This window comes from Lipophrys pholis, assembly GCF_963383615.2.
Source record: "Lipophrys pholis genome assembly, chromosome: 21".
Taxonomy (NCBI): domain Eukaryota; kingdom Metazoa; phylum Chordata; class Actinopteri; order Blenniiformes; family Blenniidae; genus Lipophrys; species Lipophrys pholis.
This window is the reverse complement of record NC_137649.1, coordinates 12706516-12922824: the sequence shown is the minus strand read 5'-3', so window position 1 is coordinate 12922824 and position 216309 is coordinate 12706516. Positions and strand designations below refer to the sequence as shown.

The following is a 216309-nucleotide window of genomic DNA, read 5'->3' as shown; positions in this document are numbered from 1 at the left end:
TCTACAGGGGAGATTTTCTCCATCACTTACTTTTGTTTCTCTTTTAGGGGGATTAAAGCAGAATGCTTTTAGCCTTTTTTTTTGTTTTCTTCTCCAGACTGTAACTCTTTGATTTACCAGATTACTAAAAACCTGATACAGGAACAGGTTTATTTTTATTTTTTTTTATCTTTCAAAGCACAATATTTGTGTCTTGTCTACAGCCTCTCTATCCCTATAAAGTGGGTATGCGAGGAGTGCTGGGGCTTTTGAAGCTCGGCTCTGTGAAGGTTTTATGATTCCAAGTTTTTTTCTTCTTCTTTTTTTTTTTTTGCTTTCTCCAATCTTTACTCCCCTCCCCCGTGCGTACGGGTAAAGTCATGGAGTCCGTAGCTGCGATTAGACATGCTGTTAGATTATTGCTTTGAGCTGCAGTCCCCCTGTGATAAAGACGGCGTTGCCCTTGACCCGGCTCCTTGCTCGGATCGTCGTCGTCGCTGCCATCCTGGGCGAGGCAGAAGCTGCCGGATTTACTCAGCCTGTGTTTTGTGTTTACATATGTGACGGCAAACTTGCCTTTTGGGAAGACTGCAGGTGCACGCCAACGCCGGGACGAGCCCTCGCACACATTCACAGCTTTTGTCCTCTTTGTGAGCTGGGGGAAAAAAAAAATGTTGTCTCGCCTCTTTTATCGCCGTCTTTTATCCCACTCACACGATCCCCCTGAGTTGCCTATTGTTAGCGCTGCACGTTGTGCATCGGATCATATTTCAATGTGGCCTTGGCGACAGTATTTCCAAGATCGATGGGCGATTTCGCTTCCTTTGTGGACACCTGGGAAAGGACGCGCAGACATACATCTTTCAGTTTTGTTCCCGCTGTGGCGAAATTTAACTCTTGACACGCGTCGTCAGAATCACAGCTCAGCCACCACCCTTCCTCACAAATCAAAGCCTTTTCAGAAAGATTTCTCACAGATATTTCCTGCAGCGTCCCCCCCCCCCCCCCCCCCGAACCACTGCATTAACCAACGCCAGTCAATCGCGTGCCGTTTCAGTTTTGCATGTTGTTTTGAGCGCGCAGACAATGAGCGACCCGCCGTATTCTTACCCCCGTGCCCTGTGTTCAAAGCAACGAGACCTCGCCTGTCGCCCGCTCCCAGCATGAGGGAGGGTTGAAATTACGAGCAAGTATTTATTAGGATGCCTGAGCACGCTGTTCATCAGCCGCACAGTGGGGGTTATTTCATTCCCAAGTTTAGCGGAAAATTCAGGTTATTCATATCATCCCAGATGTTTGCCAATTTACTTAACATCCATAACGTATCCGCAATAGCCCGAAGCAAACAAGCTCCCTGGCTAATCAGAGGTTACTCACTGAGAGGCTGCTTGGAATGCCGGCGCTTTCCGTGCAATATGACATAATTCTAATGTAACCCAGCCAAAGGGGAGCGGGGTAATGTTTCTGAGAGGAGCAGACTCCTCACAGCAAACACCTTTTACACTCTTCAAAGGAGTGTTTCACCCAAATTACAACAGCGTATTTTCTCACCTTTAGCAGCGTTGCACCCCTGAGTGCAGTGCTCACAGTAATACAGAGAAAGGGTCTTTTATTTTTTTATATTTAATTCAGACAATAGACGAGTACAAGAACATACCTATCACACAGACAAGACCTACGGTGTGTGTGTGTGTGTGTGTGTGTGGGGGGGGGGGGGGGGGGACTTGTCATCATTCGATAACGTATGTGACACCGAGATTACAGTGTGACAGGAACATGCACGCTGTTCGCACATGATTGAACACTTTTCAACATATTTGCTTCTCGTCAGCGACAGCAGAAAAACGGCCAACCATAATATGGCAATACAACCAAAAGTGGAATTCCAGCTGCGCGCACCAAATATTTTGAATAAAACGGCAGCATGGCTCCAACTCAAAGTCAAAGACCTTTCCGTTTGCTGCTGAACTTCAGTAAAGTCATCATTTTATGTACTTTGTATTCTCTTTTCTTCATCTTGGATTGGCTTTCATAGCACCCATCCTATGCATTCAGTATATTATTCATGACAATTCATAAAGATATGGATTTGGGTCGACTGGTGCCGAGTTAATTAAACTGAAATAGCAATTAAACCAACTTCTGGCATGAAATTAAACAAATGTCATGAAAACAGAAGATTAGATATGTGCCGTTATCTCCGATGAACCTATTTACAATATCAAAATCATTATTTAAGTCCTGTTTACGCGTTTACTCCTGAAAATGGTAAACTTCCATTGTGTTTTGGCTGTTCAGATTCACGAAAAGCCATTCAGAGCCACTGAAAACTGACGTTCTTTCAAAAGTCTTCCAGAGTGCAACATTTACGAAATGCATTGTTCTTCGTTTCCACGTAAACAGGGACGACTCAACTTTTATGAAATTTGGAATTTTGTGCGTGTCACACTGTGTTTGTCGGAAATAGTTCTCCTGCAGATGTGCAAGTAGAGCGACGTTAATAACAATGGTCCCGAGTCTGTACTCGTTTTACAGAGCAAGGTTTGTGGGTTTCCCCCAGGTAACAACGCTAATAAGAATAATAAGTACATTCATTTCTGTAACTTCTACAAAAATAGAAGATATGCAACAGAACATTTTCAATGTACACTCTAGTGCAACCTGCCGCTCTGGAACCACATGTGGCTCTTTAGCCCTTTCCGTTGTAGCTCCCTAAAGCTTTCTCAAGATTATATGTAAATACGCATTTTATTCTTTTTTTCTTTTTCAATTACACAACAGAATCATTTTCATAAGGAAAAACTTTTAATATAACTTTAAAAAAAAAAAAGAAAAAGACTAAAATTTCTCAAAGAAAAATGTTTAAAATAAAAAAAGCATGCAAAACTGCTTAAAAACAGTCAAAAGAGTTAAGATTGCTAAAATTGTCAACAATTGCTGGAGAAGAGGAGCGACACTGCAACATGAGGTGCTGAACCAGCTGAAGATGGAATGAAATGTTAATCATCCTAAATTGTCATTTTTTTTATAAATGCAACCCAAGATCCAGTTTTTGTACATCTGTTAAAACCATATATGAAACCCCATGAGCAATGTTCGCCTTGTATCTGACTGAGTTGAAAGTGACAAACCCCCCCAGGTAAGATGTTCCTGGTTCAATTCCCGGCTCTGGGGATTTTTCTATGTGTGAAAACGCTGCGTTCCAAACTGTGTGTGTGCTGTGATCAGCACCGTGACCTCAAAGTTTCTAAAGCAGGGTGGAGGACGGACGGACGTTAAACTAGTCTCTCTTCATGTTTGTCATCGCAGGCCTCCTAAGATGAAGCAGCTTTGAAACGGTTTCGTGATCTTTGTACCTCCTGTTGCTTCTTAAATATCACAACTGACAGGATTAAATTGTTGTGTTATTTTTCCAACGGTTGATTACAGATTTTTTTTTTACACAATCCACACTGTGTGAAGCACCTTTTGTTCCTCCTGGGTGATATAACTTATAAAGCGATCGATGGGCGTCACTTATGCCAATGACCGCGTCTCACAAACGAGCTGGGCCTCCTGAGCAGGTGTCATTCATCAAGCTGAGCCGGAGTGTCTCTGCTGCCCGGAGGGTTTGTGAATGCGGCGCCACACACCACAGAGGAAACGCCAAGGCTGAAGATGAGGTAAGGATTCACAACTGTTCTTGAATTGTACATTTACTGGAGATAATCAGTGTTTCGTTTTCTCACGTGCATCATGCTCTCATGGAACTTTGGATTAAAGGAGGCGGAGCAGCACGAGACACATATTATGTGAGGACAATACTGAAGGGCTGCACTTTGACTTTTGCCCATCAACATAAATATGAAGTTCCACTTCTTCCGCGCACCGTGTTTGACAGTTCACCGAGGATAATGAGATGCTAAGCAGTAATGTGCAGGACCGTGTCTTCTGATTGTCACAGGATTAACTGAGTTGAGCTTTTATTCAACTAGGGCCTTTTTTTTTTTTTTTTTTTTTTTGCTGAACAGACATATTCTTCTGCCTACTTGCTTTTTTTTTTTTTTTTTTTTTTTTTTTAAAGCTCTGCTCCACTTCACAATCTGACTCTTATACAGTTGATTTCCACCAGGGAGCTGCCTGCCACCGCCTCAGTGCTCCACTGTGAGCCTTGCGTTGGATTTGATAGTTAATTTCTTCCAAATCAATCACCATTTTATCCACATTTTATATATATAGATTTATTTTATTTATTTATTTTATAACTGTTTCAGGTGTGTAGTGTCTACCTGTTTGTTTACACATGCACTTATAACCCTAGAAAGCCTTTTTCTTTCCTCTTTTTTTTTTTCTTTTTAAATGCTCAAAACAGGAGTGAAGAGTCACTGTGAAGCTGTTTGGCAAGAACCATTTGGCAGATTTTTCTTGAGTGCTCAGCACTGCTGCTCATCCCACAAATGCATGTTAATTTCATTGTTTAAAAAGGATCTAATGAAGCTCCACAGTGATCTAAGACCATGAAGCGTTGTTACACAGACATCATTTGCCAAACTGATATTCTTCTGATATTTTCTACCTAGTTTCTATATCAGATGTGTACGTTTGCATATTTCCCTTGTCCTGGGAGTGGCCTATTGTTCAGAAAGGTGTTTCATTAATTGATTGAACATTTGATGCACAAAGGCACTCCGGCAGCAGAACCCTTTTCTGCTCTTTTTTTTTTCCTTCTTCTCCGGGCTGAAGATCGGTTCCTCTTTATTGTGCGGCAGGACAAAATATTAAAGTGAGCTTCAGTCTTAATAATAGAGTGCCACTATTCAAAGTACGTTGGCACCGCCATGTAAAGGCTTTCCCTGCTGTCTTCCACGGTTTGCCAACTCAGCTGACTTAAGAGTTCATGACACAGAGGAGAGAACCCCGGCCGACGATCCCCGAAGACGTTTGGCTCCTCCGGTGTGGAGCAGCAAGGAGCAGCAGACAGAGCCCGCCACACCAAGGTGTCATGATCAATATTCTTGAGAGCGCCTGCGAGGCTCCTCTGAGATGAGGTAAAGACAGATCTTATCTACTCGGTGTGTGTGCATTTGTGAAAAAAAAAAAAAAAGGGTGGGGGTTGAGACACAGTGAGTGAGCGAACGAGCAGGGGAAAGACAGATGGAGCAAGAGTTAGATGGAGAGAGTTCGACACCGACTGAGCAGCCAGGCTCCGTTGGAGATAAATGTAGGGGGATGCACACTGAATAATTTATACACACCAAAAATAAAATCAAAAAACCTTGTTCTTGCTCCTTACAGATAGATGAGTTCCCGGGAATCCCAGGAGGGCTGCAGACAAAGTAGAGTGGGAGACTGTGCCGGGACGCGGCAGCACTCGGGTCTTACCTTTTATCCAGACGCCATTAGTGCAACATGACTCATAACTGCTTAATGAGCATTCATATTTCAACATGGGATATATTTTGATTAATTTTTCCTGTGTACTTGTGGAGATTGCGCCGTGCCGGAGCGGTTGGGACGCTCACCTCACAGCAACAGCAGCCCTGGTTTGGCTCCAGCCGGGAGTCTTTCTGTTTGGGGTTTGCATATTGTGCCCATGGGTGTTTTTTTTTCTTTTTTTTTCTCCAAGATATAGTACTTTCTTGCCACAGGCCAAAACATGTGCTGAACATGGTGGAATTAAATTGCCCCGAGGTGTGATTGCGAGTGCCTGCGACTTCATGTCTTTGCCCTGTAATGGTGTAGCTTCACCCAGAGTCGGCCAGGATCCGCTCTCGCCCTCCCTGCCACCACCAGTGGTGGAAAGTGTGAAAGATGGATGTGATTTTGGAATTAACTGATGAAGAGGCTTTGTTTTCAGAAGTTCGCTTTACACCTGTGAGCTGATAAGAGGTGTCCGATTGTTACCCTCTGACGGTCGCATACAGAGAAATCTGCAGTTTTCTGGACTTGAAGTTCGGGCACCTCGGTTGTATATGAAGAGTGTACACACAGCACTAAGTTATGCTTTCAATCTGCTATAGTGCTACAGTAGAAATGCATTTTAACCACATTGGAGATTCTTAATTTAAATGTCAACAGCACTTTGTTATTTGAAGTCTGCAATTATGAACCATCTGTTTCAAATCTGGCTGCAGTCTATATTATATTTAATTGGATTTATTGTTGGCGAGCTCAGGATATGAGCGCGTCACAGCATAAATTAACGACACTGAATGACCTTAAATGTATGGTTTGTATTGGTTTGCAAAGTAAATTGATGTATCCCTTTACACTTTGCATTAATTTTACACTAGGCTCCTCAGACTGAGCCTTTTGAAGAGGAACCTTTTTACCTCATGTAATATGGATATCTGCTGCTCTCCGAGCGCGGGGGGGGGGGGCGCTGGAGGGCCTCCACTACATGTGCTCAAAGTGCAAATAGGATGTTTTGACCACCAACAAACTTGATAGTCTCATGAATTCTTACTGCAGGCGTGACCTTTCAGACAAGCCGACAAGAAGTGGATCAGAGCTGTGATTTTATTTTTTTCCACCTTCCGTCTCAAAAGACATTAGTTTGACCCTGGAGAGACAAAGAAAGCTGCTAAAATGATCACAAATCGCCTATTTTTGCAGTTAAATATAGTTTTAAAGGGAGAATAATTTAGTCTGCACTGTAGCAAAATACACTTATTTTTTGCCGGTTCAGAAATGTCACTCCCTGCCGCAGGTTAGAAACTTAAAACGTCACTCAAAGAGGCACCAAATCTGGGGATTCCCCCGCCGACAACTGAAAAGTCGGGACTTCTCCTGGTGCGCGTCGCTGCTGCGTCCCAGCTCACAGAAACCAGCAGTGGCATGGGGGAGCACTGGGTGAGGTTGATAAGATTTCGACTGACACGGTGGGCGATGGCTGCATGCGAGATGCTTTCGCACCAGCAGGAGCAGCGTTTTGGGTTCAGCGTCCTGCTCAAAGGCACTCGGGCACAGATTTGAGCTGGGAAATCTGAATGAAGGATGATTCTCTTTACCAGCTCCCACTCAAAACCATGATTCTCATTTATAAAATATTTCTATCTTTTCTATATCTTTCTATATTTCCATATCCAGATGAAGCTGCATTCATAATCTCGAGGTTAACGTACACATCAGACCTTAAATGGATTTTAAAACCGTGTGATGATCCGTGATGATGCATTTTTCATGAGAACATGCTTGGATCATTTCAGTTTTTCTTCAGCCGATAACAAGAAAGTGTTTCCATGTGGCAGCTTCGCACCAGCACTTATTTAATCTGAAATGCAAAATTGGCGCGTTCGTTCCCTAATTTTAAAGTTTTTCTGTTCGTGATCAAACGATTACGAGTAAAAGATGTGAATTATGGATGTGGAGTCACAGTTCAGAATGTTACACTTCTTCCAACAAATAATACATTCTTCAGTTCCAGCTCTCCTCAGAAACGTATCAAGAGCAACATTTCTGAGCAAAAACGATATTAGAGTTAAAAGAGATTTGGTTTGCGTCATCAGTTTCAATGCAATACCGCCATAAGGCAATTATCAGGTTCCAAACAAAATTTGCCTTTTGTTTTTTAATTCCCTCCACCATATTTTAATGTTTTCTGTGAAACTTCAAGGCAAATATCCATTTAAAAAAAAAAATATTAACAATAATGCTAATTCATCCTAACCAACATTATTCAGCCACATTGTGCTGCATGTTCAACACTGGAACGCAGAATGAGATGAATAAAAACAGGCAGACCATGAGATGTAGCAATCAAAGCAGAAGCAGTGGAGAGAGCAGGACTAGACCAGTCGTCTCCCGCTACCATCAGGATGATATTTAATCACTCCACGAGGAGTAGAATCACAGTGAAAACTGGATTTTGAACCTTTCATTGCCTTGATGTCTGATACGTAAACGTTTAACCTTTTTCATGGGGGCAATCGTCAACCACAAAGACGAGCGTATTTTTAGACTCTTTGTCCATTTCGGAGGCATTGTCATCGTCAAGTGATTTTTAAAACTGACAAGATTGCAGACATTTTACCACTCACTGATTTTCGACACGCGACAGACGGTAGTAGCAGAACTGCCGGTTCTAATCTGTTGGATCAACCTTTATTTGTCTGAGCTGCACTCCGTCACCCTCGACTGTGCCTGCTGACGACAGGTAAACATGTCTGCACCCAATTTCAGAGCAGTACCAATCAATCCCGATATATATATATATATATATATATATAAAGTGTAGAAGATCTGAGCATATTTGTGCGTTCAGACTTTATGGAAAGTTTTAAGAAGGAATTGAGCCACTTTTCGTGTGACTGGCTTGGTAAACATTTAATAAACCATATTTATGGGAGAGTAAATGTCCATATCTTGGATTTGCAGATTCATTATATTTTACTGCACGTTCCTGCTGCCTGAAGATAGGTTGCAATTTAGATGTGAGGCTGCCAGCCGAGACAGAATTACAATAAGTGATGAATGGATAAAGAGGTAAATATAGGAAACTTGTTACTTCTTTTTAATGGGATGGTAAATTGACGTAACATCGGCTGAATTCACAAACCTGGTGGCGAGAAGGGCAGGGGAGGGGCGTTGTTAGAAAAGTGTAAATGCACCACAGTAGATGAAACGACGTAAGCCCCTTTTTTTATCAAACCCAAAAATTCAAAGGTAAAAAATCGAACTGGGATAAAGCGCGCCCCACCCCCTCCCCCACCCCCCCTATGCATTAGACTGCATATTACTTGTGCTGAGTCATTATGCGTTCGTTAACACTTGGGGTCAGGGGTCGAATGAAATGAACTTTTCTCCACAGTGTTTTAAACGGTAACTGATGATTGCCGGAGTGGTGAAGAAATGCCTTCAGCTCCTTCCGCGGGCGGACTCACAGAAGGTCGCCAGAGAGAGCAAGAAGAAACATTAAGCCAGAATGACTTTATAATTCACTTCCTGCCACATCATGGACACTTTCAGGAGTTAAATGGCACAGTTGTAACACTCTCAAATGCATATGGAGCAAAATAACAAGGTTTATAATTAACACTCTGACATATTCATGCATCTTCTAATTTACTGCGGTATGTAGATGCACACATTGAATTTGTGTTGACTCAGCATTTTTTATTATTTTTTTTAACCCCAGAGGTCAAAGAACAAATTAGATGCAAGCTCACTGTAGTTTCAAAACATATTGCCAGAGGTGGTGGAAATATACTATATATATATATATATATATATATATTATAGAAAAGTTCTGAGTTTGTTTTATGTGTCTGCCCAGTTTGTGCTTCTCAGTGTTTGTCTAACATTTACCTTTCAACCTTAAAGGGTCAATGAGGAAATGATTTATTTCAGGGTTGTAGCTGCTGCCTTTACTGAAACTATTCAGTAGTTATGCACGTCACAATTGTTTTCATTCAGCATGCGTCCTTTTTAAAAAAAAAAAAAAAAAAAGAGGCAAAAATGGAAAAACGAGGCTGCTTTTTCTGGTCGCTTTAAGTTAGAAATTCTGCTTTTTTCTGTATTATTTCATTGGAGAAAAAACATTTTCCACGGATAAGACAAATGGTGATCATGTGAACAATAAAAGCCTCCCCTTGTGTGGCGGTTCTGATCCAAAACATATTTTTCCGAACATTTTATTAGACAAATATGAGCAATTTTTTTATAATATGCTATTGATAAATAAAGCTTTTATAAGATTTTATGGACAACATGAATTTTTAATTGCTTATTATTGATCGAAAGTGATACATTATCTTTTAATGGCAAGTTATTGGCTAAGAACACTGATTTTTCGGGTATTTATTTGAAGTGAAATACTTTTTTGAAAGGTGTCTTTACAGTTTGACCAAAATTATCCTATTTCACTGCGTTTTGCTAAATGATGCATCATTTTCTTATGGTGTGTTATTGGCAGATATGAGCTTTTTGTGGTATTTTAGTGACCGCAAATGCTACTTTTAAACAAAAGCTTTATCAAAAATACCACTATTTATGATACATATACACGCCTGTACCTCATTTTTAATGTTTAGCACATTTTATTGGTGAAAAAATTTTTTTTGTGGTATTCCATTAAAATAATTCTTGCTTGTAATAGTAATTTGCATCTCATATATTAGTATCTAATAAGTAATTAATATACTGTCTCGGTCTGAGAATCCTTTTTATTTGCTGTTAAAGGCACATTGGGGAGACTTTATTGATCGAAAACGTTCAAGTTGCAGTTTATTGCTACTTTATGTGGCATATTATTGGCAAAAGAAATCTTTTCTTTTTTTTTAATGGGAAGTGATTTGTTGTTTTTAAAGATGGGCGTTGATGATGTTCAGGGAAGTCTTGCCCCCACCCCACCCCACCTAAAAAAAAAAAAAAAAGAAATTAATTATTGTGACAAAATCTCTTTTTGGCAAATTGCAGGAATTTGTAAAAGTTCCCGCTCACATCGTAAATGTATTAATATCCTCTGTCACCTTCTCCTCTGGCTTGCTGAGATCCGCAGAGTGTGGAGCACCCATGTATTCTGCTGACGGGATGGAATCCAATCTGACACTAAAGTGCTGATTTGGCAGAGCCGCTCACCGTCTGCATGACCCTGAAGTCTGGGGACGGTAGGGGGTCCATCTTTGGCGGGGGCACAGCCCCCTGAGGATTACTCTGCATTAAATGTGTGAGCCCTATGGGTGAGTTTTGGGGGCATAAACAAAGTGACGTTAAAGAGCTCTGTCCTCCATGTGGAGCTGATAGCCGGGACCGTAAGCTTGAATCATAATTCAAGAAGACCACTTATTACAGACTGAATTACAGCCACATTTTCATGGCATCGCAAAACTACACAGACATGTGAGCTCTTTTCATTTTCACTTTTAGATCAATGCACTTTTAGTGCTTTGAAACACGAACTTGTAGTATGAGGGACATAATGATTCACTCTTACGGAACAATTGGACTGCACTTACATTACTGTAACCACAGCTTAATTGGAGATACGATTATTGCTGACAGTTCAAACACAAGAAATATACCAGCATATGTTTAAAGCAATTTTATGACGAGCTGAATGAAGCCGAGGACTGTATGTGATGGTTGCTGCTTAACTCCAGAACATATTGACTCGGTTTAAATGATCAACTGACATCCAGCACATATATAGTTTACAGAATAGTAACAACAGTACATATCCATGAAAGATTGCTGAAGAGTTTCCTGTGATTTTTGTCTGTTTATGTCTGATATAAACATTAAAGAATGTATTCAAATTAAGATGTTGATCTTTTTTAATGACTTTCTTTCCTCATTTGAGAATAACTCCATTCCCGTACATTTATTGGGATAGTACGATAGTGTTGCTCCATGATGTGTGTTTGTGTGTGTTAAATTAAACCGCTTAAGTTTTGACCTTGAGTTTTGTGGACACAGGTTGTTCTCCCAGTTTACGCAGGAAGGACGTCCTGCAGTAAAAACGATCCAAGTCAACGTAAAAGGCAGCGGCTGATGAGCCTTTACTTGGAAAGAGCCTTTGCGATGTGCGCGTGAGACAGTTGAGCCTCCAGAGTGGAAACTGGTTTCAGGCTGAGCGTAATTTTATGCTTTAAACTGAAAGAAAATCCACAAACATCCACAAATGCACGGCGCTGCAGTTCGTGAATGTCGGCATGTGATGAGGGGTCACTCGCAGCGCCCATGACGGCAGACTGGTACAGTACATTAACTCGCACCTACAAGAGTCAGCACTGAAGAGAGAATGGATATAAATAATTCCCCGAGCAATTACAGCACCCCTATGTGAACAGGTGTGATTATACGCTGTAGTGTTGGATGAATTATGGATCTTTTCGTGGCGTGCCATATAGGTTATAGCATTACCAGCTCTCTGCCTCGATGGCTACTCACAGAAGCGGCTGGCTATTACATTCTGGCTGAAGGAAAATGCTCGTGGCAATAAAAGATTAAATAAGAAAGTTATTTTCCAGAATATGTATTATTAATGCTAATCTGCGGAGGCTGATATGAAACACATTATCTTCCCACTCTTCGGGCTGCTTTAATCTACCAGTCTATCCGGTTCTTGTGTTTTTAGCTCGGCTTCAGTCATCAGCTTTTCCTTGCTCAGACTCTTAAATTCCTTTCTCACCCCGAGTTCTCCCCGAGTTCCTTTAGTGAGAGGAAAGTATTTGACTTTGTTTGACCATATCTCAGTGAGAGATAAGTCAAGTACAAGCTGGAGAGTGACTCCAAATCCACAGGCAGGACCCTTCCAGCAATTCTGATGTCTGTGAAAGATGTTTGGAGCTTTTTATCCATTTGTCCTCTATACAGCTTTACAGGGTCATGGAGGGCGGGAGTCGATCCCGACTGGCAAACACAGACCGCCACACACACACTTGCAGGTCATTTAGACTCGCCAATCGGCATCAACTGCACGTTTGTGGATCATGGCGACGCAGAGAGAACATGCAAACTTCACACAGAAAAGCCCATAAGCTGGACCTGGGTTAGGGTTCGGAGTCACAGGAGTTCTGATCAGGACATTTCATATTTTTACAAGAAGCTCAAGATTGGAAAGCGTCTGCCCAGATGAACAATGTTATTTTCTGACTATTCTAGAAACGATTATCCCTGTTAGTATCTTTCACGTACGATTTGTGACCTGATCATTCAGATACAAGGCAATTCACAGTGCTTCACAAAGAAATGAAATAAATGCATTAAAGCAAGCAATTATGAATCTTAATCTCGAGAAATGAACAGTATGAAATCCTTTACACACGCTCGTCCTTTTCATTGGATCAACTTTAGTTGAAGTTTTTCCCATATTGGTGTTTGACCTCCCAAATCACCCCAAGATAATTTGTCCTCTTGTCAGAGAACCACACGTCACATCGTTCTGTGTATCTTTGGAAACAACAGACTCGCTCTACGCATTTTTATTTATTTATTTATTTTCCCTGATGTTTTCATGGTTTTCCTTCCTGTACTCTAGTTTCCTCCCACAGTCCAAAAACATGCATTTGAGGTCAAGCGGTGACCCCGAATGGCCTCTGGCCCATAGTTTTACATCATCTTGTGTAAGCAGATAGCCCAACTACCTCCTCCTAAAAGTATCTCAAGTCACCAGATTATTTCAATTCATTACGTTTTTATTTAAGTGTATTTTCCTCGTGTTGTTGAATTAGCTCACCTGCTGTACCGGAATCGTTTCAATGAGCGAGGCTGTGGATTTGCAAAAATAGCGTTTGATGGTTGACAGAACGCGATGCGAGGGGAAACAAAATCTCTCCCAAGTTTTTGATGGTGCGAAAGTTTCAAACAATCTGGATCAGTCAGCATCACTTTTTGGTTACCTGCTCACAACTCCTAGATGTATGAAACCCTGTGTCGAGGAATACCAAGTAGGCTGGGTGCTTTTAAGACGGGTCCCCAGTGTAAGAAACTCATAAAGGGGAGGTGGGGGGGGAGTCAAATGGTTTATATTTTAAGACTCTGCCACATTTTCTTGCGTGCATGGCATTGTAATAAACACAATATTGACGCCAAGGTTGGAGGTCAGGTTATTGTTAATCACGTTGGCTTACAGCTGCCATTTCCTTCCTGCAGTGTGTACATGTGTGTTTTACTGTGCGCACATCCACGGAGGCTTGAGGTGGAAAAGTCACTTTTTAAGATCACATTCACTACGCGCCTTCCCTTTATGTGTGATCGTAACTTTTTTTCTTCCCCGACACATTATACCAGCACAGCCCGACGCCGCGTGCTCTCTGCTTCATCCCCAAGTTATTCCACCTCCCCCCGAATCCTCCCATCAAAACCAGCTGCAGTTTGTGGGTTTACATACTGTGTTGGTAGTATCTTTGCATTTCTTGTACTCTTTTGAGTATCTGTGTTTTAAATATGACGTTTTACTCGCATTTACATGCAAATTACACCATTAAATCTACTTTTCATACTTTCAACTCAAAAGTTGCAACAGACTCCACCAAAGTAATGTAAAGTACACTCACAGTACTTTTTTTGTTTTCAGGTATTTTAGGCAGTGTAACAATATGTCTGCTTAAGTATAAATGTTAGGTCTTCAAGTCAGCTCTGGTTTTTATTTGCAGCTTTGCTATTGCTCATTATGTCTCAGTCTGACAGTAACCCCCAGAGTAAGTAAGAAAAGTGCAACCGGGGACTATCCCTGCTCAACTGAGAAGGCGTTGGAGTGGATGTTTTATCAATATATCAATCTTTGTGCTACATTCTACGTATTTTCAGTGTTTTATATCTTACAAGCACCTCCTATCCTCCCCTCAAATAGTAAAAACTAATAGTATTAAAGTATATCTGAAAGACTAAGAAGAGAATTGTGTTTGTAGATAGGCGAATGTGTTGTCAAGAACACTTTTCTTGCTACGAAGTGGAGTTACCTTTTACCCTCTTGAATGAGCTTGAGTGCACAGTTGTTCTAGTAACTGTAATGATGATCTATCAATGATCAAACATCGAAACAGAATGAAAACCAATCTGTCTTTGTCATTTGTACACGAACCAGAAGACGGTCGAAACTTTTCGAACTAAAGGAGTGGTTGGGAATTCACTGTGCTTTTCAATATTTCATAACAAAGAATTTTTCCTGAATCTTAGACATCAATGTTAGGAGCCCTTTTTTATTTATTTTTTTTTATTATTATTCACATTTGTATTATTGATCGATGCTACTGCTACAGCTCTTCATGAGTCTGTTGGTGGCTGAGGTCTCTATTAATGAGCTCAACTGATATTATTAGGCTCCGGAAGGCGTAACTAAATTTAACAAGTTTGTTGCATTTCACAGACCGTGAAGAAAAATCCAATTATGCAGGATAGACTGCCCTCCTGTCAAAAAGGATACCAAGTCTTAGCAACCTGGATCCTTCAGCATCCCTTCTGTATTCAACTTTTATTGAGCATCAATTCTTCAAACATGACGCTTTGCAACCATGACAAGGAGGTGGAAAAGTGTGATATAAGTTAAATCCATTTACCATGAAATTGATTTAATACCAATCAATAGTTGCCCGATCGCCAGTTCACCCTTTTTCTTTCCTTGGACCATTTTTAATACTGATTACTTACGACTGGTGACACACTACAGCTGTGTTTTGCAGACGTTCTGACAGTTTGCCGTTGTCGTCACAATTTGGTACTGCTCAGACTTGCTCGAATCCTACAACTTCTCATTTTTTTCCTACTCATGCCACATTAACTGAGAGGTGAAACATCCACTGCCTGATATTTCTCACATATTAGCAGGAGAATTAAGGAGATCCATCCATCTTGTATACTGCTCCGTCATCTCAGATGACTGTAGAAGAAGTGAAGATAGGGCCACAGTCCATCGCAGGGAAAACACAGAGACAAGCGCTCACATTCACATCTATAGTCAATTATCGTCCCGAATTAACTCCAAACCAACGCTTCTGTACTGTGGAAGGGAATGTGTAACTATACCGAAACCAAACGAATCATCACATCATTTGACATTGTCTTGAATATATGAACACAATGCAAAATAATTTAAATCGACTTATCGACACAATTTGAGAAGAAAGTCCACACTTGTTATAGACGTATAGACTTTGATGTGTTCTGCTTTAAATCTCTATGAGTTCATGCAAGTTCAGACTGACTTAGTGTCAAGGTCAGGGCTTTGTTGGGTCCATACAGTCACTTCAAAGTGTCTTCGTGCTTTATTTCACTGAGGGCAGTTCTCGTTACCACGGTCATTTGCTGCAGAGTAAATTAGAAGACTATCAGACGATGGGTTTTTTAAAAAAAAAGATTTCCCCCCGCACCTTTCTATATTTTTTTTTTGCTGAGGATTATCCATTAAAAGGCTGTTTAGGTTGGCGGAGTTGTTCAAACCTGTACGCTTCGCTTTGCTGGCGTGTTTGTGTCCATGCAAAGTGTGTCTGTATCAGTGTACGCGTCGCGCTGTCCTCCTTGTACTGTCACTCAACTGAAACTCTCACCAACTGATGCAAGTTTGCACCAGGAAATAATCCCCCCCAAAACTTGTGAGCACGTCGCATCCGTATTTTTATATTTAGGCCGTCTTTGTAGCTGAGGCAGCAGTTAACTTCAAGAAAAGTTTGACAGTCTGCACTCGGCAAAGCACAACAAATGGAGATGAACCAAAAATGAGGACTGCAGCCAAAATATCAGACCCTACACAGAGTGATATTTTGAATAAATATAAAATAATATATAAAAAAGTTGTTTTTAGCATCAGTCCTGTGATCAGCTCTTTATTATTTCCGATCCACCACATAGTTTTTGCACTTTGTTTTGTTTTTATTTCTGCATGAATGTGAAAGTTGGAGAGTTGTCGAAGCTGATATGAGAGGAACTGGAGTCTTTCCACAGTCGATCCCCTAGAAACATTTGCCATGTGTTCTGATTCAACAGGATATCCAACCTCTATCCTCAAAGCCATAATATCCTCCCCCAGATCACACTGATCACTAAACAGTGTGTTGGTGAGGCTACAGCGGGAGTATGGACCAGAAAACACTCCAAACACTATAAATCTGCACTATCAAGCAAGATTTTGAAAATATGAGGACAGAAAACGCTCATATGATGAATATCAAGAATCAGAACCAATTAAACCTCAAACATAAAGTAGGCCTAATTACATACATTTAATGTGGGCTTCAAGGTCATTTTGATGACGTAACCAAAGAAACTCAACAAAATACAATAAAGTCAGTGTATTTTGTCTTTCATATCACTCCAAATAAATAAATAAATTTAAGCTGAAACTGAAATTAAAGAGAAAACCCCCGTGGGAAGATATGAACTGTCAACACACGGAAGGATTTCTGAGATCTCCAGGGGAAAAACAAAGTAATGGGACTTTTTGTAGAACAAGCCAAAACTTAATAAAGTTGCGCTCACATTTGAACTATTGTTATCTCAGTTTTAATCAGATTCTCACTCGTACATCCTGATTCGATCAGCATTGGAGCAACTTTTGCTTTACTGCAAAATGTCTATCGAATTGTGGGCGTTTGTTCCCTCTCTCTCGCCTCATAGTGAGAGATGATGGGTTCAGGGCCAATAAGACCCTGTTCTTCCACCACACATGCAGGTTTTCTTCAGGTAGTCTCTCCTTGAACCGCCAAACACATCATTCTTAGCCACCTTTCCATCATCCAACTATTCCCTCACATGCTCAAATGTCGAGTCCCCAATTAACCCCGAGCTTATGGGAGTGTGGAATACTTGGAGATAAACTGTGCACCCGCAGGGAGAACATGCAAACACTGCACAGGAAGCCTGTTCCTGCTGAAACAAGCGAAGTTAGTTAAACTGGCCTGTGTCCCTCAAACTCAAGAGCCACGTTTAATCCGACGGGCCAACAAGGGGGTGGGTGTTGGATTCATATAGATTTCCCAACAAAGCTCCACCCACTTGAAAAATCTAAAAACAAAGTGTCTCCGGAGAAATTAGCAGTTGGGTTGTGCTGACAGTAGTGCATTCATGCAGGTCTCTGTCTCTTATGTATGTGAGCTGATTAAGAAAATGGGTTTTATGTGCCTTTAAGCTTAGCTCCACTTGGAGCAGCTGCAAAATTAATCTGTCATTTACACATTAAGTAAGCAATTATTTAATACTCAAAAGGGAGCCATTCTTCACGAGGACTGCTTTAAGTGCAATACTCGAGCAGATACTTTTATGCTGTTGTATAGGAAAAACAATATGCAACGCTTGTACTTGTAGATCTACCCTGGCTTTTAAAGGATCGTAATACTCATTTAGCATACAGGTGTGCCACTCCCCTCCATGTGGAGATGCCTCTGGCTGCAGGAGTAAAGAGATGAGGGGTGAGGTGTTAATTCACACACGGAGCAGGAGTTGAAAGGCCTCGATGTTCACTCCTCAGGTGTGCACACAGGTGTTTCCATTTGGCTCCCTTCCATCTTCTGTACATGGCAGATGCTCCAACATGGGCTTATGATGACATTGTTTCGAGCACCAATTGCTTATCTGCACCCCTTAAAAATCACACAGGCACACATACAGGCCTTCTTGATTGTCTTTGCCACCATAATCAACCAAACTGCATCGTACTTATTATTTTTTTTTTCTCACTCCCAAACACCTCCCTCCCTCCATCTTTATCCTCGGAGATCACACCAGGCTCTCAGGTGGTTGCTGGATTAGGCTTCCAATGCTGCTTTATGGGAAGGAAATCATGAGGAATATTGAAATAAAATCTGTAGGTGCTTCCAAGTAATTTCACATCACAGTGATTTATAATGAAGGTGTGAATAGAGACAGATAACTGGGGCTTTGCAGCAGAGGGTATCCTGATTTGTTCAAGTGGAAAGAGGCAGTAGTGTCTCCTATGGTAATTAGGATTTCATAGGTATTTTAATAACACAATATTCCTCAGCATGGCAACAGGGAAAATTTGCAAAGGCTGCAGATTTATGCAGAGATCTAACAACCACCAGTGAAAATATACAGCATATCTATAAAGTCACATTTTTTATTCCATCTGTTTGGTTAAAGCAAAATGCTCCTAATACTATGGTAACCATTAGCCTCAGCAGCTGTTGCTATGGCAAAGAGACTTCCTGGAGGCACGGATCTGAGCTGTAGCAAAACTAAAGTGGTCACAAAATACTGTGGCACGCTTGCTAAATTTATCTAAGCACATTCTGATAGCGAAGTAATGTGTACTCATAAGTTAGACTCATCGGCATCAGCAGCAAAGTAGGTGTTTGAGTGCACTTTTGCCTTTTTTTTTTTTCTTTTTTTATGGCATTCGTTTTTAATGTTGACGTTGTTCTGCCTTTGATTTTAATTACACAGGTTCTAACCACTATATAGCACCTCTCAGACAGTAAAATGCAACTCAAAGTGCTTCAGAGGTGACACTATAAACACTTAATGGAAAGGTATTTGCATATATATATATATATATATATATATATATATATGTGTGTGTGTGTGTGTGCATATGCTTACACCCACATACAAATACATGGAAAAATGAGATGTGGAGACCAAAGTATGCCTTTGATCCAAGTTTAATCTAAAAGAAAACCTAAAAAAAATCATCCCTCCATCAAACTGAATAAAATTAATCTCAAATATATCTAATGTTAAAATAAGATAACACCTTAATAAACACCTTTAATATACTGTTTAAATGCTAAGAGTCTGAGTAAGGCAAATGTACTAATAGAGCACCATTCAGACACAGGGAAATTCACTGTACTTCACAATGAAATTAAAGACATACATTTAAAAAGCTAATATTCCTCAACATTTCTCAATAGCCTTTAGTTAACCTTTATTTTGACTAATTGAGATTAGAAACATGTTTTTCAAAGAGGGACTGAGACAGAACTGCAGCACAAAAACATAGCAACAATGCACACAAGCAACAAAGACCAGAGAAGAAAAGTAAGATTATTGACGTGCCAATCTGAAATACCCAAGAGGACTAAATAATAGTCTACTAACGAGAATGTAAGTTTAAATGAAGTCGTCATTAGTCAAGTTGTTACTCTACAGTATTACTCAACGTATTACTCTATGGACAATATGTTATTGCAAGATGATCTGAGCTGTAAGGTGGAACAGTGGTTTGCGCTTTCATGTTCGAGCCGTTGTGTGTATGTTCTATGCATTCGTGTGTTTTCTCTGGGTACTCCGGTTTTCCTCGTGAGTGTGAGTGTATGTTTGTCTCTCTTTGTCCATTATGGGCTGCTGGAAAATGAAATCTCGAAGATGGATGGATGACGATTCCACTCATATTGGATTGTTTATTCTACCGTGTAGCAATTAAAGCAAACTTCCCTAAACCCTAGAACACATCATAAAAGTTGAAGCGGCAGCTGTTTGGGACCACCGGCGCAAGGATTGACTTTTACGAAGGGAATCCCAGATGCTTGAAATAGTCTACTCTCATCTTGGATCTATATTTCATAACACGCTATGGCAGGCGGTTAAATGTTGGTGAATATTTCATCACCTACTGTCCTTGTGCAGAATATTAAACACGCACAGCTCTTAAAAAACGAGGGGGGGGGGGGGGGGGGGGGGGGTAGTGTTTTATTCTGATTGTAGGTGGCTTGCCTCCTACATCCTTGTGTTTACATGTCACAGTGTCCTTGAGGAAGATGGTGAACCACACAGTAATCGCACTGCTTGATGAGCACCTTGCCTGACTGCTTTTGTTACCACTGGTGTGCCCACTCATCAATTCAGCCATTTATACTACTTTACACGTCTTCGGTTTGCAGGTTGATGGAGCCACTTCCAACCAACTACCACCCTCATTTCTTCCAAGTTCATATTGTGTAGGTTTCATCTGGTCATATCTCATTTAGACACAAGTCTAGTCAAATCTGGAGATCGAACCTTAAGATGCTTCTGTATTTCTAATCATGCATCCATACGTCCATATTCTATACCATTGATTCTCAAACTGTGCTTGCATGTACTACCTGTAGTATGCAAGCTCCCCTCTACTGCTGCCTTGAGGAGAGTACCAAATATTTTTCTCAAATGAAAATAATCACAACATATTGAGTTAAACATATATAAAATCCGCTGGTTTCAACATCAGCCTGATAACTTCGTGCACCGAGTGTGTGCATACTTGGAACCTTGTTCGATGAGTGGAACTCTGAGTCAATGCATAAACAGAGGTTTACGTGTCTGTCAACCACACTTTGCAATGCTTTGTACAGTGTGGATGGCTGTAGAGAATAATTGTCCTATTGAGATTTTCTGTGAACTGTCAATATTGAACTGGTAAAGATTCCATCACATGTTTTGGAGTTGACCTCAGCTGACTATGGGCAGACACAGATTACACCCTGGGCAGATCACCTGTCCATCACAGGACAAACGTCACACACACACACACTCAAGCTCACACCAATGGGCAATATAAAGTTATCTATTAACCCCAAGCACATGATGTGGGACTTTGGAATTGAAGTGAACTACCTGAGAAATGAAAAATATTTACACACATTTGATAAAAAGAAATATTAGTCTGAGGATGAATTGGATAATCAATTTCAACCTATTTGATTAGAATTTATCACACTTTTGCACATCCATGCCGGCTCCGGCATGTGTTCTTGTCAGTCAACAGAAACAGTGCACCACTTACATAATAGGCGCCTGCTGTTATAATAATCTTTTATAGCCTGAGAAGACATCCAGGACGAGATTGCCTCTAACCTCATCTCACATTAACGCGATTTACAGTGAAAGACAAACTGCCTGGCCAGACTTTGATCCCTCAACTTGGTGTGTTTCTCACTAACAGATAATGGAAATATAGAGGCCAGAGTAACAGATCAAATTATCCATTCCAGACACCGTAGATGCCGGCATGAAAACATTGTTTACTGTCGGACCCTGCTAAATTATGTCTAAAGGGGAATATAAAACACCTCCATAAATTCCTAAATGAACAGCCGGGGCGCTATCACAGATGACCGGTGCTTGGAGGAATGGAGGTTTCCTGCGCGTCGGTGCGTTTCATCCCGAGTAATGAAAATTAGGTCCCTCAACACAGAAATGACCCCAAAGATGAGACAAACCTTTATCTCCTCCTTTCATCCGACAAGGATTATTGATTCATGAATGTAAATGATCGTTCAGGGTTTGATGTGCCCTTGAAGGTAGTCTCTTTTCCTCTCCTCTGAATCTTTTATCGAGTCCATGTTAGCTGCACTTGGATAAAAGGATGCGTGATGCTGGGGCTTTGGGGGTGTTGTATGTTTTTTATCTCGCAATATTCACACCCAGCCATATTATTTTAGCCCAGCTCCAGGAATTCCACATTTGCTTTAAATGACACTGAGCCAGTACCTCCGCTGCAGCTCCACAGTTGTGATAGACATCAATGAATTGGATTTATATTTGTGCCGCTGTGGACTAATCTCCTAATAATGAGGTCCATCTGCAGCAGTGACAATAAGTATAGCACCTTCACTTTAATACTCAATCTTGGTTGACACAGACGGCATCGTATTGCCAGACTAATCCACTGTCCGATGTCGCGGCATCCTAAATCTAATTTACCGTTCCATTTGGGGCCCAGCTCTGGCTGCTGCCAGTTGCACCTGTTGATTGCTAAAGCTGCTCACTTCATGCACCTGCATGACAATACACACACATGTCCTCACGCGCACACACTCCTCTGCTGCCTGCTCTCCCTAAAATGGTTTCTCCCACATAGTTTCCATAGCAACAGTCCAGTTTTAGTGTTCTGTTATTTTTCCACAGACGGAGAATGGCTAATTTTTCAGAATGAGGGCCTTTGATGATAAAGAAAGCTGGGTTGCAAGATTTACATAATGAATGGATGCCACGCTAGATCAGTCACCACCTCGCGCTGATGATTGCTTTTTGATGAATTTTTTCTTTCTCCCATGTCCTCAGGTACCTTTGCTGCAGAGGCCCATTGTGTCCAAAAAAGAGCGACGCACACATTCATCTATTTAGGTCAGTCTCTGTCTCTCTGTCCACACCTAGCCTTAAAAATGTAGTCAAATTCCACATACCTTCGGGGCGACTATCAGCCTGTCATTTAAAAGCTTTGCACCAAGGCCAAGCGAAAAGAGCTGCAAAAGTTTCTGTTTCGCTGTGAAGTCGCGCTTTTGGGATCACAGTTGCAGACATTTATACCTTCTGGTGAACTTGACGCTTCACACGAACCTTCTCTCAGACCTTGAGGTTCCTTTCCCTTTTCCTTTATTTTTCACCCCTCTGCCCCCTGCCAAGCACAAATTGGAGTGCGTTCATGTGTGCATGAACATATGTACATTCTTATAGGCTTGTGTGTATATACAGGCCTGGCGATGTTGGGGAAATCGGAAAATTTAATCACACTCTGGCAGATGTGTGTGGTATTGATTTGTGGTTGTTTTCTGAGCGCTGCTCCAGGCCCCTTTGGGAGGGACATAAACCCCTCTATCACAGCGACCTCCCCTCGGGCTCCTGCGGCACACCAACACACCTCATCTCATGTGCACGTAAGAGAGTGTTTTCCAGATTGGGAGAACAAAGGTGAGCCCAAGGTACTCACTAAACGACTTGTGTACTCGCAGGGGGAAATGTATAGATCACTCCGGATGGGAATGGTCGATCCTTCCCTCTGAGAGGAAGCAAACTATAAATAAACAAAATTGAGATCAGTTTCACATATCAGGGCACAAAATGGTTGCAATGAAAGAACACCAAATGGCCCGGGAGTGGATTTCCTCACTGGCAAGCAGCTGAGTGCCTGCTTTGATTAGAGGTTCTTTCTTTCCTCCAGTCAGATGGCTGAAATTACATGACCTCCACCGTGAACCGGTGCCAGTGTGATCTGACTCCTCTCAGTAGCACTGTCTCTTCTGCCTTTGTCTTCTCCAGCTCCTTCATACACACCCAAAGTCTCTCTCTCTCTCTCTTTCTCTCCCACACACACTCACACTTCTTTGTAACTGACTAGTAGCGCTCGCCTCAGCAGCCAGGAGGGCCAAATGGATCGGAGAAAAGGCACCGTGTTTACAGCCGTGGCTAATATCCTCGTTAGCGCTAATCTGTGGGGAGTGTGAGAGATGAGGCAAGGGATGGGGGCCGTTCAAAAGATGGAAAGAAAAGGGAGGTATGGGTGAAGAATGAAAGGGAGTTTGGAGGAAACTAAAAAGAAGAACCAGGCAGACTGAATGACCAGTGCACTCATTTGAGACCCTTGATAGCTTCCCCAGTGCAGTGTGATTGGTTCATTAACCCCCTCCTCCACAAGATGACTCTACTGCACTCAAGCACACGCACACGCACACACATACACTTACGCACCTACGCACACGCACACACACACGTTATCACTTGAATTCACACGTACATGCAAACGAATATGCTCATTACCAAGCCAATGAAGTGAGCAAGCATCCACATATAATCTTCCTTCATTAGATACACACAGGCAATGGATCATTACCTTAAGTATGTTCTCGTTCATGCCTGAACTTTGAGCAACAGCAATCCCTGAGTGCTGCAGTGTCACGCAAAGTTCAGATTGCTATGCTTGCATGTCTCTCAAAGACATTGTCCTCCGGGTTTCCGGGTGTGCAGTGACAAAAGCTTTTTGAATTTTCAAAAAGCATTGAACAAAGCTTTTGACCCGCAGTTTCTTTTGTTCTCAGGAATAACTCATGATTGTAAAATGTGTTTTTTGATGCGAGTTTAGTTTTACAGGATGAGTCAAATTCAACGCCGTTAAATATCTTATTATGCAGCCTACATCTTTGATAGCTACAGCTGTTGCTTTTGATGAATAACAGTGGGACTGAGACGTTCCCCATTATAGTGTAGTTGTTGTTGTTTTTGTCGTGGGTGGTGCATGTATTTTTGATTTCTGACTTCATAAAATTCTTAATTCCACCTCAGCTGTTCTTAAGCTGCAGTAAAACAACCCCTCATCTCTCATCACTCAGTGAAAAAGGCCCAAACCGTAATCGCTTGATACCCACAAAGCCACTCCAAATACAGATGGAACTGCATAGGCCCGAGCTTATAATTGCATGACACTCAGCAGCACTCAAACGTATGCGGTAAATCTAACGGGCGCATCAGCACGGAGGCAGAACTCGGTATGGGAACATTTTGGCTGTCAACTTGACTGGCCCTCCGTTGTCATCCATTTCTCAAACACAGTCAAACATTTAGTTTTTTTTTGTTGTCTTCCCCCTTACCGTTCACATCTTTCATGTCCCAGCAGAAAGCTGTTTTTCTTTCAGCGATGAATCATCCCTGCAGATCTGTGTCACAATTTCAAATAATAAATTGAAGTCCTGGACAGAAAATGTGCCCGTGCAGCTGTGCACAATCATAGCGTCAACACGACTTGCACCCATCCAGAAGTATAATCCACTGTAAAAATTCTCAAGCAGCGCCTCCACTCCACAAACAGCTCCAACTTCAACTGCCACTGCACGTTCACTGTGGAAATAAAACAGTGCAAACAGCAATCAGGCGTCACCGTTGGAATCCCCTGCTTTTGATTTGTCATGTTGTTATTGTTATTATTTTGGAGTGGCAGAAGTGTAATGACCAGGAGGTTGTTAAACTGAACTCTGTTGGTGCTTTATGGTCACATTGCTGTCAGATTTATGACATTCCTGAACCTTGGGTTTCATGTGATAAATCCCAAGGACAGGTGAGGAAATGTGATCAGGTTGTAGAACACTTAACATTGTGCTTTTCCCTCACACGTGTTTCATTAGGATGTTTGTGAAAGGTCAGGTAGAGGGCAACGGACAAAAAGGCTGCACAATGGTTATTAATTAGACGGACGCTGTGGCATTTTTGATTTGCGCTCTTTCTTTATTTAATACTTGTAGTGCAGAAACTATAAGTGGCCTTTTTGGATGCTCCGCCACCATGTCAAAGCTATTTCTGAAAAGATTAAATATCAATAAAGAGTAAATTAAATTACATGCTGGCTATTTGTATAATTCAACATCGCTAAATGCAAACAACTTTTCTTTTTTTTTTACTTTTTAAGCATTGATATTTTTTGCATCAATAATTTTATTCTTTTTTTTTTTTTTACTGCTTGAACAGTCTCAAAGCGCCTTAAACAATCTGACATTCAGCCATTCACTTATACACCAATGGCAGGTTGCTTGATACACAGAATACTGTTTAATTGCCTTAATGATCAACGAGATGTACAACACCATCTGGGACATTGTTTTCCAGAAAGATTATATCGACAAGATCCAAGTTGCTTAAATTAATATTTCTTTTAAAGAAACTACTTGACTTGATGTTCAAAGAAATTTATTTTCACAGTTAAACAAATAAAATGCCACTAAATCTTGTTATTTTAAGAAGCTCTCTAAAGCTAACTTACAACAGGCTGTTTCTGCAGATGTTTCTGTCTTTGTAGATTGTTGGTATCTTTTCTACTGACGGGGTTATTCTTGACTGAAATATATATTTGCAGGTAAACCAGGGGTATTCATCGCTCCACGGTGGTGATTTGTGATGAACTGTTGGTCGTACTTAGAGGGACAATTTACTGTCACTTTGGGGGAAAATGAAATTACAGATGTGCAAATGATTTCATTAGAGACATAGCTGCTTCATACGAGATAGTCTTGTTAGTGTCACTTTTTTCAAACCTTAACTGTTTCCCTAATTTGCACTGCCACCAAATGATTTATTATTGCATCATATATTATGTATATTTTATGGTTATTAAATAATTTCATGTGTTTGGATGCTCATTAGTCACAACAGAACTAGTGAGTGTTCTTGACATTACATCATCATGCAACATATCATCAAACTATCATGAGGCAATTAAACCATAAAATGATAACATCCCCAGCAGAAAGAAATAAAGGGACGAGGAGGACTAGAGACAATAAATTAACACTAATGAAATTCTCTCTCTGACAAATATCCACTCTTTATCTTAAGTGTGAATAAGATAATAAGGACAAGAGTTAGCTGGAAGTGGTGTTTCCGTGCCATCTTGTGTGTTAGTCCATTTTCATAAGTACAAAACAATGGTTGTTTTACGCACAGTAACTATAAACCAATATTTGACATGCTTTACACAATAGGTTTTACATTCTAGGATTGCAGGCGACTGTTGCCAGCCAATCGCCGGGTGTCACCGGTTCACCCCAGCAGCCAGCAGAACAAGGATCTTCTTTCTGAGATGCAGGAGAGAAAACCTCTATCGAGACAATGCTCGTTAGAAAATATTTTGAGTTTTGTAATACTTCTCGGTAAATTCTGTCCCAAACTTATAGTCCTCTAAAGGATATTCTCATACACAGAATGCAAGTTAGGCATCGCTTGTCATTGCAGAATAAAATGCTCTTGTTTGTCTTTTTTTGCGGCTGCAGGATAGTTTTTAAAACATCGACATGTAATAAGATAAATGAATGACGTTTAAACCTACTGGAAAAGTCCTCAAATATTATAAAAGTAATAGCATTTTGACATTAACTGATCACTTTGATTTATTAGGTCTAATATAAAGTCATTCAGTTCATATTAAATCACACGCTCCAAGTTTCACACAATCCGAAATAATCCAGTACAATCTTATCCTCTGGTAGAGGATGACAATTTGATAACATCCTCATCCCAGATATATACAAGAAATCAACTTTTAGAAAGATGTGAGTACTATTATACAGTTGTATTATCTGCAACTGTTCTTATTGTAATGCAAAGATCTTGAGCCTTAGTAACAGTAACTAAGGAGGGTGGGGTTATGCAGCTTTCATTGGTTTCCCCCAATGTCGCTGGTTTATTGGAAAAAAACCAAAAAAGAATAAGCAGGTCACGCTCCTTGCGGTTCATATTCAAGAATTAAAGGGCTTTGTCATGAGCTTACCCTTTTAGAAGAAAATTACCGACAGCTAATCTTGACACGCCATTGTTGCTCCTTCTTATCAGCACTTTTACATTAGCGAGTCAGTCAATAAATCTATGCCTATGGATTCAAATGTCACAGCATTTACTCTTCCTTCATTTTATTATTCACTTTTGTTTTTAATCTTGTGTTGGGGAGCATTTGATTTCATGTCTCGAGCTGATTTCTGTTTAATGAACATCATTGATTTGGCCCTCATCAGATCTTCATTAATCACCATGAAAGTGACTGGCTCAGTGTGTGTTCATCATGGTTACCCCACTGGAAAGTAGACGCCGCCTGCACTCACGGTTTGGTCGACTGAGCAAATGGACCTAGAATATCTGAATGAACCCTGTTTTACCACCTGGGAGTTTAAAACATCAGTAAGTCCTTTGTATGCATACATATATTCAGGCCAGGAGGTTTGTCTTTTTTTTTTTTTTAAAGCATTTTATATCCACTTTTACTCATATAGCTCCCACCAAAGGGGATGGCTGCCATGCAAGGTGCTCAAACACCATCTGGGGACAAATCGAGCCTTAATGTCTTGCCTCAGGATACTTCAATACATAGTCAGATCCAAACCCAATGGTTCTTAATTCTACCTGCCCATGCCTTCTTTGGTGCATGCATCGTTGTTGAATAGCTGGTAAACCTCCACATTGTTTCCTTTGCAGCTCTTCTGGGGTGAGAGGCACTAGCAGAATGTATATTATGCCCATCTTTCATACTCTGCATGCTCCAGCGCCTGGAGGATGGGCTGAGCATCAGTGCCAAGGCTCTGAGTCAATATTAATCTGCCAATATGAAAGACTGGATTATCACTGAGGTCGATTGCCCAGGCCTCATGTAAGGAGAGCGCATGATGGGTGGGAGAGCTGGACGCTGGGAGAACGATGCAGACAGGGCAAGAGCTAGGCAGGGAGGGGAAAAACTTCCAGAGGTAAAACCTTACCATGTGACTTGTAAATGATGCAACTGAATATTGATTAGAATCAAAAGGAAGAAATTACAGGAGGGCAGAATTACATGGGAGGGAGGGGCAGTTTGAGTGGGGAGCCAAGGACAATGAAAAACGAGGCTGCCATATAGCATGAGCCATCTGCCGAGTGTTTGTGTGTATACATTGCACATGCAGTGTGTGTGTGTGTGTGTGTGTGTGTGTGTGTGTGTGTGTGTGTGTGTGTGTGTGTGTGTGTGTGTGTGTGTGTGTGTGTGTGTGTGTGTGTGTGTGTGTGTGTGTGTGTGTGTGTGTGTGTGTGTGTGTCTGTGTGTGTTGCTATGGAATTTTGTGTGCATAAGGTTGAGCAGGACGTAGCATAATGTTAGCCCTCAGGCTCAAGCAAAACACGCAGTTAATGAGTTGCACTCGCTAAAAGAGAAGCTGGAGGTTAAATAAAGTTTTGTATGATTTTGGAAAGTCAACAAAGAGGAAAACCTTTCAGGACAGTTCTTTAAACTAGTCCTTTACTCGTCCCCGCGGCACTCACCTTTTATAATTACCCACTAATGATCATAAGCCTGTTTTCCTGTTTAATGTACTTTGTCATTAGGGCTTTTTGTCTTGATGGAGCTGTAATTTATGTGTTATACAATATGCATAGTCACACACACGCACACACACACACACACACACACGCACACATGCACACACACACCAGTTCATTCCTTACTGAATAATTTGTGTGAGCCAAAGAGAAGATTGCAGCACATCATGTACAGGCCACTATTATTATTATTACTATTTTTATTCAAAAGGACCTAAACACCCCCCCCCCCCCCCCCCCCCCCCCCCCACAAACCCCCTCCACCCCCACCACCCAATTCCTACACCGCCACCGCTGTTTAAAATTTCTAATTTCCAGACAATGACAATAACTCCTGATTTAGTTGAAGGTCAAGACACTGAGCTGATCAGATAAAAAAAAAACATTAAAATAATAAAAATGTCAGATAAATCTGACATTTCAAAACATAGCAAATGTACTAATTGGTTCAAATGAATAAAAGTAGCCTCTGTTGAATAATAGCGTTATATGTTGTGTCCAGTCTAATGTTTCTCAACATTTCACAAATACTTTGAATACTAATCTACTGTATCAGTATTGATACAGTAGATTAACCATTGGCACTGATACAGATTTAACCTATATCACAGTTTTTAGTTAGATAATGTAGGTACTAACCTGGCTGGACTTTATATATACACTTAGAAGAGAGGGCTCGAAAAATCTAATATTGTCATCAGGATTTGAAAAAGAGCTTAAGTCGATATTTGACATAACATTTGTGAAATGCAGACTCAGATATTTTTCCAATCATGAAATGCCCCGTTCGAAAATTATGAATTAATTCATGTGAAAAGACTATAATTTGCAGTTTATAATTCAGGAGGTAGTCCATTAAATGATTTTTATTTTGGATTATTTCCACTATTTATCCAATATATCTGTGACCCCTGAACAGGATAAAGCAGAATATTGAAGATAGATGGATTTGTAGTTCTGTTAATCTATTTTGGTAACTATTGTGTGAAACACCATAAAGGTAGCTGGACCACTTGTGAAACTTTTCTCATATTGCTAAAATAAAAAAAAACATAAATATTATAGCAGAGTTGGAGCAAGAAAAATCCCACTTACACCTGCTTCTGTGGTTTTCACGTTACACCAGGTATTTTTTTTATTAACTTTCACCAAGAAGGACCGAGTGTGGTTTATTGACCTTCTTTAATTTACAGTGTTGCTAAGATTTGAGTTGCAGCTTTTTGGCTTAGTGTTTATTAACACAACTTTCAACGACAGATTTATTATTGCTGGACAAGGAATCCGAATCGATATAGATGTAGCCCGGGAAGTTTTCACAACTCGGATAATAACCTGAGCTCAAAAATAAAAAAGATACACAATGAAATGACAATATTGTGTTTTAAGATTTTGTATTAATATAACCTTAACTAGTGTGATCTGATTTAGAATTGTTTCTTTTCAAGTATAGTGTAGCTGCTGTAAAGGTATTTGTAAGGTCTTATCTATATTATTCATGAATCACAATACATTGATGGGGGAAAAAAATCCTATTTTCTCATTTCTGTAAAATTACTTTTCTTTTCTGTATTCCTTCATTGATTTATTTATCCTTATGTAAATGTTTGCCCTTCATAAATATTCACAAATCCAAATGATGTAAGGTGTGTGTCTTTTTTTCACAATATGTAATTATTCAAAATAAGGGGAAAATGTGCAGATTTTCAACACAAATTCTGAAACTGTGAGTAAAGCTCTCTGCATGACTTTGAGGTGCCGCTTTCCAACTCTTCCCTGTGTGGCCTGCTATAACTGGTCTAAACGTTGAGGACTTTACATGGTCTGACCATAATTCATCATGAGCGAGATAGTTTCAAGCACGTCGTGGCCTCCAGAGTGTGGAAACGAACTGAATGGACCAAAACCGTTCAGTATGGTTAGTTTGAAAAGGTGCTCAACAGTGTGGGCATGAGCCTGTGAGTGCACATCTGTTTATGTGCCACCCCAGCGTGCAGCGACGGCTGCACACACTGGATGGTGGAGCAGTAAAACATTCAGCAGCACAGCTGAGATTGTAACCCTCCTCGCCGTCTCATCTCCTCCCCCGCTGAGTTCAGTTCAGTCCTCCTTGACCCACTGTTGAACTACCCCAAAATTATCATCGTTCCCCCCCCCCCCCTCTCTTCACATGCACAAGCTGGGTCCTGCAGGCTCCGGAGCCCCGAACCCCACCTCCCCTCCTCAGACCTCTTCTGGGCCACAGATCCAGCTCCACCTCCTCGATGGCCCTCTCTGCACTGCGACACTTCATAGTCGCCGTCCTTTGCCTGCCGCCCGCCTGCTAATCAGGATTGGTGGGGAGGAACGAATCGCTGTGAGACATGGCCTTCCTCTGGAGCCTCCAGAACTAGGCCAAGGTCACTCACATCACTCTTACTCTACCGCTGCCCACAGCAAACGGGGAGAAGCGGAGAGAGCGAGGGAAAGGAGAGAGAGAGAGAGAGCGATAAGGCTGCCGCTGAGTGAGGCTCCGCAATCAAATGAGGTCTCTTGAATTGAAGAGAACACAAGTCAATAGCAATGCTGGAGTTCATTTTATTTTTCAAATTAAGCATTAGAAAGAAAGGACGGGAACATAATCATCATATGAAATGCCTATTTACTCCCTCTGATTAAATATTCAGGCATGTCGCTGTTTGAACGTGCACTTATAGGTAACCTATTTTTCCGCTCTCCTTGATCAACGCTCATCAATAATTCACTCATGGCCCATTAATTTTGTGAGAAATGCCGAAGAGCAAGTTTAACGCGTCGGGAATTGATTCCTTCTTTATTTTGTGCAGAGACACGTGGCTCGTCGAGGAAGTTTGGAGAGGCTTCACTGGACAGAATAGTTAGACTGTGCACCTCAAGCAAGCAGCTCCCAGTTAACCTTGAGATAATATTTACGTCAATTCTGATTCACTTCCACATCGGATTGTTGGTATGTGCAGTGGAGGCCCCACTGCCCTCACTTTGAACACATTTCCAAGATGTATCGCCTCAGATCTCGGTAGGAATTGTCATGGCGGAGCACCATTCAGTGGGCCGTTTCCCCATCGAGCTGACAATGTGTTTTATGAAATAAGTTAAAAGATGGATGCTGAAGAGAGGGTCTCTGTCACAATGGCACACAGTGTTGTCATCAACAAGGCTGTTCTTTTTCCAGCCCATTGCCTTTGCTGTAATTTGCACTCTCTGGCGTTCTCCCCTCCCTCTGCTACCATTATTTCAGACAATGTTTTAAAAATCACAGCCGGTTTCCCAGCCAGTGTTCACACATTTGTCATTACGTGTCAGCGGGGCCCGGGGATTTTGCTGCCTCACTTGGCAAAAAGCAATTGTGAGCATCAAGCCGCGGCTCTGTGGAGGAAGCTGACACACACCTGGAATGAAAAGAGCTCGTGGGTAAAGACGCCGCCGGTGCTATTAGCCTGCGTCCTTGGTTGCAGAGTCCGGCTCTGTTACATGCCCCACCTGCGAGAGTGTGTCTTTTCAATGCCTTCAAACCCTCTCGAGGCCTGGGCATCTCCTCTTTCCTCATTTAAAGCTGAGGATTTAACACAGCCTGACTCTCTGTCCTGTTGTTTTAAAGCCGAGCTCACAGGTGTTGTAATCTCCTGGCTGTACACACTTAATTGTCACAGATATCTGATTAAGTGCTGAAGAATGATTTCTACCATTTGAAAAGCAGACTTTTGTGTTAAGTATTGCCCTTTAATGGAAATTTGTAGGGTTTCTTCACCTTACATTGCAAATGTTCTTGATTTCTCATTAGAGGGATTGCTGAAATGAGAAAGCAAACAAAAGTGTTTAAGCAATCAAAGTGCTTGTAAATAAAGCAACGGCTTAAGCAGATAGTATCACTTTTATCTGACTGCAAACTAGTCAAAGTAATTAACACTTAAAGAGCTGGTAATGGACTGCGAGGGAAGGACCTCCTATGTTTATTTAGGAAATGATACAATATGCAAGTACTACAGGTAAAATACCAGCAGTAAAAACCAGAGGATTTCCAATCCATTGATTGTATATTTACCATTCTTGTTCTCACACGTGAAGCTTGTTTAGCAAACCTGCATATGAGCCACAAACTATTCAGTTGAAATGAACTTTAATTCATCAGACATCGTAAAGTAATAGTATACCCTCTCAACTTCCTCTTTTCCTGAGGCCTGACTTCTCCATCCTCTTTTTATTTAAGAAATGATCAAGCTCATTGCAGCTCCAGGTTAGATAAATGTGTCCTGACAGCAAGAAGCTCCTGCGCTCCCTTTTCCAGGTTGCAACATTTTTAGGTGTTTTTGGAGAATGTCTGAAAAACAAACACCAACTGGCCGGGAATAGTTTGGGATATCTAAAAATATTTTCGACTCTGAAATGGACTGCTTTGTGTTGTTCGGATGAATCCCGAGCATTCAAATTGAGGATCAGCATTTTGTCTTTTGAGTGATCTCTTTGGTTACATAATCTCTTGTGCAACCAAAGAAAATCCACGAGCCTTAACCTTTCCAACTCTAATGCATGTTTATATGAGACCGGTGTTGAATTATTTCTACTATTTGCTATTCAGTTCTAACCCATATCAGCAGACCTACTTTTGTCGAATATTATATATTTGAGCTTTTTGATCTTTTTTTTTTTTCCATTCCGTTTTTTTTCCCCACTTTTTTCGTGGTTCTTCTGTAGCCACATGTAGCGCAGCGTTCCTGCTGTGTACTAAACTCCACGTGTATTCAGCTCCATTTCAAGTCTTTACAAAGTCAGGCCACAATATGTGATAAGCCCCGTGAGGCTGTGAGAAGGAAATACAATCAGCAGCTGCAGCTGACAGAAACTAGATGTTCTGCTGCACAGCAGTGGAGATATTGAATGTTTCTAAAAGATACTATCACGTTCTAAAGTTGGCAAAAAGGTAAAGAGGCCAGTTGAACCTTGCACAAAAACTTCACTCAAGGTAACAGTGATGGCATTAGAGGGATTTTTGCTTGCATTTACCTTCATGTACAAAAAGAGTGTCACTGTACCCGACAAAGTAAACACAACCTTGATTGTATCTGACCAAGATGTGCAACCCTGTGATATTTTCAGCGAGGTGAACATGGCCTTTGTGCCTCTCTATCGTCACCTGCTGCGACTTTCAAGAGCTCATTCGTCTCCGTGTTTGGGGAAAAAAGCGCCGAGCGGAGCGGCGGGACACGAGAGCGACATGAGGGTTTAGTGGGGTGTAACTTACAGTGTTGTTCAAGAAGGTGAGTACAACGACAAAAGCCAGTGAAGTCGACTGTGATGGGGCAGGAGGGAAGCAAGGAGAGGGAGTCATGTTACCAAGTGACTTGGCAGCTGCCATCAGACATAACCCGGCGTGCTCGTGTAACCGTCATCAGTTGTTTGTTTTCATTTATGTTAGACTGCAAGACACAGCGAAGTGGGAATCCTTTTCAGTGCAATCGAGCCGAGTATTTGTTAAGACCGAACCAAAACTGATTATTACAGCAGTGATTTCATGTCTGAGGCCTGTCAACTATAAAGACTCATAATAGGACAGCAAAATGTAGCAGGATAGGAAAAACAACACATCTCTGCTACAAATTTGAAATACTGGATACTTTATGTTTTTTAAAAAATATGGCCACTCACTAAAGATAATTAAAAACCTGTTAGTGCTAATCACTACGCCACCGTAGCACTCTTGGCTCAGAGCCAGAATGTCTCCAGTTCGACACCAGTCTTAGATATGTACCTTTTTGTGTGCATCTTGTCTATTAGCATGCAGGCGTTGTCTCGGGGTACTTCACCACGTTTCTTTACATTGTTCAAGGAGATGTGCTTGAGGTTGATTGCAAACTTTAAACATTTTCCGGTTGATGTGAGTGTGTGTGGGGTTCAGACCCTGATTTGATTCTAGGCTGAGGCTTTTCTGTAAATTGTTTGCATATTCTCCCTGTGCATGCTTGGGTCTCTCACTCTATTTCCAGAATTTATGCCTAAAAATTTGAATCAATGAGTTTATTTCTGGATATTTGAATATTAAAGTCCAATCTTTTTATGTTATGGTATCACAATTTTGTATACTATATTAAGAGCAACCATTTGTTTATTGGTGAGTTTAGAAAAATTACAAGCTATGACTCTAATTTAATTGGTGGCTCTAAATTTACCAGAACTTAAAAACGTGTAGGAAGTGTCCCTGTGTTGGCCCACTGATGGAGTGGCAACCTGTACAACATGTACCCTGCCTTTCACTCACTGTCAGCTGGGATTAGCTCCAGCTCCTCGCAATCCCAGCTTGGATAAAAGCGGGTGTAGAAGATGGATGGAGGGATGGTACAGTTGTAGCGCAACCGTCCTCTGCCGAGCTCCGCGTCTGACAAAAGTGGGAGTTTTTACCGGAGGGAAGTGCTGATAATGGGGTGCCAAAACAGTGGCAAGGCCTCAAATGTCAACGGGACTAAACTCAGCTTATTGTTGACGTTAAGGGGAGTCACACTCCCACCACACTGAGTGGCGCAGCCGTGAAGGCAGTGAACAGCTTAAAGAGCTCCTACGGGCTGGGATTGCACAGCAGCCTCCGTTCTTGCTATTTTTCAGACAATACAGCTGTCAAACGAGCTGCATGAAGACTCGCTGGATCACACAGAGGGCAGCAATCTGTTCCACTCTGCTATCGTATGCAGGTTTAATCCATTACTGCCACTGGAAGAAACGCTGGAGCAGTGTGATCACAAATGGAGCTGATTATTTGCAGGAATACTCAAAACATGCTCCGTGGAGAAAATGTTATTTTGATTGTGAGCATTTGGATGCAAACATAATCGCACATATCTTGAAGCCATTGCTGTTGATAAGATTAATGAAGTTGCAGCTTGCAAACTGAAATAAATAGCTTCTTTGCTTCTGTGTGAAGGAGAAATAACCCGTCTGCAACTGGAATATAACCATGATGTATTATGAGTCAGTTTCTGCACGAGTGATCCGTTTTCCACAGGTAACATTAGGCATGATTTCTGGCTACAGAATATTTTTACATAAACTTTTAAAAGAGCAGAATGTAAGGGAGACCACAGACATATTTTGGAATCAACTATCGGCACACATCTTATATCCATCACAGATACTTATCACACCCACTTGTGGCTAAAGCAAGACATTAATTGGGTCAGCTAAAGGACTTTGTGGTGGCACACACACACACACACACACACAAACACACACACACACACACACACACACACACACACACACACACACACACACACACACACACACACACACACACACACACACACACACACACATGCACACACACAACACACACTAACTTTGCACATTTCATTTGGGGAATTGTTTCAGTGAGCTTTGCCCCTTCATTTGGAATTCACTCAAAGGCCTTGTTGAAAGACATTTCTATACTTTAAAGTCAATATGAAGACGCCATTTCCCATCGTGCGCTCAAATCTTTTGCAAAGTCTGTAAAACTGACCAAACTCACACGTCTCACCATTTCTATTCTGAGCAATTTACTTCACAATATTGAGCACGCCAGTTTAACAATGTGATGTAATATTTAAAACAAAAAAGTACAGTAAATACAACTTACCAGACAAATCAGGTGTATGTTTAAAATAAGATACTGTCAATTGCATTAGTATTCTAGTTCAGGTTCATGCACAGTTTTTGACAAGGAAGGAAGGAATTCAAGTAATTTCAAAGCAGAGATCACAAATTTATGAAAACACAGAGATGTGTACAAAATGCCAAATGTGTTCATTTCCTCCATTAATCCAGAGTGATTTTAGTCACATGCATCCAGATTGCAAAAGGACTCACTCATTACATATTAATGTGCTCCAGCCTCATCACAATCGGCAGCGGGCAGCATTAATATTCCCACTGATTCAATTCACACCAGCATTAAAACACCGCTATTAACATCATTACCGCCGTGGAAATATATCAACAAGTCATGTTGAATTAGTGTTAATGTGCCTGCTGACAGGCCACGCTCTCCTCCCGCCCAGCTGAAATGCCAGCATGCTGTTTTCTGCTCAGCCTGGCAGGAGGCCTGATCTGGCTGCCCACTCATGACCCCAAAACACTTGCTGGTGTCACGGGGAAATGGATCAAGCTCTCTGGTGCGCTAAGTTCCTATATTCTTTGGTTCAAATGGGATTAATTGAAGTAATAGGAGGTTGTCTTCCCCTCCCTGCCACGCTTTTTATCTCTCACTAATTGCTCTCTATTACCCTGCCGCTTTGTCTCTGCACCTTCAGACAATATTTGTGCTCAGTGCTTCTTCCACTCATTCTGTCACCCTTTTCCCCCCCACAAATGTTTTTTTTTTTTAAACTTTCAGTCCATCTTCTTTTCTTTTTTTTTTTAAAATTCGGTCTCGCCATTGTCTTCTCCTGAAAGACCTTTCATTTAGTGGTAGAATTTGTGTTTTCACGCACTGATTTCCAAGAGAGGCTTACATCTCTCTCTCCCTGCGCTGAGTGCTGCTCTCATCCGTCTCTTCCAGCTCGGCGCACAGACGGCTTTCATGGAGCTGTTTTAATATGATTCAAAGTGAAACCTGGACAGAGAGTGCAAACTTTTAGTGTTATTGTTATTGTTATTGTGGTAAACAGTGCACACAAACAAGGCCGAATTGTTCCATGATCCAAAACAATACACACCCATGCTGCCCCGGTTGGCCCCGTGGTTGGGAGGAAACTTGTTGCCATGGTAAATGCATGGTTGTGCAAATCCATCTTTGACAGTGACATTTTCTTGTTACTGGTTTATGTGCAGAGAGAGGCAGCTGTGGAGCGTATTATGGTTATTGTGTGTTTACAGTGAAATGTCTTCTCATGACCATTTAATGATGAGCTTTGTGTATTTCTATAGAAACGATCGACTTTTTACATGAAACAATGTACTGTGTGAAAATATCATTTTTTTTGTATTCAAATATATACTTTAAAGCGAAACACCAATATTCAGAATATATTATGGAGGAGCGCTTTGCACGAGATAAAACTCAATAACAGCAGAGATTCTGTTGAGAAAAATGTACCTGCGTTCAGCTTGTTTGTAACCAAGCAGTAAATACTGTAGGATTCTACCTGTTTTTGTGGATTGAATGAACCGCACAAGGAGCTGATTGGAGAACTGTTGCAGGGCTGAGCTCGCTGCACGGTTGTGCCGTGGTTGATGCTCTCGCCTCAGAGATTACCACTTGTTTGTGTTGGGGTTTGGGGCTTGTCTGTATGGAGTTTGCATGATCTCCCTGTGCCTTCATAAGTCGGTTCCCAGGCTTCATTGTACACGCATGTATATTTGAAGTGAGGTTAGGTATATCATATAGCTGTTTGCTTCACCACAAGAGTAACCACGAGGCCTTGTGTGAAGTTTTCATGTGTTTCTCCCAGATCCTCCAGACTTCCCCGTAGTACAAAAACATGCATTTCAGGTTAATTGTGACACGAAATTGCCGGTATATTGATTGTCTGTTGCTCCGTGTTTGCCCTGTGATGGACCTGTCGAGGATGGACCCTGCCTTTGGTCTTTGTTAGCAGTGACAGACTCATTCCCTCACAACCCTGTTGGGTGAAGCAGTATAGAAGATCGATGGATGGAAGGGTTGGTGTGCACATCTTTTACTCTTGGACAGAAGCAAAGGTCCTAAGGTTAGTTGCTACTTTGTTAAAAAGGCAGCAAGCTTTTGTTATGACAAATTGTCTCTTCAAATGTGGAGGGTTCCAATCATACTTTGAGTAGCACGATGCAAAACTTCATTTCAACTTTTTTTTGCTGTTTGACAGCTGAGATCTGATCCAGAGTTCCATAGTCTGACTCAAGACAAGACAAGTTACCGGATCTGTTCTGGACGGTTGCATGAGTCTTTTCCATTATTTTCATCTATTTTATGAAGCACATTGGGTAACTAAGAAAATCATCCACTTCAAATAGTTACCGGTCGATCTCTTACTTTCATCCTTCCATTTGCATTAAATCAAACAAACAAAAGAGCAACATGCATCAGCAACAGCAGAACCACTGGCGTATTGAAGTCAGCGCCGACTTTCATGTGCGTCGCGCTCCGTCATTAACCAAATTACTCAGATAATCTGATTAGAGTGGAACTTTGCTCTGTTTGTGTGCTCTAGCAGTAGAGGACAAAGGCCACACTGGAGCCGTTAAATGTTTGCATGCGTCACAGAACCTCTAGGAGCAGATGGGAGGCTAATATTGTAAAAAATAAGACAATAATAAAACAAAAATCAGGCGTCACCACCACTCTGCCTTTACTACTTGGCCCTTGGTGTACTGTATCTCTGGTTTTATGTGACTTCAGATGGAGCTGGAAGTGTAGGTTGGTTTATGACTCTTAAGTCCAAATAGGCCTTTCTTGCCTCTCCAACACACATACATGCAGGCGGCACTCTGACTCATTTGCCACAGTGCACCGGGCAAATTTATGTCCTGAGTATCCAACACTTTCTGCTGGTTAAAAATGAGTTACACTTAAGGATTTATAAGATTCCTGCTGGCCAGGAGCTCCATAAATTCAGGACTAGGCCATGCCACTCTGGCCACCCGGGTCTGTTCTTGCTTATTAATAGCAATTTATCCAGCTTGTGTTTGATGCAGTGCGGCTCTGGCTGGCCAGTCCACTGCAGGCCGCTCCCCTCTGTACTCCACTAAAGGTTCAATCCCCCTGTTCAGACAGACGCAGCTGGGTCTGAGGGCTACACTGACACCTGCTGGCCACTGGCAGTACCTCTGATTGAGACGTTCTACTTCCCCCATTAACCCGTGCAATGATCCTCACACTGGTGTGATGATAAAAATGTAACACAGCCAAAGCTGCACACCACAGTGGCTGTATTCATATGGTGATTTGACCATTGGCCTATGACTTTGGTCAAATAGCTGCCCATTATTAAGGTGAGATGGGGGAGGGCTAAGCCTTTAAGAGTGGCTTAAAATCTCCCTTAAGACATTAAATCACGTCCTACTTTCTCTCATTTAAAAAAAAAAAAAAACCATGGTTGCCTCTAATGAATTACAAGACTGAGGCAGTCCGCTGAGTTGTGTCCTACTCTGGTTATAATACATCTTTACTCTCTCTCTCTCTCTCTCTCTCTCTCTTTTTTAACAGAGCTGGGTACTCACTTGCTCTGAATGTGAGATATTTTATCCAGAACTGAGCTGTTCTCTGTGTTCAAATGAGCAGAATAAGTTTCCCTTTCCTCCCACTTTAAAATCCACTTCTCATCTTACACCATCACCACTGAGGAGAGCAAAATTGATGGCTGAGGAGCTGAAATATTAATGCATATCTTGTGTGTGTATGTATATGTGTGCGTGAGTATTTGTGTGTGTGCGTGAAATATTTTTTTGATTCCCTAAGAGGTGATATATCTACCCAGGTAGTTCAGAGTTATTTCCCCCCTGGGGCCTCTTCATCACTAAAATGTCTTTTGAACTCCCTCATCATTTCTCCAAGCATTTTTTTTTTCCCCTCTCCTTCCCTGTCTACACGCGCACACACACGCACACACACACACACACACACACACACACACACACACACACACACACACACACACACACACACACACACACACACACACTCCCACCAGGTAAATTAGACTTACTGGCCGTGAGGCAAAAATGTAATATCTGCATGTCATCATGGGTGTTTTTAATAATATCAGAAGGATTATATTGACAGAGAGGATTAAATTGTTTTACACGGAAGATTATAAATCCTCCGAGGGGATGCGGCATTATAAGTTGTCATTAACACCATCCTATCACCCATTTCATGCATGTCTTCTCCTCAGCATGCATTACCATACTTTAATGGCCGGTGGTTTGGAAAATCCACAATGGCCACTATTTCAGTTGGACGCCACTTAACAAATGCATGGTATTGATTTTGTTAATGGCCTGTAATGAGTTACACCTGTGGCTTTAATGACATGAGAATAGATTTGCAGAGGCAGAGAGTGCATGTAACGTAGTTTATTCATTAATACATTGTTAACAACCATATTGATGAAACCCACTTGAAATATCCGGAGCTCCACGTGTTCTCGGCCTCATTGTCAGAACCTTGCTTAATTTGCACTTTGCTGATTTTAAGCAGTGCTTAATATAACACTAAAAAAAAAAAGCTTTCTTTTTTTAACCTATGTAGATGAGTGTTGGTGCTGTGTGAGATGATTCAATCCCACAAGCAGATTTGCTGTAAAGCAGATTTAAATAGATTTAGCCCCAGATTAAATTACCCCCCCCCCCCCCCCCCTCTGAAGGGCTTTGGCTGCTTCGGTTGAGATGTATCTTTTGAGGTTCATAAAAAGCTAACACGACTTTGACAGATAATTCATTTCCATGTAATTGTTACAGTGAGGACGTCGTCTATTCTGTTGTCCTCTGCCATCTGTAAGGTGAATCCATTGTGTGACCAGAATGCGATCAGAGCCCAAATGTGTTGCTTTTATGAAATATTAACACAAGGTGGTGCTCTTGCTCTCCGGAAAGGCCTTCAGTCAACCTGATGCTGAATGTGTTGCAAAGGGAAACTGAAGTTGAAGCTCATTTATAGATGAAAAGGCCTGAGCCTTTATTTCAAATCATCAGGATTTCTTAGCAACCATAGATTATTGTATATAAGCGATGCTAAAGTTGTTAACTCTACTTTCAAAACCAATTGTCCATCAATCCATGTTCTCTGTTGAGTTATTGAATCTAATTTTGTGGCGTGCCGGAGCTGAAACCAGCTGAGTTTAAGTGAAGGTAAAGTGTCCCCTTAACATGCCACCAGCCCATCGCACGGCCAATACACAGAGACAAACAACCGCAGACAGAGTTACATTCACAAGTTATCATCACCTGCCAAACACAAACACTTTCTTAAATCTTAGGAGGAAACCAGAGTACCCAGAGAAAACCCACACATCCTCAAGGAGAAAATGCAAACTCAGCTCAGAAAGCCCCCCCCCAAGAGAGCATCTCTGAAACTGAGAGAGGAATTGAGGAGAAAATAAATATAAATCAAAGTGATAAGATTCAAAATCATGTATGCAAATATAAAGATAGTTTGCGCCTCCCCCTAACTTGCATTATCATTGTCAGTGGTCTCACTATTGTTGTTTTTCCTCACATACACTTGTTTTACTCTGCTTCTCCATTTCATGATGTTAGAGGTGTCAAACTATCGACAACAGAACTGTTCACTAGTCACTACAATCAGATCATCAATATGTGGGCCATTTTCTCTTTCTTTTAACACATTTCAAAAACTTTTAAATCATTGGTCAATCCCAAAATATCAGTAAAGCCACTCACTTTCCTCACAATTCCTTCAACACAAACCATCTATAATATTTGGATGTGATAGATGGTGCTAAAATAACAAATCTCCACTTTCCAATCTGACTTCATCCACGTTGGCTTGTTAGTCAGTCATGAACAGGCCTGAATGTTTCCTCTCGATCATCATGTTATTATATTTGCATCCAATTCACATTTTTATTTCACATCCATATTATTGACTGGATCCATTTTTGGTAGCACCTTATAAATCCTTCAACCCGCAAAACAGGGCGGAGCAATTCTTCCACCCAGGTTGCTACTTTGATTACTTTTCTCCACTCACCATGTTTCAAGATGTAATGTCAATGTTTTAAATGTGCATAAAAGTCATGATGTGGTACATTTTGTTCAATGTTTTTAGAACTGGTCCTTTAAAAGAATTTCCACAATGACTGTAACCACCATGTTTGTCAATTTCTTGAAGTCTGCTTATGGGACATGGGACAAGTCTCAGTTTTTAGCTATTTTGCAGTTTTGTTCAAAGAGAATTACATATTTATTTTGTCCTCTCAACATTTCATTTCATTGTTTCTTCAATACAATCATTTTGGGTCATAGTTTTTTTTTGTGGTTTACTTGTTATGTAGGGCAGCGATTCTATGTGTACATTTGGTTAAATCCTTTACTCCATTTCCACCCATATCGTACCTCTGTCTTTAGTTATTGTTCTTCTTGTTGATGATGAAATACATTTTGTGGTTGAAGTGTCACAGCATACCCAGACGAGGTTTGATTGTATGCTCCGCCATTTATATTTCAGCCACAATATTTCCAACCAGTTAAGAACTCTGAACACAACCATCATTTTGTTGACAAGACAACCAAACTTGTAAAGTTGTACCGATATGAGCAGTACATTTTCAGTGGCCCAAATACAGAATTGCTGAATATTACAAAGACACTGACTGGACAGTGTTAGCTCCTCTCTTCCATGAACCAGCCAAGGCTTAACATTAGTGCACAGTCCATGCTCCGTCTGATGCAGGGCAGCCCCCGTTAAATCATTTACACAGTTGAGCAGGACCATTTCATCATGATTAAGACACAAATTGAGCACGCTAACTGCCGCCTCCTCCTTGTAGCGCCTCCGTCTCCGGACAGTGCAAATGTCAGACACGTGTGGGTAACCAACGGAGGACGTGTGGACGCTGTGCAGGGCTCCCTTGCGTACTTGGGAATGTGGTGGAAACTGCATCAAGTCAAAATCAAATTGAGAGACGAGCATGTAGAGAATTTGAAGAGGAAATATGTTGTTCAATTGGATGCTTTCTGTTCTGTGTGGCAGTGTTTTCATAGTTGCATTGTGGTTTTAGAGCTTTGAGCAATCGGCTATGGCGTCGGCAGTTAATGTAAGTCAATGCAGTTGGGGAGCCAAGGGCAATGCACTGGCCAGCGCACGTTAATCTTCAACACTCAGGTATTCAATTACTTATCTGCCATCTTTGTTTGTGTCTTTAATGAGTGCAGTCGAATGTTGAGGGATAAGGGCCTTGTTCATCTATACCTGTGGGGATCTAAACCTGATTACACATTTAACCCATAGGGACAGTTATCACAACTGGGAGAAAAACTGAGGTCCTAATGAGGGAAATGAATCAATTTCTAGGTAAAGACATGTTTCACAAATAAGATATGGCTAGGCTCAAGTCAGTAGTAGTCGTGGCTGAGTTCAAAGTGAGTCTGCAGATAATTAATGTAAGTCAATGCGATGACACCAGAAGAGTGCACGTGTGAGAGTCAGCTGGAGCATCCTGTAGGTCTGAGTGAAGTAAAGACACCACCACCACCACCACCACCACCACCGCCACCCCTCCTCTTACCTCTTTCTTCCTCTCTGTGGCCCTCTGTGGTCTCATGACCGTCCCCAAGTCATTTCAATCTAAATGCAAATTTCATCAACCTCCCACTAAAAAGACTGATATTAGTATCAAAGCCAGCGCATTATGCCTGTGTCATGTGGACGTGTCACTCTCCATAGCATCTCCAGCACTGAAACCTGACAATTGAGAATAGATCTGTGTTTTCTTTCTCTCCATGCCTCTTTATTTTTACCTCCCTTTCCTTCTTGCCTCCTTGTCTTTCTGCCACATTCTTGCTCAACAGCACTCTCTCTGGCTAACATCTTCCCCTTCTGTCCACTTTGATCACTCCTCATTCCCTTAACCACACCCACACACAATCCCTCATATTTGGCCTTGTCTAACCTTTCTTGGAGAAGCCCTCCAAATAGAACCTCATTAGTCCTCCATATGTTGCGTTTTGCCTCCCCATGTCCTCTGGCCCCTGGTCTACACTAAGCAGCTCACTGAGGCTCACATGCTCACAGACCAGCTCCTCTCTGCAGTCCCACTCTCTTTGCCCCAAAAATATCCATCCTCCATTTTCTCTCTCCTTCCTGTTGTCTCTCCGTATTTGCAGTCAGGTGAGGTGAAGTGTAGGTGTGGGGATGGAGGGACGAGTGGAGAGGAGGTCTACCAAGTGAGGAAGAGGAGAGGAACACAGAGAGCAGGGAGGTGGGGAGGCTGAGAGAGGAAGCAGAGCGCCCCGGGGAGGCTGCGCTCCAGGGGTTGTTAACATGCAGGTTGCATATTTCTGAATTGCAGAGCAGTCTTATCTTGCTGTGCTGGGTCAGTGAAGCACTTCCTTTTTCACTGTGTGCACATTTTGTGTACGTGTGAGCTCTCGCATGCAGGTCTGCATTTTGGAGCGAGTGTGTGTGTGCACGTGTGACTGCTTATGTGCAAATGTGTTGCAATCGTGCTGGTAATGGCAGCAAATGTGACGCTCTGATGTGGAGGGATTCTCTGCCCCTCTTTTTCTCTCTCTCTCTCTCACTCTCTCTCTCTCTCTCTCTCTCTCTCTCTCTCTCTCTCTCTCTCTCTCTCTCTCTCTCTCTCTCTCTCTCTCTTTCTCGCACTGCAGCAAGAAACACTCATCAAACTGCAACACGCATCTCACAGAAGCCCTCAGATACAGCAGCAGCAGCAGCAGCAGCAGCAGCAGCTGGGCAGCCTGGGCTTCCTGTTAACACACAGACATGACACAGGGACAGCCAACAGCTTAACACTCTGCTCCCCGGCTGGCTCGGCTCTCAGGTGGGCCACTAAGGTCTGCCAGATAAAAGCTTGTTCCGCAGGGTGTGAGGCATTGTCGCTAAGGGGGGCGACTCTTAGTGTTGCCACTTGGTGTAAGTCATGGATTCTGGCCCGTGTGTCCTTGGGAGGTCAGGCGTGCAGAGACCCATACATCTCCGACATATACTGAGCTCGAAATGATCTGTCCTCCTTAATACCATTCTCACAATCGTTTGTCAAAGCGTAGCTGCAACTCTGTTGTCGTCCACATTGTGCTGTCGTAATTGTCCAATAACACAGTGTCATGCAGAGGTCAGACTTTAGACTGCAGGTTGTGTGTGAGAAGAGGATCGTGTAGTTGTTATGGTGGAGATTTTGTGACTCCCAGTGAATGTTCAATTAGTTCTGTATCTATTTTAACTCGAGTGAAGACTTTTGGAGTGCAAAAGAGAGTGTGGGTGGGGAAGAAGCCTGCCTACAATTGAGCTTTTCATATTTGTATTTGAATCATGATCTTGTGTTTTTAAGCCCGTTGTTTCCAAAAACCAAAGTCAGCAGGGACATTATGGGCTGTGAGTGTCCATGAATCAGCTCAGCTTTTTCAATTTCTGCTAAAGCAAAGAGAAATGAGTCTTAAACCCACAAAATAAATTAATAATATTGCACTTCTGACACCTCTGTAAGCCAATGGGTTTAATTAATTAGATTAAATTGGTTTTGATGTCTAAAATAAGGTCAGAATTGAACACGTGTTAAATGGTCACCTTTCACTTTGCTGTATACAACTTCCCAGGAAATACCACAATAGTTTTTTTCATTCTTGACGTATCTCCATGCCTGAATGAGACAAAGGTTTTTGTTGACATTACGTCAATATGGGCAAGTCTGCCGTTACAGCCAGCTATTTTGGCATGAACTATGCAACAAAACAATTATTAAGAAATGTTTTTTTTTTTTTTTAAAGATGGGAGGTTATTTTATTTACAAAAGTAAGGGTGCAAAGTTGAAAGGTGAGGCTTATTAGCAATAAAATCATGCTTTTGATATTTGCTTATATAGTGTAACAAGCTTTGGGCTGCAACATGATGAAATTGTGTTTATATATGAAGATAAAGTTGCTGAACAGAACTTGCAAATGTGTTCATCAAAGAATTTATTTTCTTCATAAATAATGTAATACATTATTGACTGCAGTTATTACATTTTCAAAGGATTTTAGAATACTTTATCTATAGTTTAATAATCAGCCCATCATTTACTAGCCTATTAAATTCTTGGCTAAATGTATTTCCAATATTGTCTCAAATATTTTATCACTTTTATTATGTTATTGTCTTTATTACGTTCAAAATGGTCACAAGTACCTTACTGGTTACTACACATGTCAATCAAATAATTGTTTTCATCAAACTCAGATCACTTCTTTTTGACTGCGTGTCTCTGCTGCGGAGTTCGATGCATTTGCGTGAGATGAAGAGACCGAATCGGAGGGAAGTCTGCGACCCGTCCCTGGGGTCTCTCTTCATGACTGAGTGGACTTGCACTTTGCAGATTCAGGTTCAAAAATGCTGCTTATAATAGCCACACTTTAGATCTTAGCAACCCACACTGCTCCTGCCTTCAATGTGGCTCAAGGTTGAATGGAGCATGTACTTGTTGAGAATATAACATGTCTGTGCTAAACTACAACATGTGTACGCTGGGTCCTTGAGGAGCACTCTACCACAGGCAGAGCTCTCTGCTTCTGCCTCAGCTGGCTTCATTGTTGATCTCTGGCCCCTACAAATGCAAACACATTAAAGCAATATATTTGCCACATCCAGGCCAGTGTATTTTCTGAGAGGAGTCTTTTTCAGCTGCTGTGGCTTAGCTTAAATCCCCTGGCCCCGTGATGACACACCAACGCAAATGGGCCAGACAGTGGAGGGTTCAGTGTTTGGAAAGGCAAAGATGAAGAGGCTGCTAACTATTCCAACCTTTTCCCTCACCCATCAACTCATAAGCTGCTCTAACTTTAACTTCAAATCTTCAAATCACAATTTGAATATAACTAAAGTCAAATATAATTTATATATATATACATATATGTATTTCAATGCACACACACGCACGCACGCACGCACGAACGCACACGCACGCACACACACACAAAGAAGCAGCTGTCATTGTTGAAACTGAGGGTGTTTTGGGTGCTAATCAAAGACTGTAAGTCCTGTTCCTGCCCAGACATACACTGAATACTTCCTTTTCACCTCTTTTGTTGCCACAATTTTTTTTTATCTCCAGCTGTCCCTCTTTACGGCTTTCTTTAAATAATGTGTTTTTATTGGTTGCGTGCCTTCCCCCATGCGTCTTTTCTGCATGGCTGGCTCATTTTTTCGACTGGCCTGGATGTGAGTCAGGGTTCCTGCGGTGAAATGGGAGACCATGCAAGGGTCACAGGGGTTAGTGGCCAAAGGTCTACTTGCAAGTCAGACGGAAAGTGGAGAAGAGGTGGGTGAAAGGAGGATCAACAGTACATTTTGGTGACATTTTTTTATATATTTAGTTTTTTCAGGCAGAGGATTAAAGGTGGGGCTACTTGGGCCAGAGACGGCTGACAGCAAAGCTGCTTTGGTGGCTGACAGATTGACCGCTTGGCTTTTTGATTGACAAGTAAACTGGCAGAACAAGGATAGTGTGGGTTCTCAACTCAACGGCACTGCCAGCAGCCATTAGTGAGGCTCTGAGGTCCACCAAAGGGCTCGATGAGTAATAAGTCATGTAGCAGTGGTTGTTGTGAAGTCTTTCTTTCCCTGCAGCACCTGCACATGGGAAAGGGAGGGTGATAGTAGAGGGGAGGAAAGAGATAAGGAGATACGAGGTACATGAGAATATCTGCATTATGCGGGAAAAGGCTGGTGTCAATTTAAGTCCAATCTGAGTATGTTAGAGAGAGAGAGAGAGAGAGAGAGAGAGAGAGAGAGAGAGCTCTGCAGGAAGATGTCCAATCCAGTCAAGCTATGCCACTGATCCCAAGCCACTGACTGTGCTCCGAGGCTCTGTCAGGTCCAGCTTCGCTCTCTCGCTCTCTCTCTCTCTCCTCGGAGTTTCTTCCCACCCCCATCCACCCACCTCTAACTCTGCCACGGAGTTGACAGCTTGGCCCCAACAGCTCTCTAACCACATTACCTGAACTCACCACAGTCATTATCCTGCACTGGACCCACTGGAGCTTGAAAGTCATTCCAACTTCTCTGCCGGTAGAGGTTAATAGGTGTGTGAAAGTGAGATTACATCCCAAAGGCTACGCGGCGTCTGGCAAATCCCAGAATTCAATTCTTTCCTGGGAGCGGTTTGAAAGGGACAGGTGCCAGAGGGTGTTTTTTTTTTTCCCCCCCTCCACTTTTCTTTATTATTCAGTTCACGGCTCTTGACTTGCATGTCAGATTAGATGACAAGAGACAGCCACAAGTGTCTGAAATGTTGTTGTGCAACTCAGTGCAACCGTTCCCATTGAAGGTGATCCTTCATCCACTACCTTAAACGTCCTTAAAATGTCTTTGTCCTCATTTGAACAAAAATGGATTATTGCATATACAAAAGGGCCACTCCATTTTTTTTATAGTTAGGATGAATAAAGTGTGAAAGCCAAGATCCAGAGTAAATAAACATGTTCGTTTAACAATGTTGTAATTTCCACGATGGTAACTAAATGTAAAGCAGTAAAAGATTCAAGAGCCTGACACAGAAGGTTTGAGTTAACGCACAAATTGAATGCAAAATACTTCATTATTTAACATTTCTAAATTTGCGGTGCAGTTTTGGTGGAATTTTTCCACAAACTTAATGGACATAACTGCCAATGTCTACATAAGTGGAATAATTAAACCTCAGTCATCAATAGACTTGGAATGATGCAGATACATTAGTTTTAGTTGTTTGATTAAACTATGGGCCGCTTTCAATGAAAGTAAGTAGTAAAATGAGACCCATTCCATCTTTAGCTATACATTTTAAAGAATATGAATCCACAAACAAGATTTAGATCAAAGTGCAACAAAAACCTGAATCCAAAATGATATACAAAGCAACCAAAAACTTGCAACGGATGCAAATAGGACATTTGTTAAACAAGCTGCAGGAGTAATACTAAAACTAAAGGACAGTGGGACCGTGTTGTATGTACACACAAAGAATGAGTGGAAGTCAGACACAGCTGGTACAATCACGGGCGATGCTTGTCAACATGAGGGAAGAGCGCAGAATCACGAAAAACACTGAGTAAAGGCAGCAAATGAAGAAGAAAAAAAACAACTGCAATGAGAACAAATTTCATCACATCTGAAGAAACCTGAAGAAATGGATTGTGAAGATTAAGTGGGTGGCATGTTCACTTTCCTTCATTACATTTCTGATCAATCACACAATAATTGTCAGACACCACGCAGGAAAAAAGTTAATCTCAGATGATTCTGTGAGAACTCACAAACCATCTTTTTTTTTTTTTTTTCCCCCAACAAATTTCTCTGTTCCTGCAGATTACCTAGTTATAGACCTTTGGGGTCTTCGAGGAGCAGTAACTTACCCACACCAACTATTGACGAAGGCAAGGTTTGCTTTCATACCACCCAAATTAAACCCATGGCTCCTGTATCAGCTGTGTTTTCTACTGTAAGTTCATCCAGGATACTTGAAATTTGCTTGAGACTGCATGCGCCTCAGCTGCCGAGAGAGATGTGTTGGCGACGCAAAACAGACATGAAGTGCAAAGCCAGCTATGTCGCCACGGAGAGTACGGTCGCTTACACAAGCATTACATCAGGCGTGTCACTACGGCTGGGCAGAAAAGAAGAGATGGACGGTCGGTCACGCCACTACTACATCACTATATCTGCAAAGACAGTGCACAAAAGTAATCCTTTTTAAAAAAATATTTTAAGTTCATAAAATGGTATAAAAGAAAAAAAAATAAATAGAAAAAACAGAAGCGGTTACATGTTACATTTCTTTACAATTGATGGACTGACATTTAAAATTGTATATATTTTAATCCATCTTGTATAAAAAGCTCAAGCCTAAACCACCACAACTCCAAGCTGACTTAGGATCAACGTCAGGAATCCAGGAGTGCTGAACCCATTAAAAAGAGGAGGTTGTTTTTTGTTTGTTTTTTTTGCTTTAAGGGCAAAAAAATCTCTACGTTTAACTCTTCTGCGTTAGGAGCCAATTACATGGCTGAAAAAAAATGACCTGGGGTAGTTTGGTGTCCAAGGTTGTTCGTGCTGACATTCTGTTTTTCAAATGCCACTCTGTTAATTATGCAAATGGGCTACATGGCCCCTGTATAAACATATACATAGGGCTCCTTAATGTGTACACAGTCCCATATTTCCCGTGAGTTATTAGACACAGCCAGTGCTTTTTTTTTTTTTTTTCTCGAAACAATAAAAACTTGAAATATGAAATGACCCCTTTGGCTGCAGCAAGCTTCCCTCTTTTCAGGCTCTCCGGCCCTCACTCTCCTCCCTTGTTCTCTCTCTCTCTCTCTCTCTCTCTCTCTCTCTCTCCTTTTCTTTTTTTTTCCTTGTGGTGCAGCTCTTTGCACAGCAATGCTATGCGACACTGGCCAGCTTTAGAGAAGGCAAGTCCACATTGCATTAATTCTGAGCAGAGAGAAATCCAGTATCAGATGTAATGGGTTTGATTCCAAAGCCCTGGGGCAATGTTCTGCGCTGCTGTAATGGTGGTGGGAGTCGGCAGAGATCCTGCACTCATCAGAATGCTGCCTTACACACACATGCACACACACGCACACACACACACACACGCACACACACGCACACACTTACTTCCTTCCCTTCTTGTCTACTCAGCCTTCATCTCGATCCCTCTATTTTTCTTCCTCCTTGGATGACCAGAGGTGTACTACACCCCACCTCCCACTCTTGCCAGCCTTCTGCCATGTTGTTGCCTAATTACTATCTCTAAACAAGGGAGCTTTGTCCCCAGCAGTCCTCAATTAAGTGTCTGCTGCTTCTTTGCAGATGGATAATTGTTACCCCCCCCTTCCTTTCCTCAGTGACTTCCCCCATTTGGCTCAGGCCATGTTTAGCCAGGTATTCTGGAGAAGGCATTGAGGGAAAAGTCAAATAAGCCCTAAGGTAAGTTTCCACTGTTTTGATTTATTTTCTTTGGGTTTCGATTAAAGTACACTTTCCTATAAGGTGTAGGGAATATGTTCAACAAAACATATAAATAGTTAAAGGAGACACAGTCTAATTGTCTCCTCAAAAAAAAAAAAAAAAAAGACAGAAATCACATGGTATGCTGTCGGCCAATCAAACACACATCAAGTGCAATTTGGTATTCAATGAAGTATTTGACCCATATAAAATGATGAGGTACAACACCATAAAGTGGTGTTTAACTTAGTGGAACCCTGTAAAACTTGCAGCTGCATGCTTTATCAGGCATTTAACAACTTTAGCCTGGTGTTTTCTTTTTAGGAACAGGGGCAGGCTTGAGATCACTGAAGTGGAAGTTAAGCTTTATGGCTCTTTGGCGACAATGTCCAGCATGCTTTATGGTATTGGACAGATCTGCTGCTTTCTCCTGATACCTCACAAGTACAGAGTGTTGGATGAAGGTCATGAAACATAATCAATAAAACATCTGAAATTATTTCTGGTCTCTGTTGTTGGATAGGTTATGCTCTGTGCAGTGTGTCAGCGTAAACATCACCCTGCGCTGGTTTCCATACAGTTTTGGGGGAAGTTCCAGCCTATGCTACATAAAGTGTGTTAGCGCCGCTAATGTTGCATAACACAAACAGCCAGAGTAAGCGGTTGTCCTCTGGCAGGCCCCTTTTTTTTCTGCAACTGGGGAAAATGAGGGGCTTCCCTTGGCTCACCGCAACGACAGAGAAGCATATACATTCACAGCTCCCTCTGTGTACTGAGGCTCCCCTTATTATTGTGATGGATGGCGCCTCCTCATCACCTATCCATGAACAGTGAGCAGCTCGACCGACAGTGAGCTAATTACACCGTCATTATAATACGCACTTGTGCACAAGCATACTTATTCTCACACTACATAAACACAGTCCTCACTACACCAGATGGGGTCCCCAATATCTTCAGCCTGATGACTCCCTCCCTCCCCTCCTCCATACCTCTCTCCTCTACTATCTTCCCTCCTCAGCTCTCCCTTTCTACGCTAACAGGGAAATTCCAGCCGTGCAGGAAAGCTTGCCAGGTCTGGGCAATGGTGTGTGTGTGTGTGTGTGTATATATATATATATATATATATATATATATATATATACACAGATAGTGCATGCCAATCCCTACTATTAACAAGGCCCGTTTAACACTGGTTTCTCACTGTCATTGACAGGCTGACAGATGCAGATGCTGCTGGGTTGCCATACTGGAGGGACATCTATCTCCTCACAGATTTTAGACCTGCAAAAATATGTTCCTTCTTAATTTGAAAGCAAGCGTGGGTCGAGTTTATTTAAATACATAAGAAGCCAAATGTGTTTCTATTATATATATTGATGCAGGGCCATATGGTGGGACAGTGATTAGCACCCTTACCTCACAGAGAGACGATCCCTGATCCAATTCTTGGAGCTGGGCCTTTTATTGTGGAGTTTGCATTTTCTTCTTATTGTGCAAGGGTTTTTCTTCCACACCCCAGGCATGTCAGGATCATAGGTGACTCTGAATGTGAGTGTGTGTGTACTAGTCTGTCTGGCCCCGTATTGAGCTGTTCAGCCCACATTCTGCCTAACACCAGAGCTGGCGGGATTAGTTTAAACTCTGCACAATTCTAATCCTAAATAACTGATACATTGCTTTTTAACCTCAACAAAACGTTTTACAGACATTAAACGAGACCACCTTATTTGTTTTATTACTAATAGTGATGGTGTGTCTAATGTCATGTACTTATTGCATTTTAAGACTTGTGTTTATACTTTGCATGCATTGCGCATGAAAAGTGTAAATTATTATCGCATGCAGTGATCACTGCCACATTTGACGTCATCACCCACCCAAAAATACTTTACTCTGTGTTTTGGTTTTTTTTTTGCTTATTTTTTACTCTGCAGGGGTTTGGCTGTACAACAACGCCAGTTCCACTTCCTTACACGTTAAATTCAAAATGAAAAGTGTGACAGTAGACAACTAATCCCATTGAACTTTCTGACTATTAGATGCGCACATCTGAGCACTCCTGGACGTTGCTTGTCTTGAAAACATGATCACACTTTAGAACTCACAATAGCCAGTGCACGCATGGAAGTATATGATATGAGTCTCTGTACTGATTGCATGCATTTTCCATCCATGTGAAAAATTTTAAACTAAGATTTTCTGAGGTTAAACTCTGAGATAAAAACGGACTTCTATGTCTTATGGCTGTTAACCATTTCTGGCAGTCGTAACTCTTTTAGGTAATTTTCTTTGCATACTTGTAAGAACTTCTTATACAATATTTAAAACATGCTTTTGGTTTTTAGAGAAAACATGAAAGAGATGAGAAAAAAGCTCAAAAGATTCAACTGCTATTAACTGAAGATGCAAGCTACAGTAAGTCATAAACATTAATCTGACCTCTTTTCAATTGTTTCCCCGTGGGAATGTATACCTCTATCTAAATATACAAGATTTACAAATAATGTGAGCGAGAGACGGGGGAAAGGGAGCAGGAGAAAGAGAGAGCCACAGAGACAGGTTAAGACATCAGATAAGTTGTGAAGGTCTATTTCATGTCCTTGGCAAGCACACCTCTTGTTGCTAAGTGTAACAAAATGGAACAGGGAATTGGCCACTACATAAAGTGTGGAAATTGTGTCATTTCTCTTGGTTAGGTCATTGGACACAGACACGGTTGGGCTACTGAAGTGAGCCAGTCAAGCTGGAACAGTTGCCCCATTTCTTGCCACTGTTACTGTGCTCACGCATGTGCGTTGATGAATTATGTATATTGATAGATTCCCAACAGAAGCTGGAGGATGGGCTATTTTTTCCATAAGAATAAACAAGAGAAATTATAGCTACACCGTCAGTATGTAGCCAATCTATAAATAGCTGTGGTGCTTTTTATGCCTGAGGATGTAGTTGCATTTTTGCAGGTCAGACTGTGATCTTCTCTTAAGCCTCTGCATGGAGACACATCACTGGGGTGTTGTCCTTGCTCTTTTGGAGGGGGGGTGGGGGGGTCTTTAATCTCAACTGCTGGGGTGCACTTTATGAGGAAAGAATTGGTGGAATGGCTTTAATTGGTTTTAAACTTGGAAAACTGATGCTTTTAATAATCAGTTTATGGCTCAACTATTCTTAATATTACATTTTTTATTGTCTTATATATTTATAGACTTCATAACACTTCAAATTGTTGTCACAATGTATGCATGCAAAATATGTTTATGTATAAACCACAGTGCATACTTGGTCATACATGGTCTGACCCCAATTTATAGATACCAGCATGTAGAGTACACATATCACAAAAGACTGATTAAACTGAAATACATTCTGTTTCCATGCACAAATAAGTAATGCTCTGCAAACGCAAAATGACAAATTTGGACGTGAAAAATGCAATTAATTGCAATTAATTCAGAAGAATTGTGCTATTATCTAATTAAAACATTTTAATGGATTGACAGAATTCATTATTTTTTACCCGATGGCCACGGGACAAAAGTCACAGCGCAAAGAAATTGCCATGTAACATTGTCAACGTTGTTGTATATTACATGTTTACTTAGTATTGCGTAGTAAAGCACATTCAGTATAAAGTGATTGCTCAGCTCTGCCTCCACAGTGAGGCTGAGGTACTGATTCCCTCACCTGTTGCTTCCTCCTTTGGATTTTAGTCAAATTAGCAAGAATATGTTATTGGTGTATATGAAATATGCAAGCTGGTGTATTCTTTTGGTAAAGTAAGGCCTTATAAGATGTTTTATGAACATTAGATCTCTGACAGACCGGGATAAATGTTAAGGAACAGTCAATTCAATTTGAAGAGTTCGAATCTGAGGCTGCAGGGTACAGCAGCGGTTAGCACTCGCTTCATGGGGAGAAACTTCTGGATTGAAATATCAGCCGGGCCTTTTCTGTTTGGAGTTTGCATGTTCTCCACATGTCCCCCACCCCCAATCCCCCCACACCCACCCCATCCCCACAACCCAAAAGCTTGCATGTGAGGTTAATCAAAGACCCTGTAGATGTGATTACCCCAAGGTGTGGATGTGTGTGGCTGTCTATCTCTGTGTTTGCCCTGTGATGAACTGGTGACCTTTGTTTTTGCCAAGTAAGGCCTTATCATATAGTGTTCTATAAACATTGGATCCTTGACAGACAGTGATGTGTCTCCAGCTTATTTGACCACGAATTGTTCAGTAAGTTTGGCGATTTCGATGAAGAAATGGTGGGATTAAAACAATCAAACAAAAAATACCTGAGTTAAAGATCCACATACAAATGTTATTTCTATATTTTATGAATGACAACAAAAGGCATCAGAAATGTTGCCTCGGATGTATCAAGGGGAAAAAAACCCGAGTGACATCTGCAGACTGTCTCCTTAAAAGCTTTCTCGAGAAATAATGGTCTTCCTAAGAATTAATCTCGGATCCACACTACTACCATGGCAGGCGGCCAGCTGAGTGATGTGTGCGGTTTCCGCGGCCCCCGCATCCTGCGCGCTTATCTGTAGGTGTCCCGATGATCGCTCGACTTTCAGCTCGTCTCGTCTGGCTGTGTGTTTCTCGCTCTCTCTCTCTCTCTCTCTCTCTCTCTCTCTCTCTCTCCCTCTCTCTCTCTCTCTCTCTCTCTCGCTCGCTCGCTCGCTCTCACTCTGCTCCAGTCTTCCTCCATCTCTTCCTCCCCCCCACCCCCCACCCCCCTCCGTCCCTCTCCCCGCTAAGTTCGATGAGATCGGCTCTGGGCCCTGCCGTGAGTTCTCGGTGCGGGGCGACAGCGCTGCTGAACATGGCGTCAGACGGGATGATTTTAACGAACCACGACCACCAAATCCGGGTCGGAGTCCTGACAGGTGAGAGCAGGAATGCCTCTCGGTTCTTGAACGTTTCGCTCGCGTCTCTGTGAGCGTGTATCCGCCGGCTGTGCGCCCGGATCTTCATACATGTTGGCTGGGTTTTTTTTTTTTTTTTTTTTTTTTATGTCGGCTTTTCTGTCTCTGCTGGGTTTTTTTTTTTTTTTTTTTTTTGGCGGTGTCTTGAAGTCGACGCTGATTTCTCTCTCCCTCTCTTTCTCTCTCTCTCTCTCTCTCCATTTGATCTCTGCATTAATGTTCACGCTACATGGCATCCGCCGCTTCGTGCGGTAATTGTGGCGCTTCTGCATCGGTGTGCGTCCGCTCCTGTGGGCTTCTCGTCGAGCTCGTTTTTCCCCTGCTGGAAGAGGAAGAAGCGCTTAGTTTATGTGTATTGAATAATTCATGTGCCTATCTGCTTGTCAGAGCCGAAAATTACAGCTGACCGTGTGTTGTGTCGCTGCTAAAGATGCCCGGGCTATGGATTGCGTTATTGACACCCAGCTGACCACAGCGGTTTTCTGAAGTGGTGCTCACGACAGTTGCTGAAGGTGGATGTGGTGCGCGCATCCTCTGGCCTGTAGGAGTGTGGATGATTTGGAGGGGGGGGGGGGCGCATGTATAAGAGGTCGGATTTTGTGAATGACAGCGCGGACGGAGAAGTTTATAGGACATATGGTGGAGGTGGTGGTGGTGTTCTATCTTTATTTATTTATTTATTTATTTTTGCGGGGCTGAAACACGCATGAATCCTCCTGACATTCCTGTAAATGCGGTCGCGATGACGGCGCGTCTCCAGCTCGCCGACACTGGAAACGTTTTGCGCTTGGATGCAATGTGCGGTTCTGAAGCGCCAACCCCCCCCCCCCCGTGTGTGTGTGTGTGTGTGTGTGTTGGTGTGTGTGTGTGTGTGTGTGCGCGTGTGTGAGAGTGTGTGTGTGTGTGTGTATGTGTGAGTGTGTGTGTGTGTGTGACTGTGTGTGTGTGTGTGTGTCCAGCCGATTGCTTTGTCATGTTTGTGATCGAGCTGAAATCAGCAGCAGTCATGATCTGAAAGTAAATTCAATCTTTTTTCGTATGTGTGTGTGTGTGTGTGTGTGTGTGTGTGTGTGTGTGTGTGTGTGTGTGTGTGTGTGTGTGTGTGTGTGTGAATGGCGGGGGGGGGGGGGGGGGGGGGCTTGATAAAGGGTGTCCAAAGGAATACCCCCCCTCCATCCTTCTGCTTCTTTTCCTCTCTCTCTCTCTCTCTGTCCATCCTGTGTGAGGCTTGGTCGATCAATATTTCATGAAATCACACACACACACACACACACACACACACACACACACACACACACACACACACACACACACACACACACACACACACACACACACACACACACACACACACACACACACACACACGGTATTCCTCCATATGGAAATCCGCCACGGATGAGGTGGTAGGCGGTGTGTAGCGATAGAGAAATGTCTGTGTAAGACCCTCTACTGAAATCTGCCAGGGAAACCCCCACCATTAACAACACCACAACCACTCGTTTCCTTCATCCCTCCTCCTCCTTCTCCTCCTCCTCCTCGCTGGAGGAGAGAGGCAGAGCGCTGTCCGCGGTGCTGAAATCCAGCGTCACTCACAAATCAGTGCGGTACTGACCCCACCACGGTAAATACTGCATGAGATAGATGCACCCGGGAATACAGAGGGGGATCAACCCATTCCAAGTCACCTCTATCCCCCTGCACTGCCATCACTCTATTTTTTGGTGTGTGTGTGTGTGTGTGTGTGTGTGTGTGTGTGTGTATGGCAGGGTGGGGGGGGGGGGGGGGGGGGGCTGCATACAAGGAGTTTGCAGTGATGTGGAAGAAAATAATCACCATCTGATAAAGATTTGGTGTCTGAAGAAGACACATAAGCAATCTTTCCCACTGGTTTCTGTAGGTGTCTGCTTGCCGTATGTTTCTCACCAAGTGCAGGTCAGCGTAGATGCAACCCTTTTTAACACTACATTAAAGCCCACGCCACATTAGAGGGGGTTAATTTCTCGGTGTCATCAGTCACTTGAATCCCCAACTGTATCCCCAGCGTAGTGACAGATTGCCAGTTTGATCTCGCTGTGCAGTGTTGACAATTCCAGCATACATATGCCGATGTTGAGATGTGCAGGGACACAACCGACAGGCTTATTTGTCTTTTTGATGTATTTGTGTGTGTATATGGAGTATGGCTTGCACTGTCAGGGAAAGAAAGCATCAAAGGAGTGTGTGTGTGTGTGTGGGGGGGGGTAGAAAGAGAAGGGGATAAGATAGCAATAGGTTTCTATGTTTTACCTGACCCGTAGCCTTTTAAAAATCTAATTATGACGGGATTTCTCGTAGCTACAAGGTCCACTGCTCGCTCATTGTGAGGATTTTCTTTTTTTTTTTTTTTTTGGTGAGTTGATGTTTGTTGACAGCAAAAAACTCACCTGCTGTGCTGCCATGCACAGTCAAAGCTCCAAATATACTGGTTAGCAGAATCTGTCTTCAGACTCAGAACATTGTTGCCACACCTCAGTCTTGTATATCTACAGCGTTGGTTCCGTTAGCCTGCTGTGGTATGTGTCCTGTGTGAGCAGAATGCTAATGAAGCCCGGAGCAGTGCTCAATCTCGCTTCCTGCTCGGGTCAAAGGTCGGCTGTCCACTCCTGCATTTAGTCACGGGGGAGCAGATGAGACCTTGGCTCACCCTCCTCCATCACTTAGCCCCACATCCCTCCAGACAGGTGACAGAGCCTGAGGGATATCTCTGTTTAGACCCTGGGGCCAGGGCAGGATGGCTGAGGCTGTGTGTGCGTGTGTGCGTGTGTGTGTGTGTGTGTGTGCGTGTGTGTGCGTGTGTGCGTGTGTGCGTGTGTGCGTGTGTGCGTGTGTGCGTGTGTGCGTGTGTGCGTGTGAGCGTGTGAGCGTGTGAGCGTGTGAGCGTGTGAGCGTGTGTGTGTGTGTGTGTGTGTGTGTGTGTGTGTGTGTGTGTGTGTGTGTGTGTGTGTGTGTGTGTGTGTGTGTGTGTTTCTGGAAGTCTTTGAAGAGAAGGTGGGGTGTTTGTGTGGACAGTGAGCTATGAAACGGTATAATTGGGGTGAACGTGCTGTCACTTGTCAGAGATGTTGCATTGAAATTGTGAGCTTTGTTAGGAGTGGATGAAAGCTTCCTTTGTTGCGCTCAACCTATCGTGATCTCTGTTTCTTTCTTTTTTTGTTTGTTTTTCCCGTCTACCTGTGCAACACAGGTGTGTTTTTGCATGTACATGCATGAATGTTCACTGGCTAAATTCCAGCCACCTGTGTGTCTTTCAATTCGGCATTAGTTTTATTGTCGTGTCCTCTTGGACCTGCCATTGGGTCTCAACCTTTGACCAGACGGGCAGGCACCTGCGCTTTCCTTGTTTGCAGAAAGATGCAGAAAATTTGTCTCAAAAACTATGCAGAACTTCACGGAATTGTTTGATTGGTGGTCTTGTTCAAGATTAAATAATACAGACTCATAGTCAACCAATTAGGCCTCTTTGTGCAAGCTAACCCATTAGGACCCGTGGTGATGCAGCTGTTAAACGTGCATTGAAGTGACATTCAAGCATCAAATGTCACTTCACACATCTTTATTTATTAGGAGTAACACACTAATATCAGAACTGTATTCTATGTGGTCTTGTAAACATGGTGCATGTTTAGGAGAAATGGATTTAGGTTTCTTTTGGGCTAAATTGCCAATGCTATAAATCTTAGTTCATTCATTCATTTTCATCCCTAAGGTGGAGGTTGGGATTGTGGTGTTACGCTAAAGTACTGGTGCTCCTCAACAACTAACCAACTAACCAACAGTTGCAAAGATCTCTACATATCCTGTCTGTAACTTTAATGTTAACTGAATCACCAGGTTTCTCTGAGACTAAAGCAAAATGTAACTGTATTATCTTTAAAAACGTGACAATTGATGGCAGATCACAATAGATTGAGTTCACCCAATGAACTATTTGGTGCCTCAAAATAATAATAAGGAATTCACAGTGTTTCACCCTTTTTATTTATTGTTTTATTCAAAACTTTATTGTTTACTTCCTAATGAGTGTTGCAGTGCACATTCATGATCTGTGTGTGTGTGTGTTTGTGTGTGTGTGTGTGTGTGTGTGCGCGCACATGCATGTGCTCTTTGTCTTTATGCACTAATACTGAGCTCTGGCTGGAAAACACAGCTTAGCAAATCTCCCCAGCCCCAGATATAGCTACTGTATGCATACCTCCCATGATCACACATTGAGGGAGGGAGGGAGGGAGGGAGGGAGGGAGAGAGAGAGAGAGAGAGAGAGAGAGAGAGAGAGAGAGAGAGAGACTGGCAAAAGGCATCCAGTGGCTTTTAATCTGTATAAAGCCTGTGTGGGACCATACAGTATGTTACACGGCGGTGCTCCATGTAGTCCATGCATACACCATAGATGCTCTTGGATGTGTGGCTTGATTCACAGCGTATAGAAGACTCCATTGATGATGACTGCTGAGTGTGTGGGTTAGCTCCAGCCCGTCCTCAAAGAGACTCAGATGCACACCCAGCATCGAGCTTCCGATAAGCAGCCAGGGCAGGAAAGCTCCACTCTGCGACAGACAACACACATTTCTTTCCCTCTACCCTCTCTCTGCATCAATTTCTCCCTATCCCTCGCTCTCTGTCTCTCGCCTTTTTTCTGGCTCTTTTTCTATCTCCCTTGGTTGTAACAACTGAGAGAGGCTCAGGGACGTGTGGGCGGCTCTCTATAACTTACATGTCTGTCAGAAGACATGAATTGACAGAAGGCAGGCCTCCCAAAAACAACCATATTTAGATCACTCTCTCAATCCCTCTGTTAAGTAGAACTAATTCTCTGACTCCCTGCAGAATGGTTGGAATCTTTCATTTTGGCCTGGTTGTGGTCCATTTTTTAATCGTATGTGGGCTACATTTTCATTGTAATAACACAAATGACCAGCCTGGAAAGTGAATAGAATTAGGTTTTAGGAGGGAAACAACATATACTTTGGAACATACAAATACCTTCACTGCTTTTTAGAACAACGCATGCTGATTTTGGCACATATTCATCCTCCCTTTATATGACTTTATGCCTTACATGCTTAATATTGGACCGTGGGATGAAACCAGAGTATTTGAACATCACTGTGTGCGTGTGTGTGCTCATAAGGATGTAAACGTGTACGTGCGCTTGCTTGTCTGTGTACTTCTTAGGCTGCAGTTGGAATAATAACTATTTAATCTGCTTTTCCACAAAATCTAATCTCTGGAGTTTGTCCCAAGCTCACCTTAACAGCTCAGGCGCTAAAGAGGCTCACTAGAGAAACAGGAGTCGACCCAGCGAGAGGCGGCCCCGAGTGCCAGAGCAACCTGACCAAAAACTAAAGGACACCGTCATCATGTTTGGATGCCAGATTCTGAAGCGTCTTACTGTTTCTTCCTGAATGAATTTACTATTGGAGAAATTCCACACAAACCAGCCAATCATTGTGCTCGTAATAGTTTTTGGCTCACTAATGCTCAGTCTTTATTGGTATTTCTGCTTTGGGTTTTACATGAGAGCAACACTGATACTCGATATAGAACTCGTCCTTTTTCATGACAAAGTGGTTGCGTTGTGTGACATTTTATGTTCTTTTGTCCTCTGATCCGTTAAGCCTCTTATTCTAGAAATAATTGCGATTTCACTCTATTTATTTGTTTAGGAGGTAGGGTTTCCGCGTTTCTTGTGCTCGTTTTGTATTCCCTTGTGTTTTAATGGTTTATGTAGTAGTTTCAAGCCCGTTCTCAAAATGGGACTATTCTTGAGTCTTGTTGTGAGGCCAGACTTGAGTGTTTCTGTGTGAAGTTTGCGTGTTAACCCCATGTGTACACTGGTTTTATACAGGTTTGGTCCAACAGTCCAAAAAGAGGTGTTTTTGGCGAATTGGTGGCCCTCGGATTGTCTCCTCGCGTGATTGTCTGTTTCTCTGTGTTTTCACTGATGAACTGGTGATCTGTCCACAGTGTAAACTGCCTCCGTACCTTGTCAGCCCAGATTTGGATAAAGCAGTACACGGTGGATTAATATTTCATACTTTGATATAAATGCAGTGGTACCGCCAACAACAAAGAAATGCTTGTGGGATGCAGTAAAGGCATGAAGTCCTGCTTGACTCAAGTGCATCCAAATATAACACAAATGAGGGCTGGAAGGTTATTATCATATTTGTTTTAGTTTTTTTTGGGAAATGCGATTGAGGAAAACAAGACTTTGAAATAATGTGTTGTAGCTTTGCCAGTTTTTACTGCAGTGGTGATGAAATAAATAGATAACCTTATAATTTCAAGGAAAAAAAGGGAACTAACGTGATTGCAGAAGGACAAAAATGCATATAGTCACTTTTGTTATGCACACGTGTTCATAGTGGCACCCCAACCCACACCTGAAAACGGTGTGAAAGAATAATCATAAATGGATAATTAAAAGCATGTGTATGTGATTGTTGTGCAGAACTTAGATTATATAAAGCAGGTGAAACTGATAACCTGTACGTATGCGACTGAAATTATATTCAAGCTGCCTGGATTTGTTTGCTTTTAGTCACAATTATAGAGAATTTAATAAAGTCAGACCAAACCTTACAACCCAAACAAGGAACAACGGATTAAGGAAAAGATAACTCATTACAAGATAAGGTAATTCCATTACCCCAGGTCCTGTGGTTGATTCCCTAAATTAAATCACTTCAGGTGAGCACACTAAGCAGTGAGCAGAAATAGTCGAGGAAATTGCGATCTCTAAACAACATCAAAATCTAATGAGAAGTGAGATACTCGGGCTTCATTACAAATAACACTGGGGTTTAAATGACTCTTCAATAACACGTTAACATTTGTGCAGACTCTCATTCAGCGACGTAACATACCTCCATCCCCATCCATATACGTTGTAAACCCTTTTGTCCAACTCAGCGATGATGGAATCTGAATCAAGGTGAAGTCACAGTGGACCAGTACGTCACAGGGGCAGAAAGGCGAAGTTATTTCGAGCCGGAATTTAACCTCAGATATTTGTTTTTGGTTTGTGAGGGCAAACCGAAGAACTCACAGAAAACCCTCGCTCGTACAGGAAAAACATGCAAACTATTCTCGCCATGAGACAAGAACTCAAGACCATCTTCTATACTTCGTTGCTCGACTAAGGGTTGAAATCTGCTGGAGCCGATCCCGAATAAATATGGGTGAAGCCTCAAATGTGGAAGAAACAGCAGAACCTGTAGAAAGCCACTGTACATACAGGGAGAACATGTAAACGTGCTTGAACCGAAGATGTTCTTACTGTGTACCACTCTAGTACCACTACACCTACATGGAGTAACACTCCATTCACTGGCAGGCGAAAAGTCCCACTGTACCTTCTCTAACAAAATGCCCATCACGCCTGATAAAAAGGTTCTCGTCATATCAGAATGGATGATCTCTTTCATAAATTTTAACATTTCAACGTTTAATATTTTCAACTCAAATGGTTTTACAGTGATTGGTATGTGTGTGTGGAGATCGTGTGGAAGCCAGGAATAATTTTCCCACAAAGGAGGAATAACTAAAGATTATCTGGAACAAACTGAACTAACACTTCCTCTCATGTGAGGTCAAATATTGAGTGTAACTCACCTGTATGAATGGTTGTTAGTGACTGGAATGCAGCTCCCCATTTAACTGTTTAGACAAGTGAGTTACCATGTATGGTAACATCTGGCTCGTGTCTGGCTTCTTGCAAATTAATAATGGAGAATTGATGACAACAGAGTATGTAAATACTTGTGCTAAGCAATGGGAAAGATGTTTGTGATATTATGGAAATTGATGACAATTTAGTGCATGTGCACTGTGCAGATAAAAAGTATATACCTTTTTAAACATGCACATTTAGCTAATTTCTAAAGCTATGCATTGGACGACAGTGACTATAGTAAGTAAATCTCTAATTTGTATTTAAATTCCATGTCTTTCGATGAGAGATCTGTAAATGGTTAACCGAAGCCCACCAGGATCAGACTTTGACCTGGCCCTTTGACCAGATGTACAGCTTTGGCTGGTAAGTGAATGAGTGGAGAAAATATGCTTTAATGTAAAGTTGAGCTTCTCGTTGTAATGTCAACACTCATGTATGCTGGTGGGAGCAAATCCCATATCCATCGACAATATTGTTCACAGTAATGCTAACTACGGTTAAAAGCAATCTGTCTTTTTAGATTTCTCCACAAACCAATCGAAATAAATATTGTCAGATTCCAATTTAGGATAATTAATGTTGCTTTGTCTGCATCTGGCTGGAGGATGACAAAAATACTCCACTAAAGATACCAAGCGGCCTTAAAAAAAAAAAAAAGGTGCTCGTGAACTCCCTCATGGCCACTAGTCTGTCTCCCATTAGCGTCGCAACATTATTATTCGTCTCCATTTTCCACTCTGTTGAACCTGAGACAGCCAAACGTAATATCCCGACAAAGCTGCCATCATGACAGGATAACAAAAACACCAAATAAATGTTAGCATTCGGTTCACTGGTGAGATAAAGATACGTGGTTTGGATGGGAATCAGTGAGCCCCAGGCGTGCGTCTACCCACTAGCATGATTTTATTCCTCCCTTTTCCTGCTTTGACCCAACTCTGTGTCTGCGTATAGTTGAATCATCTCCGAGCTGCTACCGGGGCCATCCCTCGCAACGCTATGTGGGCATCTGTTCAACAATATGCTAGTTTGAGAGGGATACACTTGGAACAGAAGTGCTATGTAGAGAAGAGAAAAAAAGCAAACTGGGCAGGAATTCGTTCCTGCTTCTGATTTCTCATCTGATTCCAGTGTTTTTGGATCTTTTTTTAAGCCAAATTTGAGTGTTTTTTTTTGCTTCGACTTTCATGGTTGTTTCCCGCATCAACATCGTGTTGGTTTGTAACTGTAAATCCAGAAATACTATTAATATTGTAATCCCAAAGGCCAGAAGGACAAAATGGTAGCGTGATTGGAGAACAAGCACACACCTGGATGGTTGGTGTGTTGTTTCTGTGGACTCTGCAAATATCTGAGCATTTTTATTTGCAGGTGGTCAAGCAAGGATTTATCTTTGTATGGGTGGGGCTCATACTGTAGCAGTAGTTCAAACACAGGATGACCCTTGTTTTGCTTGTTCTTTCTCTCACTCTGCAACACGCACACACACACACACACACACACACACACACACACACACACACACACACACACACACACACAGTGGACAGCAGTAAGGCGGGCAGACCACATGACCAGAATAGACAATACAGGATCAGGGACACGAACGCAGAATGAGAATTAAGTCTTCACTGCAAAGGAATTATTTTCAGTGTCGAGTAGTGAGGAGTGGAGTGCTTGTGTTGGGGTGGGAGCGGGTGACTCTCCTCCTCTCCTTTTGGCACAGACACCCCTCTCTCTCTTTCCCTCTTCCCTGTCTTTGTCCTGCTTTTTCTGTCTGCTTTTATCGCCCATGGACGTGATTGTTGCTTTTACTATGAATAATCTTCAGGTGAAAGAAGTGCGTTAGAATAAGAGGCAAATGATATTTGGAGGATGAGGCATGGGGGGGGGCTCCTCTACACACAAAAGCTCTTGTTTTCTCTCAAGAGAAGAGCTCCGTCGGGGCTCCCCGGAAAGCCATTCCCAGACTGGATGTGTAGGTGTTGACAGAGAGTTGGTCGGTTCCCATTCCCTCCTGGCCTGAATACTGTTACAGTCTGTCACTCATTTGAGGTGATAAGAAGGTCGTCACAGCCAAAAAAAAATAAAAGCATGATTGTGCTCGATATTTGCAGGATTAAGCTTTTCACTGCCAGGATTTGCTTTAGTTTGACTAATTTCACCGGACAAAGCTTGAAATGAGATAGAAACATGCAGTCACATAGAACTGTACGATGTGCAACAAAGGAAGGCGTGTTAAACTTGCTCTCTTTTTTTTTTTCTTCCGAAATAAAGACTTTGATTGGCTGCTTTTAGTCTCAGTGGACTAAACCAAAATTTTAATTAGGACTAGTCGACCAGTCCATACAATAAAACAGTCAAAATATAGCACAGTGTATTCCTGAAGCCTGTATCGATGTTAAATGCAAACATATCTTGCAAAGTCATTGTTACGGTGAGCTATGTTGGGTTTCTCTCTCTGACTGTGTGGTATGTGGTGCTGTATGAATAAAGTTGAATTGAATTGCTATCTTCTCAAATGATATCAAAGCAGCAGTGTTAAACCACATAAATAAAAGACTGATATTTCCTGTGCCGACGAGTGAGCAGGTGGACATTTAACCATTTGGTAAACTAATGGCATGCATTTCCAGTATTCACTGGAAATGCAAAAAGCGTGTTGCACGTCAGGCAGCCTGATCCCTGCAGCCTCCAGTGTGCCTGCGTCCACAAACACGCCATCAGTATTGATTTGATGCTAATGTAATTTCACTAGCAAACGTCAGGCTAGTTTTAACTGTAGCTTCCTCAGTGTATTCTAGCCAACGTGAGATATAGAACTCCTTCAGCTATGAGCTGCCCGCTGGTTTAATGTCATTATAATGTCATGCACAGTTCGCCTGACTGTAATTCTACCACATCAATGCATTCTGACAGGTATTGATTAGAATAAAAAACCCCAGGGTTTCCAAAAGTACCTTCTTTATTATGGACGTTCCTGCCATGTTTCTAGCCTCCCCTGTCAGTAAGAACACAAACTTCAGGGAAAAAAAGGGCTAAAAGACAACTTTTTCAAAATGATACTTTTTTTTTTTTAAACCATTGAAAAATACAAGTCAGCAATGTTAATGCATTTATTTAGCTTTTTTACAATTACAGTTGCTTCCCTAAATATACAAACACCTTCACCTTTTGATCTACGAATTGATAATTGAGTTGTGAAATTAATTTGAATCTAATTTCAATTTAAAAAAAATCCCATCATTAGGAAATGACTTTAGACTTTAGACTTTGCTTTATTAATCCCTTGGGATGACTCCCGTCAGGGAAATTTGAGAAAATGGGATGCAAATTGAAATGTCTATTTCATTAAAGTATTTCAACCTCCTGCTCGCAATCAAAATAATGCCTAGGTGCATCCTGTTCACTGAAATTGACTGTAACATGAATTGAATTTGATTGGATGTGTGGTTTGGCTTCACTATAATGTTTTGTTAAATTGGGAATTAGAGAGGGGGGTCCACTATCTGGGTCACTCAAATAAACAAAGCTTTGGATTTGTTGCTTATTTAGAAAGAATAACGGCCTTTGGATGCATCGGGTCGCTTCCTAATCTGCAGAATCATTAAGCCAATACATCAATAAGTCATTAAATCTGGGTTAAGCTCAGTTAAACCAAAGGTTTTTGAAGGACTGTGAAAGTATGGCAGGAGATTATTCAGCCTGAGGAGTCAATATGTGGGCTGAACTTCAAGCACCATCTCTGGTGATAGGAGGGCTGGTGGTAGTAGTATCATGCTGGATGAGTGAGAGATTATCTTGAGAAAAGACGAGGAGACTAGTCACATGTTAGAGAAAGATTCATGTGACCAAACACGGAGCGGCTCTTGAAGAACGACTGGGACTGTTGAGCTTTCAACACAATTATGACTCAAACTATAAAGTCAAAGATGATGCTGGAATTGGTTCAGGACAAATGTTTGATTTGATGGGGGGGGGCGAGGTAGAGATAAAGGAAGGTAACTGCAATCAATCGCATTTTAATCACACCTCAGAACTCCATAGGAAAGAAATTATTTTGATCCTGATATATGAATTAATCAAGAAATAGACTTACATTTATTTACACAACTAAATCATTATTAAATTGTTGTTTCAGGTGGTGATGATGTGGAGAGGATGAAAAGGACTTTGCTGATGCCTTCTTGCTCGCATAAAAGTATTTATAATGGAATTGGTAGCATCAGAATCGCAGCTCATCTCTGCAGAGAGCTGCCGGAGAGCGCGGGTCAATGTGCTCCTCCCCGAACAGAAGAGTGAAGCTTCCTATATCCCCAGGGCAAACCCCTAGAAAATGACATGTCAGAACATATGGTTTCATTTAAGGGTCTCACACAGACTAGATGACAAAACAGGAAGTATTTGATAGACTACAATATATTCAGTTTTTTAAACTCCTATATCAGCAATCTTGTTTTGCTTGATGTTAGAAATAACCCCAGTGTTCGCTCTGGTGGCCATGCTTCTATCTCCACTTCAGCAATGAAGTGACGCCAAAGACTTGATACGGGAATAAATGCAAATATTGCATATTTTGCACACAATTTTTGAAGGGAATTTTTTTTTCTTCTTTTTTTTTTAAACTGAAACTTTCACTGAACCAAGCTACACACTCACATGGGTTTTATGCATCACGTCTGCCAGTGTTTTTCGCTATTTTCCACACGGTGGTTTGTTGCCTGCAGACCTGGCGAGTTGGCATTGAAGCATCCCCAAGAACGTGCCAGAAAGAGGGACGAGGAATTGTATCAAAATATGTCCCAGTACAGTAGACTTATCAAACATATTTTTAGCTTACATCCTAAATTACTCCGAGGATGTCTACTTACTCTACTACAGAGAGACAGCCATTGGGGTCGGTCTCTTGCGATAACCTGTGTGAGAAGTGAAGCTGCTGAGTGATGGCGATAGAGATTGAGATAAAAGATAAAGTGGCGGTTTTAACTGATGAGTAACTCTCGTGGCTTCCTGCTGCAGGATCCCGTGTCCTGGTTTGAGGTGTTAATTAGGGCTGGGGGGACAGACTGAGCCAAGGATGGAGGAGGACAGATTAATGGGGGGAAAAACCGAGAGAAAGAGGAAAGAATGTCATTGATTCATCAGTGGACGCCATGTACTGCCTTGCTGCCTCGCGTCTTTATCGGCCCTCATCTAATAGGTGTCTGAAACGTGTACCTCTCCCATGTCTCACTCCGGGTACGAGGTCAGTCCGCTTGTATCTTGCATCTATCACACGCCGACTGGCTGCTCTTGTCACTGGGGGGTTCTAGTTGGGAGCAAGGGGGCTATGCTTACAATGCTAACTGCCTTAGCAATAGAAAGGTGGTGCTTTTGCCACGTTGGAACAGTAGAAATGAACAACTTGATCATATTAATTATATTAATACAAACAGAGGTGGGCTATTTTCCCTACTACTTGTGTTTGTGACTTACACAAAACACACAAAACTATTTTTAAGGGAAAATTCACAGTTTTTGCGTTTTTTGTTTCAGAAAATGTTCACATTTACATGGCAACGTTTTGAAAACGATGTCTGTTTACACAGAAATGGCGGAAACAATGTAGTTAGCATGTCAGGCCGTTTGGGCTGTTGGTTGCTTTTGTAAAGAAACCACACACACACACACACACATGCGCTCAGAGAATAATAAGCTGTAGACATTAACAATGGCGAGTCCACGGATATTCGTATGGACTGATGACAAAGTTCGATTGCAGACTTACAGATTACAGAACTATTTACACGGCCGTGGTTCGTGCACAGTAGCAGCATTTCAGAAAGGTGGCATTTAAATCTTCATATGTCTCTGCATTGAGTTTTATTTTGAAGGGTCCTACTTTCATCTGTTTGAAAGAATGTGCAATGTAAACAGTGTCGTTTCCACAGTAATATTTACCACAGCATTTCTTAGAGGGGGTTTCAATGATGAATGTGTGGAAACTGCTGCTCTGAATAAATGTGAAACGTTGACGCACCATGAGCCACTAAAGATTTCCATCCCCCCTGATGGACGACCGTCAGTGACAGGAATCAGGAGCTGAGAGAAGGACAGCGACAAGAACGACTTCTAAGATCTTCTGTGTCGTGAAGCAGCTATTAAATCTGCTTTCCTACAAGAACGGACTGGCAACTTTACTTATGTCGGCATCACTCGGTACTTCAACAGAAAAAAAGAAACTCCAGTGTAGTCTGAAGAGATTTGAGGTGTGAAACACACGAGACAAGAAGAAACGGCACATGCCAAAGGGAAGCTATGACAAGTGAATGAATACTTCAACAAGAGCAACATTGGTCTCCCAAAATGTGTGCAGTTGAATAACACAGAGTCTTTAATGTTCATTCATACATGCAAATAACACCCAACACATAAAGTTGTCTTTGCACCTTAGAGGACGGTGTTCATCAATAGATATTCATGAAGCTGCCATGACAGCATATCTCCAGATGACTTGGTGGTCAGGTCTGTTTTCTTAGCAAAGATTGGCACAACATAACTTCAGTTAATTGGTGACAATGTGATGGCTTATTGGTTTAGTCTGAAAAAAAAAAGAAAAATCCAGACTCTCTGTTCCCACAATGATTGCTGCCTGTGTTTATAAGAACAAAGACAAGCGTCTGCTTGTGAGCAGCGTAGTGCCGTGTGACTTCTGGCTGTCACCCTTGGCAGCGGCCCTTCCGCTCCCTCCTGACACACTGCCAGGGTGTCCATTGGCCTGTCACTTGCTCAGGCCTCCTCCCTCCCTTCATTACTCCATGCTTCCTGGGGCCACAAGACCAGCCATGTTGAGGTGCAAAACATTGATTGATGTGTGTGACACACGCTTCTGGGAACCTCCGTCTTCCGAATTGCTTCTATTTTGGAACGCAAAGGTGACACAGTAAAGAAACAGGGTCTTTTTTTGGGGGGTAGAAATTATCCACAATCAGTGTGTTTGGTAGCTCTTGATGTAAAGAGGTTTTCGTCTGTCGTGTTTAAAGCCGCTGTAGGATTCATAAATGACAGTAATTATATCAGTCATTGGCTTGCTCACACATCTACATCAATTTCACTCATCAATTCCATATCAAGGGTAATTGAAATCGAGTTTGATGCATGTCATAAGACTTGGGACACCAGAGATAAATATAACGCACTCCCTCTCTCGCTCCCACTCATACACTTGATTTAATCTCAGGCCATCTTCCTTTTTCTTGCTCACTATTTTTGTCCCTGTCTCCTCGCCTCCCTTTCTTCGTCCACTTCTTATTTTTATTTTTTTTTACCTTTGCTGTCCATCTATGTTCAGCTCACTCCATCTCCCCAGCAAAGAGACGGTGTGAACACGGTGAGGGGAGCATGTGCCAGTGAATAATGGAGGAGGCCAGCTTCTCCCTAACAAGGTGTGTTTGATGGCCGGCCTCAGCTCCGTGTGTGTTTGTATGTGTGCGCTCGTGTGTGTGGTCAAGGTGTTCTCCCATTCTCCTTCTCCATTATTCAGCGTCGTGCCTTTTCAGTTTTTACCACAAAACCCTTTCAGATCATGGCACCTGGGAATCAAATGTTAATAGACACCCGCCCACACATAGCACACACATAGCACACAGCACATTTAAATGCTCAACACAAACACAAATGAGTTGGCTTGATTGACAGAGCCTGACGGCTTCGTTGCTCTTTTGGAACATTTTTGGTCTTAGAGCAGGCATGACTGGTGGGGTTTCACTCCTGGCACATGACTGTATTGATTTGAACTAGTGACTCTAGTGAATTTCTTCCTCAGTTTTGCTTTCACTCCCCTGATTTTATTATTTTAACTTCTCTTATTGTGGCGTATCACGTATACATAAGAAAATAAGACTCCATTCTCGGGAGCAACTTGGTGCTTCAAGTTAATTCATCAAAAAAATTGATATCTTAGTTCTCACCATCCCTTAGACATAACTGCACATTTCGAAATCATAACTAGAGCTGAAACAATCACCGATCCTCACAAAATCCAAATATTTCAGTTTTACACATACTGTGAATAGCTTTACTTTAAACAAAATAAGAGAAGACTTTTAAACAAACATCACAGTATATGTGCACCACTCTGCCATTTAATCAGCTCACCGGGTTCCTTAAATTGTGACTAATTCAGGTTAAAACGGACATTGTGGGGTCATCTTCATGATGAGTAGTTTTATCTCCATCGAATGTGATGGATTAAGAACTTATACATGTCAAAGAAGCCGGAGAGTTGATAACCAGCACCACGAGCAAGAGCAGCTGCCGTTCCCTGCAGGTTATTATAAAAATGCTTGAGTTGGTGAGGTTGATGTTATTGTCCATCAACTCGCACATGTGCAGAAGAACTATTTACCACGGCAGAGTTGTGCATTCCGCAGTTGCAGTGTTTCAGAAAAGTTGTGTTTTCCCCTGTTTACACGGAGACAGAGATGGACCTTTTTCAAAGTTTTCAAAGTTCTACCTCGGGCGCCATTTTTTCAAAAACTTGTGTTTTTAGCGCTGTTATAAACAGACACCCAAAAGAAAACACTGTGTATGGTTTTTTTTAACTTTTCAACTTTAATTTGCTACAATTTAAAAAATCAAACTGGGTCTCTAAAATGAAAAGAGCTCCCTGAGATCAGTACGTGACTCAGTAAGTGTAGTACACAAGATGAATAGTCCAGACAAGAAAAGGTAGAAGGAGGGGGTTCTGTGAACATGGTCAAGAAACAACCAAAGGTCAAAACACTTTGACCTTTGATGAGGTCAGGTGACTTGAACACGGATAAAGCTGGAACAACTGTTAGGGAGGGTGCACTGATTCACATGTAGTCAGATGAGGTGGAAATTGACAAGATTGATAACATCTTTGCTTTCCTGCATTAACCAGGCCCACTTCAAATATCACATTAGTTATGTGATGATAATAGAAAATATGTTGTGACCAAGCTGGAGAGCACAGCCAGCTGCATAAAAGTCCAGAAACAAACCGTAAAGCATGAAACTACTGTAGAACCGTGAACAATAACCAGACCTCAGATCTCTGAGTGGAATTCTTTCTGCATTGAATTTAATCTATATAATGTTACATTCATAAACTTCTATGCTGGTTTGTTTGTGGAGAGCAGAGCTGAAAAAATAGGCCAGTGACAGAAAATTAATCAGTCCTCATTGGGTCCCGCTGCTCCGATGTGAAGATTTGCTGCTGCTGTTGTTTTGTCTTTTATCATTGTTGAATATTTTTAGGTATTGGACAGTCAGTCAGACAAAACAAACAACAAAATATATATACACGGCACAAAAATAAAAAGAGAGAGAGATGACGTAAAACAAAGGTCCCAGTGTGGACATGAAATGAGGATATTGTGGTTCATCTGCGGCACAGTAACCTGTGGGGAAACCGAGCTTACCTAAAGAGATTCATAATGATATTGTTAACCAAGAAAAGAATCAGCATATTAGACATCAATGAAAAATAATAATTAGCTCGACACCAGGGGGTGGAAAGATGCATTTTGCATTTACATAATGTATTTACATATCAGCACCTCTGTCAGGAGTTGTGGGACTTCCCCTTAAAGCAGGTTTGACAAATGATGACAAGCCACAGCTTTTAATTCAGACCCGGTCAAACCTGAAGAACTCCCACAATGCTCTGATCCACCAGCAGCTCCCGTCTTGGTTGGCCTCGCACTGACATGTACATGTATGTGTGTCTCAACGGGATAAGTGATGAGATGTGTGAAATATGGCAAGTGGAGCACTCTATTAGACCCCCCCCCCCCCCCCCCCCCCCCCCCCAACCAACCCCCTTCGCCTCCAGGCTTCCCTTCTGCTCCACCGTACACAGCGGCCGGGAGAGAGACAGAGAGAGACGTCACTGTGGGTGTGCTGATGTGGTGTTGGTGGTGGATCTAAGTTTGATGTATTGGGGGTTTGGGTTTTCAAACGGGCGAGTCTGAGCCAAACACCCACCAGTGAAGTAAAGCAGGAGCGGAAGCTCCTTCCTGCATCGACCTCAGCTACCGTTAGCCCCGAGAAGAAGGACACGTATCCAACTGGCTACGTGCGTGCGTGCGTGCGTGCGTGCGTGCGTGCGTGCGTGCGTGCGTGCGTGCGTGCGTGCGTGCATGCGCTCTGACAGTGGGAAGCTGCAATGTAATTGCGGACACTGTCCAGAGGATTGAATGTAATGAAGGTAGCTGCTTACAGGCTTCTTCATTAGTACAGCCGGGCCTGGGGCACTCTGTGTGTGTGTGTGTGTGTGTGTGTGTGTGTGTGTGTGTGTGTGGGCATGTAAAATTTGGCATCTTGGGAAATAAGTGAAGTCGAATGGTTTGCACACATTCATACGCACACACATGTATCGCCTCCCACTCGCACATTAACAAACACATCAATAAACACTGGCAGTGTGTGGATTTTGTTGATTGTGACTTCAATCCGCAGGAGTTTGTCACTGCTGCGAGTTTGATACTTTAGGTTTGTCGTTTCCCAACAAAAACAACAACTCTTGAATGTTTTTGTGATGCAACACAGACAGATTTCCTGATTACAAACGTTTGTTTTTTTTGTTCTAATACCAAGTCTGCATTCTGGGGCCAGTGTGGTCTGCAAGAAATATCTTGATAGATAAATTGAAATGCAAAGGAAGCCCAACAGAATCTGAATTTACTGTTTTGAAAATGAAATGATCAGTATTTGCATTATGATGTATTTGTTTTTTTAATTGTAATATATAAATGACCCCAAACAAAAAAAATATATATTCGTATGAAAAGAAATTATAATCATAATAATGTCACAATGAAGGTAACAAAAGTGCATAAGCTTAAAGTAAAGCTGTGGCACAAAATTGTACTATTAACCATGTAGTAAGTAAGTCACAATTTGGCACATCTATCAAAATACAATTTGGAAACCTTCTGCTGTATGGAATCAAAAAGTAAATGTAAAAAGTAAATCGATGAAAGCAAACAAGTCACACACATTAACTTAGAACAGGGACTGGCCTCCACAGATGGTGAAATTTCTGCTGTAAAGTCGTCACTGCAGAGGCAGTTGTGCCTGGAAATGTTCACTTCTCCGTCAGTGTATTTTGTTTCTCAAGTGACTCACTTTTAAATGTCATCATCCATCCAGCTTTCTAGGAAGAACATGCAAACGCCCTCAAAGAAAAGCCCCAATTTCAAATTGAGTGCATGTCCTCTTGTTAAAAGATGAGTGTAAACTATTTCTATGCCCCTGCAGCAGCATGGAGAGCATGGAGCAAACAATTGTTTTGCAGGTTTAGTTGTTGATCAGTTTCTTCTTTGCTGCTACTAATGTTAAGTTCGGTGTTGTGGTTTCATTCTTTACCTGTTAAAGTGTGATAGCAGAAAGTCCCAGCCTGCAAGGAACAACAGCTGCAGCTTCAGCGTCATGCTGTACAGTCCGACGCTGCAGAGTTCCACTTTGCTCAGTTCCACTGATTTCACGATGATTGTTGGCACAATGTGCTTAAGCTGCAGCCGCACTGATCAGGCTTTTGTTTTGCTTTTTGACTAGCAGGGCGGGCATGAAAGGAGATTTGTGGGCAGGGAGTGGAGGCTGGTCATGGGAGAAGCAGGCGGTAGACCAGCCGAGGATGAGGCTGCCATCTTTGCCACATGCGGACCCTGTGAAGATGCAGTTTAGATTAACTTTCCACTTAGTGAACAATGTGTCACTTGCAATATGGCTGCCTCTCCTGCTCCCGAAATCTACTTGACACTTCTTTGTCCCAATCAGGGTTGGGGTTGTGGATGTGCATTTGGCCTGTCCGTCAAATCATTTGTTTCGCAATACACGGATGTGGCCATTTACTTTGATCTCAAACCAGACATTGATGCCGAACAGGCATCTGTCAGCCCAACCGTGACCTGTCTCAGAGATTGAAGCCACACCACCCTTGACTTCTGTCTTTTTCTTCTTCTGCCTCTGTTCTTCCCTCTTGTCATTTTCTTTAGTAAAATGTCACAGAGGAACAGGGAGAACATTAAGATTTCGAAAGCAATCAATACATGATGTGATTAGACCCCGGCACATATGATTCACTACAAACCCTGAGAGCTGACAGATAGAAAGCCTCACTGCTAATTTTGGACGATGGATCCATTTCAGAGCCAAACCACTTTCAGTCATTGCATCTTTAGTCATTTTGAACATAGCGAAATAAGCTAAGCGATTGCTTTACATGCTGATTTGTCTAAAGTGGCATCTGCTGTGGTTTTACTGGGGGAGTTCATTGCATCCCTGCAGGAGCATCTTGGAAGGATCAAGGATTTAAGAATGAGGACAATGTGGGTGATTAGAGAGGAAATTGATGAGCATGTAATTTCCTAAAAAATAAAAGACATTAGAAAATTCTTTGTTATATTGATATTCACCATCCAAATCCACCTACATCACTATGAGCACACCCTGGACAGGTCACCAGTCCATCACAGATCAGAGACAAAGAAACAATCACACAGATGAATCTCAAATGCGTGTTCTTGAATTGAGAACCCATACACGCACAGGGAGTACATGCACACTCCACACAGAATGGCAACCAATCAAACCAGAGAAATTCTCACTTCGAGGCGAGAATGATAACCAATACACTATTGTGTATTCCCCCAACGATCCTATATGCACCCATAATGGCTGATCTGCATGCATTGTGAGAACAAGTAGTAGTATCGCTACAACACGTGTTCTGTTTCTAATCACAGCAGTTAAAAGTGTTAATTCTAATGCGACTTGTGTATTTTTACTGTTTTGCACTCACCGATACTCCAAATGGCACCTACTATGTCTTATCGTAAACCACGACAGATGAGTGCATCCACTCATGCATCCCATATATTGCACTTGTACTCATGTGCTCAGAAAACACATGGTGCACATTTAGTTTGTGTACGTGTGCATAAACAGCTGCTGGAAATGCCACTGAGAGCAGGTTTGCCGTAGGCCCTCTGCCATCGAAATGTCATGCTACATGAGGAAAAAGCTACGATTACCCCCCAACACACACACACACACACACACACACACACACACACACACACACACACACACACACACACACACACACACACACACACACCCGCTCAACCTTCATACTGCGTGAACACACTGCCGACTGGCTATATGATAATGCAATGCCGGACCACAGACACATTCATCACGCCTGTTGTCATTAGAAACAAGCCTCATTATACTCAGAGCCTGTGATTTATGGTTAATATTCACAAGGGGTGTGGCGGCTCGTCAAGCCCCTCCAATCCATTGATTTCATTGAACAAGAAAAACATTAAAGGAGAAGAAGATGGAGGCAATGGAAGAGGAAATGCACGTGTGTGGGTGGAGGGTGATGTCGGAGCTGCAGGGTCATTCCAGTCATGGCGTGGGAAATGAGATGAAGGACATACAAGTAGAAAGTAGGGTGACATAATCAAGGTCTCTGTATTCCCCGGTGCTGTAGATTGTCTCTAGAACTTTTCAACGTTGCTTCATTAGTAAGTGTCCTTTCAATATTTATGGCCGTGTTAATAAAACATCAGTATGTGAGGCATTTGCGGAGAGCTGCTGGCTGTAGGTTGCTGCAGTCTTTTCAGTGATATCTGAATGATGAAAATGAGTTAGGTGAGTGTTTTACATGGTGCCAGATTGTCGAAGAGGATCTCAGTCCGAGGAACATCTCTTAAAGCACGTGATGGATTTGCTTCATCTCTGTGCAAGCGGAGGGTCTTTGTTCCTGGTGAATGTAACTGAATGCTAACTCTTTATAGATGGATGGATGGATGGGTGGACTATGAGATTGCAATGAATTACTGACAATCTGGGTCTGAACCAGTTTCTATGGCTAAGGGTGAAACATAGAGCAGCCCAAGCCCAGGATACTTTACGGTTTCAACTGTCAAATTGAGAAAAGAAAGAAAGAACATCCCTCGATCATAGGAGCGTAACAGCTGAACCAAAGTTAAGTAGGTCGATTTAAACAAAGAACATGCAAACTCCACTGAAACGGTCCCATGACTGGTCTTGAACCAGGGTTTGCTATGAAGAGGGAGCAGTCCTGATATCCAGAGAGAGAGAGAGAGAGAGAGAGGGAGAGAGAGAGGGAGATGGCGCAAACGAAAACATTCCTGTTTCCCCTACAAACTGTCATATCCTTCCAGTAAAACCAATTTGTAGAGTTTGCATGTACTTCCTGTGCGTGCATGCGTTTCACAATTTACTCCAGTTTGCGTCTAAATTCCAAACACATGCATTGGAGGTGAATTGCCTGCTTGTCAACATGCTTGGAAATGTAACTGTAAATGTGTGTGGTTGTCTATGTCACTGTTGGTCCTGTGATGGACGGGCAATCTGTCCAAGGTATACCCAGACATAGCCAGGTTTTAACTGGAATCTGCTTCAGCAGCCCTGAATTGCAGGAAGTGGGATACAAGATGGACGCATGGAGAGGTTGCAATGTACAGTGTGTGGATCAACTGAACCACGTGTAGAGATGGTCAGCCAGGTGTGAAGATAGTGTGTGCAGTCTGACTGAACTCTTTTCACCTTCATAGAACACAAATATCTGCCTCTCTCTGAAAATGCGATAACGGCGCTTGAGAGTTTCCACAATAAGAAAACTACACTGAATATCCCCCTCATTGAGTAGATATTCCATATTTTTTGGACAATTTATCCATCTCCTCTTGATGAGTTTTTGCATATAGAGATTTGAACACAGAGCCGAGATAAGAGAAGCCTTAATTAGGTTTAAGCAGACAACCCAATGATTAGATATCATTATCCAGACATCATGTTTAGACATCGATCATGGTAACTCCAGGTGTAAATGGAGTCTCAGTGATTATATTTTACATATTTCAGTATCTGATCTTTACTCCGGGATTTAATTTTCCCCTCTCACAATTATTCCTGCTTCCAGTGCATCTAATGCCCCTTTATTCTTCTTTTGTAGTTTTATGAATTTGAATGTGTGAGGTTTTCTATCTTTGTAATGCTGACCCCGTGATGTACTGGTGGATTGTTCATGTTGTATCCTGCCTTCAATCCACCTAATATGTACGTCTGTAATCTCAAAAATGTGTTAAACAATAAATCTTCCTTGAGCTAAATGTGCAATTGATCAGAGCTACAGGCTGCAAAATGCTGTTGTATGAAAGATGATCAAGACCCTGACAGGTCACTCTGGTTAAGCTTTGAAGATATTGAGAGTGGACAGAGTGAGACATATAGAAGGACTAGCAGATTGTATGTAACATGATTCTTGCTTCTGACAAAACTAAGATTGTGCTTTTTCCAGAACTTACTTCCAACAACTGTGTCCGCGGCAAAGCAGGCACTGCCCAATACCATCCCAACAGTAAAATGCAGTGGTGTCAGCATGTTGTTGAGAGAGAGCTGAAGGGCGTAAACAACGCCGACTGTGTCGAAGGTTCACCTTTCAACAGTTCAACGACCCTAAGAATACCACCAATTACACAATTTAGGAGTGGTTTAGAGAAAACTCTGTCAATGTCCTTAGATGGCCTAACCTGACTTGAACCCAGTGGACCGTCTCTTGAAAGTCTTGAAAATGGTTATTCACTGACAGTCCCCTGCCAACCTGACACGGCTTGAGAGGATCTGTAGAGAAGAATGACAGGAAATCCTCAAATCCAGGTGTGCAAAGCTTGTCACCTCAGACCCCAAAAGACTCGAGGCTGTAATCACTGCCAAAGGTGCTTTAACCGAAGACTGTACAAAGGATCTGTTCTAAAACTCTGCTTCTCTGTTTGAATAAGAGGTATAAGTCAAAATACTTTGTAGGCATTGTTAATAGGAAATGAAAGATGTGGCTGAAACAGTATCTGAATGGTCAAACAGCAGGTTTGGTTACTGATGTAATCCAATCTCTTTTGTCATCCCTCTCCTCTCTTTCTTTTGTCTATGCTTCCTTCTTCTTGCACACACACCCTGCCAGTCATTTCCCCATTTTTCAATTTCACCTTACTATTCCCTTTTCTATTTGGCTTTTTCCCCCTGCCCTCCCTCTTTGCTTTTAGACTATTCCCACTGCTGCGCCCCTCTCCCAGCTTCTGTGTTCCACCCTGCTTTCATCCAGTGTGAATTGCTTTCTTAATCCTGTCAGGGTTAGGCTCCAACTCAACCCTCCCTCAGCTCCACATGTCCATCTGACCACCTCTCCTCCTCCTCCTCTTCCTCCTCATCTTTTACTTGGGCTGGGATGGAGTTGCCTCTGATCTCCAGGGAGACAACGAGGGAGGAGGGTTTCATGAGCTGCGGTCAGGATTAGGTCCTGTCCGCCTGCCTGGGACAGAGCTGTCTCCCCTTCTCAGTCTTCCTTCCTCTGCACATCTGGTGCATCGGGTGGGTGGGAGGGGGGTTCTCGGCCATGCTGTGTTGTGTCGATTTGTCCTTGGCTCAGCGTGGTTCCCGGATTCTGGCCGAGCTACGTTGGAGTAGGTTTTGGATTTAAGCTGCGTCCCGGCCCACTCCTGTACCTACATAAATGAGCCAGGCTCCTCTTGGTGTAGTAAGCGTTAGTTGTTTAAGCCAATAGATTAATTATTAGCTGCAGTATTAGCGTGGGTTCCCGCAAATTTTTTGGGCCGCTTCTCATCATAGTGTTCTCCGGTGGCTGGCTCAGCAGTAGCAGGTGGAGTGTCGCACTCCTCGCATTATGTAACTCCACCCCAATTTAGATCTGACTTCAAATAAATGAAAATCAAGCTGCTGGTTGGCTCCTTTCCCCACGGATATAAATAGCATTTTCAAATCTTATCTGGAAACAGTGTTGTAGAGGGGAGAGGCTTTGAAATGCAGCCCGACGATTAGGATCCCATTGTTCCGCTGCACACCCCCTCCATTCTCCCGGCTGCTTACAGTAAGCCTGAGGATCTTTGTGTATGCGCCTGAGTGTGTAGTCCTGCACACGTGTATGCATTCATCTGCATCACAGTGTGATTGAGATAGTGGCTAATGGTAAGATAGCATGTGCATGTGCGTGGTTTCGTGGATTCGAGAGTTTGTGAGTAATTGGTGTGAGTGTGAGTGTGTGTGTGTGTGTGTGTGTGTGTGTGTGTGTGTGTGTGTGTGTGTGTGTGTGTGTGTGTGTTGCTGCTGGGTGTGTCTTTGATGATGGATGCTGTGCTTCTGCTGCTTACCCCACTGCTCCCCTCAGAATTAACAAGGTTGCTAAGATACAGTGGGCTTATATTAGATTAGGTTATCTGCTGTTATTGCTGTTACTATATTTTACCTAGCACCATGAAGCCTTTATTAATTTGGAAATTTACCCTGCCATGGAATGAAGATGCTGGTATTCGTGCACCATTGCTCCTCTCTTTTCCACTCCTCTTCTGGCTAGAAGGGGGGTTGTTGTGCTGAAAGCCCCCTAGTCAGATGTCTACCCCACCCCATTACAATCTGGAGGCGGATCCAAACCTCTATTCATCATTAAACCCATTTAATCCAAGGCCCGCGGCCCAGTGTTTCCGTTTGACACAGAACAAGCCAGTAAAATAGAAACAGTAGGTAGTGATATCACTTTGGTTGAGGCTTATTGGTGTGCAGAGGTGTTGTCCCTCCCACCAGTAGATGTCAGCCCAATCCAATGTCTGACCTCCATACCAGCCTCTCCGGAGCTGGAGGGCCATTGGCACTGTTGTTAGCTGATAAATAACAGGAAATATCGGAGATGCCAAATGTGATGTTGAGACAGTGAGCAGTAAATATAGTGTATACATTTATTTAACTTTTAATGAATCGAGCAGTGAAAGCTTTCATGTTTGGATGGTTGGAGGTTTCTGTGATGTGGACCTCTGCTGCTTGACTTCAGCACACCTCATATCCAAAACATTCAAGATTGCCAGAATTTCTACCGCGATGTTGCACGTGGACAGCGCATGCAATGTTATCTTTGTTTTATATTTCTTTTTTGTGTGTGTGTGTTAATGCATGCAGGCACTCTGTGCATATGAACAGCGTGCGAATGAGTGTGCATGAGAACCCGCTATAAGGGAAAACCCCATTAGTGTGGGATCTCAGGGAGATAATGAGTGCTGACTGCTTTATGTTGTGGAAATGATTGAGTGGAACATAGTAACAGTTTATGAATCCTTTCTGCTCAGGCTGACAGACTGATAGCATTTAGCCCGAGAGTTAGCCCACACACTGTCACATAGAGAATCTCGATGTTTTATTCCTATTTTAACAGCTCACATCCAGTGTTGAGCAAGTTACTACACATTTGTACTTGAATACAGTTGCTTCCTTTTGAAAAGTAGTTACATTATATATTTATTGGGAATTTAGTTGCACAAATTCAGCGAAACTGTGAAGTCGGACCAGCTCGTGTTTACTAAGAAACAACGTCTCTACTCGTGTTTTGTCAGTTGCTTCCAAAATCCAACTGTGTGGTTTTACAGATGTATCCCCTCTTATGGGATCAGATGTAAAAAAAAAAAAAAAAACCTTTGTTGGGAAATAGAGTTGACTATTAAGGTAACTTTTAATGTGGTGCCTTTAAATTTCATAATGATGTGTAAATAAATTTCAGGGTTCAGTTGTTGGGCTAAACAATTACAGTTGTCAAAGTAACAGAAACTGTTCTGATTTTGGTCCTGTCAGTTTGTTGGATGTTTTTCATTGAAGAACATTTGAAAGAAATTAATCTAAAATATGGTGACACTGTATTTAACGTAACACAATAGGAATGCAGAATATTTTACAGAAATATAACAAGAAGTATATTCCATTTAGCAACGTTTCAAACTCCAAATTGTAGAGATTTCAATCAGTGTTATACCTGAACTATATAGGAAGAGGTGACGGATAGTATAATTAAGAAAAATTCACAGACTATAACGACACCTTTGTACGGCAATTCTCAATGATCAAATATGTATAGTCAAAGGATATTGTGACAACACTGTGATTTGGAATTAATTTAAACACTCACGTAGATGATGTTAATGTCTTTGTGCATTGAGCTCTGTTCTCGCACATAACAGTGCCCTTACACTCGGCCCAATTTACACCAGCTGTGACGTAGCCCTGTTATTTTCTCTTCGTTGTGTTTCTTTTTAACACATGTGCACCTGCACGCTTCCACCTACAGTCTTTCAGAAGCTGTATTTTTTTTTTTTTACTTTATTCTTTTGCGTAATTTTTCTTTGATTTCTGTGCCTCTGATTCCTCCCCTGTGGCCACCAGGTATGAAATAATGAGAACTGTCAATTGGTTAGATTCTATGATTAGTTAATCGCACAATTCTTTTGAATTAATTGTGACTAATCATCCCTTTTTTCATATGATTAAAGAAAGCTGTCATTTTGAATTTGCTCGTTGCATTGATGCATAGCTCATTGCAGTTCTGTCAGTCGTCGCTGATGCCTTTCATACTGGTTGCGCCGCCGTAGTTCGATAAAGGGTTAAAGACAGATGCCATCTTTAAATTTATCCAGTCACAAACCTATTCAAAACTGCTAGTGCATCAATGCCAACTTTTCCTGTTTTAGGACTCGTTCCCGGGGCAGTTTGAGTGAATGAATTCTATTAGTTTTACTGCTTTTATCTTTCATTGAAAGAAGGTAGAGATGCAGGGCAGAAAAATCTCAAAGCTATATTTATCAAATTCCTCTTTCCTTTCATAATGTGCATTACCCCCTTCCTTTCGGGTTCTCTAATGACATTTCACCCCCCCCCCCCCCCCCTTGATCCTCCCCTTTGCTACTCCTTTGTATCTTGCTGTGTTCCCCTGCGTCCTGAACTCCCCTGCACTGCCGTGGCTTAGCGATTAACCCTTAAAGAGTGTGTATGAGCTTGTGTTTGTGGTGGGGTGTGCACATTTGGATCCCCTGTGTGAGCGGCGCTGCCCTGTGTAATGCTTCTGAAGCACAGGCCTCGTGCTCTCCTCCCACTGCTGTAGCCTGGGGACATCTAGGCTTCTGCACACACGCACACGCACACGCACACGCACACACACGCACGCACGCACGCACGCACGCACGCACGCACGCACGCACGCACACACACACACACATACACACACACACACACACACAGGTGGAGGCAAATATAAGAAGATATGAGTCAATACAGGCACGGGCCCCAGAAAAATACAGATTTGCACTATATAATGATTATAGCTGATACTTGGGAAGCCAAATAAAGTTTGGTTTAGTATAGGATCATTGTGAGAACTTCATCCTCACAACCAAAGGGCCAAATTGTATCTGAGCATTTCTACCATAAGGATTTATGAGAAATATTGTGGTGATTGAATATATTGCTAATTGTTTGTCTGATTGTCTTCAAAATGCAAGCTCTTTATATTTTTACCTTGAAATAAACTCAGTAATGTACTAATTTTGAGTAATTCCAACTGATAATGTGCTTAAAATGACCATAATTCTTGAGAATCCTTGTGAAAACAATGACTTATTTGGAAGTTAGATCACTGACCTTACGTGTCCCTTGTCTGTTTTAGGACATTTGTTTGAGACGAGTAATCTGGTGTACTGTACTTTAGCCAGGTTCAGTCGATCTTTACATACAGTAACTCTCTCACTGAATCTGTTCACTGATATCGTGCCTGTTCTTCATTAAATGATTTTCCATCAATGGTAGTATTTTATAGCAACATTTTCTTTTATTTTTTTTTTTACATTTGAAATAGTAGTAGTTGACAGTGAAGGTCCAGTCAATAGTTTTTGCAAATTGTTCCCCCACATCTTATTATTGTCGAGGCTAGACAAACTGAACAAACGGTGCATAACTGACAGAAACCGGAAAAATACTCCCTGGAAGCGAAATATGTTATGTTGCCAAAGAAGAGGGCAGCTACAAGGGCAATCTTTGCCTGCTCTTGTTATCAGGAATACTCCACACTAAAAGCGCACCGGCTCAAAATGAGAATTACCGGTGGTCTTAGAACCAGCCTGAGTTCTTACAGAAGTGTCTGGATTCAGCTGTCCGTCTCCTCACGCTCATCCTGCCATGTGGAAGCATTGACCTTTAGCTGGCTGTGTAGAATACTGTATGTAGCACGGGAAATAGCACCCTCTGGGCCGGGTCACTGCATTGCGTCTTCACCTGGGAAGGCAGCTACGACTTTTCAGGTGCGAACCTGTAGCTCCTGTCGGGTCGGAAGCAAAACTGAATAAGGTATCTGTTCTGATGATTAAATCCCATGTGGCTCCCACGGTGCCGGTTTAATGAAGGACACCGGATGATGCAGTGCACAGCGGTGTAACTTGTGATGAAAGCAAAGCTGCAGATTCACCTGGAGAAAGGTGCATGGGCGGAGCTGGAGGGGTAGGAGGGAACATTGTTATAAATTCTCATGCACCTTCTCCCCCCCCCCCCACACTCCACTGTTCCTCCCTCCCTCTTCCTCTTTCTTCCACTGTCTTCAGCTCTCGCACAGGATCACATTAATATTCCTTTGAAGCCTGTTTCAACTGCAGCCAGATCTCCCTGTCCCTCTCTTTTCCAATCTCACTCTTTCTTCCCCTCTTTTTGTTCTCCCAGATATTCCGCCACTTTTCCTTCTTCTGCGTTTCTGTGCTATTGTTTCTGAGGAGGGATTGCGTTTTCCATCATTTCTACCCAGTGCAGCATGCAGGGAGGGGCAGTTTTTACTACCTTCAGCCAGGAGTTCCCCTTGTTGCACACATGCGCACACGCACATGCGTGCACGGACACACACATTGAGGGGTGGTGGATACCGATGCCTTTGACAGACCGTGTTGATTGGTTCAGAATGGTTGCTGCCTCTTGTAGGAGAGTGGAACGGCTATTTTTAGATCAAGGGGTAGCTGGGAGAGAAAGACTGAGGAGGGCTCTGTGTGTGTCACTGAGTGTGTATTTGTAAGGAATACTGCAGTCTTGAAGGAAGTTTCCTCCTCACACACACACACACATGCGCACACACACATGCCCTTATGCAGCAGTACCCCTATGAAGTCAGAGTGGTGTGTATTCCATGTGCTTGCTCTGGTTTTTCTCTCCTCCCTCAACCCCTTTTTTTCCCCTTGCTCCTCCACCACCCCTGCCCCTCTTCAACTGCCTTTCTGCCTCCTTTCTGCCTCCCTCTCGTCCTCTCTTTCTGAGTATCTGGCTCAGTGTGCAAATGTCAGCACTTTCCTATTTATTTGCCAGAGCCCAGAGCCACGTCTTGCACCCTCTGTTTACCTCTGTCTTCACAACGTTGCCCCATCAACACTGCATTCCTCTTCATCACCCCCCTGATCCCCCCCCCCCTACATCCCACATCTTTTCATTCTCACTTCACCTCCTCAATCTCGTATTCCCCTGACTCATATCCTGCCTTCCTTTCCAATCCTTTTCTCCAGCTGTGTTGCTTTCTCCTCCTTTGTATCTTCAAATTTTTTTTTCTATCTTATTTCCATTTTTTACACCATTCTCGCTTCACCCATCCACTCACCCTATCCCTCCGCCTCCCCCCCGTCCTCTCGTTCATGGATCAAGGCACTTCACTTGGAGTAACATCATGACATTTACAGTCTTGACTACAACTAGCGCGTCAAGTTTTCTGGCTTGAATCCCACTTGCCACCACCAGCACCACCGTCCGCTCCAACGCCTCATTTTGGAATGATTCAAGGACGTGAGCGTGTTCACTTTTAATCCAGCCTTATTTTTTTTTTTTTATCTTTTCTTTTTTTTTTTTTATCTTTTCATGTCTTCTGTCACTCTATCTCTCCGTGATGACTCACGGGGCTCACACCTGCTCTGCATTCGAAGGGTTTCTGTGTCTCAGTGATGAGTGTTTGGAAACAGGGAGGTTATGAGTTTATATGGTTGCAGACTAATAAATATGTGCAGCAAATGGTGGATTGGGTGAGAGTGTATCATATGCCTTCACATGCAAGTTAAACAGGAGTAATCATAGAAAACTCGTGCGTGCATAGGGAAAATGTGAAAATTCCCCATCAAAAAGCCCACACCATGTTTGAAGTAGGAGTATTCTTGCTGTAAGGCCAGAGTATCAACAACTACACCACGGTGCTGCAATAACTGGTATCAAGTCAATATCAAGTCTGGACTCAAACCGCAGATCGTGATGTTGCACTACAAACTACGCCACCAGTCAGAACACTGAAATGGCACCATGACAAGACTGCAAAAATTCCATATTACCAAAACATGTTGTGTAGGTTTGATCTGAAAACCACACATGAACATAGAGAACATGCAACCTACACAGAAAAAGGCACCCAGGCCAGAATCTAACCGGGGAATTCCTTGACGTGAGGCAAGTGTGTCACTAACCACCCTTGCGCCCAATGCTGTGGTAATTTTGGATGAATTTTGTCTACAATCAGTGCCCTCCAAAAAGCCATGCTGAATTACAAAATAATCTTTTGCGTCCAGTTGTTTGAGATGTTCTGCAGCGTACCTGGGTAGAAAAATGAGAAAGCAAAGGCAATGTAGCAGCCACACCAAAGCAAAGGCACCCACGTTATAGCGCCGACGACTGACAAGTGTGGCTCCCACAAATGACAGCTCCCTCCTCTTTCCCAATATAGACACAATAGATGATCCCTGTAGAAATGGTGTTTTTATTTTTGTTAAGTCAGGTGTGAAATTGTCTGATGAAAACAAACACTGTACAGATCCTTTTAAAATGTGTGCAGAAGGTTTTGTTGGGTTGGTTTTTTTTTTCCTTGGATGATCTTCCTCGGTTTTCATCATCTGTTCAAACAGAAGAAAATAAAAAATCCTGTTTGTGTTTTTCACGATTTCCTTCATCTGGTGATCTGTTTAATCTCCAACGCTGAGTCAGCACATGTGGCTAAACATGACACAGTCAAAAAAAACAAAAACCTGCCTCACAATAAAGAATTCCTAGTTTCAGTCCAGGGCTCTTGGATTTTTCTCAATGGAGTTTGAAGTTTCTCCCTGTACATGTGTGTTTATTTTCTTTGTGCCACACTTGAAAGATATGTGTATTATGTGAATCGGTAAATTAACCAGTGGTGTATACAAGAGTGTGTAGTTGCCTCTGTGTTCGCCTTGTGATGGACTGCCAACCTCTCCCGGGTGTAGCCTGCCTTTCACTAAATGTCAGCCGGGTTCAGCTCCAGGAGGATAGCTGTTAAACCTCATTCAGACAAGGGCGAGCCTCATAATAATAGTAATCCTGTTCAGTACGAGAGGAACCACAGGTTCAGACGTTTGATGTACGAGCTTGGCTGAATAGCCAATAGTGTGAGGCGACTGTCTGTGGGACGATCACTGAACGTCTCAGAGTCAAAACCCCGCAGAGACGCAGCAACACGGTGATGCTGCACATCTTTGGTTGCCTCGAGCGTTGATAGTCCGCCTGTTTGCCGCCATGCAGAGAACGTGGTGCTCAATCACTTGCAGGTCAACCGTGGTTCCTCTCGTACTGAGCAGGATTACTGTTGCAACGACACGTCATCAGTAGAGTAAAACTAACCTGTCTCACGACGGTCTAAACCCAGCTCACGTCTCCTATTAGCGGGTGAACAATCCAACGCTTGGTGAATTCTGCTTCACAGTGATAGGACGAGCCCACATCGACGGGTCAAAAATGAACACTTGGCCGCCACTAACCAGTTCTACCTGTGGTACCTTTTCTCCCACCGCCTGGTAAAAACCCAAAAAGTCACAAGCTCAAGCAAGCTTTTGCCCTTCTGCTCCACAGGAGCCCAGTCAACTGAACTCTCAACAAATGAATTTTAGTTCAGTTGCAGAAACACTAAAGATGATCAAGTTAGATGGTCGTATCTGCTAAAGTGAACGTTATTTTATTTGTAATAAATTTGTGAGAAAAAAAAAACGTTTTTCACTTTAGCATTGGGTGGCTCTCAGTGTTGATAAAATTCATCAAACATAATGGTCACATAGGGGTGCAGGATGGTTTAATTGTTAGCACTCTCGTCCAACAGTGAGAATATGTGGGCTGCCTCTGTGTTTGGAGTTTTCATATTCTATTTATTCACGTGTTATCTGTGATTGTACACAAATTAAAACTGCTGCACTTCTGTTTGTTACTTCTGTCAAGGTAGCTCTATTTGCTTATTTCCCTTTTGAGGGCTGCATGGTGGTAAAGTAACACTACATCACTAACCACAGCAGATAACCACCATTACAGTAAAAAGCCTTTCTTTGTGGGGTTTGCATGTTCTCCTTGCTGTGTGCCTGGGTTTTCTTCAAGTTCTCGAGGTCAGATGGGATCATCCCCAAGGACCCCCAGACTCAGACATGGATAAAGCAGTAAAAAAGATGAAAAGACCGATTGATTGTAACACAATATTGATGATAATAATGTAGTGCGATCTACAGTTTGTCGATTGTATCCACATGATTGGGTATATAGATGAATTGTCTTTATTCATGAATATTTGATCATTTGTTGCTAAATGTGTGAGCTAACTGAATTTCCTCTCCATCTCTTTCCAGTGAGTGACAGCTGTTATCGGAACCTTGCAGAGGATCGCAGTGGCGTCAACCTCAAAGATCTCGTCCACGATCCCTCCCTGTGAGTAATTTTTAGGAACACGTAACTCACAGAATTGATAATAACAAAAGCTTGTGTGCAGACAATCATTCAGTCTGTGAATCTGCGGCGCGGTGAGAGACGCACACAATCTCTACACGGATGCATCTGTGTTTACACGCCTCTTTGTTTTAGCGCAAGAGTGTAACTAGCAAGTTAAAAATAGCTCTTCGGTACAACATGTTAGGGCTCGGTGTCGCCGTCTGAAGAGAAATTCACAGCACGCATGGCAACAACAAAAGATCTGCAGCACTCTAGTGTGTAAGGATGACTCCTGGTAGCTGCAAGAAGTCATTATTAGCTCAAAAGAAGCTGAAAGAGGGGATATCAACAATTGTTTCTTCCAACAGCAGGGAAGGTGTCACAATTTGTCAGTGCTCATTGGCTCCTTTCTTGTGTCGGCAATTAAAGTGGTGGTCATGTGGTTGATGTGGTGCACATTTGTGTGACTTGTAAACATCTCATTCTGAAACCAAGAGCATTAATCTGCTGTTACCTCTGCTCTTCTGGGAACACTTCCCTCATGACTTCAAGCCTCGGCTGCAAGGACTTTCAATTCAATCACATTAGAGAGTAGGGTTGCACATTTCTTGTTTTGTTTTTGATACTGCTGCAAATAACCAATAACATTCTGATTCGCATGACCAATACTAATAACGTTTTATTACAGTTTATATTCAGTACATAACTCAGGGTAAGACAGACAAGAAAGGTGTAATTTTTTTCTTATTTCACGTAAGAGGAAGGGATCTTGAAGGTGGTACCTCAGAAAAAAACACCAGTTTATCTCCACTGCATCAGACAATAGTAAAATTTATTTTGGCAGTATTAGAATAAAATTAGAATCAAAGTCTACTCCTGGGCACAATAGTATTTCCATAACATTTCACTCGATTAATTGATTTAGTTATATTAAACGTTTTTACGTCTTCTGAGAAATTCAGCATTTATATACATGGCATGTTGCCTTGATGGAAACTTTAAAAAGAAACTAAACAACACAAACTGTTGGTGTGGGGATGGCAGTGCTAAGCTCATTATACATCAATATAAGATGTTGCATGTAAAAAAAACAGCACAAATCTGAAAATATACAAAATCAAAGTGATGTTGATGTAATTGGCTCAAGTTATCAGGGTAAATGTATCTTATATTTACTATTATACTTGTTTTTGTGGCCAGCAGTCGATGATAGATGATCATAGATGTCCTAATTAAAAGGCAAGCAAAGGGCCTTCCCCAAACTTGGTTCCCCCAAGTTGGAAGCCCGTCTGAAATGTCTTTCTTTTTGTATGTTGCATCACAGGTCACCTCAGGATTTGAGGTCTGTAAGATTTATGTGCAGAGGTTGATCCATTTGTCTTTATGTCATGTAGCATGTGTGACACATTGATGTGCCTCCTCTGCCTGTGACGACATGCAAACTCCAACATGCGGCTTCACACACTCTTTTCTCGGGCATGTTCTACATTTCTCATATAAGCATTGATTTGCTGGAGCCGTCCCGCCCAGACACCTCCCCCGCCCCCGCCCCCGCCCCCACCACCACCACCCGTCACTGTGCCACGCCAGTCAATATTAGTGGAGTGTCAGCAGTCCCCCTGCTGTGGGGGACCCTGGCTTGATCCATGCTTGTCATGTCCTTCACGGTATGTTTATTTTGAGGCTGATGTGTAATTTCTGTGTCAAGTCTGTGTGTGACACAGAGAGGGAGTGTGAGCAGCCTTGTGCCATGTCATGTGCGTCACGCTAGACAGAACACCAGAAAGTGATTAGGGAACCATCATATGCCTATTTGTGCTGACTTCTTCGGCGCACACACATCGATGGAACTAAACTGTATATTGTTTGTTTATTTGTTTTGTTTGCGTGTCCTTTCATGCATACTGTAGTCGATTGAATATATAGAATATTTGTTTGTTGTTTGTTTGTTTGTGTGTGTGTGTGTGTGTGTGTGTCTGTGTTTTGGTTTGGCTCTCTTTGTGGGCTCCAAAACCTAAGACCGTTCTAAACATGTGGGGTCCTGAGGGGAACCCATAATGTTTTACAAATGCGAACTAGAGCTGCACGATATTAGTTAAACATGCAATAATGTTGATGAGTATTGATATTATGATACGACTTACGGTGAATAAAACACTTAAGTATATGATAATGATGGTGTCTGTATTTTGGGATTCGTGCTTTGCAAATCAAAATGTTCATTCTGGGTCATGTTCAGGGTTTTTTTTTGTTTAGTTTTATTGTTCTGATCACATGTGTGTCTGTAATGTTGACATGCAGCAGCAAATTTGTCTTCAATTTCTGTGCTTTTGACTATTGGCTTATTTCCACTACATGTCATTTAATGTAGAAACATTAAAATAAAGTGTGATCCATTGTCAACTCTGATACAGTAGGGCTTGAATGATTAGTGCATTGGAACATGTGATTTACTGCAGTTCCATCAATTTTTTTTGTGACGTGTACATTGTTAATGTTGATATCGCTACGATGATGAACTTGCCATATATGGTGCAGCTCTAATGCTAACATTTGTGATCAAGTTCTTGCCCTGGTGCTTAAAACTTCCTGCTCATTCACTTTGTTCACCAAACTGTACAGTTCCTGCTGAGAAGCTAGTTTGTGGTATTGCACCAAAAACATCACACCATGGGAGGGGACCTTAAAAGTTAGGTGTTATTTTTGTCATATTCCTAATATGTGAGATGGTTTTTATCATAGCTGGAGAAATGAGGAAAATGTCGAGGCCTGGCCGGTGGAGGGGCAGATGTCAGGGTCCTGCTCCCCTCAAAATCCCACAATGCCATTCGCAAACCCTCGGAAAACTACTGTATTTTACGCAAGATGCACTTGAGATTATATTGAAGAGTCATTTGTACTATTCTATTCTATTCTCTTCTATTCTATTGTCCTTTTTCAGTTTTGGATGATTTTTAAAAAGCTATATTAAGTTTCCATGTGCAAGCATGAGGTTGAGTCTTGACCTTGAGGAACAGTATATGCGAGCCAAAGTTTAGGGTCAAATGTGTGAAAGTTGGCGTCACCTAAAGGTATTATGTTTTGCACTAGGTTAATATTATGGCTCACAAAAGGCTTTCCAGTGGCCTCTGGCTTTGTTTGTTGTCTTCTTTAAAAAAGTGCAGGATTTCCAGTTGTTTATGAGCGCTGTAATAGAGACATGTTATTAACTAAGGGTACGATATTCATTAATGGTGAATATTGCGATAACAATATGATTTGTGCTTCTAACTTCTGCTCCATGACCAGCAGGCATGACATTTTAAAGGCTGATAGAGGATTAAGATGTTTAAATGACTTAATTGTTATTCATCATTCCTTGCACTTTTTTCTCCCTTTAAATTTTGTCATTTCGAATTTTCACAGTATGTCTACACGGCGCATGGAAACAGAACTTATCCCACTTCAGTCCGTCCTCCGCAATATGTACAATCTGCATGTGGATATCACATTGATGCTCCGTAATCCTTCTAAAAAGCACTTTAGACAAATGTGTTGTGTAGCGGTTAGCTGACAGGGTTGTTCTTGTGTTAAACAGGCTCCTGTTAAACATTCCAGCCGGACACTGGAACATATTGTTAACACATTGCCTCCATGCCATGTTAATCCACGGCACACCACAAGTCAGCAGCTCCATCAGGTTGACCAGCTGGAACGCTGTGCCCTCAATGTGCCACCGCTGCCATGACAGAGACACATAGACAGACAAAAAAAGAAAGAGCAGGGGAGGGAGGGGGAGGGAGGGAGGGAGGGAGCGTGGTGCCACAGCAGGACACATAGCATAAACTCTAATCACAGCAGCTCTCAGGCACACAAACACAACCCTGGCACATGCAATTAATCAGTCTGCCCAGTTTGGCATTCAGGAGTATCCAGAGGTGTGTCAGGGGGAGAGAAAAATGATATGTGAAAATAAAAATGTGTGTGTGTGACAGAGGGTGGTCAAACAAATGATACCCAGGTTCAAGGACACACAGATGAGGCAGAGGTGGACGTGTGCACAAGCAGGTGTTCTTGTATGCATGTACTGTATATTAGTTTTATGTTTTGCATCTTCACCCCAGTATGAGCAGCAACTTTGAAATGAATGTCTTTTGCATATCATCGGCGTGTGTATCTGTGAGTGTTTGTGTTGAAGGTTGAGTGAGCCTCCCTCCCCCAGCACGTTGAGCCAGCACTGTGAATCTGCCCTGCAGCGACTTGTTTTGTAACAACCTTTGTCAATTTTACAAATTGTCATGGCTAAGAATAGCTAGAAGTCAATCAGATGGGTGACTCCAGGCCTGATTTCACAGCAGGTAGATAGTCAGGGGACAAAAACACCGATACATCTGTTTTGAGGTTCATTATAAATAAGAACCGGAGTGACTTCAAGTGTAAATATTGGCCATTTAGACAGATAATCCCAGATTTCCTGCCTTGACTGCAGGGGGACCATGGGCCAAAATTCTAACTGAAAGAAATTAAATGCAGAGAAATCTTTTTCAATAAAGTATGCTTTTAAATCTGACAGCCGCCATAACATCCTGTCCAGAGTTTGACCTTTAAAGGAAAACAGTTACAGTAACAGGAAATTTCACAAGTAATTTGTTTCTAAGAAAATAGCAGCTGTTTCTTTGTTTTCTGGGGATTGCACTGTTTAAGTAACTGTAACCGAGACGACACAGCCTGACGTGAGCATTGTAAATGATTAATTAATTTATTGCGTTGGTCGAACCGGGACTTGACATCAAAAGTGCGTGTAAACATGTTAGTTCAACTGAAGTCAAAGTTTTTTGAACATGATACGCAACCACACTTTTTTGGGATCTGTGACGTCGTGGGTCAAATACTGAAATGCTGGGAGATCACTACCTGTCTTCATCGTGGCCACATCATTTCTATAATAAGTTGGTGACACTCCTGACTGTTTCAGAAAGGATTTTAGATGTTAGAGCAGATTTTCTGAATACAGTGCTAAATTAGAATACCGTGATTCAAAGGGAAAATAAATACCTTAAGTGGAGCACCTGGTTTTTTGGACTCAATGAAATAATATGATGTTGAGACTCGGCATGATGTGCTTCTACCTCTTTGCACAGAATCCAAGGCGAAATGTTTTGATTTGTTATTTGAAGGTTATTGTGCTATCATCTTACTGGTCCTTACCCACTCAAGATGAAATCGGGATCTGAACTGACTTCTTCTACTGTCTTAAGTTAAATCCCAGCAATAAAACGTGAAACATAGTCATCATGTTATAGTCCCTCTACTGTACATACTGTACCTATCGGTCCTCAGCAAGGGTTCTGCACCTCTTTGATAATAAATGTCATTGCTCAGTGTCACTACACTCAACCTTGCCCTTTTGTTGTGACACACCTGACAATGGTGTGTTACAGTTGAGATAGTTATGAGGTGCATATTATGTGACTTTCAGTAGCGTTCGCATACACATAGCCTTTTCCACAAAGTTAACAAGTAAGAATAAGACTTTACCTCATTACCTCATTTATCTCATTACCCATTACAGTAACTAGTTAAAAGCTGTTTATTGTTACAAAACTATTAACTCTGTTCCAATTACTGAACTTAGTGTGCTTGTTACTTTTGTCTTACAGTTGGTGAGCAGGACGGAGAAAGACAGCAGCACCAATAGCCACCATTACAACACCTGTCTGCAGTGGCCTCTGCATTATTAGTTATTTCAAGCCACTTATTATTGCAACAATGCATTGCAATAATAAAATGGCCCTGATTGAGGATAGAAATTTAATAAAAGTAACTCAGAAGTTACTTCAGCAAGTAACTATGTAGGTACCTATTTAGTTTATAAGACTGAAATAATTCAAGTACTCAAGTGCTTGTTTTAAGTAACTTCCACTGCAAGATCAGTGGAGTGCTCTACTTTGTAATAAAAGTCAAGTTTGTAAAACACGTGTTTTTAGTCAGTAAAACAATCAACGTAAAACTGGACCCAAAACACTGGAAGCCAAAGAAAACCCCAAAACATCAGATGAACAATTAACAACTCGAAGTATCATATTACAAATAGTAGTTTGCTTTGTCCGGAAATAACAAGGCACTGTCTGACGGGTGCACATAATCTCAATGTACCCTGATTACATGCCAAGTAGTCTCTTCATGAGATCCATTCACTTTCTTGCCCTACACATCACTTGTAGGGTGGACGTGCAGGACTGAGAGCTTTCAGGCCATTGTGCATAGCGTCCTTGAGTCTTATCAATGCTGAAGCCCAAATTGTGATTACCTTCCCTGGGAAAATGGATTGGGACACTTTAATAGCACAGAACGAACTGCCCATTGCAGTCATCAGGTTTGTGAGCATGTCTAACTATGTACGTCAGAATCCAACTCACGTAAACAGCTGAAATATTTCCCAACTATTGGACTCTGAGAAGCTTGGTGAAGTGTGTCACTGAGGTCTCTGTGGTTGTGTGATGAGTTGACCTGCTGTCCTGAGTAGGGTTTTGGCCTACACTTGTCAATGAAGCGCATCACTGCGAGGTTTTTGCCTCGGGTGTCAACATTGTTGATTAAATACACAATGTGTTCCTGATTTTTCGGCGAATCTAAGATAATTTGGAAGATTTCTTCTTTCTGGAGAAATATAACACCCATTTTGAGTGCAGTGGTGGGAAAACTATTTTCTCATCTGTGTGTTTCTGGAGACCGTGTGCATGTTGTTTAGTCACTGTGAGTGGATTCATGGGATTGGAACGCCTCACCGGGCACTCAGAGGGGCTTGGAGAGGTGGGCTGGTCCATTCCTCGATCTCCATCCATGTATCCCTCCTTCTATCAGCTAACATGTTGAGAGGTGACCTCTTGAGAGCTCTCCTACATATGGATGAACCAACATTTCAGCTCTAATGGGCTCGACTCTATGCCACCACTGGGAGTGTGGAGATGGCCATGGCTCTTATCTCCTTTGTGGACAGAGTGTGAGTGTAAGAAAGCAGGAGGAAGAAAGAGGGAGTGAGAGTGAGTGCCCTGTACAACGAGCTTGTATTATTAATGAAATCACACTGGCAGATGGGTCTCATCTTGGAAGTGTCCCACAACCACCGAGATTTGCAGCTGGTTCACATGCGCACGCACGCACGCGCACACACACACACACACACACATACACACACAAACACCCCCCCCCCCCACTCTTGTTAAGTGTGCCCCTGACAGTCTACCTCTCTTTTTTTCTTGCTCTTTTCTCTCTTTCTTATTCTGTCTCCCTCTCTTTATCCACTCCTCTGTGCTCGTCTTTTATTCATAGAAAGATTTGGCTGTGGCGTCCAGGCTTTCAGGCCAAAACTAAAGGCATGCTCTCCCCCCTCTACAACCCCCCACCACCACCACCACCACCACCACCACCACCACCCCCACCCCCACCCCATCTCACTATCTGCCTGCCCAACTCTTTCCTCCTTCTATTCTCTCCTCCAGCTGCAGCAGGGTTTGTCCACACCTTAAGCGAAAAGCATTTATTCCAAGCAAACTACCTCTAGCCTGCGGTTTGAAGAAGAGCTTTATATGTCATTGCCCCCCCCCCCCCCCCCCCCCCCCCCCCCCCCCCGCACAAGAAATAGACATAGATGGGTTTTTGAGATTAAAATGTTGCAAGCCCTTTCCCTTCTAATAGGCTTCCCTGAATTCAGAGCACACCCACCCAAAATACAGCCGAGGACTCTATCTGCAAAGAAGCCAGTCATGCAGTAACACACTTTCATGCTCATACTTGTATAACCTCCCTCATACACAACGCATCCATGTACACGTGTGCATGAGCCACGTGCATTTGAACACACCCACTTGATGAGAAGTAATATAATGGTAATGAAGTCGAATGGGTTAATCTGTCTGAGTGACAATGCAATTTGGATAGCAGATCTTTGGGTAAATTCCTTTGTTTTTGTTTTTTGCATCTTGAACAATCAGTAGAAGGCAAACATCAATTCTGTTCTTTTCATTTTTCATTCAACCACAATCCCAACAATCTTGCCGTGAATAGTAGGAACTGGTACCATTCAGGCACATAAATATATTCACATGCTTGCACGTATGTGAACCCTTGCTTCACCTATCAGGCAAAACGTGATAAAAATGATTATGGCAAGATAATCGACTAACGCAGCAAATCAACATTTTGTGGAAGTGTTACAAGTTGGAATAATGGACGAACGGAAAGATTTGAGAGAGATTGATGTGATGGCTTGTTCACCAGTTCAGAATATTTCTAAAACTGCAGCTCTTGTGATCCAAAAAGGAAAGAGGTGAACTGGTAACAGGGTCATAGCTGTTTATTGGATTTATTGGATTGGGGGGGACTGCTAAACATTGGGCAGGTTATAATAATGTTATGAGGATTTGCTGTATGCCCATGCCTTATAGTTACATTGAGTCTTGATTTTTAATAGTTTGGAACACGGTGTGGTGCAGTTATTTTGTATAAAAAGTGCAATGAATACGAAGATTTATTGGTTGATTGACTCATTGCTTACTTCACTACTTGACACTGATAGAAATGAGTCGGTTGTGAGCCAGTTTTTTTGTTTTATGTTGAGCAAGCATACGTCAGTATTTATTACCTCTTCTGTGAAGGCATTTACAATACTTCCTAAGGGTGAGGCTGGATCGACTATAGGGTGAAGTCTCTGCTCTTACTACATCGGCCCAAATTTACACGATAGTCACTGGTGAATCTCATGTCGTTGAGGATTGATAATCCCCTGACTGGGTGAGGCACTTACAGCGAGGGACACGACCCCATGCATCCATGCATTAAACACAAAAAGCACAGAGAAACCCCCTGCATACACAGGAAGAACATGCAAAACTCCACATGGAAAATCTGGAACCAAACCAAAAGTGATTTTACTGTGAGGCAACAGAGCCTACGACTCCGCCATTGTGTACACGTACACGTATTCATGTCATAATAAATACGGTATTGCATTAACACACGCAAACTGGTGTAAGAGTCTCTTTCATCGATTTACCATCCATCGTCTTTATCCATGTTAGAGACACTGGGGTACACCCCAGACAGGTCACCAGTCCTTCAGGGAGCAAACACAGTAAGACAGACAGTTGTCACACACTCAGATCCATCAAATAATTCTGTGCAGGGTGCTGGAGCCACTACCAGCTTACTATAAATGAGGGCAGGAGACACCCTGGACAGCTCGCCAGTCTATCACAGGGAAAACACACAGAGACAGACACACACTCACATTCACATCTAAAGGCAATTTAGGGTCCCCAGTTAACTTCACATGTATGTTTATGGGAGGAAACTGGAGTACCTGGAGGAAACCCACCCACACGCGTGTAAACGCCTCACAGAAAGGCCCCGGCTGAGATTTCAAACTCGGATCTAACCACTGCACCACCATGCAGTCTCACATTAACACCTAGGGACAATTTAGAGCGAACTAGTAACCCCCAGCACACGGTTTCTGGACCGTGGGAGGAAACCGTACATGCACAGACTTGAACTGGGGTCCTGAGGCGAGAGTGCCAACCACTTCTTCACCATGCTGCTATTGGAACCTCGACAGAGGCTAAATATATTGAATGAACATGAAACTACACTCATCTACACGCGCTCAGAAATGCCCAGTCAACAGCATATTGCTGCCTTTGCTCAGATGGAAAGAAATGGCATCCCCGATCGTTAGAAAAAAAAACAACACACAAACACTGGCACACACTAACTCTGACACACACACTCTCACAGTGAACAACACAGCAACTCGAGGCTTCAAACAGGAGGGTTGCCTAGGAAACGGTGGGAAGGAACCCTAGTTATTTGTGTTGAGCATATTTTGATTTGGGCTGAAACAGAGAGACATAAAAACCCCAGGAGAGCGAGAGAGGTGATTTGTCCTGACAGCTCCTTTACTCTCCCGAGGTGTAACACAGACACGCCCGCACAAACACATGAACGGACCAATGCACATGCATGAACACATACAAACACTGGCAGACACATACAGAGATGCCAAACCGCCCCCTTCCTTCTGAACACATCAAGAGAAGTAAATCATTCGTGCCATCACAGGGATGTCAGCAGCAAAGTTCTGTGTGTGTGTGTGTGTGTGTGTGTGTGTGTGTGTGTGTGTGTGTGTGTGTGTGTGTGTGTGTGTGTGTGTGTGTGTGTGTGTGTGTGTGTGTGTCGCCCGACATGTGCACTGTTTCATGAACAAGTACTTCTTAAATGATTCTCTCTGACTTCTCTGCATCTTTCTTCAGCAGCAGACAGCTTCCCTCTGAGCTCCATGCGTCCTCCTCATGCATGCCTGCTGCAGTGTATCGATGCCACCTTGCATGGCGCGTCTCTGAGCCGCCCTGTCGCTCGGTTTCAAAATCCAGCAGAGTGGATGGGCCCGTGGAATGATTTCTCCAGGGTGCACGATTTGTGTCTCGGTGTACAAAGAGTTAACAGTATCCTTGAGGGTAAAAAGTATCCGAAAGGCAGGGGGAGATGATGGATGTTTCCGTGTCTCCAGGGTTCACGAGTGTTAGTCTGAGGGAGGGTATCATGGTGTTTAAGTGGCTGGCGCGGTGGGGAAACATGATGCAGTAGTCTCCCAAAAATAGCGCTTTTTAAAAAAAGAAAAGGGTTACATAAGGGGTGTCTGTGCAGAGCCTTCACCTTGAGCCTGGGGTTGTTAGTTTTTTTGGTTAGTTCTTTTTGTTACCATGCTCGGACTGGCCACAGGAGGTCGCCCAAGCTCGCTTGGAAGCAGCAGCAGCTCTGTCCTTGTCAAAGCACTGGGCCATCCTGTGGAAAATCCTTTCAGGAGGGGATGTTCAAGGGCATTTGCTCTCTCCTCGTTTTTGCTGCTGGATTTCTTGATCTCTGACTCCATCTTGCTTTTGTTTTTGCACATTTCAACTGACTTTATTTGCTCTCACACTTTTAGTGCATCTTCAGTCCGGCATCTGCTCTGTATTCTCTCCGGCATTATATCTGAAGGCCCGCATCTTAATAAATATGTAATACAAGTGTCAGGTTTTGGCAAAAGTCTTGTTGTTTACAGGGTCAGTGAAGCTGAAGGACAGGAGTACATTTACAAGATTATGGTGCATGCCTCGGCTGTTTCACTTTTTCTAGCAAGCGTTAGTCCTCAGAGGAAGATGTAGGTGGGAGAAATATACCCTAAATCTGCACCTCCACCTGCTGGTCTGATAGGACTTTCTATTTGTAGCAAAAGGGTGGGGTATATTCAGAGTCTGTCCTTGAACGGATTGTCCTGACTTCAACTTCCTAGCTTCTGCAAAAATGTTTGATATAAGGGGAAAAAACACACACGCACATACACACACACACAAACCCACCGATGATGTTAGCAGTACCCTATGATGACCTTTATTTTTATTTATTTTTTAACTCAAGGATGATTTGAACATAAAAAGAGATGTAAAGATGAGGATCTCTTTGCAGGGATCCATAAAGTGTCCTGAGTGGAATCAGAAGCATTGACGACTACTTCGTGAGCTAATGGTGATTTCTTACTCTCTCAGGTTGGGGGGTATGATCGCAGCCTACAAGATAGTTCCAGATGAGATAGATGAAATCAAGGTAAGACACGAGCTGTTTATTGTCTATATTTGTATAGTATGTGTTCAAATTCCCCAAAATATGAAAGCACAGCAACAAAATGTATTTTACAGGTCAAATTCAACAGCAGTGCAGACGCAGTGCGCTTGAGACAACCTGGAGCACAACTGCTCTTGTAGTAATGGTTCCATGACTTAATACATTTCTTTACTGTAAATATGAAATATAAAATAACATGAGCGCCGTGGATCTTTGTAAAGACAATTTTAGGCCCCCAAAATTAAATAACTTTCCCGAACAGCTAAGTAAATCAATTTAGCACAATTTGCGTGTGCCACATATATAATACGTTTTTATTTTTATTTCTTCTGCAGTGTTGACTTTGTGTGTGTTTCCACCAACAGGAGACGCTGGTGGACTGGTGCGATGAAAAGGAGCTTAACCTCATCCTCACCACCGGAGGCACTGGCTTTGCCCCGAGAGACGTCACGCCAGAGGTGGGCCTACTCATTTCTTTATCATTTACTCGAACGTGTCAATCCTGAAAGAATCTGCTAAAAACTACCTTTCTAACCTTTGAAAAAAAAAAAGAACATTTCTGTTAATACTTTTGACTTGAACAACTAAGTTGAAGATGATGTGTTGATTTCATAGGCATGTTGATAGGAAGAAATCACTGAGTTGCCTCAGAGAAGTAGTTTCTATTCTGGGCATTGGACCCCCTTTACAGGGGTGACTTTTCTGGCATTGAGGTTGTCTTCATTAGATTTGCTCCTGTTAGAAGAAAATCATCATTTGACACATTTCTAAAATGTAAAGCCCGTTGCTTTTTCATTTTCCTTTTTTTTTTTTAAGGTATGTAAAGCGTTTGGCTTTGCTGTAATGTTTTTGTCAAATCAGAGATGGTAGAAGGTGTCCGCCATCTTTCTTTAAAGCAATCTGGGGAGCAATCCTCCTCTTGGAGGAAGTACTCCAGGTAGTGGTGGATGTTGAACAATATTAATATATCAAACCACATGCTTGATGTTGATTTTGAGAAACCCTAAGCGTGCACTCCCAGGGTCACCACTAACACACCAGTTCAAACTTCCTTTTTGTAGTACGTCAGAGCTGCAGTGGCCATGTTGGAGCACATGTTCACACTGTAACATGAGATTATGGACCTTTTTTTTGCATTTATACCGCTGTGTCACATATTACTCTACCACCACCTCTCTCTCGCTCTCTCCCTCACGCACGCACGCGCGCACACACACACACACACACACACACACACACACACACACACACACACACACACACACACACACACACACACACACACACACACACACACACACACACACACACACACACGTACAACACGTACGATCACTTTGGCAGGGGATGAGCTGTGGGTCTCAGCAATATCATTGGTTCTCATCAATCATGGCAGACAGCAGCAACCTTCCTGGAAGAGGGAAGACACGTACACACTGTAGTCACCGATAATACCTGCTATCTGATTCAACCCTGTGTGCCGGAGACAGTGATATCTCCCTGTCTGACTCTGTGTGTTTGAAGGTTGTACAAGACACATGTGACTCTGATCTGTTAGAGCTGAAGGCAGGACAGGAGTAATAGATTACACCTCATGTCACTACTGAACTGGATCTGTAGTGTTTTTATTATGCTGATATACTAATATTAAAAATAAAGTCATTATTGTTTATATATTATCTTGTAGTGTACTTAGAATAGAATAGAAATACTTTATAAACCCCAGATGGAAATATTCATTAGATATTGCATCCATTATATATGTATGTAATGTATATTTTATCCCATCTTGTATACATGTTATGTGATATTGTGTATTGGGTTTGTATAGTATATGTTCTAGTTTGTGTACTTATTACGTTATATTATGAATGTACTAACGTATATTGTGTACATATAATGATTTTCTTTTTTACATCTGTAATTTGTTGCATGTCGTATATACAAACTCTGCGAATAGTAAAAGAAAATCAAATCTTATTTAATAATTGTGATAATAATAATAATTGATCCATTTATAAAGCACAATTGAAAAAGTGCATGTCTTTACTTTAAAAAGGAAAAGGAGAGAGATAACACGAACTCAATGTCTATTAGACATTTATATTGTCACTATATTATTGTATTCTATCCCCAAACGTTGAACTTTGATATTGTATAGATATGACCTGATATTGTGTACTGGTGTGTTGTGTATGTAGAGTTTGTATAGCTCAAGGTTATAAAGTGTTTCACATCACAGGACCATTACCGCTGATAACATGCAGTTTTGAATAATAGAAATAAAATATTAGATTAATACAGAATAGAGATACATTTTGAAAGGTGCAAGTTTCGGACTTTTGAAAAAGGAAACAGTTCATTCCTGCCCGATGATGGACTAATGCGGAAGAATTATTTACCAACTTTTTCTACGCCTCCATTTATCTGCATTAATAGTCGGTATCGATTTATTTTTTTTATATAATCTTTTCATTCCCATTTGAAATGTTTCTTCTTTTTCTCGTAAATACATGAATTTCTTTGACGAACTGATCGCTCATCATGTTCAATACACTCTGTGTGCTTGCACTGACTACATATCCTAATGATACCAACCAACAGGGTTTATGTTTGTTGTCTTGAAGTTTCCCAACGGGTCTGAATATGAGTGTGTCTGTCTCTCCGTGTTTCCCTGTGATGGAAGTTGTACACCAGCTTTGCGCTTGGCATTCACTTTGTGAACTATATCAGCAGAAATTAGACTCTGTGTGTGTGGAACTGCAGAAACATTGAACATGAGATACTTTGCTTTTTTTTTTTTTGGTTTGTTGGTTTGTTTTTTTTAATACAGATTTGGTTCTACCCTGTACACCAGATCACCAAATCGTCTGCTGTGCTTCGACACAGAGGCTATGCTTCATGGAAATCTTCAAAACAGATGCATGCTCAGTTAATTGCTTTTCCTCGTGCAAGCGCATTGATTTTTGGTCCTTAGCCTGTTGGACGAGGAGGCATGATGTATTGACCTCATCTGCTCCAGTATTCATCATCTTTCCCATTAAAGAAGGATTTTCTGCATGAAAAATGAACTGAGATCAGTCAAATAATTACTATATAAAAAAAGGCATAATCTGCCACATGTGAAAAAAAAGCACAGTCTCATTTGCCTTTCCATTAATTTGCAGTTGTATATTTGGAAGGAAGCCCTTTATTGTCTATACTTGACCAGCAGAGGCTTTTTTTTTTTTTTATCTCATTTGGTGATATTTAATCACATCCCCTCATAAGAGTCCTTCTTTTGTCCTTGTAATATATTGCCTCACTCTCACCATGCACATATAATTAAGAATAAAAATCACACCCACAATCCTGCTTATTCTTTGGGGGCTAATCGCCCAAATCATGTGCACTTCATTCGAATGTAAAACGCCGCCAGCCAAACAAACCCGATCCTCTTTAAATGTGTGACTTTGTATGACGTATATGCTGAGTTGATGCTCACTCTCTCCCTCCTCCTCCCCGCTTGCCGCTAGTTCTCCCCTCCTCAGTTGCCTCCCACAGTCTTTCCTCTTCTCCTCACCCTCCCTCCCTCCTTCCTTCTCCTCTCCTGAGTCCAAGCCCAAGATGCTCATCAGTGGCTCCTCTTCTTTGAAGTCTTTTCTCTTCCCTCTCCCTCGCTAATGGTGCGTTTGAAGTGTCACTCAACTCAAGGACACCCAACACACACAGCTGGTGGAGAAGACACCGTCTTCTGTCTGTCAGCATCGTGACACGTCAACTTCAGTCCCTTAAACATATACACAAGAACGCACGTAAACGGCTAAATCAAAAACCAATATGTTGTTGTGATACCTGAAATAGCAGCTCACTTTTATTTCTGCCCGCAGGCTTGATATGCTTTGGTTTGTATATTTAGATCAACAAAAAAGACGAAAAAGAGCTGCGGTCAAAGCAGGTTTGTTTCCTGTGATGAATTTTGCCTCACAACATGCTGCTGTGCCTAATTTGAATATTCTCCTAAAATCATCTTCTCATTGTTCTTCTTGTTCCCATCAATCACCAAATATTACATTTGACAGTTTTAACTTATTTCAAGAAATAGCTTTTCAACTGTTTTTAAAAAATTCTGAGATGTCCTATAGCCTGGGTGTCACACTCACTTTAATTTAATTCTGGGGTCACACGTACATTCATCTAATTTGATCTTGTGCCTGGTAAATCAATGATGTTGCCTCTTTATCCAACTTAAACAATCACACACAGTCACATTAATCCCTACAGGCAATTTGTCACCAACTAACTTGTTGTTTTTGGACTGTGAGAATAAACTAGAGGACCAGTAGCAACATGCAAACTCCACACAGACAATCCCCGGAGCCTGATGTCAAACTGAGGATAAAATGCAAAGACGCACAAGTAGATTATGGGAAAGTCTTCATCAAATTAAATATCTTCAATAAGTTGACTTTTTAAGAAAAATAAGTGCAATTATAATGAAATATCATTTATATTGGAATTTCTGAAGCAAAATACAGAGAAATGACCAGAAAATGCTACTTTGTCAGGAATCACTTCTCCAGCTTCATTATTAATCTCTCAGCTCTGGGCTAAATGTTTTTGTTAATTTTCTTTGGCATTTTTCCAACTCATAGTTACTGAGACAATTTTGATACCCAGCACTTTAGTCTATCGTCTAATGTCCCCTTATTGTAGATATGCCTCTATTTAAAATGTATTCAAAGCTGTAATTCTGCTATTGCCGGAGATCCAGATCACACAAGAAATTTTATTTAGTGCATTCATGAATAATTTGGAGGCGGGAAATGTCTTTTGTGCTGGATAAATATGTTCAGTCAAACTGGGAGCTTCCCAGTAGAAGACAGGGCGGTTCTGGAGAGCTCCCAGAGGCAGGGCTGACGTCACTCAACACGTTGATGAATGTGCTCACACAGCCAAGTTATTTTTTTCTGGTTTGCTGATACTCATAGGAAACAAATTATGACACTCCCTCACATTACTTAAGAGGGAAATAAAATGCCGTTTGTAACTTTAAAGCTTTATTGTGACCATTACCGCTGTTGTCGCAGCTGTACAGCACATGTGCATTAATGCAGCTTGAAAGTAAAACCTCAAAGCAAGGTACTCCCCGTCTTGGCCAATGTATGAGCATAGTCAAGCTTGTGTGAAAGTTGTTACACCCCCCCCCAACGTGAACAGCACTACTCTCAGAGGACAAACAGCAGCAGTGTTTTCCGTCGACACAGCGTAGCTCCCCTGCTTGGTTAGACTATGACAACACTAACAACTCTCCCTCTCGCTCCTTTCCAGGCCACTAAGGAGGTGATAGAGCGCGAGGCTCCAGGGATGTCTCTGGCGATGCTGATGGGATCCCTCAACGTCACACCGCTAGGCATGCTTTCCAGGTCAGACGCGCAAAACAGAAACTGTGCTTACTCTGCTTTGTCTTCCTTAACAGAAAAGGACCAGAGGCAACAGTTGCATCCATCCGTTCTGCAGCATTGTTTGTCGAATTTGAATTTGGCATGATTTCACTTCCAGGCCTTTATTTATTTATTTCTCATTGCATTTGTATTGGAACCTAAAACCTGTATTTTGATGCAAGTTCAGGTTACAGCACTTCTAAAGTTCAAATGAAATGCCCTCCAACCTGACATTATAATGGTTGTATTTAGGCTGGTAGCTTATTTTCAATAAAGCCTCAAATAGAAGTTGCGGTATATCTGCCATTCGGTCACTGAGGATTACCTTGAGGCCTTCCCATACACGTATGTCCCTCATACTGTACATAACTCGTTTTTCTCAACACAGGTTTTACCGTGAAGCCAGTGGACCACATGTGCATTAAAAAGTAAAGCATTTCCTTGCTTCCTTTGCAGACCTGTGTGTGGTATCCGAGGGAAGACGCTCATCATTAACTTACCAGGAAGCAAGAAAGGCTCCCAGGTAGGAAACGCTTCACACGGCTGCAGCATCACATGGATTTTGGTGTGTTTTAGGTCTTGGTGGTGTGGCAAAGGAAAACAAACATATGGGCTTGATGAATTCAGGCGGATCAAGAGATGCGCTTCTGGAACCAAATCTTTTTGTTATAGTATAGATTATCTATATTTTCATGGTTATTTTATAAAGAGATGCATGTTGTTTAAGGGTTTGGTCCCACACTTTCTTCCCCATGTCAAAGTGTCTGAGCTATGCATTAACCAGGACACTATTTATGGTTGGCACACATCACTGTCTTCATACTCCTATGCTGTGCATCGCTTACGTTGGTGTAGCTGTTAAGCAATACCTCCAGTAGAGGGCAGTGCACATTGTTGGTTTCATGTGGGGCAACATTTCTAATCCAAATATTTGTGAAACAGGTTCAAAACTTCAAAAATAAATATTCATCTCCCAAGTCGTATTTAACACTTTGTCTAGGGGGATAATTGGTGGCCTTATGTTTTCAAACTGGCTGGTGAGGATGTTTATAAGCTGTTCATCTGACACTTCATTGTCTCGATTCCCAGATGAGATTTTGTCATAAATATATTTGTATCCACACACTCATCCACACAGTCTTGCCTCAAAAGAATCCTTTTTTCTGTTGTCTTCTTTCTTTCTTTTTCTGGTCCCACATGAGTTATATTGCACAGCAGTGTCCCCACAGGTTATCAGTGGTATTACTCCACTTGCTCCGTGTCTCGCTGGAAACGTACCAAGTAACAAAGAAAATGGACAGACGCTCTGTATCAGTCCCACTACGCATTTAACCTTGAGCGTGTTTGAGCCTTTAGGCTCGAGGGCCTGACTGTGTGGAGTTTGCATGTTCTGACAGGTCATCAGGGGGCAAACACAGACAAGTCAGACACGCTCACATCGACGTTGATGGGCCATGTTAAAGTCACCAATATTCTCAAATATCTGGACCTATAAAAAAACAACCCATGCACGTACAGGTTGAATGTGCAAATTCTCCACCCAAAGTCAAATCCGAGTCCTTCTGACCATGAAGCAAAAGTACTAACAACTACATCACTGTCTATGTATTCATGCCAGTGTGTGTGTGTTATCTCCTGCTCCTCCCCCCTCCGCTCTGCTGACCTGCACATATGTCTCTGTCTCGTTACGCGCCCGCTCCTCCTAATCGATTTTAGTATTTTTCTCAATCAATTACTCCACCTCTCCTCCGTCTGCTGCCATATTAGTGTCTCCCTCGTCAACCCCCAGTTAAAGTTAACGGTACAAGCAGCCCACTGCAGGCTTTTATTGCGTTGATCCCTGTCATAAAGATACAAGGGAAGTACAGCTGAGCCAGCCAGACAAACCTCTTATGTCCTCGTATGCATCTTGTGCTCTTGTCATCCTTTCTGTTTGGCTTCATTTCATCGAAACGTGTACGGTATCGTCCACATTTCTTCTTGTCACTTTGAAGCTTGCCGTCATCAATAATGACAAGTGCAGGACACGTGACTTTTCTCCAAACGGCACATTACAGTACAGGACACAAATACCTCATAGTTTCAGAAATTCAGTGTGAATTGTATCCAAAGTACTGGCATATACCTTTCTGATATAAATTTCACTTTTCAAAAGATTTTAGCATACCTAAACGACATGAATTACTGTGGGTTTTTTTATACTTACTCTATAAATGTCACAAATATAAGGTGTTGCTTTGACAAGGTGGAGCACAAAACCTATTTTTAGATAATCCCTTCAAAGTAGTTTCACATTTCAAGCTTAGCTACTGCAGTGAATAAGTCTTGAAAAAGTGTTCAACAACACCGAGTGGCTAAAGTGCTGATATACAGAATGCGTGATGTGTTGGGCTATTTTACACTTTTGTATAAAATGTTGAGACTTACAAAATTATGCTTGTTCCCGTTAGAAGGAAGCAGTCAGGAAAAGGTTCACATTTGTATAAATGATGTTAATAACTGTTTTTGTATAAATGAATCTTTGTATATCTTACTGATTCATGACCAGAGCTGCAACTTATTTAGGCTTGTTCAGTTAAATGTCGACTTTAAATTGCACATAGAGGTGGTTGGATGGCTGGCTCGCTGTGTTAGTTATGCGATGCACTGGTGACCAGTTCACAGTGGACCTTCTTACCTTCCTCCCAACATTTTAATTGGCTCCAGCTCTGAACCTTGATGGTGTTTGGCCCTAACTTTGATAAAGTAAAAAGTTTTGTTTGGCTCAATCAGTGGTGGGATTAAGGTGCTGACAGCATTTCTATTGTTTCTCTTTCTGTTCCTTTATGAATGCAAAGTTGTTCTTTAGTGAAAATGTGAAAACAATGCTGTTTTAATTTAGTTTGTGCAACGCAAACAAGGCCTGAAAATCTGATGTGGTGTTTAAGTGAGCCATCTCACCAAGCATTAGATGAACTTCTAGTTTCATCGTCTGCCTTCAAGGCACTGAGAGGTGTGCAGCATTAGTCATCAAATTGTAGGTTATAATTGATATTTAGTGATTTCTGCATTTAAAAAGTCTTCCTGCAGTAGTGGAGCTTTACATATAGGTTAGCCTTTTCTTTTTTCTTGATATTATTTCTACTTTTGCATCTTTACTGTCCTTTCTTCCTTCTGTCATTATTCTTTCTTGACTATTTTGTCTTTTTTTTGCAGTCATTTATTTCCCCTTTTTTTTTTTTTTACTGAATCTCTGTTATCTTTTCCTTCCCGCAACCCTCTCAGAGAACAGCAGTGCCCCCCACCCACCACCACCACCACCACCACCGCCTCTATCCCACCCTTCTCCCCCCATCTCTCTCTCTATCTCTCTTGCTTGTGTTTCTCATCCTTTGGCAGTATATCCAGGGATTCTGCTCTTTAGTGTTCTTGACAGTAACTCTCCTCCAGGACAAAACCGAGAATAAGAAGGAAAAAAAAACACTCCTGATGTACCTTTAAAAAAAAAAAAAAAATCTCGGCACGCAATGAAAGCATAAAATAGGAGCGTAGGAACGTCTCCAGGCTCTTGACACAATCCTCACTCTTTCTCTTTGCCCTGTCCTTTCTCACCTCCGTCTCTTCTCCACATCTTCCAAAACCACTCAGATGTGAACCTCAAACGCGACTGCAAGAGGCATAAGCAGCCCGCTGTGTGCTCAGGGGTTTGGGACGTATATGTGTGAATGGATGTGGCGATATCCCAATGCTCAGCTTGTGAGATGGTGCGTGTGCGGCTAATTTTCCATTTATCAAATCAGTTTCATCCACTGGTCTAAGAAGTCTTTGCTTTTCTCATGTTTTCTGCACGGCAGTAGAGGACGCCGTTCCAGCCGTGCGTGGACTGAAGTGTGGATTTATAGACTTTAGATTCAGTCAAATCAAGGTTAACATTGTCAAATTTAATCCAACTCGCAAAATGCACACATTGGAACAGAGAGGCTGCGCCAAGAAGTCCATTCGCAGCCAGTGTAAAGCGTGGGGCGATTAATAATGTAACTTCTAAATGCTTAAAATACACAGGAAGATAAATAATTTCACAGATTAGCTCTTGTCTTGAGAATGAGGAGAATGGAGCATTTAACATAGCCGAGGAGCCCACAGGCACACTGACACACAGAGCGACACTGGAGACGGGAACAGAGGGGGCGGAGGGAGGTGGTCTTCAGAAATGTGGCCAGACGGAGGCGCTGTGATCTGCTGAGGTTTAACAGGATTCTCTATGTTTTCGATTCAACTGCCTTGAACATGATCACTCATCTATTTTTTTTTCCATAAATATAGTTGTTTTACTCTTCTCCATGATCTTTCATGTTTTTCTCAGATTTGTTAGATTTTGTAAAATGTTTTGTCAGTATTACCACACGTTTGATTTCACTGTAGATTTTTCCTCCCTTTGTACAGTAAATGTGTTTTCTCCTTGTTCGTTTCTTGTTTTTTGGGGGGATTCTGGATAATCTCCATTTTCCAAATCTATTCTCTTTATTGCTTTCACTTTGTTATTCTTAACTAAAACGTCCTTTCACGTGTAGTTAATTTCCCAAATTGTATTTTTAAATTTGAGATCTGTTTTGTGTATATTCACTTCAGAAGTTTTACTCATATTTACAGTGCAGTTTTCATATTTAAAACAAAACCAAGCAATTAACGGTTGACTCTTCTGGCGTCACACCAAGCACATATCTTTCGTTTTCCGGATTTGTTACTTTCTGTTGGGATCTTTAGGAAGATACAAAGCACAAGTGTAGTTGTTCCTGTTAGCTGCTTCTAATTTGGTCTTGTCGCCCATTATAAATAGTCTGCAACTGCTTAACTACTTTACGCTAAAACTCTTTTTAATAATAATGTTGAATAAAATCCATTATATGTACATAATTTAAAAAAAAAAAGAGACTTGCTTTCATCTGAACACTGATTCAGGGCAGTTTCTGTTGCACCCCCCCCCCCCCCCCCCCCAGGAATGCTTCCAGTTCATCCTTCCAGCGCTGCCGCACGCCATCGACCTCCTCCGGGACGCAGTGGTGAAGGTAAAGGAGGCGGCGGACGAGCTGGAGGACTTGCCTTCGCCGCCACCGCCTCTGTCGCCGCCTCCTAACAGTTCGCCACACCGGCAGACAGAGGACAAGGGCGTGCAATGCGAGGAGGAGGACGAGGAGAAGAAGGACAGCGGCGTGGCGTCCACCGAGGACAGCTCCTCCTCTCACATCACCGCCGCATCCATCGCCGCCAAGGTACTCCAGACAGGGGCGAGGAGCCGGGGGGAGCTGGGGAGGATTTGATGTACTGTAAAGATGCAGATCTGTGTCCATCCATCTCAAACCGTCACCTTTACATGTCCACATATGTTATTTCAACAAGTTATGGGCACCACGTATAGTAGTCTAACATCACTCATCCATCATCTGCAGTGGATGTAACAAATTACAAATACTCACGTTTTTTAGGGTACTTTAGAAGTATTTGAAAAATCACAGATCATTACAAAGTACACTCACAATTCAAAGTAATAATTAGAGCTTTTGTTTGTTTTCTTTAATTCTTTTAAGAGTGAAATTATTGCTTTATATCCACATTTACTTCACAAAACAAACTGATGAAGTGTAATTTCAGACACTTTCTATTTCTGCATCACAGATGTGTTCTTAATATACATATTTACACTGCAAATCCAACTGAATTTAATAGACTGCTATTTAGAGTACAATTAAGTGTGGTTAAACAGTAACTCATACTTTGAGTAGACTCAGAGAAAAGTGCTTATCAGTGCCGTTTCCATCTCTGGTCGGTATGTGTGAAAGATGTGCAGCAAACATTTCCAGGAAATTTGCTGCACATAGAAGTTGTTCTTCCTACAAAGCCTGTGAAAATATTCATTTGGTTTTATAATGTCTGCTATTAGAATATCATTAACTGGGTATAAAGACATCTAAATGTCGTGATTATTTTTAAGTGAAGACCAGAAGAAACTAAAGGAGAACAAGCACCATCAGGCAGACAAGATATTTCAGACGTCTTTGATAACGCAATGACGTTATCCAATGTATGTGTGGATAACAAAGTGTAGTTTTGATTGATACGTCAGTTGCGTTTGATGATGTTCAGTTGCAATTCAAAGTATTTGTGAGCTATTGCTGCTGAATCACATTGTTAAGATGTTGTCAACATCTTTGATCATAATATTAAAACCTGAGGAAGACTGATAAACACTATATGGAAGCTGATGGGGATCCAAAAAAAGAATGAGTGGTTTGGTCTCTAAAGACTGCTGCAGATAGCACTTTTTAAATAATAGATTTTCTGTTTTTCAGCTCACACCTTAGTGCAGCGCTCCTGCTGCTGCTGTCGCTGCTGCTCCCTGCTGGGCCTAAATGTGGTCCAGCTGGGTAATCATTTATACCTTTGAAATCCATGATGAATCTTCTTCTTCAGCAGTTCGGCTGCTTCTGTCATCTCAGTTTGTTGGATGAATGTTGGACTGGCTCCATACCACCATCTATTGCAAGGGTGTCATACATGCAGCCTGCGATGACCTTGCAAAGTGTGAATATAACAGAGAAAACATTGTTTACTATTTCTACATGAAAATAACTTCTGTTCAATTATCACATACAGTAGCAATACTCGTGGCAGAGAGATCAGTGATGTTTGATGCAAAATTCACTTTCTAATGGTTTTCAACTGTAATATGTGTCCCCATACCTGGGAATGACGCCCCGGAAGTTGTAGCCCCAGAACTTTCCCTGGCATGTTTCAGTTTTTAAAAAGTGTGTGTACCAATGAGGGAATCTGAAATCAAATCCTATTTCGTGACATCGGGGTTTTAGCCAATCCCAATCAAGGTAGGCCCTCACACAATCAGGCAGCTCTGCTCTGGCACATGGCACCACCAGAAGTACTTCCTCCTCTTCCCAAGATGGGCATGCGTTGGCGGACACAGTCCAGCTCACACAGATTTATTGAAATGCAAGCGCTACACAGCACCCTGGTGTTCCAACAAGGTGCAGACGCTGCCAACAGGTACTGTGCAGTGGGACTGAGCTTATAGGGGATGCAGAAGGGAAACTAAGCTACAACACAGACAACGGCGACTGGAGGAGTTTCAAGTCGTGTCTCCCGTCTCTCATCATGGGGAATGTAAGATTGGGAGAGTCAGAGGGAGTACCAGGAGTGTAGTTAAATGTGCTTCCCTACACTCTGATATTCCCAATGAAAACATGACCATCGGTTTCAGACTGGGACTGCACTCTGGAGACACTGCATTGGTGCTTTGAGGTGACAGACTGGCCGACACTCTGGTGCCTCAAGGTGAGGACATCATTAGCCTCACAGAATGTGTCATCAGATATGTCACCTTCTGTGTGGAATCCATCATCCCAACCAGGACTGTCCTTTGTTATGTTAACAACAATCTATGGATATCAAAGGACATCATCGACATCCTCAATAAAAATAAGATTTCCTTCAAGGCTGGTGACAAGGGGATGGGAATAAAAAGCAGGAGCAGCTCAAGAGAACGATTCGAGAGGTGAGGAAACTGGAGGGGAAGCTCCAGTAGAACAATAAGAGAGAGGTCTGGACTGAACAGTCACCGGCTACTGACAGACCACCGACTGGATGATTCTGTGGACAGGGCTGATTAACTCAATCAGTTTATTTAATAGAAATAGTCTTCCTCGGGAGTCCAGTACAGTGCTGTGGAAGATGTCCTGCATTGTTCCTGTGGATCTGAGCACAGTAGACCGATGCTGCTGATGTTCCTCATAATGAAGATCCTCACCTGGACCTCCTCCAGTTTGCCTACCAGCCACGACTCAGGATAGATGAAGCTCGCATCTTCCTGCTCAACCACATCTATGCCCACCTGGACAGACTGGTCAGCACTGTGAGAGTCGTGTTCTTTGACTGCTCAAAGACCTTTAACACCCTCAGGCCGGCTCTCCTGGGCAAGAAGCTGATGTTGATGCAGGTGGATTCCCCCCTCATGTTGTGGATTGTGGATTACCTGACTTGCAGGCTGCAGTACATGCACCTGCAGGACTGTGTGGAAGAAAGTGTGGTCGGCAACACCAGGATAACCTCAGGGGTTCGTCTCCCTTCCTCTTCATCTTCTACACCATGAAATTCAGCTACTGCACTGAGATCTGTCAATGAGACCTTTGATGAGACGGAGTACAGGGCGATGGTAGATAACTGTCACTTGGCGTGAGCAGAACCATCTGCAGCTCAATGTGACAAAGCCCAGGGAGCTGGTGGTGGACCTGAGCTGGAACAGGGTGTCTGTGACCCCCGTTTCCATCCAGGCGTCCAGTGAGGACATTGTGGAGGACTACAAATATCTGGGTGTGGTCAAAGATAATAAACTGGACTGGGTTAAGAACACTGAAACCCGTCATGAGGAGGGCAAAAGCCATCTCCATTTTTTGAGGCGGCTGAGGTCGCACTATGCGTCTGTGGTGGCAGGGCGCTATCCACTTTGCAGTTGCATGCTGGGGCAGCAGGCTGAAGGTGGCCGATATCAACAGACTCAACAAACTCTTCAGAAAGGCCAGTGGTGGGGGTGGAGATGGACCCGATGCAGGTGGTTCCATGAGAGGAAGATCCGAGGTCCAAACTGAGGTCCGTCCTGAACAATTTTTCTCACTCCCTCCATGATGTCCTGGTCAGCAGCAGGAGCTCCTTCAGCAACAGACTCATACCACCAAAGTGCACAACAGGACATCCTTCATTCCTGTGGCAATAAGACTCTATAGCCCCTCCTTGTAAATAGTGTTTGCTGTGTTTTGGTTAATTTCATCCTTTCTGTGCTTATATTAGTCCCCATGTTGTGGTGACAGCCACAGGCTTGAGGCATTATTGGATTCTTTGGTTGTCCATTCATCCCATTCTTGTCAACACAATATATCTGAAATGCCTGGAAGGTTTTTTGGTTTTGGTTTTTAGAGTGTGTTCTTACGCTGTGGTCAAAGGTGAAACGTCAATATCACAAAGACCTCCATATGCTCCATGCACTGGGGCTATATTTTCAAGTCTAACACAAATGTTCAATTTGGCTTTATTATGTACTGACCCAATTTGGAGATTACGGGTCAGTTGGTCCATGTGGTGACTTCCTCTTTGTCCCATTTTTGTGAACGTAGTATAATGTGAAAGCATATTTGATAGCTATTTTTTTTTTGCATGTATGAAGGTCCAATGTCCTGTCGAACATATGAGAACACATTGAGATGCATAGTAGAAGTTTTGCAGACAACAGTACACAAAAACAACTTAACTTGCAAAAAAGAGAGTATAGCCCTCAGCATGTCTTCATTAGATCATGATGGTCTGTCTGTACATACGTCATTGTGTGTGTCTCCTCTGTGCATTCATATGTAACATCATTTGTCTTTCCATACCCGTCATCCTGTCCTGTACCTGTCTGCAGCCTGGACGATACATTAAGCTCTGTTGTCAGAGCAACATCCCACCTCATTGTCCCGTCACAGATAGATGATGTTGGTAAGACTCCAAAACTCAAACATCAGCCTTCATTCTCATGTCATGTTTTGGCTCAGCCCTGCACAAGAGAGCAGCCGTTCAGGCTTCACGAGTCACAAATGGAAAAATACTGTATGTTGGAAAAAACTTCGGCCATAACATTATGACCACCTACCTAATATTATTTGTTGCCGAATCAGCTCTTCGAGGTATGGACTCCACTAGACTTTTGAATGTGTGCTGTGCTTTCTCACACCAAGGTGTAAATCAAAGAAGCTGTAAGGTCGACCCTCAATAGGACTAGGTACTGTTCATCAATGAGCTCTTGGCACCCATAACCCTGTCCCCAATTTTATGCTTTTCCTTCTTCAGACTACTATTAATATTTACTTATTTCACCAGACCCCGGGCAAACCACATGAGCTGCGTGGTTTTTCCCTCTATAGCCCACCCACTAACACGTTCCACGAGAAGGAGATAATCAGTGTCATTCATGTCACCTGCTTGTACTCATAATCTTATGGCTGATTGGTTCCACTAATGTGTGTGTGTGTTCATTTGTAACGTGTGAATTATGAAATACACGTCTCTCTGAAGTTGTGTGTGTGTGTGTGTGTGTGTGTGTGTGTGTGTGTGTGTGTGTGTGTGTGTGTGTGTGTGTGTGTGTGTGTGTGTGTGTGTGTGTGTGTGTGTGTGTGTGTGTGTGTGTGTGTGTGTGTGTGTGTGTGATCTTAGATCCCAGACTCCATTATCTCGCGGGGTGTACAGGTGTTACCCAGGGATGCAACCTCTCTCAGCACCACGCCCTCTGAGTCGCCCCGCGCCCAGGCCACGTCCCGCCTCTCTACCGCTTCCTGTCCGACACCCAAAGTGAGCACACACACACACACACACACACACACACACACACACACACACACACACACACGCACACACACACCAGTGTGTATTGACACAGAACTCTCACCTTTATACTTTAAGCACTTGAACCGTATTTCTTTTGTTTCATTTCACCTGAATCCATAGTGGCACTCAACCTTCATTTTAACAATCACACTTAGTTTATGGTCGTCAAATAAGTGACATGATATATTTAGAATGTTCCAGTGAAAATACAGTAAATGGAGCTCACTTTATATAGCCCTTTTCCACTGATTTAACCGTCCACTATGTTAGTCACATTTATCCAATGTAGAATGAAGACGTCTGTTTTTCCTGAAAATATGTTTATAAAAATGGAACAATCAAAGGAAATTGTCGTCCCTCCGGATCTGTCACATGCTTTCATGTGAGAACATTTGTCCGTGAAGTAAACTAACTTTAACCACTTCGAGACTCTGCGGTAATATTTAAATTTAATAACTAAAGGTTCAAGAAGACATAATACCTTTAAAAATGGTAAAAATGTTATGTTAAGATACCATATTGTTTTTTAAAATGTGTTTAATCGATATTCCATCAATAATGTCATGGGTGAAAGCAGCGTTGTATTCATTCGAGTCACCTGGTTGTATAGCAGCAGGACTCCGACACTTTGAAAATCCCTGGTTTATACTGATGTACTTCAATTCAAATATTTTTTTATTTCAAACAGGGTCAAAATAATACCCACGTGTTCACAAGAGGTAACATTTGTAATTTCTACTTTTGTTTCTGATAGAATATGAGATAAGTTGTTGGGGAACAGATGAGTAGCATTACAAAAAAAGTCAATTTCTGCTTAAGATAAAATGTAACTGGACTACATTCAAATGGAAAATAAATAAGTAAATATGATCTAATGTTAATGACATATTTCAATAAAATTTGAAAAGTAACTATAAATAATCAATGGTATAGCTGCAGCAGTACCTCAAAAGAGTGCCTGTTTCATAAGAGTGTGCTGACACTGTTAACTCAAATGTATTTATGTTGAATCTTGTTTGTTTAATCTGTTCAAAATCTAAAACATTTAATAGATAAGTTGTATTTTCATATTAAACGACATGCAGAATCTATTCAAATATCAGTTTTAATTCCGAATGTGGCCTTCAGTCCAAATGTGAAATTACTGAGTGTATAAGAGAGGAGAGTCCATCAAACTTGAAGGGGTTCTCACCTGGAACACTGGGACACACACTTCCTGCAACATTAATTCAGCACATAAAAACAAAATCTGCCCTTGTCTATTTTTTTTCTCTGCTCAGCTCTACTATTTGTCTCCCTTGACTCAGCTCTGTCAAGGGCTCAGGCTCAAGGTCTTCAGTTTGTTTTTGTTTTTTGTTTTTTGTTTTGTTTTTTTCTGTTAAATCATGTGATGCTTATTAATTTTTACAGGAATCACAGTGATGGACAAAAGTCAAGGTCGTCTCACAGCAATTTATTGTTTCATTTCTTCCATTTTTTTTTTTCATTACCTTTGTTTGTTTAATGTGTTACTGTTTAGTTGGGAAAGAAATAGGACACCTCCATGATTGCACATTCAAACTGCACACATTCACACATTGACTGGTTTCAGTGTCTCAGCATCACAGAGTGAACGTGTTTGTTATGTGTACACCCGCCGTTGTTTGTGTGTGTGAGTGTGTTTTGCTGTGTGTTCACTGAGACAGCAGGTTGTGTTTGCAACAGCTTGCACAAGAAATACTTTTTTTTTTTCAACTGCGAGGATGCTTCTTTTTTTTCTTTTTTTTTTTGCTCTAATGGGATAATCCACTTCTTTCTCAATAATTTTCTGTGCTCCATCTAAATGTGACTTTTTTACGCTCATGGTTGTTTGTGGTAATGTATCAACAATGTCCCAGGATTCTTGTGTGCTTTAACTGATCTCTCCTGCAGGTTTAAAAAAAAGATTTAAATAAAAAAATACAGTGTCAAGTCTGCCCCTCTGTCTCCCCTCAGCTCTCTTTCTCCCCCTCTGTCTCTTTCACTTCATCTGTCAGTGTCACATCTCCGTGTGTCTCGCGGACAGCAGGCAGGTGCCATGGGAAAAGATGAGGTGGTTGCCATGGGAACAGGGGGATGGGACGTGAGGGGAGGGTGGGTGCACAGACGGGTCATGTGGCAGCTGAGAAGAGTGCTCGATCTCTCTCCCTCTGTCGTCCTGTCTTCTCTTTTCTCTTTCTGCTGTGCCTGGGTGTTCACAAAAATGATGAAAGGTCAAAGGGACGATAAACACTTTAAACTGTTGCTTGAAATTCAGATATTCGAATCATGATAAGCCAAGATGTGGAATGAGAGGCAAGCTGTAATGGGATGAGTGCAATAAGTGTGAAAAGAGTATTTATTTATCAGTTCAAGCCTTGACTTCACGTGTCTATCCAGTTATAGAGCTAATAAGATCTAATAGATAATTCTAACAAATACTCAGTTTAAAGAATTAGAATAATTTCAATCCCAATCATAGATTTAACTATTTCCCAATCCATATTTTTAGCATTGAACACATTGGCCACCCTTCTTTTTTTTTTATCATTTAGACCTTTTCTCACATGTTTCCTAAGTTTGTCGTATTGAACCAAATCCACCGACTTTGGCCTTGGTGCCTGTTTAATTTTCCCTGCTGCTTTTGTGCTGTGCGAGCGCCACAGCTTGTGGTGAGCACAGTTCCTACCGCTGCTCCTGGTTATACAGCTTCACACTTACCCACAGTGTTGCTCGCCTCAGCTGAGCTGCAGAGTGTGGAGCTGTAAATAATTGGACAAAGGGGAGTTTTAATGCTTCTGCTGCTGGATCCAATGATACAGCAAGGTAGCAGTCTCCCACCAATACCCCGCTATCCGTCCTCGCTCCCCTCAACCACACGCACGTTCAACCATATGTCTCTCCGGTGAAGTCCTTTTCCACCAATGACCCACTTTTAATATTGCCAGCCTGTCGCAGCCACATGCCAGCCACATTAGTCAGCGTTTGTGTATGACACGTGTGCCTGGACATGTGTGTCTTTGTGCGTGGCAGATAACCGACAGCTAAAGGCTTTTCGAGGTATAGCCCTTCACTTGTTTAGATTCTGACACAGGCTGTTTCCCAGCGACAAGCTGCCATATGTTCTTTGAAATTCCCACGTTGAGTGTGGCTGCCGACAGTATGTACACAATGTCCCCAGAGCCAGCACGGTTCTGTTCACTGATGCATTTCATGTGCCGCTGTGGGCTGTGTTAGTTTGTTAGCTGGGTCTTGTTGGCAGCGCGGCATGGTGGGCTTTGCAAGGAGGAGGTGGGGAGTAGGTCTTAATCTTGTCAATGGCAGAGCCGCCGCTGCAGTGGCCATAGGAGCCGGTCCGACACCGTAGCTCTCACTGTGCAGCACAAGAAAGCAAACATCTGTCAGGAAGAGATCACATACAGTAAGTACTAACTGGCCATGTATCAGTGTCTCAACTCAAGTTATTGGACCGTAATTGACTTCTTTAACCTCCGATGTGGCACTCACTTAAATATGTGAAAATAGAAAATGTTAACTATGAAGTGTTATTGAAGGATAAGACTATGAATTTGGTATAAAGATAAACTATTTCTATAGGAAAGAGTCATAAAACAGACCAAAGCCACACATATTTCACCTTTTTTTGTTGAAAAAAAAGTTTCTAACTGGGTTTAGATTTCTTATACATTGTTAGGTTCTCCTGTCTTCCAATATAATGTGTCGTTTCCAAAAAGATGCACCAACTATTCTGAATCAAACTGTTTCATATTTAAGATAAAAGCATCAGGTTCACTAATAAGAATAAGAATTATTTTCATGAAGTAAAGGGGCCAACACAATGCTGTCTAAAATGGTATGTAAAAAAACCCTACAAAAGTATGACCTATTTCAATTTAAAAATATATATATATACTTTTTTTTAATTCTTCCATTTCCTTCAAATTAACATTGTCAATTTAGTTTTAACTCTTCAAATAATATCACTCGACCGATAAACAGTCAATGTGATTTCAGGTTCTGGACCATGAACACACATTCAAATGAGCACATAATTACAGCATGTGGAAAACTATATGCTGCACATATGTAAGAACTCTGAAGATGAGTACATGAACGTATTTTTTTATTGGTTCTTCTATTAAGAGGGATGAGTTTCCCTTGATGTACACATCTATTCTACGGAGCAACAACTGGAAACACGCATGCATACAGTAAGACTGGACTCGTACAAAACCATCCTGAGCGAAGAATTGGCCTCTCTCGCTCTCTCTCGTGCACTGCACACACACACATCCTACCAATGCCAGCAGATACAAAAGGATTACAAACTGAGCGGCTCTACAACCATTCATGTGACCAGATTTTCTTTCTCTGTCACACTGTTCCTTATTCGTGCACGGACACACACACACGCACACACACACACACACACACACACAGGGAGAGGAGCTATACCCTTCCACTCTTGTGAGCATTTAGTACAGTTATGTAATGGTGAGTTTGGATTAATGAAGCATATGGGAAATGGGGCTTTGACTCAAAGGAGGGCTGACAGCGTGTGTGTTTTTAGGAGTGTTTTTGGGGTTGTGTCTCCTGCTCTTATTCTCACTGAAGTAGTGTTGGTTGGACTGTTTGTATATTTCTCTGGTTTTTTATGTGCACATGCAAGAATGCATACACGCATGTGTGTGTGAATGTTTCACTTTGTAAGTTTGTTCTCCCCTGAAGATGTTGCTCGAGTAATTTGACTTGTAAGCTGATCCACTCTGTTATGCTGTTCTATAATACGGCATGTCTCAATCAAACAAATAGTGTCTTTTCGATTTAATCTTTGACAAAAATCTTTCAAGTTTCAAGGTTTATGGGACAATATCTTCCTCCCATATATTCACAAGACATCCTTGTCAGGATAAATAGTGTCTCTAAACTGGACATAGGTTTTAATGTCTGCGTTAGATTGTCTGTCTCTGCATGGTGAAATGTTTAAAGTTCAGTCTGCCTTGTGCCCAAAGCCTGCTGGGTCAGGCTCGACCCAACGAAAACTGCTCATGCACTTTATGTAAAATGTATCTGATTATTTCCAGTTGTATTTTCACAATGTTTATATTTTTTTTTTTAAAAAGTGAAATTAACCACTAAATAACTGTTAAATAGATAATGTTTCCCAGTGAGACGCTGCAAGCTGAGCCTTGCTTTTCATTAAAGTGATAAGATACTTGTGGAGGTACTTTTATATTTTGCTATTTCGGCAAAATTAGTGTTTTACAGTGAGAGGGGTTTGCAGACAGCTGTGGTCACAGTTGTGCACTCACAGACAGCCTGAGATAATCTTTTACCGGTGCCAACAATTGAAGTAATAGCTATAAAATTGCTCCAACACACATACGTACGTCTAATAAATGTGTCATCATGAACCTCTGCGGAAAGTCTGATGATAAGCTGATGATTACAGTCACCTCTGTTGGAAGAAAACCAGGCAGGACACTGGCCTTATAGCACCGGGGTTTGAATGCCACTCCTATACATGCTGCCGTTTCTGCCCTTTCATCCAATTCCTGTCTAACGTTGCAGCGTTCACCTTGATCGCCTCGCATCTGCAGGTCCGCACATTATTTACGCTCCATGTATTGTATACTCTTCCAAACATCCCATCAACTTGACAGATATTGGCATTTATTTTGATTAAAGTATTCAATGCTCTCACTCTGTCGCGGCGCCTTTGAGCACTCTTTCAGGTTCTGGCTGTGCACCTAGAGGACACGGCCTCATTTTGCTCTGGTCCTATAGGATTTTTTTTTTTTTTTTTTTTTTTTGATGAATGGTTTGATGTATGGCGGTGGAGCCAAGGCTTATGGAAATCAACTCCTCCACTGGAATGTGAGAAATGAGTCACAGTGCTGCTGTGCAATTCAGCTCACGCTGCTCCCATAACCTTCAGCATGGGCATCTTGACATTCAGGTCAGTGCTTACAGCCAAAACAAGAGCATGTTAACATGCACACTCATGTGTACAAAGGCATGCTCATGCATAATGTACCTATTGATAAATAATTAAGAAGACTATACTCTTTAGTATGCTTGTTGGTTTTAAGTTTGTGTTGTGATTGACTCGCCCGAGACTTTCAGCCATCCATTTTAAGATCCCACTTCAGTCCTGGAGACCATTCTAGCTGACTATAGATAAAAGCAGTGTTCTCGATGGACAGGTCACCGTTCCATCACAGTGCAAGCACAGGCAGACAGGCACACACACTCGCATTCACACACGCAGGCTAATTAGAGTCCCAAAATCACCTTAAATGCGTGGACACGGGAAAGTTCAAACTGCTTCTACTCGTTTTCCTTCTAAAAACAATTAGTGACTCTAAATTACCCAAAGGTGCATGTGTGTGTGGTTGTCTGTTCTTGACTTCACCTACAGTGGATATGGCCCGGCTCCTCATGACCCTGAGTTAGATAAAGCGGCAGAGAGGCTAGATGGATGAGCTTTACAATATTATGTCGCTAATATTCAGTATTTGAACAACTGTGACTCACAGAATCTGCAGTCCGTTCAGGCTTTGCTTCTGAACAGACTTCGTTCCCTTGGCAATGTTTGACAGCAGTCAAAACAAGTGCGATAGCATGATGTGTGAAACGAGCTGAAAGAAATCTGCACATGCAGTTTGGCCTCAGTCTGGTCAGCACACAGATCCCAGAATCATCACTTGCAAACGAGTAGTGACAGGGGATCATCGACATAGAGAAGTGATCTGACAGTGGGGAGATGAATGATTTATAACTTCGCTCGACGCCGCTCAGCCAGCTGTAGTGTGACGGATCAATGACCTGTTCGCTTGTATTGCAGAAATCTCCTCCTACAGCTGAGAGCTGTGCAGGAGACATGTACTGTCCCAAACTATCAATATGTGGAATGAACATGTGTGTGCGTGTGCATGGGAGTATTTCAGTGGGTACTGGAAAATCTTGCCTAGTCAACTCTTTGAACTGTAAAGATAATTTATTTTAGCTTTGTTAATGTGCATGGATACAGAATGGAATAGAAAAGCCTTTATTATCATTATACAAAGTAAAGTGAAATTGTTGAGCACTGAAAAGGAGAGCCTTGAGATGCTGCGACTGTGCATGCCGCTGTCTCTGACTCCACTCACAATACTCGCCTAACTGAAAATATTTTGTATGCCACTGTATTGTAGACAAACTGACAATGGTGGAAGTCAGGGTACAACCCAGCCAGGTCTATAGTCCAATACAGAGAGACAGCTACACATGCACTAACATCAACACATATGAGTGAATTCATCTTAGCTTCTTAACGAATGGAAAGGGCTGCATTAAGATAATGTAATAGATTGTTCTTTAAATTTCTACTTACGTAAAACGCTTGAGTCAATGCATTTGCTAACTTTCGCCACTTCCCATGACGGCACCGTCTTGCGTCGAGTCAGCAGTTTAGGAAGCTGTGACCTTTAGGTCCTACGAGCTCCTATCAAACTGTAAGGATCAATAGCGGTGCCAGATATATTACTGACAAAGGCATTAAACGTTGGCCATCTGAGAGCCATGTATTCAATGGAGAGTTTGATTTATATGAAAGTAATTGGGTTTCATTTACAATGACCTTAACAGTCACTACCTCTTAACCTAACGTCCCACCTTTAGGGAGTTTTGGTGTGACTCGTAAGATGGTTCTCTTCCAGAAATGCACTGCAGATAATATACTGTAGATTCTGATTTCAGTTGGTTGCAAAATGTTTTAAATGGTATCAATTTTATATCAGTCCCAGTGCTTTACTATTTTTTAAATGGAAAAAGCTGCTAATAGTTGTAATCTACACTATAGTACCTGGCAAATTGTGCTCTGACATATTTACAGTTGTTTACTGGCAACTCAAATTGAGTCGTCTTTTCTGGCAGTAGATTTAAGCTTGTGACAGCAACAGTAATGCAAATAATATGTACTGCTAAGTGATTTAACTGGGACCTGATCAAAGGAGAATCTAAACTGAATAAATTATAATATGCTTCTTGAACAGAACTGTTGAAACCACAGTTACAAGTATCGTGGTAACATTAAGTTAAATTTTTTCATAAAACCTTGTAAGCTGCATTTTTGTCGCCAATACGTTTATACTACTCACAGAAAAAGAAGTCCTGCTTTATATATGTTTGTTTTCATTTAATGTATTCAAATGAATTTACCGTATGTTTAAATTATGTGATATAAAGAAAACTACCAAATACCTGCTATTGACAATTTTAGAGTGGTAAAATAATAACATTCCAAGAAGTACCCATTAAACCTTGATGATGGACAGTTTGGTGGGACAGTGAGCAATTCGAGGTTGGAATATTTTGGTGTGAGGAGGGTAACTGTACATTTATTATAAAAACAATAAAGCTAAACAAAATGTTGCTGTGAAAGCTCATAATGACCACTGGGAAGTATTGTCGTTTAGTGGATTTGCAAGATGTTTGAAGCGTGTTCAGTATGTGTACCACACTGAGGAACATGCGGTGTTGTCTGATTGATAGAGGCATGCACCATTCTAGAACATGAAACTGTTTGCCCAGTTTGTGCTGCAGTGAGTGTTACAGGGTCCTTTTCTTTTTTGCCCTGCAGATGTGAAGGCGCAGTGTGACATTCCAGCACTGTTTTACAGCCTGTATGGTCGTTCTTTTAAGGTCCATTCCCCTGCAGGAGCACTAGATAAGACTTGTTATATGTCTTTGTGTTCTGCTGAAATTATTCATGTTTGGTTTTACCCGACAGTATTGACCGCTCGTGTGTGTGTGTGTGTGTGTGTGTGTGTGCGTGTGCGTGTGCGTGTGCGTGTGCGTGTGCGTGTGCGTGTGCGTGTGCGCGTGCGCGTGCGCGCGCGCTCGGCAGAGCGGTTGCAGAACCAGGTATGTGTTATTGTCCTCCTTCAATGCAGTGAGGCTCATAAAAAGTGACTCCTCGTCTCCTGGCCTGCTGAAGGTGTGGAGGATTTATGATGGAGTGAGTGAGAAAGAAAGAAAGAAAGAAAGAAAGAAAGAAAAAATGAAAGAAAGGTGGGGAGAGAGAGGAAGAGAGTGAAAGAGAGAAAGGGACAGAAAGCTAATGAGTTGCAGAGGAGAAGGGAAGGAAAAGAGAGTGGGAGGTGGGGAAGGGAAGATGGATAGAAATGGAAATACTGAGTGAACAGAGGCCAGCCAGGCCTGTGCCACGCCGTCCGTCTTTCTGTCCTTTTGTCAATTTTTTTCCATCTGTCCATCCCTGAGGCTGAGTCCAGTAGCTCACCTCATATCAGTCTGTCTGAGCCTCCCCCGCCTCAATCATCTCAAAACAGGGAAAGTGAGTGAGAGACGGAATGAGCCGAGGAGTTGTGAGAAAGAATGAGAGCTTGGAGGAAGAAGGAGTCACAGCCGTCACCCACCCCCCCCCAACAAAAGGCTCATGGGGAAAAACACATTATTACACAGAAATGCGCACACACATGGATGTCAGTCATGCGTATACGGCCGGGCGCAGCGCACATCCACCGTGTGTGCTGCTATGGAGCGTCCTCCTCCTCCTCCCTCCTCCTCTTCTTTCTCCTCCTCCTCATTGTCTCACTGGCTGTTGCATTTCCTCGCTCCTCTTTGGCTCTCTTGTGGGTCCTTCCCACTCCAGCCTTTCCTTCTTATCTCCCCCCCTCTCTCTCTCTCTCTCTCTCTCTCTCTCTCTCTCTCTTCCCTCTTGCTCACCCTTCCTCGCTCACCCTCTCACAGTTAGTGAGTGTGTAAAAGTGTGTGTGAGTGTGTGCATGTGCCGGGCAGCTCATTCTGTTTCGACTCCAGGCAGAAGATGGTAAGTACTGTCTTTCCTCCTGTATAAACCAGATCATGTTGACAGCTTTGTGTGTGTGTGTGTGTGTGTGTGTGTGTGTGTGTGTGTGTGTGTGTGTGTGTGTGTGTGTGTGTGTGTGTGTGTGTGTGTGTGTGTGTGTGTGTGTGTGTGTGTGTGTGTGTGTGTGTGTGTGTGTGTGTGTGTGTGCAGAAGTCATGAATGTACCTATGTAATGAGTAAAGGATTATTCGCTGAGTGGGCACCAGGGTAGAAATATTGCAGTGTATGTTTTGTAAATACCATTTGCGCCCCTGCATGTGTGCGTGCTCCAGCTGATGAGGATGCTGTTGCCTGAAGGAGGTGCAATGTCAGGCCACGGAGGAGTTTAGGAGGTAGGATGGTGAGTAATGTACCAATGGGACTGGGTTGATGTAGCTGCAGAATGAGGAAGAGGAAGGGGGCTAATGTGCCTGACATTGTGGCTGTGGTGTTTCTGCAGTGTTAGAAGGTGGTGGACATGGTTACATAAAGAGGCAAAGAGAGGACAATGACTATGAGCAATCTCTCTTGACTCCTGTGCTCCAGTCAAGCAATTCAGTCACCTCTTCACAAATTGAAGCTGCCATATCCATATTCTCCACTGTCATTTAGCTGCTGCTTTTACCCAGAGAACCTAACAAGGAGCGTCTTGATCCTGGAGCCTTCACTGTTGGTCCTGGTCCCTGGAGTTATCATGTGCTTGCTTCCAACACAGCAGCTTAGCTGGACCGTAAATGGAAATGAGGACAGTATGGATGAAGAAGTGAGAAAACAGCACATGTAGAATCGGTGTCGTTTACAGGAGATGTTTATTAAGTGACATTCCTCTAATAACAGGTTTTTGTAGTGTGACACTTTTATAATGTCAGTGTTGTCATCTAACAACAGTTTTCGACATCCGTTCTCTTATTCCTTCACTGTGCAATAACTGTGATGCGACTGATGAAAACATTGTATCAGATGTTGCTTTTGATGGATTTTTAGTGAAGATTTTATGATCTATCACAGATTTCACTGAGTGCATTTTAGCTGTTTAATTTAGAACAAGTTTCTGCGCTCGAGGAATCACAGCGGTGACTGATTGGCTCTGGAATTTGAACCAACATACTTTCAAGACAAGCTTGCTTGCCTAACCTTTCGGCCGCGACTGCCCCTCTTATGCCATTCATTAAAAAAAACTATTGGATGTTTTGTTTATATTTTGGTAATTTTTCCTCTTTCTTTTTTTTTTTTAATTTGTATTATTTTTTTAATACACCCCGTAACACTTCAGGGATAAAGATATCTAAATGGGTGTCCATTAAGGGCACTGATGTAAAAACTATACATCTGGTGTGTAAGTTGCTAGGACTTATTGTGAAGACTCCTGTGAAAAGAGAGCAGCCAATGAGATATTTCTGTATACAGTGCGTGAGCTTATTGACCAGCTTTTCTCAAAGTTGGTGATAAATTTCAGGTGTAAATTATAAGTCTGCATGCAGTGTTATTTATTCGCTGTTTTTTTTTTGTTTTGTTTTGTTTACCCTCGTAAAGATGCTCTAATAAAACTTCAATTCGTCACTTATTATTGGTTTGTTTGGAAAACTATAAAGACAAGAGAGCACAGGGTACAGTTCTTTTCATGTAACAAGTAAATAAGGGTAATAACTAGTAACGGGCTGTCGGTAGAGCGCATACCTTCGCCAACGTCACATTGCAATGTTAATTTTCACATTCTTTTGTGTTACTTGTGAACGCACTGTTAGAGTGAAAATCTAATGGATATAGATTTATATAAATAAAGACACGCAGACAAAAACACAACCTTCGCCCAAACTTTCGTTGACCAAGGTAATGTGACAAAATGTGCCAAACCAGTAACAATCGTACTTTGTTCCAGTTGCAAATCTCCTTTTTTGATTACCATTTTTGAATATTTCCTAGCAGGAGCAATACACGAAACCAACTGCTTGGCACTGGAGACACTCAAATATTCTCATTGTACTAACATTTTTCTGTGGCTTTTTCGAAGAAGATAACATCTGAAGGACTCCACATCGTACGATTTCACAAGGACATTTTTGCAGAGTCCTACACTTTCTCCCTTTTTTGAAAATGCTTTATCCAATCTTTATGTGGCCTGAGGGGAAACAGAAACATGGACACCAAGTTGCAATGAGGATTTTCTCTTAGTTAACAAAAGAAACAACAGATTTCAATATCTGGAAAAAAGCAGATTGATGGTGATTCAGCTGTGAGGAATGACTTTATGTCAAATGTCAGTCGCAGAAGGATGAATGCGATAGCATTGGTTTTACAGATAACCCCTCAGTATTTTGATGTGTGTGAAACATTTTTCCAGAAATGAGATGAAAGAAGCTTTGGCCAGATGGAGGGTGCTCTTTAGTCTCTGATTAATGTACACGTTTCCAGCCCTCCCTTGCTTTATTTGACTCGTGGTACCCTTGGCCCATTTGGGTCACATTGCCTCAAAGTTTGATGTGATAGTTTTTCTGCTCTATTCAGCATATGATACACACACACACACACACACACACACACATATATGTATATATATATATATATATATATCTATCTTTAGCTGAAAAAAATATTCAATTAAAACCATCATTTCGTGTAAAACCACAGGCTTCCTTTCAACATGAGTGCATCATGATTCTATCTACATGTGTGAAGTTTGCGTGCATTGTCTGCTATATTATATTTGTCTTCAGTTATTCACGCCCACTGACTCTGAGTTTGCCTTGAGGGCGATGGAGAGAGAATGGAAAGAAGAGTACAAGAGAGCTTTGAAGAGAGAGACAGAAAAAGAGAGGGACCAAGAGTCAGGCAGAAAGAGAGAGAGATGGGGGGGGGGGGGGGGGGGGCAGACAGGGAATGAAAGAGTCACTAAGAGGAATGGATGAGACTGTCTGACCAGCTGTACTGAGCGTGCTCATTCACCATGTGGGCTGTGGATGCAAAGCTGGCAAGGCTGGTGAGCAGCATAACACAGGCCTGTCAAATCAACTGTGTTAGCTCTCACTCTCCACCACGCTGGAAATTCACTCAATAGGTCATTAATTTGTGATATATGTAGACGCGGCGACGGCTCTATGAGGGTGGTGATGGATGCTCTTGGCGAGACGATGAAGCACAAAGAACATGCTCACTGTGATTACTGGGTGCTTGGATTCTCCAGTGTGGCTTCGTCCTCGCCTTTATTTATTTGTGACGGACATGTTTGTGACAAAGTTTTCTTTTCAATCCATTTTGATTCATCCGTTCATTGTCCATCTTCTTTCCGTCTTAGTCCGTATGGGGTCTCAGTGAAAGTATAGAGAGCACAGAAGACATCTCTGTCCCCCACTACTCTGGGGTGACTCCAAGTTGCTACCAGACCAAACCAGAGGTATAAACTCACGTGGGCTGCCCAGCTACAAGGTGCTCGCCAGCGAACACCAACCTGTGTGAGATCTGGAGATAACGTTCTGGGCTTTCAGTCCAGACCCATTCGCCTTCTGTGGCCCTACAAGGAGCATGTGCTCCGGTCAGTATACCTCTGAAGATCAACCGACCAAGGCCACAACCGAGGAAGAGCATTTTGAAACAGTGAGCACAAAACTTGGGATCAGTTTGAAGCAATGATGACATTAAATTCGACAAGTGAGAACTGCATCCCGTCAGAAATCCTGCACAAATATCATTCAGACATGTTTTATATTGTGCAAACCAACCTCACAATCAAGTCATCTAATGCTATATATTCATGAGCATGATACTCTTTTTTTATTATTTTACTGACCTATAATAGATCACTATAATAGAAAAATCAAGTCTTCTGTACCACCTGACCACATCCCTTTTGAAAGATGCCACATTTGTTTCTTCATCACTGGCAGCTTTTCTTTGCTGTAGACTCTTGTTTTGTGTTGTTTGGTGGATTGGATGGTTGAACGCTGAAGAAACAAGTCATGCTGGGAATTTAACAGTTTATTCATTGAACAAACAGGAGCTCAGTAGTATTTAGAAGGAGAATACGCCAGCACGCTCACACGCTACTCCCATTCTTCATCCTGCATTTGTTAAAACTACTAAAGCTCGTCCTACAAGTCTTGTCTCGTGGGTTTGAAGTCATGACTGGTGGCAGGCCACTCTCGTATCTGGAGGTGATCTCGGATGAACCGCACTGTGGTGGTGTGCAGAGCAGTGTGGAGGTCTGGGTTTGTCAGTGGTTGCAGTATCTCTCTATCTCTCTGCCATCAGAGGCAGCAGACAGACACCTGATTGTCAGCAACTTGGGGGAACAGAAGTCAATAAAAACAGCAAAGAGAGGCTGTATTGGCATTGGCAGAGAAGATTTACCAATTTTGTTTGTTAATTTTTTTTTTTTATATCAGCACAACCCACATTCTCAGCTTTTTCACAACTACTTGCAGATTTGACATGCCAGCAGGACAATTGATGGTTTTAATTACAGCAGGAACGATCAGATAAACAAAATCATTGTGATCAATAGTCAGAATGACCACAGTTATAGGAAAACAACCCCGTTCCCCAAAATCCCCAGTTGTACTAAGATTCAAACTCTTCTTCAGTTGCTCGGTTTACTATGAAGATACAGAACCATGTGATTGAGGTGCTTGTAGTGTGGATGTGTTGGTATGAAGAGATGCTGTCAGCATAGACTCATGCACTCTTTGACTGGTGTAAGCATGTCTTTTCAGTGTAAGAGCAGGAAAAGCTTCACTCTGTGTTGCAACCTCGCTGCTTCAGAACATTGTGTTGCTCACTCCTGAGTTTCAGTCTGGAGCCTCCTGCGGTTTCCTGCCAGTGTCCATTATCGGAGTAGTGAGTTGGATGAGGGCGGCTGCTGTGAATGTGGAGCATTTCAATTAGGAGGGACAGGATGCTCATCTCCTTGACAGGCCCTTCTTTACGACACCTATTTATTATATAATCTTAGATGTTACTGATTCATGGGGCAAGGTCGGGAATTGTCTAATGACTTGGCTAATAATTCATTGTGAGCTGAGGCTTTCATGCTCGCCATTGTTTTGAGGAATCGATGTGATCTCTCTAAATGGATTTCCCAGTGATCTGTCATAGCTGGAAGGCTCTTAGACCAGCGAGAACCTCTGCCAACGCAGATGGCTGTGTTTGTGTGCCGTTCTTGTTTTGGATATTTCCACAAACTAGCACATGAATGAAATATTGTACAGCAGCTGTCGTGGACATGTTGAATGCACAAGCACACAGAGAAATGAACCTGATCTGCTCTGGCATCTGATCTGTTGGGTTCATGTGCATGAAGTGCTAAAGACAGGAAGTTCAGTGGGCACCTTCCTGATATCTCAAAATAGGCTTGAACATAACCCCCGTCTTGCCCCATTAGGTGAGGTAATAAAAAATCTTCATGTGCCTTTTGATGGAGGCACTGTTATTAAAAAATGCCTTACCACAGCATGAAGGAAGCCGCTTCAATCACAGCTGATCCCCGCGGAGCAGTAACAGGTGATGCTTTTGGGTGCTATGAGTAAATTGCATTGCTCCGCATGATTTACAGGACGGCATGTTGGCTCTGTGTCATGAGTGAAACATGACAGGAAGGCAGGATGTGTGGATGGAAAACCATTAGATCCCCATTCGACGCCTGCTGTGATTACAGGCCTCATTTACTGTGGTGATACAGTGACATATTAGTAACTGTAACTTGGGAGGCCTTTTATGCAATCAAGCTATTGACATAATTACATTTTAACGATCATGTTGGACCAAACCAGGTGTCCCAGTTAAAAAGCGTACATAAAGGTTAACATTTTAAGAAGAGCTTTTGTCTGCATTGTTGTGAACTCCAGCCAGATCATCACATCATGACATCATAATACACACGTAAAATAGGCCAGAAACTCATCACTTGGAGGGTGATGGGGTGGAGACCAATATAGTGGTACAATAATAATAGTTATTAAGAAAAAAAGACTTTGTGGAACAATATATTCAAAAGCTGATTTTTGCTTTTGTATTTGAGTATATTTTATGTCTTACTTTTTTACTTTCACGTAATCAAAAAATTCCAATTAGTAATTTTAAGTGTCTGTACTTATACTTAAATTTAAATATGAGTACTTTTGCCAACTCTGTTTAATATTGAAAACAATGAGTTTACCCTTCAGTAGGACACCTGGATTTACTTTAATATAATGTCCTAAAATGCACCATAAGTGCACGCTACTGCTTCTTTTCCAGCAACTCGGATATCTGACAGCACTTCAGTATTGCTGAAGGGATTGAAAAGGTCAAGCCACATTTCTGAGGATTTCTTTGCTGGCTACTTTAACGTCTCATATATGAATGTAAAGTTTTTGCATTATATCCAGATATCATAATCTAGGAGTTTTGGTTATGAGAACTATGCATATGAGCCAAGTGGTGACCGGATAGACATATAAGACTTAAATGCATAAACTATACTGGATCGTAGAAAAGCGACATCATTTTGTTGGCACTACATAGTACGTTTATATGTTGAGCTGGGGTTTGTTTGTTTGTTTGTTTGATTGTTTGATTGTTGAGAGATTGTGATCAACTCATTGTATATATTCATAAAAAGGAAAACTGCAGGTTTGCTGTGACTTTCTCATTTCATGTTAATGTTTTTTTGCTAAGTGTAACATATTGCAACCTGCAACAATGTAGTCCCCAAAGTATGTGCATCATGAGGGATCTGTATTCTACTCTTCGTGACTTTCTAAAATGCCGTATACACTGCATCCAGACTCAGATATCTGACTACAGGAATCACTGACACTGCAGATAAAGATGCAGATAAACACAAGAAAGGGAGAACTCAGGGAGGCATTGCACCAAGTCATTTTTATCTTTATGGATGGAATTCATAGAACGATCAAGAGAGAAGATATTTGAAATAGACATGTGAACACATAAATAAGTACTGGCATAATGTTCAAAATGTGTGATTTTTCCTGTGAATCCTCTTCTCCCGTTGCTCTGATCAGAGCGAATCCCCATGAAACTCCTACCTGCTGTCCTGACCTGACCTGTCCTGTCTTCTCCTGTTCTGTTTCCTGTGTCCTGTCTCCTGTCCGTCATGCCCTTGGCTGCCTTGGCCCATCCGAGACAGTCACACAGAGACCTGTCATGCAGATATCGTCCTGAAAGAGAGAGGGCGCTGTCTGTTCCACCCAGCAGTCTCTGTGTGCCTCTGTCCCCCTGCTCAACCCGGCTTTGGCTCTGTTAAACCTCTTCTCTTTTCCCCCCCTCCTCTCTCTCGCGGCACCAGGCGCGGCTCCCCTCCTGTTCATCCACCCTAAGCATTGCTGAGGTACTCCTGCATGCGTTCTAATGCATCGTTACGGCCGTCATCATGGCATCGGTTTATACTTCCCCTCCCTATCCAACAGCGCCCCGATTTCCTGCCTGGCATGATTGCTTCCTGCCTACACACCTCCTATCCTTTCACCTGTGTGTGTGTGTGTTTGTGTGTGTGTGTGTGTGTGTGTGTGTGTGTGTGTGTGTGTGTGTGTGTGTGTGTGTGTGTGTGTGTGTGTGTGTGTGTGTGTGTGTGTGTGTGTGTGTGTGTGTGTGTGTGGGTGTGTGTGTGTGTGTGTGTGTGTGTGTGTGTGGCCCTGCCCTGCCTGCTGCACTCTGTCTCTTTTCTGTTTTTTTTTACACGTTACCAACAGTCCTGTCTATTCTTCTTCCCGTTTCTTGTGTGAACGTGATCCAGTGTTATTACCTCCAGTCACATGTCTCGTTGCCTTCATTCTGGTACTGTTTCTAACCCTTGCCTGTTTCCCATTCTCACACACCCCACCAAAATACACCACGTGTCATTACTTGGCTTTTTCCTCAACTGCGTTTCAACCTCACGGCTGAAGTTGAAAGATGCTTGAATTATGTATTTGAATGAAAGTGATATTGCTTGCACAAACAAAGTGCATTTCTCTCCCTTCGTGTATACACCTCAGTTCCTTTAAAAGGGCCTCACTGACACACAAACATCCGCTTGTTAAAATGTGAGTGGTTTAAGCCTTTGCATTATCCTGTGACTGTGAATCTGATCGTGGCCCAGTGACTCTGATCTGTCCGTGCGAAAAACACAATTTTAGCGCGAGGCCTCGGACAAGCACTGTCCAGTATGGTCCTGGAACTCACTGATTAACTGTTATCATATAGGAATAAAACCACAGACTTTAAGTGTGAGATCCTAATGATATTTATTTCAAAAACAATTCCAGTCCCTACATTATCTAGTTTTTATTGACATATGCGCTAAATAAACAGAATGTTTCAAATAATTTGAAGAAATTAATTTAAGAAAGCATAAAACGGAAAGGTGAAACATCCAATATGTTTGAGCTAATATAAAAGTCTCTTTGACAGACACGCCCATATAGTAAAGTATATTCATTTTTGAGCTTCATATCTCTTTTCTTTAGCTTTAATATATCATTCCACTTTTAGACTAATGGTAAACGTGGGCGTTTTTTTAACTTTTACATGAAAAATGAGAAAACCAAACCCAATGTGGAATATTTGATTGTAAAAAAACAACATTGTCTTGTGATTGAGGTTGAATAAAACTGTCACACTGTTGACCTATGCTGGTACACCAGACGGAACAGCAAGATGGTTTGTTTGAATAAGGATATGGGCTGTTTTAAAAGAGGTGACCAACATCATCAAGAGCAGCTATATAGTCTTTCATGTGATAAAGATACTTATAAGTTAAGTAAGTGCTCTTCAATTAGGTTTAGAATTAAAACATTTCAGCCGTCTTTTCTTAGTGTCTATAGTTCAATGCTGATAGTAACAATAGTGGCTGATAGCCTAAGTGATTTATTGAATCTAGATTAAAATGTTTGAATAAAATTGACCTTTTTTTTTCCTCATTTATCAATATAAATCAAAAACTACAGTCAAGACGATCTAAACAGCTTCTGTTTTCTGTAATTGTATTCTGCTTATTCTATGTCTCGTAGCAGTAGCTATATTTCAATATCAGACCACTCACTTTATCTCGATCAGAGTTATATCTGTTCCCATATTCCCGACCAGTCATGTGAAGTCAGGGCACGGATGGCCTAAGGATTTGCCTGAGGTCAAGAACTCATTGGTGATCAAATCTAATGTCAAAACGCACACACACACACACACACACACACACACACACACACACACACACACACACACACACACACACACACACACACACACACACACACACACACACACACACACACACACACATGCATTTTAAATATGTGGTAGCAGTAGCGGTGCTTATCTGGAACTGTTGTCAAATCCATCAAACTGTTTTCGTTCCTCTCCTCCATCTTCAGTTCTGCACTGTCGTTGGTGGTTTTAGTGGTGACTTCAGTGACTTCTTTTCCAAGCTGTTTTATTTTTGAAGCATCACTTTGATCTGATTGCTGAATGTGTGTCAGTTTCACAGTGACTTAGGTGTGCATTTGTGCGTTTGTGCATTCGTGTGTGTGCGTGCGATGAGCTTGTGTGGACCTGTGTTTTTAAAGCGCCACTAACTGATATGTTGTGTTGGTCAGAGTGCGTGTGCATACCTCTTGCCCTTGTGTGTGTGTGTGTGTGTGTGTGTGTGTGTGTGTGTGTGTGTGTGTGTGTGTGTGTGTGTGTGTGTGTGTGTGTGTGTGTGTGTGTGTGTGTGTGTGTGTGTGTGTGTGTGTGTGTGTGTGTGTGTGTGTGTGTGTGTGTGTGTGTGTGTGTGTGTGTGTGTGTGTGTGGTATGAAGGTGAGTGACTATCCTGTGGCTTCCCCCAGGCCTCACGAAGAGAATTCAGGGCTCACCTGGATGAGGTCATCACGCTCAAGTCAAGGTACTCTACCTTGGACCAGGTAAACTCGCTATCTTTCTAGCAACTTCTTATCTTCCGGCATGCGGACCACTGGCATCCCACATCGCACCCGTCCACTCTAGTGACACGCACTATCACACACATACACCATCAGGGAGGTAGCGCCAGAAAGAGAGAGAGAGCGAGAGAGGCATACAGTAATTAACGTGTATTTGGTCCGACTCTATTTTTTTAGTACACACTCAGTAGAAATTAAGTAGACATCATACATTGGCTACTGTTTAGCTACAATGAGAGAATAAAAAGAGATAAAGAGTGATATTGAGAGTGAAGCCTTTGCAAGTTCACAGATCTGAAGTTTACACCTGGTATTAACATGGTATCCCCATGTGGCCTTATTATCTGGATTTCTCTAAAGTTCGAAGATAACATCTGGCTGTCTATCTATGGAGGGCAGATAATGCTCTCAGTGTGTTTATATCTAAAGCAATTTGACTTTATTATTTGGAAACAACTTTACAAACTTGTTACCTCACTTTACTTGTGTTACTCACACTCAAAAGTACACTCGGGAAACATTATCTTTTTTTCTCAACGTCATTAGTTCATTAGTTGAGGCTCCTCCAAACTAGATCTGGCCACAGTCTGGTAAAAAATATCAATACAAAATAGATTCCAATGCAAAGTTTACTTATGTATTATAAAAAATGAAAGGGTTTGTTCCAGTGTTGCCAACTCATCACTAAAGAAAGAAGAAACCTACAGTATTACTACTAATGACTATGAGCCATAGCAGGATCAGCCAAGTGGTGGTTTGATACGAGTCTGGATGCAAAAGGATGAGCTTCTCTGACTGCTTCTGGGATGAACTGATGATAGGGGACATGTCTATGGAAGTTGAGAAAAGTCTCCAAAACCCGTCAAAAACCACAAAAAGAGGCTTTTTTTTTAGAAAGAAAGAAAAAAAGCAACTCGAATCATTTGAAAACCTTTCAAATAGCCAAATAGCAGCAGAGTCACTAAGTCGGCAACACTGTTTGGTCTGTTATACAGATGAAGATCACGTGTTGATATCAGGTGTAAAGAGGATCTCGGGCTTGTTTCATGAGTGTAAACACAGAATCCACTTCCTCATATGACAGGCTCCTATGGGGGAAGGGTCAATCATTCAGAGCAATGTTTAGAAATATTGTGGTGATGCAAGAGGCCGTATAGTATGTAGAAATAAATCAAATAAATACATTTGTGGACCGTTTTCCGTCAGAGTTGGCCAAGAAGTTGTCCTCTGTATCACCACTTTTAGTGGTCAGCAGCATTCCTCCTCATTGCCTCTGTCTCAATATCGTCACCAGCTTTCATCCTATTTCATTCATCTCTCATTCGGTCATTCGGCAGGTGTGGTTTTTTTTTTTGTTCGTTTGTTTTTTTTCTTCTGTATCGGTGACGGGTGATGTTTTATTTCTGTGGAGGATGTGCGGGTCCTTGTGTGCTGGTAACTGGTGTGGATAAGATGGTGCGTTGAGGCAGCGGCTGACCTGCGCGGGAGAGTGCACCCCGGTACTTCCCTGTCCGATCTCCAGAGAGGAGGTCTTTGCTCTGGCCTGCAACAGCAGCAGTTTTGCCCTGCTTTGTACCGCTATCTTAATACCACTCAGGAGTTTTGTCCCATGCGCCCTCTCTCCCCGCGTCCCGAGGGGCAAGGCGATTGAAGCAGGTTGAAACGAGCCTCCCCGCTCTGTCACAGCCTTCTCTTCTTCACAGCGGATGTATAAATCTTCCCCTCTTTGCATAATACGTCTGACAGCTCCTTTGTTTTGTGCTGAGCTCAGCACCGCAGCAGTTGCATCCCATCATTTCCTGGAGCGTCTCCTCTGCCGGCTGGTTATTGGCCCCATCGATTTTTCCCGGCTGGCTCTCGGGCTCTGGGCCCACGTCTCTTGCTGACCTGGCCATGCTCACTATTCTGCGTCCGTGCACACTGTGGCTTGTCCGCCCGCTCCCCCCGGAGCTCATTGATCTTCTGGGCAGATTTCCATGACAACCTGTCGTCGGGTTGTTACTGTGGTGACGATGGCGCTATAGCGTGGAAGAGTGATTAGTGTTTCTGGCACAAACGCTTGTGTGTTTTTTGTTGTTGTTTTTTTGTTTTCCTTTGAATCTTTTGTATTGTATGTGCGTCTGTATGTGGTCTTGTATTTCTTTCTTTATGCGTCCCAGAAACTGGAAGGACGCTACATTTATAGGACTCCACACTTAAACATGTATCGTAGAGTCAAGATGAGGCTTTATGACCGTAATTGCAATTGGGTTAAGCTTCATCGTAGGGTCATGGATAGATCCTCATTTGTAATGTTCAAGGTCAGGGTAAAGAGAAATAAAAATTCTTGTGTGCCTCCCTATGTCGAGTCCAAATTGTTGGAAAAACTCTGATTCCAAGGCTCCTCATATATACAGGTATTATAGGATCAAGATGGTTTTAGGTCTAATATTACAAATGGGTTAAGGTCAAATGAGAGATTGGGATTAGGCCCTCGTTTTAGAAGGTTTAGGTCAAGGTAATGTGACCTAAACTTGCATGAATTATAGAGTTTAGATGCTTTTTTTTTCCCAGGCTGAGGTTACAGTTGAGTTAGTAGTTAGTAGAGTGAAAACGCTGAGCACATTATTCTCATGGAGATCCACATCAAGAAATGATTTTTAATGTTATGTTGCAGGGTTAGGCTTTAGATTACAATTTGGTTAAACCTGGGATTGGGATTAATCAGACAATTTTGATGGTTAACGTCAAGGCAGGACACAATAAGATGCGTTACGTCAAGGTGAAGGCCCCACAAAGATACAAAGATAGTGTTGTAAGTCTTGTGTGCGTGTGGTCTCCTGTGTTTTTCCCTCTGTAGGTCCCAAAAACTGGGAGTACACTACACCTGTGTGGCTCCGCACCAGTACAGTAACTAAAGTGAGAAGATGAGGTTTCAGGGCGAAGATTACAGTTTGATTAAAGCTAGGAATAGTATGTGTGTAGGTACCTCAGTTTTGATGGTTCTAAGGTAAGAAATAATAGGATGTGAAGGAGAAAGCCCCATAAATAAAACATTGTTGTGTGTCTGCAACCCCACCATAACTACTGCAGAGAAGAGTTGGAGCATCGAGGCCCAAATCATCAGATGATCACACAGATTAATCATACCCTGCAATGGTTTTAAGTTGTTTCATTTATTTTGGTTACTCGGGAACTTTCCAAAACTGTTGTCTTTGTGCTCGTGTGTATGCTGTGCGCCTGTTACCATTCGCATCACTCATGAGCCCATTCCCTCCTCCCACACGGTCGGTCACTCTTCAGTAACGGGCGATTGCGGCACAGCGTAGGTTAGAAATGAGAGTGAGAATGTTCGACGGTCTGTTTTTTTTTGTTTTGTTTTTCCTGTCTTTTCCCCTCTAAGCATCCAAAAACATCCCAATCTGCTTTGCACACGTTCTCCACGTCGTACTCCCCTCACTTTCTCCACCCCCACCCCCGTCCCCGTAGCTTTTCACTCTGTTCACTTCCATATGCAAACTGTCTCTCCCCATGACTCTCTGATGGTTCGATCGTTTTTCTACTGAGCTATTTTTTGCCATACTGAGGTCTTGTTTTTCACCCGTGTCAGTGTTGGTGTCATCACTCCACATTGCATCAAGGTTTTTTTTAGCTGTATCCTAGCAAATAGTGACTGCATATTTCCTGCATCAAAGCTCGCTGCAGATCAGACCAATGACCCATAAAGGAGTATGTGAACTGGATTAGGAAGAGGACAACTTGTGAATTTTGTGGTTTGTCTGTGAGTTTAAAGAGATCAGCTAGGTAGTTGTTGTAATTGTTATGCATATTCTTTTTTCTTTTTTTCTTTTCTTTTTTTATGTACTTGGGAGTTGTTGTTTTTTTTCTTTTCTTTTCTTGTTTTTTTCAGCAGGGCACGTCTTGTACAAAAATGTCTTAGCTGTTGATCATTAGTTTTTACATGTGCTTTTCAATGTCTGCAAGTTTGATCTGTGTCTTGATGTAGCTGTATTTATCTCCCCTAATCCCCAGCTTTTTATATATATACATATATAAATATATATATATATATATATATATATATATATTTATTTTTTTTATTTTTTTTGTTTTTTTTGTTTTTTTCCCCCCCAATGATACCTCTCACTCACTCTCTCTGCATATATGAGGGCTGTGCAGTCATGGCACAAATCACCTAGTTACAACATGTGTTGCCATCGTGGAGGTCCCCTGAAAAAAAGAAAATGGCTGTGCAAAGAAAAGCAAGACCGAGAAAAGAGAAGCACCGTGCCAAATTTACATCCAGACCAATTCAATTAACAATAACAAACTTTCTATGCAGAGTATTGAAGTTTTAGCTGATTTAAAGTTTCCTTTTCTTTATCATAGAAAGATGCAAGACCAATTGAATCAGCATGTACCTTATAACAGTGTCTGACTCTGTCTTCAGTGTATGTCGTATAATCATTAGTACTCACATCAAGAAAGACGATCTTGGTCACACTGACTGCATGTTAACCCGGAAACTATGTCAAACTTACATTTGCGTGTTAAAATTTAATTGAAATCAACAACAACGGTACTATCTATTAGCTATATGCTGAAATGACCAGTATAGGTTAGTAAAGACAAATAACTGAACAATTTGCTCAGAATTATGTCAAAGCCTATTTTAAAGATTGTACAGTTTAATGTATAGTTGTAACGTTCATTTTAACACTTTGACTTAAGACAGTTTCTCTTGCGCCTAATGACCCCTCTTGTATTTAGATAATGGAGTAGCACTCTTCAGTTGGTCGACTATAATCTGAATGGAAATAAACACATGATAAACATTACCCAGTGAAGGGTTTAATACCATTGTAGTTCAATGCGAATGAGCAACTTGAAGTCACGCTTAACTTAACCCATGAAACGCTGAGCAGTGAGATGGCTCATGTGTAAGCTATAGCCTCATTTCGGTCTGTATTGTTTCTTCAAGTCAACAGGAAACATGGTGCATATTCATACAACCCATGCATGTTTTAAAGCAACTAAAACAGACTTGCAGATGGAAAGAAAATGTAAATGAACCCCTTTGGAAAGTCATGCAAAACTCACTATACATTTAAGCTACGGAGTTGGATTATTATACAGGATTTGAACACTGTCATCACTTATGCCTAAGGACTTTTTTTTTTTTTTTTTGTTGCCCTTATGCCTCCAGAAAGCCCTGTTTCTTCTCCTCTCTCTCTCTCTCTCTCTCTCTCTCTCTCTCTCTCTCTCTCTCTCTCTCTCTGTCTCTGCCTCCGTCTCTCTCTCACACACACACACTCCTGCTAGGTTTGCTTGTCGTAGTGGATGCCTGTCTGTCTGTCTGTTTGTGTGTCTGTCCTCTCGTCTCGTCTGTCTGTGGTGTTGTGGTTGCTGGAACAGATGCACTGATGCCTGTGATTCGATGCTTTATCTCCACTAGCTCCAGTGTAGGTTGGAGGGGCTTAAAGATGATCGCAGGAGGACCTTCAGCTCTCGAGTAACTATCCCGCCCCCCCTCTCTCCCCTCTCCCCCGTCCTTCCTTCCCCGTCCCTCACCCCTCCTCTGAGGAGCGCGCAAAACAAATGCCCCGCTCTGTCCTCTTCCTCTCCTTCTTCCCTCCCCTCTCCTCCTCGCTTGCCGAGCTATCTCTCCAGCTCTCGCTCACTTTCTTTCTCTGTGTGACTCTCTCTCTCTCTCTTTTCTGTTGCCACTAGTCTGTTTCTCGTACTCTGTCTGCCTGTCGTTCACTCTTGTCTATCCGTCTCCCTCTTTATTCTGTCCGGTCCGTTAGGAATCTTCTTCTCTTCATCTCCTACGCACACTTTTCTGTCTCTTGTTGTTCACTTCCTCGGTCTGTTTCTCTCTCCTCCTCCTCCATCTGCCTGTCTATCTCTGTTCCTGTCTCTCCGGTTAACATGCTCTGCTTTCAGTAGCTATGTCTGGTGTGCTGGATGTCTGTTCAGTAGATGCCATCAGGCCGCTCTAATGGTCTTTATTGTTTTTCGTCGTTTTCTTCCTGTTTTCCCTCCTTTCTGCTGTGTCTCGGCTCCGTAGTTTAGTGAAGTCTGTCCAGTCCGTGCTTCCTGTTTTTGTTTGTTTCTTTCGTTCTGGGCTGTGGGACCACGTCATGCTGATCCTCATCCTTCCACCTCCTCCGTTCAGTCTGCCTACCTCTCTCTCTTCTTCTATCAGTCTGCCTCTCCATCCCTCTCCTTCCACCATCCCACCCATCCTGACTCACCCCCCCCCCATCATCCCACTTCCAACCTTGGCTGTTTGGTGCCCAGTGGTGTGGCAGTTTTAGACCTGAGGGGGGGAGGGGAGGAGAGAGGAAGGGGTGGGTGGGTGAGTAAAGAGAGACCTTCACCTTCACCATGGGTGCTTTGGTTCTCCATACACCACACGCTGCCCACACCCACCTTATTGTACTGCAGGTCACTGAGATGCAGCGGGAGCAACAAATAAAGGGGAAGACTTCCAGCGGTCAGAGAGAACAAACAACATTTTACAGCAGAGAGACAGAAAACTATGCCATCAGTTATTCTAATTGACACATCTGATTATTAGGGCTGAGCGACAGGTCAGCAGGCGGGAATCCAAATGGAGAGCAAAGGAATTAATATTTTGGGAGAAACTTTCTAGAAACTTTTACTCCACTTCGGCTTCGGTCTGTAAGTGTGTGTAGATACATAAAGGATTATATGACGTTATTTCTGTGCCAAACCCGAAGCCTAATAAACTGTTTTATGTAATTCTCCTTCCCTTTTTAATCATTCCCCAAGGCTGAGCTTCCCAAATGCACTCTCACAAAATAACACACAATTTCCTCACAAGTTTTTAAAGTGTGCAGCAACTATTTTGCATCAACGCTTGATGTTGCTGTCGGTGCTGTGTTTTGTTTTTCTTTTCTTTCAACCATCATGATTACTACCAGGAGATTTGACCCCTGATATAGATTTTTCCAGGATCAGTACACCAGCTGGGTATTGCTATTTTCTGTTCTCTCTTTTATTTACGTTGCACTAAATTATGTGCATGGTTACATTTCGCTGGAAAGCCGCTTCTGGAAAATGTGATTTGATGCATTCTCCAATATGACACTGAATGCAAAATGCTGTTCTTCCAATACAATCAAAGCTCAATCTAAAACTGGAGCCATATCCTGATTCTACATCACAAATTAATGCTCAGCATGAAGTGAGCATGTAATGTTTTCATGCTGGGAAAGTAATGACATTGGATACACTCAGAAGTCAAAATCTTGCTTGTATTGTTTATTGCACATAATAATTTAAGAAAGGTTCACAAATGAGAACATCAAAGTTGAAAACTTTAAGAACAACGGCCTAATTTTTTTATTATTAACATTCAATTTTGTACTGATGCTTTAATCCTAATATGTGCCTGCATTTTATAAGATTAAGCATAGAGAATAGTGGAAAATAAAGAAAAAAGAAGTTGGAACTAAAGTAACTTCAAGTAGAGATGCAGCAGTTCATTGGCAGCGCTGCTCCCATCACAGTGGGTTATTCTGCAAAAACCTAAAATAAAACACGATTGTCTTTAATGTCCTTTGCTAGTGTGTTGCATGGGACTTGTCCACAGCAGGTGTTAGACACATCCAAAACCATTTTTAACTCATCTTAACAGCTCCAGCAACCCAGTAGTCATTTTCTAAGGGAAACGTCATATTTTTAGACCAAATTATGAAAATCTTGCGACTTGTGTTTACCTTTCTTTTGTGCTGATCCTCATCCCAACATGCCTTTTTTTTTGGGAAACCAGAACCTACGACTTATTTTATGTCATGCTATCCATTGAAGACTTTGTATTTATTCATCTATTAACTTTTTTTGTTAGTTTTTTTCTAAAAAAAATATGCACTCTGACCTTGATTTTCTCATTTTATATTTTTCTCCCTCACCACAAACAGCACCCGTGTCTAGTCTCACGTTGTTGTTGTTGTTGTTGTTATGTTTGGGAAACTCAGCCCACCCGCTCTGCTCTCCTCCCCACCTTGCCTTACTCCACGAGTAGCAACCACGCAGCGATCAGTGATTTTATTTCCAGAGAAATCTCACCATCCCGCGCCATATCTGAACAGCCACGATCAATACTCAACACTACATCCCCCGCTACATTTGATGTTACACCGTAGCACAGTTAATACATCTGTTATGACCGTGTGGTACAATATTGTCACTCTGTATGTTGTTGCCTTTGTCCGTATATTCTCTGTAGTGCTTCAATCCGATGATATTGTGACACATCAGTGCATTTATCAGTGTGACTTTTACCTGTGACGACGTAGTGCTCCGTATGTTATCAAAATGGTAATACAGGAGATGTAGCCATCTCCCAACAGCAGGACAAAGTGCACAGTGTAGTGTGACAGAGCTCTTGCCAATGCTTCTAACTGTTACTTTTCATCTCGAGCATGTTAAAAGAGCATCTTGGTGAATCTCAAATTGCCACCTCCTCTGCCCCCTTCTCTTTCTTTCCTTTTGCCCTTTGTCTCTCTCTGTCGCTCTCTCCCGATCTTTCTCTCCATCTCCAGGTGCAGTCACGATGCAGCAGCAAAGAAAATATCCTAAGATCAAGTGAGTGGTAACTCTCTCAATCAAGGACTTTCTAGTTCCTTGATGTCATAAACCTCTGTGTGCTGCCAAGCACATAAATAGATTTTAAATGGGCATGTGATGTGACAATACGAGCGTGTGTGTGTGTGTGTGTGTGTGTGTGCGTGTGCGTGTGCGTGCGTGCGTGTGTGTGTGTGTGTGTGTGCGTGTGTGGCGACTCTGTTATGTTTGCATGTTTCAGTGTGTATGTGATGTTTTGCCAGAGGTTGTTAAGCCTCATGTAAAGCATCGGAATATGCTGTGGAAGCGTAAGTGTATGTTTAAAGGAGAGAAATTGGGTCAAGGGAAATCAAAGCACAGCGCCTATTCTCCGCTGTGAGGCAGAGAGAGTGTGGAGGGGGGGCAGAGAGAGATAAAGACAGAGCAGATTACACATTAGTTACACATTGCTTTGTTCCTTTTACCTTTAGAGTTATTAGAGAGGTATTATTAGACCCAACATGGCTGCTATCGAACTCTTCTATCATCCAGCTGTGTTCTGCCACATTTATTACCAATCTCTCCTCATGACATTCACACGCACCAAGAAACACAAAAAATAAATCACATTAATCCGTTTGTCTCATATTAGTGTGGAGATGCATTATAATTAAGGTGTATATTTGTATGTTTTTGTTTAAACTGACCTTTCGCCAGTGTGCTTGAATCGGTTTGAATTTCTAAAAGTTTTCTCGTACCATATTAGACCAAAGAGAATTTGCTGGGGGCGGGTGACATCCCCAGAGATCATTGCTTCTGACGGAGTCACACAGATTCCTGCTGTCTTGGGACTGAATCCCAGCAGAGTGCTCTCTCCTCTCCCTCTTCTTTCAGTTTTCCTCACAGCTTTCAAAGTGTCTAAATAAAGAATTAAATGCTAATAAAAGAGAAAGTGAATGGACTGCCTAAAGTCCTCAGGAAGAAAGAAAAAAAAAAACACAGCTCGTGTGGTAGCTTTTGCTTAAATTGCATAATGCATTTTTTTTTTCTCAATAACAAAACGAGGGCACAACATTTGGCAGAAAGAAGATAATTTGTCGACACAGTTATTTTTTTTTCAAAGCGGTCTTATTGGAGGGATCAAATCATCCGCAATTTTGGGTTTGATATCTAAAAACAAGCTTTATGTGCTTGCGTAACCTTATTTACAAACATTCTTTACCTTGCCTCTACCATGTACATTGGCCACGGCTCAATGCCTATTAGATAAAAGAGTTTTTTAACGTGGACGTCCCTCGAGGCACAGGTTATAGCTTCCAAAGGTGTGCAGCAGCAGGAATGAAAAATCAGGGATCTGTTTATTTCCCAGTGCGAAGAATTTAGGATGGAAAAAAAAAGAGTGTAATACTATGAATAAAATACACTTTTTCAGAAGTTAAAGTTTTTAGGGAATATGGAAACCAAAAGCCATTTTCAATAATACCCCGTAATGGGAAAAACATGAGGAAAAATTAGGTGGTGGTTCTCATCTTCCTATACTTTTAGAACGCCTCAGAAAAAAACAACAATGGATATCAGTGGGAATGATTACATATATAGCACAGCTCTACTGCCGTGTACTATTTCTATATTAAGAATTTGATGTATATAGCGTTACTGGTGCATGTTTTTAATGCCACATATTTCCTCAGGTCACAGTGCAGTGGACATCACCAAGGTAGCCCGGAGGCACCGCATGTCCCCTTTCCCCCTCACTTCCATGGACAAGGCCTTCATCACTGTGCTGGAGATGACTGCCGTCTTGGGCACTGAGATCATCAACTACAGAGGTGAGGAAAGTTTGCGTCAGCAGCAAACGTCCTCCAAACCTAACTTGTTTTCCCATCTTGCTCCTTGAGATTTCTAGTTTGCTTTTCATTTTATCTGTCGACCTCAGCTCCAGAGGATGCTGGGACATTGAGAGGTTAAAGCTTTCACATCAATGGAGCCGCATGTGCCTGCTAAGTATGCATGGCAGCATTTAAATACTGTCCATTCACAGCTTGACACTGCATTGAATCAGCAGCCTCTGTCTGCAGGCTGCAACGCTGTTTTCACAGGCACACATTCTCCTCAACACAAGGGCACATTAATAATAAAATATTCAAAATGATTCATATGTGTTGTTTGAATGCCCCACTTCCTCGAAGCTAACACACATTTCTGCCTTTCTCCTTCCTCAGTCTTGGTTTTAATTGTGACTCCAGATCCTTTCAGTATTTCACAGCCCCTTGCTCTTTAAACAGCTTTGCGAAATGAACTTGGACTTATGTTTGACATTTTGGATCCTTCAGCTTTGGGATTCCTGCTGTGCTGTCCCAAGATGTATTAGCACAGTGGAGTAGATACAGCAAAACTGAGCTGCTAAATCAAGAGCTATTATTGTCATTACACACATTACATGTGCCTCTATTTTTTCTTCATAACTTCAATCCACTGCCTCAGTGGTCAAACCAATTTTTACGCGGCTTACAAATCAGTGTAAACACTAGCTAATCAACTCTTGAATTACAAAATGTGCTCATGGTGTCTTCTATACATATATAGAAGTTAGTATTGTGTGTTTGCTTTGTCTAAACAGACACGCATAGATACAAACATACATAGAACAGTAAGTTCAGCAACTGCGTCTTGTCGCCCCTCTGGCAGAGTGGCCTTCGCCACGCCAACAGCCAGAGGATAAAACGCACACTCTTTAACTCGTCTCTGAATCCAGAACGGCGACAGCTTGGGTGGCAATAATGGCCTGCAGTGCACACTGCTTGTGGATCAGTGATGGCAGAAAGAAGAGTTTTCTTGAACCAGGTGTAAAGTGGTGTTTCATGTTCGGGGCACTGAGCTGCAGGGTTCCAAAGAGTGCAGCTGGGAGCAGGACAGTGGGGTAAGGAGGAGAGAAAGAAGATTTGAGAGATGAAATATTTAGACAGACAACATCTGGAGTAGCTCCCCTGCTGGATTTTGTGTGCGCATGCATGGTTTGGCATATGTGTGACTGAAAAACACTCACTTTGTAAGAACACTGAGACCAAAATAAGTCTAAATGAGCAAGATCCCAGCCTTTGTGAGGTTGAGAATTGTTTCAAGGTTCGACTATGATGGGAGTTCAGGATGCATGTGAGAATTAGACAGATAATTGTTTTGCAGTAGTTTAATGGAAGTCTGCAGGAATTAAGCAATTTCCCCAGATATGCTCTATTGATGGTCTCTTGGGTTGTGTGTACGTCTTTTATTCTTCATCTTAAGATTGAGGAGAAATGGAGCAATTCCAAGTTGACTACAGGTGAAGGCAGAACACACCCTGGACAGGTCCCCAACCTATCAGAGAACAACACAGAGCGATGGACGATCACAGTCATTCAGTCACTCATTCTGGGCAAATAAATAAATAGTATAATTAAATAATCTCAGCTCGAACCCACTCCACCCTAAAGTGGATAAAGTCCAGCAGGTCTAAAGGATAGATGGACACTGGCAACGGAGTGAAATATTGAATCTTTGTCTAAATGAAGGTAAATGCTTTATCCCTAAATTATCTGTGCTGTACATTGTCACAACACTGCACATACACCGGAAATATTAAGCTTACTCTTTTGACTTCCATCCACTCCTCTAGTTTTCCAATTGTTCATGTTGTTTGTTGATATTTGGTTAGCGGTTACGATGCCCTCTGCTTTAGTCGCAAACATTTCTGTTAAACCTGGACACATAGGAGACGTTTTGCAAAGCATCTCATCAAACTGAACACTCTCCTGCTGCAGCAAGACGCCACCTCTGTTCTATTTTTACTCACAACTCTGCTTCAGCACATGGCTTTAACAAGCTGTTTAACTGGCAGCCTGGGAGAAGAGGCTGTTGTGGAAATACACCAGAATATGTCACCTGAAATGCTGTTGACTTTGCAGGGAGACTGGCAAAGTCCAAGCACGTGTGACTTCTCCTTCTTCAACTGGGATGCATTATTTATCGAGGCTGGTTATTAGTGTCATCTTATGCACATATCTGCATGCGCGTGGGCGTCTGTGTGTGCACATGCATTTTTCTTCTCCCTTTCAACTCATTGATATCAAAGCTTAGATCTTCATATTAACACCCACATAATCACAGCATAAAGGCTCAGAGAAAGGCTATTTATAGCCCCACAGCAGCTTAAGGTATTTTAGACGCAGGATTTTTTTTTTCCCTCCGCCCACTCTTGCTCTGACTTTTTCCATCATCCTCTCCTCCGCTCCTTCCTCCTGAGCCATTGTCTCAGGTGCAGAGCCACTCTGTGACTCCATGAAGGGCTTTGAGTTGTCTGACTGCTGGAAAGAAGGGTTAACAAATTTGGGCAGAGACATTTTCTTTCCGAATCATTAAACTAAAGTAGACGAGGCGAATATGTGTGTGCTGGTCAGGTGGTGAGTCATGCACCGAGATCCCTTCACACGCTGTCACATTTTATAAACACTCATATACACACCTCCAGCACATGCGTCTCATCTTCTCTCCATAGTTCCTCCTCATTTCCTCACACTCATGTTCCTCCTCTTCCCCCGCAGATGGGATGGGTCGAGTCCTGGCTCAGGACGTTTATGCCAAAGACAACCTGCCACCCTTCCCTGCTTCTGTCAAGGATGGTTACGCTGTGAGAGGTAAGCACCTTAAACCGTGGCAGATGCTGTTAAATATGTTATTCTCATGCTTCTGTTGCGTACTTTATCGCAAGACTTGGGCTTTGTAAGGCTTGCAGGCCACATGTGGCTCTTTGGCTGTACCTGACCGATTCTCATCAGAATCAGATCATATTGTTGGACATGATATATGCGATGCAACTGTTTTCATATTCCACTATAAGTAGTAAACTGAAGTACCTGTAGAAGAAAAATCAAAAAAAGGCCACCAAGCCTGGACCAGGACAGAAACCACTTGCTATAGAGGAAAAAATAAATCTCAATGTGCCACTCACTTGTTTTACACCTCATTTGATTTAGAATTGCTGCTGTTTCAATGAACATTGTGACAAATGTCCTGCAACAGGAATTTTACAAGAGAAGCCCAGTTTTGTAATTCACCACCATTGGCTTGCAGTCCAAGTTAGTATTTTTTTAGCTTCGCTTTTATACAGACGCACATGTGACTGCCATGGTGCACCTCATTCACAGAGTTACTCCTGCAAAGCACTGATGCAACTAAGGGTCTAATCGGGCCAGTATTTTATATTTTCTTTCCTGCTCAAATGAGCTGTTTGTCCCAGTTTGTGAAGCGTGGGGCACCGGGGCAGTGAAGAACTGCCCCAGGAACAATGTGAAGGCTTCTGCCTGTGTGAACTGGAAGGTTTTGGCTTAGTTCACTGGGACCTGAATGGGGCTGTCCCCGATAGCCGTCAGCTGGACACTAGAGGGCAACAGATCATATCTTACACTGCTTTGTTTGGTCATATTCAAAGAGTTTCACTGTCGCGGTTGTGATGGTTGTTTAGTGTTTATTTTCTTGGTGAGATCCAGGCAGAGCTGGTTCAGTTCTCTTGTCAGTATTTCAATGGCCGGGGGTCCTTGGGTGTATCGAGAGCCCTGTTAACCTGCGGAGCGGGGTGACAGCTTGTTGGCTTCAGGCAGCACAAAAACTCCCGCGTGTAACAGCTGCTGTTGGCTCGGTGCTGACGGAGAAGGAGGCGCAGAACACCGGGGGTCTCCCTGGATTTTGTGCATCTGTCCTGAGGGCCTGGTGCTTGTTGAGGCATACCTGTGAAGTTTTTAGACTTTTTAGTACCTTGTGAACGTGGAGGAGGCCAATATGCTGATTGTTTGTACCGAAACCAGGTTGTTGTTTTTTTTCAAGATGTCAATGTCTGCCTTTTACAAAAAAGCTGAATTTGACTTGATGAAGCTGCAAAGGAGATCAGGGAGGCTTTCGGGTTTCAAAGAAGGAAAAGTTCAGTTGTTCCCTTTTGTTGATTTATGTGTGGTAGCCCTACTGTTCTAAGAGGGACAATGTATGCAGCCAACAGAGGTTGCAAAAGTACAAGTTCTTCACCTAATTAGAAGACATGATGCCACCAGAACTCGACAGACTGTTTTCTGTTCTTCAAGCAGCAACTTCAAATATTTCATATTTAATTATATATGTGAATTTAATGATGTATTTCGGTTTGTGTTGGAATAATCAGGAAAGTCTTTCAGATTTTTACATTTTTAATTTTACAAAAGTAGAAGTATAGTAGTAATATAGAGGCACTGACTGGGTCGGTCTTCTGGAAGGGTAGAGAGCAGAATGTATAAAAAACAATTCACGATTACTTCCAGAAAGTTTTAGCTTGGTGCTTAAAGTGTTTGTAGCATGTGGCAAAGCCTGCTGTTTTATTCTACACCAGTATTACTTGCTTTGGGTGAAACGTTCTGATAAATCTGCTCAAATGTGCTTACCGTATATTTTAGAATACCACCCGTCATGCTGCTCACCTCTTTTCTTCAACTACTTGTTTCCTTCTGTAGAATGAAGACAGAATAAGGAAATAAAATGCACATTTTAAGCTGCATACCTGAGGAAAACTCCTAAACTTTGTTGTTTTTTTTTTAGCGGCCGATGGCCCAGGCGACCGCTTCATCATCGGAGAGTCCCAGGCTGGCGAGCAGGTCTGTTTTCACACTGACACTAGCACACACAGCTTTTATGTCACTGACAATGGCGCGCGCGCGCACACACACACACACGCACGCACGCACGCACACAAGTGAATATGAAAATAAAGCACTTCAATTATTTCCTTCTCCTCATTCATTTACCAGCTGTAATTACACGTCACGGGTTCCCTCAGTAGGTGATAAAAGGCCTTTTGCACCAATGCAGGGCCAGAAAGTCAAATGCTACCAAACTATGAACTCATAAGACACGAGGGGGCTGCAGAAAAGTATTTACCGCTTCATTCTCTCATATTGAACATACCTTTACAGTGTCTGCAACTTCTCTCATGTGTATTTTAAAGTTATTTTTGCTTTGATCTGTTTGATTGTTTGGTATAGTAAGTTGTTTCTTCACTTGTGAGAGTGGAGGCAATTTCAGTGTCACAAGCAATGGATTATATTATGTATCGTAGAAGCGCTCTCACATAGTTTGGTCTGTTTTACATTTTACTGATGATAAAGTATAATTAAGACAAAAAAAAAAAAAAAAGTGAGATTATGTAACAATCCCTCATTGGGATTATATTTTTGTCCTCTCTGTTTGTGCAGCCCACCCACACAGTGATGCCGGGCCAGGTGATGAGGGTGACGACGGGCGCCCCTATACCCTGCGGTGCAGACGCTGTAGTTCAGGTGGAAGATACTGAGCTCCTCCGCGAATCCGAAGACGTAAGTGGGAAATTTCACCCAATCAAAAGCAATGAAAGGATTGTGAGACACGGTTCCAGACAACACACTGCAAAAGAAACTGTAAATTTCAATATTTTGAATTTTAAGGATGTCTCTAGCCCATAAATGGACGACAGAAATAATTGATTAAATAAGCATCTTGGAGTAAATCAAAGTCATCGGAGCATGAATCTGACAGCAGGTGTGTTTTTCAGGGCACAGAAGAGCTGGAGGTACGAATCCTAGTACAAGCTCGTCCAGGGCAGGACATCAGGTCAGTATGTTACTGTTATTCAACAATATATATTATATATGTGTCATCATTTTTGTATTCACCCAAGGCTCTCGCTGAATGTGCCAAAGGAGCTATACGATACCATCAGCTCCCTTCAGTAGATGCACCCGGAGGCTCTCTACGTGGTTGCGGGAGACTTCAGTCATGTAAAGTTGAAGGACATTCGAACCAGGTTTTACCAACACGTCAACATAGCAGCACGTGGAAACAACATGCTGGACCATGTGTACACCAATATATGTGGTGCGTGCAGAGCCATCCCCCCGCCCTCACCTCGGCTTGTCCGACCGCACCTCCGTCTTGTTGTGCCCGCCTGCCGTTCCCTGCTCACACTGACTAAACCAACACAGAGGACCGTCACCAGTGCACAGACCGGCAGGTCTTCAGGGAGGCAGCTACATGGGAGGGAGAGATGAATCTCGAGGATCACACGTCATCTGTCCTCGGATTCATCTCCAAATGTGCTGATGATGTCACCACCACCAAGACAGTCACCATCTACTCAAACCAGAAACCCTGATTTAATGTAGAGGTCAGAGCTCTGCTGAAAGCCGGGATGCTGCCTTCAGGGCTGGTGATGCATCAGGACTCAGAGCGGCCAGGACAGAGAGCCAATTACAGGCACCGAGGGCCAAAGCCACACATTTTACTACCAATGACCCCAGGAGCATGTGGAAGAGCATCAAGTCCATCACAAATTACAACACCAGGGAATCACAACGCCTCAGAGACCCGTCTCTGCCTGACACTCTCAACAGGTTCTATGCCCTCTTTGAGGTGGATGGAGGGTGGATGAAGTTGGGGGCCGAGCAGTAAATCAACGCTGCCTGTTCACCAGTCTTCACTCCCACCCGCATATATGGTCATGAACTTTGGGACATGGCTGAAGGAATAAACCCATGGATAGGAGCTGCCAAGTCTTCGCTTCAGGGTGGCAGGCCTCCCTCATCAGGATGATGTGAGACCATCGACCATCTACTGTAGGAAAGACTCAAAGTGAAGCTGCTACTTCTCCACTTTCTTTTGTGCCAGTTGAGTTGGTTCAGAAATCTGGTTCGAATGCCCTCTGGCTGCCCCCAATTAAAGGTATACCATGCATGTACAACTGGGAGGAAGCCCCGAGGTCGACCCAAGCTGTATCAACCCTTTTAGAAACAGCAACATTTGCATGGACTCACATCCGGACTAATAACTCATTACTATTTCAATTCCAAATCAACTGAACTTCCTTTTGAAAAAAAGTTGAAAAAGACTACAAATTTATATTAATCAGATCAAATAAACCTTTTTTAATCACATCAACAGTGAAATTATTCGTGCATGTCCTACAATTTTAACATTGTAACGTTTCCGTTTTAACATCCGATGCTTTCACAATTGTTTTAGAAGAAAAACCCTCAAGTTGAACATTTGCTTTGCAAAAGGATCAGTGAAGTTTTACGTCATCTAATTTGTAATATGGTTTTGTTTTTCCTCAGGCCTATCGGTCACGACATCAAGCGTGGCGAGTGTGTGCTGGCAAAGGGAACCCATATGGGCCCCTCTGAAATTGGTCTCCTGGCCACTGTCGGAGTCACAGAGGTGGAGGTCCAAAAATTCCCTGTGGTGGCCGTCATGTCCACAGGAAATGAGGTAAAAGCTATGAAAATCATCGTTTCATTTGGGAAATTAAGCACCTAATGTGCACCATTTCTGTATTTGGTTCCGCTTCAGCTGAAAAAGGTACAACACTGAGCCATTTCTCGTGACGGCATACCTCATTCATATTTATGCACAATCGACGCCGTTAGCTTTGGCTGTACACACCAGAGCAACATTAAAATTGAATGTGCATCCGGCTGTTTTCACACATGCTTTCAGGTGTAAAGAATGTGTTTATCTGTGACCAGGTGGCTACTTCTAAACAAGAGTCATATTCGTGCATTATCTGTGTGACTGATATGCAGTTTAAATTTCATGGGGTGTGTAACCTCCAGCAGACTCCGGGCACGCTTAACACCTTGTTTTCTGTAATGTGCCAATGTGTTTAAAATACATATAAATCAGTGTGAGTCACCAGCCACATGGCCACAATTTAAACCTGTTTAATGCCTTCATCTGCTCGCTGGTCTGCTCATCTGATTAAACAGCAGATGCATTACATTTTCCTCTGATTCTAAAGGCCTTTCCTCGATACTGTCGCTCAAATGTAAATCTTGTTTTTGGTTTGCATGTTCTCCCTGGGCCTGGAGGCTTTTCTCCAGATACCTCAGCTCATGTATGCAGGTATAAGTGTGTCGTACGGGTCATGTCTGGGTTTTAGACTGCCAGAGCTCATAGTCAACTGGCATCAACTCCAGCATCTAACACTATGTAAAGCAGAATAGAACATGGATAGATGGATGTTTTGCATATACTGTTTCATATTACAATTTTTTGATGACCAAAGCTGTTGCTTAGAATATAATCTATCCTCTTAATTAGGTACCTGCTAATTTGTGCTCATGCTTTGTGCTTTAATTACTATTGTAATCAGCTCTTCTTGCTGAGGTTTCAAGAGGTTTTATAGTTCTGTAATGGTATTGTAATGGTATGATTTTAGTATTGAATATAGTTGATTTGAAGTGTTTTGTCTTATTTTGGATTTTTCTTGAACCTTCCTCTACTTAATCATGTATCTGTCTCATAACCGCATCTCCGAGACGACTTATGATATTGAGAATATTTGAGAAATATCAAAGCGAAAGACATTCAGCTTTATTTCAATATCAGGTCAATTTCACAGGCATGTCACACATTTTTAACATGAGCCACTCAGTAGCTTCAAAATATACAGTAATTTTGAAGAACTGACAAATATCGAAAGTTTGGGTTATTTTGGCAAAAAGAGGAAAAAAATTTAACTTATAACAGATTTATTTTATGAATTCATATGCATAAAATTTAAATAAATGAAGTCAATCGCTTCAGAAGAGGGTTAAAGTCATCTGTGTATTATCTTCTCAATAAAATGTGACAAAATTGTGATTAAAAAGTTATCAGGTATTATAGGATTATGCTATGCAATATATTCAAATCAATTAACATTTATTTAATAACAGATTCGCTTGAATTGAAAGACAACTTATTGAGCTGTTATAGAAGCAAAATCACTCGCATGTGCACTGACTTGTGTGTATGTTATGCACATATGTTGATGTACTTTAAATGCAGTATGTTTACTTTAACTATGAGTGGAGGCAGGCTACACCCTGGACAGGGTCCTTCCCAGGACAATCTGAGAGATTGGCAATTTAGAGGAACGACAAAAAGCCACAAGCATGCTTATGGACTGGAAGCATAAACTGAGCACCCAGAGAAAACCAGTGTGCATAAAGGGAGAACATGCGCGCGCGCACACACACACACACACACACACACACACACACACACACACACACACACACACACACACACACACACACACACACACACACACACACACACACACGCACACACATACACACACACACACACACACACACACACACACACACACACACAAAGCAAACCTGGGCACATTTTCCACCATGGGTTTAGACAAATCAAAATACACACTCACGCACATGTGATTGTGTTTCTACAAGAGCCCCATACTGTCATTTGACTATATAGTGAGCGTTTCCAATGTTACTTTCTTTCTGGTGTTTTGCTGTAGCTGCTGAACCCAGAAGATGATCTCCATCCTGGGAAAATCAGGGACAGCAATCGTTCCACCCTGCTGGCCACCATCCAGGAACATGGCTACCCCACTATCAATCTGGGCATCGTGGGAGACAAGTATGGCCTCATCTTCACCTCAACCCTTTTCTCCTTTTGGCTGCATAAACATACAGAAATATCAATATACAGCCTCTGATTAAAACCTCCATTTTTTTCCCCCTCTCACCGCCATTTATCTTGGTGGTCATTGAATTTGCATATGTGTCTGTATGCCCTGCAGCCCAGATGACCTTCTCAACGCTCTGAATGAAGGCATCAGTCGCGCTGATGTCATCATCACCTCAGGAGGAGTATCCATGGGAGAGAAGGTACGCTGCAGACATGCAGTTTTGACCTTGGGTTTTACTGACACCCTGTGGTGGATGCTGGCGAAAACAGATGATTTTATAAGAGTTGTGTGTTACTTTTAAGACTAAGTGTTTTAATGACTTTAATTATTGGAAGTGTTGTTACATCATGGCCTGATGTCTTCATAGGTTTTGTGAATGTCCTTCTTTTCAGGACTACCTTAAGCAGGTGCTGGATGTTGATCTTCATGCTCAGATCCATTTCGGCCGTGTTTTCATGAAACCAGGGTAGGAATGTACTTTGTTCTTGTGGTAATTGCAAAGGTATGACATGTGAAAACAGTTCCTACAATGCTAATAGTATTTCTGTGCATTCGACTGTACTGTGCAAAGGTTTTAGGCTGGTGGAGAAACAAAAAGCTTTGTTTGTCTTTTTTAACACCAGAAAGCAAAAGCACAACAGAAATCTGAATCTACGCGCATCACATAATTTAACTAGAACGAGCCGTCGGTAGAGCGCACACCTTCGCCACCTTGGAATGTTCAGGTTAAACGATGTTGTTCTGTTGGTTCCCATTCTTTTGGGTTACTTGAACGCACCGTTAGAGCGAATTGACTTGCGATTGGCTGAGAGTGGAGAAGGGGTGGGGTGAGCGGAGTTAGCGGTGTGCTAGCAGGCGGGCAGCTGCAGCCCTCCAGTGTGTCTCCATGGCAACAGACACTGATCTCCTTTGAGGTGCCTCTCACGGGACAAAATTATGGGACTTTTTTTTTGCACTTTTTGGGGATTTATTCGGAAACAGTTCGCTGTTAACATCCCAAAAACTAACCGATTGGTCCTTGGATGATGAATATTTCATACAATTGGGGTTAATCATTTTTGCAAAAAGTTGGTAAAATACCTACATACATACAAACCAATAAATAAATAACCCTAACCCAACTTTTGTTAGCGACGGTAATGAAGCGCATTAATGCATTGACCACAAGTTGGTGTTATTGTACGTCATCCTGTTTTTCTTGGTGTGACCACGCTTTGCTTTTCATATCAGTTCACCTCGGCACATTCACAACAGTTTTTGAAGGCACTTGCAGGCTGTACACAACAAAGTGTACTGCCTGCGCATTTTTGTACACAATAAAAAATAGATTTAAAAAGAGAATGTTCCTCTTCATACATGGAAATATATGGAAACTTAAAATGAAAAAAACCAAAAACGAGGGCATATCATCACCTCCAACACCCCTTATTGTGTTTCAGGCTGAAGGTAGTCCCTAATAAATACTCGCTGTATCCTCAAAGGTGTTTTCCTCTGCTGCTGAATACATTAAGAACCAATCAGACACCTTCCTGCTGGTATTAAATGATGGATAAGTAGCATTACAGACAGCAGACTAAAACTTTTGCACGGCGCCGTAGTTGTAAACATTATTATACTTTATTTGAGTATATGATGTCCCTATGTGTTCTCTCTTTCAGTCTCCCAACAACATTTGCCACCTTGGACATAGACGGTGCTCGCAAACTAATCTTTGCCCTCCCAGGTAGTGTGTGAAGTTGAGAGAAAGAGCGATTCAGCCACGACGTCTCCGCAGAGATGTTACTCATATATTTCTCTCCCTGTTTTCTCTCCCCGCGCCCATCCCTCCATCCGTCCTTCTGTCCTAGGAAACCCCGTGTCCGCCGTTGTCACCTGTAATCTTTTTGTCATCCCTGCCTTGAGGAAGATGCAGGGCATTTTGGACCCTAGGCCCACTATCATCAAAGCGAGGGTAGGGCGCGAAGGGCAGCCGGGGTGCCTCGGTTCTCTGGCTCGGCTGCACACATTTCATCACATTCAGTTGTACTAAAGGCTTTTATCTTGTTTTATGACCAGGTTTAAAGTCTCCTTTGAGACTTAGCGAGAGATCGTGATTCACAGTTATTGTTATTTTCCCATTTTAGGATGAGACTCTTTTTGTGGAATGGAGTGTCTCGGTTTCTCTTCCCATGTGTGGACATTTAAGATCAGGTGGAATAAAATGCAACAGAGAGAAACTATAAAAAACATATTTACAATTATGTTTGAACTCAAGTTCCAGGGTGTATCATTGCAGTCCGTTGCATCTTAACTCATGATTTAATACTATTTTCATCATCCGGCTTGATACATATTTATGACCACAGTGTTTTTCTCTGACTTGGCAGAGGAACTAATCGCGGCCCACACTGACCTGAAGGCCTGCTCCCTGCTCATGAATATTCATATTTATAGAGTGAGAAAAATCATAATTATATCATACGCACTGAGAAAACCCAGCTTATGTCCCCGGCTGGCATCATGAAGTAAGAGATCTGGTCCCATGCCATTATGGGTGCTATCCAGAGTGCAGTGCTACATCATTTGCTGTTATAAAGCGGTTAAAAATCAACTTGAATGCATTACTGCCACTTAGTGGTGGGACTGATGGTCTGAAAGTGCAGATGCAGCCAGACAATTTCTCCAAGCAGATGGCATCAGTCCTGGGTCAAACTGTCTCCTGCAAGAACTTTTTTTTTCCTGCCAACAGACTTAGAAAAGCTCTGTCACCTGCGACAAAACACATTTTAATTGTAACATACTTTTGGCATAAATATAGCCACAGATAGTCTTATACACAAATTGACTAAATACTGGTGAAGGTTCAGACGCTGGAATTTTGCCATTAGATTTGTATTTAGCTCAGACTGGGGTACTGCATTCATTTATTGTGGAAAGGTTCACTGGACAGATGTCAGGTTTGGCGGAAAGGCAGCCTTTAAAGGGAAAGTACGTAATATTTATATCTATTCATAACTTTTTGAAAATTAGGTAAGAAAATAAATCATCAATCTTTATTTCTAACAAACTCCGCCACCTGTGTCGGGCCCCAACACGTCAACATCCATCAAAAAGCTACCTATAAATGTATAATTTCTCTGCAATGGATAAGCAATTAAAACAATACGAGCACAATTTTAAAACGCTTTAAAACACCAAAAAGTCACTTGCTTGCAGCAACAAGGAATCCTTCACTCACGTCTATATTTTGGTTCACAACAAAGGAAGAAATTAAAATGACGGTTTATGTACCGTGTGTCTGTACAGCCTTTAAAACAATTGCCTGAAACATATGTATATATTGACAGGTCAGGCCAGCACTGTTACAGCATAAAACATTAGGATGATCTCTTACCTTAGTTCAGTGATGTTGCTTTCTCCACATTCGCCTTGCTGAGGTTTTTGAACAAAGGCATCTGGATCAGACAGGCTTTTTTTAGATGCAACATGATTGAACTTATGACTTTGGTGAGCATTGGAATGGTAGCTGAGGATGATCCAAAAATAACTGTTTGCTGTTGGTAAGAAGATGGGCTGCAGAATGGTTGCCGGGCTTCCTACATTCATAGTAGAACCATTTTAGAGTGTAAAAAACTGGTGAGCAACAACAAACACAGATTTTACTCAAGTTTTGTTTGTGAGCTCAAGCAGTGATTTAACTGCTTGTAGGGAATATGTAGGACACGAACAAAGGGGGTGAAAAATGACATCTGAGGGAGCAAAGCTCTCTCTTTCCCCCGTGATGCCGGGCCTGACCTGGGGTAAGTTCTCCCCCACCTACCTGAAGACAACATACCATCTTTTACTGATGATCAATTGGACAGCAGGACTACCAAAAGTTACCTGTATGTTGTTTCCCATTGCTTATGTAATCTCTGATTTTTACTTCTTTGTTTCTCACTTTTCTTTGGTAGCTGCAGCTGTCCAGATTGAGCCGAGGCAGTAAATAGTGTAAACCTGCTTTTCACGTAACAGATTAGCTATGCAGCCATTGTTCTGTTAGATATACCTGATGCTGCTTCTTTGACTGACTCATTACACCATCTTGTGGTGCAAACTTGTATTGCAAGAATTTAACAGACTTGGGTTACTTGGACTTTGGTTTGTAGTCCAGCAGCACATCATATATCAAGATGACTTCAGGACTGTTGTCCTGACTCATTCTGTTGATTCTTTATGGTTATTTTCATTCCCCTTTAAAAAAAAAAAAAAAAACATATTGTACCTTTAAGCAGAAAATGACCCTTTTTTGGACAAGTGACTATATTTGGCAACGTAAGTATTTCTTTCCGTGTCTTTATTTACTTCAATGCACTGGAGACATTACAACTAATACACACAGAGTATGTCAGTTTTATGATCAATGTGTTTAGTGCGTCCATACAGTGGGTGGCCTACATTATAATGGTAGCAGTTCATAACTTATGGTGTGTGACAACAGGGTGGCATATCTTCCAGAACATATTGAGAAATTGATTTCATTTGTTCAGTTCAGACTAGCTTCCTTATCCATTATGGGTATTTTTTATTAATCCTCCAGTTTATACAGACCATCGTCACAAACCTATTAAAGTTAAAATATTTATAGATGAGATGTTAGGGAACACATCCATAGTGTGTAAATGAATGGAAAATAAATAAATGAATGAATAAATAAATGAGACAGGCTGTTAAAAGGCAATGATAATAAAAAGAGAAAACAAATTATTAAAAAATAGTTTTGTGTATGTAATGCAGCACGAATAGGTAATGGAGAGTCATTTATCTTCATACAACATAAGCTGTACAAGTGCAGACTTTAATGAGCGCCTCACACGACATTTTGAAGGGAGATCCAGTGATGCTGGTGCGATGTTGGCATATGTTGTTAGATTTTACATTGTTGTGTTTCTTTCTCTAGTTGTCTTGCGATGTGAAGTTGGACCCTCGCCCTGAATACCATCGCTGCATTTTGACATGGCATCACCAGGAGCCTCTGCCGTGGGCACAGAGCACAGGTACAAAATCCAACACCGACAAACAGCACTGGAGGGAAAATGCTGTGTGACCTCTACATGTCCCCATACTGTTTTGCCCTTGGCCGTACTGCGTTTGGCAACACCTGCAGATTCAAACTTACAAACACTATGAGTACTCCAAAAAAGCAATATGGATCTGAAACTTTGCAGGATTTGTTTGCCTGCTTTTTTCACCTTGACCGAGTGACTTGAACATAGTAATACATACTGGGGTAGGACGAGGTAGCTTCATACTACTCTATTTCAGACGGGCCTTGTAATTAATGAGCGTGACTACAATCCTACGATTCAATTCATTTTGAATGGGTGAATGTGTGTTTGAATGGGTGAATGTGATGAACGATGTAAAGCGCAATGGGGCTGCTCACACAGCTGTAAGATGCTATTTAAGTGAAATCCATTTCAATTTCATTATTTTTCTTTCTGGAGATTGCATTTATTCTTTGGCTTTCCTAAAGTGATATCTTGCCTATTTTGCTTAAATTAGATCAAATTATGCATGAAAAATAAGTAAATTGATGTAGATTTTGGCTTTTGAGGCATTGTTACTCAAAATATATGGTAAATGGATTTTTACCTATCTAACACTTTTCTACTGATTGACCCAATCCAAAGTGCTTTACACTATTCATCACCTTCACACTCTCACATAAAGTGCTCAGTCCATTCATTGTGAGCAATTTGAGATTCAGTGCCTTGCTCAAGGGCACTTCAACATGTGGTCGGGGAGGATGTGGAATTGAACTTGCAACAATACGATTTGGAGACCATTCTACCAAATGAGCCCAAAATGTATTCCAAAATACGATAGAATTGTTGCTTTTGAATTCTTCTAATTTGAAGCTCTGTAGCTCCGCCCCACCAGGTTAAAAAAAAACCTCTGGATGAGAAAACATGACGTCTGCAGAATTTTAATGAAAGTGAAAGATTACATGTTTAAATGGTGAAATAAACCCCCCCCCCCCCCACACGGAGAAATCCCTTGGATTTGGTGGATTAAGACTTTCATTAACAGTGTTTGGATTGTCTTTTCTTCTCCTCCTCCTCTTCAGGGAACCAGGTGAGCAGCAGACTGATGAGTATGCGCAGTGCAAACGGGCTCCTGATGCTACCTCCGAAAACAGAGCAATACGTGGAGCTGCACAAAGGCGAGGTGGTTGACGTCATGGTCATCGGCCGGCTATGATGTCATCCCAGAGCGGCGGACAGACGGCGTCATATAGCGTGGGTTGGAATGGGTGGTTCACGGTGCATGTCCACATATCATTGACTATTCTGTAATATGCAACGGCACAGCTAGTTTTTATTGATTTGGATAATGTTGAGGTATAGTCAACATCTTGATCACAACCTAGATACATATGAAAAAATTAATTTAAAAAGATTATAGTATTTCAAACAAAGAAAATATAACTTTTAATGAAAAAATCTAATTATAAAAAGAGATTTATTCTGTAATATATTATTATGATTATTCTTATTATTATTATCATTATTCTTCTTATTATCATTATTATATTAAGGCAACTTCATTCCTTTCATTGCAATTGCTTTGTGTGTTCAATGCTAGACCTTATCTATAGCAGTAGCATTTTAATAGACAGCTGTAGGTGCCTGCCAGGACAAAAAAAAAAAAAAAAGACAATTATTTTCTCATCTTTAGTGGAAAAAAAAAATCAGTTTTTTGAGAAATGAAGAAAACATTGAGGAAGGCTCCAGATTTCCCACGGTGCTCAGCTAAGAGGAAGACGGGGCACATCAGGGCCACTTCCTCTTTGGAGTGCCCATCAAGGTGACACTTCTGTTTTTCTCTCATTAGTATGCATCATAATGGCTTCACAAAGAGCTTTGCTTGTTGTTTATCTTGTGAGTCTTGTTTATGTGCGCAGTGCCAAATGCCTGGGCAGGGAAGAGGTGGCGTTGGGAGGGGGAGGTGTTGGGGGTTAAAAAAGGGGGTTGGGGTGGGGAGGGGGGCACACCTCAAGTCGGCCCAGACCCTGAAGCTTCCTTATATTCACGGTGACCGGGTGGAAACTCTGCCCCGAACCCCACCAGGGGCGAACCAAGCCTGGGAGAAAATAATCTTTTATTTGATCAACTATTTAAGAGGGAAAAAAAAAAAGAAAGAAAAGAAACAGCTTCTTTAAGTGCTGACAGCCTTTTTAACCAACTTCACAAAAAATGTACAGAAAAAAAAAAGAAGAACCATATTGTACAGATATATGTGACCAGCACTCCTAAGGAAATTATTAAGCAATGAGGAGACATTGAACAACGCTGTACTATAACATTTTCTGTAATGATATGAAACTGATGAAAGAGACTAAGATAATAAAAATCCTTGCTCATTATGTAAAAAAAAAAGTTCTTGTTGGGTTTCCTTTTTTAATAAAAATCTATCTAATGAAAAAAAACTATGATTTTCTTCATTGGGGCTTTTGTAGGTGGCATCCTGGCGGTTAGAAGAATGCATGAATGTTGTCTGGGCGTGCGCCTTCATTTCCAAACACTGTCAAGGTCCGTGAGCGAGCGCCCCGTGAATACAGCATGAAATGAAAAGGGTTTCGGGAAAGTGACTTATACTGAGCAAATAGTGCTGAAACCGACCAAAGAGGCATGACTGGGGCTTGGTTGGAAAAAGAGCTTCCATCTTGCCCTGCCCTTGTGTCAAAGTGTCCATGTGACAGTGGACCCTGGTTGGTCCCAGTGGAAGTCTCACAGCTCACGTGGCAGCAGAGCGTTTGTGTCTTAACAGATGAACGTGGCAAACAGTGTGAAACTCTTTGAAACTGCCCAGTATACTGTGAGAGTAGTCCATTTACTGTATGAATTCCACTTTAGATATATAGTTTACTAAAACCTTTTTTTTTGTTTTTTTTGCTATGTCAAACATATAAACTTTTTTTTTTTTAAAGAAACATAGTTTACCCAGCACTCCTACCTCAGTTAAGTCTTAGACTTACTCCAGGTACTCAGGTTTCCTCCCATAGTTCAGAAACATGTTTCTAGGCAAGTTATGATGATTATTACATTTCCAGAAAATGCATGTAATGTGTGATTGTACTTTGGCTTGTCTGTCCCTTTTATTTAAACACGTAAACGTCAGCTAACAAGATTCCGATGCTCAGTTCACACAGGCTCAGCAAAACTGGACAATGGAAGATCGGGTAAAAGCGTTACCTGTTCCGATGAGTCTGGAGTTCTGCTGCCACACTCAGATGGTTGGGCCAGAATTTGATGTAAACAACATGAATAGTTGTTGACCGCGTTCGTCGCTTTAAGATCAGCGTACCATCTTCTGGTGGCTACTTCCAACAGGACGGCGCGCCGTGCGACTTTGAGATATGGTCCTTCTGGACATAAGGACAACACTTTACTTTTATGGATGTTCAGCCAACAAATCTGCAGCAACTGTCTGACACTATCATGCCAGTATGGACCAAAATCTCTGAGGAATGTTGCTTTGCTGAATTTACCAAAGACTTATATGTCCTACAGACGACCCTGATGGTTTTATATATTGAGTAAATTCCTTGTTTAAAGTTTTCCCTGGTCGCACATCGAGTTAATTTCTTGAAATGTTTTGCTGGACCCCATGTCATTCCGTGTGTGCAAATGACTTTGATTTGTATTTCACTGTTGTTTCACTGCTGTTCATATTGTTGTCTTCCTTCAATCACTGCTCCCTAAATGAACAAAAATGCAGTTCTATTGGAATGAATCACTGCAAACTGAGAGGGGGATATTAACTGTCTTTTTTTTTTTCCAGGAAGGTAAGTATTTAAGAATCAGGGACTGGCAGCAGAGAGACTAACGAGGAAAAGAGGTTAAGCGCAGAGGTGTCAGAGAGGATTAACCTAATAGAAAATACAGCAGGAAAAAAAAGCAGCTCTCAGCTTTGGTGGAGATATTTCTGAGGCAGCAGGAGATTAGACACTTTCCCTTCTTCTCTGCGAGGTAAAATGACAGAAGATCCCATTAGCTTGGAATGATTAATAGTGCTGTGACAAGAACTTAGTTAAATTCATCAGCGTGAATGTGCATTAAAATTGGCTGAATGTAAAAGGATCTGTGTGAGGATGATAGTAGAAAATAACTGCACATTTTTCATACCCTCTGGTAGTGTCTTCTTTTAAGCAGATGCCACGAGAGCCTAATTTTCCTAAATATACCCAAATAATACAAGCCATTCAGACACATAACAGGATGATTAGTGATTGTTTCAAGCCTCCATGAAGGTATTTATATGGAAAGAGATGACAATAGAGTGTTCAATGTTTTCCTTATAGTTTTACATTTTCTACATCCAGGTGTTCTGGATTTAAAGCCCAGAGAGATTAAACACACTTGATCCAAGACATTTGTAGGTTGAATTTTCAGGGTTTTATTTTGTCTGTAACTTGCAGTGGCTATTTTGCTGAGATGTTTGTCACTAAGCATTACATTGCTATAGGTACACCAGTGAACAATCAGACACATATGAAAAACCAAAACATATCCATTCAACATGGTGAAAAATGTAACATCATTTTTTTTTTTCATTTATTTCAGGCATGTCACATTTCAAACATTTTGTAGGGATACCCAATATCCCTATATACACACACCCACACACACTCACATACATATCCCAAAAATATATACACCATTTGATGATAATAAATAATTAAACTATAGCTTATGGAAATATAGTTATACAAAATATAGAATATATGTTTAAGTATACCCACACATACTTATAAACATACATACACACACACACACAATCATATATCATATATCTAATTATCATGCCAGAAAAGGAAGCTAAATTCAAGCTTATATCTAAATTTGATTTCTATTATTTTCAAGTGAAAAACCCACAAATCCCTCACATGAGGATGGCTGTTATGTATATTATTGAGTATTTATATTCTTTAAGGTCTAATTTGATGTCTAATTTGGCATCTTTGAGAAGTTTGCTTAGTTCTAATGTTACATAATCACAGCCATGATAACTGCAAGAAAGTACAGTTACACAACTTAACATACTGTAACTGCATAAGTACACTATTAAGCTGAGATTCACTCATTTATTTTGCTTATGCATTTTTACTGCCATTTAATGAAGGTATAATCTTTTAAAGGTCTTTACTTAATTTTTTTCAGTTCTCTCAACAACACTCCCAAATAAGAATTTTATAGATTTTCTCCCACATTTTTGTGGTGAGGTTTAGACATTTACTGTCATTTTTTATTTAAATATATTCTTCGTTCTTTGTCCTTCTCATTCAATGTTTTTTTTTCTAAATTTTTTTGTAGATTCTCACTGAAAGTATCAAAACTCTGAATGAACGCATATGGATTTAAGTAGTAAACAAAAAAGTGTGAAATAACTCAAATAACCCTAAAGAATACTAGATTAAACTGCACTATTAAACTTAATATGCCATTTATAGATTTTTATGTTTCTTCTTTGTCTTGAGGATAAGCTTTCTCTGCCTCTTTGATAAGTCTTACTTTTTACTTCAGTTTTTTTATCTTCAGCTCTTTGAACTTATATTCTCATTTGTCATTGTTTTATTCAACATATACATATTGTAATCAATAGAGTTTATGCTCCGCGTTTTAAAAAAAAAACCCTGCTTTTATTATTATTATTATTATTATTATTATTATTATTATTATTATTATTATTATCAGTAGTAGTAGTACTTCGTTTCCTACGGTAAAGTGCGTCACTGAGTGATTAACGTCCTACGTCACGCAGTAGGCGTCAAGACGTTTGTGGCCGTCAGGGGTCGCTGTGGAGACGCGGTGTTGCCAGGGAGACGGCTGAAAACAACAGTTGCACAGAAATGGCTTCAAGTGTCCCGACTGTGCCCGGACCAGACTCACAGCAGCGGCTGAACGCGGTGCCGTGAGCCCCGGTTGCTTCTCTTCTGTCCAGTCCACCCGAGCGGGAACTTAAGCGCACATTTGCCGAGTGCGGGGATGGTAAAAGTGTTCTCGCTTCCCCGCTGAAAGTCCCATTCATCCGGCTATCTTGGAGGCGGTGAGTACACGCAGTCCGCTGCGGGACAACTACCGTTAAGCTACCCGAGCTAAGCTAAGTCTCCGGCTATTGTTACGTTAGCGCCTAATGCCAATAATAAATCCAGTTTCGCACATTTAAATGCAGAGCCGCGTTTATTTCAAGCAGCCGTGTCCAGTGTGTTCCTACTTATGTTTAGGAATGTGCTGATGCTTTTGTAAAGTTGCTCTATAAGTTAATTATTTATATATTTAAAGGCTTAAGTTGCTGCAACTGCTAATTATGACAGTTTATGTCCTGCAATGTTTGTTTTTCATGGAAATTACCAACTAGAATGTCTATTACCATTGCGAGCTATAGAGAATCACTACTGCTGCTGTAGTTGAAGTGCTTTGTGGGAGATTCTAAGCTTTTATGAAATCACAAAGTTATTTTACAGCTCTTTATTTTCTTCTGTTACACATTACACTGTAATGTCATGATATTTACATTTACTCATGCTTTGAGGCCATTTAAGATCAAAACATATCAATACGTCAATAAGTTTAAAATTAATTTAGGAAATGCACAATACTGAAAATAGTATTTTGCCCAGTTCACAGTGAAGTTGGAATTGTATGCAACAGTTATCTTAATGAAATACATCTTTAAAATCACATATGTCAATTATAAAATTCAAGCACCTTTACAGAACTTTCAGTCATATACAGTTGCCAAGTCAAGCAATTCATCAGCAATGAAAAAAGGCGGGTTTAGTTTGGTGGATCCATCTTACTCAATCATTTAAAGTGGAAGTAATCCTGGATAATGTGTTTAGTTCATTCCTGTGTGGTCTCGCAGTATCTCATAACTGCCTCAGTTTGTTTTAAGCTTGACCTTCTAGTGTCACCTCAGCCTGCTCATTCAGTTGATATGAGCTTGTCGCTGTCGAATTCAATATCACACACCATGATTAACTCCTGTTTAATTGCAAGAGCCTATTTGATAACCACTGTAATCTTTCAAAGGCACCAAATTAAATCCACAGATGCAACTGGGACCATTCGCCTTGTTTATTCTTCACTCGTCTGTTCAGGTCTCCCCGTCCCTTCCCACTATCCCCTCCAGTGCGGTAGTGGCCACTGAACTAGAGTAGAGCATGAGAGCCCAGGCTTAATTAAGCCCATAGGAACAGATGGTCTGCTGGCAATCTGTGCTATTTGTCAGCAGTACACCGCCTCTCTAAATTCAGCTAAATGCTTCTGGAGGGGCTGGGTTTGGGAGGCGGGGGAACAACCTGCCAGACGTAATTAACTGTGGGAAATAGGTAAAAAGGAGGGAGGGCTGTCATGCATTGATGGGTGACATTAGTGACATGACAACAGAGTCCACAAGTTGGCTTTTGGTGGCAAAGCCGTGTAAAAGCAGGCACATGTAGATGTGATTATTAAGGTTTTTTAAATGGCTTTGTGCCAATACTTCCCAGACATACTATTTAACTCAAGTTGCTGCTTTTAGCATCCTTAAAAATAGATTGTAATCCACAGTAGACGCAACAACAAAAAAAACCAACCAGACCACTGGAGAGCCAATTAGGAATATGCTCAAGATGTGCATGCTATTTAAATACATGATATATTAGATATATACATTCATGAAGAAGGCTCCAGGGGGATTTTGTGATTAAGCTCTTCAGGTGGACCATGTGGGGACAGGTGTACCCAAGCAAATGCTGGGTGAGGCTGAACCAAAGGGATTTGAGGTGATTGAGGGTCAGAAAGCTTTCCTCGCTTTCCTCTCCGCAGGAGATTAGTAGCGTGATGGATGGGAGAAGGTGCAGGCCAATGTTGGCTGTGATCAACTCGCAGCAAGCTGGAAGGAAGTAGTAATAAAGTAAATTTTCTGAATGTATTGTTCTGAAACTCCGAGCAAGACCACGGTGTCTGTGATGAAAATGACCAGATAGAGACTGTTGAATGCACACAAATTTGAGATGATCAACTAGGCTAAAGGAAGTACGTTGTACGTTGTGTGTGTGTGTGTGTGTGTGTGTGTGTGTGTGTGTGTGTGTGTGTGTGTGTGTGTGTGTGTGTGTGTGTGTGTGTGTGTGTGTGTGTGTGTGTGTGTGTGTGTGTGTGTGTGTGTGTGTGTGTGTGTTTTCTACAACTTGCTCTTAAATTGACATAAAGAGAAAGGGAAGCCCAGTTTCAATCTGTGTTTGTATTCCAGGATGACTGATCACAGAAGGAACGGAAAGGACTACATACTCCACTGGTGTGCAATGGCCCCTGAGCTGAGCAGTCTCAGCATCAGTACCTCGTAACGCTCCGGCAGATCTGAGCAAACACTGGGGTGGTGTGAGCTGTACACAGCTGCAGCAGGGATGATTACATCCCACATGAACGGTTATGCGCAAGAGGCCACCGGTCAGGCCAAGAGCCACAGGGAGAGGGCTGTGGACTGTCCAGGGGAGGAAAGCAGCCTCATCAAATCTCCACAGAGCACTGCCCACATGGAGAGGATCCAGCATTACCAGGAGGAACTGAGGAAGAGGAGAGAGGAAGACAACAGGGGGAAGCACGGGATAGACCCCAACGCTTCTCTGAGGCTCAAGAAGCTGTCACAGAACCCGAAAGTGGGCATTGACAACCCCACCTTCGAGGGGAAGGAGGCCACCAAAGACACAAGCTCTCCAGATCCTATAGTGGGTGAGTCATAGAAAGGAAGGTGCTGAGTGTTGAAAGAGCCTAACGGAGGTTGGGCGAGAGAGAGAAACAATGCAGTGTCAAACAATGACTACTGAATGGGCAGAGCGGAGGTTGTGGTGGAGGATTTGGTTTATGGGCTGGCCGTATTTCCGCTGGTCAGTTGATCCCAGTATACAATTTATCTTTGCTTCCCCTGCAAAACTGTAGAACTATTTAATTTCAGACATTTTATTCCGGAATCTTCTCGATCAAAAACTTTGAGAAAAAACACTTTGTATGAAACTTTAAAATGCTACTCTAGTCTCAGGACGAATCAAGGCTCTAATCACTCAAATCCAATGATAATCTCCAATTTGCAAAATGCTACTACTACAACAAATGTTAGAACAATTTCAAAATGTTACCCAATCTGAAATTGTGGAGACTTAATTTGTGCTTGAGAGAAAAAAAAAACCCTCTCTCTCTCTCATGATATAGGATAACAGTGCAACAGTTCTTTCTAACTGACATGAAGGTTAAATCAAGGTTTCCGCTACACATTGGACATTAATGTAAAACATATTGAGGTCATGTGATCATTTAAGCTCAAACGTATGCACATAGTTTAAAGTAGAATTACCCTAAAGTTGCTTTTAATCCTTGACTACATGATAAAGTTTGTGTTGAGGACACTTCTTGTCATCAATTATTTAACCTGCTGCTATTTGTCTCACAAACAGGACGTATTGCTACGGAGTGTAAATTATTGCTTGAACATGCGAACAAAACATTCGCAAAACACCAAATATATGAATAGAAATGCAATATAACATATTAATAATCAACTAAATAAATAAAGATTCCAGATTTATTTTTAAAGATCAATTTAAATTTGTGAGGGTTTTTACCTGTGTATTTTTAAATGGCATTCAAAATTTGAGATAGATTTATAATCCGGTGGTAGCCACTTAATATCAAACATACATTATATAAATATATGTTTGCTACAATTTATCAGCGGGGGGTCGTGCCTCACATCTGAATGTTAACCTCCTCAAGAGAGATGTTCAGGTATAATAAAGGATCTTCCCTGAGCAATAACATGGATCTAATAATTGCAAACAGTTACTGTGTACACTGCTGCGATTAAGAGTTTTTTGGGGTTTTTTTAAATTTCACAAGTGTACCAACATTTCTCTCCCGGGACACAAAACTAAACTCTAAGTTTTTCCGTTTGCAGGTGTTATTTTGTCCTTGTGTTTCTGTACCGCTGCTCCCCTCACCGTCTCTGCCTCTCCCTCAGAACTGGAGGAGTTGCTGCAGACTCTGAAGTGGGTGCAGCACTGCTTGAGTGATGCTCAGAGCCAGCAGGACGTGGAGCTGTTAATGCAGCTTCTCGCAAAGGAGGACTTTAAGAACGCCTACGCGGTCTACAACGCCGTGTCCCAGCAGATGAGCCGAGCCAGTCCCACCTCCCCACTCACAGCACAAGCACAGCACCTCTGCCACGAGGTATGCGTCACGATCCTGTTGATAGGTTCTGAGAAAAGACTTGCCGCGGTACCACCCCATGACAGTAAGGTTGATGAGAGTGTGCACAAGGTGAATTGAAATCAATTTGCAATCCTCTTGAACCCCATATTTTATTCACAGTAGAACACAGAGAGCATTTCAGTGAAAACATTCAATCCTTTTGATTTATTTCGAAGCTGCATATCTCATTAAGGCATGGAAGGAGCACCCAGACGGCTTGAGAAGCAACAAATCAGTGATGCCACTGAATATCTGAAGTGAATTTGAAAAGTAATGATGGACATATTTTCAATAAAACTACATCTACAAAATTGTACAATTCACAACAACAGTAGAACGCACGCTGCTCAATGTTAACGTTTTAAAATCCCACCACTTTCACCATGTAGCGTCGTCAAATAATTTAGAACATGAAGAAATCTGTGTGTCCCGAGTACCGAGTAGCGGTTTTCAAGTGACTTTAAGCGGAGGATTGTTTCTGTTGTGGAAACTTCAGCATGAGGTCCGAGACACCGAGCGAATACCGTCTGAGAACACTGTTCACTGTGCAACCCTCCGTAGAAGGTAAAAGTTGTATCAAACTCCCCAGATGGTACTGATGATACTGCGTCGCTGCTATCAATGAGCGAAAATGTCTCTAACATTTGATGCACCGTTTCAGTTTAATTGTGTTTATGGGTTTATTAATTTGGATTTTCCAATCATGGCATCATGTTTGTCTTTAGATTTCTCGCAGGGCCTGAACCCGTTTGTCGTAGCCGAGTGCCGTTCAAACCGGTAGGAATATATTTAAGAGTATATGGCTCTCGGAGGGAGGCTGAATCATGTAAAACAGACCGACATGGACAAATGAATCACCCGCTGTGGATGTTTTCCAACACAGGAACAAAACTAGTTGCATACCTCCTGGTACTAACAGTCTCCACACATGAAGCACTCCGTGCTCACTGGCTGAAAGTGCAGTTCAAAATGTCCTCTCTAATTTATGGTTTGGCTACCGTTGGTTTATATTTTCTTTCAGCGCACCTCCGTGAGTGAAGCAATTGAACAAACTCAACGAAGGGCGGAAAATCTTTGCTTCAGGTGATGATTAATTCAACAAAGCTGCCCTAAAGACAGCCATGCCAGCCTGAATAATTACGAAATGTAAATTATCGTGCGGTTAACAAGGTGAGAGAAAACAAAAATGGGGGATTTGTGGGATACGGGCCATGCATGAAAATTCAGCAAAACTGGCAAAAAAGAGAGACGCAGAAGGTAGAAAATTCAAATCAGAGCATTCGGGTGAAAAGAGGATAAGCTGGCAGGCACGAGCAAGAAAAGGGGATCAAGAAAAAATATAGCAGGGTGTGTGGTTTGGTATCCCACTGGTTGGGGACATAGAAAAAAGAAAAAGAAAAAACATGGTTCCACCAGTTGCTGTTTCTTACTGAAGCGACATTTGACAGTGACGTCTGAGGAGCTCCGGGCCAGAAAATGACGAAGAACCAACGTCGGGGTTTCTTTTTTTTTTAGGTTTGAGAGTAGGTGGGAATCCGCCACACTTGATTCCTTGTTGACAAAACAAGCAGCCAGCTGGTCTCTACTGAAGCGAGGCGAAGGTAACAGACGTGTGTCTCTGCAAAAGGATGTTCACACAACTGTGAGCTGAACTGCCGTGACCAACATGGAAGCTCTATAGAGCTACGATGGAGGCGCCAGGGTCAGCATGAGGGTCCTGCCCCTGCCCCATCACTTCCTTAATAATAAATAAACAGGAGTATCTAAAAACTACAATAAAAGGCTTATGAATATAATATAAAATAAATTCAGTATCATAATATTATTTTTTATAATATATAATATTATTATTTTTGTTGCGTAAGCTCAACTATCACAAATACTTTTTTTATTGCTTGAAACTTTTCCTATTAGTTAGTATGTTATAAGTATATGAATAATTCACAAAACAGCCGCCTTATGTTATCCAGGTTTTATCCACCGCATAGTTTTTTCCGCTGGCAAATAGACAAACAGAGGAATCCAGTTCCTTTAAAGGCCTCTGAGCATCGTTGCGACTGAATTCTATTCCTGTCCTGTCGGGAGTGGTTTAAGATTAGGAGGCTGGGTGTGATCATCTATTTCGCTTCACGTACACACACAACACATCGCCCCGCGTAAAGTAAACCAGCGTTTGCACACATTCACCGGGCCCGTCTCCTGAAGTGCTTAGCAGCGTAAGAGTTTGACGACTAATCTCCCAGCGGCCCTCGGTGCTCGCTGAGCAGAGCAGCGCTCCTCCGCAGGAAGGAGGCCAGGATCTGGGCAGCCAGAAAAAGAAACTCCAGCAGCTTACAGCAGCGTGGGCCGAGGCGCAGCACGGCTCAGGGGGCGGGGGGGGGGGGGGGGGGGGGGGGGGGGGAAGTGCGTCACCTTGTTAGCGAGAGCTTTGATGAGTGTAATGGATAAACTAAGCTCCAAACAGGAGGAGAGGAAGAGGCAACAAGGACGGGCAGCAGAGATCCAAGGTGCTCGTTGTCACAAGCATTGTTTGAGAGAACCAAAAGATTAAAACAGAAAGAGGAGGGCAAAGACAGACTAAAGAAAACGAAATCCACCTCATTTAACATTCCCAAAACATCAGGAACCGACACAGGGAATATGCACCTTTTGACTTTTGGAACCAGGAGGGGGAGTTTGGATCCTCAGTCATTCTTATTATACACAAAGTCCCTGGTTGGAGGCAGTACCTTGAAAGGTTCAGAAACTTTAAGGGTGTGGCCTGTTTGGCTGGACATGTTCCATTGATGACTTTTAATCACAGATGATTATTATTATTAGTAGTATTTTATCCACCATATCTAAAAAATTATATATTTCTCAAGTTTCTATCATGTGTCTATCGATTAATTGATTATCTCTTGTTCTATGGAATATGATTTTTAAAGAAAAACATTCAAACGATTCACTTGTGCACAAACATCCACCTCAGCTGTTGACCTTTTCGACTGCTGGACTGTGGCCCTCAGAACTCTGCAGCACGTTCCCTCCATCAATTCAGCTTACCGTGTATAAACTCTGTAACTCTGTAAACTCTGTATTGATCAGGAGAAGTAGGAAGCTGCAGGGGCTCTGTCCCCTAACATATCAGTGTAGAACTGCTGATTTAGGTTGATTTGAGAAATGATCGAGCACAAAAAAATTTAAAATGTGCCCGACAACGTGAAGATTGAAGGCTTGTTTGTAAAAATAAGTAACTAGTAGAACATACTGTTGGAATTTTATTAATAACCTTTGTATGTTTAATTGTGTTTATATGATTTGCAGTTAGACTAGTATTTGCACACTTTGCCCGCATAGGCTGGTTTGTAGGAACTTATTCTTAAAGTATCATAAAAAAAAAAACAGCTGAGTGGCATATATACCATTTGTCTTACCAAAATGTCTCTCCCTTTCTGCCTAGGTCCAGAAGATTCTCCTGTCCAGCCACCAAAAGGAGGGTTTGGAGCTCAGAGCTTTGCTCACCAGGCCTCATCTGCAGGTCAGAAATCAGCTGTGACCCCCGCTGACCCTTCATGTGGCTCTGAGAGAATCCTAGTGAGGCTCAGCAGCAAGTCTGCCGGGCCCCGAAGGCCAACTCATTTATTTATAATAATTAGACTCCTGGAAATATAATTCAGGTTTAACTCTCCTGTTTCCAAAAGGGTAATTATCTTTCTGACACCTTCCACTGGGAGGTCAGAGGTCAGGGGTAAGTAGAGAATATGCCAGTGAACCACGAGACCAAACAGCTCTAACACACAATAACACCCACATTATTGTCATATACTTGATTGATCAGTTAAACAATTTCGTTTTTACTCTGTCGTGATACAGTATACATCGCAGAGGAGTGAAATATATCGAGTTTAGTCATGAGGTCCTATCAAGCTTCCAACCCTAACCCAGAGATGGAGCTATTTTACAAATGACACCATTAATTTTAACGCTTTTCAAGGTCAAATAGTCGCTCAGTTGTTGAAATGATTCATAAAGTGACTCTTAAAAAAAAAAAGGCAGCAATGTGGGTCATCTCTCTTGATAACCTTAAAACATGATCGGTGTCGTCTTTGCAGCAAAGTCAGCCTTTTAATTATTTTCGGTAGAACAAGGACAGGAATGCATCTTTTGGTGGAGAACCCAGGCACTGGGAACATCTGGGCAGCATTCGGTGGGTCAACACGAAAGAATCTAAGGAAGTCAACCACGACCTTTGAAAGTGGCTCAACTCCGTCTTCATCACTTTGGGCGTCGGCGATTCCTCCGGAGGAAAAAGAATGATCAGACTGTCATCATCCATTAGCGTGGCAGTGAGGCGAGAAAAGGGGAATGACTCTGCAGTGATTTTACAGTGGCGGGTTCTGACGCCGTGGCGCCTGGGGTCCGTTCGACCCAGGCGACCATGTCAGCCTCTCCTCGGAGCCAGTGAGCCACGCGCTATGAAATGTGAGCCGGCCTTGTGGCACACAAATTGGAACAGATTATGTGAGTTTGTCTGCAGGGAGCGGAGGATGGTGTGGCTCGCCGCATAGAACAGGTAAACAGCTCCACGTCCTAAACTAATGGAGACACGCGGGAGGGGACCGGCGCGCCCCTCAAGTCCAGCCCGACGGCGCTCCGTCGTTTTCTAGGACGCGCTCTCCTCGGGAGCGGCTGAAGTCAAAGGTGCTTGATGATTGATGGCGGTGGATTCTGACACCTAAACGCAGGCGGAGATTAAGACGGATTGTGTGTACGCCAAAGCTTAGCCCGGGCTCTGCTCCCTGAGGTCCCAGTTCGCTGCAGGATGGAGATGCTAAGTTAGACTGACGGTTATTAATTGTGCTTCGTAGAACACGTGTCACATTAAATAATGTAAAGAAGCCATCCCGGTAATATTTCTGGCTCCAAGGTGGGCTTGCTGACTGGTTTTCTTATGAGAGACGTGGGTGAGGAGATCCATGGCGGCTGCGACAATGTGTTCTAAACTCCTCTTTTATTATTCATTGGAACAATTCCAAATCTGAAACGTTTCACTGAAATTGAGCCGATTCACAATAACACAAGGGCACAATAGCCCTTCATTTGTTCCATCTGAGTTTGTCAATTTTCTGTTTGTCTTGTGCTCCTGTGCTCGTGTGGCAGGCATTGATGCAGGTCCACGACAGTGTGGCAGAGCAGGAGATGGCAGAGGAAAGCGTCACCCAGTACCTCGGAGAGACGGTCAAATTAGTGCGGCTGGACAAGGCCAGAGACACTCCACTGGTGAGAAGCTTTCCATCTCGCACGTTCCTTCACAACGCTTCAAAAAGATACAACCCATTTTATTCAAAAGACATAATAAAAAAAGTGTTTGGATTCAGTATCACCGAACAAGATACTATTTGTTCATGGTATGATCCCTGATGCAGGGTGCAACCGTTCGTAACGACATGGACAGTGTGGTGGTGAGCCGTGTGGTGAAGGGCGGGGCGGCGGAGCAGAGCGGCCTCCTCAGTGAAGGGGACGAGATCCTGGAGATCAACGGGATTCCCATTCGCGGGAAACATGTCAACGAAGTCCACGACCTGCTGGTGAAGACCATGGATTATCAGAATCATATCCAATGCATCGGCTTGCTCTTTGTTACGTGTCTGCTGTAGTCTGGGTCCTTGTTAATTCCCGCAAGCTCAGCTTATTGTCCGGATGAAGCGTAGCGCCCTCTTTTTGGATTTGCACTTGCTTTTGAAGGCAGTTTTGAACTATTTATAATCTCGCTCTCACCTCATCATGAATTAGCTGATACGATCATGATGAGAGAGGAGTTTTATTTTAACAGCGTAGTTATGATATGCGCCCCAGCAAAGTAATAAAAAAGTGCTTAAAGTTTGAGGCCGAACTCCAATTCACGGCATTTTCTATTTTTCAGCAACAAATGCACGGCTCACTGACCTTCCTCCTCATCCCAAGCTCTCAGATTAAACCTGCTCCGCACAGACAGACTGTGGTAAGTCTCCGCCGGCGTTTGCGTGTGCCGCGAGGATATCCGTCTGCATGCGAACGCCAACCATGACGTCCTTCCAACCTGCCCTCAGATGCACGTACGAGCCTACTTCGACTACGACCCCTCCGATGACCCCTTTGTGCCGTGCCGGGAGCTGGGCCTGTCCTTCCAGAAGGGAGACATACTCCACGTCATCAGCCAGGACGACCCCAACTGGTGGCAGGCCTACAGGGACGGAGACGAGGACAATCAACCGCTGGCTGGACTCGTCCCAGGTGAGAGTGAGAGCTGAGCCGAATATCAAAATGTGGTTCATTGTTTCGTCGTGACGGAGAGCGAGTGCAAGGACACACAGAGGGGAAACAGCCAAAACACTGTGGGCTGATCCGTGGTTGTGTGTGGTTCCTACTCCAAGAACCTAGTGTAACGATACTGAGGTAGAACAAATGTAGAAAACCCGGGTTGTGTTACGATTAATACACACGAGCAAACAAGGACACAGAAAGGAGTGGGTTCGATTCTCTGCTCGTTTCATGGAAGCGACGTCTATTTGAGCCGCTTGTGTCCGAGGATGAAGAAGAACAGGAAAGGACTCCTGACTCCGCCCCTTCGTAGTAACGGTGGACGGAGCAGCTCCTGAACGTGACTAATAACTGATCTGGCACTGGCGTGCTGGCAGGAATCACCCCCCGTCTGGCACGTCAAGGAGATTAAAACAAACAGCGGAGAATTATTTGTGATTACTTTCTGACCCCCGCCTGTTGTGGCTGGAATTAAATGAGGTTAAGTCCTGGAAATGGAAAGTGGGCCGTCTTTTTTCTCTCTTTCTTTCTATGTCCAGAGAATGGATGGGGGGAAAAAAACACCTAATTAAGATACAAACTTTAAATTTCAGTTTATTTATCGAGTATTGAAAGGACAATAACTATCCAGATGTTTTCTTTCTTTCTTTTTCTTTTAGGTAAAAGTTTCCAGCAACAGAGAGAGACGTTAAAGAAATCTTTAACCGACCGGAGTCGAGAGCCTCAAGGTAAAGACTCTTCACATCCACTTTCACTCATTTAGAAGTAAAATGTTCTCTGTTGTGCCGAAGTTAAACGAGGGCCCGGCTGTGTGTTCAGGGAAAGGCTGGTATGCAAAGAAGAGCAAGAAGCAGAGGAAGAAAAGCGCACCCAACCTGAACAGAAACGCCGGTAAGACCCCCCCCCCCCCCCCCCCCCCCCCATGGGGCACTGATCCGGTTTGAACACGTGCTCCATCTACACACTTAACACGCCGCCTCGGCTCATTTACCACCTGTGAGCGGCCGCCTCCGTACTGGCCGCCTGCCAAGTGTCCACACATTGTCGGCATTAGCCAAAGTCGACACCTCTCGCTCTTCTCGTGGCAGCTTGTCCAGACTCGGTGTGTCACCGGTCAGATTAGTCGTGTTCCTCACAGACGGGATCAGGAGGAAGCACCAACAGGTGCCCAGCGGGGGCCTAAATGGCTTCAGAGAACTTGCAGAGCCGCACACGAGGAACCACGTCAGACACCAGCAGCTCCGCAATCTGCAGCAAGGCCGGGTCGCGTTTTTAAGAAACACGGCAAACTTCACACAAACATGAACGCTCATATGAGTCTGGGGTGTTTAGTTGATCTGCCCCACCTCCCTTGGAAGGTCAAAGGTCAGAGGAGGGTGGAGAACGGCAGCCCAGCAGCTCAAAGTGATCTTGCATGTAGGTCGCGGGTGTTTGGCTAATCACTTCCAAACTGTCTCCTCAGACTACGACGACATCCTGACCTATGAGGAGATGTCGCTGTATCACCAGCCAGCCAATCGGAAGCGTCCCATCGCTCTGATTGGTCCGACAAACAGCGGCCACGACGAGCTGCGCCGGCGGCTTCTGTCCATCGAACCCGAGAAGTTTGCTGTGGCTGTTCCTCGTAAGTCCTGGCTTCCTTAAAGCGGCAGGACGCCACAGTGTCACATGATAATCGCTGGGATTAAGTGAACGGTTCCAAACCTTGCTTTACGTGATATTTATCAATTAGCAATAAAGCAAATGAGCATGCCCATCTTTGAATCGTCTTTCCTTTTCACTCCTCAGACACGACCAGAACCGCACGCATTCATGAGCGGAACGGGCGCGAGTACCACTTTGTGGGCCGGTCGGCCTTCGAGACCGACCTGGCGGCGGGGAAGTTCATCGAGTCGGGGGAGTACGAGAAGAACCTGTACGGCACCAGCACAGACTCCGTCCGACACGTGGTCAACTCCGGCCGCATCTGTTTGCTGTGCCTGCACACGAGGGTAACACACTGCCGAGACGCCACAGTGGACCAGCGTGCTGCACAGACAATCTATAGATCACACGTTCATCCAATAGATGAAAGATGCAGACAGTTAAATAGAGAAAAAGTGCAATTAAACCAAATTCGAATGGATAAAAACATGGGTAATAGAAAAGACGAGTAAAAAGTTCACATGAGGATTTTGAAAACAGACATTGGTGGATTTTGTTTTTGTTTAGTTTTTTTTAGTAAAAGCTGAAATTGAGGTTTTTGATATGATTTGACTCCGGGTCTGGTTTCTCTGTCCATGGTTTCATTTGTCTCCTCATGTTGTTTTTCTTTCAGTCCCTGAAAGTGTTGAGGTCCTCCAACCTCAAGCCATATGTCATCTTCATCGCGCCTCCTTCTCAAGAACGACTACGCACCCTGCTGGCCACAGAGGGGAAAACACCAAAGGTAAAAGATATGGGAAAAATATTTTTCTAATTTCATTATTCAGCAGAGGTGTCCTGTACTTTTACTTTGAAAGAGGCTTTACAAAAACAAACAAACAAAAAACAACCTTCCTACACACATTCAGGCGGTTAAGGGGTTAATTGGATGTCCTGCTTTCTGTACACAGCCGGAGGACCTGAAGGAGGTCATCGAGAAGGCCCGCGAGATGGAGCACAGCTTCGGTCACTTCTTCGACGCCACCATCGTGAACATGGATCCAGACCAGGCGTTTCACGAGCTGCGCAGGTTGATAGAGAAGCTGGACACTGAGCCGCAGTGGGTTCCCACCTCCTGGCTGTGCTAGGAGCTCCGCAGCCCCGAGGGAGTCGGTGACGGAGGACGAGACCCGGTGGAGCAGCTCCGGTGGAGCAGCTCCGAGGATGCCAGCTGCCAAGGATGGTCGGCGGTGAAGCTTCGCTGGATGTTTTCACTTGCACGTTTTCCTCGTTGGTTAGAGGAGGCGCTCGTCAAGCACGTCTTGCAGGGATGGACTCAAATGTCTTTACTTTCTTTTCTTTTTGTTTGTTTGTCGTTGCTGTGTCTTTGTTATTTTTAATCATGTCCGTTTTATGCAAACCAACCTATCAGACCAATAGAAATATTTCAATTGTTAATAGTTATTTATAACTGTAAATATATGTATATTTTCTAGACCAAAGGAGAAGTTATTTTATTGTTTGATACCTTAACCGGTACACTCGACTGGGAGATTGTAAAAGTATTCAAGAGGCGACCTGACGAAGCAGCGAGTCAAAACTGCCGGTGCTTCAGGTGGCTGCTGACGTCAGCTGTCACCTGCAGCAGCGTCACCGTCCGTCCAGAGTCAGTATTATTTCATGTTGTGTTGTGACAACAGACAGTGTCCGACTGGGTATCGTTACTATCAGTATGTAACTGCTGCACAGGGCAGCTGAGCTTGTTTGTTTTGTGTTTTTTTTTTTTTTTTTACCAGTATATGAAAAGATGATTTTAAAACGTAGAGTAAGTCCAAATAATCCTCTGTAGTGTCTTTGCAGGGTACCTGAGCACAAACGTTGGAGCAGTGGGAATAAAATTGGAAATGGACACGTATGTTTATTTGTTTTTTTTTCTTCAAATGTCTCTTCAAACACACAAACACCAACGTAAACAATGTCGTCCACCATTGGGAGCTTTTGGGGTTTAGTATCTTGCCCGTGGGCAGGCAGACATTGGAGTTGAACCACCAACCGGAGGAGTGAAAATAACCCCCAGCACACTGCGGATATGGACATCCTACTCAAGTGCAACTCCTGTTATACCGCTCAAACTTTACTCAGTTACAAAAGGAAAAACTAAATAGTGAAGTAAAGCACAAACTACTACCAACTATCTGTCAAGCACTTTGCTCAGAGACATAATCATTTATACCAAGATAGATTCTGTGAGCAATGAAGAAATATGTCAGGTGTTTCTCTATTAAATCTTTTTTTTTATCTGAAAAGAAAAGAAAAAAAGAATGGTAATAAAAATTGCGGGGGAATTTAGTGATTTTTTTAAGCAGAGAACAGAGAACATTTATCCAAAGATACAATTGAATAACCAACATTTGGTGCTGCATTCTACTGTATGGAAAGTACTGTATAAATAAAGTGGATTTGATTAACAGCAATGTTACTATTTGTTTTCTGTTACATCCACCCTGTCCGGAGTCATACAACCCAAATGTATATAATTAAACATTTAGTATAAGTAGATTCACAGAGGGTGAAAATATTTTGTAAATAGAGTTATGTAGTACTTCTACCTTCACATTTGTACTTGTTTAATACAAATATCTGCTCTTTAAACTTCATGCATCCAAAAGAGTTTTTAGTAAGCATCTCAGAGGAATATATTATTTTGGTATCGTTGTACAATAACAAAGTAGAAATCCTGAATGTGTCCATCTGTGCATCTTATGCTTAAAGATTTAAAGAGATAATATCCATGTAAAACACAAAATAGACTTCACCATGGAGGGAATAACACCTTTGATGTCCACAACATTAAATTTTTTTAGCCTATAAATACGAATGTCATTCCTATCTCGAACACGCGCCCTTTACTTTGACGCTCTTTTATCTTCTAAACACAGTCATGCAGGAAGCACGCACCTCTCCCACGTTGTTCCACTGAGCCATTAATCGTTTTGCTTGGTATTCATGAGAATACTTGACTATAGTGGCTTTTAAAAGTCAGCAAAGAAACATATGTCATGTGTTTTTGATGAAACAAAATGGACCAAAATGACGGCCGGACGGCCGGTTGAATATTCAGAACATCTTTATTCGGATGGATTTGAGGGGTTTTATTGACTCGTTCGTCACATTTTACAGCAGGGTCACACCGGGGATTCACGTGAAGTGGTCAACATCCTCCAATGAGGTCACAGTAACCCCTGGATACGATGTCAGCAGCTGGACGATGCTCCACAACACACACGCACACGCACGCACACACACACTCTTTCAAAACCACAACCACTTTAAGCTGTACAGCATGCGATGGCTCGAAATGTGGTGCGAAGACTTAAATATCGACAACGTCGTCATTCACACGGAATGCTTTGCTGCTTTAATTTCTCTCGTGTAAACAGACTTATATTTATATTTAATGTAATATGTCACACCGTTTCGTCTCTAACAGCAAAGTGCAACGACACTTTTCGTCCCTGTACTGTGACACGAGTGGAAACACTTCCAGCACTGAAACGTTTGGAACAAATGATCGCAGACATGGACGAACAAAAACCAAATAAACCAAACAAACAAAAAAAAAAAACTCCACAACTTTCATCACTTGGACAAGAGGACACTGACACGGCCAGAGAGGCACAGAATAAATAGGAGCGCGAGCGACGCTGGTGACCGCCGGCCTTCAATGGAGGCTTCACTCAAACAGCAGGTCTTCATCCGTCTCCTCCGTCAGCATGTTGGCCGGCTCCGCGATGGGACCCAGCTTGGCCAGGCGCTCGGCGATCTCCTTCTCCGTCCGTTCCCTCAGCTGCTTCTTCTTCTCCTGAATCTTCTTCAGCCTGGCTCCACAGAAGACGGTTGAATAGTGTTATTGGAGTGCTTTTATCTATTTACACCATCGTTGTACATGATGGAGTTCCCTTTATTCCAGAGGAGATGTCAGATTTATCTTCGCTCTGCGACCACATGAAGCCCAATTTGACCTCAACTGGCCCGAATAAACACAGAAAAACACCAAATATCCCTCAGTTCTGGTAAAAAGAGTGGAAATATTCAGATTTGATGCTCTTCCTCCAGAACCGCTTTCCTCCACCTGCTCAATGTCCCTAAAACTAAGAACTTGCATTTGTATTTATGATTCCTTCCTAAAAACCTCAAAACGCTGCAGCGAGGGCAGTGACACGAACAAGCCCCACAGATTAGATTCCTCAGTTGACGTGAAATCTCGAATAAAATTAAAAACTAAATCTATAAAGCTCTTAACCGCCGGCCCTCATCACAGCTTAGAGCGCCGACGATCCCATGTCATCCCATCAGAACACTTCATACTCAGACTGCGGGCTTGCTGGAGGTTGTTCAGGTTTTTCTAAAAATAGATTTTGAGAGCAGAAAGTTTAATTATGAGGCTTATTTCTTGTGGAACCGGGTCCTAGTTGCAGTTCAGGAGGCTAATGCAGGTGAGACTGTTGGGGGGGGGGGGAGACGGCCTTTTCCCCTTTTTATATTTACGTAGAAACATTGCGAGTTACTAACACTGCGTCGCTCTCCTGCAGAGCTTTCACTGCGGAGCGGGAAGTTTGTGATCCGTGTGTCCTACCACCATCACGTCTGTGTCTCAGCCTGCTGTCAGATACCGACTTGTTTCCCCGGTCTGTCTATTGTCTTTTTTTTCCGTTTTAAGCAGAAAGTTAAGTCTGAGTCTGGACCTGCAGGAGTTTCTTTTCCGTTCCAGTGTCGCCGTTAACTGTCCGTGTGGGACTGTTGGGTTCTCGGGATGCTTCTGTTGTAACACGTACTATAGGCATTAAGTGAAAATGAATCCAGGGATTTAAAGCGTATTGTAAGAAGAAAAGAAGAAAGAAAAGGCTTGTCACCTGTAGAACTCCTCCCTTTCTCTCTCGTCCAGCTCGGTGATGATGTAGGTGAGAGTGCGGTCAATCCTGGGAATAATCACTGCAAGGTGGAACAAACATGATGTGAGAAACATCAGAACCCTTTCATGAAATATCATCGAGATGTCTTTTTTTTTTTTTTTTTTAAGCCTATAAGTGCTCATGAGGTGTGACTTTACCGTGCTCAATGGCGTTGACACGGCGATTGGTGATCTTTATGGCTTCATCCAGGGTGACAAAAGAGGTCTGCAAACAAACGCGAGCAATTGCATGAAAATCACATTCCAGTCGTCCTCGAAAGCTCCGGTAACACCGTCATACGGTCTCTCCACCTGTAAGGAAGCCAGCTCCACCAGCAGCTCCACGGCTCTTGCATAGTTTCTCTTCAACCTGGAGAGCTGCTCGCCTCCTCGGGCCAAACCGGTGAGCTCGTAGCCTGTCGGACACGCAATCCAGGATTATTGAGATTTGTTTAAGAAAAACAAACTAAAATCATCCAAACACGGTGCGGTTTTGAAAGAAATGAAAGGAGCGAGACTTGACTTACTGTCCCCGCCTTCTTGGTAGTGCTCAAACACTGGAAGAGTGACACCTGCAAGAGGAGAAGCAGAAGATGGTGACAAACTGTCCCGTCGCCCACGGCGAGCGGACGTTTTTTAAAAAAGCCGACCTGCCACGTTGTCTTTCTTGGCTCTGACCTTCACCTGGGCTTTGTTGACATTCTGGATCACAGTCGTGCTGCGGGCGGAAACAAGAGGCGGCGGTTGAATCCGTGTGCATATTGAAAAGAGCAGCGCAGAGATCCAGGTTGGTGGTTCTCACCTGAAGTCTCCCGCGGCAAATTTGGCTTCAGCCAAAGAGAAAGCGGCCTCCCTCATCACCTCGCCCATCTTGGTCTTCGTCTAAACGAGCAGAAATAGGAGGAACGACAACTTTTAAGAAAACTCTTATTGGAGAAGTTATTCTATTCTGTTCTGTGGTTTTGTACCTTTCAAATATTGCAATCTTAATTTGGTTTAGTTTACTTTATTTGATCGCCTCATGTGTATTCATGTCAGCAGCATCACTGACTACATACAGGCTGCACAATAATACAAAGCTGAATCAGAGCTCGGTGGAGGTTTTTAACAAAAGATAAAAATGATCCCTCTTATGCCTGAAACTACCTGGATTTCTTTACATTTAATGGCTGCAGAGTTGAATAAAAAATGTGTAATTGGTGAGTGCTGCTGCCCCTTTATCTAAAATAGCTTACTGTTAACATTACTGCATGTTACTAATCATCAAAGCACTGAAAGCTGTATTTCTGTGCTTTCTGGTAGTTTTGGAATTGTTCTATTCATCATAAACAGGCTTGGAGTTTCCGTGATGAAAAGTACACATCCCAAATTCTGAATGGGCTAAATCATTGTATTAATCTTATCTTAGTTACTGGCAGGTGTAACAACGTGAGTGGAAGAATTGCAAGTGCGTTACGAAAAATATCCAAAACAATTCAACGGACTTCGATGATTTTACGAAGGATCTGGCGAAAGCGCATGGACAGCGCGTCAGACTTCTTCTTGAGCAGATTGCGGCCGGTCTGCGCTCCCTTCAGCCGAGCCTTCATGATGGTCTGAGCCCTGCAAGCACATAACAAACACACCGTGTTCAGGCTGGGGTTAATCTGACTTTAGATCTACTCTTGGCGTCAGGCTGCATTGATTCCAGCCCGGGTCTGCATGATAGAAAAGGGTTTACTGGTTGGTGGGAATCATTCACAACCATCAGCTTTACCCTGTGCAGGGTCGCGGCACGCTGGGTCCAATCCCTGCTTACTATGGGCCCTGGACAGATCAGTGGTCCATCACAGGGAGACACAGAGAGACAAACACACACACTCACACCGAGAGGAAATTTAGGGTCACCAATTAACCCCACAGGAATGTTTTTGAACTTTGGGAGGAAACCAGGGTGTCTGGAGGAAAACCAGGCACACACAGGGAGAAACATGCAAACGCCACACAGGAAGGCCTGAGCAGTATTTGAACCCACAACCTTCTTGCTGTGAGGTGGGAGTGGTAACTACTGCTCCACCATATGGCTATTCACAATCAGTCACTGTCATTTTAATATCTGATCACAAAGAATTGCTTTCGCCTCATACAAAACCAAACAAATCACTTGTGTGAGCCCCAGGAGATCCTTGTCACCATCAAACTTTATAACACTTATTTATAAATAGTATCATTTCTTACTGACTATCTCCGTTTGCACATTGTATTTACTTATTTTATATCTAATTCTTTTTACTGTCAAGGACTACACTGTGAAGAATCCCTCCCTGGGACCAACCAATCTGCTGAGCAGGCCTGCTATTTGAATAAACACAGTGGAATGTGGATGGTTCATTTTCTGACCTTGTAACAGACTGACAGCTCACACTTGGACGATATTGTCACCATCACATGACAGAAGGCCTGTTCCTCTTTAGAACAGGGACCTGGCTCTCATTCATGCTGCATTACAGGAGAGCAAAACTCCCACGTCCATCTAGAGTGAGTGTTTGCAGGAAACCGTCGGTTTTCAAAGCGTGTGAGAGAGTAACGACACAAAATATCGATGTGTTGATTGGTTAAGAGGCTGCAGAGGTTAGCAACTCGCGATCAAACAAGCTGCTTACATTCTGGAGGGGAAGATGTCGATCCTGTCTTTTCCGGACATCCTGACGTTTTGTCTTCGGTCACTGTGATTTTACAGGACGTGTCGCTTCCGACAAGTAACACTTGAACGTGTTATTCTGTGGTAAACAGATGAAAATAGTGCTCCCCGTGCAGGATTATCGGGCTGATGGTCGTGATCTTGTCCGACTCTCCGTTCGCGATGGTCAGCTGATTTCCCCTCCCGGTCACGTGACTGCGTCGTTCGTGTACTACGCATGCGCGTGTCACCATCCACGGCCGATCCTTTCCGGGTGAGACATTAGCGCACCCATGAATGTGAGCTAGCGGGCCCGACTTTTTCATTCAAAAAAACCACCCAATTGAACACAAGCGGACATTTGAACGCCTCCTCTGCTGCATTACTCAGCGTGTCACTCTGTAAGCGTATGACACAGGTGAGTTTTCGGGGAGAAAGCGGATGTAGTGGCGGGAGGCGGTGAGCGTACGGCGCTGTTAGCTCGGTGGCTAACGGCTAGCCTGAGCTGCGGTGCATGTGCCGCATGTGATCCGCTGGACACCGGGCGGTGAGCTGGAAGATAACGGATCGCACTCGTAATGAAACCTTCTGTGTCGTGGTGTAGAATGACAGGGTTTTTTTTTCATTGAAATCGTCTCAACACGTTGCGGATGTTCAGTGAAAAGATGCTTGTTGTGTCCATCCTGTGGGTTCTGGGTTGTCTGCGTTGCATCATCTCATTCAGAGCAGAATAAGTGAAATAAAAGTCGTTTAGGTTTGGTCTGTATTTTCCTGTAAACTCGCCCTTGGATTTCAGATCCTAATCAATCAGTGTTTCTCTTATTGTGTCCACACATCATATCTATGAAGACAAACTGAATATTAGACACGCCTCTGAGTGGGTCTCTTTAAAAATACCCTAAGTTGCAGCTTCTAAAATGGCCATCAGTATATGTATACATTTTGTTTAACTGTAAAGGAAACTGTAAGGAACAAATAGCAATCCGGAACCTTTTTTACTTCAGTTGTCTCTGAATATATATTTAACTGACATCCATTCAACATGTTTTGGTCACACAAAACGTCCTAAGGGTCTACTTCAATTCTCTCTTAACAGATAATATATTGCGTTAGTTATTTTTCTTTTAATGTGTTTACTTTTCTTAAACTCAATCACACTGAATTTGACATCACCGAGCCCATAGTGTCACTGTGTGCTCCATAGTGCACATTTCTGTATGTTTACATTTTAAATACTGTAATATTTTAATAAAGAACACATTTTTGTACACACAGAAAGTAGATAGTTAGATATTTAATGGCATTGTTTATAGTGCTTTTTCTTGTGTATGTTATTTTATGTTGCAACACTAGAATTTCCTCAGTGTGGGATAAATAATTGCTCTTCATGACTTTTGAGCCACTCCTATTTATTCCTGTTGTTTTAAAAGATGACCTCTGGTCCATGTGTTATATTATGATCTGACTGGACCCTAAAATTAAAAGAAATATCACAAAAATGGTAATATCCAGTAATTATTAAAACTTGAGTTGAGTCTTGTATTTGTAGCATTGAAATGAGGGTCTTAAAGTACCAATCCCCCCCCCCCCCCCCCCCATTTCATCACTTGCATCATTTAGCAGTAAACATTTATTCTATCCAGGAGTTTACTTGGAGTAATAAAGTCAAAATAAAGTGTCTTTGTGTAAAGCTGCTGCTAACGTTCACCCCCTGGTCCTCCTTTTTTGGCTTCCCCACAGCGATGCCGGGGCTCAGCTGTCGATTCTACCAGCACCGGTTCCCAGAGGTGGAGGATGTGGTGATGGTGAACGTGAGGTCCATCGCTGAGATGGGCGCCTACGTCAGCCTCCTGGAGTACAACAACATCGAGGGCATGATCCTGCTGAGCGAGCTGTCGCGTCGACGTATCCGCTCCATCAACAAGCTCATCCGCATCGGCCGCAACGAGTGTGTGGTCGTCATCCGAGTAGACAAAGAGAAAGGTGAGGGCGGGCAGACGGCCGCTGGTCCCAGCTGGGGGTGCAGAACAAGATTTGAAGACGCTACAGCCTGAACCTTGTCTGTGTTTTAAGAAATCCGCTGCAAACACTTAAGATATGTTGGGACATATTGACCTCAACGTGTTTACTCAGCCCAGCGGAGGCGTAAACAGGATTTACTGCTGAATGATGATGAGACATGTGGATCAAATCTGCCTCCCTCTTATAAAACTACTTCACCTGCATGAGCAGAAAAGACCAAATACATTTAACATATAATCTTCAGGTCCAGATGTGACTTGTCATTACATTGTTACACGCCGACTAGTATTAAAAGGAACTATACTGTTTGTTCAGAACAATCTTATCAGTTGTTATCATGTATATTCATGAGAGTGATGAACAATATTTTACTAAAACTTGACCTCAAATCAGCAAATTTAAGTGACTTCAGACCTCATCTTGCACAATTTGTAACTTTAAACTTACCGTCATTGCAATGTTTAATGTGTTTTTCTTTCTTCTGTCGTCACAGGATACATTGATTTATCCAAAAGAAGAGTTTCTCCCGAGGAGGCCATCAAGTGTGAAGATAAATTCACCAAATCTAAAACTGTAAGTTAAACTCTCTTTGGAAATTGAAGTGCTTCCTAAACCACCTCTTCCTACTAACATTTCACCTTCAGAACTCAAGTTTTTTTATTTTTACTTTTATAGCTTTTCTGTAGAAACCGAAACTGTATTGTGCCATTTATAGATTCTACAAATGAAGACTTCAGGCATATTGTTTTTGTTTTTAAGCTCCTACAGCAAAAAAAAATAAATTGTCTGACAGAAACGGAATGTACAAGAAAGCGGAAGTCTCCTCCAATCAACTTGTATTTAAAAAACAAAAAAAAACCCTGTTAATTTCAACTTAAATGCAAGGATGTTGTTGGATGTTTCAAGGTTTGGCTTTATCTAACTTCTCTGACTTTAAAATCAATCGGAAAGTGTCAATATCAACCTTAAATCATTCTTTATGGCTCCAAATACTCTCAAATTTAGATCAACTTCTGGGTGAATTTGGGTAAAAGATTGACGGACCTTCTATTATTCACCACTAACACGCTACATTCATGCACAGTCCTGTCAAACAGGTGGAGTCGCCTCACATGTAAAAGATTTTCCAAAAGATTCTTGTAATTTTATACAAGCAAGACATTTCTATTGTATTCCTCTCTGACTAACATTACCAATATCTCCAGTTCGGACTACATATTGTCACTTGTGTAATAAAGGTTTCATGCATCAATGTTTGACTTGTTTCTTTCTCATTTCGATGACCTGACATCCTGACTGGATTCGTCTCGTTCCAGCAAGATGTCTTGTGGATTTCTGCTATAACTTGCCGGTTTGACCCTCTCGTGTTCTGTTTCTGAGCTGATCTGGTGTGTGTGCAGGTGTACAGCATCCTGCGACATGTGGCAGAGGTGCTGGATTACAGTAAGGACGAGCAGCTTGAGAGCTTGTACCAGCGCACCGCCTGGGTGTTTGACGAGAAATACAAGCGGCCCGGATACGGCGCTTATGACGTCTTCAAACAGGCCGTATCGTAAGTTTCAAACCACAAAACTCCTCGGGCGGACGGAGAAAGAGGTGCCAAAGTGACACCACCATAACTAACAACACAAAAACTAGAAGTTACAGGAGATGTGTGAACAATGGCTGCTAATATAAAATCTGTTATTCATGTGAGTTAAAAGAAGAAGAAAAAAAACCTCTTCCCCCTGACAGAGACCCTGCCATCCTGGACGGGTTGGATTTAACAGAGGAGGAGCGGAGCGTGCTGATCGACAACATCAACAGGAGACTCACTCCACAGGCCGTCAAAATTCGAGCAGGTGCGAAGCTGTTTGACGCGAGTGTGTCGCGCTGGTGTCAGCCGATCATCTCTTCCTGACGGCTTTGGCTTCCTTTCCCTCCTGCAGACATTGAAGTGGCGTGCTATGGCTATGAGGGAATCGACGCCGTGAAGGAGGCCTTGCGGGCCGGACTGGGCTGCTCCACAGAGGCCATGCCCATCAAGGTAATCTAACTACTTTAGTCCGTCTCCAGGTATGTGGGACTAACCGGGCAGCGAGCTTGTCAGTGCAACCTCCTACCTTAACTTCCATCCGCCACCCTCTGCCAGTAGTCTGTGCTCAGCTGAGCTTGTGTTGATCTCTTCCCCGGCAGATCAACCTGATCGCTCCCCCTCGTTATGTGATGACGACGACCACCCTGGAGCGCACGGAGGGCCTGTCCGTCCTCAACCAGGCCATGGCTGCCATCAAGGAGAAGATCGAGGAGAAGAGAGGCGTCTTTAACATTCAGATGGAGGTGAGGGAAAAACATTTACATTGCCAGAAGTCTGTATACAAAATGTGTTGATTTCACCAAACTAGATATAAAAACAAGAAACATGCACATAAAAAAAAACCCATCCTAACAGTATGCAGAAGGAATACTTTTGGGAATATATATATATATGTGTGTGTGTGACTTGCCAACATCCTGTTAGTCCTGCAGTACCAGTTTGCGCCACATGATGGAGTCTTGCTATTTCACTAAAAGAAGCAGCAAGAAGAGTGAACACAATGGAAGAAGCTCTTGGCTCGTGCTCAGTGGGGAAACGCCACCACAAATGTGCACTGACGCAATGTAAAGTTGACGTGAGATGCTTCTTTTCAGACGTCGGGGTTCATGTTAATACATCAACAAGCAAGTTTAAGCCTCAATTACATCAGAGGCTTCCACATCTTCCCTCCAGTGTCCATATTGCAACGACACCCAGTGTTCAACAGCGATAGGAATTAAATTCCAAATGCAGTAGCATATTGTTTTTAAATTTAGTTACTTTGCTTTTGGTAAATATTAAGTTTAATGGTGTCATTGTACAGACATATATACTGTTAAGTAGGTTGTGCGACAGCTGAATCTCACATATAAGAGCACTTTAGATACCTACACATTAAAAACACTGGACAAGATCAAACTTTAAAGGTTATGGATGCAAATATTTTATGCTTGGATGCAATTGGACTTGATTTATAGTTTGTTCTGGGACACAGGAACTGGCTATGATAACTACACAAATAAAAGACCATTTTATGTATTTACTCTTCCAAGCACACGCTCTCATTTTTCTTTTTTTAAATATAGTTGATTATGTTTACAACATAATTTCATTTTAATTGATTTATATCTTTGTTCTTTATTAGTTCAAATTTCTTTTGTGTGTCCATGATGGTATAAAAGTAGCTTTTGCTCAATAAATGACACTTCTGCTATTTTATTACGTCATTAATACTATTTTGATGGATTATTTAATCAGGTGCAAATCAAACTAAAGATTCTTTATTATTTTTTTTTAATTTTAAGCAAATTTAAGAAGGAAAAACATCTGATCTTATATGTAGAAATATTTTCACGATTTGAGCAATTTAAATATAAAGAATAAATACAGTTCAGACCTGTAGGTCATTTTTCTGGTTACATCTGTATTATTTCATAACTTAATGGTGACCGGTGTCTCGCAGCCCAAGGTGGTGACGGACACGGATGAGACGGAGCTGGCGCGGCAGCTGGAGCGGTTAGAGCGGGAGAACGCCGAGGTGGACGGAGACGACGACGCCGAGGAGATGGAGGCCAAGGCAGAAGACTAGAGTCGGTGCTGGACAGGAAGGCTGGCGGGGGGAAGTGGACAAACAGAAGGAGAACATGTGAACAGGTCTGGCCTCAGTCAGTCCAGCAGATGGTAACTTTCACATTGCAAACGTTAACCGGCGTTACTAGTTTATTGGTTTGTTCATTAACTGGGTTTCTCTCAAGAAGCTGATATTTAACCGGGGCGAAGGGTTAAATCACAACGTAAAACATCAGCATAGTTTCTATTTTTAAGAACTCCAATTTGAATACAGAATAACTCTTAAAATACAAAAGCAGTGGCCTTCATGTACCTCTTGGTTAAGAGCCCAGTGTCCTCGGCGCTTCGTCTCCGGCTGCTTTCTAGACGTGACTGACGAAAGAGGGAAAAGCATCGGCTCTTCTTGCGTCTGCGCCGGTCAGCCGTCACTTCATGTGTCTCAAGGTCTCTACTAGCAAGACCTGCTCTCGTTACGCTCACATGGCATCAATAAAGATCTGCAAGTTTTGATCTCAATGTGTCTGTGTCCCCTGAATGAAACCGTGCATGAATCACCAGCTCATTTTACCTTTCTAGTGGAACTTATAGAAGCAGAGTTAACATAGTGAAGTAAAAGCTTGTTTTTTTGACTTGGAATTTCTAAAAAGAAAATATGCCCCACAAATTGTACTCCTATTTTTAACGGTATATTGAATACTGTATCTTAACACATGAGGCAAAATAAATGTTAAGATCATGTCTCAGATGTTTTGGGACAACTTTTGTTTTTATCAGTCAAGGAGCAGAAATTTGCTTTCTGATATTCCCTACAGGAAGCCTATATCATATGAAACATATCCGTCTTAAGACAGAACCCTGTGGAACTCCGTTTAACTTCAGTGTGAGCTGAAGAGGCCTCAACTTAAATGAAGTGGAATCTGATGATTGAAACCTCAGAAGATGAGTAGTAACTGACGAGAACCATGTCTGCTAGGAGCTCTAAAGGGGAGGTTAGGCCTGGATCTTGGTAAAATCTCTGGACTTTAATATTTGAACTACACCTGGGGTTCTTTAAGAAGTAGACATGAATTCTTCTAAGAATTTCTGCTTCATCAAGTCCATCTCTAAACGGACCTCAACTCTTTCTACGAGACCTCCAGTTCTTTAAATTCAACTTTCATTGAAATGTTTGATCAATAATCTCATTTTCAAAGGTGTTTGAGGAGAGCACCTTGTGTTTTACCTGAACATTGAATTAATTTCCAGATTATGAGAGTCCCAGAGTGGCCTGTGTTATTAGGAGGAATCATTTTGTTAATACAAGCAGCCATTTGGTGACAGATCAAATATGTTGACAATCGGTTACAAAAATCATTTTTATTCAAACGTTTACTGAATACAAAAAAGAAAACAATGGAGAGCATCTTCACAACTTTAAATCATTTTTGTCCTGTTCTTTGCCCATTTTTCTTATAGTGGTTATGGCGTGTCTGTGTGTGCTTTCTCAGGCTCCCCACCCGGAAACGATCCGTGGCGTTTTCCTAGTAGACACATTTCAACTCTTAAGATGAACACGCTGACCCGTTTATCAGGAATGTGATGAGATGAAAAAATATCTGCTTGACCGGTTGCGGCTGCAGTTGTGTTCAAAACCCTGAAATAAATACCCCGTGTAAAAACTAAAAATCACATCCTTGTTGGAGCTGTGCTTCCTGTGAAGTGTGTGTCGACTGAACCTGCCTCCGTTCACCTGCAAGGTTTCTTTAAGAAAATCTCTCCTCTCCCCCCAGTGTGTTGTTATGTACACTAACAGGAAATGCAGTCTCTCATTCATTAAACCAACAGAGTTCCTTCATTTCTGAATTTTTCCATCATCGCCAAATAATTATCTATGTACTGTATTTACACTGAAACACGCCGACAGGAGGAACCGTGCAGCCCGAGAGTGCTGGGAAGAAAAACCAAAATGATGAAACATCTGGTGGGAATGTAGGAATGAGCGGAATCTGTAGTCTACACGTCACTCTCGCTACACTATGATACAACATGTGAAAGGTGAGGAGGGGGTGGGGGAGACTCATCGTCGGTGATCGCTTCATTTCACGAGTCCAATCTTCTTGGCTTCCGTTTCATAAATGAGCAGCCGCCACATCTTCACTATGAAGACTTCAGCTTCTTCATCAAGAACCTGGAGGGGAGCAGAGGGGAAGTGTCAAGAGCTGAAGAAGAGGCTGACGTTCTTGTTCCCGACCACAAGGAGCACACAGTATTGGAGTCATAACCACCATGTTGTAGCTGAGAAATAAGGGTAAATTTTAAAGAATATAAAACTTGGTGAAATACGTCCTAGTTTTATCAAAACACTCCATAAAATATTAAAGAATGTGTCATTTACAAAAAAAACCCCTACAATAAATATAACTTGCTTTTCATGTTTTCAAAGTAAAAGCATCAATAAGGTCAAAAAGTGAGAATTGGAGATGATTTGCTGATATCAAGAATTACCACACTCATTTTCTCCTAACGTGTATTTTCTTCCATTCGCCAGAGTCAGAAGACTGTAACTGCTTTCAAACAACAAATGTGAAAAAATAAGAAATAAATTAGTAAGTTGCCAAATATGGCACGTTTCTGAATATAAACATACTTGAGTTGGTTGCAAAGAGACTAAATCCATTAGATTGATGTGTGACTTGCTACTTATCATCTGGAGAATTTGTTGCAATCTGCAGATGTTCCCAGCCTGGATTACTGTCTAAGTCTTTTTTATAGACGTGACAGTCTTGGCATTGGCAAGAGATCGAGCCACAATGTGACTTCTATAAACATCGCGCCATTACTGGTGAAACCGTCTTCCTCTTTCACTGAAACTGGAGAGAACTTCATCATTTCAGTGCGACAGATTTAAAAAGGAGACCTTTTTATCACTACTCACCATAGCAACATCATCCAGGATGCTCTGCGGCATACTGTGAGCCATCACCTGAGAGCACACAGACAAAAACACGAGGATGATTAAATCTTCATCAGTCCCCAGTCGAGCTGCATCACATGAAGAGGCTCGGTACCTTGGAGCAGACGAAGTCCACTAACGTTGGCTCTTCCTCACCGATGTACTCGATGATCTTTTTATTGATCCACGGCCGAACGCGCCTCTCCATTAACGTCTGTGGAACAGAGTAACACAAATTGTGTTCGAGTCACATAATGAGACAAATATTGACAACCTGTGAAGGGCTGAGGCTTTTGAAGTGAAAGTAATAACGTTGTTTACTGAGAAACTGAATTGAAATTAAACAATCTGACCGGGTCCACCATGGTCCAGTCCAGTGGGTAGGAGAAGAGCTCCGGTTTCCCAGTGGGAATCTTCTCGATCAGGCTCTTGATGTGTTTGCGTTTCTCCTCGGTGTTTGCTCCCTTTATGCTGGACAGTCCGGCACCGTCCACCCCGAGGCTCTTGTCGTCGTCATAGTCCAAGGGCACCAGCTTCCTCTTACGCGGCTGCTCGTCCGCCTCCTCATCGTCAAACTTGTTGAAGACGCTGTCCACAGGGAGCTTCTTCCTCTTCCCTACGTTGGGTTGACTCGGACTTCCAGTGGCACCTGAGCAAGATGCAGAGATAAGTAAGTACAAACTGACTGGTTTTTTTTTTCTCTCATCCTCATTATTTTCTTTATGAATTCATCATTTGGTGTCTGCAAGAGGACTTGTTTTGATGGACGAGCCAATTTAGCAGCTGAATTCAAAAAGAATCATAAAGAGCTGATCACTAGTCTTTGTACACTGAAAGTTCTCTTCAAGTTGTTCGTTCGGTAGGTACGCCAGAACACAATAAAAAGCTCAAGATGCACTTTCCCAGCCTTCTAATGGCATATTTTCCTCAAACTGGATTTTTAATTTAAAACTATTAAAATACCTTTACAAAGCTGAAACCTGCAGATGTTTCGATTTTCAGGTGAAACATTCAAGCTGCTGTTTCTGTCCATCAACTGCTCACGGCGCTTCGGGGTGAAGGAACATTTGATGTGGACTCACCCAGCTTGAGGCTGAGGCCGATCTTGGGCCGATGCTCCTCCTGTGGCAGAGCCTCGGGGGGAGAGTTCTCGTGGGGGATGATGATGCCGCAGGGCGACTCTTCTCCGGGCGTGTTGGGAGACACGTTGCCGCTGGCGGACGACACTGAAGGTGCTGCTGTGATGGGCCGCATTGTCGGCTTCAAGCACGGTTTTACATCGGGGTTGTCTTCGTCGTTGTCATATTCTTCCTCGCCCTCCTCCACCTCGTCGTCCGAGGGAGGGGGTCTGGCGCGCGGCTCGGGCCTGTCCGGTTCCTGGCGGCGGTCCCGGTGGTCCCGTGAACTCCGGTGGCGTTCGCGTTCCTCCACAGGCTCTGGCTCTGGGATGATGGGAGGTCGTCTGAGACGCTCCTCCTCTTCCTCCTCCATCTGGACCAATAACAGGCAGATGTGTGAAGAATATCCCCCAATCAGAGTGTTTTACAGCAAAGAAGGTCAACAGACAATGACAGCTGGACATGGCTGATGTGCAGAGATGCAGAGAGACTCAAATGATGAAGTGACCTTCAAAAAGGCAACACGCAGCATGCACTCTCTCTGCAGGCAGACACTGGGAATCACACACACCAATAATATCGCCGCTGCAGCAGACAAGCTTACCCTGCGTAGCTCTGCGTCTGGGTCTGGGTGTCCCTCGTCTAACAGCCTCTGTCTGATTTCCTCCAGCTCCTCCTTCTCTCTCTTCCTGTCACGCTCGTCCGCCTCCATCTCCTTCTCTCGGTCTCTGAGACGCTTCTGCAACGCACTGCCCCTAGGGGTAAAATAGGGCATAACACCATTTAGAACAATGGACAGAGCTGCAGTGCTGCATGTACTCCGACTAGAGCGGCACCGAATGTGTCACATAATGAATAAATCACTGGAAAATAATTGTATATTTTTTATACCATACTGGATCTTTTTTTTTTTCCAGCTTTTTTATTTAACGGAGACTGTATTTGTCACAATTAAAAAAAAAATGTATGAAACATTTTGGCGAATTAAAATGACAGTTAACTCATCAATGTTAATCTTATTTTCAGGCATGCAATAGACATTTAAAAGGTGTAAAATAGATGTGAAATACAAATGTATTAACGTAACGAACATAATGTAGTGGTTAGTACTCCTGCTTCATAGTGAGAACGTCTCTGGTTCCAGATGTTATGATAATCCATTTTCCCCTCACACACATTTGAAGCTTTTACATGACTGAGTTTGTGTGTGTCTCTGCGTTTGCTCGGTGACGGACCGGTAACCTGTCCAGGGTCTACCTGTGGGTATTCCCATCATCACTTCACATTTGCATGTTCCCACAAGCATCAATACAGTAATTTTATAACCTATTTGAATCCTTCTTGCTCACCATCCCTCCAACTACCCACATGTTCCTAATCCTGTCTTTACCTGTAGAAGGTTAGTCACGAGAGACCTGCAACCCTGAGTTGAATAAAGTGGTATTAAAGATGGATGTGAGCTGGGCTTGGTCAGATAACTTGCTGGACAGTTATACAGACATTTCAGCATTTCCCTCCAATTTCTCACCTGTAATACTTGTGATCATCTCGGTCATCATCATAGTCTTCAAGGAACTCTTTCAAACGTTTTCCTTCTTTCACCTGAACATCATAAAAACACAGAACCAAACTAAATGATTCAGCAATCATTTGGGGAAAAGACTAAAATAACAAACAATTCTATTCTGACTCATTAAACCCTAACCTCCACACAGAAAGCTCCACATTAGTGGCACCACTGCACAGAGTTGAACAGATTTCAGGAGGTCATTGCCCGTGCAGCATCTCAAACAACAGCAGTGAGCACTTTGTTCAGAACTGAGCAGCACACTCCTGTCAACATCACAGCGCATTTTAAGTCCTCTCACCATCTCACGCCGACGCTCATCTTCTCTCTCCGTGTCCTTGGCATAATCCCGCCCCTTCTTCCTTTCTCTGAGCTCCCAGTTTTTCAAACGCTGAAATAAAAAAACAATTTTGGATAAGTGGTTTACATGGTTTTGATAAGCTAATGCTGTGTACTCAACTTTGATGGCTGACAAACTGCACAAGAAAAACTGGAAGCAATGCATCATTTAGGAGCCAAGACTCAGCAATGATATTGATATTGGTATGTATTGATATTGGTCGGAGAGATTTTCAGGGCTTTCCACCAGTCCTACCAACCTCCTGATAGGCTGCTTCTTTGTCTCGGAGTTTCCTTTCCAGCTTCCTGCGTTCATAGGCGTCCTCTTCGTCTTCTTGGTCTCGCTTCTTTTCTCGGTCTCTGTCTCGACTCACCTCCCTACAAATAAAAAATTGTGGATGTACAGAGTTGTGTTTTGTTTTCTTCAGGGGTTGAAAGAAAATATGTGCGATGACGCTTGCTTCACCTCGATCGGCTGCGGTCGGCACTCCTGTCGCGGCTTCGGTCTTTCTCCCAGTCCCGCTCTCGTTCCCTCTCCCTGGTCCGGCGGTCGCGGTCTTTGTCTCGGTCTCTCTCCCGTTCTCGCTCTTTTTCCCGCTCACGCTCCCTCTCTCGTTCCTTCTCCCTCTCGCGGTCTCGCCGCTCTCTTTCTCGTTCTCGCTCTTTTTCCCGATCCCTCCGTTCGCGCTCAAATTCCAGCCGCTCCTTATCCCGCTTGTCTTTCTCTTCCTCTAGTTTCTGCAGAGCAAAGCACAGAGAGGTTCAGCTGATGCCCCACGAGGTCCGCTGGTCTTTGTAGTCACTTTACGACTGTGCACAGATCAAGTGGTTTCCAGATTTTGGAGAACTTTACGGGAACATGCCCTATGCTCATCAGTGCACTGTAAGAGAAGCTGCAATCTTAAGGCAGAAAAACTGGAAGATTCAAAAGGCTCTCCCTCATAGAGAGACAGCTCTGTCATTCATTTAAAGCAGTACAGTGTACAGTGCACTAAGCTGTTGAAAACTTGAAGTCTAAACTACAGCCTAGCACGAATGTGACTGGAAACCACTTTAATGGTCAAAGATCTGTGGAACAAGTTCAACTCGAGGCATTCATTACGAGAAAAACGCAGCAAAAGACAAAAGTTTTTCTCTCCTTAAGGGTCCTCCTCTCAGAACAAGGAAAACAAAAACAGAAAACAGGCATCAGTCTTTTGTTGAACTAGTTGTTTGTGACTTACAGGTGTTGAACTATGGACTCAGCCCTTCGCTGCCCCTACAAGCCTTTTAAGTTAGGCCTGGGAGGAAAGCAGGTCACACGGTATACAAGGGAAAAATGTTATGGGATTCTGTCTTGCTTCAGCATCATCATTATCATCATCATCAACAATAGGCTTTACATCATTTGAAAACATGGCATTCGGTATAGTGCTAAAATCAAGAAATGAACATCATGAAAATCAGTTACATTTCTGGACAGATAAATGATAATTGTAGAAGCAGTCTTACCCCTGCAGAAGTCTTCAGTGGAGTCTCACGACTCATTTTCTCACGTACATACATACACACACACACAAACACACACACCACAACTCTGCCTCTGTGGGCATTACACACAAGGCTGCCACAGCTTATCAAGAAAGCCCAAATATGTATATATATTAAAAAAAAGAAGGAAATAGATGCATTTTTCTTACTTTTGTTCAGTTACACAACTAAAAAATCCTTCATGGAAATGTGTTTTTAATTTAAAGTCTATTGTGAAGCCATATTAACTGAGCAGGCAGCTAGAATAAAAGTAACCTTGGGTGTAATGCAACCTAAGAACAAATTTTAAAAAATCAGAAATTAGCGATCATGTCGAAAAATACAAAGTTCTCTTTAGGTATTAAAGATACAAAAAATAACGAATGCCCATGTTATAGTAAAGAAAACTCCTGTTGTTGCTTTGTTTGTTTGTTTGTTGCCGTTGTGATTGTGCGTCTTTACTTACCTCTGTAATGTGTACCAGCGATGCTTAAAAACAAAAGACTTGATGGAGCTTCATTTGATGTGCGATATATTTTTTGCTCAAAAGGATCTGAAGATGAAATGTTTTACTACAATTGTCTTTAAAATTGTAATTAGAAATTTAGAAAAGAACAAAATGTTCTGAGTTTTACTAAGTTTGTTTCATGCATGTTATAACTGATACTTTCTAAAAAAAATGTAAATAACAAAATACTGCCACATGCTGGCAACTTAAAATAACTCATTTGGTTAACCGTTTTTTTTTTTTAGGTAAAGTACCCATTTCAATATCTTCGGTTTTTTTGCCCTTCATTTCACACTGTAGTTGCTTGTGTTCAAACGATCTCTTTTACAAGCAAGGCGTGAACAAAATGGCAGCTATAAAACAGAGGATGACAGAGACTCAAAGAGAAGAAATCATGAATAAACAAAAAGAGAAAGTCCCAGAGGTCTGTGCCCGGGTTGTGTTAGTCTGGTGGGGGATGGAGGAGTATGAGGGGAAGAAGAGGGCTGGACTTAATGGTGATAAGTTGCTGTAATGTTAATGATTTTTGAAGGGTATTTCATGAGCAGAGGACAATTAAAGCCCTCTTTCCAAACCGTAGTCCGTGTTTTGGAGATAGAGGCAGATTGGAAGTCCAAAGAGCGCAAACTGCACGTTAGATTTAATCTTAAAGTGAGGAATATACAGAGGCGTGATGGGAGCAGTCCAATAATGGCTTTATAAATGAAGGTGTACAAGTAGAGAAGCCTACAAGCAAAGACAACTATCCTACCTCAGCATACGGAGTCGATAGCTAAATCTCATTAACTAAGCCAGTACATTTAAATATTTAAGCCCAAAGAGAATCAGTGTTTGACTTTCTTGCTTTCGCCTAATTATAAAACTAGATGACATCAAAATCTTAAAGAATGACAGCATGAAAACAGGACGCAGCCATCTTGAACCAATATCAGCAAGTGTAAACTAACCTTTTACAGTAGGCCAAACATGAAAGGTTTCTCCAAATTTAAGATTGAATCCTGTCGTTTCCCACTACAGCCATGTTAAATATTAATACTCAGATATGAGCAGCTGGCAACCCAGACCAAACGTGTTATTTGTGACCCTTGAGCTAATTTCCAGGGATCAATAAATGTGTTATAACAGACATAAAATCAGTGCCCATGCTTCTTGAGAACATGAAGATTGCAGCCTACATTTTGATCAAAGTTGCATATCCCAGCTCGACTCGGCAAAAAGTCAAAACTTTCAAGTAGTTTGATGAGCCAAAGTCGGTACTTTTTCATCCTGTGCACTCTATAAAGAGAAATTAACTCTCTCAAGTATTAGCTTGCATAAAAAAAAAAAAAAAAAAAAAAGCTAAGGCAGAGAAGAAGATCATGAGACAGGAGAGAGAAGTCACACCACAACACATACAGAGATCACATACCTTGTCAGTCTTCAGATCATCGTACTGCTGTGGAAAGGGCGTCCCCACCCCACACTGGCATTATTAATGCTATAGCCAAAGTCACTGCAGTGGTTATTGAGACCTTGTGCTTCAACATGAACACCATTAAGACAGATCATAATTTATAGAGGACTCACACAGGTTCACAGACTGTCCCAACTTTCCTTGGAGCTGCCAATGTCTTCACATTTCCACCATTATGAAGTAAAGAGGCATCTTTGTTCTGTGAAATGGTCGGCTAAATCATAGGCCTCGAGGGCCCAGGCCAACACGCACATAGGAGCAGTACCGTTGCCCCGATGTAAGTCCTCAAGAGGGGGACGCCCAGTATATATGAATAGTAAATGAAGGCTGATACTTACATCCTATCCTGGCAACTTTTTCCAAAGCTCTGTGATTCATCTTGCTTTAGTCACCATATGATCACTATCATAATGGTGGGGTTTAATGAATAGATTAGCTTTTAAGTAACTTTACATCGTCTCCATGCATTTTTGTGTGATGAATGAAGAAATGGATCTATAATGGTCACACCTAGATTGTTTGACTACGGTGATCACAGGTATCAAATCAGGCCTGAAAAAGGTGACAAGAATAAAAGCTGCCTATAGTCTTCCTGCTTGTGGTGTCTGAACATTGAATAGTGTTTGGTGAATTAGCATGTCAGGTGATGTTCATTTTCAGAACTGCCAATTTATACTGTTGTATGCATGTAACTTGGAGAAAAAAAAAAGTGTTATAATGTATGAACCTAATGTGCAAGCTCTAGGAGTGAACTATGTGAACAGCTGCTGTCCAAAACCTGCAATGTCAACTACAAGATTAAAGAAGAAACTTTACCTTGTGGGTGTCACGAAATTTACTAATCTCTCTGGAAATCAGGTCTCTCTTGTCTTCCTCCATGTCAATTGTGTTTATGTCATCCTGATGAATGAAAGAGAAAAGAGGTCAGTAACAAGCTTCAGAGACAACGAACAGATATATTAGACAATAACAAAGGCAGCTGTACCTCTTCTTTTTTCTCCTTTTTTCTCTTCCGACGCTGAGATTCATCATCCTGTGAAGGCGCGTTAAGTTCAGCAGCGTATTCCCGCATCAGTCCATCAATGGCACCTTTGACGATCTGATCTTTCTTCTTTGTCTCTTCATCTAGCACTTCCTCTTCCTCATCTTCTCCATCTTCAGCCTTCTTAGTCTGCCCATTGTGAAAAGGTTTAGTTATTCCTTTATCATTTAATGCTGACATCAGGGCAGAGATCCAGAAGGGTGGAACATGTGCAAATGGTGAAGTACAATCAAGACAAGCAGCCTTAATCCTCTAAAACAAATTCATACCCCATTTGCAGTCTTCTTTTTAGCCTTCCACTCATCCAACTGAGCTTTAGTCTTGGCATCCACCTTTACTAGAAGGTTTTTGTCTCCAATCTGCAGGTCATGGAGGAGCCGAAGGGCTCGGAGTGTGGACTCTGGCTCTTTGTACTCACAGAAACCAAAAGCTGCATAAAATATAGACATAAAAAGGTCAGGTTTGAACACGATCACCATATAAGCCACTTTATGACAAGGTGGTCACACAGATAAACCTTCAAAGATTTCCAGTCTCCATGAATTACCTTGAAGCTTGCCAGAAGCGCCTTGTACTCTTTTCCAGCTAAGAACAATTCCACATTTCTAGAAATTGGACAGAAGAACAAAACATTCTTTTTTTTAAAATTATGAATCAAACTGATTTCATTTTAAAGCTTGAATAAATTGCAGTTTCAAAAAGATAGCAACAGAAATCATCATGCTACTTTCTGCAGCTTGAGAAACATTATTCTTGGGGAGCTCATGGAATAATTGTGAATACATTTTTCTTCCCCTTACCGCCAGAAGTTGTCTGATAAGCATGTCCGAAGCTTTCTCTGATATATTCCCCACGAATACTGTAGTGGTGGGTCCACTGTTCTCATCATTTTCTTTGGCTCTCAAAGCAGCAAGATCCTTTTTATGAACTGGAGGCTTACTGACCACCGTCACTGAGGGGACCATGACTGTCGCGGTGGGGCCCATGATGCCCATGTGAACTGGGATCATTGGAGTTGCTGTAATAAACAAAGAAAACATCATATCAAGCAATGGAGATTTATATAACTACTCAATATAGACTTTACTACAGTGTTAACAAACAACCTCAGAGAAAATTTTGATTTTTAGTTTAGTGTACCTTTCCATGTGAGCACTGAAGCAATATAATAAGTGGGAATATCAACAGTTTGATTATTGACAATACAAGACAAAATACTTCATGTTCTAAGTACATTTCATATAAATATGCATTAAAGTATTGCTACTAATCAGACAAACATTGCATTTTGAGGCAAATTAAGACAGATTTTACACATGCAACTAAAAGAAGTGCTCAATGAAAGTGATTACAGCAGTCGTTTTACATTTAATGTCTGTATTTACTATGTATTAATAGTGTAGTGCAAGCTAATGTTGAGGTATTTTCCCCACTCTTGAATACTCTGTCATGTGGAAATGTCCGTCATGTTAGTGACGCTTTATTTATTTATTTATTTTAAGTAATTTCAAGGTTGCTTGAGAGTGGTGGTTGGCAGATCAATCCAAATATCGATTATATCGATACCTACGGTGGTACTGATATCGATACCTAGTTTCAGCTTCTCTCCTGTGTGCTGCGCCATCCTGAACATTCTACCTAAACAAAATATTTTGTTCTAGAGTGTAGTTTTGTACACATTGTTTATTAAAGAAAAGAAAAAAACTGAAATTGCAATCTATGGGAGAAAATTGTTTCATTCATTATGATAATAAAGGATTATCTGTTTACCTACCAATAAACTTCTCCCAAATTCTGTTCTAGGTTTTACCTTGTTAATAAACCAAAGGAAAAGAATCGTAAAAACACCTAAATGTCATGAAAACTCTTCCGGATGTAGCAATGATGCATAGTAACTGTAAAGTGTTGGATTGATATCAGTGATAGAGCCCTTTATCTAATTGGGATTGGATCAATACCAAATCTTGCAGTATGGCACACCACTATTTGAGAGTATCTTAAGAAATTACTAGGGCAACATCAAGTCAAAACAAAAGGAAGTTCCGAGTGCTAGTCTTCTGAGGAGTTATATGAATGTCTGCTGGTTGAGAATGACGCTAGGTTAAAGTGGTTGACTAATAATAACATACAACAAAATCAATCCGGGACATTAAGACGGGACTTTTGAATTCTTACCTGTGGGGAAACCAGCATATTGGGGTGGCATCCCAGGTGGGGGCAACAAAGACCGGCTTAAATGAGGTGGAAATGACATCTTCGAAGTGAATCAAACCGACCTGAGAAACGGTGACAAGACAACCATGAGCAGCCAGTTTGTATGTGCCTCAAATATCCCTCGATGTAATCTCAGCCACGACAGCAACACTCGTCTGCAAGCAAAAGTCACTTTCTTTTGTTCAACATAGTGAAGTGAGGCGTTATATCGTATCGTCTGACATCGACTTTACCACATTAGCCGTTCAAGTGTGACAAACATTAGGAGTAAGTGCACTTAAATAGACGTCCGTTACCATTACATTATAAAGCCCAAGAATGACCCAGCTGACGATGATTGTTACTTTGTAAGCAGAAAAAAATAAAATAAACAGAACTATAAGAGACAAAACAACCAGCAGGCTCGTTGGCTAAAACTAGCATCGAGCACGCTCGTGCTCCCGGTACGGCTACTTCGGGCTAAGCTAACACCATCAACCAACAACGCGAAAGTGACTTTATAAGGCTAAACACCAGCTTAAAATGCACTCGAAATGGCAGCGTATACTTACCCCAAAACAGGTGGCGTGAAACGGGATAAAAACTACTAGTAGGACGTTAATAGTGAAAAAAAAATATCAGTTATAAGCGTCCAGTGTTTAATTAGCACGCGAGCTAGGCGCGGGCCTTGACAAACATTGACACATGCGCTTTACGCAGCAGACTACAGGGGCGCTTGTTTTGCGCACCGGGACAACCGGGACAACAGCCTGGACACTGAGTTTGTCCGTGACTATTTTAATATAACCATCAATATTAAGAAAGCTGGCGCTCTACTGTTCTAAAAAAAAAAAACGAGGTAAGTTCAAATATTCAACAGAATTGTTTTAAAAGCAGATTTTAGAAATTAATTTCAAATTTAAAGAGCAGACAGATTATTCTGTTAATTAATCCTCTATGCCAGAGATCAGCTCTCGAGCCACATGTGATATGCCCCCCTGTCGCGGCTCCCTGACATTTTCAGGAAATTATAAGTAAATAAAAGAAATTCCTTAAATTTTTATTAGGGTCTGAGCCCGAGCAGAGTTGGGTGAGACCCTATTGGAATGCAAGGGATTATTATTATTATTATTATTATTATTATTATTATTATTATTATTATTATTATTGTGCCTGCCTCTTTAGTAGTTGAGGTGCAAACATTACTATCCTAGGGGGGCTTTTAATTTTGTTATTATCAATATTGTTATTTTACTAATCTTTTACAGCCGAAACTGCTCGTTTTTGACGGCCTAACATGCTTAAACCTTTGTGAAAACTTGCACACATGTCAGAAGTGGCTTAGAATTTGATATTTTATGGTCACTGCTCATGTGTCTGGCAAAAGGCCTCTTTGAGAAAGGTGGGCATATGAAGCACATTAGGTCACACAAAAATATCTCAGAATATCAAAGGATTTAATCTGTATAATATAATGAACCATCCAAGGTAGATGCCATTCAGTCAGCTGACACATTACACATTACAAAGAATCCAGCAGGATTCATGTTTTAGTTCATGCAAAACATTCCTGATCAGCAGGTTTTAAACCATGACTGTGAAGCTTTAACCACACGGCAAGTTCAATAATTTCATTTTCATAGCTTAAAATGATGCAGAAATGCCCTCTGTTGCACGTTTTGATATTAGAATGGTCAAAATTGAACAAAAGCTGTAGAAGAAGAAGTGAGCCAAAAGAACACAAAGAAGACTGGAAAGTAATTGTGCGATTTCTTGTGTGAAGAGGCATATGCCTCTTTTCGCATGAAAGACAAGGTTCAGTACACACACAGTCAAACAGTCAGTTCCTACTGCAGCGTCACGTCAACAGTACATTTTGTGACAACAACAAGGACGTAGGACCTGCTGACACCTAAGCGAGCAGGTTAACCCTGGAACACTAACGGGTGAAACTTAAAAGGTGAGAAACAGTTCTATTGATGAGAGTTACATTTATTTGTTTTACTACACGGAAAATCTATTGGCTGAGTTTCTTAAACGTCTCACTAACACAGCATATCACCAACTCAATAACACTTCTTTGTTGGAATTATTTCAAAAATGTAAATCTCGCTGGCCAACATATATGGGACAGTTAAATACACTAGGTTTGGAAACTGGCCCACATTTGAGTCATTTATGTGTGTAAGTGTACAATGTCGATGAGGCGTCTTGGACCCTCATAACTCACATTGCCCTTTTTTTCAAACTAATGTATCATCTCTGGTTGCTGCTAGTTAAAGTGTATGTTCCATCATACTTTATTTTAAATAGGTTGTGCCGTTTGGCTGGAGGCTGGTTGCCATGGTGTTTTGTTGAGGGTGAAACAGCTGCTGTGCAGAGAGGACTGCGTCTGACAAGCCAGTGACGTCACGTTTAGGCGGGTTTTTTTTCATGGAAAGTGCTAGAAGAAACGCAGCACGCCTCCCCTGTTTCTGAATATCCTTCCGTTGGATTAACAAGACCCTATGCCTTTGCTGTACAAATAAAAGCACACTTCTGACCACACGATGGCAGTAACAATGCATTCAACTTATAATATCTACTGTATTGTTTTATAAAGATAAATGAGATTATGAAAAAGATATAGAAAACATTAAGAAACCTACTGTGTCACTCAGATAATAAGAACTGGGTCGTTTTGCGTTTAGAAGAAAATAAACTGTTTAGTCAGGTGACCACCCCCACATCGCCTCTTTCACACCAATGTTCAAGAACTATATATATTTTTACGTTGATTTATTGTTACTTTGCTGTCTACATAGTTGTAAACATTGCAGCTTTATCGACGTGTGAACGGCCACAGGCCGATTTCGAGCGAGTATGTTGCGCCGCGGAGGGATACGGCGGCACAGAAACGCATGTGTATAAAGATTCCGGTCTTTTAAAAGGAAGTCCCTTTCAATTTCCCTGCGTCTGAGAGCAGAAGGGACGGCACACTTTGGTTGCATATTTTTCAAGACTAGTCACCGAAATTAACAAGGTACGTCGATGCGCACCGTCCGTTGCTTCTTCCACGCGTTATGTTCCCAAATTTTGAGGATTTTGAGAGCCCATTGCGGCCGTATTCAGCGGGGCGCGTCCTTGTTGGGACCTTCTAAGTCACGACGTTAACCTTAGCATCATAATGGAGGTAGCACAATTACATAATGGACAGTTCAGCGTAGATATGATTGAGTATCTGTTGATGCGAGTGTAGCGGCGCTTTCCTTCAGTGAAATGATGATTTTTGTGGCTTTGGGTGTGAATGCTGCATCGTGTCGCACCGTGTGAGGCCAGGCTGCAGTGAGGCAGGTGTGGTGGAGATGACAGCGCACAGTTGGTTTATTCAACGCAGGATTTTCCTCCATCTGACGAAAACTCGACGAATAAAGACATAATCTGGTATCTTCTAATCGCATATTTACACCTGAAGGTGACTAATGTGCGTTTACGCAATATTCGTGTCGTTAAATGTCACGGTGGTCTGTGTACCGCATTGTTTTCTTCGCCAATCCGCCATTAAATGTAACGGAATTACATTTTTAGCGTTTTAAATGACTTACTATTGTTTCTATAACGGCGATGCTGGTTTTACGTGGACTATGGCGATGTTTAATGGCTGCTTCCCTCGTCCGCGTTCGACTATCCTCGGCGTGTGACGTCGCGTTAGTAATTTTAATCTCGTATTATCTTAAAGATTCATTATTTTTACGGCTTTAAATGTGTTTTGGCCCGTCGCCGCTCCTCAGCACGTGTCTGCAGGGTCCATTGTCTGTAGACCGACGCCATGTTGGTTCACTGCTACTTCCGCTGATATGTAGCAACAGTGTGGCAGCTGTCCAGTTTAGTGGAGCCGACCTCTGATGGGACGGGAATGTGATTTCATTATCTGACGAACGAAACTGAAACACTATCGCGTGGATGTACTGGAATTACAGGCCTCCCAGGCTATTGGTGCTTTATCGTATGCAGTGTTTTCCATACTGTGTCTCATCGAAACCAGCTCATTTATCCGTTTTTATTCTGTGCAGATGCCTGAAGAAATGCACCAAGATGAGGAGCCTGAGACCTTTGCCTTCCAGGCAGAGATTGCTCAGCTGATGTCCCTGATCATCAACACCTTTTATTCCAACAAAGAGATCTTCCTTAGGGAGTTGATCTCCAACTCTTCTGATGTAAGTATTCTCATGGTTGGATATGAAATTACTTTAATGGTAATGGAGTTTGTTTTTGTTGGCATCATATTTGTATTGAATAATTTAGCACATATTTTCCATGGCAACACGCACTGGCTGAGAACTACTCTTATTCTTTCTGGATGGAAAGTCAAAATGCAGTCCATTTTAACCTATTTGTGATTGAGTTAAATTGCGAGAGGAACTGCTTCAGTTTGCCAGGGCATATAGTTGTTGTCCTTGGGACAAACGATAATATTGTAAACGCACTTTGTTTGGTGTTGTGTTTATGTATTTTTCATTGATGTGAAGATCTAACTTGCTTCTATCAATGCCTTGCAGGCACTGGACAAAATTCGCTACGAAAGCCTGACAGAGCCCACCAAGCTGGACAGCGGCAAAGAGCTGAAAATTGAAATCATCCCCAACAAAGAGGAGCAAACCCTGACCCTTACTGACACTGGAATTGGCATGACCAAGGCTGACCTGATCAACAACCTGGGTACCATCGCCAAGTCTGGAACCAAGGCCTTCATGGAGGCCCTGCAGGTACAAGACGGGAATTCTAGGAGCACACAATTTAAAATGAGGCTGCATTATGCTACAGAGAAATTGAATTGAGTCTAGTTTACTTTGCTAGAAAATGCATTTTCTGATTGCAGTGCCATTAAATCAGATTTTCATCCCTCTAGGCTGGAGCTGACATCTCTATGATTGGTCAGTTTGGTGTGGGTTTCTACTCTGCCTACCTTGTTGCTGAGAAAGTTGTTGTCATCACCAAGCACAATGATGATGAGCAGTACGCCTGGGAGTCATCTGCTGGGGGTTCCTTCACCGTCAGGGTTGACACTGGTATGTAACTTGAATCCCATTCAAGGATTTGAGAGTACGTTATAGGATTATTATGCAAATCTTGCATTGATCACTTGAAGCTGTTGGTCTTGTGTTGCGGAGAGTTAAATGTGTTATTAAAATAAAAAAATGTTCTGTTTACAGGTGAGCCAATTGGCCGTGGAACAAAGATCATCCTGCACTTGAAGGAAGACCAGATGGAGTACATTGAGGAGAAGAGAGTCAAGGAGATTGTCAAGAAGCACTCTCAGTTCATTGGCTATCCCATCACCCTGTTTGTAAGAGCCGATTAATTAAAAAAAAAAAAAAAAAAAAAAAAAATTCCCTCAGTTTTCCTTTTCTACTTGCAGTGTCGCTACAACAGGTGATTTTGATTTGCAGGTGGAGAAGGAGCGCGACAAGGAAATCAGCGACGATGAGGCAGAGGAGGAAAAGGCAGAGAAGGAAGAAAAAGATGAAGGCGAGGATGACAAGCCAAAGATTGAAGATGTTGGTTCTGATGATGAGGACTCCAAGGACAAGAAGAAGAAGAAGAAGATCAAGGAGAAGTACATCGATCAGGAGGAGCTGAACAAGACGAAGCCCATCTGGACCAGGAACCCAGACGACATCACGAACGAGGAGTATGGCGAGTTCTACAAGAGTCTGACCAACGACTGGGAGGATCACCTGGCTGTTAAGGTATACGGTGCTCCATAATCACACCTCTGTTCTTTCTTTGCTCAATTCATGTCAAACGGGACCAAAGCTCAAGTCAACTCTTTGTTTTTCTTAAAGCATTTTTCAGTGGAGGGCCAGCTGGAGTTCAGAGCTCTGCTTTTCATTCCCCGCCGCGCACCTTTCGACCTCTTTGAGAACAAGAAAAAGAAGAACAACATCAAACTGTACGTCAGGAGAGTCTTCATCATGGACAACTGTGAAGAACTCATTCCAGAGTATCTGAGTAAGTTTATAAAGTGAGTTTGTGTCACAGAAAGCTCGCTGGGAGTGAAACTGCATTTTAATCTTTTTTTTTTAATTTATTTTTTCTCCCCAGACTTTGTTCGTGGCGTCGTGGACTCTGAGGATCTGCCCCTCAACATCTCAAGAGAAATGCTGCAGCAGAGCAAGATCCTTAAGGTCATTCGCAAGAACATCGTCAAGAAGTGTCTGGAGCTCTTTGCCGAACTGGCCGAGGACAAGGAAAACTACAAGAAGTTCTACGAAGGGTTCTCCAAGAACATCAAGGTGATGATAATTACTTTCTCAGCAGCTTGATTCATGCCTTTTTAACACTTTTCTCATATTACTGCTTCTGTGTCTTCAGTGCATCTCCATGGATTCATAAGGTTTAAACGGCTTCAGCTAAGCGGTTGCTGCACCTTATAGGCAGGGTGGCTGTAGTTTGTAGTCATGGCACAGACTTTAACCAGCAGTGTGGCTTTGGATGTCTGGTCACATGATCCCATGCAGTGACGCTGTGCTGTACAATAGTTAACTGCCCAGCTTGCCCTATTTGACTCGGGCTATTTAAGTTTTAGTTCATGCAACAATAAGCAGGTCAAATTTGCTTAATGTAAACTGTAATCTCTCTCTGTAGCTCGGCATCCATGAGGATTCTCAAAACCGCAAGAAGCTTTCTGAGCTGCTGCGCTACCACAGCTCCCAGTCCGGAGATGAAACCACCTCCCTCACAGAGTACCTGACCCGCATGAAGGAGAACCAGAAGGCCATCTACTACATCACTGGTGAGGTTTAAGACCTACGTGGTCTCGTGTCGATGCTTGAAGTGGAGGTTTCCTCTGACGGGCTTCTCCTCTGTTCACTTCTAGGTGAGAGCAAAGATCAGGTGGCCAACTCTGCCTTTGTGGAACGCGTCCGCAAGCGCGGGTTCGAGGTTTTGTACATGACGGAGCCCATCGACGAGTACTGCGTCCAGCAGCTGAAGGAGTTTGATGGCAAGAGCCTGGTCTCCGTCACCAAAGAAGGCCTGGAACTGCCAGAGGACGAGGAGGAGAAGAAGAAGATGGAGGAGGACAAGGCAAAGTTCGAGAGCCTCTGCAAGGTCATGAAGGAGATCCTGGACAAGAAAGTGGAGAAGGTCAGTGATCTGAAGAGTTTGGAGAAATTTAGAGGGTTTCAAACATTCCCAGTTTGTATTGTCAGGTTTCAGTGGTCACAAAGACAGTTGACAGTTTTGTGTTTGGTAACAGGTTCCCTAATTTGGTCCCAACTTTATTGTGGTGAGTCTCGAGGAGGCCGCTTGTTTTCTGTATTACGTGTGACCTGAATCTGAAGTTTGATGTTGTTGAATGTCTAACTTTGAATGTGAGTGAAGTTTGGTCTAACCTGGCCTGTTTCAGTTTTTAAATCTTAAATTATGCAGCTACTGACACTGGATGCATTAAAATATTTGCTGGTCAGAATGTGTGAAGTTGAAACTTGTTTGTAGGCTTTTCCGAAGGTACGGTAGTGCTGTTGGTTTTCTTGCACACGTTTGTCTAACAATGTTCAGCATGTTGAATATTTTCATTTTGAAGGCTTTTCTTTCCTCGTTGTACTTAAACCCTGATGTCCTGTCTCCTCCAGGTGACCGTGTCCAACAGACTGGTGTCCTCGCCCTGCTGCATCGTGACGAGCACGTACGGCTGGACGGCCAACATGGAGAGGATCATGAAGGCCCAGGCGCTCAGAGACAACTCCACCATGGGCTACATGATGGCCAAGAAGCACCTGGAGATCAACCCCGACCACCCCATCGTCGCTACTCTCAGAGAGAAGGCCGAGGCCGACAAGAACGACAAGGCTGTCAAGGACCTGGTCATCCTGCTGTTCGAGACCGCCCTGCTGTCCTCGGGCTTCTCCCTGGACGACCCACAGACTCACTCCAACCGCATCTACAGAATGATCAAACTGGGCCTTGGTGAGAACACGCCGCAGATCGTAGCTCCCACTGCTTTCGTTGCCCGTTTAACTCTTCTCTCGATTAACGCCATTGTTTAATCTCCAGGTATCGATGACGACGATGGTCCCACAGAGGAGGCCACCTCCACATCCGTCCCAGATGAGATTCCCCCCCTAGAAGGAGAGGGCGAAGACGACGCTTCACGCATGGAAGAAGTTGATTAAATCGATCCCAACCCCTCAGATTTCTAACACTTTAGCCTCACTTTCCAATTCTTCATTCTTCGAAACTGCAGTAACTGCAAAACAAATAGTCATTCATGTTGTGTGGTGGACCAGTGTTGCTCTTGTGCAGAGCCGTTACACTGCAAGACCTTTTTAAAAAGAGAAAAATAGCGGTTTTGGTTTTTTGCTGTAAAGTTCATGGTGACAGCACATCTGTTTTAACAAGTACCCTGTTGCACTGAGTAAAATTGTGAACATGGGAATGGTACATTCCATTGTCGGGTTAGTTCTGGAGGTTTTGGGGAGGTGCTGTTCATGTGCAACACTGCACGCTGCATGGAGAGAGGACTGTATGATTCCTTTGCCTGAGTCCAGGCTTGTCTGTATTCCAAGTTTTGTTTTGCAAAAAATTAAAGATGTAATACCTCATCTGTGTATTTGCCTTCATGACATGAGATTATTCTCAATCGGAACTTAACAAGAAAGCAAATGGAGACGTAAGCCTTTCAGAAAACCATAGCAACAGTAGCTCAGACTTTTCGGTTTGAAACTAAATCAAGGACGAGTCATCTTTAGGTTACTTGGCTTAAAAATACTGTCTGTGACTTAACAGCATGTTTTGGTTGCACTTGAAATTTAACTGATGGACCATCAAGCATCTGAACCACCTCATCCAGTTCAGGTGTGCAGGAGTCGGTTCCAGCTGAGCTTTCCTGGGCACCATACACCGCAGGGCTAAACAAAGTCACACAATTTAAACTTGTTTATTGAGCTGTAGAACATGTAAACATCGCTCAAAGAACCTGGGACAATCTCACCAAGTCTCATAAAGTTGGTGTAGTCACTATGCAAGATGGGAAAATCAAACATCAGTTTGATGTTAGGAAGCTCCTCAAACTGAAAATTTGATGTGAAACATTTTCTACAACTGCCAGCTCAAGACAGACACTTCATTGCTTCCAGTAGCTTGCAAAAATATTCATACCCCTGAACTTTTTCACATTACAATCACAAATGTGAATGTAATTTCTTGATTATGTAAAAATATTGAATATTCTGTCTAGTCATATGAATTGAATTTCATCAAAACTGTGAAAAAGTCATCACGAGAATTCCACCCTGTGATTTAAGTAATTCTATTCGCATTATTTGAGCAGACTGTCCTTAAGAATCCTGCAGATTATGTATCAAGTCACCTTGCATGTCAATGTGCAGTCCACACAACTGAGCAGTAGGTGGCAGCAGCAGGGCAGGCCATTACAAAGAACCAGGGAGTGTTTTTATACGTTTTCTTAAAATGTAAGATGTGGATCAAAACGCTTTTTATGTCAGTGTCCATATTGTTTGCACAAACCTGTTTGTAGTCTTTATGAGACTGTAAAAATAAAAGCAGCGTTTGAGATAATTCATGGCGGCCTGATCTTACGTCCTCCACATTGGAGCGAATGAAGACTGCAGGGAGAAGTGAGGAGGAAGATTATAGAAGAAGAGTAGCTATTGGAGGAAATAGAAGAACAGTGACAGGCAGAATGTCACTGATGTCTGGATGAGTCTGAAAACAGACTCGACCTGTGCTGGATAGGGATCAGGAATGGGTGAATGACCTACAGTTTATCCTTCCCTCCCCCCACTCAACCAGCCCTGCTGCAGCCTCCTCCCCCGACTGGATCTCCAGCTGGCCCTCTCCCTGCTGCTCCTAAACACCCCCCCCCCCCCAGCCCACTCACCACCCCCACATCCAGGGTGGTTCACTCTCCAGAACAGGAGACCTGACAAACAGGCCAGTCTGTGAGGAGCGAAGGCCGCATGTCGGAGACGGTGGTCTGCAGCACGGCGGCGCCTCTCCAATGTGGTTAGCTGGAGGCTGGAGCAGAGAGGAAGTGTGGAGGACAAACTGTTCAAGAAGGCCAGCTCTGTCCTGGGCTGCAGTCTCGACCCTGTGGAGGCTTGGGGTGACAGGACAATGACAGAGTTGACATGAATCATGGACATTGCCTCCCACCTGCTACCTGGGACTTTAAGAACCCTGGACAGGCTGCTTTA

At 42.3% G+C, this 216309-nt stretch overlaps 6 protein-coding genes across 11 annotated transcripts; 4 read left to right on the top strand and 2 right to left on the bottom strand.

Moving 5' to 3' along the window:
- Window positions 1–56249: 56249 nt before the first annotated feature.
- gphnb (gephyrin b) lies at window positions 56250–163439 on the top strand (the record flags this gene model as incomplete). Of its 5 annotated transcripts, none has more annotated exons than XM_080491141.1 (25): window positions 56366–56444; window positions 89694–89772; window positions 101337–101394; window positions 101778–101870; window positions 106723–106817; window positions 107292–107358; window positions 111812–112084; window positions 117066–117200; window positions 134366–134407; window positions 136882–136956; window positions 142409–142465; window positions 145527–145569; window positions 147219–147356; window positions 150105–150197; window positions 152122–152177; window positions 152775–152894; window positions 153110–153168; window positions 154668–154821; window positions 156866–156987; window positions 157151–157238; window positions 157432–157505; window positions 158698–158765; window positions 158887–158990; window positions 161958–162054; window positions 163128–163439. In XM_080491141.1, exons 1-25 carry the CDS (start codon window positions 56381–56383, stop codon window positions 163259–163261), a joined length of 2388 nt encoding a protein of 795 aa, XP_080347267.1. In that variant the 5' UTR covers window positions 56366–56380. The 5 variants fall into 5 exon arrangements, with proteins under 5 accessions (XP_080347269.1, XP_080347270.1, XP_080347271.1 ...); XM_080491142.1 differs by having other exon boundaries at window positions 158698–158762; window positions 163128–163261; XM_080491143.1 differs by lacking the exon at window positions 142409–142465 and having other exon boundaries at window positions 56250–56444; window positions 158698–158762.
- A 4420-nt stretch (window positions 163440–167859) lies between these two features.
- pals1b (protein associated with LIN7 1, MAGUK p55 family member b) lies at window positions 167860–182663 on the top strand. The gene is made up of 14 exons (XM_080490496.1): window positions 167860–168109; window positions 170297–170775; window positions 172058–172266; window positions 175730–175807; window positions 177430–177549; window positions 177696–177857; window positions 178193–178270; window positions 178359–178542; window positions 179229–179297; window positions 179389–179460; window positions 180032–180193; window positions 180358–180560; window positions 180887–180997; window positions 181164–182663. Exons 2-14 carry the CDS (start codon window positions 170451–170453, stop codon window positions 181338–181340), a joined length of 1950 nt encoding a protein of 649 aa, XP_080346622.1. The 5' UTR covers window positions 167860–168109; window positions 170297–170450; the 3' UTR covers window positions 181341–182663.
- atp6v1d (ATPase H+ transporting V1 subunit D) lies at window positions 182093–188020 on the bottom strand. Its single transcript, XM_080490498.1, has 9 exons — window positions 187786–188020; window positions 186628–186745; window positions 185946–186025; window positions 185794–185861; window positions 185671–185715; window positions 185456–185559; window positions 185303–185369; window positions 185106–185184; window positions 182093–184070 (listed from the first exon to the last, which is right to left on the bottom strand). Exons 1-9 carry the CDS (start codon window positions 187824–187826, stop codon window positions 183926–183928), a joined length of 747 nt encoding a protein of 248 aa, XP_080346624.1. The 5' UTR covers window positions 187827–188020; the 3' UTR covers window positions 182093–183925.
- On the top strand, window positions 187990–193957 carry eif2s1b (eukaryotic translation initiation factor 2, subunit 1 alpha b). Its single transcript, XM_080490497.1, has 8 exons — window positions 187990–188220; window positions 189543–189785; window positions 190318–190397; window positions 191225–191376; window positions 191559–191665; window positions 191753–191850; window positions 192000–192143; window positions 193343–193957. Exons 2-8 carry the CDS (start codon window positions 189545–189547, stop codon window positions 193466–193468), a joined length of 948 nt encoding a protein of 315 aa, XP_080346623.1. The 5' UTR covers window positions 187990–188220; window positions 189543–189544; the 3' UTR covers window positions 193469–193957.
- Window positions 193958–194790: 833 nt separating this feature from the next.
- Window positions 194791–206838, bottom strand: rbm25b (RNA binding motif protein 25b). The gene is made up of 17 exons (XM_080490495.1): window positions 206683–206838; window positions 206093–206193; window positions 204718–204935; window positions 204465–204522; window positions 204187–204347; window positions 203861–204046; window positions 203692–203775; window positions 199872–200143; window positions 199666–199783; window positions 199368–199457; window positions 199028–199101; window positions 198104–198254; window positions 197464–197872; window positions 196735–197030; window positions 196497–196595; window positions 196364–196411; window positions 194791–195616 (listed from the first exon to the last, which is right to left on the bottom strand). The coding sequence occupies exons 2-17, from the start codon at window positions 206169–206171 to the stop codon at window positions 195524–195526; spliced, it is 2436 nt and encodes an 811-aa protein (XP_080346621.1). The 5' UTR covers window positions 206172–206193; window positions 206683–206838; the 3' UTR covers window positions 194791–195523.
- Window positions 206839–208979: 2141 nt separating this feature from the next.
- Window positions 208980–214695, top strand: hsp90ab1 (heat shock protein 90, alpha (cytosolic), class B member 1). Of its 2 annotated transcripts, none has more exons than XM_080490500.1 (12): window positions 208980–209132; window positions 210163–210306; window positions 210649–210855; window positions 210999–211158; window positions 211303–211436; window positions 211540–211839; window positions 211936–212101; window positions 212195–212385; window positions 212738–212885; window positions 212970–213238; window positions 213727–214060; window positions 214148–214695. In XM_080490500.1, the coding sequence occupies exons 2-12, from the start codon at window positions 210163–210165 to the stop codon at window positions 214264–214266; spliced, it is 2172 nt and encodes a 723-aa protein (XP_080346626.1). In that variant the 5' UTR covers window positions 208980–209132; the 3' UTR covers window positions 214267–214695. The 2 variants fall into 2 exon arrangements, with proteins under 2 accessions (XP_080346626.1, XP_080346625.1); XM_080490499.1 differs by having other exon boundaries at window positions 209001–209132; window positions 212738–212890; window positions 212975–213238.
- Window positions 214696–216309: the final 1614 nt, after the last annotated feature.

Coding starts and splice junctions, on each gene's coding strand:
- hsp90ab1 (XM_080490500.1), top strand. CDS start 210,163: ATGCCTGAAGAAATGCACCAAGATGAGGAGCCTGAGACCTTTGCCTTC. Junction 211,159..211,302: donor CACCGTCAGGGTTGACACTG/GTATGTAACTTG, acceptor TTCTGTTTACAG/GTGAGCCAATTGGCCGTGGA. Junction 212,386..212,737: donor GGTTCTCCAAGAACATCAAG/GTGATGATAATT, acceptor CTCTCTCTGTAG/CTCGGCATCCATGAGGATTC.
- rbm25b (XM_080490495.1), bottom strand. CDS start 206,171: ATGTCATTTCCACCTCATTTAAGCCGGTCTTTGTTGCCCCCACCTGGG. Junction 200,144..203,691: donor AATTTCGTGACACCCACAAG/GTAAAGTTTCTT, acceptor TTTGCTCTGCAG/AAACTAGAGGAAGAGAAAGA. Junction 199,458..199,665: donor AAGAAGCAGCCTATCAGGAG/GTTGGTAGGACT, acceptor TTTTTATTTCAG/CGTTTGAAAAACTGGGAGCT.
- atp6v1d (XM_080490498.1), bottom strand. CDS start 187,826: ATGTCCGGAAAAGACAGGATCGACATCTTCCCCTCCAGAAT. Junction 185,370..185,455: donor TGGAGCTGGCTTCCTTACAG/GTGGAGAGACCG, acceptor GTTTGTTTGCAG/ACCTCTTTTGTCACCCTGGA. Junction 185,185..185,302: donor TGTCAACGCCATTGAGCACG/GTAAAGTCACAC, acceptor TCCACCTTGCAG/TGATTATTCCCAGGATTGAC.
- eif2s1b (XM_080490497.1), top strand. CDS start 189,545: ATGCCGGGGCTCAGCTGTCGATTCTACCAGCACCGGTTCCCAGAGGTG. Junction 190,398..191,224: donor AATTCACCAAATCTAAAACT/GTAAGTTAAACT, acceptor GTGTGTGTGCAG/GTGTACAGCATCCTGCGACA. Junction 191,851..191,999: donor CAGAGGCCATGCCCATCAAG/GTAATCTAACTA, acceptor CTTCCCCGGCAG/ATCAACCTGATCGCTCCCCC.
- pals1b (XM_080490496.1), top strand. CDS start 170,451: ATGATTACATCCCACATGAACGGTTATGCGCAAGAGGCCACCGGTCAG. Junction 170,776..172,057: donor CTCTCCAGATCCTATAGTGG/GTGAGTCATAGA, acceptor CCTCTCCCTCAG/AACTGGAGGAGTTGCTGCAG. Junction 175,808..177,429: donor TCACCAGGCCTCATCTGCAG/GTCAGAAATCAG, acceptor CTCGTGTGGCAG/GCATTGATGCAGGTCCACGA.